The 266,422-nt window shown below is 53.9% G+C and overlaps 79 protein-coding genes across 79 annotated transcripts in view; 41 read left to right on the forward strand and 38 right to left on the reverse strand.

Moving 5' to 3' along the window:
- Positions 1-3,424: 3,424 nt before the first annotated feature.
- Positions 3,425-4,623, reverse strand: TRIREDRAFT_108655 (uncharacterized protein; the record flags this gene model as incomplete). Its single annotated transcript, XM_006966529.1, has 4 exons — positions 3,425-3,811; positions 3,873-4,050; positions 4,113-4,234; positions 4,312-4,623. 4 exons carry the CDS (start codon positions 4,621-4,623, stop codon positions 3,425-3,427), a joined length of 999 nt encoding a protein of 332 aa, XP_006966591.1.
- A 5,858-nt stretch (positions 4,624-10,481) lies between these two features.
- Positions 10,482-12,466, forward strand: TRIREDRAFT_122495 (glycoside hydrolase family 76). The gene is made up of 4 exons (XM_006966438.1): positions 10,482-10,835; positions 10,893-11,378; positions 11,439-11,683; positions 11,763-12,466. The coding sequence occupies exons 1-4, from the start codon at positions 10,757-10,759 to the stop codon at positions 12,342-12,344; spliced, it is 1,392 nt and encodes a 463-aa protein (XP_006966500.1). The 5' UTR covers positions 10,482-10,756; the 3' UTR covers positions 12,345-12,466.
- Positions 12,467-13,955: 1,489 nt separating this feature from the next.
- TRIREDRAFT_122497 (uncharacterized protein) lies at positions 13,956-16,212 on the reverse strand (the record flags this gene model as incomplete). Its single annotated transcript, XM_006966530.1, has 4 exons — positions 13,956-14,622; positions 14,782-15,196; positions 15,312-15,345; positions 15,413-16,212. The coding sequence occupies 4 exons, from the start codon at positions 16,210-16,212 to the stop codon at positions 14,456-14,458; spliced, it is 1,416 nt and encodes a 471-aa protein (XP_006966592.1). The 3' UTR covers positions 13,956-14,455.
- Positions 16,213-16,942: 730 nt separating this feature from the next.
- Positions 16,943-18,362, reverse strand: TRIREDRAFT_64322 (uncharacterized protein; the record flags this gene model as incomplete). Its single annotated transcript, XM_006966531.1, has 4 exons — positions 16,943-17,198; positions 17,263-17,458; positions 17,533-18,010; positions 18,246-18,362. Coding segments are annotated over 4 exons (1,047 nt in total), but the record flags the coding sequence as incomplete, so codon positions are not given.
- A 2,639-nt stretch (positions 18,363-21,001) lies between these two features.
- TRIREDRAFT_4484 (uncharacterized protein) lies at positions 21,002-21,550 on the reverse strand (the record flags this gene model as incomplete). Its single annotated transcript, XM_006966405.1, has 1 exon — positions 21,002-21,550. The coding sequence occupies one exon, from the start codon at positions 21,548-21,550 to the stop codon at positions 21,002-21,004; it is 549 nt and encodes a 182-aa protein (XP_006966467.1).
- An 817-nt stretch (positions 21,551-22,367) lies between these two features.
- TRIREDRAFT_63981 (uncharacterized protein) lies at positions 22,368-24,379 on the reverse strand (the record flags this gene model as incomplete). The annotated part of the gene is made up of 5 exons (XM_006966532.1): positions 22,368-23,247; positions 23,304-23,387; positions 23,449-23,574; positions 23,667-23,791; positions 23,885-24,379. 5 exons carry the CDS (start codon positions 24,377-24,379, stop codon positions 22,368-22,370), a joined length of 1,710 nt encoding a protein of 569 aa, XP_006966594.1.
- Positions 24,380-27,180: 2,801 nt separating this feature from the next.
- On the reverse strand, positions 27,181-28,755 carry TRIREDRAFT_79202 (uncharacterized protein; the record flags this gene model as incomplete). Its single annotated transcript, XM_006966533.1, has 5 exons — positions 28,518-28,755; positions 27,993-28,447; positions 27,632-27,938; positions 27,482-27,554; positions 27,181-27,420 (listed from the first exon to the last, which is right to left on the reverse strand). The coding sequence occupies exons 1-5, from the start codon at positions 28,643-28,645 to the stop codon at positions 27,181-27,183; spliced, it is 1,203 nt and encodes a 400-aa protein (XP_006966595.1). The 5' UTR covers positions 28,646-28,755.
- Positions 28,756-29,424: 669 nt separating this feature from the next.
- On the reverse strand, positions 29,425-29,802 carry TRIREDRAFT_108663 (uncharacterized protein; the record flags this gene model as incomplete). Its single annotated transcript, XM_006966534.1, has 1 exon — positions 29,425-29,802. One exon carries the CDS (start codon positions 29,800-29,802, stop codon positions 29,425-29,427), a length of 378 nt encoding a protein of 125 aa, XP_006966596.1.
- A 1,051-nt stretch (positions 29,803-30,853) lies between these two features.
- Positions 30,854-31,736, forward strand: TRIREDRAFT_122499 (uncharacterized protein; the record flags this gene model as incomplete). The annotated part of the gene is made up of 2 exons (XM_006966439.1): positions 30,854-30,946; positions 31,080-31,736. The coding sequence occupies 2 exons, from the start codon at positions 30,854-30,856 to the stop codon at positions 31,734-31,736; spliced, it is 750 nt and encodes a 249-aa protein (XP_006966501.1).
- Positions 31,737-32,181: 445 nt separating this feature from the next.
- On the reverse strand, positions 32,182-32,803 carry TRIREDRAFT_108665 (uncharacterized protein; the record flags this gene model as incomplete). Its single annotated transcript, XM_006966535.1, has 3 exons — positions 32,182-32,394; positions 32,440-32,705; positions 32,767-32,803. The coding sequence occupies 3 exons, from the start codon at positions 32,801-32,803 to the stop codon at positions 32,182-32,184; spliced, it is 516 nt and encodes a 171-aa protein (XP_006966597.1).
- A 261-nt stretch (positions 32,804-33,064) lies between these two features.
- TRIREDRAFT_64288 (uncharacterized protein) lies at positions 33,065-34,021 on the forward strand (the record flags this gene model as incomplete). Its single annotated transcript, XM_006966440.1, has 1 exon — positions 33,065-34,021. One exon carries the CDS (start codon positions 33,065-33,067, stop codon positions 34,019-34,021), a length of 957 nt encoding a protein of 318 aa, XP_006966502.1.
- A 1,796-nt stretch (positions 34,022-35,817) lies between these two features.
- On the reverse strand, positions 35,818-36,326 carry TRIREDRAFT_108667 (uncharacterized protein; the record flags this gene model as incomplete). Its single annotated transcript, XM_006966536.1, has 3 exons — positions 35,818-36,044; positions 36,106-36,177; positions 36,239-36,326. The coding sequence occupies 3 exons, from the start codon at positions 36,324-36,326 to the stop codon at positions 35,818-35,820; spliced, it is 387 nt and encodes a 128-aa protein (XP_006966598.1).
- A 1,162-nt stretch (positions 36,327-37,488) lies between these two features.
- TRIREDRAFT_63978 (uncharacterized protein) lies at positions 37,489-39,472 on the reverse strand (the record flags this gene model as incomplete). The annotated part of the gene is made up of 3 exons (XM_006966537.1): positions 37,489-38,547; positions 38,595-38,723; positions 38,813-39,472. The coding sequence occupies 3 exons, from the start codon at positions 39,470-39,472 to the stop codon at positions 37,489-37,491; spliced, it is 1,848 nt and encodes a 615-aa protein (XP_006966599.1).
- Positions 39,473-40,480: 1,008 nt separating this feature from the next.
- Positions 40,481-40,826, forward strand: TRIREDRAFT_108669 (uncharacterized protein; the record flags this gene model as incomplete). Its single annotated transcript, XM_006966441.1, has 2 exons — positions 40,481-40,607; positions 40,651-40,826. 2 exons carry the CDS (start codon positions 40,481-40,483, stop codon positions 40,824-40,826), a joined length of 303 nt encoding a protein of 100 aa, XP_006966503.1.
- Positions 40,827-42,258: 1,432 nt separating this feature from the next.
- On the forward strand, positions 42,259-42,975 carry TRIREDRAFT_64181 (uncharacterized protein; the record flags this gene model as incomplete). Its single annotated transcript, XM_006966442.1, has 2 exons — positions 42,259-42,522; positions 42,580-42,975. The coding sequence occupies 2 exons, from the start codon at positions 42,259-42,261 to the stop codon at positions 42,973-42,975; spliced, it is 660 nt and encodes a 219-aa protein (XP_006966504.1).
- A 1,623-nt stretch (positions 42,976-44,598) lies between these two features.
- TRIREDRAFT_108671 (glycoside hydrolase family 3) lies at positions 44,599-47,740 on the forward strand (the record flags this gene model as incomplete). The annotated part of the gene is made up of 5 exons (XM_006966443.2): positions 44,599-44,767; positions 44,985-45,573; positions 45,623-45,724; positions 45,770-45,893; positions 45,941-47,740. 5 exons carry the CDS (start codon positions 44,599-44,601, stop codon positions 47,738-47,740), a joined length of 2,784 nt encoding a protein of 927 aa, XP_006966505.1.
- Positions 47,741-48,056: 316 nt separating this feature from the next.
- TRIREDRAFT_108672 (glycoside hydrolase family 71) lies at positions 48,057-50,396 on the reverse strand (the record flags this gene model as incomplete). The annotated part of the gene is made up of 7 exons (XM_006966538.1): positions 48,057-48,090; positions 48,150-48,296; positions 48,348-49,087; positions 49,146-49,189; positions 49,422-49,704; positions 49,771-50,187; positions 50,247-50,396. The coding sequence occupies 7 exons, from the start codon at positions 50,394-50,396 to the stop codon at positions 48,057-48,059; spliced, it is 1,815 nt and encodes a 604-aa protein (XP_006966600.1).
- Positions 50,397-53,356: 2,960 nt separating this feature from the next.
- TRIREDRAFT_108674 (uncharacterized protein) lies at positions 53,357-55,339 on the forward strand (the record flags this gene model as incomplete). Its single annotated transcript, XM_006966444.1, has 2 exons — positions 53,357-55,267; positions 55,310-55,339. 2 exons carry the CDS (start codon positions 53,357-53,359, stop codon positions 55,337-55,339), a joined length of 1,941 nt encoding a protein of 646 aa, XP_006966506.1.
- Positions 55,340-57,361: 2,022 nt separating this feature from the next.
- On the forward strand, positions 57,362-58,579 carry TRIREDRAFT_122500 (uncharacterized protein; the record flags this gene model as incomplete). Its single annotated transcript, XM_006966445.1, has 1 exon — positions 57,362-58,579. The coding sequence occupies one exon, from the start codon at positions 57,362-57,364 to the stop codon at positions 58,577-58,579; it is 1,218 nt and encodes a 405-aa protein (XP_006966507.1).
- Positions 58,580-60,067: 1,488 nt separating this feature from the next.
- On the forward strand, positions 60,068-60,707 carry TRIREDRAFT_108676 (uncharacterized protein; the record flags this gene model as incomplete). Its single annotated transcript, XM_006966446.1, has 2 exons — positions 60,068-60,271; positions 60,339-60,707. 2 exons carry the CDS (start codon positions 60,068-60,070, stop codon positions 60,705-60,707), a joined length of 573 nt encoding a protein of 190 aa, XP_006966508.1.
- A 2,626-nt stretch (positions 60,708-63,333) lies between these two features.
- On the reverse strand, positions 63,334-64,060 carry TRIREDRAFT_122501 (uncharacterized protein; the record flags this gene model as incomplete). Its single annotated transcript, XM_006966539.1, has 1 exon — positions 63,334-64,060. Exon 1 carries the CDS (start codon positions 64,045-64,047, stop codon positions 63,334-63,336), a length of 714 nt encoding a protein of 237 aa, XP_006966601.1. The 5' UTR covers positions 64,048-64,060.
- Positions 64,061-64,584: 524 nt separating this feature from the next.
- Positions 64,585-66,292, reverse strand: TRIREDRAFT_22654 (uncharacterized protein; the record flags this gene model as incomplete). The annotated part of the gene is made up of 2 exons (XM_006966417.1): positions 64,585-65,997; positions 66,047-66,292. The coding sequence occupies 2 exons, from the start codon at positions 66,290-66,292 to the stop codon at positions 64,588-64,590; spliced, it is 1,656 nt and encodes a 551-aa protein (XP_006966479.1). The 3' UTR covers positions 64,585-64,587.
- Positions 66,293-68,375: 2,083 nt separating this feature from the next.
- TRIREDRAFT_26019 (Hypothetical protein) lies at positions 68,376-70,598 on the forward strand (the record flags this gene model as incomplete). The annotated part of the gene is made up of 2 exons (XM_006966426.1): positions 68,376-68,480; positions 68,745-70,598. Coding segments are annotated over 2 exons (1,959 nt in total), but the record flags the coding sequence as incomplete, so codon positions are not given.
- Positions 70,599-71,001: 403 nt separating this feature from the next.
- TRIREDRAFT_108681 (uncharacterized protein) lies at positions 71,002-73,940 on the reverse strand (the record flags this gene model as incomplete). Its single annotated transcript, XM_006966540.1, has 4 exons — positions 71,002-71,064; positions 71,210-72,305; positions 72,565-73,014; positions 73,069-73,940. The coding sequence occupies 4 exons, from the start codon at positions 73,938-73,940 to the stop codon at positions 71,002-71,004; spliced, it is 2,481 nt and encodes an 826-aa protein (XP_006966602.1).
- Positions 73,941-74,836: 896 nt separating this feature from the next.
- On the forward strand, positions 74,837-77,212 carry TRIREDRAFT_108682 (uncharacterized protein; the record flags this gene model as incomplete). The annotated part of the gene is made up of 1 exon (XM_006966447.1): positions 74,837-77,212. One exon carries the CDS (start codon positions 74,837-74,839, stop codon positions 77,210-77,212), a length of 2,376 nt encoding a protein of 791 aa, XP_006966509.1.
- A 745-nt stretch (positions 77,213-77,957) lies between these two features.
- Positions 77,958-79,373, forward strand: TRIREDRAFT_108683 (uncharacterized protein; the record flags this gene model as incomplete). Its single annotated transcript, XM_006966448.1, has 1 exon — positions 77,958-79,373. The coding sequence occupies one exon, from the start codon at positions 77,958-77,960 to the stop codon at positions 79,371-79,373; it is 1,416 nt and encodes a 471-aa protein (XP_006966510.1).
- A 1,286-nt stretch (positions 79,374-80,659) lies between these two features.
- TRIREDRAFT_108684 (uncharacterized protein) lies at positions 80,660-81,185 on the forward strand (the record flags this gene model as incomplete). Its single annotated transcript, XM_006966449.1, has 2 exons — positions 80,660-80,750; positions 80,824-81,185. The coding sequence occupies 2 exons, from the start codon at positions 80,660-80,662 to the stop codon at positions 81,183-81,185; spliced, it is 453 nt and encodes a 150-aa protein (XP_006966511.1).
- A 677-nt stretch (positions 81,186-81,862) lies between these two features.
- TRIREDRAFT_122505 (uncharacterized protein) lies at positions 81,863-83,112 on the forward strand (the record flags this gene model as incomplete). The annotated part of the gene is made up of 2 exons (XM_006966450.1): positions 81,863-82,410; positions 82,486-83,112. Exons 1-2 carry the CDS (start codon positions 81,871-81,873, stop codon positions 83,110-83,112), a joined length of 1,167 nt encoding a protein of 388 aa, XP_006966512.1. The 5' UTR covers positions 81,863-81,870.
- Positions 83,113-83,582: 470 nt separating this feature from the next.
- TRIREDRAFT_108686 (uncharacterized protein) lies at positions 83,583-85,570 on the reverse strand (the record flags this gene model as incomplete). The annotated part of the gene is made up of 2 exons (XM_006966541.1): positions 83,583-85,126; positions 85,174-85,570. 2 exons carry the CDS (start codon positions 85,568-85,570, stop codon positions 83,583-83,585), a joined length of 1,941 nt encoding a protein of 646 aa, XP_006966603.1.
- A 1,777-nt stretch (positions 85,571-87,347) lies between these two features.
- TRIREDRAFT_122506 (uncharacterized protein) lies at positions 87,348-90,447 on the forward strand (the record flags this gene model as incomplete). Its single annotated transcript, XM_006966451.1, has 7 exons — positions 87,348-87,408; positions 87,495-87,835; positions 87,983-88,048; positions 88,107-88,222; positions 88,288-88,598; positions 88,879-88,900; positions 88,938-90,447. The coding sequence occupies 7 exons, from the start codon at positions 87,348-87,350 to the stop codon at positions 90,445-90,447; spliced, it is 2,427 nt and encodes an 808-aa protein (XP_006966513.1).
- Positions 90,448-94,988: 4,541 nt separating this feature from the next.
- TRIREDRAFT_64314 (uncharacterized protein) lies at positions 94,989-96,657 on the forward strand (the record flags this gene model as incomplete). Its single annotated transcript, XM_006966452.1, has 7 exons — positions 94,989-95,140; positions 95,206-95,260; positions 95,317-95,416; positions 95,477-95,561; positions 95,612-96,114; positions 96,177-96,416; positions 96,476-96,657. The coding sequence occupies 7 exons, from the start codon at positions 94,989-94,991 to the stop codon at positions 96,655-96,657; spliced, it is 1,317 nt and encodes a 438-aa protein (XP_006966514.1).
- A 378-nt stretch (positions 96,658-97,035) lies between these two features.
- Positions 97,036-98,254, reverse strand: TRIREDRAFT_64274 (uncharacterized protein; the record flags this gene model as incomplete). The annotated part of the gene is made up of 3 exons (XM_006966542.1): positions 97,036-97,825; positions 97,876-97,964; positions 98,021-98,254. 3 exons carry the CDS (start codon positions 98,252-98,254, stop codon positions 97,036-97,038), a joined length of 1,113 nt encoding a protein of 370 aa, XP_006966604.1.
- A 2,269-nt stretch (positions 98,255-100,523) lies between these two features.
- TRIREDRAFT_63966 (uncharacterized protein) lies at positions 100,524-102,320 on the forward strand (the record flags this gene model as incomplete). Its single annotated transcript, XM_006966453.1, has 3 exons — positions 100,524-100,633; positions 100,711-101,036; positions 101,125-102,320. 3 exons carry the CDS (start codon positions 100,524-100,526, stop codon positions 102,318-102,320), a joined length of 1,632 nt encoding a protein of 543 aa, XP_006966515.1.
- A 795-nt stretch (positions 102,321-103,115) lies between these two features.
- Positions 103,116-106,002, reverse strand: TRIREDRAFT_64370 (uncharacterized protein; the record flags this gene model as incomplete). The annotated part of the gene is made up of 5 exons (XM_006966543.1): positions 103,116-104,587; positions 104,645-104,858; positions 104,923-105,219; positions 105,275-105,798; positions 105,885-106,002. The coding sequence occupies 5 exons, from the start codon at positions 106,000-106,002 to the stop codon at positions 103,116-103,118; spliced, it is 2,625 nt and encodes an 874-aa protein (XP_006966605.1).
- Positions 106,003-112,669: 6,667 nt separating this feature from the next.
- Positions 112,670-113,180, reverse strand: TRIREDRAFT_64044 (uncharacterized protein; the record flags this gene model as incomplete). The annotated part of the gene is made up of 2 exons (XM_006966544.1): positions 112,670-112,891; positions 112,950-113,180. The coding sequence occupies 2 exons, from the start codon at positions 113,178-113,180 to the stop codon at positions 112,670-112,672; spliced, it is 453 nt and encodes a 150-aa protein (XP_006966606.1).
- A 2,939-nt stretch (positions 113,181-116,119) lies between these two features.
- Positions 116,120-117,353, reverse strand: TRIREDRAFT_64000 (uncharacterized protein; the record flags this gene model as incomplete). Its single annotated transcript, XM_006966545.1, has 4 exons — positions 116,120-116,169; positions 116,226-116,981; positions 117,035-117,161; positions 117,213-117,353. 4 exons carry the CDS (start codon positions 117,351-117,353, stop codon positions 116,120-116,122), a joined length of 1,074 nt encoding a protein of 357 aa, XP_006966607.1.
- Positions 117,354-117,788: 435 nt separating this feature from the next.
- Positions 117,789-118,538, forward strand: TRIREDRAFT_64332 (uncharacterized protein; the record flags this gene model as incomplete). The annotated part of the gene is made up of 3 exons (XM_006966454.1): positions 117,789-117,823; positions 117,944-118,166; positions 118,227-118,538. The coding sequence occupies 3 exons, from the start codon at positions 117,789-117,791 to the stop codon at positions 118,536-118,538; spliced, it is 570 nt and encodes a 189-aa protein (XP_006966516.1).
- A 2,746-nt stretch (positions 118,539-121,284) lies between these two features.
- Positions 121,285-123,973, forward strand: TRIREDRAFT_108697 (uncharacterized protein; the record flags this gene model as incomplete). The annotated part of the gene is made up of 5 exons (XM_006966455.1): positions 121,285-121,755; positions 121,854-122,026; positions 122,095-123,379; positions 123,433-123,741; positions 123,815-123,973. 5 exons carry the CDS (start codon positions 121,285-121,287, stop codon positions 123,971-123,973), a joined length of 2,397 nt encoding a protein of 798 aa, XP_006966517.1.
- Positions 123,974-125,293: 1,320 nt separating this feature from the next.
- Positions 125,294-126,661, reverse strand: TRIREDRAFT_122511 (glycoside hydrolase family 16). Its single transcript, XM_006966546.1, has 2 exons — positions 125,479-126,661; positions 125,294-125,411 (listed from the first exon to the last, which is right to left on the reverse strand). Exons 1-2 carry the CDS (start codon positions 126,259-126,261, stop codon positions 125,331-125,333), a joined length of 864 nt encoding a protein of 287 aa, XP_006966608.1. The 5' UTR covers positions 126,262-126,661; the 3' UTR covers positions 125,294-125,330.
- Positions 126,662-128,976: 2,315 nt separating this feature from the next.
- Positions 128,977-129,953, reverse strand: TRIREDRAFT_4494 (uncharacterized protein; the record flags this gene model as incomplete). Its single annotated transcript, XM_006966406.1, has 2 exons — positions 128,977-129,512; positions 129,638-129,953. 2 exons carry the CDS (start codon positions 129,951-129,953, stop codon positions 128,977-128,979), a joined length of 852 nt encoding a protein of 283 aa, XP_006966468.1.
- Positions 129,954-130,872: 919 nt separating this feature from the next.
- TRIREDRAFT_108701 (uncharacterized protein) lies at positions 130,873-131,552 on the forward strand. The gene is made up of 3 exons (XM_006966456.1): positions 130,873-131,033; positions 131,093-131,142; positions 131,215-131,552. Exons 1-3 carry the CDS (start codon positions 130,905-130,907, stop codon positions 131,219-131,221), a joined length of 186 nt encoding a protein of 61 aa, XP_006966518.1. The 5' UTR covers positions 130,873-130,904; the 3' UTR covers positions 131,222-131,552.
- Positions 131,553-132,157: 605 nt separating this feature from the next.
- Positions 132,158-133,405, forward strand: TRIREDRAFT_79222 (uncharacterized protein; the record flags this gene model as incomplete). The annotated part of the gene is made up of 1 exon (XM_006966457.1): positions 132,158-133,405. The coding sequence occupies one exon, from the start codon at positions 132,158-132,160 to the stop codon at positions 133,403-133,405; it is 1,248 nt and encodes a 415-aa protein (XP_006966519.1).
- An 849-nt stretch (positions 133,406-134,254) lies between these two features.
- On the forward strand, positions 134,255-136,410 carry TRIREDRAFT_108702 (uncharacterized protein; the record flags this gene model as incomplete). Its single annotated transcript, XM_006966458.1, has 3 exons — positions 134,255-134,672; positions 134,769-135,946; positions 136,090-136,410. The coding sequence occupies 3 exons, from the start codon at positions 134,255-134,257 to the stop codon at positions 136,408-136,410; spliced, it is 1,917 nt and encodes a 638-aa protein (XP_006966520.1).
- A 969-nt stretch (positions 136,411-137,379) lies between these two features.
- On the reverse strand, positions 137,380-138,375 carry TRIREDRAFT_64018 (mating type pheromone G-protein coupled receptor; the record flags this gene model as incomplete). The annotated part of the gene is made up of 2 exons (XM_006966547.1): positions 137,380-137,510; positions 137,619-138,375. Coding segments are annotated over 2 exons (888 nt in total), but the record flags the coding sequence as incomplete, so codon positions are not given.
- A 2,049-nt stretch (positions 138,376-140,424) lies between these two features.
- On the reverse strand, positions 140,425-141,921 carry TRIREDRAFT_64330 (uncharacterized protein; the record flags this gene model as incomplete). Its single annotated transcript, XM_006966548.1, has 2 exons — positions 140,425-140,989; positions 141,020-141,921. 2 exons carry the CDS (start codon positions 141,919-141,921, stop codon positions 140,425-140,427), a joined length of 1,467 nt encoding a protein of 488 aa, XP_006966610.1.
- A 4,228-nt stretch (positions 141,922-146,149) lies between these two features.
- TRIREDRAFT_64167 (uncharacterized protein) lies at positions 146,150-148,736 on the forward strand (the record flags this gene model as incomplete). The annotated part of the gene is made up of 4 exons (XM_006966459.1): positions 146,150-147,299; positions 147,429-147,492; positions 147,625-147,892; positions 147,963-148,736. 4 exons carry the CDS (start codon positions 146,150-146,152, stop codon positions 148,734-148,736), a joined length of 2,256 nt encoding a protein of 751 aa, XP_006966521.1.
- Positions 148,737-149,235: 499 nt separating this feature from the next.
- TRIREDRAFT_108706 (uncharacterized protein) lies at positions 149,236-151,119 on the forward strand (the record flags this gene model as incomplete). The annotated part of the gene is made up of 4 exons (XM_006966460.1): positions 149,236-149,286; positions 149,411-149,498; positions 149,570-149,808; positions 149,866-151,119. The coding sequence occupies 4 exons, from the start codon at positions 149,236-149,238 to the stop codon at positions 151,117-151,119; spliced, it is 1,632 nt and encodes a 543-aa protein (XP_006966522.1).
- Positions 151,120-151,706: 587 nt separating this feature from the next.
- On the forward strand, positions 151,707-155,891 carry rpb2 (beta subunit of DNA-directed RNA polymerase; the record flags this gene model as incomplete). The annotated part of the gene is made up of 3 exons (XM_006966461.1): positions 151,707-154,372; positions 154,438-155,666; positions 155,729-155,891. The coding sequence occupies exons 1-3, from the start codon at positions 151,976-151,978 to the stop codon at positions 155,889-155,891; spliced, it is 3,789 nt and encodes a 1,262-aa protein (XP_006966523.1). The 5' UTR covers positions 151,707-151,975.
- Positions 155,892-156,304: 413 nt separating this feature from the next.
- TRIREDRAFT_63972 (uncharacterized protein) lies at positions 156,305-156,786 on the reverse strand (the record flags this gene model as incomplete). The annotated part of the gene is made up of 2 exons (XM_006966549.1): positions 156,305-156,475; positions 156,691-156,786. The coding sequence occupies 2 exons, from the start codon at positions 156,784-156,786 to the stop codon at positions 156,305-156,307; spliced, it is 267 nt and encodes an 88-aa protein (XP_006966611.1).
- Positions 156,787-157,405: 619 nt separating this feature from the next.
- Positions 157,406-158,317, forward strand: TRIREDRAFT_108710 (uncharacterized protein; the record flags this gene model as incomplete). Its single annotated transcript, XM_006966462.1, has 6 exons — positions 157,406-157,408; positions 157,473-157,523; positions 157,642-157,675; positions 157,759-157,767; positions 157,900-158,000; positions 158,165-158,317. The coding sequence occupies 6 exons, from the start codon at positions 157,406-157,408 to the stop codon at positions 158,315-158,317; spliced, it is 351 nt and encodes a 116-aa protein (XP_006966524.1).
- A 299-nt stretch (positions 158,318-158,616) lies between these two features.
- TRIREDRAFT_22660 (uncharacterized protein) lies at positions 158,617-160,532 on the reverse strand. Its single transcript, XM_006966418.1, has 3 exons — positions 160,493-160,532; positions 160,374-160,425; positions 158,617-160,292 (listed from the first exon to the last, which is right to left on the reverse strand). Exons 1-3 carry the CDS (start codon positions 160,517-160,519, stop codon positions 158,626-158,628), a joined length of 1,746 nt encoding a protein of 581 aa, XP_006966480.1. The 5' UTR covers positions 160,520-160,532; the 3' UTR covers positions 158,617-158,625.
- A 1,000-nt stretch (positions 160,533-161,532) lies between these two features.
- Positions 161,533-166,226, forward strand: TRIREDRAFT_108712 (uncharacterized protein; the record flags this gene model as incomplete). Its single annotated transcript, XM_006966463.1, has 5 exons — positions 161,533-161,762; positions 161,812-162,039; positions 162,147-163,359; positions 163,442-165,980; positions 166,039-166,226. 5 exons carry the CDS (start codon positions 161,533-161,535, stop codon positions 166,224-166,226), a joined length of 4,398 nt encoding a protein of 1,465 aa, XP_006966525.1.
- Positions 166,227-166,825: 599 nt separating this feature from the next.
- TRIREDRAFT_79229 (uncharacterized protein) lies at positions 166,826-169,359 on the forward strand (the record flags this gene model as incomplete). The annotated part of the gene is made up of 5 exons (XM_006966464.1): positions 166,826-167,215; positions 167,283-168,382; positions 168,474-168,656; positions 168,740-168,927; positions 169,036-169,359. The coding sequence occupies 5 exons, from the start codon at positions 166,826-166,828 to the stop codon at positions 169,245-169,247; spliced, it is 2,073 nt and encodes a 690-aa protein (XP_006966526.1). The 3' UTR covers positions 169,248-169,359.
- A 422-nt stretch (positions 169,360-169,781) lies between these two features.
- Positions 169,782-170,780, forward strand: TRIREDRAFT_108714 (uncharacterized protein; the record flags this gene model as incomplete). The annotated part of the gene is made up of 3 exons (XM_006966465.1): positions 169,782-169,840; positions 169,921-170,129; positions 170,281-170,780. 3 exons carry the CDS (start codon positions 169,782-169,784, stop codon positions 170,778-170,780), a joined length of 768 nt encoding a protein of 255 aa, XP_006966527.1.
- Positions 170,781-171,589: 809 nt separating this feature from the next.
- On the forward strand, positions 171,590-173,691 carry TRIREDRAFT_108715 (uncharacterized protein; the record flags this gene model as incomplete). The annotated part of the gene is made up of 2 exons (XM_006966466.1): positions 171,590-172,573; positions 172,669-173,691. The coding sequence occupies 2 exons, from the start codon at positions 171,590-171,592 to the stop codon at positions 173,689-173,691; spliced, it is 2,007 nt and encodes a 668-aa protein (XP_006966528.1).
- Positions 173,692-174,251: 560 nt separating this feature from the next.
- On the reverse strand, positions 174,252-174,883 carry TRIREDRAFT_63952 (uncharacterized protein; the record flags this gene model as incomplete). The annotated part of the gene is made up of 3 exons (XM_006966550.1): positions 174,252-174,351; positions 174,533-174,644; positions 174,844-174,883. Coding segments are annotated over 3 exons (252 nt in total), but the record flags the coding sequence as incomplete, so codon positions are not given.
- Positions 174,884-175,739: 856 nt separating this feature from the next.
- Positions 175,740-179,580, reverse strand: TRIREDRAFT_22661 (uncharacterized protein; the record flags this gene model as incomplete). Its single annotated transcript, XM_006966419.1, has 4 exons — positions 175,740-176,186; positions 176,245-176,745; positions 176,799-178,531; positions 179,567-179,580. 4 exons carry the CDS (start codon positions 179,578-179,580, stop codon positions 175,765-175,767), a joined length of 2,670 nt encoding a protein of 889 aa, XP_006966481.1. The 3' UTR covers positions 175,740-175,764.
- A 2,846-nt stretch (positions 179,581-182,426) lies between these two features.
- Positions 182,427-184,995, reverse strand: TRIREDRAFT_64261 (uncharacterized protein; the record flags this gene model as incomplete). Its single annotated transcript, XM_006966551.1, has 4 exons — positions 182,427-182,763; positions 182,828-183,507; positions 183,748-184,445; positions 184,548-184,995. 4 exons carry the CDS (start codon positions 184,993-184,995, stop codon positions 182,427-182,429), a joined length of 2,163 nt encoding a protein of 720 aa, XP_006966613.1.
- A 1,982-nt stretch (positions 184,996-186,977) lies between these two features.
- Positions 186,978-188,129, reverse strand: TRIREDRAFT_30018 (uncharacterized protein; the record flags this gene model as incomplete). Its single annotated transcript, XM_006966430.1, has 2 exons — positions 186,978-187,956; positions 188,011-188,129. Coding segments are annotated over 2 exons (1,098 nt in total), but the record flags the coding sequence as incomplete, so codon positions are not given.
- Positions 188,130-188,427: 298 nt separating this feature from the next.
- Positions 188,428-189,332, forward strand: TRIREDRAFT_79235 (uncharacterized protein; the record flags this gene model as incomplete). Its single annotated transcript, XM_006966467.1, has 1 exon — positions 188,428-189,332. The coding sequence occupies exon 1, from the start codon at positions 188,484-188,486 to the stop codon at positions 189,330-189,332; it is 849 nt and encodes a 282-aa protein (XP_006966529.1). The 5' UTR covers positions 188,428-188,483.
- Positions 189,333-197,734: 8,402 nt separating this feature from the next.
- On the forward strand, positions 197,735-199,916 carry TRIREDRAFT_108721 (uncharacterized protein; the record flags this gene model as incomplete). The annotated part of the gene is made up of 7 exons (XM_006966468.1): positions 197,735-197,777; positions 198,089-198,152; positions 198,599-198,916; positions 198,949-199,060; positions 199,092-199,166; positions 199,643-199,734; positions 199,889-199,916. The coding sequence occupies 7 exons, from the start codon at positions 197,735-197,737 to the stop codon at positions 199,914-199,916; spliced, it is 732 nt and encodes a 243-aa protein (XP_006966530.1).
- A 248-nt stretch (positions 199,917-200,164) lies between these two features.
- TRIREDRAFT_122523 (N-terminal fungal transcription regulatory domain-containing protein) lies at positions 200,165-202,426 on the reverse strand. The gene is made up of 3 exons (XM_006966552.1): positions 201,800-202,426; positions 201,637-201,734; positions 200,165-201,557 (listed from the first exon to the last, which is right to left on the reverse strand). The coding sequence occupies exons 1-3, from the start codon at positions 202,049-202,051 to the stop codon at positions 200,804-200,806; spliced, it is 1,104 nt and encodes a 367-aa protein (XP_006966614.1). The 5' UTR covers positions 202,052-202,426; the 3' UTR covers positions 200,165-200,803.
- Positions 202,427-203,494: 1,068 nt separating this feature from the next.
- TRIREDRAFT_108723 (uncharacterized protein) lies at positions 203,495-204,148 on the reverse strand (the record flags this gene model as incomplete). Its single annotated transcript, XM_006966553.1, has 3 exons — positions 203,495-203,519; positions 203,595-203,742; positions 203,905-204,148. The coding sequence occupies 3 exons, from the start codon at positions 204,146-204,148 to the stop codon at positions 203,495-203,497; spliced, it is 417 nt and encodes a 138-aa protein (XP_006966615.1).
- Positions 204,149-215,974: 11,826 nt separating this feature from the next.
- Positions 215,975-217,193, reverse strand: TRIREDRAFT_79237 (uncharacterized protein; the record flags this gene model as incomplete). Its single annotated transcript, XM_006966554.1, has 2 exons — positions 215,975-216,188; positions 216,244-217,193. The coding sequence occupies 2 exons, from the start codon at positions 217,191-217,193 to the stop codon at positions 215,975-215,977; spliced, it is 1,164 nt and encodes a 387-aa protein (XP_006966616.1).
- Positions 217,194-217,705: 512 nt separating this feature from the next.
- On the forward strand, positions 217,706-219,341 carry TRIREDRAFT_79238 (uncharacterized protein). The gene is made up of 7 exons (XM_006966469.1): positions 217,706-217,897; positions 217,948-218,023; positions 218,090-218,555; positions 218,611-218,642; positions 218,703-218,776; positions 218,834-218,904; positions 218,960-219,341. Exons 1-7 carry the CDS (start codon positions 217,815-217,817, stop codon positions 219,058-219,060), a joined length of 903 nt encoding a protein of 300 aa, XP_006966531.1. The 5' UTR covers positions 217,706-217,814; the 3' UTR covers positions 219,061-219,341.
- An 8,224-nt stretch (positions 219,342-227,565) lies between these two features.
- On the forward strand, positions 227,566-230,505 carry TRIREDRAFT_122526 (uncharacterized protein; the record flags this gene model as incomplete). Its single annotated transcript, XM_006966470.1, has 5 exons — positions 227,566-228,475; positions 228,533-228,728; positions 229,524-229,594; positions 229,750-229,758; positions 230,457-230,505. Coding segments are annotated over exons 1-5 (1,182 nt in total), but the record flags the coding sequence as incomplete, so codon positions are not given.
- Positions 230,506-230,526: 21 nt separating this feature from the next.
- On the forward strand, positions 230,527-231,347 carry TRIREDRAFT_122527 (uncharacterized protein; the record flags this gene model as incomplete). The annotated part of the gene is made up of 2 exons (XM_006966471.1): positions 230,527-231,040; positions 231,121-231,347. Exons 1-2 carry the CDS (start codon positions 230,806-230,808, stop codon positions 231,345-231,347), a joined length of 462 nt encoding a protein of 153 aa, XP_006966533.1. The 5' UTR covers positions 230,527-230,805.
- A 4,217-nt stretch (positions 231,348-235,564) lies between these two features.
- On the forward strand, positions 235,565-237,912 carry TRIREDRAFT_108729 (uncharacterized protein; the record flags this gene model as incomplete). Its single annotated transcript, XM_006966472.1, has 2 exons — positions 235,565-236,696; positions 236,765-237,912. The coding sequence occupies 2 exons, from the start codon at positions 235,565-235,567 to the stop codon at positions 237,910-237,912; spliced, it is 2,280 nt and encodes a 759-aa protein (XP_006966534.1).
- A 742-nt stretch (positions 237,913-238,654) lies between these two features.
- TRIREDRAFT_64345 (uncharacterized protein) lies at positions 238,655-240,630 on the reverse strand (the record flags this gene model as incomplete). Its single annotated transcript, XM_006966555.1, has 3 exons — positions 238,655-238,777; positions 238,881-239,925; positions 240,026-240,630. The coding sequence occupies 3 exons, from the start codon at positions 240,628-240,630 to the stop codon at positions 238,655-238,657; spliced, it is 1,773 nt and encodes a 590-aa protein (XP_006966617.1).
- A 576-nt stretch (positions 240,631-241,206) lies between these two features.
- TRIREDRAFT_108732 (Isovaleryl-CoA dehydrogenase) lies at positions 241,207-242,564 on the forward strand (the record flags this gene model as incomplete). The annotated part of the gene is made up of 3 exons (XM_006966473.1): positions 241,207-241,245; positions 241,312-242,414; positions 242,474-242,564. The coding sequence occupies 3 exons, from the start codon at positions 241,207-241,209 to the stop codon at positions 242,562-242,564; spliced, it is 1,233 nt and encodes a 410-aa protein (XP_006966535.1).
- A 2,449-nt stretch (positions 242,565-245,013) lies between these two features.
- TRIREDRAFT_79244 (uncharacterized protein) lies at positions 245,014-246,979 on the reverse strand (the record flags this gene model as incomplete). Its single annotated transcript, XM_006966556.1, has 4 exons — positions 246,540-246,979; positions 245,820-246,484; positions 245,517-245,535; positions 245,014-245,275 (listed from the first exon to the last, which is right to left on the reverse strand). The coding sequence occupies exons 1-4, from the start codon at positions 246,818-246,820 to the stop codon at positions 245,014-245,016; spliced, it is 1,227 nt and encodes a 408-aa protein (XP_006966618.1). The 5' UTR covers positions 246,821-246,979.
- Positions 246,980-250,318: 3,339 nt separating this feature from the next.
- TRIREDRAFT_122529 (uncharacterized protein) lies at positions 250,319-251,507 on the reverse strand (the record flags this gene model as incomplete). Its single annotated transcript, XM_006966557.1, has 3 exons — positions 251,374-251,507; positions 250,640-251,293; positions 250,319-250,584 (listed from the first exon to the last, which is right to left on the reverse strand). Exons 1-3 carry the CDS (start codon positions 251,435-251,437, stop codon positions 250,319-250,321), a joined length of 984 nt encoding a protein of 327 aa, XP_006966619.1. The 5' UTR covers positions 251,438-251,507.
- A 1,059-nt stretch (positions 251,508-252,566) lies between these two features.
- Positions 252,567-253,722, forward strand: TRIREDRAFT_4508 (7 transmembrane domain-containing protein; the record flags this gene model as incomplete). Its single annotated transcript, XM_006966407.1, has 5 exons — positions 252,567-252,680; positions 252,745-252,844; positions 252,924-253,356; positions 253,411-253,460; positions 253,514-253,722. 5 exons carry the CDS (start codon positions 252,567-252,569, stop codon positions 253,720-253,722), a joined length of 906 nt encoding a protein of 301 aa, XP_006966469.1.
- Positions 253,723-254,352: 630 nt separating this feature from the next.
- On the forward strand, positions 254,353-255,821 carry TRIREDRAFT_122531 (aspartate-semialdehyde dehydrogenase; the record flags this gene model as incomplete). The annotated part of the gene is made up of 4 exons (XM_006966474.1): positions 254,353-254,517; positions 254,594-254,848; positions 254,927-255,661; positions 255,754-255,821. The coding sequence occupies exons 1-4, from the start codon at positions 254,487-254,489 to the stop codon at positions 255,819-255,821; spliced, it is 1,089 nt and encodes a 362-aa protein (XP_006966536.1). The 5' UTR covers positions 254,353-254,486.
- Positions 255,822-256,536: 715 nt separating this feature from the next.
- TRIREDRAFT_64179 (uncharacterized protein) lies at positions 256,537-257,088 on the reverse strand (the record flags this gene model as incomplete). Its single annotated transcript, XM_006966558.1, has 2 exons — positions 256,537-256,641; positions 256,804-257,088. Coding segments are annotated over 2 exons (390 nt in total), but the record flags the coding sequence as incomplete, so codon positions are not given.
- A 511-nt stretch (positions 257,089-257,599) lies between these two features.
- Positions 257,600-258,766, forward strand: TRIREDRAFT_22667 (uncharacterized protein; the record flags this gene model as incomplete). The annotated part of the gene is made up of 3 exons (XM_006966420.1): positions 257,600-257,670; positions 257,729-257,801; positions 257,859-258,766. Exons 1-3 carry the CDS (start codon positions 257,623-257,625, stop codon positions 258,764-258,766), a joined length of 1,029 nt encoding a protein of 342 aa, XP_006966482.1. The 5' UTR covers positions 257,600-257,622.
- Positions 258,767-260,554: 1,788 nt separating this feature from the next.
- TRIREDRAFT_27422 (uncharacterized protein) lies at positions 260,555-262,284 on the forward strand (the record flags this gene model as incomplete). The annotated part of the gene is made up of 5 exons (XM_006966427.1): positions 260,555-260,694; positions 260,747-260,940; positions 260,992-261,462; positions 261,503-261,982; positions 262,040-262,284. Coding segments are annotated over 5 exons (1,530 nt in total), but the record flags the coding sequence as incomplete, so codon positions are not given.
- A 677-nt stretch (positions 262,285-262,961) lies between these two features.
- TRIREDRAFT_122533 (uncharacterized protein) lies at positions 262,962-264,986 on the reverse strand (the record flags this gene model as incomplete). Its single annotated transcript, XM_006966559.1, has 2 exons — positions 264,822-264,986; positions 262,962-264,753 (listed from the first exon to the last, which is right to left on the reverse strand). The coding sequence occupies exons 1-2, from the start codon at positions 264,896-264,898 to the stop codon at positions 262,962-262,964; spliced, it is 1,869 nt and encodes a 622-aa protein (XP_006966621.1). The 5' UTR covers positions 264,899-264,986.
- A 1,267-nt stretch (positions 264,987-266,253) lies between these two features.
- TRIREDRAFT_79258 (uncharacterized protein) overlaps positions 266,254-266,422 on the reverse strand; it is a gene marked incomplete at both ends in the record, with an annotated part of 4,754 nt that continues 4,585 nt past the window's right edge. The window contains one exon of the mRNA XM_006966560.1: positions 266,254-266,422. This exon is cut by the window's right edge and continues 729 nt beyond it. Coding sequence (XP_006966622.1) covers positions 266,254-266,422 — 169 coding nt within the window.

The following is a 266,422-nucleotide window of genomic DNA, read 5'->3' on the forward strand; positions in this document are numbered from 1 at the left end:
AGCTGCCTAGCTGCTTTATAAGTATATTATAAGATTATAAGTAAAAGGCATAAAAGACTTTAAAAAGGCAGTATAAAGTTATTTTCTTTTTATAAATAAATAAGGTATGCTTTTTATAAACTATTTAGTTTATTAGCTTTATTAAGATTTACTAAATATTTTAATATAAAATTTATTATTATTAAGTTATATATAAAATATATAGTTAGTAATTAATTTCCTTAATAATTTATAATATTTTTTTTTATAACTTTTAGTATTTTAAATAGCTTTAAAAATCCTATAATAGCATAAGGTTATTATTATCCTAGTATTATTAATTTACTTTTATATAGCTTAAAATTAACTATTTACTATTTTTTACTGCTTATTAGCTTTAAATTTTACTTTTTTTAACTATATTTTTATATACCTTTATTTATATTATTAACTTTAATACTAAATACTTTATTTTCTATTTATTTTAATTTCTTTAGCTAATTTTAATAATTATAATATATCTCTTAAAGCTAGCTATTAATATATTCTTAAAGCTAGAGGCTGCTTATAGTTAAGATAACCTTATTAATATATTAAGCAGCTTATTATAAAGCTTTTTTTTTATTTAGTATTAAAATATTAATATCTTTTTATTAACTTTTACTAAGACTCTTACTATTAAGCTTAATAAAGTTATAAAAACCTATAACTATATAAATAAGCAGGATTTAATTATTAAACTTATACTTAGTAGTGCTATTATAAATAACCTTTTACTTTTACTTATATTTACTAAATATATTCTTAATAATAATTCTTTTTTAAGCATGCTGTAAGTTAAATAATTCTTTATAATCTTATAGTTATTAATTAAAATCTCCTTAGTTTTTTAAATAGTAATAAGTCTTAGTATAAGGAATTATAATGCCTTATTATATACTAAATCTAGTATTTATAAGCTAAAAGCAGCTAGCTAAGATTATTAATAATTATATTAGTGCCTGCAGTAAGAGATTTAAGTTATTTAAAGATCCCTTACTATTAGTAAGAATATAAGTAAATAGGCTATTAAAGGTAGTATTAATAAGTATATTTTATAAAATATTATTTTTATATAATTAGAATTTTTATTACCTTACTATTAAAATATATACTAGAATATATATACTATTAATAGCCTTAATAGCTTTATTAAAGGCGCTGTATTTTTAATTTAACTTAATAAGTAGTAAGATATATATTAAATTTAGCTGCTAAATAAAACTAATATATAATTACTATATAGGATCCTTAACCTTATAAAAGATCCTTAATACTAACGCCTAGCTTATATAAAAGTAATATACTATATTATATTAAGGTTTATTATATATATAAATTTATAAAAATACTATTACCTTCTGCTTAAGGCTTTAGGTCTAACTATAGCTAAGACTTATATTTATCCTTAGCTATTTATAAAGGCTAATAAATATAGCCTTTTTTATATAAAATAGATTATTAAATATTATATTAAATTCTTTAAGGAGCTTACTGTAATATTTATAAAAAGTAGTATAAGTAAAATTTTAAATAATATTACTATTTTTATTTTATTTCTTTTCTCTTCTTAAGCTAATAAAAAAGCTAATATAAGCTAATAGGAAAATAGTATATTAAAAGTTATTATTAATATTATTATTATTATTTATAATAAATAAATATATAATATACTCCTTAGCTATAGCTAGTGCCTTAACTATTAAAGTTATATAAAAGTGCGCTAGTTATTTTAAATAATTTATATTAGTATATTATATTTATATAAATTATTAGGAAATACTAGTAGAATTTTATAAGATTTTTAACTGCTATACTTATTATAGGCATTTATATAGCCCCTGCTAGCTTAATATATTACTAATAGGGGTTTTAAGGTTTTATTTATAATAGAGTTAAAATATATAATTTTATATATAGAAACTATATTAAAAAAGGTATAGTTGCTTTATTTTCTATCCTAATTTAAAATCTTATAATCTATTAGCTCTTATAAATCTAGGCATAAGTAAAGAACAGGCTAAACAGCTGACACTACTAAAAGTGCCTAACTAGGTTAACCACTTGCTGAGTGCCATGCAACCAGGTTATCTTAATCAAGGTTCTCCTCGTGGGGAGACAACAGTACAATAGACACTACCCTACAAGTTGGGAAACGGTAACCCACTGCAGCCCACTCAGGCCGTCCGCATTGCTCCTTGAGTTCCTGGCCCCGATCATGGACGAGAATGCTAAACGAAAGAAGGAAGCTCACAATTTGCAATCATCTAGTCCGTTTCTCTCGCCTCCCTCACACACGTTGGCCTCGCAAGGAGCGTCGCCGTCTGCCTACGAGGCGAAAGATTCATGGATAGAATAGTGTCGCCGCCATGCAAGCCAATCAGAGCGTCTCAATGGGCGGATGGTTTAGTGGTATAATTTTCCCTTAGCATCGACCTCTCCACCAAACTTGGCAGTGGTTCAGCTTCCTCCCTGGGAAAGGTCCGGGGTTCGATTCCCCGTTCGTCCAAAGCGCCTGGGCGGCTGCATTTTTTGTTGCTTCTTGCCCCTCTTCCGTTTTCTTTATGCGAATCCGATTTCCGTGTCCCTGTTCTGCTTCGTACCAAGGTGAAACATGTTGGGCAAAACTGCAGGTAATCGGACTGAAGATGTGTAAAGGTATGTAAGGAGTATGTACTGTACTGTATGTATGTAGTACGAGTGTAGGACGGCAGAGGCGCGATGTAACCTCCTCCTCATTTAATAGATCCTTTGGCAACACGGTGCACAGCGGTTCACTGTGCTTCGGACTCTGTAATGAACGTAGTAATAACATAGCCATTAACACATTCCTAACTCGGTAGACCATGATCCGAAGCACTGTGATTTAGTACATATTCCGCTGCACCCGGCCCCTTTCATTAGCAGGGCTCTTTCACGGTGTGCGTTCTATTCTCCGTCATCCGGAAAAGGGGGGCGTTTGCGCAGATCTCTCATGTTATCATTTGTTGAACCAGGTTCAGTCTCCCTGCACTGTATCTAGGTAAGGGCAGGGCTTCGAAGGCTGCCATCAGCTCACAATAGCGCCATGCTATACGAGGTATGTAGGTAGATTCTCACCAATGGACCGTCAATGCGTATGTACATCATTCATTGCCTATGTAAGAAATGCAAACTACTATGTGCATGAGAAAAGTCCACCACATGAGACAGCCCGTCGCAATGCTGATATTGACAAAGAACCATTGCCATAGCTTGATGGTTTTGTCATCAGTTCATCCATCCAACTCCCTTATCCTCCTCCAGCTTTTAAACCCTGTCTTCAGCCATCCCAATGAGCGTCTGGTCACGCGACTCAAGCTCTTGCGTCTGTAGTCGGCCTTGTCAAGGGACTTTCCAGCCAGCTCACACCCGTTCGTCAAGCGATTTAGTGGATGGGGTTGTTGCCGGGAAGAGCGGGAATAGGGCCGTTGAGACCAATGTTCTCGGTGGGCGCAGGAGTCTGCAGCTTCTGCGGGCCAGAGACACCGGGGCCGTTGGGGCCGACGTTCAAGCTGCATCCCTTGTCGTTGACGCCGTTGGGGCCCGTGCAGGTGGTGATGGCGAGCTCGAGGGCGTTCTGGTCCTTCCAGCCCTGGAAGTAGTCGGCGTGGAGGCTGTAGCCGGTGGCATCGCCGTCGGCGTAGACGAAGCGGTTGAAGTCCTTGACGGAGCCGGTGTCGTAGAAAAACTCGTAGAAGACCGAGAGGATGGCCTTGGGGTGCGACTGCGGGCACACGCCAGTGTTGTAGTCACCAATGGCAGGGAAGGCAACCTGTCATGGCATTGTTAGCAGATGGTGAGGGAAAAAACGGGTCTGAAGATGTGAGACATACGTGGTCCTTGTGGTTGGCCGAGTCGAGGTTCTTGCCGTCCCAGCAGGACTGGAAGAAGGTCTCAGAGCGGATTCGCTGGCACTGGCGGGTAGGGAATCCGTTGGTGTCAGGAACGGGCTGGGTGTCGAGACACACGTGCTGGATGGCACGGTCCTCGAAGCTGGAGGCGTTGAAGGTGCTGGTTTTTTATTGTTAGATATATAATATCTGAGGAGCTGTACCGGCAGGATATCTGCTTACCGTCGGTTCAGGTCACCGACAAGCATCTTGAGGCCAGCGGGGGGAGCAATGGGGAGAGGAGCTCCGTTGCAGTTCTGTCGGCCAGGAGCATAGTCGCAGGCACGAGCAATGTAGTAGGTAGCCTTGAACAAGTTCGTGTAAGTCCAACTGCATCTCGATCCGATCATCTCGGGATGCTTCTCAACCAGTCAAGACTTACACTGCCCTGGAAGGTGACGAGCTCGAACTGGCCGTCATGTCGCTGGTGGTACAGCTGGGGCTGCCAGTAGTTGCTGTTGTCGAGGATCTTGTCACAGGTGGTGGCCGTGGCAGCTCGGGCCTGTTCGGGAGTCGTGCTGAAGGAAAAGGCAGTGCCACCGACAACGGCGTGGACGTGCGAGGACAGAACACCAGGAGACACGATAGGGTCACCTCGGAACTGAGTCAGGGGGGCGCAGTTGACGGTGAAGACCTGGGCTTGAGCGCCGATGGCAGCAGCCAGGGCGACGAGGGCGGAGTGCTTGAGAGTCATGGTGATGGCTTGGAAGAAGCTGGCCTGGCCTGTTGCTCTTTGATGGCTTGCTGGAGAGAAGTGGACTGGAAGACGACTTGATGACCGACCTGGTGAGCAACAAGACCAAGAGTCGGGGATCCTCTGTCCTTTATATACCAATTCGCTATACTATCATTCAATGTCCTCTAGCCCCTTAGTCCCCTGGCTCTCAGTCCTATCTCCAATGCAACCAAGAGTAGCATTCGCTTTTTGGTATCCTTGCTTCCACGCTGACAAGTTTCGAAACACTATTTTGAGGCCTTTCCCGGATCGTCCAACGCGCACTCGGCCGCCAAGGCCAAACCTCGCTGGCCATCTCCAAGGGCTAGAGCTATCCCCGTTCCTGGACAGCTTCATCGGGGACGACCAGAAAACGAAAGCTCTTGGCCGCTTTCTCTCTGCCGATCCGGAATCGGTCCGAGCCTAGAAGGTCTGCGATGCAACCCTTGGCTTGAGATGGAGGCGGATGCCCGGCCACATTGGGGACTCTGCTTCTCATGTTCTCTCTATGTTCGTGAGCCTCCAAGACCAAACCCCCCCAATCATCTGACGCTTGCTCGCCGAACAATGGGCCGAAGCAGCTGGTGTGGGCACGAGAGGCATTGGCTGCTGTCGAACATAGTTCCACTAGATAGAGGTGAAACGAAACAAGAAGACAAGGCCGAAGTGACTGCAAACATGGGCCTGGTGGCGGTGGCGTCCCCGGCCGTTCTTGTGGCTGCAGTCTCCAACAAGCTGGTGGGCGATATTCTATCGATCTCCTCCAGCTGCCGTGTGGACTCCTACTGACTCGTCCCGCGGCGGCTCGTTTACCCCGTTTCCCTGCCTGGCAAGGGGGATTTTGGACCGCGGACTTGACCGGGGGTGAAGACGGCCAAAGGAAGCATCCATGAAAAGTCTGGGGCATGCATCGGCAAGCGCCCAAGTCGGGGAGTAACAGATGCGGAGGTGGCTTGCCTTGAGTTGGCTATTCACAAACGAGTTTGAAGCCGGTAGGCAGCGAATACCAATATCGAGTTTGCTCGTCAGCCAACCGTTTTCCCACGAGCGAAGCTATTGTTCTGACCAGCTATGCCAGTTCCAGGGTCATTGCTTGTTGTCTCGACGCTCTTAAATGGGCTGAGATCGGCATCGACTTGCCAGTTTGGACATCTTATCCATACACATGGGCAAGGAAACGGCATATAACATGACATGCAGCGCCAGGTGAGTCGTATGAGCTACCCCATGTACAGCAGGGGGTTGCCGACCCGTCCAGCCAATCGACGTGGCCTCCTGTCAGCAAGCATTGAAGCTTCTTGAGAACCATGTCGGGAACTGGCAGTTGCTTGTCCACTAGTCAGTCTATAGAAGCATGGTTTGCTTAACCCAGGTCTATTTCGGAGCCTTGCGAACAGTCTTAATTCCGAGGAGGTTTTCTAGCCCTTCCATATGAACGTTCGATTCTCTATCATTATCACGTTGCTGCTTTGCACAGAATGGGCAGATCCTAGGGGCCTTCGAGACTGATGGTCTTCTTGCAATTGGCCTGCTGCGGCCGACTAAACATCACGTCTCTAGATCACGGCCCCTTCATTTCAAACTGCCAAGCACGTGCCGGGGAGGATCGGCATTCCTGTAGCCATGGTCCCCCCCTTGGCAGTCATGATCTCCCAACGGCTTTGGGTTGTAGTGTTCGCGGATTATCGCCGACCTCATCGCCTGCACCCCACATCCGGCATGGCCTGGTCCGGACGGGGATCATCGGGTCGCGCGTCTCTTATTGGAGCTGTGAGCTTCATTCCGAGCTGCCAATGAAGACACAAGCTTGTTCTTGGGAAAGACTGCCCAGACACCAAGAAAACTTGTTTATACGACTACTAGGTAGCTAGTCTAGTGACCTTCGTCTTGCGTGTGGATTTACATCCATCAGATCCTGTTGTGAAGGCAGGCAGCCAGGGGGGTTTGGAGTCGGACCTATTAGCTAGTGCGACATCTCGGTATATTAACTCGATGGGGTCGCAAACAGGGGGGGGAACAGTGACCAGGGGGTCATATTTTGCATTTTGCCATTAATTTTCCCCGCGAATCAGACGAACTACCAGGCTTGTTTGGTTCGCTGTGCGCGCGGTTATTGGCCGTCTTGATGCGGAGAGGAAGCATAGTACCAAGTAGTAGGCTGCGATCCGGCATTTGCAAGGTTGGATGAGTTGGGGTGAGCTCGCGGCCCGCTGACAAAACGGTATGTCTCAACAGGTATAGATATTCAGCGGCTTTTGGCTGCCGTGCGAGGGTCTTGATCGTGGCTTTTGTGGCTGATGCGGAGTTGATTAAGCTTATGGTAACATTTTCTGGAGTGCAGAGAGACAAGGGTCGAAACCCCAGGTCAGCGGACGGGGGCATTCGTACCCGACGGGAGGCAGATTTTACCCTGTTCAAAACGGTATACTAGAATACCGCCTTTCGGACTCCTATATCCTATATCTAGGTGGCTCCCTATCTCTTTCTATGAAACAGAGATACTATATTCATCCCAGCAGACCAGTTGTCTGCCCCCTACAGATACTACTCCGTTCATTATGGCAGAATTAGGGGTGAAATCGATGATGGGTTAAGACATATCCTCTTCGACGTTTCTTGATACGCCGTAATACGCTCGACACATGTTTTGCGTCGTACGGAGCATGTCTGATGAGGTCACACAAAGGTGTTAAGCGCCAGCTCTCCCCATACAAGCCGGCAAGAGGCCCATCGTATACAAATACATGGACTCCGTACTTGCTGGCGTGTGCCACCTGCGATGTAACACCACCAAAATCCTCGGCCAAATGAAGATACCTGCATACCTGAATGCCACGAAGTGCGTTCGTATGACTGGATCTTCACTTAGCCTAGGCAGATGGTCTAGCCCAAAGGGTTTACACTATCGAAAAAAAGATATGTATGTTGTGTAATCACGGAGGCAGAGTCTCCGTATTCAAGCCGTCTTTGCTTTTAGGCAGACGAAGCTGAGGATATAACTCAGTCCAAACTTGAGAGTAATTTTAATAACTCGCCCCGAACTGTCTTCTACACCACTATTTCGGGATGACCAGCCTATGCCATTGCACGGGCGTCGTCCCTGATATGAGGGTTACTTTCAGCAACTTCAATTTGGGCATTACGGGTGGAGCAGTCGGGGAGCTCGGATAATTTCAACCACTGTTGAATGAACATTATCATGCACCCCAATCAATTGGCTATGCATGGCTTTGACAATCAACGTGAAAGAGGCATATTCGTATCAGACATCCAAACCTTTCAAACATCATGAACGGGCCTTTTTCGAGCATTTGCCAAGGCGATAATGTGGAAAACATGATGCCTCGACTTATATCCCAACTTGTTACACACACCTGTTGCCGCTGTATCCGCTAATGCCTAGCTTCAAGATACGTTTGGCTCATCTTTTTAACTTGCCAACAGTCACATCATCCCACGGTAAATTATACAGAGGGACATGGAGGAGAGCCATATCTCAGAGCTTCTCCGAGATTGGTAGTGTCACCTCGGTTGACGCTGACTTGACAACAATTTTATCTGAGCTAGAGAAGTGCTCTGTGAGTCTCCCGTAATCCTTATATTCTGGTATTGATATCGTCCGGCACTTTGCTGCCAAAAACCTGCGTTGATCGGTCTTTTGCCTATTGAATGGCTCTTTCGATGGCAAACTGTGACACGACGCTCTTATCGTAGCAGTGCGTGAATACATGATCAGAGGGGTTGAACTTTCCCATGAGTTACTTAAAGGCATCCAAGGGTCCCGCGATTTGGCTATGGCGGGCTGGGCCTACGAGCACATGTATTCGTTTGCAACGGTCAAAGAACGTCGTACGAACGTTGAGTTACTGCACCGAGTTCAAAAGGTAGAAGAATGGGAGAATGGATACGGCAGGCTATGCTTCACGCCCTTGACGGGATATCTCGATGATCAAGAACATACTGTAGCCCCAAACGCTCTACTACCTTTCTCCTGGGATGGTGGCTTCATAAGAAAGGGGTACGGTTCTCGCTATCACGTCTGCGCAACCAAGTTTGTCGTTCCCAGACGTTATTGCAGGCATACAAGAGCATAACTTCAGCAGCTCCTCTTCCCATCTGAAATGTCATACCTTTGTCTCCCCTTGCCGTAGACCCTCCCGTACTGTGCAGCTATTTGATGAGCTCGTTTGATTTCGGACACATAGAAGCCACTAGCAAAGACATGAGCACCAACAGCAACTGAAGAACATAAGGTACCTACCTAGAGTACGTCAACCGCTGGAGGAGCAAAACGACACCAACACCCATCACCAGAGTCACGCCCTTCTTTTAACCAACATCGTGACTGCCTAGTGATTGCAGGGATATAAGCTGTTCTCAGCTCCTCCCGTGACATTTTTGCAGTGACTCCCATTAGGTAATCCGACAAGAAAGATAAAACAGGCGCATGTCACACAATTGAGTGGCATTGCAGCGCCAAGTCCCTCCAACCCGTCTCACATGAACAATCATGTACCTATACCCCTCATAGATGTCTTATTAATCTCTATTACCAAATGGGTTCCCTTGCCTTTAGGGCAATGCGGTTGTACTCGAAACTCCCCTACAAGTACCTTAGGCGCGCACGAGAACATTCTCTACCTGTTCTTGACCGCGTGCAAAGGAGAACGATCACCGGCCAATTTCCTGTATTAAAACCGAGGATACATAAAAAGAGTTTCGAGCGAGGCAAAGAGATATCGATAGGTCCTCGTTAGCCGTGGTCATGTCGATGATTATGCGGATTGCATTGCGCAACTACTACCTTAGGTAGCGAGCCAACTTCGAGTACACAGCGACATGCCCTGTATCTGCTTTGTATCCCGCATGCTAGCCTTTATTTAGCGAAGAAGACTCAACAAAACGACTCATCCATAGGCATTTGACAAACTGATGGCAATCTCTATCAAGAGATTGATTTCAAGGACGTCTCCCATACGAGCGATTGCCTTGGTGAAATGGAAGAAAAGAGGCCGTATCAACATACATAAATCCCGACTCACCGGATCGCCCATTTTAAGCTTCCCAAAGAACCTTAAACCTTAGCCTCCCCCACTACTACCTAGGTACCTAGTAGTTACCAAGGTAGCCAAACCCCAGCCAAGCCCGCAAGAGGGTTTCAGTCCTGTCTGCTGCGCCTCTCCCCCAAAGCGCCCCAAACCCTCACCCGTCAAACCTGTCTCATTGAATTGCACCGCTTCGATGACGCGTCCCGCTCTTCTATTTGCCGTTGGAGATCCCGCGTGTCTCTTCCGATCTCTGGGATGATTCGCTCCTATTCGCCGGTAGGTAGGATTAGTCTTTCTCTGGCCTGTGCCTGTCCGCTGCGAGATGCCGGTTTCAGCAAGGGAGGGATGCCTGTGTCCCCATGTTTGTCCTTTCAACAGGATGAGTGATGCTCTCTCCTCTAAAAGCTCTCTGCATTCCAATCTTCTTTCTTTGTTGCATCGTCGCAAGCATTTCAAATCGGATACGAGCACTCTTCCGTCTCCATGGCCACATTTTTATACCCTATCTAGCTGAATACATGAGATGTCATCTCCCGCTTAGTCTCGTGAGCAAACCAACCAGACGCCCATTCCAAGCCTTGCCAAGAGCCAAACTGAGCTGCTAGGCCACGGCCAAGCTCGAGCACAGCCTTGCTTCAAGGCCTTCCACGACAATGTAGCCCGTCAGCCAAGAGCGCCACTGCGCGCACCCACATGCTTAGAGTTGCACGGTGCTGAGCGGTTAAGGAGCTACTTGACGGCACATGAGACCGCAGATTAGGTCTGCCGTGTATTGAAGTTTTTCCCCGTTGCATTCATATCTGTTTCTGTCCTTGGGCTTCTTTCAACATTATCTCCAGCTTCTATTCGCAGCTTGAACTGGCAGTGCGGTCGTCGTCTGCTGGTAGGGCGTCGACATTACTGTTGATTCTATTCGATTCCGTCATTCGCTTATAACACGCCGTTCTCTTATTTTTTTCTTCTATCGCTCTTTGAATCATAGGTATCGCAAGACTGAGGCCTTAGTTGCCATCATCATTACCATCGTCTCTAGGAATTTGGCGTAGCCCAAATCACTTCGCATCATGTTCTCCTCACTCCTCATCATCACGATCTACTCCTTCTTTGCCCAAGTCGAAGCCGTCTATCGCATTGACAATGCAGGTAAGGAAATGACAACACTCAGCCTTGGTGGTATCCCTCGCTCATGTCAATCGGCAGATAACATCCGTGAGTCCGCCCGCGGGCTGGCCTACGACCTCATGCTCTTCTACGAAGGAAACAAGACGGGCCAGATCCCCGGCATCCTGCCCGGTCCGCCAACCGAGGGCAAGGGGGACTATTACTGGTGGGAAGGAGGCGCAATGATGGGCACATACGTCGATTACTGGCATCTGACGGGTGACTCGAGCTACAACTCGGTGGTGATGGAAGGCTTGCTGCACCAGGTCGGCGAGAACGAAAATTACATGCCCAAGAACCACACGGCTTCCCTCGGAAACGATGACCAGGGCTTCTGGGGTATGTCTGCGATGCTGGCTGCCGAGACGAAATTCCCGAATCCTCCTGCGGATAAGCCGCAGTGGCTGGCTCTGGCGCAGGCAGTTTGGAATACGCAGGCCGATCCCAGCCGCCACGACGAGACTTGCAACGGTGGACTGAGGTGGCAGATTCCCTTTTCCAATGCTGGATACAACTACAAGAACAGTGAGGCCAGACAACCGTCCAGCTGAGGGGATTGAAGTGCTAATTCCACCATGTTTCTAGCCATTGCCAACGGATGCTTCTTCAACCTTGGAGCCCGACTTGCTCGGTACACAAACAACGATACATATGCCAAGCACGCCGAAGATACCTGGAACTGGCTCTGGGGAGTCAAGTACATTGATCATGAAAGCTGGATCGTATACGACGGCGCGCATGTCGAAAAGAACTGTACCGATATCAATCCTGCCGCCTTCTCTTACAACGCAGCTGTCCTCACCCAGGGAGCCGCCTTTATGTACAACTATGTACGTATGCAGACGCTGACTGCGACTTACCATTCCCGTCAAACCTGGCTTGGAAGGTAGACTGACTGGTGTATAATAGACCGATGGCTCGGAGGTCTGGAAGCAACGCGTCGACAAGCTTCTCGATGCCTTGTTGGAGAGGTTCTTCCCAGATGGCATCGCGTTTGAGGCTGCTTGCGAGCCGCGACAAGGCGCATGCAGCACAGACATGCTCTCCTTCAAGGGATACGTGCACCGCTGGCTATCCGTCGTCACGCAAATTGCGCCTCACACACGGTCCAAGATCCTGCCGGTGCTGCGAACGTCAACAGAGGCTGCTGTCAAGCAGTGCACGGGAGGCGAGTCAGGCCGACGCTGCGGCTTCTACTGGAGCTCCGGGAAGTTTTTCGAACCGACGACGGTCGACCATACCAGCGGTGCCGGCGAAGCCATGAATGTTCTTGCAGCCGTCTCGAGTCTTCTCATTACCGAAGCCAATCCGCCGGTGACCAATTCGACGGGGGGCATTTCCAAGGGAAACCCGAACGCAGGCCATGGGGGAGATAATGGAGAGGTCAAGCCGGACCCGATTGATGCGGGAGACAAGGCTGGAGCTGTGGTCTTGACGCTGGTGATTATCTGCAGCGCAACGGGCGCCTTTATCTGGATGAGCTTGAGTTGAATGTCCGTTGGTCTTTTGAATCTGGCTTGGTATGGAGTTTGACGGCGCGAGGGCGTTGATGGAATCGTGATAACGCTGTGTGAATGCGTCTATGGGCGGGATATGATAGAAGCACATGTAGTCACAATCAATATTAATACTACCTCGGATTCATAGATGGAAAACTGCTGGCCAGAGTAACACAATACCATGATTCCACCCAGGGCCTTGCATATATGCACCCAGCCAGCTGCAAGGGCGTCGGCCAACTCAGTCGTTGGCCATCTGCTACTGCAGGAGAGACTGTTCTGACGAGGCCTCGTGCAGCTTTGCGACTTTCAGCTTGGGCTGCAACGCGTCTAATGGCCGTCAATGGCGAGTGACAAGGAAGACAAGAAGCAGCTCCTCTCCGCATAACCATCGTAGGGCACTATAAGGAGCTGGACTTTGCGAGCGAGTTGGGGTTCGAAAGTGGAAGAGTGAAGAAGAAAGAGGGTTTGTCTTCTACCTCATTATTAACAGTCAACAGTCAAGCACAACTTGGAAGGCTCCAACATCATGCTGCCTGACCGCCCAACGATCTGGAGCTGGGTTGGGTAAAAGCGGGGTCACTGCTCATGTACGAGTACATGCACCAGACCTCGTGTACCTGGGTAGATTCGCTGCAGTGGAGCTCAAATCAAGTACCCGCGACTCGACTTACGTGATACAGCGCTGAGCTTATCTTATCGGCACGTTGGCGGTCAATATAACGGCGGCAAAATGCAATCATGTCTTAGGTAGGTATCTTCTTCACGTGCATTCGTCTGTTCAACTCTTCCTCTTCATCAACCCAGACTGCCCGCTCATCAAATTGCCGCCTTTCCATCCACCCATACTGCGAACAAACACACTTACTGTGGCACAAGGGAAACCGTCCCTCTTCATTAAATCCGAGGGGCCAATTGGCCTCTTGGCCTTTGACACGTCTCAAGATGCACGATCTCACAGCGCTGTTGCTTGAAGAGGCACAGGAAACGGACCACGACAGCTACGATTCGGCCGCCGAATACGAATTTTACAATGGAAAAGATGCCGCAGATGAAAATCCCTACGAGGGGCGCACTTTCCACCCCTTCTCCAAGCTGCCCCCCGAACTTCGCATCAGAGTCTGGGAGCTTGCCCTTGTTAGGGAATTGCAGCCTCGCATCCTTCATTTCGGCCTTGACCTCTCGCCTCGCCCGTTCACCGAGCTTGACGACCACGGCGACGTCATTATAGATTGGACCGTCCAACCCAGCAGAGAGCTTGCCAAGGAGACTCGGAATGTTCGAAGAATTGTCGCAGTCAATCGGGAAGCTCGAGACGTGGTGCTCAAAACTCTCCCCCATACCCTCAAGCTTGGTCCCTCAAGAACAGGCCGCGGCCCCGCAACGGTGCATCTTCATCGAGACCGAGATGTTGCTTATCTCAGCGCTGGTGATAGGTTTCTCGATACCCTTTGTGCCAGCTTGAGGGGCGACTGGCAGCATGGAGGCCGCTGCCGTTTTGAGGGCTTTGCAGAAAATGTTACCCAACTTGCCATCGACTGCTGCTCGCTAAGTGTCCTTGAACGACTCGACATCAACCGACTATACACACACATCCTGGAACCATTCCCTAACCTCAAGCGGCTATTTTTTGATCTCCCTCCCACTCGGCAGTTGACAATGGGAGACAGGATATGGGCGGGATCCGACTATGTCTATACGCACGAAGTCTCCATCAGGGATATGGGAAATGGCTATTTTCGCAAAATGCATGTGTGGCCAAACGCCGACGATTACGATGACTTTGCCCGGCAGCTTCCCCTTCCGAATATGAATGAACTTGGATTTCCCTCTCCAGAAGAAGTTACGCAGCTCGGCCATGGTGCGATGATTCTACCCATGTTCGTCTTCGAGGATCGAGGTGGCTACAGGGCCCTTGAAAAGCTGCAGACATCGTGGCAAGAGGCTTATTTGAGGGGCATTGCCGCCGACGAACTCACTGACTGGAGCTCCACCAGCGACGGCGGCAATTATGAGGAATATATCGACGAGTACGAAAGCGAAGGTATAGATGACTCTGAACTAGTGGAACATGGCTTCCACGATAATTGGGACCTGGATAATCTATCGGGGGATCAAATCCTTGAAGACGACGCGAGCAGTGTTGGAGATTTCGACTTCTCTGAGGGCAACACTAGCAGCGACGCTGAAGACGGCCATGGTGATGGGCACGACGCCTCTAATGAGAACGCGGCGGCCTTTTCCAGCCCCGAGCCAGAACCATCCTCCGTCTTGGGGACAGTCAGTGCTCGGAAACGACGCATCGTTGCTGACTCGGATGATGAACTTCCCTCTGAAGTGCCCAGAAGAAAGCATGCTCGCAGCGGGGGCTCCTCATCTGGCACCAGATCAGACACTGACGATGAGGGCGTCAACGAGGCGAGTGCTACCAGGAAGCGCAGAAGACGTGCAGCAGTCGTGGACAGCGATGACGAGAGTGACGATGGTGGGGATGATGATGAAGAAAGGGGGAAGGGCGAGCAGAATGGCGAAACGAGGAAGAAAACCAAACATGTTGGCCCAGAAGAAGATGATGAAGAGAACAGCGACGGCGACGACGACGACGGCACTAGTGACAATGACGATGACGATGAGGAGGAGGAGGACAGCGACGAAGAGGAACAGAATGAAGTTGCAGATGTAAGGCGGTTGAGTCTGGCTGCCCGGCTTGAACTTGTACCGCCGAGGCATCGCTCGTCGCGCAACAGGCGGATTGAATCTACTGATGATGAGGAGGATGATGAAGAGGATGAAGATGATGATAATGATGATGATGACGAAGACGACGAACGGTCTGAAGACGAGCTTATCGACGGTATCGCAGAGGAATCGGATGAGTCAGATTGAACATGGCTGCGGCGTAACAGGGTATGGCAGCTTGATTTGGACAAAATCTGGGAAATTTCAGGGCGTTACACACATAAGATACCAGATACCGCGCGTTGCTTGACTGTCTAGGTACACAGAAGAATGTTGCTCTATATGTCAATACAGTTTGGCCTTGTTCCATGCACCAATTACAACGTCTTGCCCTCAGCCAAAAGGTCGACAAACTCCTTGATCCTGCGCTCCCTTGTCTCGCTCTTGACAGCCGTTTGTATACGCCACAAAAACGAATATCTCTGCGCCTTGCTCAACTCCTCAAACACCGCTCTGGCAGCCTCGTTGCTCGCCAGCGCATCCTCAAAGTCCCCGGGAACCTCCATTGTCGCCGGCCCTGCATACGCCCTCTCCCATCGCCCATCCTCCTTTGCAGCTTCCACTGCCGCTATGCCCGTTGGTCTCATGCGGCCCTCTGCCGTCAGCGCTTCGACGCGCTCGACGTTGCGGCGCGACCAGAGGCTGCGGGGGCGACGAGGCGTGAAGCGCTGCAGGAAGGAGATGTCGTCGAGGGACTTGCGCTGGCCGTCGATCCAGCCGTGGCAGAGGGCGATGTCGACGGCTTCGTGGTAGGTGACTGATGGGAAGCGGGAGATGCTTGATTTCTTGGTGATGCGGAGCCAGATGCCGGAGAGGGTGGAGGGGCCGGATCGGAGGAGGTATTGGTCGAAGGCGGAGGCGGAGGGGAAGCTGATGGGTTGGTCTGACGATGATGATGATGAGGAGGAGGATTTTGAGTGTGGTGGAGGTCTGGACTTGGTTTTGGCGTTTGACTTGACGACGGTCCTTGGGGATGGTGATGATGATGTCGTGACCCTGAATCTGGATGTGGTGAGGTTGGTAGAGGCGGTGCTGGATATGGATGGTGATGATGGTGATAATGAAGAGGCCTTTGCTGTGGCTTTGGTCGAGGCCGATCGTGTTACTCTTTGGTTCGGCATTGTGTCAGTTCTGCCTATAGCCTTGATGGTGAGTCTATGCTGTCAACAGGCACATCTGGCGGGATTGTGGTGATTGTGAAGACGATCAAAGGCGTGAATGTAGCCGTTACTCACCGGTGTATCTAACCGCCCACAGCGCCGACATCAGTTGGGCTAAATATAGGTCAATTGACTCAGCGTTGAGTTGGGAAACAGAATGAATTTGGATGTGAACTTGGCTACTGAGAAGTAGACCGGTTGGAGCTCTGTGTGAGGATCGTCTGTTGTGTGTTGTTTTTTCAACTCCACGACTCCTACGAGGCTGCGGTACATAGGTAGGTATTGAGAGCTGGAGGTGATCCAATGATCGGGCAGCCCAGCACAGATCCATGGATCGATTGGATCCAGGTCGCCCCGGCCAATGGCGCCTCGGTCTGGCAGGCAGAAGCGCCAAGGCCGCTGTAAATCCCGCCCCAGCCACTGAACTGGGCCGCTGAAGCAGCCAACCTAGCGGGTGCTGAGTTCTGTGGCCTGACCGCACGCATTCACGGGCAGACATCCATTTGATATCCAAGGCCTTCATCTTCAACAGCACAACCTCTTGGACGTGGACTCCCCAGAATCATCACCGCTTGCCAATTCCCGAGACGACACACTACTGATACAGCCACCTGTTCAATATACACGATGCTCCTGCTATATACCTACTGTACGACGGGCCAGCTCGAACCAAGCGCCAGTCAGTAAAAAATCACTCCCTAAACATCTCGAGCAGCTTCTGCACCGGCCAGGCTCGCGCATCGCGATACTTTTCCACGACGCCTCGCAGCGCCTGACGCTCGTACCGGTCCGTGAAGAAGTCGCCGTACAGCTGGATGCCAATCGCCGCGTTGAGCAGCGCCGGCGGCGAGGCTGGATGGCAGAGGGCGATGCCGCAGAGCTCCAGCAGCAGCAGACGCACGTCGTTTTCCGCCTTTCGCCAGGATGCACGCGATGCCGATGGAGCTCTGTAGGTAATCAAGCGGTCAATAAGGTACTGATCCAGTGCGGAACATGACAAACATGACCTACTTGAGAAAAGGATTCTCGGCAACCAGCACCGACTTGGCCATGATGCTCTGCTGCACGCTCGTCACCTCCAGGTTGGACCCGTACCAGATGGTGGGAAAGATTTCTCCCTTGGCCTTGTCCGCCGTCGTCTTGAAGATGGGCCGGAAGTTGACCAGAATCTCGCGCTCGAGGTACTCTTGCTGATCCATGAGCCTCACTAGACATGAATTGTCAGTTCTTAGGTACGCAGCGATACAATACGCACAAGCACCAATGGACTGTCCGACTCACGCCATTCGCGTTCCGACCCGTCCTCCCAGCGCCACTTGGCCACCTGGACGGTATGCATCACCGTCTTGTTCGCCTTGGAAGCGCTATGCCACAGGTCGGGCGAGGGGAACAACTGCGGCGGCTGTTTCCGGGTGAAGGAGTGGTAGATTTCCTGGCGTAGGGCCATCCAGTATGCCGCCTGGATGAGGCTCCTCCGGCCAAACAGGGCTTGTGACGCAGAGCTCCTCAGGACGGCATTGATGATGGGGAGGAAGTTGACCTGCTTGCCATGGCCACTGTCGCCTTGGCTGTTGCCGCTCTCGTTTGCCGGCGCATCATCTTCCTCTTCGTCAATCTCTTCCAGCTGGCGCAGGATGACAGCCGTGGCAATGATGCTGTCGCGATAATCATCGTCGTCGACTTCATGGAAATTGCGAAGCGCGGGGATGCATTTGAGCATATACTCGACCGCATCATGCTCGCTAAGCTGGGCAATGAGCTGTCCATGATACAAGATGCCGGCTGGCGTCCTGTACTGCGGAAGTCGACTTAGATGACGGGCGGCGACTGCGAAAATCGCGTTGAGGAGGTGCGGATGGTGGTGAGCACGCCGGGGCACGGCAAGCTGGAAATGACGGTCCTCATCACACAAGTCAAACTGTCCACGAGAGTCAACACATCTCAGCACATCGAGGCCGCCGTTTGTCACACATCATGTCCGGACTTCGACTTACCCAATGAGCGATTTCTTCGACGAAATATCGAAAGAGACAAGCCTCTCGGGGGTCTTCTAGGGGAAATCGCCGCCGAAGTGTCTCATTCTCTTGTGAAGATATCACGCTTGGTACATGACGCTCGTACAACGAAGCGTATGATGCGGACTTGTCGTCTGCGGGGTATGTTGTGGTGTGTGTAGCGGAAGAATAATGATGAACATCCTCCTGGCTACGAGGGCGGATATGTGGACCAAGCGAGGTGCTCCTGTACTGATGGGGTGGCCGCTCACCGAACGAATCCAGAGGCTGATATGGGGTGAGGCTTGACGTCTGCTGCTCCGGCTGGTGGCTGAGATGAGGCGAGTGGTTTGAAGACGAGTTGCCCGAGGGGGCGCTCGAAGTGGTTGGGTACGGAGACTGACTGGTTGCGGGAGGAGTAGTTGCAGTCCACGATTGCGGTACCCCGGACTGATCAGGTCCCTGCTGGCTTGCCACGGCAGCACCTCCCTGGGAATGGTAGCGAACTGCATGCCGGTCAGCAACTGAATCATCAAGCCCTCCTCGATCTCAGGGCTAGACTCGGCACGGCCACGAGGCAATTGGGCCACAGGGTCCGGCCTACGTACAATGTTTTACTTCGCTATTGACCCATTTCTGCTCCTTGGAGAAGCTGGCAGCTGACCCGTGGCGGAACACGGTCTTCTTAGATGGGCGGGTGCATGGCAATAGCTTCACCTGACACCGGCGGCATTTGGGGCGTTCCTCGTCACCTATCGTGGATCGCCGACGGCAGCATCATGTCAGCAATATGATCCTGAAGGCACCAGTCTTCAGTAGGGCAAGCATGGCATGTCATGGCATGTTATGGCCGGTCATATCAGCTATACACCAGGCCTTCTGCGCCGATACGCAAGCGGCAACCTCCGGCTATGCAGCAGAAGCAGAAGAGAGGAATGAATTCATGCATATAGCAGCACGACAGCCAGAGCCTGACAGGACCGGCGGATTGGTTCTCTCACATTTGACGTGCTTCTCTATTGGCAAGGCTCGAGTCAGCTACAGATGGCAGATAAAGGGGAAGTTGGGTGAGTTTGCGCGGGACGGAGCGGACCTTTGCACTGGACGCACGGGTGCTTCACCGCAGGCATCAAGCTCCAGAAGCCCGGCAGGACGCCACAGGGGAACCTGAACTATTTCCGCTACGGCTCGGTGGCCTGATGAACAACCTGAGCGGCCGTCTTATTGTTTTCCCCCGACGAGAAAGACGCGAGTTGGGAGAGCAAAGATGAGAGGACAAGGGACGAGATCCGGCGAGAGCATCCAGATTCGGTCAAAAATCGGTCAATTTTCTTTAGTAATCGTCGGCGATGGCTTCCCTGAAGGTGAATCTGCGGAGAGGGCCTAAGCCTAAACGGGGCTGCTTGTGACGAGAAGCTCATTGTGGTCCGTTGAGTTGTGTAAGTTGTGAAGGACTCTGAGACAGTTGTGAGATGTGCACCATTTCTTGTTCTAATCACTGTTTGGCAGCATGGCAGCATCACAGAGGGTCTCAGTGAATGATTACTTGGAGTTTGCTTTGTTCTCCTACAACCCAAAAAATTCTTTCCTTGAGATTGTCTAAAGGCTTCGGTTCGGGTGATTGACACAGGATTCGCACTATGATTCGCAAGTCAGCGGGGTGTCACCAATATGCGCCCTACCGATGAGCTCGACAGCTGGAATTCACGCTTCGACTAGACCAGCCGAGCTGGAATCGTGAATTGATCGCCGAATCCTTCACGCCCTACGAGCCAGACTCATGATATAAAAAGAGACAGTCGAGACAGCCATCATAAGCTCTTCTCGTGTTCATCTTTACAACAGACAGAGTTGTGTCATTCATTCAGAACAGCATCATCATCATCATCATCATGAGCGACCAACCGGAGCCAGCTTCTCAGCCTCAACGTCTACCCTACAAAGGCTCCTGCCATTGCGGAGCGATTCAATACGTCGTCTTCCTCAATGTGCCTCCTCCATCCTACGTCAATTCGGAACCGCCGCCGCGTCGAGGCGTCCAGCGCATCTACAGATGCAATTGCTCGATTTGCCATAAGATAGGGTTCCTTCATCTGCGACCAGTGTCGGAACTCGACGACTTCTTTTTGCTGTCGCCACTCGATCCTTTGGACAGTCTGGGCGACTATCTGTGCAACAGTAAGAGGCTGCACTACCTCTTTTGCAAGACGTGCGCAGTGCGATGCTTCACCTTTCAAGGCGAGGGGGAAATTGTCAATGTTAGTTTGCCAGAGGTGCTTGCCCTGGCTGGCGGCGGATCGGAGACTGAGCAAGACGGTGGCTCTGTCAAGGCATGGAGGCCGAAACGGATTGAGCTGCGTGATGGAATACCTGACCAGGGCTCGTATCTCAGTGTCAATGGACAGACGATTGAGCCCGGTCAGGAGGGCTTTGATCTGAGAGAGTGGGCGGAGAGGAAGGCCATTATGTATCTTGACTTTCTCCCTGATGAGAAGGACAGATTGGTTGAGCGCTGTGAGCGGCCTCATTTTGGTGGTGCCTATTGACATTGGCAATGCTGTCTTGTCAGGGTTCGCAAATGGTTTCACACTTCACCTTATGATATCAGTGGGCGAGGCTGCCTTTACAGGAGGTCTCTCATCTTTGACTTGTTGGAGGATATCATCATTTTCATATCTATTCTTAAAGCAAACCAAACGCTGTACTACAACCCCAACTCCCGCCTTTCTCAACACCGACATCAATGAGCACATGGATCATAGCGCCTTGATCAAGACCACAAAATACAAATCATCCCGCAATGCCTTGCCGCCAACAAGCTCCGCATACGGAAACGGCTTCCTCTTCTCCGTCACCGTATACCCTCTTCTCACATACCACGCAATCAGCTCAGCCCTCGTCCAGATGACGCTCATCTCGAGCTCTCTCAGCCCCCATGTGCTCCTGGCATACTCCTCCGCAGCAGCCAGCACAAACTTTCCAATGCCGCCCGCCTGCCGCAGCGGATTTACCGCAAAGAGGCCAAAGTAGCCGAGCGTGTCGCTCTGCTTGAGGAGTTCGCAGCAGGCGACGATGTCGTCGGGTTTGTTTTCACTGTTGTCGTAAGCGACGAGAACAGCGCCGTTGGGCTCGTTGATTTTGGCGAGGAGGCCCTTTTCGTCGATGCGTTGGTCGTCGACGATGGTGGCTTCGGATGTCCAGCCGCGGAGGCTGGATTCGCCGCGGTAGGCGGAGCGGACGAGGGTGAGGATGGGGGTGAGGTCGTTGGGTGTGGCTTTGCGGATGGAGAGGGAGATGGGGGCCATTGTGTGTATGTGTGTGTGTGTGTGTGTGTGTGTGTGTGCTGATGAGGATGTTGAGCGTGAGTCGGAGAGTCAATGAGACTGAGGGTTTTGGGGTTGTGACAGTTCTGCAGAGCGGAAGTCTAGTGAAGAAAGTCTGGTGTTTTGAAGGTGAGTTCTATCACTATTCTTGATCCTTTGTGCTGTTATAGAAAAGAGGAGGGAGCGTCGTGATCATTTTTATATATATATATATAGACTTTGAAGGCGAGTGAGTTGGTGTTTTGCAGCCATTCAGCGGGATTCCGAATAACCAAGACAATTCCGAACTACTATCTCCGACATGTCAAGCTAAGGCGTACGCTTGACACTTTCGACATTTTTTTCGACAAGGCCAAGACTGACTCATGGGAAGAGCTGACGCCACTAACCCGGAAGACGGTTCTCTTCCCCAGTATGGGTACGACATCGTCTAATAAAGAGACTATGTGTGATGTAGGTATTGGCCTTCTATTTTTCACTTTGGAGATCTCTCAATGTACTGGCCATCCTGAGCGACCCCTGATTACTATTACACTGCCCGATGCCACGCCCCCCCCCTTTCTCCTAAGGCATCATCACTATCTCGAGGCACACAGACAACAACCACCTGGTGCCTTGGGCTATCAAGTCTCGCGCCATGGCGTAAAGCCACATATACAAATCAAGAAATTAGTAAAAGGCACAGAGCCGAGATTCTCCGCCAAATAATCGCTCTCCGTCCGCCCAGAAAAAATTAAACATACGCCTCCCCTGATTAAGAATATTGTAATGCGGCCTCTCCGCACCAGTCACTGCTTACCTACCTACTAGTAGTATACGGAATCGGAAACCGCATGCCGCCCGCCTCGATGCTTCCAGCACTCTCAAACGCTTCCATCGAGCTCCGTCTGTCCCGGACGAATTTCGGCCACGTATTCGTCAGGACGAGGTACTTGATGGACCTCTCGGCATCGTCGAATATCGTCTGATCAAAGTCGTCCGGGATACTGCCCCAGTATTGCACGCCGTCGCCGTCGACCTTTTCCTTTTCAGCGGTCGATGAGGTTGCAGAGTCGGGCCTGGACACGTCGTCGAATGGCGTTGCGGCATTGACGCCTTGCTTTTCGCCGTATGTCGAGCGAGCGGGCTGCTCAAAGATGGCCTCGAGCCGCTTGAGCTCTACAGAAGAGATGTTGATGGGAAACGCGGCGTCGGTGGCGCTGATGTAGTCGGTGTAGATGCGAAGAGCGCGGTTGAAGCGCTCTCTCACGAGCTCTCGCCTCGTCTCCTCCGAGATATCGCTGTTGCGATTCAAGACCGACGCGGGAAACGAAGACTTCCAGTCCCCAACACTTGTGAGAAACGCAATATTCTCGCCCGAAAAGTCTCTCAAGGCGGAAAACTGCTGCAGCGGCTCGGGATTCCTCTGCAGCACATGCTCCAGCGCGCTCAGCGTCAGAATGGACTCGACGGAGGATGCCTTGCCGGAGGTGTGCGTCGATTTCCACCCGCTCTTGAATGATTCGACGACGGTCGACTTGGACTTGATGGATTGGATGGCCTTGCCGACGCCGGTCTTGTTGTTCTCCCACTGGGCAATCGTGTTGAGGGTCTCCTGGCAGAGGGCCTGGTGGCTGATGACTTCCCAGCAGGGGAGGAAGACGGTGAAGATTTCCATCAACCAGATGGAGAGGGCGATCCTGAGGCATTTGATGAGTGCTGATGCCTTGAGAAAGATGGTAGGAGGGGGACGAACCACTGAGGCGGAATAAAGTGATGGTTGATTGCCTCCATTTCTGGAACATACAAGGCAATCAGCCACATGGGAGCCGCATGGAGACTATATACACACGCCGTCAGCGATGACAAACCCATCTCAGGGAGTTGCCACTTCATCTCACCTCGAAATCGCACACAGAATGGTCTGGGTGCGCCATCCCTGAGTATCCCTGATGGCGCGCGCACTCCATAAGGTGGAGGGGGCGACAACCCACGCCCAGAAGAGCTGCCAAATAATAGACGGCCACCTGAATCGCTCAAAGCAACGGTCAGCGCAAGAAGGCTCACACTTGGAACAAACAAAAAAGCTGAGTTGAAGCTTCATCAGAGAACCACTGACCACTCCCATCCGCGGCCCATCTGGACCTTTTGCTCCATGTCGTTGCCGTGAACTTCTGTACCTGGAATCCCCCAAGCGCTGTGCCACTTTCGCGAGATGATGTACATGAAGATGGTCATGAATAGCTGGCAGAGACAAAGAATTGTTAGCTCGCGTGGGTTTGCATGCAAAAAAGTCCGGGGCGCAGGGCGAAGAAACGCATGGCCGCCACCACTCACCTGGAACAGCATTCCAGAGCCCACCAGGAGAATGACCTTGGCCGTGTGGTCAAGTCGGCGGAACCGGCTGATGAAGCCGTCGCCGTCCTTATTGCTCGTCTTGGCCGCCGCTTGAGAATCACTCTTACTCTCAAGGTACTGCTTCTGCCGCTGCGCGATATGCAGGAACCGCGAGTTCGACCCGTGAAAGAGACCAATGCCCAGGGGCAAGTACGTGCCCATGATCCAGTACTGCGTGTCTCCGGGGTACAGCGGCCCGATGACATAGCCGAGCTGCACCGCCATCCAGAAGAGATGCAGCAGGAAGATGGCCGACAGCGAGAGGCCGATGCCGCGGATCCGGAGCATCGGCGTGTTGCGCTTGAGGATGAGGAAGCCCGCGCCCGCGAGCAGGAGCAGCGTCCACACGGCGGACCAGCATATCCACCAGATGCCGACGGAGTCGAGTCGCGCCTCGGGCTTGGAGTCGGCGGTGAGGCCGAGCTCGGTGCCCATGGTGGCGTCGATTGGCGAGCTGGGCGGGCGAAAATGAGTCTGCTTTTCTCGGAAGAGGGAAATGGGAAGTTTGCTTGTTGCTTTGGAGGCTGTCAGGCCACGACAGGTCTATAAAGAGAGAGAGAGAGAGAGATGCTGGGGAGACAGTCGCTGACCAAAAGTGTATAAAGGAAACAAAGACGCAAAGATGGGCAGCAAGACCTTTATTGATCCCGGGGGCCTGGTGCTCAAAGGGTGATTCAACCGCAGCAAAAGGCGGTTGTGGTTGCTTCCCCCCCCGTCTCTCTGGTGACCTGGAGCTGACAGTGTGATGCAGGAGACTGAGACTGAGACTGCATGCAGGTCTAGGACTGAGGATGGATGGGCCGGGATCATGGGCTGGAGATGCTTTTTACCATCTCATCACGTCCATCGAGTGTAGGCGCGCGCTCTGGAAGCTTTTGCTTTGGACGTTCATTTTTCTTTTCTTTTTCCTCGAGATTGCCTCTAGCTTCATTGATTCCCACCGGAAAAGTTTTATCCACGAGAATCACAGGAGGGCCAACCAACTACACGCACAACCTCTCTCGACCAACCTTCTTCCCGTAGGGTGTCCGGCCAATCGTGGGAAAAGTCGCCTGTCCCTTATGAGAATCATTTCTGTTGTGGCGATCTCAGATACTACATAATAGTACCCAAGAAGCCATGGATGGCCGTTGTCCTCTGGATGGTCGACTGAGACATGCCTCATATTGTCGGGGTCGGTCAGCCCTTGCAGATGCTGCGAGACAAAAACCGCCTTCCCTGCGTTGGAGTCTCATTCATGCCCTCTGACCCGATGGGAGCCCATTACGGCATCTACAGTCATTGTACGCATCAATGTTTATTCCTGCAGATTGTGCAAAGTATCTGCTGCTGAACAACCGATCGTGCATATCTGTAGCGCATATTGCATATACTATTGCTGCTGTGCACGCACACTTGACGTGAGTGATGACAATTAGTACTCTTTTTTCTACATTGGTATTATCGTCCTGAATGTTGTGTGAGTGTGTATGTAAAATCTATGCTGCGAGATCAGCGAACGGAATCCTAGGTGTTGTGACCTCGACCAACTGCAGCTCTCAAGATGGATGTCTAGGTACGAGCGTTACCTAGGTATAAGTAGATGGCCTCAACCGCCGAGTATACCAACACTGAGATTTAGTAGTTGAATTGTTGGGTGATTGGTGGCCTTGGTGGACGAGTCTTGGTATCCCCCCTGCTTGTTTCCCTCTGAGCCGAATCACAGGGGTACATCCAGTGTAACGAGAGCCACTGGCCGGCATAGCCCTGCCATCTTGCCGCTTTTACCGTCATCCCGCTCATTGTCGCTCTGTCTCTCTCTCTCTCCACGCTATTACGGTAAGGCATCGTGGGTTATCCTCCAATCGGGGCTACTGGAGGTTGACTCTAGCTCTCATCTGTTCCACGACAGATTCATCGAAGGAGCAGACAGCAGATCACGACCAGCCTCAAACGCTGAAATGAGGCTGGACGAATCTAGGTACGGCTGAAGCTCTTCTGCAGGGAGCGACAGGTGTATGTACTATCATGCAGGTACGAAAGCAGTATTTGTCATGTCTCTCCGTCACACCGAGATCGAGCAGCTTCGGGCTTTCGCGTATCTGCAAACCCGCCATGTCTGTGTGCGCTTCGTACCCGAATCTGTTGAAGCACAGATCTTGATGGCTACAGCGATACCTATTGTTGAAAAATAATTCGAGCCTCTTGCTCGGGTTTTCCTGGCGGGTGATGCCATCTCAGTAGTGCAGTGTTGATCGCCAGACGGCCCAAGCATCATCTCCTCATCACCTCCTCCACCCAACACCGATGACGAGATGAGAAGCCTGGTCTCCTAACAGAGTATTTAAACAGAGTTGATCATGTATTCGAGACGATCTTTACAACGCAGGGAAATCCATAGCGTCACATTGCTACGGGGTCTGGGGAACTTGACAGATCACTGTCACTTTCATCACAACCGGGTTGTTGTTGCGACCGTCTCAGCGAGCCGCAGTTGACGCCTAGCCCTGTGTACCGTCAACCTGGACGCCTCTTTCGCATCAAAAGACATGTGGTATTTATCTCTAAGGGAGCGTTGCTCAGAGCAGTGTACGCTATCATGGCTTCGCAACGCGGTGAAAGCAAATGGTTAATCGCCCCATAAGGCTGTGAGACATGCATGACCCTTGCGTCACAAAGCTGTGATCAATTGGCTCGACACTGAGCGGCATGAACCGTTTAAATAAACCCTGCTCAAACTAGTAAGAGGCTGATCGCGCGGGACGGCAATGTTTACTTCCTGCCGTGATGCAAGGGATATCAAGGGCTCAGGGTCTCCCCTCACCCAGAGAATGGCGGTCAGTGCACAAGCTCCAATGGATCTAGGACGCTTTCTGATGTTCGAAATGCAGCTCTGAACCGGGAATCACATATGGGAAATGAAATGGCGCGCTTGAATGAGAAAGTTCGTGGAGAATCGGGACTGAAACTGCTTCTAGTGTTTGTGTGAGACGAGCGGCTACACTGCATACAATGAATGCAAGCTGTGCTTCGCCAGGAAGATACTTTACTGAACCATGCAAACACTGAAAGAAAACAACCCATCAGGTTGTATTTTCCCAGTGGATGTCGGTCCTTTAACATCGCCACCTGCAGTAAAAACATCAATTGCTTGATAGGGGCGCTTGTACGCGCTGCCCGTTCAATATGCACTCCCAACTGGCCATCGATGCCTCCGTCTGCGTGCCATAAGTAGAGGGATCGCGTATCAGTCACCACTACTCTTGATGCAGCTCGGCATTCGAAGTCTTTGGCGACGGCACAAGTAGCCAGCTAATCGCCGTAACCGTCAGGAGGGCAATCAGCATGGGCTGCAGCACTTTGACGCCGGCATCGGCAGAGACAACTCCCGTGATGATGGGAAACAGGGATCCTCCCAGCTGGGCAAAGACAAAAACCAGCGGCAGCGCGGTGGAGTGAATGTCTGACGGAAACAATTTCGAGCCCAGGGAGATGCCCTATTGATGATGAGTTAGATGATGCCTGGGTACGGAAATCATAAGACTAAGGAAGACGTACAGTCGGAAACAGCGGTCCTGTAAAGAAGCCGATAAGACTGACGGCAATTGATGCGGCGACAATGTTCGGCACCCTAGGGTAACGAGAGACTGTAAGTTAGAATCTTGGATACCTATCGTCTCGGGTGAGGGGAGGCTCTATCCAACTTACAACCAGAAGATGAGCTGCAGGCCGATCGACGCAACAACATACAGAAACACCATCCGGCGCTCGCCAAACCTATGTGTTGGCTCAGCGAGCAGCAACCGCCCCAGGAGACCGCCGCCGTTGAAGCCCGCCGGCACGTATCCCATCTGCGAAAGATTGCCGTGCCTCACGTTGACCAGGTACTCGACGACCCAGCCGCCCGCCGTGAGCACCGAGCCGAGGTAGAAGAAGAAGAAGAGGCTGAGCAGCCAGACGCTGGGCGTGGACGCCGTCTTCTTGATGAGCTGCGTCGCCTCCTTGTTTCTCGATACTGCTTCGTTGCTCGGCTCAGCAGCAGCAGTTTCACCAAGTGTTCGTCCTTGACTCTCGCTCGCAGAGCTCTTCCGCTGAAGCCCGAGCGTGTCCCGGAATGCAACACACGTCAAAACGAGATTCATCACTCCGAGCCCCAGCGGAAACGTATAGAACAAGTACCACCGCGAGACCTCTCCCGCCGAAGCCACCGCCGTCGAGACAAACGGGCCGACGAGGCAGCCCGCCATGTACATGGCATGGATAAACGCCAGCCAGCGATGCGCGCCCTTTGGGACGGCGCTGGCAACCCACGAGTTTGCGTGCGTGTCCTGGAAGGCCTGGCCGACGCTCACGAGCCAAAACGTGACGACAAAGAGTCCGAAGGGAGGTTCCCAGGACCGGAGGGCGTGAGCGGCGATCTGGAATGCGGCTCCGAGGGCGAGCATGGCGCCAAGGTCGAGATACTGGCGGAGGTGGGTATTGGTAATGGCGGCAAAGAGCCAGCCGAGGAAGTTGGCGCCGTAGCTGGTGAAGACGTGGGTGTTAGTTGATGGCCTTACGATGATGGTGTCAAGATTGTTCAGCGGCAACTCACACGCTGGACACGATTGCGGTGGTAACATTGTAGTCACGGATGAAATAGGGTATCAAAGCCCCTATGGCTCCATCGTTGACTCCGGCGACGAAGAAGGAGAAGCCAGCGCTGATGAGCTTCAAGTACATCGCTTTGTCGAGGCTACGGCTCTCGGCTTCTGGCTCTGGACCAGCAGCATCTTGACGGCCAGTTTGCGTCAGATCTGCAATCTCGATTGCGTCTTCGACCGTTGTCTGAGTCTCGGTGACTGCCATAGTATAGTTGCAGGTGTGCTCACGTCGCTGTGATGAGGACGACCGCCGTCCTTTGACCGAGATGGCTGGCAGCCTCGGATCATAAATAGGAGACGCTGCTGCTGAAGCGTTTAGCCTGCATAGGCAATTCTCCGACAGGACACGCAGCTCCCCCCGCATTCTCGGAGTAATGGAGTTGAGGCCATGCAAAGCGGGCGACACTCCCCGTATTTCTCCGCATCCTATCATGTAGGTGATCCGGCCATGAGCTGGGGTTGGAACGTCTGATCAGGCCATGCTATTGCTTGGCATCAACCACGAGACTGTTACAGTCCCAAATAGAAACGTGCTTCAAGGTCAAATAACAGGGCAATCATAGCACTAGACATACAACAACCACCCGGGCTGTGGAATTGTAAGGGCACTGTGCGTTTCAAATTGGCTGCTAAACAGTGTTCAATGACGGCAGTCTGACTTGGGCTCCTTTAATAGCCTTTAATAGTGAGCTTTGACTACATGTAGGTACCGTGTTTGAATGCGTGACCCCCCCTTTATGCTTTCGACTACAATTTTGTCCTCGTATGCAAAGAGTCATTCATCAATCCCACCCTGGGCCATGTCATGCTGTGTATGTGTCAAGGACAGCCTCCACGCGAGCTTCCCATTGCTCGATTCTAGCCACACAGATACCGCTTCACCACATTGTGAGTCGACCCCTTGCAGTCAATCTCCTTCTTCTTCACCGGCGCACAGGTTCCATACAGCGAATCATCCTTGACCCGCCTCAGCCTCTGCGGATTCTGCGCGTAGCCCGTGTTGGGATCGGTACATCCGACGAGATAGTAGTCGGTGCCGTCAAGTCGGAAGTTCTTGTTGCACTCGCGGCCGCTCTCGGGTCCGATGGCGACGTCGGCTTGGCATGGGTTGATGCCCTCGATCCACGCCACATTGTAGTGCGTTCCTCCTTCTCTTATTTGATTGCCAATGGCGATGGCGCTTTGGGCCACGGAGGCGGAGAGGGAGAGACAGATGAGGGAGCTGATCAACTGCATTGTAGAAGCTTTCGAGGTCGAAATGATGAATTCGATGTGACTGAAAGGCTTTACTGTGCAGATAGACGGAGATGGTTCTGCCTTTTTATACCCAAACTGGATATATAGGATTGGTCGACATGTTATCCCTTGCATCTTCCATGCTTGAGAATGTCTCGGCTCTCTCTCACTAATTAGTTATGATTGGCAAGCCCACGAAGAGCAAGGCTGCTGCCTGATTTCAAGTCGTGTAACGGTCATTTTCGTCTTGCGACGCAAAGTCCAACAGATCAGCGTTTGATGACTGCTTTGGTAACATCTCCGTGAGACAGAGTGATGTCAAATGTCAGCCGTAGGAATCTCCATGATGCCCAGATGGCTTACCTGCTGATATGATGCTGGCAACTCTCACCACACAAATGATTAGCGATGCCACTTTGAGACAATGGTCCTACAGCTTCAAGCCCGCTTCTCTTGACATGAGAAGGATTCGCCTCTGTTTGAGTATCGTGATACCAGCGCTTCATCTCTCCAGAAACGGCAACCTCCGAGATGCAAACATGGAGTCGATCGATCCCATAGGACTTCAATTTGCTGATTGCCAGATGTAAGACAGCCAGTCCGTGTCTTGGCGAGTTGCCTTGAACAGGATGCTGACAGGATGTTGAGGCGTTCGAGCGATATCGACTCCGCGATCTTGGTAAACAAACCGACTATTCTTCACTCTGTTGCCATCATACATTGTCGATATAAATCTGATAAGTGGCTGAAGCGGCCGGCCAGCTGGCGCAAGTCGATCGCGCTTCAACGAGACAACACTGGTCTTGCCACATCGTCAGATAGACATCGCGATATTTGGGAATCCATTCAAGTTGCTTTCAATTAATAAGAATTGACGAGATCAAACCAGGCACAACGGCAGCATCACATAGGACCTGACTTGTTAATTCACCTGGTGGAAGCAGAGTGGCGAGAACAGCTGGGTAACACAGACAGACACCAACACAAACCTGCCACGATTTGCCAGCTGCCCATCGCCTGCATCATCCAATGCCCGTTTATTCCGACCCTCATGCACGGGCCACAGTTATTCCGTCTCCTCAGCTGGAATGTGAAGCCTGAATCCTTCCCGTCTGTTTCACCTTCTGCCAACCAGAAGCTCGTAGTACTGTATTCAGGCAAGTGTTGGGCATCAAAGCCTCGTCAGGCGCTGGCAAGGGTCGGCCATGGGACTGGACATCTTCTGCTTCACCATACCTATTCTAACGAAAGGCTAACCATGTGTGTCCCTCCCACAGCCAAAGCATCAGGCCTCGCCCATGGCTTCCCGACGCCTCCCAAAGACGTGCATCCTCGAAGTCGAGAGAAAGTTTCGCTCGCTCGCAGTCCCCCAACTGACGCAATATGGCGGCCTCCCTCACTTCAAAAGCCTCAAAACGCTCCCGGTCAAAGTGATCCACGACGCCTACTACGACAAGGACAAACTCCTCTCCCAGTCTGGAGCCTGGATTCGGAAGCGAGACGACATCTGGGAGGCAAAGCTCAAAAAGGGCGGAAGCTTCCTGAACTCGAGATTCGAGGAACTCAGCAGCATCGAGGCGATATCGGCATACATTCGGCGCCATACCGGCATCAACGAGTCAGAGTCTCGAAACTTTGGCCTGGAGCCCATTGCCGTCTTCACCACCACGCGCAATACCTGGATTGCTGACGAGGAGTTCCGGATTGTGCTGGACAAGATGGACTTTGGACACGAGGTTGGCGAGGTCGAACTGCAAAAGACTCTGCTCGGCGTCGATGGGCACGACCCGACTGAGCAGCAGAAGCAAGCCGAGATGCAGCTCATGGACGAGAGGATTGTTGACTTCATGAAGACGTATGCGTGGGCGTTTACCCTGGGTGCAACGGGAAAGGTGACGGCGTACTTTGAGTGGAAGCGCAAAAACGGTGTCTGAGAGCAGATGAGGATACTGAATGGTTTGAGGGCAAAAAACTTGGGTGGCATAGCCTTGATACGCGGTTTCTTTGATCCCGGTTATGGAGGCTCTGATGATATTCTGTCTGCCACATATGCCATGATCAGTTGCATGGTTGAGATCTTTTATTGCGAGGCCTGAATGAAGCTTTTCTGTGATTACGATTTGTAACCATCATGCCTCTACAGGGGGTGGAAGAAATTTGATGCAACAGTCCGTTCATCCCAGTGCTTTGGATGGTCGTGCTTCTACGGCAATAACGCGACCATGTCTCAGGCCGCCGCATCTCATCCTGCGCCATCGTCACACATGCCCTGTTACAGTCTGCCTTGCAAGAGAGCCAACAGGGTCGCATACGAATTGTTGGTGTAACCGCTCGTATCAATCTATCGCATAGCAGGGGCATCAGTCAGCATCACAACCCTTATGCGGCGACATGCTGGTGACTGACCGTAATGAGCTTGCCTTGTTCCTCAAAACGCTCAAGAAGAGGGGGGTTCAGGTTCTGGAACTCGTCATATCGCTTCTTGAAAGTCTCGATATTGTCGCCTTCGCGACCTTGCTTCCTGTTTATGACGCGTCCTTCAGCTAAAGCCCGAGGGCAGTCAAAGAACAAAACGAGCAACGGAGCCTGGAACTATGCCAAGTTAGAATCGTAGATGATTATTTATGATAGACTGACAAGCGTTACCTCTCTTTCAAATGCTTCAGCTTGATCAAGACGCCGAGGGAAGCCGTCCAAGATGATTGTGCCGCCCGCATTGACATGAGGCCTCAGAACATCAAAGAGCAACTCGGTGGGCAGAAGATCTCCACGCCTGACATATTCAACCACCGTCTCGTCTGCTTCGGGCATTGCAACAACTCCTCGTAAGACGTCGCCAATGGAGAGGTGCGTGAAGCCGTATTTGTTTGCAAGCTTCTTGCAGAGAGATCCCTTGCCTGCTCCTGGGGCACCTTTACAGGCTCGTTAGATCTCCTGAGTTGGTTGAGCATGGTTTTGACTTACCAAGCACGAATATGAAGCGTTTCTCAGCAGCTTCCATGATTACTGGCGACTTGGCTGGCTATAGAGATGGAGTTTGGGCGGGAGGCCGACGGCTTGATGCAGTCTCCGTGGGCAATATGTATGTGCGGAAATTGTGCTGTGCAACATTAGGGCACGGGTAGATGTCTGCTGCCTTTAAAAGCCATATAAAGCCTGTTTGCTTTACACATTCTCTTTTCTTCTTCTGCTTTCCATCCACTCTGCTTCTAATTGAACAAACTTACCCTTCAACCTTGGTACCAGCTAATACAACTTGACCATGCTTGCTTTTACTTCCCTTCTTCTTATCATCGTCGTCCTTCTCTGGCTATTTGTCAAAGCTCCCTTTCTACGTAGAAGATCTCCTCCAATATCTGTCAATTACCATTTCTCACGAAAATGCAATATGACGTGCGCCTTCTGCTTCCACACAGCAACAACCTCCCATATTGAGACCCCTGAAAACGCCAAACGAGGCCTCAAGCTCCTCAAGGAAGCGGGCATGAAGAAGTGCAACTTCGCCGGCGGAGAGCCCTTTCTCTACCCCAAGTTTCTCGGAGAAATGATTGATTACTGCAAAGACACTCTCCAGATTGAATCAGTCTCCATCGTCTCAAATGGGAGCCTGATCAAGGAGCGGTTCCTCCAGAAACACGGTCACAACATTGACATCCTGGCCATCAGCTGCGACTCCTTCGACGAAGCCACAAACGTCAAAATTGGTCGAGGATCCGGCAACCAGGTCAAGAAGCTGTACGAAATTGCCTCTTGGTGCCAAAAGTACAGCATCAAGTTCAAGCTCAACACCGTCGTCAACAGGTTCAATCATCTCGAGGACATGAATCAGCATATCAGCGCGCTACAGCCATTTCGCTGGAAGTGCTTCCAAGTGCTCATCGTCGCAGGGGAGAACGACTCCGATGCCACGCTTCGCAACGCTCACAGCCTGACTATCTCTGACGAAGAGTTTGACGACTTTTGCAAGAGGCACAGCGGCCAAGCGTCTCTGGTTCCGGAACCAAACCGTTTGATGGCTAAATCCTACCTGATTCTCGACGAATACATGCGTTTCTTGGATAGAGATGGGAAAGCTCCATCCGAGTCCATCTTGAAGGCTGGTGTTCGCCGCGCGTTGGAGCAAGTTTTCTGGGATGAAGCAGCATTTCTCGAACGTGGAGGTCTCTACGATTGGAACAAGGGATCTTGTTCTTCAGACAAGATGGGGCTGGAATGGTGACTCGAACATAGATGTTGCCGGGTCATCTTTAATCGTCGCTGCCTTCAGAAAGGCCTATAGGTTGATTGATGTTTTATTGTATGATTCGTGTTATTCTATATATAGTCATCCCTGCGTTCTGTCGACCTGTCCTGTTGTATTTCGATCCGCTCTGCTACCATCGATTCTTAGGTGTGATCTAACATCTTCCAAGCCCTTCCATCAAGGTATTACTCACACATTGCATCTCCAGGTAGGCATCGGGAGGTGTCCCTACCCGCGGGATCTCCCCGTCAAACGAGCCGAGCTGCATGCTCCTCATGATCTATCAAAAACGGTTGGCTAAATGCAAGCACTCGGCAAAGAGTAGGCCTCGTATATGCACAGTACCGGAGACTTTTCAGCGTCGTCACCCTGCATCTCGTTGTTTTTAGTGGAAGGTGAATGGACGGAGCGGGTGTGACAGTCGCGACATGTGCTTCCGGGGCGGCCTACAATCCAGGATGCGGGGGTGATGCAGCACAACCGGCATGACTGTGCCACCCATCTTGACTTCTCCTAGAACATTCCTTCAAGAACTTTCTATCCCAGATGGTTGAGAAAGACTGACACCTTGATACTATGTAGTGATGGCCTCATGCAGCCGAAAAGCCGCAAACGACACACAAATGCCCATGCCTTTGAGTACCTACCTACCTTATACTTGTAGATGGTACTTGGATTTAGTAGTACCACACTCTTGAATGCAGAGGCGGCAATATACAGCTACCTAGCTTATTAGGTAGTATTACCATTGAGTAGCACTGGTGTGTTTACGGCTCTACCTAGGTACCTTATATATGGGAGGTAGGTAGGTAGGTGACCTCAGGTCATGTGTCTTCCAACATCCCCCCGGCCAAGAAATGATGGCGTCCTCGCCATCACCTGTGCATAAGGTAAAGTATTAACGTCAAGTCATAGATCTCCCCTAGGTCTCGTTCCCTTTTCGACCTAGTGTTGCCTCCCGCCGCCCCAATTTATCCCATTTCATTCATTCATGCCCGATATGTCCCGCAGGGGGGAACATTTTGTCAGGGCCTAGTGATGGAAAGTGGACAGGGACGCCGGCGTCTAGTTGTCCAGAGAAGGTTAGGAGGGATGCCTGTACCAGTTGTCGCAGTGCCAGTGACCACAAAGGGAGGGACGGTGTTTCCCTCGGCTGTAGGACTTGGGCAGGGCAAGGCAACTTCGGCGGCCGATGTGTCTGGTCTGGCTACCTAGGTCTACGAGTCCCTTATCCCCGCTGAGGCCGGAGGTACCTTGGTTTTTATTAAGCGTACTTACCTTAGCTGGACTCACGTTAGAGCCCCCGGAGGGCATCTTGAGGGCATCCATAAAGCAGTGTTAGCAGGACCGGCAGCAGCAGTAGCAGCATTAGTATCTAGTAGCGGCAGTAGAAGTAGAAGGCAGCAGCAGCTTTGCTCACCGCATGGACGCATCTAGCGGGCATCGACCTTGTAGCTTTACTTCGACATCACCCCGTCTTCGGCAAGGACGAGATACGATGGACGAAGGATACAAGCAATTGACGGAGGCACGATCATGGAGATTCATATCCGGTGGGGAGGAACGACATGCTGCCCAACATTCATTCAATAACTGACGCTTGGCAAAACATGACTTGAGCTTGGACAAGTAGAACAAAGTGGGTATATTGAATCGTAAACTTCCAAACACGACCGCCACAGCGCTTAGACATAACTTGACGTGAGTCCCAAGGCTAGCTGCTCACCAAGGAAATAAAAGCCAACCAAGGCAACAAATTCGAACCCCAGCGCTCACTCCCGCTGAAACGTCATCCGCCGGCGTCCATTGGATGCCGTCTCCTCGATTGTGCAGTCCATCAAGCACAAAACCTCGAGAAACGCGAAGACGTCGAGTTCCTCCTCCACAAGAGCCCTCAAGCGCTCTCCCCGTCTCCAGACGGCCCACTCGCCAGAGCTCCAGACCAGGGCGACCTGTCCATCTCCGTCGTGGTGAGAGAGGCCGTTGTAGATGCGGCTCTCTATATAATCCAGTCAGCTGTGCTGCACACGTGAGAGAGTGGGTAGGGTGTAAAAGCATACCTTCTTCAGTGAGACGGATTCGCACCTCACGGACGCGGCTGATCCATCTGCGCACTCTGTTGGCTTCCCGTGCTGATATGGCTGTTAGCTTATCTCGTCCTGAAAGAAAGGAAATCAGGCATAATTGACTTACCGGCCAGCTCCTCGTCCGTGCGAGGCCTTGTTGGCCTGGGTCGTCTTTGCCGTTGTGTCGGCGCAGAAGGGGCAGTGGTGACACCCATTTTTATTTTGTTTGTATAAAAATGGGGGGAAGCGAAGCGAGAAAGATGGCGGGCAGATGTGCCGAGATGGTGTAAGTGCTCTGGTATGCTGGTGTTTTGGGAGGAGACGGTCGAGTCGACAGCAGTTGGTAGTCAGTATACCGAGGACTGTTGATGAAGAAAGATGGTAGCGGAAGTTAGGGGAGGAGACAAGCTGGACGACGGTGAGGTTTATATAGGTATGATTAAGGTTCGAGAGATGAACACACGATGGACAGATGAAGAAATCGGTGGCGTTTGTTGACTTTGTCGAAGGTTTCTGAAAAGCCAGACGATGGCTTCGCCTCCGCCTCCGCCTCTTTCCCGAATTGGTATTCGCATGCCCATGATTGGGTAAATGAGGATTGAGTAGCGCGTGGAAAGAGAGTCGTGGCTCTGTATAAGTTATCAGATGTGAGTGCGATGCTTTATTCTGTCTCTACCTCCTTGAAGATACACAGTCCATGTTTCCAAAAGCTGAAATGTCTCGATCAATGAATTGAATCAGAACTACCTACCTAGGTATGAGCAATAAAGATTCTCGTGAGCGTCTTCGGGGAACAATTCGTGTTAATAGTGAAGCCACCACTAAGCTAATATCAAGCTTTGAGGCTGTTCGTTGCCTTTGTTGAGCATCACCAAGCTGGAGCCAAGTTTGGAGGCTGTTTTTATTACCCTTTTGAGACTGGAAAAAGCAGGCCTCAAGCCCCCAGGACCAGCCTGGGCACATTCGCAACCTTGGCAACGAGTACTTCAATTTTCCCTTCCAGCGTTGGGTTCACTCAGCCTTCGAGCTTGTTGAGAGAGCGTGGCTTGATATCGTTTTAGGCGGTCGGTGAGTTCCAGGCCCTAAGAATGATCTGGATCATAGGGGGGAAAAAGGTTCCGTCCTCTACTCTCCGTCGTGGGTGTTGATGATGCGTGACTCGCCGCCCGCTTCGCATTGCGTAGTTGATGGGTGGATCGGGTTTCCAGACTCTACAGATTCGTCCCAATCCGTCCTTGTCTGATGAGTTGCCCACAGATACATATTCGTAATAGAGACTATCCGCAACTTTTAAGCGTATCGACAAGATTTTAGATGCCCCAAGGACAGGTAAGCTAGAAACTGTCCGCAGTCATGTCGGCAACACCATTGGAAGGGTCACCGATACCGCTTCAGCAGTACGTCGGCTGCATCCCCGAATCTCGACTTCAGCATGGTCTCACGAATTGCTTTCGCGATATACTCGTTTCCGTTTTCATCCATGGGCCTAACGTCGTGGACGCAGTGGCTTAGTCCCATGGCCCCGAGGGTGCTTAGAACATAAGGGCGGCTCTGTGGCAGATGTTTGATCAGGGAGTTCAAGATCCGTAGTTGAGCAGCGAAGCGTCCATCTCCTGGCAGAAGGGTCATCCCTGGAACGGACGATGATGTGGAACGAACTGAATGATTGCTCAATTTGGCGAGAGCCTCACTGCTGTCGCTGCTTGATGACTTGATGGGAGCCTCAGCTATCATGGCGCTGTTGAGATTCCACGAGGCCGCCTGACTCACGCGGTCATTGGGCTCGGGAAATATTTGACAGACTCTCGATGGTCCCGGATTCTCAAAGTAGCATCGACATGTGGAAAAGTTTGGAGCATTGTAAAAGTCAATGGCGTCTGGGGCACGAGCGGCGCCGGCGAGGTTCTTTTTCAGCCTTTCTGTGCTGATGATGGCAGTTATGTAGAGCGCGGCTTCTTGCATCAGCGCAAAAGTGTTTGCATTCGCCTCGGGCTCTGTGCCCAATGTTTCCAAGGGGATGTTGCCGACGTTCAGCCCATACACGTCTGGACCGTGGACGTCATTGATGCCGGGACGATAGGACTCGTCGCTCACTCTGTACAACGCCCAGTCGAGGATGTCTTGTGCTTGTGGGTTGTCCGCAATCCAGTGATAACGCCAGGCAATCAAGTCCAAGATCATAGAATCGAGCTGCTGCTGAAGAATGGGCACTGTGGTTGGCGTCTCCTCGCGAACGATGGTGCGATTGCCAGCGACCCATTGGGAACGTTCATTGAGGACTCGGTCGGTTTCCTCGAGAAGCCTCGGGAGGGAAGAGATGATGTCGAGTAGCTTCTGTGTGTTTGACTTGTTCTCCGGACACTTCGACCAGGGCACCGTCTTCCACTGTTCTTGTTCGAGAAACGTGCCACGCCTTTGCACGAGAGCATTGGCCAGCTATCAATGATTAGTATGTAAGAGTTTGTGAGGCCAGTGGCACTCACCATTGTGAATCTGCAGGATTCAAAGAGTGGCAGAATTGATGCGTCGTTGAAGCATTCCGGCCCGCAGTGTTCCAGGATCCGAGCCAGCCCTTGGTGGTGGACGAATCGAAGGTCGGAATCTACGGCAATCTACAATGACTTGGTCAGCGTTCACCAATCACTTGTTCGTAGCATTTCTGAGTCAAGTGATTGCATGTAAAGGACTTTTTTCAACTTACAGCATACGACCCCATGATGGAGATGGGCTTGATGAGAGTGGCCAATTCTGACTTGGACGCTACTCCCAGCCTTGACTGCAGCCTCTTGAGATTCATGCCATAGAGTCGTGCACCGTTCTGCTGCAATCCCGCGACATCATGATCCCGACCAAAGATTCCGTAGGCAAGCGCCCGAAGGCTGTCGTAGCCAAGCTCGTCTGTTTGCTGGGTGAGATGCTGGCGCATGGGCGTGTCCTGTAACAGAATACTGTGCATGTTGATCCAGCTGTAGGCGTCGAAGAAGTAGGAGAATGTGACATTGTCGACAAACGGGTCGAGGCTGGGCTGGCTGATGAGAGGCTGCGTTTCTTGCGTGCGACTCGGTAGCCTTGACTTGACGTCGGGCTTCCCTCTGCAGTTCCTGCCGCTGCCTCGAGCTGAACGGCTACCGTCCTTCTCGCCATGATTCACTGACGCTTCAGAAGGAAATGAGCTCGATTGCCCGATCTTGACCAGGCTCGAACGCCCAATTCCATGGCTCTGAATCCTCAACACTCTTTCGTATCCGGCGCACTCGTATCTCGATCTGAGGCACTGTCCGCAGCTCGGCCTCTCCAGGTCACACTTGATCCGGCGGCGGCGACACGTATGACAGCTGGCACTGGTCGGCTCTCTGCCCATGTCGCATCTCGGCAGATATTTTTTGGTCTATAAAGCTGTGAGAAGAGACAAACTGTCGTGGTTCTTTACCACCTCGATCCACGACTTGCTTGTCATCATGCATCACGTGATGGCTGCTTTTCCGCTTCTTCCGCCTCTTCTTCCGCACTCGCAGCTTTGATTATGTCATACCTGGCTGGCAAGCATTGGATGCGTCTTGCATGTGATGCCCTTCTATGAGACCCAAGAATCGCCCGAATCCAATGAAGCATGGAGCCAATGTGCCGGGTGAGTCCTATGTATGCTGGTGTTGAACCCGAGCTTGGGCCTGACGCCTTGCCGTGATTTAGAGGTCTCACAGGGCCAGGAGAGAGGTGGAACGTGATGTAAGTGAGCCGACGAGGAGCATCGATATCGTCAAAAAAAGACTGGTAATGAGCAATAATGAGACTCTAGACGAGACATAGCAGGTTCTCACGGGAGACCTTTGATAGAAGCCGCAACAGAGAGGGCTCCTTATCTCCCTGCACCTAGGTAATCGTTGCGGCAACCCGCCTCTGCACGACACTCTCAGTCTGCTCACATGTAATCCAGTTCTTGAAGTCAAAGCGACAATCCGTTCAACGTCTTGAATATTCACTCACGCCGGTTCTTGGCCCCAGCATTCCCTCTGAACTAGATCCGAAAGCCTCAACGGCCGCCTCCCCTGTCAAGCACCAAACATCGCCAAAAGTTTCCTCTGTTGCCGCCTCTTGCAAATACTCCATCTAAGCCCTCTCAACTAGCCGCAGGAATTCCTTAATGCCGTCTATTAGCATACATTTACGATACGAGCGGCGCGAGAGCATTATGCGCACAGAGTTGACGATGTTTAAGGGGCTTTATAACGGGGACACAGAAGGGCTCGGCGGTAACGCGGTTGATGCATAGAGGTGGTTGACGATAGTATAAAGAGCGCCATGGTTCATCTAAGCCATCCCAGAACCGATCAACAGTCGTCTTCTCTACTCCTTATCTCAAACACTCAACATGAAGCAATACACCTCCCGGTACGCCGGCCTCACTGCCGCCCTCCGGCGCGTTGACTACAGCGGCACCTCAACTCGCAGAAAGGAACTAGTGATACCCCCAAGGCGCTGTACAAATCGAGATGGGGGTAAGAGCCGGGGTCATTGATAGTTAAGTGATTACGGAGGCAGCTCTCACGGGCGACTTCACGGCCTGGTTGGGGTCTGAGAAGGCCAGCTTCCTGGCTGGACGCTTTGTCTGGGCCAACTGGGACCGCGACGAGCTCCTTGCCCGTCAGCAGGAGACTGTGGACCACAACTTATACAAGACTGCCGTGAGCGGTGTCGAGACTCAGCCCTGGAGATGAACTCTTGCATAATAGCATGGCATCGGGAGTTGAGCGTATCACCTCGCTTGACCACGACGCGATGTATTGCGTGCGCAGTTGCTTGTCTTCACAACGAGTCGGGATAGGCCAACCTTTTACCATTCTTCAAATATCTCGATCCATAAGTGTTGCTTTTTTACTCTTTGCAATTGCGTAGAGTCCATAGACTGATAAATGTGTGGGGCGTAGGTTATAAGAGGATGCAAACCATTTGCAGACTTTGATATCATGCTCAAGCTTTAAAGGGGTAGCAAAGGCTATCAGCAGGGTGATGTCGTAGCTTTGCTGTCGTTGTGATACGGTGAGAACGCAGCCAAGGAGATACTCCCAGCGATACCACATCAGAGTGCATCTCACCATTGTGAGCGTGGCTTGTAATTGTACGAGATGCAGGCGGCGCGGATTCGAATTGGCACCATGAACGCGTCCAATCGCTGTACCTCAGCAGATAGTTTGCCAAATCTCAATGCGCAATCTGTGAATTCTTTCAAGGGGCAGCTTAGGGTACTGCAACATGCGTCACTAGAAACATCCCCATCAATCACGCTGAGGCGGTTGCACAAATGCACAAGAGAGACGACGTTGTCAGCCACTTTCCGGACTTGCAAGCACATGACTTGACTAGGAAGACGTCATCGAGTAAAATCTACAAGACACATGGACAGCTTATGACATGCTCCCGTCAAGTGAGATTCATCCAGGTACACGAAGCCGTGAGCCGTCTTAGTGGATGACGGGGCGCAACTAGCAGGGAAACATCTCACAGGGCCTCCAGCAGGTTCAGCATGTTCAACAAGTTCACCTCCAATCGGTCGCCTGTGTAAGTGAGGCCAGTCCGAGCACTATGAAGTTGCCTCGTGAACCTTTCCCAACAAACTAGACCGGCCCAAATATTGCTCCCGACCGAGCGGGCTGACAGGAGTGACTGGAAGTTGTTCGCGAGGGGCACTCCAACGAGACAGACGCAAAAAGCCAGACCAACCCCGGCCCGCGCCCCGATATGGCTAGCAGGACTCTTAATATAGCATCCGATGCATGATCCGTTTGTTCGGGAATGAAACACAATCCCACCGTCTCTTGCTCCTTTTGGACGCCCTGTCATGAAGTTTGTCTGGATGAAGCTGAGCTCCATCCACTCGCCGCGTGCTCATGTGCAGGCATCGTAGCCGTGTTAAGGGGAACGATCCGAACAGAGCGGAGAGAAAATCGTTCCCTGGCCTCGCAGAGTTGTGCCGTTTCTAGGTCAATATCGGATGGTATTATTTGGAATTTGGTTTCGGGAATTCAGGGACTAACAGACAACTGATAGATATATAGCTCTACAGTTACTCTCTAAGCGGATGTCGCAATGGACGAATATCAGCAGAAGCAACAGAGCATCCTCAAAAAAGTTCCATTCCGCTCCTCCATTATGCGTGCTACAGCCCTCGCCTCCGCCGCCATCATCGCGCTGGCTTCCCATGCCAGTGCAGAGACAATCAAGATCGATGTCGGTCCCAACGGCCAATTCGCCTTTCAGCCAAACAACATCAAGGCCAAAGTCGGCGACGTCCTCTCCTTCAACTTCCATCCCCTCAACCACTCGGTCGTGATGGGAGACTTTGCGAACCCTTGTGCCCCGGCCAAGACGGGAGGCTTCTTTTCCGGCTTCATGCCCGTGGCAAGCGGAGTGGGCGTACGTATACCCCAAATTCCTTGAAGGTGATGCCTCGATCTAACAGTGCCCCTGCAGAGCCAGACGTTTGAAGTGACTGTCAACAACACCGACCCCATCTTTTTCTATTGCTCCCAGAACAAATTTTCACACTGCATCAGCGGGATGAGCGGCGTCGTCAACGAGCCTTCCTCAGGAGACACGCTCGACGCTTACCAGGCTGCCGCCAAATCCGTCAAGAGTGCTTCCAACCCGGCTACCGTCTTTGGAGGGCGCCTTGTTGCCAATGCCGAGGCGACGTCCTCGGCCACGACAACGGCTGCTCCCGCAGCTACCACTACATCCTGCACTACAGGCAACAAGGCTCCCAACGGAAACGGCTACAAGCGAGACACTTGCTCCGGGGCGGGCTCTGTTCAGGCGTCTATTGGAATCGTTGCGGCCTCTCTGGGCATGGCGCTGCTGCTGTCCTAGGTTGATGACATGGAAATTGCTGAGCTTGGATACCCGTATTGATATTTGACTCCTATATGATAAGATATAATAATTAATCAGGCAATTGGGCCTCATGTCTAGAGATCTTTTAGATTTCGAGTCAATTGGTATGACCCGAGACACCTCGTGACACTCAGGATGCAGCCCATTAAGACCATGAGGCCACAGTCCATTTCGGAAACCAACTACTCTCCTGTATCGTCGTGGAATTGACGTACTTTGTCATTGGGCCATCTCTTGATGAAAGAGTTTAATCCAGAGCCATATGTGCCTTGATGTTGGAATGGTCACCGTGATAAAGACCTTTGCTCCAAAGCTGATATTATCCATGTGGCTAAAGCTCTATGATGGCCGCCAAATTCAGTGATGCTTGCCAAGAATCCGTCAGCATTACTTGAAACTAACAAGGAGACCTTTCAGCAACAACTGTGATGGTGTAGGTATCCTCCAAGTAACTTTTGGTGCCAACTGCGAGCTCAGGCGACCCGCATTTTCCCTACTTGAAGGTGGGACAGAGGCTGTTCACCAGGCCTCAAAGCTTGCTATCCCATGAAAACAGCCCATGTTGGGTTGCATAATTCTCCAGAACTGACTGAGCATGCTGAAATTGCAGCCGTGTCTGAACGGTCGAGCTTGATATATCGTGAGATACTGCAACAAAACAATAGTTCCTGCCCAAGGGAAGCTGAATGTTCTATTTCAGCGGCTTGATTGAGAGCCGCAAGTTGATGCCTCGGGGTAAGTGAATCTATTCGCCATCATGTTATGGGGTGAAAGCTATCTGCAAGTCGCCCGCTCCATGCCTGAGACCGAGTACTAGGTATTGACTTCTGCGGCTCTTTTCCCCAAGTACTCATGGCTTGAATATGTTGCCAGTGGTGTCCTTGAGAAAAGAAACATTCTTCTAACTTTCAGAGTTACTCAAGACTTATATGCTAGTGTTCACGGTCACGATAATGGGGTATTGTGCCTAGATGAATAACACTCTAGGTGACACCCAACCTGTCACTTCGGGGGCAACGAGCAATACGACCGCGAATCGATACCGCATTCGATCAAACACGACATGCAATGTGACGTTCTGTGAAGGTTATTTGGAAAATGCACCTTCTTATTCCCAACATTTATATCCTACGGATCATTCTCCTCATCCAGTCATTTGCCTAGCCAATAACATCCAACAACTCAAGGCATTTCCAGCTACATCTTCAGCCTAATACCAAGTTCCGACAATCAAGAATCACCCGTAGTAGCTAATGCACATTCGTACTTCGCTTCAACAGAACCTTGTCCATCACTGGGCTTATGACAGCATGTGGGGATGAAGCACGGCATTTGAACTGGCAAGAATAAATTCCGTAGGATAATAGATCCTGGATAGAGTCGCATTGTACCCATAATCGGCAACACCATTTAGCCACTTTACACGATCGGATAACTCCCCGCATTGCTAGATCGAAGTGTGTCGATCCCCCTCATTCTATGAGAGAACGTATGATTGAGGTGTACCTTTCCCGTGAAGTATAAAACATGACTTGAGTGTTGTTATTGACATTACGAGTCCACCGTAGATCTCACGGGAAGTATGAACGACGCGCCAAAATGCGGCTCAAACATTGGAAAACAGCAGCCTTTGCGGCCGCCTCCATTGTCTCCCAGGTGGAGGCCGGCTTTTGGAACTTTGGTCGTGATACATCGTCGTCGACAAGGCCGCCGACCAAGGACCAGTTTATTGAGTCCTTGATCTCCAAACTTACCCTGGAAGATCTAGGTATGCCCTATACCAGATACACGTCTCATCTTAGAGCTGACGTCTATAGTTTTGCAACTCCATCTCATGTTTGCCGACGATATTGTCGGAGCTGCTTCACACAATGAGTTATACGGTATAATACATCTTGCCTCTCCCTCACTTTAAAGCTTCTCCTGACAAGGCTCAAACTTCTCCCCATTGCCATTGCAACACGAGCGTCGTCTAACGCGTCCAGACCAAACGATGCATCTCAGTCCGAAATCCCCCATTGGAACCATCCACGACTGGTACCCCATGAACAAGTCTTATTTTAACGTTCTCCAGAAGCTCCAGCTGGACAATTCTCACGTAAAGATCCCAATGATGCTTGTAGAAGAGTGTCTGCACGGCGTGGGCTCGTTCAAGCAATCCATCTTCCCTCAGAACATTGCGATGGCGGCCTCCTTTGACACCGACATTGTGTACCGGGTCGGAAGAGCCATCGGAACGGAAGCGCGTTCGATTGGCATTCATGGCTGTTTCTCACCGGTCCTTGATCTCGCACAAGACCCTCGATGGGGAAGAGTTCAGGAAGACTTTGGAGAAGACAAGATATTGACATCCCACATTGGCTCGGCTTATTCTTCCGGTTTGTCCAAGAACAAGACGTGGTCCGACCCGGACGCTGTCTTTCCCATCATGAAGCACTTTGCCGCTCATGGCGCCGCTCAAGCCGGCCACAACACAGCACCGTTTACAGGTCTTGGGCCTCGACAGATTAAGCAAGATCTTCTTGTTCCCTTCAAGGCAAATTATGATTTGGGAGGAGCGAGGGGCGTGATGATGTACGTGAGTATAGATGCTCATGAAGTCACACCAACTGACCATGCGCAGGGCCTATAATGAAATTGATGGCGTGCCGAGTTGCGTCAACCCGATGCTGTACGAGGTGCTGGATGACTGGGGCTACGACGGCATTGTCATCGGCGATGATACGTAAGTAAACTGATCTGGCTTCAGACTTTTACTTACTCGATATAGGGCCATGCGTAACCTCCTCACACAGCATAGAGTTACCACCTCTGAAGCAGACACGCTCCAGCAGTGGTACAACGCAGGTGGACAAATTGATTTCTACGATTTCGATTTGGACAGCAAGATCAATGTAGGAAGCCACACGTAACAAACGGTGGACAGTGCTGACAAGAGCAGATCACCAAAGCCCTTGTCGCCAACGGGACTGTACCCCTCAAGACGCTTCAATCCCATGTCCGCAAGATTCTGGGCGTCAAATGGGACCTTGGCCTCTTTGAGAATCCCTATATCCCGGAGCACATTGATCCTCTCGCGGTTGTCGCCAGCCATCAAGACGTTGCCCTGGAGGCCGCGCACAAAAGTATCATTTTGCTCAAGAATGACAACCGGACACTCCCGCTGAGCTCCCCAAAGAAGATTGCTCTCATCGGGCCTTTTGCCGATACCATTAATCTCGGCGACTACTCTGGTGCGCTTGGACAGTATCCCGCAAAGTACACGCAAACACTTCGGGAGGGCGTCTTGCGCCATGCAAACAAATCCGGCCACACAGTTCGCACCAGTTGGGGCACGAATTCGTGGGAATACAACAACCAATATGTCATCCCAGGCTACCTCCTCTCTACCAATGGCAAGCCTGGCGGCCTAAAGGCCACATACTATGCACATACCAACTTTACCTCTCCCAAGGCCACGCGAGTTGAGGTTCCCGCGCAGGATTGGGGCCTCTATCCTCCGCCTGGTCTTTCTTCCAACAACTTTAGTGCCGTCTGGGAGGGTGAATTGGAATCACCTACTGACCTCGACGTCAACGGATGGATTGGTCTTGCAATTGGACCAAACAGCACTTCAAAGCTTTACGTCGACGGAAAGCTGATCTCGTCCAAAGGCTACAGCGGTTCAGGGAACCTCCTGGGGACGATTGAGGGGTATGCCTGGACACAGGCCAATTCCACTCTTCCTCCTCAGGGCGGCGTTGAGTTTACGTTCAAGAAGAATGCCAAGCACCACGTCCGCATCGAGTTCCAGTCGTGGAACAACTACAAGAAGACGGCCAACGTCAACTCTGTCAACTCGCAGCTCATCTTTTGGTGGAACCTTGTGTCTCCCAACGGCAAAGCCCTTGATCAAGCTGTGTCTATTGCCAAAGACAGCGATGTTGTCATTCTCGCAGTGGGCGCTGCTTGGAATAGTGACGGAGAGTCGGGTGATCGCGGCACCCTAGGACTTGCGCCCAGTCAAGACGAACTGGCAAGGGAAGTATTTGCACTCGGCAAACCCGTGGTGCTTGTCCTCGAGGGCGGAAGACCATCGGCCATTCCCGACCACTACGGAAACTCTTCTGCGGTTCTGAGTACATTCTTCGGTGGTCAAGCTGGTGGACAGGCGATTGCCGATGTACTCTTTGGCGACTTCAACCCGGGAGCACGCGTGCCGATTACAGTACCCTGGTCGGTTGGACAGATCCCAGCGTACTACAACTACAAGCCATCTGCCCGAGCGGCCCAGTACCTTGACATTCCGTCGGAGCCCATATACCCCTTTGGATACGGCCTCTCTTATACCACCTTTTCGACATCTTCTCCCACTGCATCTGTCAGCGGCAGCTCAAAGAGGTCCAGCGTCGATGCTCAAACAAGTCAGTCCTTTGGCTCGGGTGATTGGATTACCTTTTCAGTGACTGTGAAGAACACTGGCTCGGTTGCTGGAAGCTATGTAGCGCAGGTGTACCTTTTGGGTCGCGTATCGACGATTACCCAGCCAGTGAAGCAGCTGGTCGGCTTCCAGCGTGTCTATCTGGAAGCTGGGCAGAAGAAGACTGCGAACATCCAGCTCGAAGTTGACAGGTATCTCAAGATAATCAACAGGAAGGACGAGTGGGAGCTCGAGAAAGGAAGCTACACTTTTGCTTTGTTGGAGCATGGGGGAAGCAACGCCGACACGTCCAAGAATGTGACGCTGCAGTGCGTTGGTTGAAGCGCCCTCAAACGACGTCTAATACGTGATCAGTACGCGTCTGTTGTATACAGAGCACGAGTCAAGCCAACAAGTATCCGCGATAACCACCGAACGTTCCATGTCGTCGAAAGGGGACGTATAGAAGGTTTAATAGAACAGGCGCTACCAAGAATAGAAGCAGGTTGGCAGGCGGGCTGCGAAGCTTGTTGTCCACGTTCCGCATCACGTTTTCAAGGTACCACTCTGAGGAATATAAGGTAGGTAGTTACGGTTTATTCTAGGTAGGTATGTACAGTTTCTATGATCAGAATTGCCAACGAGATAATCAACGGGTCTAGCAGTACTGGCAAGCTCCCTCCGGGCAGTATCTATATTCGGTATGTTAGCATTGAACCAAAGCTGGGCTTGCTGTAAGAGTATGACATACCCGTGACTACAAGTGAAGCTGCAGAGGCCAGAGTACGAAGACGGCTCTCCCGCAATGGGGCATCCGTCCCGTCCATCGCCCGCCGGAGGAGCGGGAGCCTGGCCGAAGCTCGTGCAGACACAAGGGCCAACAGGGCAGTATCCGTAGCTGACTTCATGTTAGCTGAGGAGGAGACAAACTAGAAGCATCTCGACTTACCTGCAAGCGAAGCTGCAGAGACCGGTAAAGTTGCCAGACTCGCCGGGAGCAACGGTGCCGCCATTGCAGTTGGTTGGATCAGAAGGCGCCGCACTGCTCGTCTTGGACGGCTTGGCGCTCGTGGGGGTGGCAGGCTGGCTGGCGGGCACAGACGGGTTCGTTCCCAAGGACGGCTGCGGGAGGCAGGTTGTCACATGCAGACCGACGGTCAGCGAGGTCAGACCATCGGGGCCGAGGACATCACGCGGGCCCGCGGGCAGCTCGCCGACGAAGGCGTTGAAGTTGTAGATGCCGCAGTTGCACACGTCCGTGATGTCCATCAGGGAGGTTCCGGACAGGACGTTCTGGCCGTTGCGGCTGACGGCGAAGCTCTGCTTGCCAAGGCCGGCGGGCACAGTGTTGAGGGTTGCTCCCGCCGGGACATTGAAGGAGCGCGAGTTTCCGCCGCTGGTCGCGGATAGACTTGCGGAGCTCTTGAGCAGCGTCACAACGTACACGTCGTCGTCCATTGTCTGCCAGCCGTTAGGAATTCCCTCAAAGTAGTTGCCGCTGGCGTTGTTGGCAGGTGCGTTGAAGGTGGTGTCGGTGGCATCGCAGTTCAATGACTTCAAGTTGCGGCGATACCAGTAGATGACGTGCTCATCCTCGATATACTTGGAAACATCTGTGTCTCCGTTCTTGAAGGCAGCAATAAAGGGCTTTGCAAGAGTGAGCCAGCCACTGTGGTCCATATCGTTTGCCTATATCCGGGTTAGAGAGCTGTAAGATGCAAGATCCATGTAAGGGGAAGATGCTCACCCATTTGCTGCCTCCATCGTCGCCGTGCTTGCTGGAAAGAGGGCCTACGGAACGGTTAGCTTGATGTTGTCTCAGATGGCAAAACTGAGCAAAAGGAGCATGTGAATGAAATGTCTAGAATGTTTGAATCAAGAGCAATCGTTTGGATTTGCCACAATGATCGATTAGTGATGGGTGGTGGCGGGGTGGTGTTGTGGTGTTTGCGTTGAGGTGGAGTTGTGATCTGGTGATGGTGCTGATGCGAATAAGGGGAAAGCCGTCGGATTTTATACACACCAACATAATGCGATTCGCCAATATCATTCCAGGTAATGATTTCGACGAAATTAAAGCCTCCGGTCAAGATTTCCTGCCACCTATTGTACCACAATGGCCCTGAAGGGAAAACGAAGTTCTTGCTGTAAAGAACTTCAGGTCCATAATGCGTCGAAAACCAGGGCGAGACGGGCGCCATGTACGTTTTTCCACCTAGCCAGCTCTTGTAAGAAGCATCACCTTGAGCAACAGTCACGTTGGCTCCAGGCGTCGGGGCTTTGTTGTTGCCGTTGGTATCCCAGGCCTATCCAGCACGTCAGCATCACGCCTTACACCACAACCCTACCCCACACAGAAGCTCGCAACTTACCTGCCAGCTGAAGGCACCGTCAATTCCATCGGTGCTCGACTGACCAGGATGGAAGTTGGGCACAAAGTAAGGGTTAACACCGGACGCAGCCTTCATAGCATTGGCATCGAGGCCGTCACCAGCAAAAGACGAAACAAACGGACGGCCGTCAACCTGGAGCTGAGCAGGATGACCGGCAAACTGCTTGACCTTGGCACCAACTCCAGCGGCGTCACCGGTGCTCCACCAGTTAAAGTCAAAGGAGATGAAGACCTTCATCCCATTGTTCGCAGCCGACGTATAAGCGTACTCCAGCTGTTGGTCGGTGTACGAGTCGGTGCCGATGTTGAGGGCGAAGGCGTCAATGCCCACGGATTTGGCAAGCTGGAAGTCGGAATCATAGTCTGATGCGGAAGTACGATCGCCAACGATTCCAATCTACGGGAATATACAATTAGCTGGGAGGCCATCGCAGAGACCCGAACGTGTATACCTACCATAAAGTGAGCAAACACTAGCTTGTCCGCGGCAGTCTGTCTCGACTCGAGAGATCGGACGGAGACGTCAGCACTGGCAAGCGAAGACAGAGATGCTGCAGCAGCAAGGGCACTGAGCCCGAGGCGGCGGAGGCTCGCCATCGACAACATTGTGAGTAAATGGCCGTTGGCGTGAGGATCACGAAACACTCAGATCGGGCACCTGCCCAACCCTTTATATCTCCGCGACATCCTCTCCTTGACAACAGCGATAGTCCCAGGCATAGCATGAAACATGCCATAAAGGTATACCAGATCGGTCCGAAGCGAAAGCCTGGTCCGGCCCCCCCCCCCCTATCCATCTCGATGTCCCTCCCCCTTAAGGCTCTAGTGCACCCACCACGGCTAAAGCGAGCTAAGCCAGAAACCATATACTCGACAACTCGACGCCCTACGTGGCCGCTGGCAACGTGCCTGTTTGGTTCATTCCGGGGACCTTGAAGGCTTGCCGCAAGGCTGTCTACCGGTCAGGGCGAGCCCACCTGAGTAAACAAGAATTGCGGAATTCCGGATGGCTCGCGATCGGTGCCATGGTTTTGGACGCGGCTTACACTGGAGATGCGCACTAGTTGAGTCCTAGCAGTTTTCAGTATACAACTCCTACATAGTGCAAACTGGGATGCTCCATGTTGTGGCTTTCTATAATTCCAACACAACAGCCGAGGCCGATCAACCTAAAATCCCATTCCATATGGGGACTCGATCCCTATTCAGATCAAAACTTTGGTCTTTGGCTTCATTGTTTGCGGAAAACATACAATTGGCATACAAATCAGACGCCGAGACCCGCAGAGTAAGCCTGGAGTTACTGCCGTGAGCCATCACCTTATACGAGGAATCTCAGAGAAACGGCACACTTAATTCCTTCCTCATCTGTCCATTACAGCTGAACCATCTCACGAATCCGACCTGCCGAACTCAGCCTTGGTCAGTTGTGAACCGTCAGGGCCGAGGGATGTCAACGTCAGGGACCTTTAAATTAGCCAGGGGGGGGGAGGCTCCGTCCCCATAATTGCCTAGGCCTGACCGGGTTTTGCCACCAACGGGACGCCGATGACCGCTGAGACGGAGTAAAAGGCAACTCAAGGAATACTGAGAGAAGAGGGATTGAAGAGACGCAGCGGGTTCCGGCAGTCAACCACATTCCGTAGCACCCACGGCACGCCGGTCAGATCGTGATTGATGTGTCCAACCCCGGCCGAATTGACAAACTCGTGCTGTTCAGACTCTAGAAACGAGTGTGTCGAGCCCCCTAGCTTTGCTATTTCTCCGCCAGTGTTATGGAAGCCCAGATCCACCAAAGTACATGTTCATCAATAAGTTCTGCCGCAGCCATCGCATTCTGCGGCCCGCAAGTTGAGTTGTCTATCGGCGCTTGGTGCCCGATAGGTAGTACTACAATCATGTCGCTGTTGACACAGCCTTGTCGACGGATGAACTACCGCCCTGTGTTTAGCCCCTTCTCCGCACTCTGGGGTAGTTGTCCTGTCTTTGCAACCGCTACCACGAATCGCCGCTATTTGCCAAGTACAACAGCTGCCATGTATAACTCTGTCTAGCAATTCGCGAGGATCAGAGTTGAAGCAATCATTACCCATTCTTCCACTCTCCTCAACAAACGATCTAAAGGACTCAATTAACCACTTCACACACAGCTATCCTACCACAGCCCCGTCAGCCTCCAACGGAAACAAAAACACGGAAAATAACCCATGTAACGCCAAAGGCTGACCACGAACGATGTTACCGTCAGGCGTCCTCTTGCAGTTGCTCCATCTCGTCTAGCCATGCACTGAATGATTCCTTGATGCCACCCAGAAGCATCCCCTCCGGCCATAAGCCTCATGCCCGGCAGGATGGACGCTGATACGTGGGATTGGGAGCATGCACTCCTGCGTCAGATCCCACGCTGCGAGGTACATTCGCTGGCCTAGGGGGGTAGGGCACTCAAGCTGACGGCTCTGCCAACGATACACCCAGAGCTAAGACATTCACCAGAGCAGGTCATATCGAAGTCGAAAGAATGAGAAGGTACTCGTATATATCCAGCATCCCATGTATACATGATATTCTAGAGTCCATCCCCGAGTATAAATTCTTCATCTGCTCTATCTTGTAGATATGATGCCAGGATCAGAAGGAAGTAGCAATAGTAGCGGAGAATAGCATGTCTAAGAGCGCCATCGGGTAGATCCACGACCCTTGAAGCAGTTTGCAGGGCCAACGCGGCAGTGGCGCTGCCATCATCTTGGTGATATCGACCGCGTCTTGATTCACTATTAGCACTTATTATTACTCCTTACTGTATTACAAGAGTTCATGTTCCGTCTTCACTTGCAAACCACGAGCGGACAAACAACGGCTGACAAGCTGACATGACTCGCCCGCACCTCCATGCAAAGCCCCCCAGCATCCACACATAATCAGATCTCGCCGCAGTCATACGTCCAAGATGCCAAACACAGAAGGACGTTAAGCCCGCACCCTTGCACCGCATCAGCAATAAGCCGCGTAGCCGTTCGGCAGAGACCTAGTCTAGTGCCGGCAGGTCATCTGGTCGTCCTCGTACCATAAGCCGAGCCATCCAATCGTTTGACAGACGGTTATTCAGAAGCTTGGGGAAGTTTCCTTGCCTTCGCTCCTTGACACATTGCCGCGATGGTCCTATCGTGATGCTTCTCCGCTGCCCAATATTCATTCTCAGCCCCCTACATGTACCTAACCTGCGTTTAGTATCGCCGGAATACTGTACTCGCAGTCTCGCACCCTTGTAACTCGGCCACAAGCGCGCCTAAACAACTCAAGTCAGCAGATCCTTTGCACTAGCCAGGCAGATGCGCATTTGCCAGGGCATTCGTCGGCGATGGAACCTCCTCACCAGAGACCTCACCAGAAACACCACACCGACCCTGCCGGCATCTCGCGCAGCAAGTGATTGAAGCCCCGGCAATCACCACCGCCTATAGACAGAATAGTAGCAGTGTCCAAGGCTCCGTCGGCCCCTTGGAGGAAACGGTGATCGGAACGCTTCTTGCGGTTACTCACCTGTCGCCTTACGACAACCCGTCACCATGCTGCATCGTCTCAAGGCACTGGTGCACAAGCAAGAAAAGCAGTGGTGCGGCGCCTGTCTCTTCGAGCTCCCCCCGATCGCAAAATCTCTCCCCTCTGATGTCAGCGGGCGCTACGAATATGCCTTTGCAGAGAGCGACTCTCGCGAGTTTACCTCTGCTGATCTAGTCAAGTCCTCGGAGCGTGGCTGTGACCGATGCGCGGCTCTCGCCTCGGCCTTTGAGAAGCTCGGAGTTGCTGACTTCAAAGAGGCAAGCTGGCAACCCAACCTGAACTCGCCAGGCAGTCCCACGCTGGAACTTACAGATGCCAATGATGCACTGCACGTCTTTGAGCTCTGCAGCAGCGAGGCTCCAGTGGGCGAGCCAGCGTTCTTCACCGACGACGCGCCGCCGCATGCTGTTCTGTGCAGAGGCTTCCAAATTTCGCGCACAACTGAAGATGATGATGCGCTGGATCAGGCAGCCAAGTGGCTGAAGGACTGTCAGGCCCATGAGAAATGTCAAGCCGAGGACGCAGGATTTGTGCCTACACGACTACTCTACCTGGGATCCAAAAGGGAAGATACTGACGTTCTCGATCTCGTCGAGAATCCGGAGGCTGTGAAATATGCAGCTTTGAGCCATAGATGGACGAGCGAGACACCAACGGTCTCCCTGTTGACGTCCAATTTGCCGGATCGGAAGCAGCATGGGATGCCTATAGCAAGTCTCCCTCGGATGATGCAGGATGTCGTGCAGGTGTTGCGTCGACTGGGCATCGAATACGTATGGATCGACAGCTTGTGCATAGTCCAAGACGACAAGGACGACTGGAAGCGAGAGGCAGCAAAAATGGCCTTGATCTACACGAATGCCGAACTCACCGTAGCGGCTTCGTGGTGTGACAGGCCCCATCAAAGCCTCTTTCGAGATCACAGCGAGCCCCGTGAACTGCCTGTAGATCTCGGCGAAGCAAATGGACAATCCATCTTTATACGTCGTAGGAAACCACACTTCACTTGGTCGGAGGAGGCTACGGTCGATGATCCCGACGCAGAATGGCCTCTCTTGAGCAGAGGCTGGGTATATCAGGAACAGCTGCTGTCGCGCCGAATGCTTCACTTTACGCGCAACGAGCTCATCTGGGAATGCCTCGAGACGACCCAATGCGAGTGCGGGTGGTACGACAGCAACATGCGTAACCAGAGCACTCGCCACTCGTACAAGCGATCAGCTGCGGATAAGGCATGGGTTGAGATAATCAAAGGCTATGCAAAGCGGCCCCTGACGGTGGTCGCCGACAGGCTTCCAGCTCTCGCAGGCATCGGAAAGGCGACGGCGACGGTCAGAGGGTACGACTCGGCCGAGTACCTATGTGGGATGTGGGAAAAGGAACTCGAAGAGTCGTTCTTCTGGTACCTGGCTGAACCTCCTCGGGCAAAGCCTGACATTGGCTTGCCATCGTGGTCGTGGGCCTCCGTGGTGGGCGATGTTGAATGCTGGCAGCTATCGTTGGAAGACGTGGAGTTCTCGGGAAGCGAGGTTGTTTATGCCGGAGATGCTCTCATGGGTGATATGGTGAGCGGGCAGCTGTCTCTGTCGGGATATGCCGCTTCCGGAGTGTTGTACCACGGTCAGGAGTGGAATGATATCGTGGAAGCCAGGAAAAGCGAAGGCCATGATGTTCTGATGGGTGCAGGAGCCACGGACGAGTATGGACTGAAGCTTGGAGAGCAGTTTGCCACTTTCAACCCGGACTACAGGTTGGACATGCATGTCGCCTCGGGCTCGCAGGTTGTTTGCCTGCTCTTTGGGCGAAATAGCTTCGTCGAAGTTGACGATGCGGGCGAGATTGCCGAGACCATCACCTCGTATATTCTCATTCTACGCCCTCTCGACGGGACGCCTCTGCGGTATGAGAGAATCGGAGTATGTAGGGAGTGCATTGAGCTAGACGTGTTCATGCGCCAGTCTGAACGGCAGCAACTAACGGTCGTTTGACATCAAATAAACAGCTCAATCGCCCCCGGAAGGTCAGGGATTGGCGTGGACGAAGAATTGACTGGCTCCATTGTTCACGGATAATGCATTGTATGCGATAGTATGTGATATATGTGCGATAGAAGTATGTAGCGATAGTAGCCGGTATTCTAAGAAACGTGTCGATGGCGGAAATCTTCAGCGACAAAGACATGACCGGCATCGTTGATCGAACACGATAGGAATGCAAGGGAGAGTCGCCACTCCGCCCGTCGACATATCCGCTCACCTCTCGGTGAGTCGGGGAGAGCCTCGAGGTCCGGCTCGGCGAGCGGGAATAACGCCGGCGGGGTGCCGGGAGCAGGAGCAGGAGCAGGAGCAGGAGCCGGAGCCGGGGTCGGCGGCGGTGGCGACTCTGGTGCTGCCGGAGGCTCGAGATCGAGATTGCTGAGGGTCGTTCAAGTGAAGTTGAGCTTACCGTCGCCGGACCTTCTTGCCATTCTCCTCACCGGAGCATTTCCACCTGCGAGTGCTGATGAGGCTGCAAATGGCGACTTTCGAACCGCTGTGGCTGACAGTATCATGACGTGTTGCCACAGTGCTCAGCGACGGGTCAAAGGGTTTGATGATGTAACACTGAGCAATCCATTCCCGTTGAGCATGGAGCCACCAGACCGAAGCCAATTGGACCCCATGAGACCCCCAGAGTAATTTGGCGATGGCGCAAAAGTTGATTACAGGCGCGGATTGTTGTGTGTTGACTGATCGGCTAGGTATAAGGTTATGACGATGCTATTCAGATCTGCGTGTTTAACGAAGCAAGGCGCCGATCTGCCTTTGCCCCTTCCCCTCAGGCCAACATGGCAACGGCGGTACAATGTCCGGTATATTTTAACAACTGGCCATAAGCCAGGTACTTGTAGCATTGGAAGAAGAGGCAAACTCTTTTTCCTCACATTTTCTGCGACCTCTGATGCGTTTAGTGATACAAACCCATCGACTGGTTGCTGCAATCACACAAAGCACCTGTTGCACCGCGTACCCTAGATTCTTCTCTTTTTCTCATATCCAACTTCAATCAAAACCCCAAGCCATCATGGATTCCGATTTTCAACCAGAGCCACGCATTGGAGAGACGGCCTTCCACACTGCTACGGATCTTGTCGAAAAGCTTCGAGATGCCGGCCAAACAGTTGGCGTGGCGGAATCATTAACGGCCGGCGCTGTCTGTAGCGCGATAGCCTCAGCAATGGGAGCGTCACAAGTCTTCAGAGGGGGTGTCGTATCATATGATACCGCTATGAAGATAGAGCTGCTAGGCGTCGACAAGGAGCTCGTCGCCAAGGAGGGCGTCATACACGCGGAGGTCGCCAAGCAGATGGCCGAGGGAGCCCGCAGAGTCACCAGCCTCGAAGGAAGCGAGACGGTGTGGGGAGTAGGAACAACGGGGGTTGCAGGTCCGGAAAAGCAGGACGACAAGCCTGTTGGGACGGTATATATCGGCATCGCTGGGCCAAAGGGGACGGTTTCTTATGGGTACAAACTGCCAGGTATGACCCTCTTCGAACCCGCCATTCTCGAGCCCATGGAGAGACTTTGATCTAATCCCCTTGAAACTTTTAGGTACCCGTGAGCAAATAATCGAAGCTTGTGCAGTCGAAGCGCTGCATAGGCTGAGGAAATTGTTATAGAGTTGGGTTCACTCATCACGATGTCAGCTCTGTATCAATAAAGGGCGAGGGATGGATTCACTCATCACGCGGCCATGTCAGCTTTATATGAATAGAGGAGGCGATATCGGGTTCCTTCATCGCAATATCTCAATCCGATATGGACTGCATGAAAAGCTCCATCGCGGTGTCTGGGTCGGACTTGTATTGTATGCCTAGAGATGGAGGATTGTTTGCCATCACGGCCTCACCCTGAGGGCGCATGGACAAACGAAGCACGTGATAGGCGGTGAACTTGGAGATGCCACGATAAGACTTATCGGCACATCCCCACCGGCAGTAAGGTGAATTGACCGTGAATAGGTGCCTCCAGATGAACATCAACTTCCAACTTCCTACTTTCATCACCAACTTCTCTTCTTCACCGAAACCTCAATTGATCAGCTCCCGACTTCTCCTTCTTCTAAAAACTCAGCCTCATCAACATTGGCTCTCTTCAGCTGATCTTCCCTCCCTCTCAGAGGCAATGCCGCTCGTCAGCACCTGCGAGCTGAGCGGCATCAAGCTCAACGGCCTCGCTCCTCGATCCTGCGAGCTGTGCCGCAAGCGCAAAGATGGCATCCAACGCTGTGCTTCATGCCAGTCGATCTGGTACTGCTCAAAGGATTGTCAAGCAGAAGACTGGCCGGACCACAAGATCCCGTGCAAACTGATCAAGAAGGCGCGGACTCTATACGAGAAGGAGGAGAAGACGCTACGTGAGGATCCCGACAACTTCTTTGAGGAACACGTCGGCCGCTTCTGGCGCATCGTGGAAACCCGCGACTACATGCGCGCCCGCTATAATTATGTTGACACAATGCTCATGAGCTACGGTACCGCCAACAGCCCTGTCGACTTGGCCGAAACCTGCCTTCGTCATCTCCTGGACATGCTGCGCTTGAGTCGTAGCGACAGCCTGGGCGTGCGAGACCTTGTTCCCGCGCTGTACATTCGACTCGGCCGGGACCAGGACGCCTACGACTTCGTCAAGTGGTACGCAACCGCCGGCCAGGATCCTCACTACGACTGGGCCAACATGAGCCTACCATTCCTCAACGTCAAGGACGCGGATGTCTTTGAGGAGCCCCCCAGCGGATTGGTGCGCTCCAGTTTCATGGCATTGAGCCACGCCGCGGCGCTGGTGCTCATCAAGGTGCGAATCCTGCTCGACCTCCAGGCCATCCAGAATGCCCGGATTGCCCTCAAGGGCTCCATTCCAGCCGAGGTCATTGAGATGATTCGCGGGCAGCTTGTCGGCAACGTTGTCGGGGCACGGCAGGACATTCTCCTCGCACAGCCGGAAGAGACATCGCAGCTCGTCGACAAGATCAAGAGGCAGGTCCAGGCGCTGTATAGAGCCGTCAAGGCATACAATCCGCACTTTTGGAAGCTGCTCGTCAACCATCCGGATGCTGGCGTTTTGCGCAGACCCTCCCACGCGTACTCTCTCCAGACGGAGGACGAAGCCTTGCTGGTGCTCGGATACAACTACGCTGCGTGGTACGAGACGCCGGGAGCGGTCGACATGCTCAAGGGTTTGGGCAAGTGATGCTGTTGTGGTTTTTTTTTGGAGTTTGGTGCAAGGAAAGCGGTACGACTGATGAGTTATGAAGTTCTGGTGCTTTGGGGGATGCCGGACCACAGACATGCTGTCAAGAAAGTCTTCTTCTGTTTGTGGACCTACCGTTAGGGTAGACTAGCTGGTTGCACAGCGACTGTCAAGATATTAGCCGGAATACACTCGGACTTTTCACATTTCTTTCCATATTGCGGTCAAGGATGACTTGTGTTACCTTGCCAAAACGGCGCCTCCCCCGCCATTGACAGTCTGCAACAGCAGAGCCCAACGCGGTGATGTCGTTATTCTGGATCAGCTTCATCGCAAGTCAGCTGGGAAACTTACTACAACGAGACTAGCACATGGCATGATGACTAGTAGAAACGAAACAAAACAATGCCGTCAGCACTTAGTTGTGCCTCCACGTGGTCAGCTGGCAGAGCTGTTGTTCTACTACGAGCTGCGCCGAGGATCCTCCAAGAAATAAGAAAGATGGATTTTTACTGTGGCCTTACACTATTGTAGAGGTTTCTACGGAGGCGGACGACATCATTGTCGAAGCGGTGGAAGACGACTGCAGATGCTGTTGGCTGCAGAAGTTGAAGGATTGGGTCTGCGTGTTGGTTGTGCAACTCCTACCTAGTAGTGACAGACTTCAAGTCCAACACGCGAGCTATTCCTAGACTGCTTTGTAAAGCGGTGTTGAACAGCTCCAGCAAAGCTTCCCAGCAAGCTTATCATCAACATCTGTCTACTAGACGCAAATGGAGACTGGCATCTCATCTCCATCTCATCTTCCCACGCCCAACTATTCATAGCCAGAGCTCCAGGTCTCTTAGTAACGAGGTCTTACATACCTTGCCTACTACTACTACATATCTACCTACACAAGTGCAAGGTCTAATTATAGGTCGCCCTGTGGCTGACATAGCTTAAACAGAACTAGAACGGCACTAGACCAACCCGGTGGCGCAGACCCAGACCATTTCTGTTCCTGGTGCTGACGAAATAACCACAAACGGCGTTGGCCTCACGATGGTTTGTCCCAACAGCCCAATCACGTCCCGTGCAGGAAAACGACTAGAGCGTTCGGAACATGGCGAGCTTAGTGCTGAGGTGGGCGGATTTGGTAAATGCCCAACCCAACATGCTGGGAGCTGCTCGGGTAGGTTCTCAACCGGGAGGCTGTACTGTGCTAGCTTTGCTGTGCGACGGTCAAATTTAGATATTCATGTTGATTGTGGATGAATGATGGATTCGCAATGGCATCTTTGTATAAATAAGATGATCGGGTCCCGTTCAAGTTGTTCTTTCCTCATCATCATCATCATCATCACAGCAATCATCACGACAACAACCTCCAGTCCTCTTCAACTTCCTCATCAACCACCACCACCACAACTACAACCGCAAACCAGCCTTGCAAGCTTTGATACAATCTCTTTATAAGCACTACAACAATCTACTACTACATTCAAGATGGTTTCTTTCAACGTCTTCACCATCCTGGCCGCTGCCGTCGCCAGCGTCGCCGCGATCCCTGCCGGAACCGCTACCATCGGCAACAGATTGCCTTCAAGAACGTTCCTTACCGGAGTGACACACTCTGTCGTCGCAGGACGGGGAGGAGCGCTTGTCTATGACCCCGATAACGTGGTTGCTCAGCCCGGCGATACTGTCGAGGTAAGAAGTGTTCTGAAAACTTGAAAGCAACTGTCTGCGTACGACAAAGACTAAAGCATATCCACAGATTCACTTCCTCGCCGCCAACCACTCCATCGCGCAATCCGACTTTGCCCACCCGTGCACTCCCCTCGCAGACGGCACCGGCCTCTTTGCCGGCTTCAACTTTGCCACCTCCGAGGGCCAGAACCCCAACGTCTACCAGTTCACCGTCATCGACAACAGCCCGCTCTGGTTCTACTGCCCTCAGCCAAAGGGCGCCCACTGCACCAAGGGCATGCTCCTCGCCGTCAACCAAAACTTTGACAGCCAAAACACTCTTTCGAAGCAGAGGGAGCTCGCCGCCAAAGTCGAGCCTGTTGTGCCCCCCGTCGTGCAAGGCGGCAGACTGGGCGGTTTCCAGCGCGCGAACCCCAACCCTCTCAGCGGGTTTTAAGCTCCCCTATTTACTCAGTCATATATGAGATGAGCATTTTGTCTTTCCTTTATTATCTAGAGCGCAATTTGGGGTTCGAGGTCAGCGCAGCGGGTTTAGAGATATCAGCATGGAACTAGTACGCGATATGGAGTACATAGACTAGACTTTCTTTGAATATAATCACATACCGGTAGCAACCAGTCAAAGAGCTTTCCTATGATAAAGGTAACTTGATGGCCAACCAGCGCGTCTCGCACTCAACTCTCTCCCTTGTAGTCTCTCAACGAGAGCTTTCTGGTGTGCGCGCATGTTACAATCGACAGTCCGGCCCCACATTGCCGTGAATGGGGCCGAATCGTCCTCACCGGAAAATATCCCGCTCCGTTTGAGCCTCGGCTCGATGAGGTGAATCCGGTCGCCGCATCCACATGATTCCGATGATGATCCCGACGCGTCTCGGCTCGAATTACTTGCAACTTCACTCTTGGTAAACGCTCCGTGATCGAGGTCGACGGCCTCTATTCCAGTTTCTAAGTGGCCACTTTGTTTTCCTGCATGCCGGGTCCAGTCTCAAGGAGCTCAGCGCAGCATTGACGCTATTCATGGAGGGTTTTGGCAGGAAGAAGTAGGAGATATTGATAGTAGCGGAAAGTAGATATATTACAAGTCGCAGGGTGGTCTCCGGTCATGATTCGATCGTTTTACAAGTGGAACCATCAAGGTGGCCGGCGCCCTGTCGAGACGCCAGCTAGAGGACCTGCTCCGCAACCCCCAGCTTGAGGAAATGGCCCTCCAGGACCAGCATCGACGTCGGGTATATGAGGAGAGGCAGCAACATCACCAGCACCCATCGACCAGAAATTCCGCCAAAGTGGACATTTGGACGAACTTTTCGATATCAACTTTAATCGAGACTTCTCCCACCATACTCTGTGTACATTGCCAGAATGAGTCGGCGTTACCTTCTTCTTCTTCTTCTTCTTTTTTCTCCTCCTCATCCCCCGCCTCCTACATCCTGTATTCACGCAATATCCCACTCCTCTGCCTGCTGATATCTCCTCCCTTCCCGTTCTTTGATTTGCTCTGGTGTTTTTCCGCAATATTGCTTTTGAATGCCTTCTTTGCTGACAATGTGTTCCAGATTTTCCTTCTTTTGCCATGTGTAATAGACGATGTTGTGAGTATTTCTTCTCTGCACTCTCATCACACTCTCGGCCGACATGGCAACAGTAATTTCGAATCTCTCTCTGGCCTGGTGCCAGGTCCTCTCAAAGTATGTACTCATGCTCTCCTGCCTTGCTTGCTGCGCGCTTTGTGCTCTGTCTTTGCGACATACTGATGTTTCGATATCCAGATATCTACATTGCGGTCCATCCTCGACGTCATGCACGCCGACGGACGTGTTGACAAGCTTGTGGGCGCAGCCGCTGTGGCCGACAGGATGCGTGTCCCTTTCACTACCGTCCAGTGTCTTCCCGTCGGTACTCTTGATATTCGCCGCTCTTATTGACACTCCATGCTGACATCGAATCGAGTCGACGCGGCGCTGCTGCCCAAGCAACGTTTCTCCGCCGGCGTAGAGCTCGCGAACAGCTCGGTAATACATTCATTTCCATACCAGCAACGTCGATCTCACAGGCTGAAATGATAACAGTCGCTGCTGCTGCCCCCAAGACACGAGGATGTGAACATGTTGATGAAATAGCGGTTTTTCAAGGCAATAATGAGAGTCGTGGCATACTTTTCTTGTCCTAATATGTTGTATATTCAACTATAATCATGGAAGCAACCTTTCTTGACTCGCTAAATGCTCTCTATAATTGATACCATATCTATGCCTACTCGTACTATCTCATCACTTGACTGGAGACATCTATATCTACTAATTGTGAGTAGTTCACAAGTTCATAGCAGATATTACACATCAATTCTACTCCTTGCAACTTGATAGAGATCAAAGAGGACTAAATAAAAGCTACCCATTGGTAGCAGCTCTTTTATTACGGCTTCTTGATGATGTGTTCGTCCACGTATCTATAAATGTTGTACCGAACTACGTTCTGCGCTTTGCCCATACGTGCCTGACATCGCGATGGGCTTTACGTTTCCCATTTGCCCCTGGCCAAGCGCGTGATCAAGCATGCACGAGTGAGTCTACGGGTGGCACCGTAGCGACTCGACCCCAAAATGTGGAGGCTTGTCAACTCTCTCGGGCGACTTCGCTGGTGGTCGTTTTACGTCAACATCGTTGGCAGGCCGTTTGGCTTTGGTTGGAGCTGCTGTGCTTGGCCACACCGATACATGTAGTCTTGATGCACATGTCCGGACTATGACTGTAGCTTGCTGGAGGAGAAGGTAACAATATCATTGCCATATCCCCTTGATCCCTCATTATGACTCTCCGAAAGGGCCTTGGAAAGGGCGGTATGCACCATTGGTTTGCAATGCACTGGCGGCGGGGGATACTGCCCTGCAGCGCGTGCAAAGGTACAAGTAACCAAAGATTGGGCATAGCGGGAGAGAATCAAGTCATTTGAATACGTATCATTGGGGACGACTAACCCTACATCGTTGACTTTGTGCAATCCTTCCATGACTGGCATGTAAACCCTCATCTCATGACATCCATCAGGTCGCCAAGTCTTCATCCCTCCACCACGCGTATGCCATCCGAGTCCAACTTGAGCTCTGCATCATTGTACTCATCGTCCTCCGGCAGCTGTAAGTGAATGGTACTCATGACGGCCCCCGAAAACTGCACCTCGCCGTCTGACACGCAATCCAGCACATGCCCGCCACGGTCCCGCTCGTCAGAGATGAAGTGCAGATGATCGCCCGCGACGCTGACGCCCTGCAGAAACTCGGGGGACCTGAAGCCGATGAGGCTTCCGCGGATGTTGGTGAACTCGTACGTCGTCTGCCGCTTGTGCAGTTCTCTGAGCTTCTCGTGCTTGTACCTCTGGCCGTCGGCCGTTCGCACTGCAATCTTGGAAAACAAGCCATCTACGCGAAAAGCAAGGTAGCGGTTCTTCGTCCTGGGGAAGAGCTTCGTCATGGCGTCTGAGAGGTCCTGTTTGTTGCTGAAGAGGACAGGTGTGGTCAGGGTTGGGCGAAAGCGCGTGACCATGGCGAACGGGGCGACATCAGTGCCGGCGGAGGAGTCGATGGCGACGATGGAGCCGTCGGACTTCATCTGGTAGACGTTGCCGTCGAGGCAAATCATTTCGCCGGCCATGCGGCGGAACGTGCCGAGGCCGTGGTCGCCGTGTTGGATGAGGAGCTTGTACGGGATGCCGGATTCGCCGATGCCTTCCATGAGGGAGGAGACGACGGAGTAGTGGTAGAGTTCGTTGGCCATGGTGGTGCGTGAGTTTGATGGATGGCTTGATACGACAGCGATAGAGAGTTGTTTTAGGTGAGGCGAGAGATGAGGTCGAAAGATGCGGCTGTGATGACGGATCGGCTATCAGATGAGCCCCGCTGGCTTAAGGTTCAGTGGTGACCGAGCCCAATCAGGGCGGCGCGTGTATGACATGAGTATAAGACGCATCGGATCTGGTGAGACGGCTAACCAGGAAACGTTTGAGAACGTTTGCATTGCTCTCGCTTTGATGTGGATTGTGGTTTTTTCTGGTGGAAATGGTGAAGCAAGTTGATTGTTCATTGCCGGTCCGACTGTCCGGTTGCGGCACGAGAACCTTGATGGCCTGTGTCTCGTGACCTGAGATGCTTCACAATGCCAGCTTGACGGTTAAGCAGTACTAGCAAATTTTCCTCGTCAACTACCGACACGACACATTATAGAGACGAAAACAAGGTAGCGTCACAGTCATTAACAGTCAGGTCAAGAAACGGGCAATGTACAATATTTTTCTGACGATACTAATCGAACTCGGGATCATGCGTGAGCCGCTACGTCAATGCTAAACACGTCCGCCCCCCTCTGGAGCTGGCTCTTGGACGGCATCAACCCAAGCTTCATCAGCTCGGCAATCTGGACCATGTAGGGATCTCTGCCCTGCGTAACAGCCGCAACACAGGTTTCTCCCTTGAAGTAGTATCCCACAAACTTGGCCTCAGCCACGTTGCCATCCAGAATCAGATCGTCCCACCCGGAGGCCATGGTGTTGCCGCAGTATCGCAGCTGGGCGCCCAGGGCGGACCAGAAGACGGGGATAAACTGCTTGCTGCTGTGAGACGGGTCCACAATGTGGGTGGCCACGGCCCGGCCGGCGTTTTGTGCCACGTTCCAGTGCTCGATGCGGACCAGCTTGCCGTCGCCGCCGGGGCCGTATTGGTAGGGGTACGTGGCTATATCGCCGACAGCATAGACATTGGTGAGCCCCTGGACGGCAAAGGAAGAATCGGTGCGCAGCGACTGATCAGACTCGAGTTGAACGGCGCTGTTGTCCTTGAGGTAGGTCGTCTCGGGGGCGACGCCGACGCCGAGGATGACGAGATCGGCATCCAGCTTGGTGCCGTCCTTGAGGTGGACAGACCCCACCTTGGAGGGATCCGAGCTGGACGGCTCGGCCCGGTCGACGCCGGCGCTCATGTAGAACTTGATGCCCTTGCCCTCCAGGAACGTCTGAATGCCGGCGCCGACCTTTTCGCCAAGGACGCGCTCGAGGGGCACCTTTTCCTGGCCGACAACAGTGACCGAGTTGTCGCCGGCGGTGGCGTTGGCGATTTCCATGCCAATGAATGACGAGCCGACAACGACAATCTTCTTGCCCTTGTCGCCGATGGCGTCCACAATGTTCTTTGCGTCGTGAACCGTGCGCAGCGTAAAGATGTTTCCGAGCTCCTTGAAGCCCGGCAGGGGAAGGGTCCTAGGCGTGCCTCCCGTCGCGAGGACCAGCTTGGTGTAGGGAATTTTGCTGCCGCTCGTGGTATTGACGTGCTTGTTCGCAAAGTCGACGCCGTTGACCTCGCCGTCCACCCACTCGACGGCGCCGCTGTCGTACCAGCTCTTGTCGCGCCACGCCAGCTTGGCGGCGTCTGTGATGAGCGCCTTGCTCAGCTTGGTCCTGTCGATGGGGAGGTAGCCCTCCTTGGAGATGACGGTGAGACGGCCCCGGTAGCCCTTTTCACGCAGGCCCTCGACGACGCCGAGCATGCCCGAGCCACCGCCAACGACGACGACGTGTTCCTTGGAGTCACTCGACACACTGCACGGGAAGTTGGGCCTCCTTCGTGAGCCCTTGATGGCGGACTCCTCGCCGCTGATGTAGTATCCTCCGTCACGCTCAGTCAGCGGAAACACGGGCAGCGCATCCAGGGCGGGAGCGTCCTCGACGTCACCGTTCTGGGCAGCGTTGAAGCAGGCTAATCTGTTAGCACATCGTCTCACGCACAAGATTGGGCCACTCACCTCCGTGCCATGGGCAGGTGAGCCGTCCGGTGCTGGTGAGGACGCCCTTGACCAGCGGCGCGCCGTAGTGCGTGCACTTGGCACCGAGAGCCTTGACCTCTGCCTTGCCGGCCGTCTGGAGGCCGACGAGGAGAACCTTTGCGTCCTGGATGCCCTCGACCTCGGCCTCCTGCTTCTGGCCGGGCTTGGGGAGCGCGGAGACGCCCTTGAGCTTGTACTCTTGGGCCATGGCTGCTGCAAACGAAAACTGGCGATGGAAGAAGGACAGACGGTGGCTTGATGGGAGCAGATGACGGAGGGCGGGGTTGCGGGGTAGCAGGAGCATGCCTGGGAGGAGGTTGAGAAGCTCGAGATGACGCGAGTGAGATCGGAGATAGTGCGGGAGATCACGTAAGGGGAGAAACGTGACGAAGGAGTGAATGCAGAGGAGTGAGTGAGTGCCACCCAGCTGCCAAAGTGGTGTGAGGTCTGCAGTCTACTGAGGGAGCTTCAACTGTTTACTGTTTACAAACAGGCAGCTCATTGATAGTCAGCTCATTTCTCAGAGCTCGGAGCTGAACTTTTGTCAGCCCGGCTATAATAATCAAGCATGAAGCTGGTGAGCGAAGCTGCGATGTCGAGCTTGATTTGCAACCGTCGGACGCTGATTGGCGGATGACGCAATGTATGCGAAAGTGATGCCGTCATTGCGGTCCTACGTTTGGCCGGCTGGTGTATTACGACTGCCAGCTTGGTACTACTACCGAGCTACGTACCCTAGAGACCTGGCAGAATCCGCATTGAGAGCGGCTTCAATCTCAGTTGAACAAGGTTGTGAATGGCTGACTGATGAATTGCCCTTCGGATGTGCATTGCTCTTTCTTCAGGTGTAGGAGTATTACATGCAACGTTTGCACAGCTTGCTCGAGTCATGCTGTTTACGGTGTAAGTCATGATTTCGCTAGACACTACTAGTAGACATGTCAACACTAACACGGAACGCTCCAACTGCTTTTTGAGCTGAATGCGCAGCACCTACACGTCAAAACTGTGAATGCCAGCCTTTCATACCTCATCATCGCATGTCTTCCGTTCACGCACTTGTCACTCGCAGCGCTCACAGGCACGGGATCCGGATTGCCACCCATCAGCAAATGTTCAAAGGTTTGTTGCGGCACGATTCGACCCGCTCAAAGCCAGCAAACGGGTGGGACTGCTGTGCTGGCACTGGACCCGGTACTGTACAACGAGCCCCATGCAATCCGCACCCGAGGCAAAGTCACCGCGGCTGGTCACGACCATCGCATTGACGGCCCCGGACTAGGAGCCACGTGAGGATGGAGATGGACAGGCACTTGTACTAGATGAACAGAGATTAAGTCTGAGTCGTGAAACTGCCCAACGTGACGCAGTCAGCTGAAGATTGAGAGCATCGGTTATTACTGTATACATAGGTGATACTCGCAAGGCTCAGACAGTGAGACAACCTGACGGGAATCTCAGTCAAAAAGGGATGCAGCAGCGCTGGATGCAGCGGATGCAGAGTGAGAATTTTCAGCTCCAGGGCTCTCGTCCGCCCCAATAGGCGGCGGCCAGGCTAGACAGCCACCCGCCAGCTACAGCGAGCTACTGCAGGTGCAGCCACTAATTTCAGGAACAGGGAGACGACCCCGTACCCGATACCCCCCCAACCACCACTGCCGCGCCCATCGCCGAGTAGCGGTACCTGGTCAGCTGCCTCGCGTCCAGGCGGTGTCTGCTGCTGGGTCCGGCTTCACACCACCAGCCATCTGCCATCTGCAGGCACAGCTTCGTCTCGAGGCATCAGATTCGTCCATCCATCCTCCCTCCTGCATCTCCTCGATCCGACCTCAAGTCGCAGTACCACCGACACGCACTCCATCATCGCCTTGCTCCTACGAATACGCTCCTATCGAGTACCGCTACTCCCACGCTCCAGCTCCCGCCTCCGCCTCCTATCGACGAGGCTGTTGTGCCTAATCACCGTCTTCGGCGGGGAGTTCATTTCGTTTCACGACGTCTATTCTTACAGCTTCTCCTCCTCGATGCCGACCCTATTTCCCATCGCTCACCTCGCCCGTTGACCTCGCCGCTGTTGCCGTTGACTCACCTCGAACCCGCGACTCCGGCGAAGACCATGTTGGTCGCTGCGGCATCGCTACCATATCGAGGCCTCGACCGAGCAGCGCTTGCGATCGACATCTACCGACTATATTAAGCCATCATCTCATCCAGTATCCCTATTCTTCGCCGACATGGAAAAGCTCGACGCTCCACCAGAGACCGGCTCTCGACCCTCGTCCCGCTCGTCCCTGCAGTGCTGCTGCGGCAGTCCGGACTGCGTCAACCTCAAAAACAACTGCTCTGTTCTGGAGGCTGTAGAGAAGGATGTCCGAGTGGCAGCTCAATTGGGAAAGGTGTGTAGGCTTGGCTGCAGGTTGCTGCTACTACATTTTGTTCGCTTCATCCTCCCTCCCTTTCATTCCTGTTCCCATCCATTGTCTACACGCGTCGCTGCAATTCTAAGCTTCCCGCGGCCTCCCTTCTCGCGTCCTGCATTCCATACGTGAACAAGCAGTCAAGAGACTTTGGGGCAACCGGCCTGTACGCATCCGACATGTCCTCACACCAGCATGCTGTGCTACCGGCAGACGGAATCGCCGCTGACATTTGCCCTCCAGGCGCTGCTTGCCAGGCACGAAGCCTACATGGCCGACGCGGAACGGGACCGGCTGCGACTCAACGCCCGCATCGAGCGCCTCCAGCAGGACAAGGAGCAGCTCGAGGCCGACAATGCCGCCAAGGTCGAGGAGAACAACGAGCTGCTCGACCAGCTCGAGATCCTCAACAGCACCGTCTTCGATTCCGACGCCAAGATCAAAAGCCTAGAGGCAAGCCTCCTTTCCTCGCAACAGGCCATCCGCCGCCTCGAGAGCGCCGCGGCGCGAGCCGCCGAGGCCGACCACCACCTCAAGATCCTTGAAGAGGAGCAGGACAAGCTGACTGGAGAGCTGCAGGCTTCTAAGGAGGAAGCTCGCTCCCATGCGCAGCGGTTCAAGGAGGCTCAGCGGGGGATCCTCGACATGCAGGACCAGCTCGAACGCATGGAGAAGGAGGCCCTCCTCGAGAGACAGCGCCACGACGAGATGATGGAGAAGCTCGAGCGCCAGCGCGAGGTGGAGAAGCATCTGGACGCCGCAGCCGTGCGGCTCAAGGGCGCGGCGGCATCCAAATCTATCACCGAGCACCGGCAGGGAAACAAGATTGTCGGCCATTTCGTGCGCGACCTGCTCCAGGACAACGCGAACCTGCAGCTCGGTATTGCCGAGCTGAGGGAGATGCTCATCACCTCCAACGACGAGATACAGGTGCTGCGGGAGCAGCTCATGTTTCACCAGCCGCTGGCCGACGGGCCCAATCCCGTCTCGAATCTAAAGGCAGAATTGGAACCGTCCTTGTTCGAGACGCGGCCGTCGCAGGAATTCCACATCCACCACCACTACCACGTCACACCCAAGCAGGAGGCCCGGAAGCCCAAGAAGAAGCGCGGCCTGCTGCCCGGCATCTTTACGCCGCCACCCTCCATCTCTCGGGCCTCCTCGCCGGGCCCGTGGCCTCAGCGGCGCTTGGTGTCGTCCCCCACCGGCCCGGTTCTCTCTCGGACGGGCGAAACCACGCCCATCACTGCCACCTCTGCGGCCTGGGAGTTTTCCACTCCGTCCGAACTTTCCTCCTCCCTGCCGACTTCGCCACGCCTGTTTGATCACAGCGGGACGGAGACGGACTCTCTCATGTCGCCCACCACCAGCTACGACCCCACGTCTCCGACATGGCGGGCCTCCCACAGAAAGCGTCCCTCGGCAGCCTCGTCCAGCAGCTTCCAATCCCTCTCCATCATTGACTTTGAGCCCGGCACCACCCTGCAGACGCAGAATCCCTACCGATTGACCAGCGGCATCATTCACGAAGAGGACGAAGACGGCCACTCCACTACGCCGACTGCGACCAAAGACGCTCCAGACTCGGTGGACGCAAACCCCACAGATACCCCAACACCCGCCCACCGGCTGCGCCGCATACCTTCTCACGAATCCATCATGTCGCTGTCGGGCGGCCTTGACATCCACACGCTGCAGATCCGACCCAGCCAGATGACGCTCCGCCCGCTCGGGGGCGCCGACGCCGTCCTCAGCGACGCCACTGCCCAGCCGACATTGTCAACCAACTACTCGAAGCGTAGCGATGCCGTCCTCCGCGATAACTTTGCCGGCCTCTTGCCAAAGAGAAGTTCGACCCCTACATCAGACATGTCGGCTTCGTCACAAGCCTCTCGGACCGCCGGCGGCCTGGGCAGGTGGGTTGGCTGGCGGCCGTGGGGAGGAGAGAGCCAGAGCCTGCCCAAGGCCGCGGAGAAGGAGCGCAAGATACCCCAGCGGGCGCCCGGCATCAATCAGCCCGGTGCGATTCCGGGATTTCAGCAGTATTGGGCATCGCAGCAGCGGAGGGCCGGCAGGGCGACGGCCGAGGCGGTCGACAGCTCCTTGTCTGAAAGTTTGCAACAGACAGAGACTCCCGCTTGACGGCTTGAGAGTCTTAGGGGGGTTTTCCATCTGTTGGGCCATCATGGGTTTGCATCATACCGGCTGGATTGCCATTTCTTCCTTGTTTTAATTTGCATACGGGCCTTGGCGTTTTATTTAATCCTTTGAGCGAGCAGAATGGACACTTGGGTACAATTACTTTGGGACTGGAAATACCCAGGCCGCGCGAGGCCATTTCTTTTGTTGATATAGATTGGAGAATACATACGTTACTAGACAGTTTATGACAGACAGGTACAATCGAAGTGTTGGACAGCCTATGGTCTTTTGCTCGCCTCGTTGGCACCTGGTAAAGGTGCATGCTTTGGTATCATTCCTGACGGGGGATGGCTCGGTCTCAAGCTTTACTCTGCATCATTGTCGAGACGACCTGCTCTTTATCGGTTCGCATGATGGCGAACTACATACTGTGTAGGTATGCTTCCTTGTCGTCATCCAACGACAACCTCCTGAACCTCGAATCTCGGCAAGGGGGAAGAGCCCCAGTCTACGACCCCAAGCCACTTCCAGGGCATATCCGGTCGACTACGGTGCTTCCCACACACGGCAAGTAGAGGGCCCCGCGAATGGCCTTTGTAAACGCTGGGGAGCACAACCGCTGGCTCTTGACTGCCCGCGTCTTCCTGGGCGTCGACCTCCTGCAGCGGCTGCAGCAGAATGCCTTCATCATAGCTTGTTATGAGGTCCTTGACAACGGCGTTGCCGGCCCGTTGGAGGTACAAGGGGACCCTCTTGCCACCAAAGTTGATGGGCGAAACGCCCCATACGGCACGGAGATTATGAGGATACTTCATGATCGTGCCGACACGTGAAAGCATCCCATCATACGGGGGGTAGTCGTATGAGGTGCCGCTGCCGTCGGCGGCAAACTGGACGCCTGGCTGGCTGGGTGCCCAGGAGATGCCGTCATGGGACAGCCGGGGCACGCTCGAGATGAGATATCCGGTATAGACGGTCCTGTCCATGGGGATCGGGTCCGTGCCGCCGTGGCCTCTCGTCCAGAGCTCGGCGGCGTCTTCGAAGCGCTGTTCGCCGACGAGCAATGCCCAGATGACCACGTCATCGCCGGGCCGCGATGCGAAGCGCTGGCAGAGCAGAGTGGCGGCTTCCGAGACGGCAAGGAAGCCGTCGGCGATGCGATCGGCAATGATTTGGCCGTCGCGCGTCCCCTGCACCATCTCTCGCCTCCATTGCTGACCGGACCTGGCTTTGCTAGCCAGAGAAGTGGTGAGCGAGTGCATATACAACCAGTTCCGTCTCAGGGGCGCCGGGAACAGGTGGTAGCTGGCGAGGAGCAAGATGCCAACGCTGATGGCCCCGTTCATGCACACGGTCTGCAACGTGTCCCGCAGGGAGATGAGCTTGTTGTTGTTGTCGGTTCCCGACCTGCAGAGGATGCGGATGTCCTTCCTGCCGCGCAGGGCTTCCAGCAGCGTCCACGCCCGAACGTTCCAGTCGCTTGCCAGGAGGCAGCAGAGAATAGACTCCATGAGGGACGTGGCCTCGTGAGATGCGTCATCCGGGCCTTGGATGGCCGAGATGTCGATGCTCATCAGGTCTCGGTCGCATAGGACCATGGCACGACTACCCATGAAGACTTGGTTGATGGTCATGATTGCTTCGCGGCGGAGGGCGTGGTCACTGGGTATGCTTATGTAGCCAGAGGGTGTGTATTAGCCGCCGTTGCTCATACTCGTCAGGGGGGGCTCTGTCATGTCCAGATCAGTGATTCTACTACTAACACGCAGCGTCAATCCAGTAGCTCGAACAGCACAAGTCCCGTGCGATCCTGCAATAACGTCTATGCAGACACTCGTTCAGTCCCGTTTCCGGCCGGCCCCCCTGACCGTGGCTCCAGACGTGCGATATGACAATCGTCGACTCATCGGCGTTGACGTACTCGAGCAAGGCCTGCTGGGAACCCTCTAGGTCGGATAGGGAGACCGCACGGGCACCGGTCAGTCGACAATATGACGCCTCATCCCACAGGATGCGGCGACATTTGCCGTCGCCTTCGCACAAGACATCGTGCTGGCTCTGGTCGATAACGACGGCCCCCCTGATTCTGCGGCATCCGGCGGGAGACGTCCCATCGCAGGACTTCTCGTCATTGCATCTCCCGGCATGTTGCCCAAACAGGCCGCTGAACCGATGGTGGAACTGCCGCAAGTCCAGGAGGGCAGTCGACCTGCTCCTGACGAGGATCTGGTAGGCCAGGCTGCACATGTATTCCGATTTCAATGCTTCGTACTGCTTCAGAATGGCAGGCGAGTCCATGTTCGGGCGGAGGCTCAGCTCACCGAGATCCGTATAGTCGAAGCCCGTCATCAAGTTGTCTTGCAGGATGCGCCTGTCATTGATCTCAGCAAACTGTGCACCTCGACTCACAGTCTCGCGCACTTACCAGTAATGCAAGGCCACGCATCTCTGCCAGACGCTCCAGAGATAAGTCTTGACAAGAAACCATCTCCACGCATGGGGCTTATTCCCAGACGAGGAAACTCTCTCGCACTCGTACGACGCCGCGTCAATCAGTTCTGAAACTGAATCCAGGTACTCTCTGAACTGATGCCATTCCTTGCCACGCGTGTTTGCCTCGACGCGTCTGTCCCATGTGACGGCGATGGCCAAGGCCATGCGGATCGGCGCTGAGACGCTCCAGATCGGCTCGAGATCCTCCCAGCGGCACGGGCCTGCTTCCAGTTGGAGCCAACACCTCGGTTCTGCGGCCGGAGGCACCTCCGGGAGGGCAGACAGAGGGACCGGCGTCTCCGGCAAGCGTGACAAGAGGCCGTACGCACGATCGATAATGGCTTTCTCTCCCTCCTCAGTGCTGGGGGCCGCGAACTTCGTCGGCGACAGCTCAGCGAATGCATCTTCCAGATGCCGGAGACTGAACCTCGCCACTGTGCGCTTGAAGAGCGCTCTTCGAAAGAACCATTGCGGTCGGCGCGACACGTCGACGACGGAGTTTGGCCCGGGGAAAAGGACCCGGGGTGGTTCCTGTGAGGGCCCCGGCTGCCCACGAGCTTCCATCTCCCGAGACCAGCGCCCGTCCACGTCGGGCTTGCCGACTACGAACACGCTGATGAAGGCTGACTCTCCCTCTGCGCGGCAGGTCTTCCACTCGCTGAGTATACTCTCTCTCGTAAACGGCATGGGTCGTGGTGGCCGAGAGCCTGCTGCTTGGGTGCTTCCGGATGTTGAGGGAGCATCGAAGTTGATGTTGATGGAACGCTGCGACTGTCCATGTATCGGAGCCACTTGGTTACACATTTCACTGGGCTTCTAACAGTGAATAAGTGACATGAGAAGCCATCATACGAGGCGAAGATGCTCAGCAAAACATATGTGGATGTAACATGAGGCTATTCTTGTACTCTGGAGCATGGCAGCAATTGACATGGTTTGCTGGCAAGCTAGACATCTGGAATTTGCTGTCTGCCGGCTGCTCAAGGGGTCTACAAGAATGGGAAGCGTGAGAATGATTACCTCGATATAATATGGCAGCAAGTGCGGTATTCCAAGGGATTCATTGGGATCAAACAGTATGTATTCCATGCCTCTGTACTTCTCCTCTACTGTAAACCCATTGGCGCTCTTTTGGTGAAACGCTTGGAGTCGACAATGGATGAGTTACGATGACTGGTCCGTTCTTCTGTTAGTGATGGCGATGACTGGCACCTCGTCAAGCATGCTGATACTATAAGCTTTGATAGGATGCGTGACGACGCTGCAAAACCAAGTTCAATCGCGCAGGAAAGTAGGCTTCTCTAAAGTACGAAATGGATGGCCTTGCCGGTCATCATTGCCTGGATATAATGATAGCAGAATGCGACGGTATATGTTTACATCCAGGATATATATATATATCATACTATCCGACGTGAAGCCTTAGATACGCCTCCGCAGTTGTTAGATAGGTAGAGAACATGAAGTCCCGCGGCTAAATCCTCATACTTGGTGCATGTACTATCCTTGACAGTATGTCTGGCTGTGTACAAGGATGTATGGCAGCCTTACGCGAGGCGTCAGCAGACTACTCGCCTTAGGCAGCATTATCTGTATTCACGCTCGGCATTCCAGCGGCACAACACTCATTTCCTGCTCAAGAACTGCCCTTACTTATCGGAGCTTGATGATAATTCACGAGCAGTAACGCATGCAAAAGCATGGCAGCTTTTGGATCGACTCGGGACGCCACGCGAAACATTCTTCATACCGAAAGCTATCTCGCCCAAGAAGGCGATAGGGGATCACCGAGAGAGTTGGACGTCTTTACTTTTGAAAGAGAGGTCGTCAACGGGACTATCAAAGTCTACAATGCCACAAGAAGGAAGCAGAGGGTCAGGGAGTGGTGCATGGCCTTGAAGGCGGAGCTCAAGGAGCCAGCATCGCATGTTGAGATCCTTGATGAGTGGTACTCCAAGTTTCTTGAATGTCATTTCCAGCCTAACAAGAAGGTGGAAGAGCTTGTCAATGAAGTTTGCGGCGTCATAGAGCGGATTCCGCGCGTGGTTGACGAATTCCACGATCCGCTCGTTGACCAGCCGTACAGCCTTTACGACGCAGAGTACTTTCTCCCCGATTCGAAACCGTGTTGGGAGACTCTGCGTGTGACCAACTTTGTCAGCCGCAACGTATTGCGCATTGCGATACAGATTCAGATTGTCTTAGGAGGAGACTCAAACTATGCCGAGCACTATCGGCTCTTGCTCGACGCCACAGCAGAGGCTCTCAGAGAGATGATTAGTCTATCGCGGGAGGACCCTTGGCCGGGATGGTTCATCGTCAGGGCTTTCTTCTGGACCTCGTGGCAGCGCGGGACGAGTCTCTACCACTACTACGTGCTCAAGGAGCAGCTGACATGGGGCTACGACGAGCATAGGGATGTGATCAAGACGCCGCTGCAGGGATCTGACATGATGCGGATCGCGGAGAATCTGAATCGAGCCAGGGCGGACGCGTGCCATCCGCCTTATATCTGCAAGTGGGCGCTGAGACTGCTGAGAGAGGACAAGGCGGTCGTCGGCCAAGACTACAGGAGATTCTTCGAGCGCTTGTCGCAAGCCTTTTCCGACAGGGAGGCGCGGTGCGTCATCTCGAGCGACGGAGAGCCCGCGGCGTGCGACGGCAGGCAGCCTGGAAAGTGTTTGAGGCTGTCGGGGATGCGCATCACAAACCAGTCCGCTCACGCGCCAGACTGCGACGGAAGAAGCTGTTCGTCACTGTACTGGAACGAGGAATCCTGGAGAGGCGTCGGCGGCGCGGCGGCTGTGTCGCTGGTCTTGGGCACCGATGGCAGGCTCAACTACGTTCAAGCGTCCAGCAAGACGGTGGCCGTATCTCACGTCTGGAGCCATGGCCAGGGCGGCCGTCCGGAAGACGAGGGAGGAACCGGCCTCAACAGCTGCTTGTTCAGGCGCTATTCGAGGGTTGCCGAGATGTACGGATGCGATTCTTTCTGGATGGACACGCCGTGTATTCCGAGTGATCACGTTCTACGAGGGGAGGCGATTGCCAATATCAATCTCATCTTTGCTACGAGCAAGCTGACGCTCGTCTGTGACAAGGACCTGATGGCCATTGACTTTCAAGACGAGGATATTGCCACCAAGGAGGCTATAGTCTCCATGGTTTTGGTCTGCGACTGGAACGTGCGTGCGTGGACGTTGCTGGAGGCGCTGAGGGGGCGACAGAACATCCACATCCTCTGCAAGAACGATGTGGTCGTCTCGTTGAAAGATGTGCTGATGGACGTGTGCAATCAGGGGAGCATCGACATTGCGGCCCTCTTCCTCTCTGCGCAGCACCTTCTTCCCTCACAGGCATATATCCACGGGCTAGGCAACGATCACCCTTATCAATCATCCCAATGGATCGTCAATAGGAGGAAGGGATTTGTCGAAATCAAGGAAGCAGCCGGCCTGCTGTCGCATCGACAAGCCAGCAGGCCAGGCGACGCGGTCATCATATGGAGCCTGCTCTGCGGCGACACGGTGTTTGACAAGGCCGAGGATATCTGGCGCAACCAGCAAGGGCGAGGCGTCCCGTCGGGCTGGCTGGTCTCCAGCTACGAGCGGCTGAGCGTCAAGGGGCTCAGCTGGGCGCCCTCGCGGCCCAACTTTAGCTTGCACGGCGAGGACTCACCCACTGACTACGACAAGCTGCTTCTTCCGTATCACGGGATAGAGACGCGGGTGAGCGCAATCACGGAGAGGGGCTTGCACGGGGACTGGTGGGCGTACAGGTTCAAGGTGAAGCGGACGGCGTGGGAGCGCGTGCTGGAGAGGTTCACGGGGGGCTGTCTGCCGTTGGAGAGGGCGGCTGGCGGGTATCTTGACGGGGAGACGTGGTGTGCGACTTTGAGACCGCTGCATACGTATCGGCGGGACGTGTGGGTGCCGCATCCGAGGAGGCTCTCAAAGGCCGTCTTTGCCGTGGTTGCGTCCGATGATGGGGAGGCTTGGAGGTGGAAGGGGGTGCTTGAGCTGGATGAGGGGGTTGTCCTGCCGCAGTTCCGAACGATGGGGTTTTTGATTGAGTGATGCACGGGATAGGCCGGTGACCTCTGTCCTTGGAAAGTGGATGGAGTTGCCGAATGAGTGGACAACTGTGTGATGGCATTGCTTAACTCAATGGCAGCAATAGCTCCCAAGAGCCCCTGAAACCTGTATCCAGGTTTATCAATGCAGAGTCAAAGGCTCGTCCTGATATAGGTCGTTCGTAGAGAGAGGAAGAAGAATATTCCACGGTAAGAGCCAAATATTGAAATAGTTGTGGGCATTTCTACTATCTAGGTTCATGGCAATAGTAGCAGAGGAAGGATAGAAATGGGTATACTATAACGCACGATAACAACATGAAACTTGGCGAATTGGCTAGCAACTCCCTGTGCGATATGTAGACACCTGCTGCTTATCGACTGGGAGCTGCCTATTGATACTACATCGTTGTGCTACACCGTAGCAAAGCTCAGGATGCCCTGGCGGGTGGGTGTCGCTTCACAATTACAAGGGTTGTGTGGCTCGATCCATAGACTGCTGCAAGGCTTTCTCGCTATCGTCCACCCGAGGCTCTCTGTAATAACTGGCATTCTTACACTTTGTCACCGCTTGACAACAGGCTGCAGCATCCACCATGAAAACACTGGTAGAGAATTGAGCTCTGTGAAGGATCGCCCGTTCCACGACAGGTCATCATCCCTCTCATATGGCTTAGCTGCCAATCAACACTGTCGAGATTGCTCGACTTTATCTTTCCTCTTTGCCTTCAGTCTTAAACACCTAAGAAATGAATGCATCGGACGACATCACCCCAGCAAGTTATGGCACAGACGGCGTGGCTCCCCCTATCCTCCCCGTCGCCACGCATCACTCCTCTCAACTCTCCGTCTTCTTCGAATGGGCTGGCATCCTCCCCCTGGCCATCTATCTCGCGGGCACCGGCTTCTCCCACCGCCTGGTAGGCCGGACGGCGCTCGCGGGCTTCATCACCGTCAGCCTGTTCCCCCGCCTGGGCGTGCTCGAGAGCATCGCCGCGTTCCTCCGCGAGGGCGCCGACTTTGTGGATCGCGCGTCGTCCATCAGCGAGCTCAGGCGGACGGTCTGGGATGCCAATTTCGGCAGCGTGTTTCCCTGCGCCAACGGGGCGGCGAGCGATATCCTCGCGAGGCATGTCATTCGGAGCGCGCGCGAGGTTGCAATTCCGCAGGACTTGGCTGAGCTGACGCGCGCGTATGAGCTCGGAATTGCGGATGGCGGCGTCACAGAGGAGGAGGACGGGTCGACAAAGAATGAAGAGAAGAAGAAGAGCGTTGCGGTTGCTCCGTTCCGTCGCTACCAGACCCTGTACATCATCGACTGCACCATCAACGCTGAGCGGAGGAAAGGCGTCAGGGCCGCCCTTTCGGCTTCGTGGCTGCCAAATCTTGTCGAAGTCGTTGTCTTGCTTCTTCTGCTCGGCGCGTGTGCCGTGGCCGCTTTGTTCGGCTTATACGGAACCGCGGCGGCGATCCTCCTCAGCGCTGTATTTCGCGCGACACGGAGCTACATACAAGTCATTACGCCTCCGGGCTACATGGAGAACAATGAGCCCAACCAGGTCGACGGCTGCATGCTGGCGGCGATACACGAAAACGCTTCAACATGGTACTTATACCGAGGCTCGAGGGCCGTTGTCGATGGTCTGCTGAACAAGCCGATGATTCTGGACATCACCGCTCGTCCAAACACGATGCTGGCCTTTACACTGCGGGCTCTCGCCGTGTTCCAGATTGTCACGATGACCTATGTTGCTGCGCAGAAAGGCTGGGACGGGGTGGGCTTGTTGGTGCTCATCGTCGTGGCCTGGACGCTCGACTATGTTTTGTACAACGACGACAAGCTTGCCGACGGTTGGCTTAGGAGGGAGAATGTGAGCATGAAGGCGTGGAAGTGCCGGTTTAGTGGACGCACAGCCATGCTTGGGAGCATCCAGGTGCTCAAGACGAGCAACGTTGCCAGTTGGATGGATCAGATTCTGGCGCCTTCGGACCGGAGGGAGGCTTGGCTACGAAGCCTGCTGTTGGATCGGCTTGACTTTGAGGCACCAGAGAAGGCGTTGACGGAGAAGGAGGTGGAAGAACGCAAATGGGTCAAGAACAATTGGTTGTTGACGAGGGCTGCAGTCACTGCTATTCGCGACGCCCTGGGAGAGGGCTCGGCATGATTCTGCTCAGCAGTTGATGAGAGTGTAACGTCAGTAACGTCAATAGCAACATGTCAGGGTCACGGTTGAACAGTCTATATGAATATACACGATAATGGCTAGAAGAAGACGAGCCGTGTCATGCCCAAAAGCGTTCTCATTGGAGGAAGCTTCTCTAACGACCTCGGCCGTTCTGATGCAACACTCGTTTGACTGGAATCTTCTTCATGCCGTTTCGAATTCTAGCATTGATGGAAGAGTTGTGCTGTATACCTGATAAATGATCGAAAAGGTGTGATGCCCTCAGCTTGCCTCCAAGGTGGCTGTTACAACCAAGGTCCTGTAATTCCAGCAGTTTGACCCCTGCATCTGATCTCGCTGTTGGCTCTCCCACAGTCACAGTTACCGCTCCGCCTTACTCATGGGTTCTATATTTAGCCTCAGAAGTCACCACTCGGACAAGCCTCATCAAAAATAACGTCCCTGGCGGCGGCATCGATTCGAGCCGGCGCCAAGCAAAGTGTTGGTCCAAGAACAGGGTCCGATTAGCCGCCAGCTCTGGGTCCTCGCATTTTCGAGGTATTGAAAGCTTCTGACCGTGCCGGCCTGTTCGAAGCATGGACACAAACCGGGCACAAGAGAGTCGGGTCGAAGAATTCCCTATGAGCTATCGTAGATGGATTTGATCAAGATCATCGTAAAGTCCAACATGAACAAATACAAATGATTCAAGACTCGGACACACCTGTCCATCCATACAAGCGTTTCAACAAGGCAACGTTCATTTGGAGTCGGATGGGTCAAGCAATGAGGCACAGTCCGGAATTGTTGGAGCCGAACTCGAGGATCGTGAGCTACTGCTAGGCGGGATGATTGTTTTTAGCACCCAACAAACCCGCATGACAAACGGGATCCAATGACAGACAAGTCTTTCTCTTCATTCGACTGCATTCAACCAAATAATAAATAGGGATCAAGATCACGTCCGGCTAAGGCGGCCAGCTAGAGACCTGCGACGCTCTGCTTAGCGCTTATATCAGCGGACGGGATTCGAGCATATTGAAGATTGGGTGCCAACAAGACGGACGACAACCCGAGGCCTGCATTGATCGTTGTCTGCGTGTCTTTGGACTCCACTGGATATATAACCAATCGAATCTTTCCTTACCTCAGCGTCCAGCCTCTTCGTTCGTTGACGCCCAACTCGATCTCAGCTGTAATAGGATATCCCTTGTATACATGTACGGCCTCTGCATTCTATTTGGCGGCGTGAGTCAATACTGATTAGACGTTCCAGTGCCTCTACAATGCGTCTCGCCAGCTTCGTCGCCGTCGCCATTGCGGCAGCTCAGAGCGCTGTCGGGCTAGGGATCAACTGTCACGGCGACACACGCTGCGGTATGTCCACATATCACGACAACCTTGCAACGCCTCAACTTCCCATTCCCCCTCTCAACTAACACCATCCCAGGCATCGCGTACCTCAGCGGGGGCCGCCTTTCACACCTTGGGACCGTCATCAAGAAGATTGACGACACGCGGAAATACGAAAACGGCGAGGACATTGCCTGCATCGAAATCGACTCGCTCAACTTCAAGGGCCCGTTCAAGAGCACGCTGTGCGCATGGATCGAAAACTACGACGACACCGTCTCGGGCGCCGCGATCAAGGCCGCCTTCCAGGAGCTTCTGGACCACGGATGCGGCATCTGCGGAGCGGTGCCTCTGCTCTATGCAAAGGGCGTGGACGACGTCAACAAGGGGGAGCTGAATGTCGATTTGGTGGACAGCCTGCCAGACGGTTGCAAGGCGAACGAGCCGTGCTCAGCATGATGGGCCGGTGATAGAGAGGAGGGAGTCGGTGGCTGAAGTGGGAGGTCGACGTCGGCGATTGTAGCAGAGTCGGGGATGCATTTTGTCGGTGTTAAAGAGGGGGGGGGGACGATATCCTTGCTTTAGAGTTAGCGGAATGGCGTTTTTGGCGCGGCAACTGAATTTCAATGCTCTTGTCTGCTTCAGTCTGGTCTTTGTCTTTAATCTGTGCCATTGAGTGCTTACACGACGAGCGAGTTGACAGAGATGATCGGGCGTATCGGACCATATACGACAACAGCCGACGCATCCTGACCCGCCCCTCATCTCGACGTTTAACCCCTCAATAAAGTAGTGAGTGAAATGGATCATGTCTTCATTGCAATCATCGTTGAGCAGATACGCAACTTGATGCGTGATCGAGGCACTATGTCCGCCCTAATTCCGATTCCTATTGGTGGTTGAGCGACGTTTCGGAGATAAAGCGAAGCCACGGGGATGCTCTCAATCGACGTCATGAGATAATTGATAATGGAACATATAAGGAGGGGCAGCAGAAGCATCGAGAAACAGCCAACGTCGAGACACTACAAGTCCTACGGAACTCAACAAACAAAACAGGTCCTGAGAAACCGCAACCAAACCCGGTCCCTTCAGAGCACAACCAAAGGTCGTTTCAAAAGCACACAGTTCACCACCAGCAAAAATGGGCAGCAAGGCGGCTACAGCACCCTTCATGCAGCTCTCCCCAGAGGCCACCACGGAGCTCCAGCGCTACCGTGTCCTGGCCCCCAAGGCCGGCGTGCGAGTGTCGCCTCTCGCCCTGGGCGCAATGTCCATTGGCGAGAGCTGGTCCGAGTTCATGGGCTCCATGGACAAGGAGAGCGCCTTCAAGCTGCTCGACGCCTTCTTCGACGCCGGCGGCAACTTCATCGACACGGCCAACAACTACCAGGACGAGCAGTCGGAGGCGTGGATCGGCGAGTGGGCGGCAAAGAGGGGAGTCAGAGACCAGCTGGTGATTGCCACCAAATTCACGTCGGACTACAAGAGCCACGAGCTGGGCAAGGGGAGAGCTCCCAACTTCCAGGGCAACCATAAGAAGTCCATGTTTTTGAGCGTCCGGGACTCGCTCAAGAAGCTGCAAACGGACTATATCGATATCCTCTATGTCCACTGGTGGGATCACACCGTCGACATCAAGGAGCTGATGGACTCGCTGCACATCCTCGTGGAGCAGGGCAAGGTGCGTTGATAACAACGGAAACAGTCAGACTAACTCGCCGGGACCCTCTTGGCTAATTTCTCTCCTCTCCAACAGGTGTTATATCTGGGCGCGTCGGACATGCCTGCTTGGGTCGTCAGCGCGGCAAACACATACGCGACAGACCACGGCAAGACGCCCTTTGTCATCTACCAGGGCCGGTGGAACGTCATGGTCCGGGACTTTGAGCGCGAAATCATCCCCATGGCGTCCAAGTTCGGCATGGCCCTGGCGCCCTGGGACGTGCTCGGGGGCGGAAAGTTCCAGACCAAGAAGGCCATTGAGGAGCGCAAGAAGAACGGCGAGACGCTCCGCGGCTTCACGCCAGCCCGCGATCAGACGCCGGACGAGGAGAGAGTCAGCGAGGCCCTGGCCAAGGTGGCCGCCGAGCACGGCACCGAGTCTGTCACGGCGATTGCCCTGGCCTACGTCTTGCACAAGGCTGCCAACGTCTTTCCCATTGTCGGTGGCCGCAAGATCGAACACCTGCAGGACAATATTCGCGCGCTGAGCATCAAGCTCACCGATGAGCAGATCAAGTACCTCGAGAGCGTGAAGCCGTTTGACCTGGGGTTCCCGCTCAACTTCCTCGGCCAGGATCCGAATGTTACCGGGTACTCGGTGCGGTTGGACAGGACGGCTAAATTCACATTTCCCAATGCCAGGCAGCAAAAGAGCGTATGAGGACATTTTTTAAAGTACTAGTCTTGTGTATCCTTCTCTTTCAATATAGTATCCTGGGTAGATTATGGCAAGCATTTCTCTTCTATATCGAGAAACCTGTGAAGCTGAAGAGCCGTTAAAGGGTGCTGGCTAGCCGCTCCTTGTAAATAGACACTTATGCCAGATACTATGGACCGCTTCGTGTTCAGCCTCCCCCCTGCTCCCTTGTCCTCCACATGGCTCTCTTGGCAACTGCATCTCGGCAGCCCCAGATTGGTACATGCATAACACGAGCTGCTTGTTCCTTGAAATGCTCTGCAGATATCCACAGCGGGAGCCTTGACATGGTTGGCTGGTCTTGTATTTTGTATATAGTGATACATTTTTCTGATATAGGTCTATGGGCCATCACGCCAATGTCTGGTTACATCTCGGCGTATAAAGAGGTATCATTATCAAATAGAGGGTTCTATGTGCTATATAGCCCGGTATTAGGTATTACGTGTATGTGGCTCGCCTTGAATATGTCGATCGTCACCAGCTACCCAAGACTGCAGCGTGCTTTCTGCTGCGTCTCCTCTCCGCTCCCCTGTATTTGGTCTGCTTTCCCTCGCCTGGCTCCCCTGAGACTCCGCCGTATTGAGCCGCCGGTCCTCCTCCGTCTGCTGAATCACCCCAATCACGCCCGGCTCGACCTCGAAGCTGAAGTCGCTCGACTCGGAGTCCGTGAGCACCAAAGGAGGCGCCACACGGCTGCCCTGCAGCTCCGGGACTTCACTGCCAGGCATCTCATAGATTTCATTCGACAACAGCTCCGCCAGCGGCGCCGGAGCAGCCAGTTCTGCTACGGGAGTGTTGGACGACTCGAGCTCGCTCATGGGACTTCTCGTTGCCAGGCTTCGCCCTTCGACCTCTGGCGTAGGCTTCGCCGATCCGTCGCCTTCCAGCTCTCGGACGCCTGCATCGGTCTCTGCGGCTTCAGGCTTGGGCGTTGTCGTCGAAACGGCGTCTGGCGCCGACATGGCCGTGATCTCAACCTCATCCGAGGCAGTCGTCTTCTTCTTCCGGCGAGTCACCACCAGGTAACGCAGCGCAGCCAGTGCTACGGCGGCAATGACAACGCAGACGCCAATCACGATGCCCGCAATGGCGCCGCCGCTGAGGCTGTGGCTGCTGCCGACGTTGGGCACGCTCTCCTTGACTCCGGGAGGCAGGATGGTGACAATGTTGGACTCGGCACTGGCATTCCAAACGCGGGGATGGACGGAGAAATTGCCTCGCTCATAGTCCACGATCAAATATGCCTCCTGTAGAAAGGTTCGTCCCAGGATGTACTGGGTCTCGTTGGCTGCTCTCCTGAGAGGAAAGTATCGGGATGTTTTCTTGACGAGCGGTGGGTTCAACGTCAGGTCAAAAGAAGCGTAGGGAAAGGTAATGTTAAAGGTTGAGCCGCCGGTAATGGCGGTCGCAATGGTAAAGGTAACGGACGGGTTGGAATCCACGAGTGACTTGTGCAATGAATCACTCACCAAGTACATCTCAAGCGTAGAGTTGTACTTCAAACCGAATGCCTTTTCAAAGGCCTGGCATGCATCCACGGGCAACCATATGTCTGCCACAGACGAGTCGATGAACATGGAAATCAGGCTGGACTGGAGTATCGTGTCTTCCGCGCTGGCGTTTGTCGAGATGGACTGGACTCCAATCGTCAGGTCTCTCGACTGGTCGCTGAAGAACTTGTATGAAGAGTTGGTGTCTTGATACGCTGATGTATCGTAGCCGCCCAAGATCAGGCTCCCGAGAGCCTTGTTCAACCTATACGGAGCCCCTGCATTGTAGCTGTACGACAGACTCGGGATGGCAGACTCATTCTTGAGAAGCTGCATGAAGCTCTGCTGCGGATCATTTTGTGAGGTAAAGTTGGTCGGACGAGGGTTCAACCCAAGCATCCCGAGATAGAACTCTGTGCCTGCAACTCCTGCAATGACCGAGTGATTGACAACAGGGCCTCCACTGCCGAGATATCCAAGCCCAACTGTCGACGTCAATGCCATGTCTTGCTCCAGATACGAGTTGACATACCTGTATCGTGTCCAAACTCGCCATTATCACTGTAACCCAGCGAGTTCTCAATGCCTAGGCCGTATAGACCAATATCATCCCACGTCTTAGATGCAGTGGTGTTGAATAGACCGCCCCTGCTGTTGGCGCAGTCGGTCACTTTGATAATCTGGCATCCTTCGGGAAGCACCACGACGGTCTGCGTTGACGAGGTCCCAGGAAGAACCCTGAGGTTCTGAGCGGGAGTGCCTACACGCAGCTCAAACGTGGACCAGGGGCCGTCAATGCCCTCAAAGAACTGACTTGGCGATACAGACACGGGAGAGGGCAACGAATCCGTGTCTCGCCTGCCAAGTCCCAAGGCTGAGGCAAACGGTATCAACGTCACCACCCACAAACGATGCAGCCGCGCAGGCATCTTCCGGAGATGAAGAATGCTTCAACGAGTATGCCGCATCCTAACGCTACTGGCAGTCAAAGAACCTCCCTCTGCCGGGTGGAGAAGTCGTGTGTTGTACTGTGCTTTGATCAAGGTAGGCAGTATGTCTTTGCCGAATCACACCTGTATGACGATGCGCTGCTTCCACCCCTTGATGCTTCTTTTTTTGGTGACTTTTTTCCTCAGCCTCGGGTTCGACGAGACAGAGTGTGACTGCAAGTGAGTGAAAGGCAGTGCCTGCGGAAGCGGTCGAGCATGACGGAAAAACAAAGAGGAATTCAAACACGACAGGGGTGGTTTTCCATGCGGGCTCACATTTCCGGCTTGGAGGATGAGAGCCCACTGGGGGGGTGAGATTTTAGGTGGGAAAAAGAGACAAGGAGGAGCATCCACCGTCGATACTGATCGAGGCCCTGCGACGCACCTCGGCTAGCTGTCGAACGAGCCATTGGCTTGTCTTGACGATCAGAGCTATGCCCTCTTGACGAGGCCTTTTGTCGGAGTTGTGCCCACTGCAGAAGATTGAGCCGGCGGCTTTCGGCGTCCCGACGGGGTGGGAGCCCAAGAAGCTCCACAGGAGCTTTGTCTCCCGGACGAAGATGACTACTATTACAGAGTAGTAACGCAATCCTCGGAAAGCTACTGTTACTATGTCAACTCTTTGTTACTGTAATGTCCTATCGTGCTGAGCTGTGTAGGCAACGGCTGGCACATGCAAGGTTGTCACATCAGGTCACCCTTAACAAACGCCACGTTGACGGGACTCAAGTCAACGGCCCGTCCCCGCGTGTGGCGTTGCTGCTATCTGCACACGTCCTGTCATTGTCTAGCCGGCATCACTGAGCAGCGCCTCGTTATCGTGTCCAATAGCTTCCCGGGAGCTGTCCATTCCGCGAATGACAGCTGTCTCGGCCCACACAGCCAAAGGAAAAGCCGGGATCGATACAGCCTGGAGAGACGACAACCACCACCGCGGAGCACAGGATGTGACGAGTGATAGTAGTAGCGGTACAGTAGCTCTACTGAGTCGCCACGCCGCCTTTAGCGAGGTGCGTCTGACTTGTGCAGCTCGATACGCGTTTTCCGTGAGGATAGTAGTGGACGGTTTTGTAGGGCTGAGAGCCTGTGGACTGGGACACTTTGGCTCTTGATTGGGCTGCCACCCCTGGCTTTTAGAACCGTGGAGCTGTGCTACTAGAGCGTAAGCACTTGGCCGTGATGGAACCACTTCAGTCGTGCTTGTTCTTGCTTGCTTGCTTGCTTGCCATGCCGGCTCAGCTGGTTGCTGGGGTCGAGAACATTAAGGAACGATTACTACTGTCGTCACAGAATAGAGGGCGGAGGAGTGATACTCTGCATGCTCGCGTGGCTGCCTTGGCTGGACGCCTCAGCGCTTTCCAAGCCTCACCGCAGCAGGCTATTCCAGGAACCCCCAGAACCCAGCCTCTTCTTCACATGGACTCGGCTGGCCGGTTGCCGGTTGACAGGGGTCTAGCTGCTCTAGTAATGTACTATGTAGTCGAGCCCACTTCACGCAAGAAAGGCGTGATGATCTCTGGTTGGGCTTTTCGGGCGAGCAACTCGGCAGGTTGCTGTGAGTCGATGTGCATGGCTAGTGGTGTGCTACGCAGAATTACAAAGATTTACTTAGCCCGCTTTATTTTTCTCTTCAGGAACGCTCGTGGACGTCTAAACCTCTTCTTTTCGTTATCCTCAGCTGAGCTCATAGTCACTGACTGGGCTTACGGGTGGCATAATGGCTGGTCTAGGAGCTGTTGCTTTGCTCGCCTTTGCTGGCGCGGCGCGGGCAGCACGATGTAAGTCAATGATCTTCTGGCCTAATATGGGCTCTCGTTCAACCTTTGAGCCGTGACCTATATACTTACCGTCGATACTTACAAAGTCGCCGTCGCCAACACGACCTTTATCACTCAGGCACCAACAGACACGACGACTGAGCCGCCAGTAACTCGAGCTCCTTCGACCATCGGACCACCACCGTCGGTCTCGTGCGGCTCCGTCAGCAGTTTCCCTAACATCGTGCTTGCAGAATATACCGGCTTGTCCACGGATCCTGCGCTGCAATGCCAATGCTTGCTCTCGGTCAATAGCTGGCTATCTACAACGAATCCTCCTACACGCACGCTCACCCGCACCATTGGCACAGGAGTGACGACCTTTACTACAACAATCGGTACTACCACATCGACAGTCACGACGGTTGTCAACACTGTCGATGTACAGGTCAGATCTCCATACCCTTACAAGCCACCTCTTCATACAATTTCCTACAGACCACATCTGCACTTACAAGACAACATCTCTCCCTCCTCGCCGTCCCTCAACCTCGAGGCCAGCTGCGTAAAGAACGGTATGCTAATAAGCACCTAGACCGCCACCGGTAACTTTATTCTGCCGGACCTGAACAATTGGTATGGCACAGCCGAACCGCCATGTGTAAGAGCACCGCATACCTTTTGAACCTCGTCACGAGAGCATGCTCACAACCAATCAGTGTTATAGCTGCACAATCGGGGCATCCACCGTGGAAGTCTTCTTCTTTGGAACTCCCACCGCTACGACTGGCTCTGAAGTCCCTGTTACTTCCTTCACCTCCAATGGAGTCGTCTTGTAAGTCAACACACACTCAAAGCTTTGACAACTCCCCCCTTAGGCACTTCTTAACTAGTCTACAGTGAGTCGCCCTCTGTGTACATCGGCTTCAGCGCCCTCTCGGCAGTGGACTACTGCGGAACGGTTGGCCAGCCCTTCTTCAACACCACGATTGGCTTTGCGCCGGACGAGCTGTCAACTGTCAGTTTCGTGCAAGTGACGGGCACGCCAGTTACCGGGACAATCTCTGGCGTTGTGTCGGTGACCACGCCTACCGTCTGGTCTCCCGCTGGCGCTGCTCCCTTGCAGACCACCGACCTGGAGAGGAACTGCTCCACGATTGTTGGATACTCATACATTCCTGGCAATCCCTCCAACTCCGGAAGACTCTCACGTATGTCTTTTTTTCCTTCCTTGCACACAAAAGCCACTTGCTAATTCTTGTCTGCAGCTGATCCATGCCATCCTACAATCGTCATTCCTGATCGAGTCCGCTCACTTGATCCAGCCTGGAAGAGTTGCATTACAGATGGTTTAGCAGGGTGAGTCTCTCCAGCCAATTTACACACGAGGGGCGGTATGCGGAACAGTCATTGGACATTCACATTCATCCCCGGTCAATCAGACGCCGTGTGATCCTGCTTCATGTTCCAAACTATGACGGAACATGTCAGCTTTTGCTGGCATCCGTGCCTCGTACGTTGCCGTGAAAGCATTGCTGACCTTGCGCCAGATTCTACGATCCTCCTTCGGCACTCACCTCCGTGACTGCCCTTATTCCGGCGTCAAGCCAGCCGGCCACGACCACAGCTCGCAGCCGCCCTACCACAAGTGTAGCTCGGCCGACCTCGACGCCGCCTCCGCCTCCCCCTCACACGACCACTGCGGCTCCTCCCCCGCCGCCTCCTCCGGCGTCCTCTTCTAGCCCTAGCGGAGGTAACAGCAGCCCTCCCCCTCCCCCTCCTCCAGCGTCTTCATCTCAGCCTGGTGGAGGTAGCAGCAGTCTTCCTCCTCCTCCTCCACCACCCCCTCCTCCTCCAGCGTCTTCATCTCAACCTGCTGGAGGCAATAGTAGCCCTCCTCCTCCTCCTCCTCCCCCTCCTCCTCCAGCGACTTCATCTCAGCCTGGTGGCGGTAGCAGCAGTCTTCCTCCCCCCCCTCCCCCTCCACCTCCTCCAGCATCTTCATCCCCAGCTAGTGGAGGAAACAGTAGCCCTCCTCCACCCCCTCCTCCTCCTCCTGCGTCTACATCTCAATCAGGCGGCGGTAATAACAGTTCTCCCCCTTCAGATCCTTCCAGCTCGCCTGTGGGCGGCAGCCCTCCCGCAAGCTCTGCTCCTCCTTCTAACCCCTCTGGCGCTCCCGGGGGCGGCAATGGAGGTGGAAATGGAGGTGGAAACGGCGGCAATGGAGGCAACGGTGGTGGTGGTAACGGGGGTGGAAACGGAGGTGGCAGTGGTACACCACCTGATGGAACCAACGACTCTGGTAATGAGGGTGGTAATGGTTCAGGTGGTAACGGCTCCGGCGGTAACGGCTCCGGAGGAAACGGCTCCGGTAACAACGGCTCCGGTAACAACGGCTCCGGTAACAACGGCTCCGGAGGAAACGGCTCTGGGGGCAACGGCTCGGGCAGTGATGGCGGCAACTCAGGAGGCAATGGAGGCAATGGAGGCAATGGAGGCAATGGAGGCAATGGAGGCAATGGAGGCAGCGGAGGCAGCGGAGGCAGCGGAGGCAATGGCGGTAGCCCTGGCAGCGGCTCAGGCTCCGGAGCTGGAGACTCATCCTCAACTCCAGGCGGGGCTGCTCCCACGTCGATCCTCACCTTTGGCTCCGCGACTTTTACCGAAAACCCCCAGTCCGAGTTCGTCCATGGCTCTACGACCTTGATTCCCGGCGGCCCTGCTCTTACGCTGAGCGGCACCACAATCTCGCTGCCCGCTGCACCATCTTCGCCCGGCAACAGTGCCACTACGCCAAACTCTGAAGTCGCCTCCTCTACTCCTGGCTTTGAGACCAGTCCTACGGGAGAGACTGGCTCATCTGGTCCCGAAGAGACTTCAACTGCTGGATCTGGAGACGCTGGAAGCTCTGACAGCACCAGCACGGCTTCCTCGGGCCTCCCGTCAAACTCGATCCCCACGGTGCCTGGAAATGCGGCGGCTCCGGGACTGTTTTCTGGTGCGATGACAAGCGTCAAGGCCACTGCGGTGGTGATGCTTGCTGCATTCTACATCTAATACCGAAGCTGCTCTTCACGCTGAGATCCGATAGCTTAGGCAACTATGTAATGTTAATGAAGTTCTAATGAAGAGAAGAACGTGAAACCTACCGTATCTGGCAGTTCGGCGTTAAGGCCGATGGTGGGGCCGTATCCCGGAGCCCCGCCTCGTCTCTCTCGCCTTCAGACGCCAACTTCAACTTCGTTCGTATTTGCTCTCATCATTGCGTAGACCTTTCTTCACCTATCGTATCGCAACCTCTCAACGGAACAATCGAGTCCATGAAATGACCGTTTCCCATCAGTCGTATCCAGACTCCGTCTCCAGCTGAGTCAGGTTTCAACGCAGTATAACCAGCCGACTTGGCATTCACCCTCCATGAAAGCCTTACGATTCCATTCATCAACTCTCAAGACCTCCGCGATCTCATCTTCGACTCGACTTAGATGTAAAAAAAGAGATAGATTCAGCCTGGAGCTCCATTACGGCTGGCGGCATACTGTAAGCTCTCTCCACGCAACAGCGACGACGATACTTCTTACACAGACACACAGCGGGTGGCAACAATCTCACACAGCTCACCAACGCGCCAGTTTTCATCAACCATGCACGAAACTGTGTTCAAAACGGCGGCAGGCTCCACGCTGCAATACTTCAAGTGCGGCATCGGACCCATCATGATCGTGACGCCTCCCGCCTGGGGTCTGGGGGTGAGCTATCTGCAGGAGGCACTCACGCCGTTGGAGCAATCATTCACGCTGGTTTTTCTCGAGCCACGGGCAAACGGAAAGTCTTCACGCCCTGCCGCGTCTGAAATGACATGCTGGCATATCGCGGACGACGTTGAATCTCTTCGCCAGGAACTAGGGTTGGACAACATTCCTTGCTTGTTGGGTCACTCTGGGGGAGGGACCATTGCTTTATATTACGCCATCAGATATGCGACTAAAGTAAATCGGTTGATCCTTTTGAACCACCGCCTAGATGGCTTCGATGACAGCAAGTCAATGAAGGAAGCCATTGTCGAAAAGGCAAAGAATCCCAAAATGCGCGCTCCCCTCAAGGCTTGGACGACGTCACATGAGAATCTCACCGACGAGGGATTCGCTCAGGTTATTCGATCGTTTCTTCCCATCTACTTTTACAATCCCGACGCTTTTTGCCGATCCAAAGAATTGAGCGGTCTGCAATCTGTCCCTCTGTGGAATTATCAGACGGTCAATGGCGCTGATCGAGAGGTCCATCAGCAAGAGGCGGAACTTGGAAAAGTCACAGCAAAGACGCTCATTATTTCTTGTCGGGCGGATCCAGTGTGCACACCAGCGCAGGCGATGGCGACGCAAAGGGGGATTCGCGGGTCGAAATTGGTGATATATGATGAGTGCGGCCATTTCCCATGGTTGGAAAAGGAAGAGACGTTCAGAGATATAATCGATTTCTGCACTAGCTAGCCTTATCCGAACCGCGACTCTTGTTCTACCTAGTCATTCGGAATGGTATGTAAGGTCTAGTTTTGCAATTCTCAGATGACCATGCTAAAGTATTGGATGGCCACTTCCGAGGTGATGATGTGTGGTGGTGCTTCATTATCATCTGGTCATCTCAAGCAGGACACTAACATGGAGAGCTCTGTTCAATGCTCGGTGACACTCATCGATGCATGTTGATTAACCAAACTGCAATCATATCAGAGCCGCATGATAATCATTGGGATAGGGTAGGTTGATACAAGGTAGCGGTATACATCTTCATTACGCTAAGATCAGTAATTCATCGTATTCTCATCGCTCATGACAGCATAAACTCCGGAATGTCAAAATCAAGCCAGTTCCAATCGTACAGCGCCTGCGACAAGTCGCCCCCTAGCCACTGTGAATCGAGAGATGCACCATCCATAACCGGAGGAGCCTCATCGGACTCAGCAACAACGCCGTCGCCTTGAGAATACTGCTGCGGCTCAGCACGGCTGACTTCATTCAATGGCTCTCCTCGGCTCTTGGCGGCTTCGAATTTCTGCCGGTAGTCCCACAAGGCTTGGATGCCTCCCTGTGCGGATATGTCGTACGAGACATAGTATTCAAAGATGGCAACAGCCTGCTCCCATGCGGTCTTGTTTGGCTCGTGATTCAAGTCCACATTCAGCTCCGGGATCAATGTAGCTGCTAAAAGAGTTGTTGCCGAGCCCATTGTCACTTTTGAGTGTCAGCGAGATTCCATCAGGTACTAGGGGCTGCATGCTGGGTTACCTCGTAACGTGTGCCATGTAGACACACGCCACACGGTGGAGACATGTCTGTAGACCTGGTCAATGACGGTTCGTGCCGTTGCGACACAAAGCTCGTTGACATCGTTCAAAAGGCCCATGGTCAAGCTTGAACTTTGACCAGCCTTTGCTCGCCGTAGCTCCGAGCGTATGGCTTGATTCGCAACTGTCGCGAGCAAGCAAGGGCGAAGAATCGTGAGCCTGACATATAGAGTTCTGAAAAGACATTAGGTAGGTTCAAAGACCGGTATCAGAACAGCATGTCAGCCTACCGTGTCCTCATGATTTGCCCCTGAATCTGGAAGCATTCATCCACAGCATGTGCATGCGCCTCCTGCAGATGACTGGGCAGGCTAACAAGGAGCTCATTCAGCTTTTCACAGTACTTTGGGATCTCGCTGATATATGTCGTCAAGAGCGAAGTCGTGTTCTGCTCTGCCAGGCTTTGGAAAATAAGGTGTAGGTTGTCGGCAATCTCTTTTGGCACGTCAGATAATCGGCGATAGTATTGGAAGAAGTCAAGCTTTGATGGTGTGTCTGGTGGCTGAGATCCTTCACCAACAGCTGCCAGATATTCATCGTCAATCGGTTGCGGTATTGGAACCGTATTGGGCTCGCCCACAACGTTCCACCCAAATGTGAACGATGATATCCTGTCCTCTGGTTAGGAAAGTCCTTTCGAGATATACCATCAAGTGAGGCTAACTTATCCATGATGACCAAAACATGCCATACTCTGCGTCTCATCTCCCGCTCCAACTGGCCCATGGACTCAGGAGCATCTTTGTGAAGCCCAAGCCCATGGGCAACTCTTTGGGCGATTCCAAGTGTGCTCCAGCACCGTGAGGCAAAGGATGTGTACTGCAAGTAGATGATTCTGAGAATAAAAAGCTGCATGATTTCGAACGAGTATGAGTCCAGTGTTTCTGCTGATATCAAGCGGACCGATCTCCTGTACAATGACTCGGCGTCTCGCTTCCTACTGTTGGCAGGGCAGTGTTCCGACCGCTGACAGGCAATAGCCAGGACGATGTTGATTGTGGCAAGTAATAGGATGTCGTTTCCTGTATATTTAGATAGCGAGAACGATTCCGTAGATAGCCATAGTTTGTTGTACTTGTTTATAAACGTTGGCCGATGAAGCACTGGGAAATTGATGTGAGAATATCGCCAGTACGTTTCCAGTAAAGAGTCGGCAAGCTTCTTCTCAGGCAAAAGCAGCGCATCAATGTCCAAACGCACATCATCCGAATTTGCAACTGTAAACCCGATGGGGTCATTGAGAAATGGTTTGCTGGAAGCCGGTTTGCTGGCGGGCGTCGAGGCTTTGCTGCACGGTTCAATCGAGGCAATGACTCGATTGATGAAAGAATGCGTTGAAGGCGGGCCAAACACGGCTTCATCCTGACAAACGCTGACTTTCTCTGCATCAACCTTGTCGTGATGAGGAGCTGCGCTGTTCCTCTTGGCTGTGCTTCCTGCAGAGGTATTCGCCAGAAGAGAATCGCCATCTATGCTATGGACGGGGGTGCTGCTCGAAGCCGAGTTACTTGGAGGCAAGTACGGCTCCTGTCTTCATGTGGCGGCACGTTAGGATTCACTTGATTATGCCAGCCTTGAATTTCAGATCAGAGTGGGCTCACTGGATCGATATGCGTTTCTGCGGTCCAGGACGCTCATTCTCGTAAGCGCACTGTTCAGGACGGCCTCTGCTCAAGCAAGCCAAGCAGGACGGCCGGTTTCCATCGCACTTTGACTTCCGGGCTCGACACGGCTTGCATGAGGTGGGGAGTCTCCTGCGTCTCCGAGGAGGGATTCCCAGCGAGGACCTGAGCGGCTTCTCTTCCATTGTCCGAGGAAGCCGGCTGAGAGTCTTCCGATCCAGGTGCGGCGATACAGTGTGCTTTGCGAGCTTTGAAGCGCGGAGGTATCGCGTAGGAGGAGAAGGGAAGAGTGCAATGTATGAGAGATGATGAGCTTCGAGGAGAATGGCGAGAGACGAACAACAAGGAAGCAAAGCCCGGGCTGGGCTGTGGAGGTGTAGGAGATAAGCCCAGAATCCGATTGGCCGGAAGCCACTTCGCAGGAGATAAGACGCGCTTGTAATTGGTTCGTGATCCTTTGAACGTGTCCATGAAAGCTGATTGGACGGCCTCAGAGTCAGTGAATATCAGTCAGGCGGATATAGCCCTGAGGTATACCGTATCATATTGATATAAAGGGCATGATAAGACCTGGCTTCTTCAGGGACTACCATTTTGCTGTATGCCGAGATCAATCACATGTGCATTCAAGAATGGCCTCTGAAAAGAACATTGAATCGCCATCAGGCGGAATCCAAACGTCCGACGACTGCGACTCGACAGATCTCGGCTCTCAAAACGGACACGCAAACATAGAGAAGACTTCTGGGGAAGACCAGGAGGTCAAGGATGGCGGTTACGGCTGGTGAGATTCCTTGCCTCCTCAAAGACTACCGGCAAGTCGCTTACATACCTATGTATGGCATTCAGGGTGATTGTAGCAGCAGTGTGCCTTATATTGGCACATTCATTTGGAATCAATTCGGTGCGTAACACCATTCAAGTTCAATACATGCTTTGCTAACGATGCCTTGTGTTTAGATGTTTGGCGTTTTCTTGGCCTTCTATCTCAAGTCGAATACTTACCCCGGAGCTACTCCCTTGCAGTTTGCTTTCATCGGAGGTCTTTGCTTCTCCGTCGGTGTGTACCTTACTTGGCTGACACTTTTCTAAGCGCAACGATAACTAATGCATTCCCCAGCTTTCCTCGTCCCCCCGTTCGCGGCCATCTTATCCCGCCGGTTAGGCGTTCGAGCAGCCGTCATCATTGGAGGCGCCTTCATAGCGTATGTCGTCGTCTCTAACTCCTGATAAGCTTTCTGCTGACTTCATTCAGAGGCGCCTACATCGCAGCGTCCTTCTCCAAGACCATTTGGCAACTCATCCTCAGCCAAGGCGTCTGCTACGGCATCGGAATGGGCATCTGTTTTATCGGCACGGCCTCCATAGTGCCCCAGTACTTTACAAAGAACCGATCCTTGGCTGTCGGGATAGCCACAGGAGGGACTGGCTTGGGCGGTCTTGTTTACTCTCTCGCCGCAAATGAGATGATTCATTCACGCCTCGGTATCCAGTGGACGTTCCGAATCATGGCCATCATCTGCTTTGTCGTGATTACGGCAAGTGCTCTGTTCCTCGAAGACCGCAACGAGAAACAAAAGGCTACGGCCAAGGCGATTGAGTGGAAGCTTTTCAAGATGCTCGACTTTTGGCTGTTCCTCGGATGGCTGTGGCTGTCCAGCTTCGGTTATGTCGTCGTCGTCTTTTCTCTTTCCGCCTATGCTCAGGAGGTCGGGTTCACAGCTGAGCAGGGCTCCCTGGTCTCTGCAATGTTCAACCGTATGTATAACGATTCCCGTCTCTCTGGCTACTTGGCGAATGAAACTGAGCAATCCTTCTAGTGTCGACTGGTATTGGCCGCCCAATTATCGGCCTGCTATGTGACAGATTTGGCGAGATTCGCGTGACGACGATAGGCACCTTGATCTCAAGTCTAATCACCTTCTTTCTCTGGATATTTGGAGGCAAGACATATGGAGGTCTAATGGTGTATGGCCTTTTGGGCCTGTTTCCGAGCCTCCTGTGGGCCACGTTCGTGGTCGTGGCCGCCAAAGTCTTTGGTTTGAAAATGATGCCGGCCGGTGAGTGAAAAGAAAGCGCATAAGAGCTGGGTAAAGAGGTGCTGATAATCTGTGTTCAGCTATATCGCTCTCCATCTTGACTCTGTCACTCCCCTATACCTTTGCGGAGGCGATCGGGCTCAGCTTGCGAAAGTCCGGCCCGAATGGGTTTCTGGACGTTCAAATCTTTGCAGGTGTCATGTTTGCCGCATCGACTGTTTGCTGTAAGTTCACGCATTACTGCAGGCTGTACGCTAGCTAACTGATGATGTTCACAGGCCTATTCCTCGCGATGAGAAAGGGGGAGTTGTTCCATAAATGAGTTTTAGCGTTCATGTTTCGAACGACCAAATTGTGGTCAATATCAAATTGCGTATAGACGGACTATCCAGCGTAGCTGAAGCTATTACATGCTTTCGTTCATCTGCTTTATATTCCCGAGGTCGACAACTTGAGGGAAGATTGATGGGTATCATAGACTAGAGGATCATACCAGTATATAAAAATCAACGTTATCAGTACGTTTTATGGCACAATAATGTGGACTGTCTTCAGAAGCCAGCTAAACTCATATGGCGTTTCCTTCAAATAATGTCGATCAAATCAGTCATTCAACTAATGTGTATTGCTTCTTGATACTCTAGATTTCTGGAAACATAGGCATGTCTTTCATATTCTCTGAGAGTCCCTCATATAGGAAGCAGCTCTTCGAAGACGGATCACACGAGAGAAAGTCATCGAGCAACGCAGCCATGCTATGATTTGCACCATCAGTCAGCCGCAACCAATGCTGATTAGTTACCCCCGTATCATTGACCCAAGCATTCGACCCATCAGATCCCGTAATGGTGTTATAGCCACAGTCATTAGCATATTCAAGCATTGGACGGATGCCAATCTTTGAAACCCAATCGAGGCCCAGAATCCCATATAAAGTGGTGATGGGATCCCATGACGGACGAGCAGTAGATCCCCGGCCAACATACCACTGATAAGCGCTCAGAACTGGAGAATCCGGAGGCAACCGGTGGACGAGGTTCTGCCCCGAAAAGATGTTCCCGCCGAGCTCTGAGCCCGAGTACGTGACGCGGACACTCTGCGGCCAATGATGAACAACATATGCCGTGCTTTCAGGATCGGTGCCACCGAAGTTGTACTCCCATCCTGAAGGATATTCTCCGCCCATGATGATCAGTTCGCCGACTTTCGTCGTGGCAAGCTCCGAGCCGGACAAGGGACTGATGTGATCTGCCTCGGATTTCAGAAGATCGGCAAGATTGGTGAGAAGCCCAATGGAGATGATGTGCATGCTTTCATCTTCGGCAGAGCTTAAGATAGTTCGATATAGCTCTACGGGAGTTGGGGTTGAAGTCGATGAGTTGAGCGTTCGAGGCCAGTGATATGCCAACTTACTGGCGTATTCGCCGTACCTGACACGGTCAGAACTCATTCAAGAGCAGAATATCCGACAAGTACTGACAAATAGAAGAAGCTGTCAAAGAATGTGTCATTGGTGATTGGCCGAAAGGCTGCTATCGGAACGTCATTCCCATAGTAAGTGCAGAGTGCCTTGGCTGTCAGCGTCCTCCTCTGTCTTGTTACGGGTTGATACGGCATGTACATACACTTGCAGCCAAGGCTCCGTAATGAGATGGCGTATTGAGAACAATGCCTCTTAGATCGGCCAAGCCATAGTTATGCAGGACATTCGCAATTGCCAAAGCCCCGACATCATCAACGTCGCTGAAGAGATCCGTGTCGATGATGATGGGCTGGCGTTGGTTGGCCGAATCACCGGCAGCCTCTACCGCTCTCACAAGGCTCTCAGCCGTGAGTATCAAGAAAGAAATGAGGCGCATCCTATCCGGTAGCCCCGTTTAGAGGTCAAGTTTGGGGATGGAGGAGAGACGCCCGTTCAAGCCGTGGGCGACGCTACCCCGCATCAGCTGCCAGGTGTTTGTGGAACATGAAGGTTGCATCCCTCATGAAGAGGTGAGGAGATAGGTAACTAATTCCAGTTATCAGCGCATGACTGTGGAAGAAGAAAAGAGGGCCGATACACAGCACTCCAAACTCGTCATTGAGCATTGCATCTGTACGAATATGAAGCGTAAAGCTATCTACCTATACAAGACATATACCTATGAACTGCAGATGAACGCCTCTGACAAGAATAGATGAATATAGCCATTGTGTCACAAAGGGAGTTGGATTTCTCTCCTACTTTGAATTGTACTTTGCTCAAAGATCTTGATCTGCTGCGATGCTGGATAGCATCCTAAAAGAAACCCTCATATCACTGGTGAGGGGTGGTGGCAGGCCGGGATATCCGCATCGCAACTCTCCCCCTTTCGAGTCTCTGATGACGGTGGACGACCGTAGAGTTATACTAAAAGCAGTTCCAAGCTCACAACACCATCTTCCAAACTCACAGCCCCCCGGGCTCAATATCTCCTGTATACATTCGGCATATCTGCTCATATCAGGCTATGGTAGGGTAGTTGCTTTCGCCAAGTCAATGTCGAACTCAGTATATCCAATACCTCTTAACATTCCTCTGCCACTTTTCATTTTAGTTGTTTTCTATGTGCGATATAATCCTCTTTCAGAACATCAGAGTGCAAACAATCTTCAAACAAACGCGCGTATTGACCTCGTCGGTGGCTGGTGGAAAGCTTCTACGGCAAGCCACTTCGGAGTGACAGCGGGCAGACTTGGGATACCGGCTGCGAGGAAGGACCATCTTCTTCAAACTCATCTAGATTTCGCCCTCGTCAAGTATTCAAGATAGTATTTACCTTCACTTAGCCATGGACTTACTGGGAACCTCGACACTTCTCAGCACACAGCTACCAACTTTCGCCATCACGAAATGGCAGCCCAACGACGGGATTCAATGACTTGACTCCATAATCTAGCTAGCGGAGCCACCACGATAGGCTCGGCAAGATGCAGATGGTGCAGATAGATTCGACATGGCTTGAAGCCACAACAAGACCGGATGGCGTCGAAAGAGCCTTGTTAGCGTCCCAAGATCTCGGAGTAACTCTCAACTCTATCTAAAAGAGAACAACGTCTTTGCTGCTAAATTCGCAGATCTAATTCCTTCCCAGAGCTCGGCTGGTTCTCAGAGGCCAAGGGCTTGACACGATTTCTGCAGAGAGAGCTTCGCCAACGTCCTATCAACTACCTGAGAAAAGAAATGTATCTCTTCAATGGCAAGTTAACAAATTCTTCAAATTTCCCAGGCGTATCCGAACGAAGTGGAATTGGTTTCCCGAGCTCGAGATTGGCTTACACACACCACTCACACAGACGCTGAGCTCGCTTGCTTTCATTGTTCTAGAAGGCCAATGAGACGGGACATTGACTTCTCCGTATCGTGAGGATGGTGTCTCCATCGTAGCTGAATCCATGTGCATCCTGTACTCTAGTAAATCTGTGTGTCTGAGCTTGACCAACCGAAAGTCCCAAAAGCAACAAGCATCACCAAACAAAGCTGAATATTCCATCCCTAGCAACACAACGTCCTTCCAGGCGCCACTCCAGCCCCGTTCACCATCAAATCGCCATCTCAAGAAAGCTTAATCCATCCAGACTCGACAACCTCGCAGCCTCAATCACACAGATGGACCCTCTCCGCATTGCTTATTTCCCCAGCTCTTCCATGCTCTTGACCCATTCCGGGGGCTAAGACAATGCACCCCACCGTGGTGTAGAGACATAGCTTCAGCTTGCCAGTTCAAAGACGTGTGAGTTCGTTGTCTTTCAGAAAGGATTGAGAGTTGGGCGTCAACTAGTGACGTTCGCTTTGAATTCAACGGCTGTCTACCTGGATTATCGCCCAAAACCTTCCTACAGCCATAGACTTTCCCGCTTTTGCACTCTCCCCCCTCTTCCTCCAAGGGGGGAAATCGCCCATCTATATAAGCCGTGATTCGACCCATCTCTATTTAGTTTTTGGTTCTGGAACTCAAGAGTATCACACACCATTCAAGAGGAATCTTCTTGCTTCATCTTGTACCGTAACTTCTTTTTCGATACACCATCAGCTTCGTATCACTCAGGCTCTATTAGACTTTAGCCCCCTTTCTCTCTCGTGATAAATCTCCAGTCACCGCAAGCACAATGCGTTTCTCCGAGAAGCTCGGCTTCAAGCGCCCCGACGATGAGGCCGGCGCTTCATGGGTCGCCATCCTCATGGGCTTCTTTGTCGCCTTCGGCGGTGTCCTCTACGGGTACACACATATATATCTCTCTCTCCCTCTGCATCGCACTTTTCACTCCCTCATCTCGCTAACACAGGCCGTCACAGATATGACACTGGCACCATTTCCGGAATCATGGCCATGCCATACTTCAAGGATCTCTTCAGCACGGGATACCGCAACCCCAACGGCGAGCTCGACATCACCGCCACTCAGGAGAGCGCCATCGTCTCCATCCTGTCGGCTGGTACTTTCTTCGGCGCTCTTGCGTCCCCTCTTCTGGCCGACTTCCTGGGCCGCCGCCCTGCCTTGATGATCTCGACTTGGGTCTTCAACCTGGGCGTCGTCCTCCAAACAATCGCAACGGCAATCCCCATGTTCCTGGCTGGTCGCTTCTTTGCCGGCTTCGGCGTCGGTCTCATCTCCGCCTTGAGTAAGTTCGCTTTCCCCCCCCCCCCCCCCCCCCTTTCTCCATCTCTTTTTGTCATCCCCTTCTCAGCTAAACAAAAACATCAATCCAGTCCCCCTGTACCAGTCCGAAACAGCACCCAAATGGATCCGCGGCGCCATCGTCGGCGCCTACCAACTGGCCATCACAATCGGCCTCCTCCTCGCCGCCGTCGTCAACAACGCCACGGCCAAGCGCCACGACTCGGGCAGCTACCGCATCCCCATCGCCGTCCAGTTCGCCTGGTCCCTCGTCCTCTTCGTCGGCATGATCTTCCTGCCCGAGACGCCGCGCTTCCTCGTCCGCTCCGGCAAGCTCGAGAAAGCCAGGGCCGCCCTCTCGCGCATCCGCCGCCTGTCCCCGGAGCACGAGGCTCTCGCCGCCGAGCTCGGCCAGATCCAGGCCAATCTCGAGGCCGAGAGCAGCGTCCGCAAGGCCACGTACGCAGACTGCTTCCGCCGCCCCATGCTCAAGCGCCAGTTCACCGGCATGGCCCTGCAGGCGCTGCAGCAGCTGACGGGCATCAACTTCATCTTCTACTACGGGACGCGGTATTTCCAGAACTCGGGCGTCTCCAGCGGCTTCACCATTGGCATGATCACGGCGGGCATCAACGTCGCCTCCACCATCCCCGGTCTCTTGGCCATTGACCGCTGGGGCCGCCGCCCTCTGCTCCTCCTCGGCGCCGTCGGCATGTGCGTCTCCCAGCTCATCGTCGCCGTGGTCGGCACAGTTTCCACCGGCCAGCGCCCCAACGGAGAAATCTTTGTAAAGTCCCTGGCCGGCCAGCAGGCGGCCGTCGCCTTCGTCTGCATCTTCATCGCCTTCTTCGCCAGCACCTGGGGCCCCCTCGCGTGGGTCGTCACCGGCGAAATCTACCCGCTGGCCACGCGGGCAAAGGCCCTGAGCATGACCACGGCCACAAACTGGCTCTTCAACTGGGCCATTGCCTACTCCACCCCTTACCTCGTCAACTACGGCCCGGGCTACGCCAACCTGCAGTCCAAGATCTTCTTCGTCTGGTTCGGCGCCTGCTTCCTCTGCATCGCCCTTGTCTGGTTCTTCATCTACGAGACCAAGGGCCTTAGCCTGGAGGAGGTCGACGAGCTCTATGCCGAGGTCAAGGTCGCCCGCAAGTCTACCACCTGGAAGCCCACCCCGCGCCTGGAGGCTGCTGGAAGTACCACCAGCGAGGAGTCAAAGGATGAGTCTGGTCCCAAGGAGGCGAGTCCTCATGTTATGGACCAAGGAGTTGAACTTCAAGTGTAAGAGCTTAGGGGACACTGAGAGGAACTCAAACGATGGAGTTGAAGTTGAAGTTGAAGTTGAAGTTGAAGCTGAAGCTGAGATTGAAGCTGAGATTGAAGGTGAAGTTAAAGGTGAAGGAAGATAAAGGCAAAGGCGAAGCCAAAGCCAAAGAGGCATGCGCTCAAGCACGCAGTCCCCTCCAAATGACACAAGTGGTGAGACCAAAGGATGTGTGCCCCTTGTCGGGATTCTCCTGGTTTTCTTTTTCTTTTTTCTTTTTTTTTTTTCCTTGTTCTTATCTTGTTCCGTTATTGTTTGCTTTCACAGACTTGGTGTAATGATACCCCGAAATCTGTTCTAAGGTCGGCTGATTCGATACTCGTTTCTGATTTGCGTTTGTATTTCGTGGCGCCGGGGGTTATCAGCGTCCGGGGCTGGCTTGTGGGCGGCCTTGGGCATTGAAAGTGCGAGAGTTCCTACAGTATTCTTATTGGTCTTTGTATGATTAGTATTCCAAGATAGTAAAGACAAGGAGTGCGAGTTTGTCAGAAGACATCTCTCCAAAGACCCCGTCGATGTTTTCCTGTGAATGACCACGTGTAGGCATGTCACCATCCTTCTGTATCTAAGCATGCCAAAGTCCTCTGTTGTAAAATTATATAGGTAGGTCTATTCAAGGAAGAAACCGTAGGAATGACACCAGCCGCTCCAGAAAAGGCATTTCCAAGCCAGAAGCAAACTTTTCACACAAAAGGCAGAGGATAGGATCACGAGCAGTTGTAGGGACCAGTTTACAGCAGAGTAGATCTTCCAAGGCTAATCCCCTCCTCCACCCACGATGCTCTTCTTCCTGTCCTTGACGCCACCCTCCAGCGTTGCATCCTTGGCACTGTCGTCGACATCCAGGCCCTTGCTCTTCGAATCTTGCTCTTCTCTGGCGGCCTGCTGCGTGGCGTCCGAGTTTTCGTCCTCCGAGTCTGCATACGGATTTGGGCGCACCACCTTGAGCTCGATGACTTCCTTGCTCCTGTCTTCTTCATCGGCCTGATGGTACACTCGTAATCCAATGACGACAACGGCATTCCAGGGGTCTCTTTCAAACTCATCCAGCTCATCTTCAAACTTGAGAGACGGTGGCGTCACAACGGTTGGTTTGTTCAGCTGATTCTTCATATAAGCCTTGACTTGCAGGTCGAGCTCGTGGGAGGAAAGTTCAGAGAGCGAAGACAAACTCGCAAGGTCGCCATCACTCTCGGATTCATAGTATGACGAAGCTGGCTCCCTCCGATCCGTGTCTCCAAACAGCGAAGATGGCTGGAGGACTCTATCTGCCGGAGCAATAGACTTGGGAGCTCTCCTTTTCGCCCTTGAGGCTCCATCATGCGACGGTGGTGATTCCTGATTCTCGTCGACTTCACGGGGCAGGCCGTCGCCGTTGCTATTCGCCTCCGGGAGTGGCCCAGTCTTGTCTGTAGATTCATCGGCCATGTCAGTTTCTTCAGCATCGCCTTTCTTACTCTTGCTTCTCCTCTCGGCGTTCTTTGCCTTTTGTTTCTCCCGTCGCTTCCGTTCCCGTTTCTGTAGCCTAGAGTACTGTTTCTTGTTGAGATGATGATCATCTCTTCGACGGTCAAGGATCCTCTCCTTGATCTGACTTAGTTCCTTGTCTTTGAGGCGCTTCTCGTGGGCTTCCCTGGCAGCCCTCTCCTCCGGTGATTCCATTAGTTTGCCTTTGCTATGTGCGAGGTCGTATGCGAGGCCAATGCGAGTCAGCTTCTCTCGTCGATTCTTGGCATTGTTTCGGACCACCGTTTCCAGAGGCAGCAGCCTGTTGAGACGTGTTGCGTCGATTTTGATGCGAATATCATAGTCACCTGCTTCCAGGTCGAGTTCGACATTGACAGACCGCCTCATGCGGTACGGTGCTTGGCTGCGTACAAGGTAATCCTCGTGGCCGTGTCTGTGAACGCGAAACGCCAGCTCAAACTCATATTGACCTTCAAGCCCTCGATAGTATCTCTGATCGTTCTGGCACAGAACAATCACAACCGGGCCAGGCTTCTCGATACGCAGCGAAAAGTGAGTGTCGTGGTAGTCCAGCATCCAGGGAACATTTACCGTGGTCCAAATCTGAGAGACCTGCCAAGAGTCGTCAAACAGCCGAGTCCTCTCAAAGGCTTGATATTTCTGCAGCAGGTCTTCGTATGCGATCCAAAAGTCGCCATCATCGCCGAAGCGGTGGTCAAGCTTCTCGAGCCATTCGGGAGTCCACTCCTTGGAACCGTCGCCTAGCATACGTTAGCACCCCCCTTTTTTTTTATTTTGCGTACAACAGCTCTGCGTACTCCAGGGTCCTTTCCACTCTCCCTTGCCCCAAGGGTTCTTGAGTCGGAGTAACCGCTTGCCATCAATGTCCACCGCTCGCTGGATGGAGTAGGCATGAAGCTCAAGTATCCCCTTGCGTTCCCCCCAATTCGCATTAGGCCCCCATACTCCAGTACTGCAGCCGAAGAGAAAGTCCTCGTTGACTTTGAGCAGCTCTTCTTTCCAAAAGTATTCCTACATGGACTTGTTAAGAACCAAATATTCCACATGCCCAACGCATCGTCATCAAGCAACGCACCTTGTCGAGAATATCGGCCGTGAAAATCTCAGAGGTGACGCCGCCGGTGAGATCCTCAATGCCCTCGCCTCCGTATCCGCCCTCGATGGCAGCGTAGTCCCCGTGCGCTTTTGCATAGCACTTCTCCAGCAGCGGGAGCCAAGTCTCCTGAGGATGCTGGCACTGAGCAAAGTATAGCGCGCTGCTGTTGGACTGGTACACCTTGCGGTAGGCTTCTTCGGGGTTGATGCGCTCCAATTCGTCAAAGAGAACTCTCTCCCAGTGCTTCTCGTTATAGTCGGACTTGGTGAGATAGAGCTGGATATCGCAGGTGTTAGCAACTCCCTCGCGCAAGCAAGAGCAGGATACGTACAAAGTCGTCCACAATCTCAGAAATCCACTCGCCGTCCCTGTAAAAGACAAACCCATAGACACCAACCTGCTGATCATGAGCCACGCACAATCTCTCAATCAGCCCCTTCTTGTTGCTCAGCGTGCACAGCGCCGACATGAGCCAGCAGTCGCCGTCTCGACCCTGCCTCACGTCATTAGCCGTCGGGCCGTCAATGTAGAACTGCGGCTTGTCAAAGATATCCACGACACGTTTCGCACTGCCCGGCTTAAAGTCCTTGCCGGGGTTCTCGAGGGCGTCAAAGTTGGAGAGGGACTCCAAACAGTCGCGACGGCCCAGCTTCAGGTCGGCCTCGAGGTCAAAGTGCGGATCGCGGTACTTTTTGTTGACTCGGCGGCATTCCCGGACAATCTTTTCCACCTTGGCCCGGCACATAGCCGCCGCGGTTTCGTAGGATGCCTGCGTGGTGGAGGAGGATGAGGCGGCTTTGGCATTCTTCCTGGCGACGCGGGCAGTGTATGGATTCTGCGGCAGCACAGTAGTTGCTGCAGCAATCATCAGCAACGATGAACCCTACCCGACTGACTGGCCCATGGCTCGTCAGCTCAGTCGATAGATGGAGGCGACTCACCCTTGCCCGGCGCCTTGGTCGTAAACTTTGCCCAAAACTCGTCAATCGCCTCCTGCTGCGTCTGCTGCGGCTTCACCACTTTCCGCGAGTGCAGCGTAATGGCATCCTGAGAGCCCATGATGTAACGGTCATCGTGGCCTCTCCTGCGATAGATGCGGTGACGGGAGGGGATGCTGATCCTGGATACGGCGCTGCTGTTGTCGGTGTCGGTGTTGATGAAGGACATGTCGGCAGAGGGGGGTTGAAGCCAGTGTAGCGAGGTGCAGCTGAGGGAAGGAACGAGCAATGTGATTTTATCGAGGACAAGAATGAGCCAGAGGCGGTGATATAGGTATCCTTTTAGGGGTGTAATGCGGTTTCCTATATGAGCTGATGGACTGTGCAACGTGAAGTGTCTCGTCTCAGCTGGTGAGGGGATCCCAATGGCATCAGTAAGGCGAACCGATAGCTGCAAACAGCGATAACCAGCTGTGGTTCACAGAGTAAAGAGAGGAATTAATGTTTTGTCAATGCAAGGTCTTGTCGATTATCTTTCAGGTGAAGATAGGCTTCAGATTCACTCAGCGATGGTCAGAAGCAGAGGGCATCACGGTGCAAAACACCAAGCGCCAATGATCTAGGCAGCCACCACAGCCCTATCTATGTCTACATGTACGAGGTGGAGGGCTGGGCTTCCGTCTTACCGTCTCAGATCTACATGCAGTCTGACGAGACTGAATCCCAATGAGCTGCTACTACCGCATCGAATCTCACGAGTCCCCGCGTTTAACACCTCACCTTACCTTACCTTACCGTACCTGTACTCTCTAGTATGTCTAGTACCAGTACCATCAACATAGGTAGACACGAGTCCTTCCTTTGGTTCTAGACCTGTGCTGCCTACCCGCCTATAGCATCAGACCTACCTTAGTACGATGTCTGATTGGAGTCATCGTGCCCGGTGCATTAGAGGCCATCAACGCGATTGGACACATGACTGGATGGATGTGTGGATTCCAGTGCTTAGTATGCATCGTCTTATGCACCGAGTGGCAGTTCAGACATTAAGCCACCATCAGGCGGACTCAGGGCGCCGCCAGCCTCAAGGCACCACGGGCACAGACATTGCAATGTTTGATGCTTCGTACGACTCAAGATGAATGTACGCGCCAGGGGTGCAGTTTCTTGTGCATGTTAGTCAGGGAGACCAGGCATCTCCATTCAGGGAGGGCGAATATTGATTCATCAAACCGAGCCTGCAAACCAGTCAGTAGCATCAAATTGACTCAGGAACAAACGGTTGGTTGACCAGCACAACTGGTTTCGATCCTCGTCCCTTACCTGCAACTCGTTGGTGGCTAGTGATGCCAGCGCAGATTCGTCTGGCCTCAGACATCAATCATCTTCCCCTTGTGTCTGTCTGACTGACGGCCATCTCGCATCATCTCTTCCTCACTCGTCTCGTACACACGCGCACACATGCACACATCTACACACTCATCACACCACACACACACACGGACAGCGTCCACACTTGCTGCGTCGCCGTCGCCTCAGGAAGGTTTCATGACAGGATTTCTTCTTCATCTTCCTCATCTGCGCCTCTCCGCTTGTCATACTTTACTGTTGCATTGCATCTTCCGCGTCTCCCAGCTGTCCTCTGCACCCGGCAGCCACGCCAACCACTCCGAAACCACGGGCAACGCGTCTGCTTGCTCGTGATCCCATATGTCCTTGTCAAGTCTGGGGACGTGTTCGTGTTCTCCATGCCGCCACAGTCATTTGGATCGCACAGCTCCAATCTCCTCTCAGCATCCTCAAACTGCCCATTCTTCGAGACATCCAGCATCCACCGCCTTGGCACGCGCGCGCGCTCCGTACACTCCCAGGAGGTAACAGCCGTCACTGACATCGTCGCCAGAGCTCTCAAAGTTCACCAGTAGAAGGCAAACCCCGAGGTTCGGTCTGAGCCCGGCGACGACACGCGATGCTGTATGCAGCCCCCCCAGGGCAGCGCCGCCGATTCAAGCTCCTCACAACATCACACACACAGCCTCGTGGGTATATCCATCGCATGTGCCTCAGTCTTTAGTCGTCAAGAGCTACGTTGACAGCGTCTGTCGTTTCAGTCCGTAATATGTAGGTAGTTCCGAGTGATGTGATCCAAAGTCAAATCCGTTCGAAAGATGGGGGGGTTAGGCCCAGGAACCGGTTCGAAGAGACCCATGCGTAGCCAAGGGCCCCGACAAAATCGGACGCTCTTCAATTTGGGAAAATGTGAATAAAAGGAAATTTTGACGCTCCCGATCATCACTGCCGCCGTCATTTCGCTCATCCACTGGTCACACAGCAGGCGGAGAGAGTGTGTAGACTACTTCCCGCTGCCATTTCCTGGTGCAATATGCAGTGCGACGAGTGAGTTGAGGTGGGAAATAGACAGACGCAGCATGAATGGAAGCCAAAGAAAGACTCCGTGTTAGCCGATGATGAGAAGAAATGTTGCCGACCGACCCGATTCAGAAAAACAAAAAAAGAGGGAAATAAAGATAAAAGGACTGAAGTCAAGGCCGCACGCCTCGAGGCGTACAGCGAAATAGTATGTTGCGGGCAAAAAGGGAGAAAAAAAAGTTCGTCAAGAAAGGTTGGCCGAGGAACCCTAGGCCAGTGTTCGTCCGTCACCCAGCCAGCCGCAGACGGAGGAGGGTTTCAGACGGATTTCCCAGACGTCTAAGCGACGGGGGCAATGGGGGCAACGGAAGGAGCGGGAACGTTGCCAAGGTCAACAACCTCGTTGTTGATCTCGGTGTTCTGCTGCTTCTGGGGGCAATCGCGGGAGATGTGGCCAGCCTCGCCGCACTGGTAGCAGGTCTTGCCGGCGGTGTTCAGGGGGCCGCCGTTGGGGGCGGTGCAATCCCTGGAGATGTGACCGAGCTTGCCACAGGCATAGCACTTCATGGCCTGGGCCTGGCAATCACGGGCGAAGTGGTTAGGGCCTCCGCACTTGTAACAGGTAGCAGGGCGAGGGCCGTTGGCAAAACCACCGCGGCCGTAGCCGCCAACGAAGCCGCCACGGCCCATGGGAGCACCGCGGCCCATGCCGGGGTTGCCGGGGTTAGGGCAGGCACGCTGGAGTCATGTGTGAGCTCACGTCACCAAACGGAATCTGCATCGTGGGAGATGGGAACATACAGCCAAGTGGCCGGGCTGGCCGCAGTTGTAGCAGCGGCCGCTGGTAGCAGTGCCGCTCAGGCGGAGAGTAGGGCAGTCGGCCTGGACATGGCCCAGTCCCTGGCAGTGGTAGCACTGCTTAGCCTCGGTAGAGCGAGGAAGGGGGCAGCCGTTGGATTCGTGTCCTATGGGGAGATACTGTTAGTACCGGCGATATCGAATTGTCGGATTCGCTCGTGGGTATACATACCAGGCTGCTTGCCTATTGAGCATGTTAGCCAAGTCCTATAGTTTCATCCTTTCTTAAGCAAATCAAGAATGCACTCACAGTTGTAGCAGAGACGCTCAGCAGAGGAGCAGACCTCGGCGTAGTGGCCAACGTTGCCACACTTGTAGCAAGCACGACGAGAGAGAGAAGACATGTTGAGTTCTGTGACGCTGAATATTAGTGAATGCAGAGAATTGCAACAACTTTTTTTTTAGATGTGGTAAGAGCGTATGCCATTGCCCAGTTAAAGTTCAGTCGTTGAGCAGATTGATCCGGTGAGCGGCGATGCATTGAGAGCGACACGGCGTGTATGGCGGGCCGATGAGTTGGGGGCTATGTCGACGCCAGGCTAGATTGGATGCAAGTAATTCCCTCGCTTAAACAGGCAGGGTATCCAAGGCAGAAGATCCCGGCAGTGCAAAGAGGGTGCGTGTGGCGACATGGCTCAAGCGCAGTCGAGGCGATCGCTCGTTGGATGAAGTCGAAGCCGAGGGTAACGAAGGTTTTCCCAGAAGAAGGCTCTCCGGCAGCTCGGCGCAAAGGCGAGTCCAACACCACGAGAATGTTGGCGCCAATGGGGTGAATGACACCATGGCAGCAAGATGCGGTTGAGGTGAATTCGTTCTTTGCAGAAACGGGCCACCGCCAAGCTATAGCAGCGGAAAGCCAACATTTCGTCGCCCTCCTGTTTTGAATTGAGACGTGGGCGCCATCAATCACCAGATTCGATGCAGCGAGTTCCCTCAACCGAAACCTGAAATACCCGTGGAATGACGAGGACGCAACTCCGTATCATTGCAAAAGTGCGCTCAAGCACCCAAACAGGCGCAAAGATATATCAGGGTATCGAATCGAACCGCAAATTGAGATCGGGGTCGCACCGCGGGGGGTCGTGTCGCACAAAGCGTTGATTCGTCGCTCTCTGATACGGTGCACCGAGCAGCGCAGCCGCCACGGGAGAGTCACCGGTCGGTCGGCCCCCATGATGCGTCATTGTAATTCGATGGCAAAGGTGAAAAGAGTTGAGGAACTGACGATGTCCATTTTGAATCCACGGGCTGAACTTTGACTTGGACGATGGCACAACTCGGAATCCGCCGGAGCAAAGCAAACACTTTTCGCACAGAGGGCTTTTGCCGTTTGTGGCCGCATAGAAAGGAAGCAGATAGGGCAGATACACACCTTGTGGTAGAAGAAGTTAAAAGTATAAGATGAGTAGATGATTCTCGATTCTGCGTTCAGCGACCTGAGATAGTTTCCGACAACAGCGACAACGACAGCGACGTCCACCAACAAGACTTGAGGTTGATCCGGGAAAATGGGAAGGGGAAAATTTTTCGTAACCGTTCGTGAGGAGAAAGTATTAAAAGGTTTCTCGAGGGGAAAATGAGTAAGAGCGAGCCAAGTGGGAAAAATAGGCAAGTGGAGCAGCCAACGCGAGGGCGAACGGCGAGCAGGCGAACAAGGCAGGCAGGAAGGCGGCAAGGGGGAAGAGAAAGAAATAAAAAAAAAATCACTACTAGTACTGTAGGTAGTTCAAATAAAACTGGCCTCATCAATAGCGGCACTGTGATTTGATCGTGTCTGATTTCTGCAGCAATTTCGCAGGTCCGCATGCATAGAAGGCCAACGGTGGTGGTGTGGGCAGCAGCACAGTAGTGCCTCTCCGGGACTAGTGCGTGCGCGACTTGCAGGCTGTGGGTGCTGCGGTTCGTCCACTCAGCGGCTGTCCGGGGGCATCGCCTCCCTGTAAGCTCGACCGCTGGGCACTGGGCTGTCTGGGCTGGTCTCACTGCAGCGCTGCAGGGCCCTTCCATCCCGCTCTAGCAGCGCCCCACCGCTGTGAGGGGTTGCCCGGAGGTACTTGGGTGGTTTTTTGCCACTGCTGGCTGCGATGCCTCGATACCTGCAAGGTACGAGCAGCAGCATTACGAGGGATTGGCATCAACCTGAATTTCAATCCCTTGCTGGGCCACAGGGGAGTATTGAGGGCATTGATATTGTCATCGTTGTCTCAATCATCTCTATATACCAAGCAGAGAATCTAGACTCAAGATACCGTTTGTCGACAGGCCTTCATCCCATCTCGCAGCCGCACCAACGCATTGACATCGACATCAACATCCCATTATTCCAACCCAACATTCAGTCCCCTCAAAACACCGCAAATTCAAGCACAAGTCCCTCCACGTTTCTCTCCCGAAACCCAAAGTATCCTCCCCGTACCCCGTCCTTCTCCATCCGGCCTAGCGAACAAAGACTCCTACCAAATCACCTCCTCCTCCTCCACCCTCGCCAAAATCGTATTCCATGTAGTAATTCAATGCGATCCCGTGGTTCATTTCCAAGCGCGCACACACACACACGCACAGAGACGCACAATGGCCAGTAAACGTGCCCCAAGCATCTGTATGGCCATGGAAGATTTCAAATGCTGCAGAGAACATGATCAAAGAGCCCTGACGCGATGCAACAGTGCGCCGTTCGTTACTGACTTGGGTATCATCCCGTCATGCTGCCCTTACAGATGTCATTTATTCAGCATCCGTATAGATTGGTGTCAGTGGCAACCATGAGCCCATCCATCCTCTACCCTACCTACCTTGGGCAGTCCTTGTGTGACGAACCAATTCACATGACAACTCACCTCAAGAACTCAAATGACGCCGAGGAACTTCGCACAGAGTAATAACGGAGCTTACCCTTTGAGGCATCAACACCCTCTTGTAATTACACCCAACAACAAAGGTACCATCTCCAGCGTGTTCGTACCGACAGCAGACCCCCTTGCCGGCATCAATACTACTACTACTACTAGTACTATCAAGGCGCACCAACAAGCAAGACACTCGTCCTGCATCGCCAGGTTACATGCAATTTTCAAAACATCTGCATGCACCTCAACAGCCAATCACGGCGCCGTCCCCCGCCGGGAAAGGGAACAAGGCCCAAATCTCGACCAAACGCCTCGACAAGGAAGCTGGCAAGGTTCCAAAGAAGCCAAGACACGCACGTCCCTGGAAAAAGTGGCCCGAGTGTGACGGTCAAATGCACCTCGAGATGTACGAGATCCATGAAAGCTCCCAGGATTTACGGACCATTAGGCTTTCACATGAAGATTGCTGGCAAAGAAGCGAGAGGCTATTGCGAGAAATTGCCATTGCATTCAAAAGCCATAGACCTGCTGCCAGCATCCTATATCACCAAGAACGCCCTGCACGACCGGCAATGTGCAATTCGCCGCCCTATCCTGGCCCTGCACATACCCCCATGCACAGATATTCCCCAGTTTTCGAACCCTTTGCCTCCCGAGAAACACTAGGGTTGTGAAACAAAACCCAAGACATTGAATCACTACTTGTCTAATCGTCTAGTTGGGGGGTGGCTGGCCAGCCCGACCCCGTTCCGAGGGATGTACCGGCTGCTGCTCGCCATCTGACGATGGAGCAACAGACCGAGGCACCGCATCAACCACATAGGATACGCCGTCATCAGAGGCGTAAGACGGCGGCCTCGGTCCGGTTGCCGTCTGCGGAGGGGCGGGCTCGGCGGCATCGTTACGTTGCCAGAAGAAGCGGTTGGGGTCCACGCGCTGGATGTCATTGTCAGCTCGGCTGCGATGCCTCTTGTGATACCCAACTTGTACATACCACACTCTCCCGCCAAAGTCCGTAGGCAGGCGGCTTCATCGTCATTGTCTCGTTCTCAGCGCCCGCAGCCTCCTCGTCTTGGGCCATCACCACCCGTATGGGGGTCCGGGGAACGGCATATCCGCGCGGGTCGACGGCTCGGGGGATATCTGGCGGGTCGCCGCGGTGAATGATCAGCCACAGCCGGATGAGGGTGTAGCAGAAGAAGACGGCTGCGAGAAGGATGATCATGAGCAACATGATGTTCAGCTCGCCAATGACGACATGTTTTGTCAGGGTCAAGCCCAAGTCTAAGGCCAATGTCAGCAAACATATACCAAGACAAGTCGTAATGTCCATATCCGATATCCACTTACACACTGCCAGCAGCGAGAACAGGAACACGGCAGCCACGAAGCAAACCGCCAGCTGCGCCCGGACATGCCTCGACTTGATGAACGGGAAGCAGAACAAGAAGCGCTTCGGCTTCTGCTTCTTGTCTGCCCGACGTCGCGAGTTGGTGGACGCGGCGGGCGTCGAATCTGTAGTCGCATCACTGCCGTTCGAACCCGCCAAGACAGCCGGCTGAGGGGCCGGCAGAGCATCTCCAGCTGTAGAGCGAGGATGCACGCTCAATCGGAACGGAGCCAGCTGGTTTGTTCGTCTCGTCGGCACAACGGGCGTCTTTGGGCTCTCGAGAGCAGCCTCTTCGTCGGATGCCCTCCTCCGTCCCCGAGCCAGGCTGGGCAGCAGGAGCCGTCTGGGAAATGTTCGAGTCGTGTTCATCTCTCGCATAATGGTCTGTCGGCGTGAGGCCAGAACCTGGTCGTCCACGGCGTTCGGTTGCCCTTCCCCTCGTGCTCGTCTCAGAAGCTCGCTCCGGAGCTGCTCCATGCTGCGGTCTGACGACATGTTGATTTTTATTTCTTAAGTTGTTGTTTGTGTAATCATGTGAGTTGGAAACCGGTAGGTGATGGTGTGTTTCCTTGGGGTTCTGTCGCGGCACAGCCGCAATTCTGCTGGAAGATTCGTGTGACGTCGGATAAAAGCAGAGGATCGGCAATGAATGTGTGATTGATGATTTGGTTGGACATCAAAGAGAAAGAGAGAAAGTGATGGTCGATAATTCCGAGGGATCGAGAGCCTGCTCAACGCACGAAAGGATGAAGGAAAGGCACAGAGAGAGATGTAGTGACAGCGAGTATGTGTGAGCGCGGGATAGTAAAGAAAAGAAGAGATCCAGTCGGCGCCAAGATTACAAGCAGGACAGGGCAAATAGGTTTAGAGGAGGCAAGGGAAACGAAGAAGGAAAGGAAGACAATTGAAAGGGAAAAAAGAGACAAGTGTAAAGGAAAGGCTGAGGTGTCGCAATCAATACATTGATAGAGACAGAACGGATAAGAGAAGCAGGAAACAGAGAAAGTCGAGAAAGGAAGAAGGCAAGAAGAGAGAGAGCCAACAGAAGCAAGCAGCAGCAGCGCAAAGACGCACACTCCGATCCAGAAACCAGCTGGAAAGGGCAGTCAGTCAGTTTCTCTCGTTTGCCTCGCCCGACGAACGAAGCACAGGCGTTGCGAGAATCCGTGCAGACTCTCTCACACACACTCTCTCTCTCTCTCAGACTGGACGTGTAAGACGGAAAAGCCGCCCTGCGCGCATCAACCTCTTTGAAAAGAATAATCAATCAATCAATCAATCAATCACGAGGAGGGAGAGAGACCAGGGCAGACCAGGGCAGGGCAGGGCAGATCGCATCATCCAAAGAGAGAACCCCAATATTAGGTATTTCTTCTGGCCGGCTCGTATCGCCCGTCCCGTCCTGTTCCTTGTCCAGCCCCCCGCCACCGTGTATCAAGCCAGCCCGCATCGCCAGTATCAAATGTTACCTCCCACCCTCCCCCCAAGCTCCGGGTTGCGGACTACTAACACCAGTGGTCGTCATCTCCCCAAAGACCGCAGGGCCACGTCGTTGATTGATCCGGAGCCCGAGCGGCCGTGCAGGGGGGGGCTGCCCCAAAACCAGGGGCTGCTGCACGTTCCAGGACTCGCAAACATTGTGAAGAGGGCGAGTTAAAAACAGAGGCCGTGTTTCAGCCTACGCAGCTCCGCCACCAATGGATGCGCTGGAGCCTTTGCCCTGACACGACCCGGCGTCGCTCCCTGGACAGATTGGACGTTTCGCGAGTGCGCGCCGACTGTTTGATGCCCGATTGAGAGGGGGGATTGGACGCGGAGAGGCTTCAGTGCACTCACGAATGGTGATGCATTCAGGTTACTAGCAGTTGGGCGGTCTCAGCTGCAAGGCCAGAGGTCAAGGCCAAGGCCACACCATCCGCTTCTCCAGGTCTCTTGCTGTGGAGCGCCGCTCTCCAGTGGATGCCACTGCTGATGGCCTCGAGCTGACCGTTGACAGCAGCCTCTCTGTCTTGCATGAAGCAGACAACAAGTCATTCACGCAGGAAGGAAACGTGGGCTGCCAGGGTTCGCCGTCAGTCGCGCCCGTACCTTATGCTGGTCAGTTCAAGGTTGTTCCAGGCTAGTAATAGTCGCTCGTGACAGACGTTTCGCGCACTGCAGCGGCGCTTATCATGTACCTTATGTAGGTATCCCCAGAACAAAATCCAAGACAAGGGTTGTTTAAAAAAAAAATATCACGGCTTCAAACGGACAAGAGTTGCCATGCCTTTCAATGGAACAATTGCTTCAGAGAAAGGGTTTCTGCAACAGTGTTAATTGGCGAGCGACGCAGTAATGCTCGCCTTGTCTGCACCCCCGCTTCTATATTTTGCCCCGACTTCCGGTATATGTAGTCTGTTCTCACAATTGAACAATAACAACAACATGCCAATGTCGCTATAGCTTTCCTTTCCATTAAAATTCTCTGTTTTTCTCCTCCTTTCCCATATGTTTGGCTTTTCAACGGGAAGGGTCAGGGGTCTGAGTATGTTGATAATTGTCTGAGATGGCCATGGCAGATGTGAGGCCTCAGCCATGTGACTGGTTAGTAGATCGTGAGACGACGGAAGCATGGCTTCTGAGAGGTTAATAATCTGACTTTGTCGGCAGCAAAGATTCACGAAGCAGCGGTCAGTGCCGATCAACTGGCCCTCGCTATGTGCGCCTCGCATAACCACAGCTCCTCTGCCAGTGCTGGAGAAGGCAAGTAAGTGCGGATGATGATCACGCTCCTCTCACTTCAGCTCACCGAGAAGCATAGTCCGGTCCGATGAGGCGGAGAGCACTGCCAATCCGTGTCAGGCAACATCTTGCAGGGAAAAGAGACAAGAGCCAACTTACAAATAGGATCCTTGCCCGGCGAAAACTCGGCGCAGTTGACCGTTCCTCTGTGGCCCGGCAGCTTGTACATCAGCTTGCCGGTCTGGGCAGACCAAATCACCACTGTGCCGTCGCCTGAAGCTGCTGCAACCTTTTTGCCTTCTGAATCCCAGCTGGCGCGCAGCAGATTCTGCTCCACTCCCGTCGTCGCTCCGTCAAAGGTACGGATATGCCTCTCTGTTGGCGCAAACGGACGGATATCCCACGTCCTCGCCGTCGTGTCCATTGAATAGGACAGCAGAGACTGCGAATCGGGTGATACTCGCAGCGACGTGATGGTGTCTGTGTGGCCCAGCAGGGAATACACCACCGCCTTCTTTCTCAAATCCCACACCCGGATGTCGTTGTCTATGCCTCCGGTGTAAATCTCGTTGCCGGCTTGCGATATGGCAACAGCTGTAATGGGAAACTCGGTCTCAATGTAGTCAACAGCGTTCTTTGTCCGTGGGTCCCAAATGCCAATCGTCGAATCGTCGCTCCCGCTGACCAGCATCTCCTCGCCTCGTCTGCTAATGTCCAGGGAGTTGATAATCTCTTCGTGTCCGATGTATCTTCGTATTCGTGTGCCCGAAGTGAGGTCCCAGCTAGCCAGATGCATATCGGCCGAGGCAGAGTAGAGAATCTCCGAGTCTCGCGACCATTGCAGGTCCAGAACAGCTCCCTTGTGGCCATTGAGCACGCCGTAGTTTTCGCAGTCGCCGTACGTCCTCCAGAGCACTATCCACTGTTAGAAAAGGTCAACATTCTGCATAAGTGTATCGATTTCGTACTTATACTTCGGTCCATCGATCCAGAAGCAATCAGGTTGCCTGTCGGGTCGAACTTGGCCGCGAAAATCTCCCCAGAGTGTCCCGTCAGCTCCATCACCGGAGCCTGGAGCGCGCTGGTCCTCGGCGCCTACATACACCGTCAGTCTCGTCCCCGAGCAAGCCAGTCTCTATAGCTTACCGTCTGTACCAATGCATTGCTGGATGCATTGAGTCGAGCCAGCGCTCCCTCTGAAGCGTTGACATTCTGTCTCTTGACCAGCGACTGGGAGACGCTAGGATCGTTGGGATCGTCGTCCGCAGGGCGTTTTTCGGCTGACATGGTGATGAGTCTAATGGATTTTAATCGTGGAGGATTCTCATATGCGACAAATAAACGGATCAAATGCTCAGCACAGTCGAAGCATGAGCTGCTGGGAATTTGCCGTGTCGCGATCGCGAAGCTTGAAAGTTGCGAACTTGGGCGTTGCCAGTCCCGCCCTCCTATTGGCTCTCGGCCCGTTGATGTTCCTCGCTGAGTGGCCACGGCTTGTCAATCGCCAGCCAGGTCACTCCGTACCCCACGCCTAAGCTGAGCTGCGACATGACACCAAATCGCAGCCTCCCACTCCCTCCTCCATATCAGATCGGCCGATAGCGAAGCTGCAGTCCTCGCCTGCAATATTGTCTGCTTATTGTTCGGTCAGAACAACTATACAACCAGATTCTACTGCTTGAGGGCGTCTCTCCGCCCCTTGAAGCCTGAACCACCGCCGCAATGGCGGCTAGCAAGGCGTCCCGCATTGGGGAAGAGTATGTTTCAACACAAGAGGATGCGCCTGAGGCTGTTCTAACAGACGTGCAGGATTTGGAAGTAAGATCGCCGTTACTTGACGAAGCTGCACATCCGATCTAATTACATCGCATCGCTAGAACGCGGATCGACAAGGTGAACGCCGAGCTAGTCACCTTGACGTACGGAACCATCGTCGCGCAGCTATGTAAGGATTTCGAAGATGACTATCCCGAGGTCAACCGACAGCTCGACAAGATGGGCTACAACATTGGGTTGCGGCTCATTGAGGATTACTTGGCCAAGTCGAACACAATGAAGCGCTGCTCCAACTTTCGCGAAACGGCAGACATGATCTCGAGGGTAGGGGTATATCGTTCTGTTCGATATTATGTCTGTGCTAATCCGTGGCTCGAATACTAGGTGGGCTTCAAAATCTTCCTCAACATTACACCGCAAGTGACGAACTGGACGGCCGACAACAACTCCTTTTCTCTGGTATTTGATGAAAACCCCTTTGCCGACTTTGTCGAGCTGCCAGACGATGGAAGGGCGCAAAACGAGCTGTGGTACTCCAACATCCTCTGTGGGGTCTTGAGAGGCGCCCTGGAGATGGTTCAGATGCAGGTGGAGGCGCACTTTATCAGCGACGTCCTCAGAGGCAACGACACTACGGAGATGCGGGTGACCCTGATACGATACATTGACGACGAGTTGCCGCCGGAAGACGACTGAAAAAAGAGACTCTCTTGTGTTGGAAAAAAAGAATTTGCTAGCCAAAATGTGCAGCGTATGACTGAAACCGCTGAAGAAAGTTTGGCAAAAGACAAAGATCAACAGCAGCGACTATCAATCCGGGACCGGTCGTCGAGGAAACAAAAGGCGGGATATACCCATGGATCAAGCCGAGCTATCTCGATTCGATGCTTGACCAGATCAATGCAGACGCATGCAGCAATTACTCCGTAATCCTGTGGATATACATCTAGATGGACAGGCAGGGATGAATAGACGGGTGCCTCTGTCAAAGTCGGCCAGCTGAACTAGACCAGGGATGCCATGAGCACACGCGGGGACAAGACAAGCTGCTCCATGTGTATCACATACTACCTAGGAGTACCATCGTACCATCTACCAGGTTCCTAGGAGCTTTCAGCATGGAAATACACACAATTGATGCCAACCTTCTTGAATACATGAAGACGAATGACCCAAATACTAGGCGCAATTCCCACTAGACAGTAGTAGCAAGCTGGAGTCTGCCCCAGACGGGAACTAAACCAAGCAGGCCTGCCTGATCTCCATGAATCAGCCCACCCAGCCTGTGGAGTGATTCAACGCGAAGGTCAACGACTGGCCCAGTGCCGGACCTCGCGTTGTACGTGGTATGAGCAATCACGTCACAAGCCGACGGAATACATTAAAGTGGCCGTGACAGCTGGAGATTCACTGACGGCACACGGCAAGACACATGGAAAAGGATGGAGTCGCCGGGCTGCGAGGACGAGGAGACGCGGAGCCACGCCACAGTTTGACGTCGGAAGTGTGTTTGCTGCTGTCGGCGCAGCTGACCAGCGGCAGCAGAACTGGGGGTTTTACCGTCCTTGCACAGCTTGCTGGCGAGACACGGTGGCCGTGACAGCGCAGCCCCGTGCAATTTGCAGCTTGGAGGAGTTGTTTTTATTTTTTCACCCAATTCCAAATCAGCGCCGGACATGGCATCGAACGACGGCGCTCAATGCAGAGCTCTGGCTGGTGCCGCAGTTTCCTCCTTGAAAAGCACTTGAGACTGCACAGATGAGCAGAAGTATCAGGCCTCCTAATGGTAACAGTAGCTTGATTGTAGGTAGTGATATGATTCAAGAGCAACGGTTCAATAACATGCAACTGGAAACTGACCTGGGCAGTCCTCATAACAGCTCAAGATGCTTGCAGCAAGTATTACCTCAGCGGACTCGATTAGCGTGGCTGTCACACAGGGCCTGTCCAGACCCCAGCTTCGTGCCTCAGGCGCCAACATCTGCCGCAGACCCAAAAGTACGCACCTGGTCTGACGCATACGCAGGCACCAAGATGCCGGTCCCTCATACTGGGATCGCCAAAGCCCCCGAAGCAGCCCGCCAGTTTATGCGCACCCGAATAACTTTTTTCGCCGCCGTCCCCGCGCACTGTGCCATCTCGCGCCCGCGCCTTAACCGTACCGTGCGGCGGCACCAGCCCCAGCGCAAGGCAAGGCGGGACAGACAGCGGCGACGGGCGAGACACGGCGAGGCTGCGCGCACCAAAAGGACGCGGCTGTACCGTGCAGACTCCACCTACGCACGGCCGCAACCGCCACACTCCTTTTCCCGCCCGCGACGCCGCCGTACTGTATGAGCTCGCGTCTGCGCACCACCATCGACTCGATTTGACTGACCTGCACCTTGCCTGACCTTTCACTACCTCCACAGCCTAATCTGATGTCCATCGCGACATTTGTCTCCACGGCCCAGCGCGAGAGCTGACCCTCACAGCCTGGACGACCTCGAGACCCTCTGCCGCTGGCGCTGTCGCTGTCGCTGTTGCTGCGCTGCCTCTCGCTGCCGCTGCCTCTGCCGCTGCCTCTGCCTCTGCCTCTGCCGCCGCCTCTCTTGTCGAGCTGCACCGCACTGCTCTGCTCAGCTCTGCTCTTGCTGAGCCCGTCGCCGAGCCTCGTCGCAGCGGGCGAGCATCTTTGCCCACGCCACACGGCCGCGCCTCGAACTCTTCCTCTGCCTTTGCGACCCGACGCCATCGATACGTAGGGAAGCGCTGCTGCTCTGCCGGCGCGGTGCTGTGCTGTGCTGTGCTGTGTTCCCGCGCTGCCGGTGTAGGTCCGCAGCACCGCTACAAGGCCTCAAACTTACTGTGGTGCGCCGCACTGCAATCGGACTGATCCCAGCCCCCAAGCCAGAGGCCCTGCTCAGCCCGACCTGTCAAGCTCTTCTCTCCTCTCTCCATCCTCCATCTCCGCAGACTGCCTGCTGCCTTTACCAGCAGCTGACCGCACCGCACCTCTGCAGCAAAGTGCGGCAAGCATCGCTGCTCCGCGACTCCAGCCGCTGGTATTTTTTCTGACATCCTCCGCCGTCACCGACCACCACCGCTTACCATCGCCACTTTTCGCCAACCGCCAGACCTCGACAAGCGCGTTTCTCGCCTCCCGCAGGACAGCAACCCGGTCCGACGCGGTTCGCGAAGAATTCACTGCGCTCTCGCCTTTGTCTTCTCTTGAGCAGTGCCTTTCGCCTACACTGGCTAGCCTGTGGGATTTCACGCGGAGAGACATCAGTGGCTTACAAGCACAAAACTTTGATCAAGACATACTTTTACCCAACCCACGCCTTTTTTTTCTTCTCTCTCTCTCTGTTCTTCGATTATTGCCAAAGCTATTTCCTCGCAAGCACTTCGGCAAGAAGCTTCCCTAACCGACATCATGAATCCCAACGTTGGAATGGCAAACATGAATCCAATGGGCGGCCCGGTTGGAAGCGCACCGATGCCCATGATGAATAATGGCGCCATGAACCCCCAGATCGCCGCGGCGGCTGCGGCACGACAACAGCAGCATGCTAATGAGAACCAGCGTGGCGTTCTCAACACATATATATACGAGTACTTCCTGAGACACCAGATGTACGACTGTGCCCGCTCCCTCCTCAACAGCGATCAACAGGTCAACGTCAACAAGGAAGCCGCTGGTCGTCGCGAAAACGGTAGTGGCATGAACGGCGTTGATGACCCTATGGACACTGATTCCAAGGACGACGGCGATTCTAAGCTGCCCGACGATTTACCTCCGCCAAAGCTGCCCATGCCAGCTTCTGACACATCGTTTCTCTACGAGTGGTTCTGCGTCTTCTGGGACATTTACACTGCCCGCGGCGGCAAGGGCGGAAGCCAGACGGTGCAGCAATACGTCCAGCACACCCAGGTACGAGCAATAGATGGCTTTTGCCATGAATTATCTGCCCCATGTGTTACTGTACTGGCATTGGGAAAAGACATATCCTTGCTAATCAAAAGCCGCAGCAGCAACAGAGAATGAAGCAGACTCAGCAGCAAGAGCTGTTACGTCAAATGCGCCCTGACCTGGCGGCGCAGCAGCAGTACCAGGCGCAGTACTTGAGGAACATGCAAAACCCCATGGCCATGTCCATAAACAAGAACAACCTGGCCCGGGCAGCCATGGCCAACAATCAAAAGTAAGCAGCGGCGAATGCGGGCGTGGCATTTACCCCAGAGCCTCGAAACTAATCCTCTTTCTTTGCAGCCCTCAAATGCAGATGCTGCAAGCAAAGCAGAATCAGATGCAGCGAGATCCTTCCGGTATGGACGGCAACCGGGATCGGCCAACCTCCCCCGCATCAGGAGAGAATGCGCCGTCTCCCTCGAAGCGCCCACGCATTGAGGGCGGTCCCTTCAACGGCAACCAGCCCGGCGCCATGATGGCAAACGGCCGCCCTGGCCAAGGCATGCCCGGTCCGCAGATGGGCAATGTCGCCAACGCTCAGCAGGTTCTCGCCGCCAACGGCATCAACCCTGCCCAGCTCAACCCCCAGCAGATGCAGAACTTTGCCAACACGCCGCCAGCCGCACAGCAAAAGTCGATTGCTACTTACTCTCACAATCTTCAGCAGCACCATGGCAACCAGATTGGCAACAAGCAGATCCCTGGCGTGGGCGGCCCCCAGAACCAGAGCTCGCCGATGATGCCCCAGGGCCCCGACGGCAACTCCCTTAACGCTTTTTACAACCCCGAGATGAATGGTCCCGGCGGTATGCGACCGGGTCCCGGCGGCCCTCAGGCGGCTGCTCCGGGCAGCAACCATGCTCTGCAGGACTACCAGATGCAACTCATGCTGCTTGAGCAGCAGAACAAGAAGCGCCTGATGATGGCCCGCCAGGAGCAGAGCGACATGATGCCCCGAGACGGCCAGCAAAACCCGTCTGGCCCCAACGGACCGGGCTTCCCCGACACGTCGCCCCAGGCAATGCGATCCGGCGCTTCCCCCAACCCCGCGGAGCAGATGAAGCGCGGCACCCCCCAGATGAACAACTCGGGCATCCCCTCGCCGGTCCCTGACGGCGGCCAGTCTCGCGAGTCGCCCAATGCCATGAACTTCTTGGGCAACCACGTGGACGTCAACATGGCGCCTCACTTCTACAAGGGAGTGGACGGCAGCAACATGGCGCAGGCCCAGATGAACGGCATGCGTCCTCCCAGCTCGCACCCGGGCCAGCAATTCAACGGTCCCATGAATGCGCAGATGATGGCCGCCCGACAGCAGCAGCAGGGCGCCCAGGGCAACCCGCAGCAGTGGCAGCCGGGCATGAACGGCCAGATGGTGCCGCAGGGCATGCAGCAGGGCCAGCAGGTTCAGGGCACTCCGCAGCAGCGGTCCATGCCTCCTCCGTCGGCGCCAGCAGCCGCGGCCGCCAACGCAAACAACCGGACAACCGCGTCGCCCCAGCAGGCTGCGGCAGCACCGCCCACCCCTAGCCAGGCAAACAAGGCGGCGCCCAAGAAGAAGGACACCAAGAATGCCAAGGACAAGGTAAGAGCCGCATCCCAGACAGCCCCCATTTTGCAATCTGACGGATCTTATAGCGAACCGCTGCGCAGAAGAAGTCCAACCAGAACATCAACAACGCCGCCGCCGCCTCGGCGGAGAACGGCGCCGAGCCCGACGCGGCAGCGCCCGCGACTCCCATCACGCCCGTTGTCAACCCGGCCTTTAAGAACGCCCAGGGCGGAGGCCCCGTGCCCAACGCAACAGCTGCAGCGGCCACAACAGGAATCCCCGCCCCGACAGCCGCAGCCAGCGCGCCGGTGCCCCCTCAAGCCGCTCCTGTGCCTCAGCCTTCGCATGAGCTTGCCCAGAATAACACCCTGGGCATGGACAACTTTGCGATGACGGTAGGTCATGTCCTGTTTAACCCCCCCTTTCATTATCCATATAGGTTTCAGTTTCACTAACGCTTGCCCTCAGGACTTTGCCATGGAGCTGGCCAACCCGCTGCACTCGGACAATGTACTGAATGACTTTGACTTTGACTCGTTCTTGAACGACGGCGACGGTAACAACGAGCCGTTTGACTTTAACGGCTCATACCCAGGGATGGAGGGCGGCGAGATCAGTGCGGAGTAGGGTAGGGAAATCCTGCGCTCAAGCCAGTGCAGTTCTGGAGATGGGTCGGCAGCTCATTGAGCTCTTTTGCTTGCGCTTTCACGTTTTGTGCCTTTGTGTGGTTTTCCAGGGTTTATCTCTCTAATCTGGCATCATTCGACTTTGGCGTTGAGGGTGGATTAATTATATCAAATGGTCATGCGGCGATCCGGTTTCTTTCCCCAGGGGCTTTTTTTCTTCACTTTTGATGGTTTGAAACGGGCACACAAAAAGAGAAAAAAAAAAAGAAGAAACAGAGAGATGTTTTGTTGTCCCTGAGGGTTGATTTGACTTTGGACTCTCTTCCTTCCTTCTTTTTCTTTTTTTAAAACGCACACCTCTTGGTCCTTTCTTTCTTTTCCCCCCTTTTTTTCTCCTTTTTTTGTATTTTGGTCTTTTCTTTCTCCTGTCATTTCTTCAAGTAGTCCGTCCACGTCAAATGTTTCCCATGCTGTTCTGTTGGAGAGGGCCTTGGGCCGTTTTGGAGGGCGGATGGGGAATAAGAGGGAAGTGGATGGACAAAGGTGGCTACCTATGTATCATCTTTCTCTACATCTTCCACATCAGGCCCTCCAAATGGTATGACAGGCCTTCTCCTTCATTGTGTAAAACGTCCCTTTTTTTTTTCCATCATTTCCTTTGATCTTTTTTGGTCTTGACGACGATTTCGATAATGGTCTCTCTCTCTCTCTTTTCAATTTTTTTTTTTTTTTATCTTTTCTTTCCACATACCATATTAGTCGACAAGTGAACCACCACCCCGCCGTTGTAAAAGACCAACCTGGAGTTTTCTTTTGATCTCATCACCAATTTCACTGGTATTTGACTTGTGCCTCTGTGTCTTGCGCCGTGCTAAATTGTCATATTGTGAATGGAGGAGCTTGATGCGTGGCAGGGCGTAGTGTGATACAAAAAGATTGAATGCCGACGTGCCAAGTGTAACCAGCCACTTCTCCTCCCCACGACGGCGACACACACTTGTAAGGTACCTATTTGGTGCTACAACAACATGTCAAGTCACACAACCCAGCTGTCAAAAAAAGAGAAAGAGAAAAGTCAAACGACAAAAGGTACGTCTTTCATAACGGTCATGGGTATAGCGAATCTACCATATATGTACAGCGAAGTGAATATGGTCCCGCCCCCGCGCTGAGAGAGGGGGGCCGTGATATATATGTGCTTTTTCAAACATGGAATCCGACAAGTCTATCCAAAAAATGTCCAACATCTTTTTTTCTTTTTGCATTTTCAAGGGTATTTTTCCTTCGTCTTCTTCTTTCTTCCTTGTCTTGCTTTTTCTTTCAGTAATGGGTTTTCATAACTTCGTCGAGATTGCCTTCTAAGCAGACTCGTAGACGGCAACGTATTGCACTTCAAACATGTTGCCCCAGCCGGACAAGGTCGCCTCGGTAGGGTCGCCCTGTTGCACCACAGTCAGTCCGATGCTCATGACGAATATATAGACAAGAGGGAGGGAAGAAACGTACGGGCCATGTGCCACCAACGGCCAGGTTGAGGATAATGTACATGGGCGAGTGCGCGAGCGTGGCCCAGAGGCCCTCGTCGCCAATCTGGGCACCGGTCAGGGTATGAAAGAGCGTGCCGTCCATGAACCACTGGATCGTCTCCGTCTGCCAGTAGTTGGACGAGCGATCGATCTTGAGGGTCCAGGTGTGGAACTTGTCGTCCTGGGGGATGGCGATGCTCTCGCCCAGGCCGCTGGGCTCGTTGCAGGCGCCGCCGCCCGTGTGGTCGCAGTGGACGGTGCCGTAGCCCGTCAGCTGGCCGTTGATCTGCTCAAAGATGTCGAGCTCGCCGCACAGCGGCCAGGGCGTGCCGTGGCGCATGGAGTCGCCCAGCATCCAAAAGGCCGGCCACATGCCCGCCTTCTGGTCGATGGCGCTGTCGCCGCCGCGCAGGGCGGCCTGGACCTGCATCGTCTTGCCGGGGCTCGGGGTCCAGGCCTGGATGGATTCGATGCGCGACGAGGTCCATTCGCCCAGCAGCGACTTCTGCGGCACCAGCTGCAGCGTCTGGCCGCCCGAGAGCTGCATGTTGGACGGCAGGTTGGTGTACGTCTCGAGCTCCTGGTTGTTGTGCAGGTCCGTGACGACGGTCCACTGGGTGAGGTCCACCATGTCGCCCTGGTTGCCGACAAACGTCTCCTGCCAGACGAGGTTCATGCCCGAGATGTTGGGCGAGAGCGTGGCCCTGGCGGAGGGGACGGCCACCAGGGCGAGGACCAGCGAGGCGAGGGATTGGAAGTGCATTTTTGTCGAGGAACTGGCTCTTGTGTTCCTTGTCTTGTCTGAGTTGCGTCTCTCTCTTGATGGGGGATATCCGGGTCAGGGAGTGACGGCCAGGATGTCGTGATCAGATGAGCTCTGGGGTTAAAGGACTGGTTTTGCTTGTTTTGCTCTGATGTCCAGAATGAATGAATCGATCTGAACCGAGGGAATGTATGGCAGCTAGACGTAGCCAAATGGACGAGTGTCTGTTCTTGTCCTGCGTGTCTGCTTTTTGTCTTGTCTGTTCAACAGCACCAAGAACAGGATCAGGAAACAAAGCACAACAGAAAAGGAGTGTGTGCGCAATATCGAACCAGCGAAGATGTCAAATAAGGAAAGTAACCGGCCACAGGCCTGGAAGAAGGGAATGGAGTTGCGAGAGAAGAAAAGGAGAGAGAAGAAGAAGATGAAAAAGACGAAGAAGCTGAAGAAGCTGAGCAGAGCAGAAGCGAAGCAGGAGCAGGATTCTAGATGCATGGTGGCAACAAGGCCGCTTAAGTAGATGCTCGCTGCTTGAATCATGTGCTTCGGCGAGGCTCACTGTCAGTCACTACCTAGTAAGGTACCTGCCTACATGTAAGGTATGGTCGGTAAGGTACAGTACCTGACTGTTGCTGATGGACAGGGGACATGGCGAGATATCACGAGCATGGGTTACGGGGGTGTACTGGCAGAGGTACTGGCATGTGCTTGGGCGCGGCTACGGGGTACCTCTTTCTCTGGATTGTGATACCCGCCGCTCGTTTACTCTGTTGGGTTGCAATGGAGGTGCTGGCGATGTACAGCACAGGTAGATGCTATCTCAGAGGGGACAAAGAGAATCCAGTCATTCCTCTCTGCCTTGACATGCCATGCCATGCATGCAGGCGACAAGATCCACAGAGGCCCAAGCGCTTGCCCGGCAAAAAAGAAAAAAAAAAAGCGACGAGACCCTGAGGAAGAGGAGGAGGATGAGGAGGGCCAAAAAGAGAGGGGTGGCAACAGATGATACTACTCGTATAGTCCAAAAGTAAACGAAAGTTCAGGGGGGAAGATGCCGAGAAAGGGCAGCCAGTCAGAGCATGGAGCGGGACGCATCGTTGGGCAGAATCAGACGCAGTGCCGATAGTCGAGAATAAGTCTTGATGAGAAGTGATAGGCGAGCAAAAAGAGAGTGAAAAAAAAACAGCATGATTTGCAGGGATTCAGGGGGGAGGGGAGGGGATTTTTTTCTCAAGCGCGCAGCCAGGGGGGGTGGGCGATAATACCTACTCAATACTACCAGAAGCCTAAAAAGAAACGTGGGATATGGGGGCCAGGCACAAGGCACAAGGCACGATCACGGCAAGTCAGAAAAGTTTTGAAACAAAGGTCAAAAGAGAGCGCCAGGGGTTCGTGCAGTAGCGCGGCTGGTAGTTACAGCAGTAGCTTGGTGATGGTTGGGGGGGCCGAGGATTGGCTGGTGGTGTTTCTTGGTGTCGAGTCAGATGCGCGGGTGATTGATTTGATGCTACAGTGCCTACAGTACAGTACAAGTACAAGTAAAGGACTCGTATGTGTTTGTGAGGATGCGTGCATTGATGCTGCTGGATTGGATGGTTGGTTGGTTGGTTGGGTGAGATTGGGTGCTTTGGTGAAGACCAGGGATGCCGGATGCGGGCGTTTGCAGTTGAGAGAGTGCTGCAGTAGGAAACCTTGTCATGTCTGGTTGAAGCCGAGGGAATTCCTAGGATACATAGTTGGGACAGTACTGTTTAGACTATCTATCAAGCTATCGAGACCGTTTTGTCTGGCGTCCGAGTCGAGGTGAGGCGATCGCCGCACATCATCGCCTTGAAGAGCAGGCCAAAACGCGATAGATAGACCGACAGACCAGGGGGGTCGGTCCTCCATCAACTGACTACGGCAAACGGCATCTGCAGGACATGCTCTATAAGATTCCCAATAGCCAAGTCACAGCTGCTGTTCACCGTAATTCCACTTACCAATAGCTCATGATTTACATCGTAAAAGTCTCGCAAAAGCAACGTGGACAAACAGGTCCCCTCCATCTTTCCCCATCATCCCCGCCGCGTCCCCAATCGGATCCCTTTCCACATGCCAGAAGCACAAACCACCAAAAGAGGCGAAAAACCGCCCGAGCCAAGGGGGGGGGAGAGAGAAAAACGGTAGTGGCCCGCCACCTGGATCCATCTAGAACACGCAAGCAAACAGGACAGGCAAACGAGAAGAAGAGACGAGAAGAAAAGATGCTCGAATAGAAAAGGCAAGGCAAGGGAAATCCCCCAGCATGCATTGATCGTGCGACTAGTCCTCGTAACGCAGAGAATAAAATACGAGATCGCCGCCGTAGGACTGACTGCCGATGAGCGGCGCTTGGTGCCTCCCTTATCGTATGTTATCACCGTACCTAAATAATAATGAGTAGATTCACGTCAATATAAAGGATCTCTTCACTGCAAAATCTGTCTTGCTAAAGCATCGATATCCATATATCACCCATCCGGCCGAGGCCTTTTCAGCTCACGGTAAGCCCTGCAGTCCCTTACAGCAAACAAGTCGAACCAAAGCCCCCAAATATTATTGTATCCCGTTTGCCCTGCATATAACCCCCCCATTCCCCTCCTCCAACATTCCATGCAGGCAGGGGTCCGTACATAGTAGTAGTAGTACTAGTAGTATCAACTCCCAATGCCCATCAACAAACGCTCTCCGGATTCACGCTGTCCATCCCCCAATGCTTCCCCCCAGCGAATCCCCAAGCCTCTTCTCCAGCTGCACAATCGTATGCTGGTAGACCCGCGCAGCGTCCAGACACGTCTCGTCATCATCATCGTCGTCATCATGAATTCCCCAACCTCCGCCACCACCACCACCATCACCACCACCATCACCACCACCACCACCAATTTCATCACCATCATCGCCGTCCCCTTCATCTTCCTCATCCGTATCTTCATCCTCCTCATCCTCCGGCTCGCCACTGCTCATAATCTCCACCATGAGCAACCGCGTCTGCTCCACCAGACTCCGGCACCGCACCATGTCCGTCGTCGTCATGCCCATCCGCAGCCCGTTTTCGAACCCCGGGAGCGTCTCCTTGGTCTCAATGTCCTGCCCGCAGAGCAGGCTGGCGAAGCAGTGGTCCAGCTTGTGCAGCAGGTCAAACGACGCCTTGGGGGATGGCGGGAAGGACCGGACGTATTGCGTAAAATCGCTGGCCAGCCTGAGCAGAAACTGCACCTGCAGGATAGCTGGTTGTTCGTAGCATATTAGTTAGCATGGCCCTATTCTATCTACCCTCTCTCCATCCACCCCGTGATATCAAGTTGAAACCGTAGAATCAAGCAACGTTGGTAGAGGGGCAAATAATACGTACGAGTTCCCGATTGCCACAGGATATTAACCACCTCATCCAGCTCCTTGCACACCTCCCCAAAGGTGCGAAAGCCAACCACGTCGTCTCCCTCCTGCGTGCCCCCAAACTTCTTGACGTAGCGCCGCGAAATGGTCATGAGCTTCTCCTCGGCGTACCGCCGCACCATTTCCTCCTTGCTTCCGCCGGGCCGCAGCGGCGTCCTTCTCGGGTGCGGCAGGCTGGAGGCCGCGCGGGACGAGGCTGAGGAGGGGGCGGGCGAGGGGAGGCCGCCTTGGGGAGGGATGAAGCCGCCTGGCTCTCGGGATGATTCCATCATCGTGGTGGTGATGTCTCTGATTTATCAATGGATGTTGCGCCGGTCAATTGAATTGTATGGTGATTTGACGTCTGTTTGTATAGGTGCTGATATGGGTAATACTCAGATTGATGGGTGATGATGATGATAAGTGAGTGGGCTGGGGGGGCGGGGTGTTGAATACCCTGGAGGGTTGACGGAAATGTCTGGAAAAAAGAATGGATGCAATGCAGGTTACAACCCGCTCTGAACTGGTGAGATCAAGGGTGGTTGGTGACTTGATTGCCAGGCAAGTAAGTAACTTTGAGGCTCAACGTTCTTGTGGTGTAGGTTTGAATTGTGATTCATCACTGGGCAGCCAAGTTGCCTGACGCAATATTGTGACGTCTGATGGCTGACTGACAGACAGACAGACAGACTGGGACAATTAGCTATGAGTAACTACTACTACTAATAGGGAGCGACTCCAGGGCGAAACGGTCTTTTGCGCCACAAATAAGATGCGAGTGAGTTCAAAAAAAAGTTCAACAACTCAATTGAGAGTTGCCAAGATGATTCGATTCGCCTTAAGTGAAGAAGTCATCTTGACGTGATTGATGGATTGATTGATCATGAGAAAGTGCGAAATAAAAAGCAAAAAGATGTGATTCCGCCCGGGCTCGAACCGGGGACCTTTTCGGTGGTGTCAACTGAACTGTTAACGAAATGTCATAACCAACTAGACCACGGAACCAGAAGCTGTTTCGCTTGACAGAACCGTGTCCAATCTGCACTCATGTTACGTCATTCAAACTCAATCATGTGACCCGCCCTACCGCATGCAATGCAATCGATGGCGGGGCCGTTATTCCGATTTTTCGGCCTCGGTGACGATCTCGCCTCGAACTTTCTCTGTCGCAACTTTCCCTACGCTTTTTCTGATTTGCGCTTCCACGTCAAGCCCCCCCAAGACCAGATCAAAACATCATCGCAATGCCTCCCAAGCGAATCTACGGCGAAAAGGGCGGACGCCGCGCGCCCAAGGGCTTCGTTGCGTCAACGTACGACACACTGACGAATGCCGAGAACGCCGCCTTTGTTCGCAGCATTGCCATCTTTGGCGTGAGCTTCCACTATTGATGACCTGATTGTTGTGTACGGAAGCTGACGAGTCTGAACAGGCCGCCGTTACCTTTCTCTCCAGCTCATGGGGCGAGATCCTGCTGCCTCCGTACGTTATTCACACCCAAGAGACCCCAACGTGCGACGCGCGCATCTGTTGCTAACAGTGGATGATATGCAGTCAATAAGCGATAGGCGCTCTTCCTACGAATTCTCACGATCCAACTTCAATGAAAAAATAAATCGACAAAATTACTCAACATCAAGGCTTCATACGAATGAGTCAGTGTACAATAGAAGGGCGATGTCAGGGACCTCGCAGCTATCCCGCAGCTATAACGCCCTCCATACCTTACCTCTATCAAGAATGCAGCCGCTTTGCTCCTGGGATGCAACTCCCTCGCTGCTAGTACGCAAGGGATGCTATTCTAAAGAAACGGGCATAAGGAAAAACTATAAGAAGGCATAATAGCTACTAGAAAGAAGATAGGTCAGAGATTAATAAAGTCCCTTGCCAGCACCTTGCTGATACTTGGGTTCACGATGTTATAAAAGCATGATGTGTCCGTCATGTTAAATGTCTATTGACCTTATTCTTCCTAATCAACTCGATCTTAGGCGATAAGTTAATATAATGCAACCTGGTATAGACATCCAGTATGATATCCTCGTCACAGGCTCATCAAGCCACCTCGGCCACGCCCTCACAATCTTGTAGCCCTCGTTATATCAGGTTAGTGAAAACTCAATAGCAAAACTTTAAAAATTCAGGGTGAGAGTGATTCACACATCAGAGCTCAACAACTTAGGTACCTGACCGCCTCACATGACTTTCAGCAGTACAAGAAGCAAGCCCTTCCTCTCCAACTTCTTTCTTCTTCCCTCTTTCTTCAAGCCCTCCCTCTCCAACTTCTTTCTTCTTCCCTCTCTCTCCAACTTCTTTCTTCTTCCCTCTCTCTCCAACTTCTTTCTTCTTCCCTCTCTCTTCAAGCCCACCGAAACCACGTCTCCAAAGGTAAGTCTCCATCCTACTCACCTAGGTTATCACATTATATGCACATCTTGAATGTTGGAGGTTGTGAAGCTAATTCCGAGTATTCAGCTCTACAAACATCCGCTTCAAAATGTCAGCCAACCAACGCCGCCTCGAATCCAGCTCCGATCCATACCCAGTTTCACCAACGCTGGAGAAAGACATAGCCGCCAATCTTCATCTCTACTCTCTCTTGTCAACCGTAGAGCAAGACAATATCCAGGCTTCTGGCGAACTAGGCGATTTAGAGCAGCAGCTCAGTAGGATGTTATCTTTACACAGTCGGGTCTCGACAACTTCTTCCAATGCCCAGCAGCACACTGCCGCTCAGTCCCAGATTATCTCAGCCTTCAAGAAGATCGGCGCTGGCGCCTGCGGTGCCATCTTTGCTCAGGATGGGAAATCGTTCGTGTTCAAGTTGTCTAAAACAAATGACGAGTCATTGTGGAATGATTACAAGATGCATACTCGCACCTCATCTGCGTTCGGAAAATGGGAATTTACAGAGATCAAAATCCCGGAGATATACTTCTTTGTTCCACACGATGACCCTCGATATCTCGAACAGAATCCTGAGCTGGCGGAAGGGGCTTCACAAGTTTGCAATCTACCTGCCAACGTCCTTGTCTCTGAACGCATCCCACCTTTGGCCAAACCTACCCGCAAGCTTTTGATCGAGAAATACTGTGCACCAAGAATCAAGCAAGCTGCTCTTAGCGACACGGCAAACAGAGACTGCTTGGTGAGGCCTTATCTTGGCTCAACGCAAGGCAAGGTTGGAGGTCTCTTTTTCTCTCTGAGAAACTTCAAGATGCATCTTAACCAGATGGTGGATCTCCAGCTCGACGTCAAATCCATTGCCAGCCGCATGGGCACGGCTATGGCAATCATGCACTGGGAGGCGAGGACAGATGCCCGAGATGTCGAGTTTGTTTTCGGCAGCTCCTCAAAGAAAATCTCGGCTCGGCTTAGTCTGGAGGAACTCGAGAAGATCCAACGTCCTACTTATACTGGCCCACCCTCCTACATCACCGAGGACTTTTTCCATAGATCCACGGATCTTTGGCTCCTGGATTTCAACCAAGTCAGAACGATTACTATGGATGAAGCTGGAGTTTCGCAGGCCGTTGAAGCTGCTCGAATCAATGACCCATACCTTCCAAAGCCACTAGGGGATTCTAGTACTGAGAAGATCATTTGGAATGCATTTGCAAAACATTACATCTGGGCCGCAGACCTGATCCTTGCAGACAGCCAAGAGTTGTTATGGCTTCCACGCTTGTTCATCCGCGGGCTTATCGAGGCTCAAGAACAGAAGAAGGAGAGGGATTCACATTGAGCAAGCAGTAACAACCCTAAGGGTCTGTTTCCCGTCGACAATCAGGCCACCCATATCTTCTAAGGCCGCTGGGAGAGAGCGCAGTTAAGAAGCAGGTTTGGTATGCGTTTGAGAAGAGTTATACCACAGCGGTCGATGCCATGTTAGAAGGCGATGCATCCAGGGGGCATTTGCCGGGATTGTTCATTCGCGGACTTGTGGAGGCCGAGGAGCAGAGGAAGATGAGAGCTCAGGCAACAGGGATGGAGATGATGATATCTTAGGGAAAACATCCTTTATAGGACATGAATCGTAGGACTGCCTAAGGAACCAATGCAAACAGTTGCATATAATAGAAGACACTCTTCAGTATCACTTGTGCTGGCCGGCCGAGACAAAATCGACGTGTCTGGACAGGACAAGCTTGCTACTTCCAAAGCACAAGTTTACTCACTTTTGCTGGCCATTAATTGCCAAACCAAGCCAGAAGAGAGGGAAGTCGCAGTTGCCAGAGCCTCGCGAGAGAAGCAGGAGACGAGGTCGACGGTAAACATTGGCTCTATCTTAGGCGCGACCTCATGCCGAGGCAACGACCGATCTTCTGCTTCTGACTACATCTGTCTACAGATCAATCAATGCTTGTTTCTTTATACGGCTTCTTCCGTCCCTCACGCACCCAGAACACTTGTTATTCGCTCTGCCCTCCTCATCTCCCCTCGCTCTTTGTCTTCTGTCTCTTCCCACCCTCGCTCCGTTTTGCGCGCAGTTCACCTGGCCAGCCTGAATCCCTAGAGACGGGGAAGAAAATCACCCCTTGTTGACCTCTGGCTGTTGTTCTCGGGTGAAGCTGTTTTGACTGATACGGGAACAATGTCTTCTGCAAGTGTTCGACCTGCGCCCCCGTCGTCTCAGGGAGGACTGGCACGGCTGGTGTCGCGATTCGAGAGCCTCGATGCTTCGCCGAAGTCGCGACCCGGAGTTGGAGGAGCACAAAAGACTCGAGGCCGTCCGCCTGTCGCTTCCAAGATTCCTGCTCCCTCCTCGTCCGCGGAACCAAGGCTGAAGCGTATTACAACTACTGGCCCGATCCCTCGATCCGTGACATCGTCATCTCTGGCTCCCGCGAAAGCTCTCCCCGTCAAGAATGGCTTACTGAAGTCTCCTGTCAAGCATCGCCGTGTTGGGAATGCCGTCGCTTCGCCTTCTGCAGGAGTTGCGCAAGGGGGCTCGGTGGTTGCGCAGAGGAGGAGATTGTTTGAGCGAGGGCTTGATGAGAATATTGCTCCCAGTGCGTAGCATTCTTGTCTATTACGACTCCTTCAAAGATGGCCGCATGCATTTTTTACTGCAAGAGTACTGATGTTTGCAGATGTTTTGCAAATAGATACCTACGAACCTAAACGCGTTGCTTCACCTGCTCCCCTCGATGACAAAGCGCCCTCCTTGGCGGACAGCCCCGCGAAAGCATCTTCAATTATATCCGTAGGCGTCGACGAGGCGCTATCAGGCCTCCATGACGAGAAGGATGTCGTTCCGGACTCAATGACTCCTACCAGCCAGGTCGCGCACCCGGAATACCTGCCACCGCCCCTCGCCTCGAGCCGTCCCTCTTCTCGGAATCAGGAGGAGAGCGAAGCTGGCGCCCAGGGCAAGAAGGACACATCGCAGCGAGGATCCGAGCCCCGAATCAAGTTGCAGGGAGGCATATTTCTACCCAAGCCGCCCTCTCCGCTCAAGAGCATGGTGGTGACCGACGTGGGCGGCTGGCCCTCGAAGCCATCTGACACCATTCCCGAGGTGGTCTTGTCTGGAAGCAGCAGTGTGAAAACCAACCCCCAAGAGGCCTCCGGTTCTTCTCCCGACAAGCAGGAAAAGGATCTGAATACGCCGTCCGAGGTGACTCTTTGCTACCCATGTCACGAGGCCGTACTTCTCTCGTCTGCCAGCGATGCCCTGCAAGCGCTCAAAGAGCGAAGCGGTTCGTCTCTGGCCACCTCCAAGATCCCGTCTCCGCAGTCAAAGGTGTCGAATCTCCGGACAAAGTTTGACGGCACGTTGCCCTCGTCAGTCTCGATGCCGGCAGTCTCAAAGAGGCGCTCGCAGGCCGACACGAAGCAACTCAACACAAAGACGCCTGTGCGGCCTTCATCTGCCATGCAGGTTTCTTTACGCCCGGGTCCCAGGCGAGATGGCCGTCAGATTCCACAGCGTTTGAAAGACGGGACCCTCAAAGAGAAGATTGGACTGTGGGAGTCGAGGAGCCAGCAAGAGAAGCGAGAAAGCAAATCCAGGATCCCCAGGACGGCCCTGCCTCCGAAGTTTTCGAAAGCTGCCACTACAAAGAGGATATCTGCCAGCCAGGGGCAGGGGCAGGGAAAGGCAACAATCAGGACGTTTGACGGAGCACCTTCTCCAATGACGTCTTCGGCAGATGATGGATCTCGACACTCGTCAAGCCGTTCACCGGTTGTGGACAGTGTCAGCAGCCAGACGATCGACGTCAAGCCCTTGCCCTACAGCAAGCCATCGCTGCTCAAGCCGACTCGCCAGACGAAGAGCTTTGTAAGTGGAAACACCCGGCTGCTCCCGTTCGTAATGTCTCAAGTGATTAACTTGTCAAGGGGGCAATGATGAGGTCAGACTGGCTCAGAAGGACCAAGGGGAGCTCTGAAGATGGACAGCGCAATGTTGCAGCACCGCTCCAGGTCTACAATGTCGACGGCGAGGGAGGGGTCACCCTTGAGCAGCAGCCATATCAGGAGATGCAGTTCCCGGGCGCTTGGCCGGACGAAGACTGCAATGATTCTTCGCCTACCCAGGAGGGTCCTACCGTTGTCAGCCGCCACCCTTCGCTTCGCTTTCTCAGTCGGCGCCTGATGTCTCGCAGCCAGGGCTTGTTCTTTGTTTCGCAGGCTCGCTGCACGCTTGAGCAGCCTCAGCCTGTGCGGGGGAGGGAGATGCGGCGTCTTGCGAGTCTCTGCCGCGAGAGGATGGCTGCGTTGAGGGGGCGGGCGCAGACGGAGTAGGGGGTTACAGCCTACCTATGTATGTGATGGAGCACTGGAGTATCCTGGGTTTAGCAAGATAGTGGAATACACATGTTATGCTCCTCATTGTTTGCATGTATGTGTGAATGTTTCCAAGTCTACGTGAGGTTCATGATGCGGAGACAATCTTGATGGGGAGAAGAGGCAAGAGATTGAGTAAGCTTGAATTGTCATCATATATATTCTGCCTAAAGAACAATCCAGACCGGAACAGAGAAGTATGGTGTCTCTTCTGAAACCGGATTCCCTGTTGACGCCATGCTTCTTGCTTGTCGATGCTATCTAGTATCGCATATGAAGCGCAAATGGACGGGTATGTAAATGCAGCGAAATGCTTTCAGGGGGGGGGTATATCGTGATGCGTGCTATGCAACGGTACGCAACAAAGGCAGAAGAGTGACCAAATGGTGTCGGGAAAAAAATAGAGAAAAAGAAAAAGGGGGGGGAAAAAAAGTGGTGAGAATGGAAAAAGAGGTATAAAAGGGGGGAAGAGATAGAGAGAGAGAGAGAGAGTTGTTGAATAGAGGCTGGCCCAGATTCTCCTCAGCACTACTCGTGGAACTGCTCGCCTTGGCCTTGCTGCGTGAGAATCTCCCTCGGCTGTGCGTATCCGTCGATTTGTCGCAGCTCAAGCTCGATTGGGTCGAGAACGTCGCTTCCTCGTGCTGCTCCTCCTCTAGCAGGGTGCTGTGCGGCACTTGGGATTGTTGAGGCATGATCCACGGAATGGGTGCGTTGGGCAGCGGCGGCGGCGGCGGCGGAGGAAGAAGAGGTGGTGGTGGTGGTGCTGTTGCAGGTTGTGGTTGAGAAGAGGGATCCGGTTTTGGGGTTGAGGGGGTGGCGGGAGGAGGAGTGGCGGGAGGAGGCCTTGTAGCGGGCAGCCGCGGAGGAGGAGGAGGAGGAAGATGGGTGGTGATGGTGATTGTGATTGTTCTGCTGGTAGGAGTAGGAGGAGGATGTGTTGGCGATGCGCTGGGCGGCGAGGGAGGAGAGGGGGAGGATGATTGCGATGGATGTTGGTGTTAGGGAGCCGGCTTCGAAGTTGATGAAGTGGTGCCATTCGAGGATGGCGAAGACGACTGTGTTGGATGTTAAGCTGGGATTCATTTTGTGTAGACTGGGGGGGAAAAGTGGGGGAGGGTAAAGGGGGTAAGGGGGGTTGATGAGATATGTAAAGAGATGCTTACCGGGAACAATCATGAGGATGCCGTTGGCCATGATGAGCACCTCCATGGGGCTCATAGCCCGGCGAGACGGCAGCACGCCGCGGTTGGTGACGAGGTGCGCGACGAGCTTGGAGTTGAAGAGGGCGCAGAACCAGGCGATGGAGCAGATGTTGAAGATGAGCGTCGCGCGGATGAGCCAGGCGTACTGCCTCGGGGCGGCCAGCTCGGCGATGCCCTCGCACTGGATGACGGTGTAGGCGACGCGGAAGGAGATGGCCAGGAGGGTGATGAGCAGCGAGAGGACGCAGACGGCGCGCTTGGTCCTGGGCGCGAAGAGCGAGACCATTGTCCAGGCTTGGTTGACGAGGGCGGCGTCGGTGACGACGGTGAGCAGCGTGGAGAGGACGGTGCCGGCGATGCTGGCGCGGTAGTTCCACGCGGGGACCTGGGAGAAGTCGCCGGTCCAGACCTGGTAGAAGTGCGAGAAGGGGGTGAGGAAGAAGTAGATGAGCAGGACGGTGCGGACGACGCAGACGAGCAGGGCGAGGGCGTGGAGGAGCGACGGGCCGTCGGCGCGGAGGAGCCTGGCGGTGGGCGTGGCGGCGAGCAGCACGAGCAGCATGGCGAGGGCGGCGCCGAGCTGGGCGGCGTAGTTTGTGATGATGCTGGCCGTTTCGTCGTTGAAGGCGTCGATGACGGGGATGGGGATGGATATTGGCGGGGAGGAGGGCGAGACGAGGATGGTGATGTTTTGGGTGTACGGGTCGAAGGAGGACATGGTGGTGGTGGTTGGTGGTGAGGATTTTAATAAGGGTGTGGTGTGGTGAAGCTGGATTTCTGGGTGTGTATAAGTGGTGATGCTGACAATCTTGGTGTTGAAGATGTTGGGAGATGGTATATCCGGAGAAGGAGACGAGAACAACAGAATTACTCTAAAGAGAAGCTCAACAGCAATAGCAAAGCAAAGCAAAGCAAAGCAGAAAGACAAAATTGAAAAATCTCAGCCTTCTTTCTTTTTTCGTCTGAAGCATCGCACTCTCAAGCCATTGTTCCCAAGGCGATTCACCCAGATTCTTCGTCATACCTCTCACTTTTATATGGAAAACGAAAACTACCACCACCACCACCACCACCACCACCACCACCCAGAGCGAATCGCCTGCATTCCAGCACCCCTTGCCCGCCAGCATTGTCCTCGCGCGGCATAATGAATGGCCAAATCCCAGCGAGCTTTGTTTCCAATCACAGCTGTCTTCATTGGGAATGGTAGGCTGAATCTGGAGCTTGCTTTGCCTTTTGCAGCTCCACGTTCCGGGGAGGAGTTTCTGCAAAGAGGTGAAGGTGAAGTGAAAGAGTAGAACCAGAGAGGGTGGATAGGTGGAAGAGTGGAGGGGTGGGAAGGGAAGGGATTAAATGCAGGTCGCGGGAGGGCTTAGTATTGTTGTGCGGCCGGCTTAGTATTGTTCTCTGGTTTGTGGCTTGCGGCAGGGGCGTGGAATCGGGCATGTTTGCGGGATGCAGGGGGGTTTTTATGTGGAAGGTGGTGTGCAGCTCCAAGTCATGTTTCCTGGTATTCGGGTTGCTTGACGTGGGAGAACCCTTGTATGTATGGTTGTATGTGCTGTTTTCCGGTTGCTTTGGGGGGGGGGGGGGGGGGGGGTGGCGTGGTGATGGCTTCAATTACCTACTAGGTAGTACTAGGTATCCCTACTGGGTATATCTTCTGTGAGTGATGGATGACATTACAATGCCTACCTTAGATGGATGTCGATGCTACTACTGCCGCGATATCACTAGAAAGTCAACGACTTCAAGCGGCATCCAAGAGCTGCCAAAGAAAACACTAGGAATAAGTACTTGTAGCTGTCAAGAGCTGGAACTGCCCGCATGGTGGCCGGTGTCACGGAAGCAGCCGAGCGCTTACGACCAACAGCCTCCAACTGCCGGAATCCCCCCAGATTACATACTACCTACATACATACCACATACTACAAAGCTCCAGCACCACACATCGTCTTCAGTACTGCTAAATTGGGTTGATGTCTATAAAATCCCGCGTCGCCAACGGGGGGATATCCATCCGGAGGATTCGATAGTCTTGCAAACAATGTGCAAACCCTCCCTCTCTCATTTCATCGTCCACTATCAAGCCGCGAGCGATGGATGGATGGATGGAGGGATGGAGGATTCCTGCATCTGACGCCCGCTCAGAGAGGCTGTGTCACCCCGCGGATGGTCTCCCCGGAACTCTCCATCTGTTGTCCCCTGTCGAGGTGCATTAGGCCGCTGTCGAATCAAGAAAAAAAGAAGGAACAAAAGCAGGATAGGGGGAGGCGAATCACGAGGTGGGAAAGCAACATGAGAAAAAGGCGAAAATAGCAGTGGAATGTTTGCTGCTTGTTTCAATGGTTTCGTGCTGGGGGGTAAAGACCCTTGTTCAAGGGGGGATAGGGAATGGCACATTTTGCGGCTGAGAGAATCACTTGGCGAGGAGCACTTTTGTCTTGCGAGATGGAATCGAGAGGGGAAACAAGAGTCATCAAGTAGATAGCATTATGAAGCAGGCTATGTGTTGAATTGATGCTCCCAGCTTGAATCGTTGAGATTGTCCAAAAAAAAAACCCGTCTATGAGTTGATCCAGTCTCTGTAATGTCGTCCATCATTGCCTCATATCACCCTCGGTGTGTATGCGTCCCTGTCCAAGGTAGATCCAGCCAAACTGCAATGTCGAATCAAGATGAAATGAGACAAGAAAAATAAGAAGTAAGCCGCCCGCCAAACTGCCATTGAAAAATCACACAAACCCAACGTCGTTCCTTTCGGAAATCAATACGAGCAGAGCCCGCCAACCTCGTCCTCCATCGTCCACGTCCACGCAAGCCCCTTGACCTCGACATCCTCCGTCTCCGACGGCGCCCCGTCGTCCTCCTTGCCCAGGAAGAAGTCGCCGCTGCCCTCCTGCCGCACCTGTCGCCTCATGAAGCGCTTCGTCCACTCCTCCACCGCCGGGTCGCCCGTCTCGTCTCTCGCCTGCTTGAGAAAGGGAATCAGCGCCGTGCCGCCGGTGCCCTTCTGGTGCTTGCCCTCGCTCTTGCGCGAGGCAATGGCCAGGTTGAGCGGCCGCCGGGCCACCTCGGGGCTGCGCGACCTGCTGCGGGCGCGCATCTGGCGCGACGGCGTGATGACGTAGCGCGTCACAATGGCAATGTGCTTGTCCCTGAAGGCGCTCAGCATCGCCAGGCAGGCGTCGTAGGCCAGGCACAGCTGCGCGTCGCCCGTGTGCCCCTCGACGAACTCGCGGATGTTGGCCACGCGCGACACGTCCTCGAGGAACCGCGCGTGCGGGCCCGGCATGTAGTTGCGCATGTCCTGGATGAAGTTGTGCCGCGCGCTGCGGCCGCGGTGGTCCGCCGACTCGCACGGCGAGGAGGAGGAGGAGGAGGCGGCGGCGTCGCCCTTCTTCTCGCCCGTCGGCCGGTGCTGGATGCCCAGCGCAATGTCAAAGAACTGGATCAGGCTGCTCTGGGCGTTGCTGCCTCCGCTGTACTGGCGATACTCGTCGTTGCCCGTGCCGTCGTCGTAGATGACGCCAAACGGCAGCCCGGCCTCGGCCATGTTCTTGCTGCCGGCAAGGAACGGCCTGACGCGGTTGTAGAAGATGACGGGGTCGCAGCTCTCGTGCATCCTCTGCAGGATGCTCGTCAGGTCCGTCAGGCGCTCGGCAAACGTCCGCAGGCAGCGCGTGACCGTGGCCGAGTCGTCTTGCCGCGCGGCCGCCATGGCCGTGAGCATCAGCGACATGATCGGGGCGCCCCGGGCCTCGATGGCCACGGACACGAGGTAGAACCACGACTCGTCAATGGCCCCGGTAAAGGTGAAGAGCGTGGCCAGGTTCTCCAGGCTGTCAATGTCCTCGTCCATGAAGAGCGGCTTGAAGTTCCACAGGCACACGGCCGCGTACGTCGCCACCGGCGGCACCTCGAGCCGCCGCGAGACGGCGAGCAGCGGCATCGAGATTTGCGGCGGCAGCCGGTCTGCCGGAGAGTCGCCGCCCCAGATGTAGCCGTGGGCCATGAAGCAGAGCAGCGAGTACGCCCGGCGCCACTCGGCGTCGTGCTCCAGGCCGATCGTCGACAGCACCGGCAGCCGGTCGATGACGCCGCGGAGGCGCCGGCTGAGGATCAGGGCCTGCAGGTTGGCCACGATGGCCTCCCACTTGTTGTAGTAAGGGTCCGGGAGGCGGGTCAGGGGGAGAGTGCCGGGGAGGAAGCCGTGGGTTGGTGAGATGCCGTAGTCGGCGAGGACGGGGATTGGGGGCAGCATGTCGACGCCCTTGTGCTCTCTTTCTCACTCTCACTCTCTCTCTCTCTCTCTCTCTTTTCCCTTCTCGGACTACCGGACTAGAGTCCTGTCTCCTTTAAAGAAAAAAAAGGCCACTCTGGGTATAACAGAAAATGAAGCCGAGGTGGAGAGATCAAGATGGAGCTGCAGAGGAGATGGAGAAGCTGAGAGCTATTAAAAACCTGGGGTCCGATTTGTAGGTAGTTCTTGGGTGAGTCTGAAACAAGTCGCGGGTTGACAAATATTTTCTGCTGTGTAGCGGGGAACGCGTATGTATATGGTATGCTGCCGAGATATCTCTCGTCTTGCGGGATATAATAGCTCACAAATCTGCAGACCAGCTGCCGATGACTGCAAAAAGGATCTCTTGAGAGTGTAGATGACTTGTATTAAGAGATGCAGGTGTCACAAGAACAAAGAACCAGGATGGAGAATGAATGCCTCCGAAAGGGCCAGTGGATCGAAATGTCCGTTGGTGCGGGAAAAGATGATACGTCCGCAGCGACCAGGTGGTCCGATTTTTTTCTTCGAAGCGTTGTTCTTTTCGTGGCGAAAACGGGCCTTCGGGGGATGGCCTGTCCAATTATTAATGTAGGTAATTCCGTCGTCCCTCGTTACTTAGCTCGACGCCGTTTTGTGTTCGCGTTGGGCGGTTTGAGCGAATCCGACGATCCGGTCGGGAGGCCGTTCGACGCCACCGGATGGAATAACTTGGGCGGGCACTAGAGGCTTTGGAAGAGGTCGGGCGAAGGCGGGAGACGTTTGATGGAAGGGGGACCAAGATGATGCTGCTTTTTAGTGCAGAGGATGGTGCTTTCTCTCTCTCTCTTCTTCTTCTTCTTCTTCTTCTCCTTCTTTTTCTCGGCGTGAGGCTTCCACAGGCACTGACTGGCACGTGATGTATCGACAGGTGATGCATTTGGCTCTCGGTGCACTTCCGTCTTCAGCCTCCTCAATCAGACAGTTGTTGGAGAGTCTTTACTGCTGAGGAGCCCTCTTTACCCCCAGATTGAGGGCTGGATGATATAAGAAGGTCACAGCTGACGGCAGGATTAAGTGGTTGCTTAAGGTGACCAAATCCCAGAAATGGACCCCTGCTCGAGTTGTCAACTGGCTCGGCTAAGTTGCGCAGCCAATCAGAGACTAAGCGTACCTTGCATGTCCGAGCAGCCACAGGTTTCGGGCCTTGATACCTACACCTACTACTACCTACCTAGTATCTCTTTTGACTTAGATGGCCATGATGTCTGTATATATACAGCACTGGAACATTCGCTGTATCTCGTCGTACAGGCTCAAGTACCTCTGCTCTTAAGCACAATCTTACACCTTCCTGTCTATTTGATGCATAAAGAAAGTGTCGCAGGGTATATCTCTGCCAAAGCCAAGAGCCATCTCCATCCCCAGCCTAGGTAGCATTTTTTCAACTCATTCTCCAGTCGTTCCAACTGCAATCCCAACCCTTGCGTATCGCCAGTTGTCAGAGACTCTAATCATGAGGGCATGAGTATGGTCTATATATCCAAATAGCCGCCGTCAGCTCAACAAGCGAGTGAATCTCGACAGTGGATCTTCTCCACTACTTTCTGATTCGGAATGGCTTCCGTAGCTCAGTTGGTTAGAGCTTCGTACTAATACTTGCACCACAAGTCTTTGGTAATGCGAAGGTCGCAGGTTCAAGCCCTGCCGGGAGCAAAGCTCTAGTGCCATCCAATCGCTTCTTTCTTTTTTTTGCTTTTTTCGACTGGTTTCCTTTATCACCTTCTCTGGGAAATCCTCTGGCGTATTGACAATGCAGGGTAGAGCGACCAACTTCTTTCCTTTTCTATTTTTTTTTCTCTAGAAATAGCGATGCTTTCTTGTTGGGATATGACATGTTTGCTGGTCCATTTCTGCTTCCATGTGCCAGTGCTAACTCTTTGTCGTAAAGCACTAGATGCTGCCCCTCATACCCTCCCTCCTACCCTACAAGTGAACAATCAGTGTGAAATTCCGTTAACTCATATCAGACACCAGGCAAAGTCATTAATGTAAGGCTAAGTTAATAGACTGACCAGAGAAATCGTCTGCAACGACACTCGGTAAGGAAGCCGGCCCCCTTGTTGCTTCTCGCTCAAGCGCGCCCAAAATACCGGGTCGTGCATACCTATGTACTTATCTTTAGGCAAATCTACCGAGAGTACTGTGGTACTGACAATGGATCCGATCTCGATAGCTGCAGATAGTACTTGCATGCTCTGCTAGACGTATCTCCATGTTGAGGACTTGCCTTTGCTTCTCAAGAGGGTAGGTATACTGCATAAGAGGCACTAGGTACTCTTGGGCACTCGGCTATGGGCGTTTCCTAGATATGTCCATATATCACTTTGGCCTTGGAATGAGACGATAGCCACGGACATACACAATTAGTGGTACTCGAAGATTTCCTGGCAACGACATGCGCTTTGGAGCCTTAGTATCAGGCTGGAGCATGAGGGAATGGAGCGGCGTCACATTCATGCTCCAACTTCGTATTTGTAATCTAGAACGGGTCAATCTCGAGAAGCATGCGACGACTCGGTAGCTATATCCGATGTTAGGCGAAACCGTCTGACATTCCGAAGAACCGCATCCGCATCAGCAGGTTTTGGATGAGAGCAAGACACAAGGAGAAAGAAAAAAGTTCCTCGTGGTAAAATAGTCCCGGTTGGTGCGTTGACGAGGGCCCCTCATTCGAGCCGCTCTCCACAAGGCCCGAAGGTGAGAAGCTCCATATTATCACTCCGGCTTCGTCTGGAGAACGGATTCTTCATTACCCTTTCCCCCAGTAAGTTGCCGGGATACCAAACCTTTCTTTTTTTCTTCTTTTCCTCAAAAAAAGACCTTTGTGCTAGGGCCGACTGGCACTATAATTATCCGATTCTCTCCATGCACAACCGGCCTCTGGAAACAACACCCTCAGCCATTCTTCGTCGTCAAAGAACATAAGAGATCAAGGATTTAAGCATCTCAATAACGATGGCTCCATTCCCACGTGGGTATGCCCTGTTGTAGACTAGCCCCCGATGACACCATCACCCTTGTCCGTGTCGTTTTTTTTTTTTTCCTTTGCTTCTCTCTTTTTGCTGCCGACGCTTGATTGCTTGTCTATATACCATTGCAGACAATTTCTCCGAGCGATTGGACCGACTTGATGGAGCGGGAACCATGAAACTACAGTCATATAGTCACCTTGATTAGGAGCAAGTGGCTGCATCGAATTACGTCTGGATTGGACTGATTGGGCGCCTTGAAAGCAAAAGATCCCGGGTCTGTGTTGGAGGGACGGATTGCGGCACGATGCCGACAGAAGAAGAGCCATGTAAGCCGCGGGCAACTCCAGCTAGAGAGGCCATGATGAGCAACTTAGGTATATGCTTGGTGAATGTGAGTTGGATGGAATAAGACAACTCTGTTTGTAGGCAGACGTTTCATGGTCTGGTTGTCGCATGTCAGTGCCAATGACCTCGGCGAATAGCTTCACTGCCGACTATTACAGAGCATTTCTCTCTCTGGATTGTGAATCTTTTGCCCAGCCGGCAGTCCTTCACCTTTTCACGATGTGGCGCTCGATGGCAATCCCGCTTTTAGCCCGGTCACCAACACCGGTTCCCCCCCCCCCCCCCACCGTTCTCTGCTCGTCTTATACGAAGAAACCCTAGTCTTGACAACCTTGAACGAAGCCCATCTCTACCCGTAAAGGGCGTCCCTGGTACGACAAGCTTGGTCCGTTTGCAGCGAGGGATTCGCCTCACGCCCTCTTGTATCGAGCACATGTCTGTTTATTAAGCTTCGTCTTGAGCCCCTGCCATTGCGTGCTGCCCCGGCCCTCCACTTTCTCGGATCTCTCGTGCCGATGAGCTTGGCCGCAGGTTGCCACTGTCAGCATTCGTTGTGATGCCGCAGTTGCTGCTCTCTTTGGTGACTGGTGGTGACAGTCGGATGGAGAGACAAGAACAACGACGGCGTTACTCGTGCTGGTTTGGGGCCCCGCGAGATGTCCGAGATGGCGAGTTTCTTTAACGTAACGCTGCTCCGTCTTTTGCGAGCCTGAATAAATAAGCCCTTGCCTGCCCTCCTCTCATGATGCAGTAATCGAAGCCATTCTCTCTCTCCCCGTCCCGTCGCAAAGTCTCTGTCGCGCGCTTTGTAGAGCTCCGGCTGCGTTGTCCGGGCCCCGTCTCTACCAAACATGGCGTCCGCTCAGCTGGAAAAGACAGACGAAGTCGTCTCGGCCGGCCCCATCATCACCGAGGAGCCTCGCAGCCGAAAACAAGACGCCGACATCCTCGGCGTTGACGAAAAGGCCGGCGCGAACCTCGACGTCGAATCCAAGGAGGACCTCACTGCCGGCAAGACGCTGTACACCCTGACCAACGAGAACGGCGAGGAAGAGGTCGTCGACGAGGATGACCCCCGGATCAAGGACATCCCGCCGTACGTCAGGCGCATCGTCAGCTTCAAGGACGACCCCACGGAGCCGACGCTGACGTTTCGGTACTTCCTCCTGACCATCCTCTTCGTCGCTCCCGGCGCCTTCTTGTCGCAGATGGCCCACTACCGGACGACGTATGCGCCGTACTCGGTCTTCTTCGTCCAGATCGCGTCCAACTACGTCGGCGTGTGGCTGGCCAAGGTGCTTCCGGCCTGGTGGGTGGGCATCCCCGGGACCAGATGGGGCTTCAGCCTCAACCCGGGCCCCTTCAGCACCAAGGAGCACGTCCTGGTGACCATCTCGGCCGCGTCGGGCGCGACGTACAACCTGGGCTACACCCCAATCTCCATGTCCGAGCTCTACTTCAACCAGCCCGTCAACGGCGCGGTGGCCACCTTCTTCATGCTGGCCATCACCTGGACGGGCTACTCGTACGCGGCGCTGGCCCGCCAGTTCCTCATCTACGACCCGCAGTACCCCTGGTTCCAGTCGCTGTGCCAGACGGCGCTCTTCGAGACGCAGAAGAAGCAGCGCGAGAGCCCGAGCCGCGCCTCGCGCAAGCAGATGGTCGTCTTCTTCGCCGTCATGGGCGCCGTCATCCTGTGGCAGTTCCTGCCCGAGTTCGTCTTCCCCTTTCTCGGCTCCCTGGCGTTCCTGTGCTGGGTCGCGCCGCACAACAAGACGGCCAACTTTGTTGGCGCGGGCTTCGGCGGCATGGGCTTCCTCAACCTGTCGCTGGACTGGTCGAGCATCTCGACTAACGGCAGCCTGTTCTTGACGCCCTGGTGGACGCAGGTCGTCCTGTTTGCCGCCTTTGTCGTCAACTGCTGGATCCTCATTCCGGCGGCCAAGTTTGGCGGCCTCGGAAGCTGGCATCACGCTCTCATGTCCAACCGTGTCTTTTTGGGTATGTTCCTAGTCCCCCCCCCCCCCCCCCCCCCCCCCCCCCCCTTTTCTTTTTCTTCTTCTTTTTTTCTTCCCCTTCTTATTGGTGCGCGGCGATGTAAAGTTTGAAAGCTGACTGGCAATTATATAGAAAACGGAACAGCGTACCCCTTGACCGACCTCCTGACTGCAGATGCCAAGCTCAACGAGACGGCGTATGAACAGTATGGCGAGCTCTACGTCGGCACCCAGAGCCTCTGGAGCATGTTCTTCGACTACGCCTCCTACTCATCCGCCCTCGTCTGGATGGTGCTCTTTGGCTGGCCGCAGATCAAGGAGAGCTTCAGGAAGCTCAAGGAGCGGTCGACCAAGAAGGACTCGGGCAAGATCACGGAGCAGTACAAGGACCAAATCAACATCCTGCAGCGGCCGTACGACGAGATCCCCTTCTGGTGGTTCGCTGCCTTGTTCTTGGTGTCGTTTGTCATGCTCATTGTCATGGTCGCCAAGAACTTGCTCTTCATCCCCGTGTGGACGTACTTTGTGGCCATTGCGACGGGTGCTCTTGTTGTCGTGCCGCTGGGCTGGCTGTATGCCCTGTCCAACTTTCAGCTGGTAAGAATGGCCAACCCCCAACCCCGATGCCGCCTCGGTGTCTTGTCATACTGACCCATGGCTCTCTTAGCCCATCGGAACCACAAACGAGCTCCTGTACGGCGTCATGGTCAACGCCGTGTCCGGCTTCAAGAACCCCTGCGGCGCCTCGACGTACGGCGCCATCGCCGGAGACGCCTGGTACCGCGCGCAGCTCAACCTCCAGGACATGAAGATTGGCCACTACATGCACGTGCCGCCCAAGGCCGTCTTCTTCTCGCAGGTCTTTGGCTCGGCCATTGGCATCCCCATCGACTACGCCGTCATCCGCTGGGTCATCGACACCAAGCGCGACTACCTGTCCGGGGCCAAGGAGGATCCCACGCACCAGTGGACGGGCCAGGCGCTCGCCTCGTCGCTGACGTCGGGCGTCCAGTACGTGCTCGTCGGCCCCAGCCGCCTCTTCAAGCAGGACATTTACAAGCCCGTGCCCTACGGCTTCCTCGTGGGCGCCGTGTGCCCCGTCGTCATCTTTTTGCTGCACAAGGCGTTCCCGCGGGCCAAGTTCCACCTGTGGAACACCACCATCTTCTTCTCCGCCATGTCCATCTTCTACGGCAACATCAGCACGGGCTACACGTCGAGCTTCATCGGGGGCTTCGTCGTCATGTTCCTGGCGTACCGCTACCGCTATGACCTGTGGGCACGGTGGAACTATATCCTGGCGGCGGCCTTTGATGCCGGCTTCAACTTTAACATGCTGCTCATCTTCCTGTGCTTTGGCGCGGGCAAGATTATCGAGATGCCCAACTGGTGGGGGAACAATGCGGAGAGTAGCGAGCGGTGCTTTGCGTTGGATGACTGATGACTGTTTTTATATATGATACCTTTTCGTTTAGAGTGTAGAGTGAGAATTCAGGATTCAACCTGGGGAGCACGTGGCCGGCGCAGGATTTGGTGATGCTCGAACAGCTTCCAATGTAGACGATTGATAGATAATAGGAGCCTCGTGTGTTCGATAACAAGCTGGATGCATTTCATGTAGCTTCTTGAAATGATGGAGCACAGTCCTTACGTGGCCAACGTGAAGATGTCGTCAGGTGCAACAGCAGAGCAGTTACAGGGCTTACAGGGCTTACAGGGCTTACAGGGCTTACAGGGCTTACAGGGCTGCGGCACCCCACTACCTACCTACATATCCATGTAACCGCCTGCCAGTGGAGCCCCAAGCTGCCCGGAGCTCTCCAGCTGCTTGAGCCATTCATTCGTCATGCGCGGAGCCGTCATTCACCTGCAGCTCCTCCAACTCCAGCATCTCGTGTCTGCTCTTCTGCTGTTGCGCATCTGCAAGCATCGCCTCCACGATGCCCGTCCAACAGCACGTGCTTAACTGGCTGTACAGCGTCCTGACGAGCGTAAGTGCCCCTGCCATCGCCATCTGAACAGCACCTCCTTGCCTCCCGCAAGTCCTGCCTCTTGTTGCGCAGTCTCAACACCAGCAACACCCCGCATCTGACCATCGTTTGCAACCATGGCCAGGAATATCACGACGTCAACCGCACCTACAACGACGTCGCCACTGTCCTCGCTCGATACCCAACGCTTGCGCCACGGACCGATGTTCACAGTACGATTGCGCCTCTCCCTCTACTTTCGTAACTGTTCTCGTCCTCCCAGAACTGACGATTCGGCTTACAGCCTTCCCCAATGGCGCCAGCGCCCTGCTGTTGCACCTAAAGGGCACAATCCCCGTCCTCTTCCGAGGCGCCACATACCGGTTTCCAGTCTCAATATGGGTGCCGCATGCGTACCCGCGCGAGGCGCCGCTGGTGTATGTGACGCCGACGGACACGATGATGGTCCGCCCGGGCCAGCATGTCGACCCCCAGGGCCAGGTCTATCACCCGTATCTGGCTGGCTGGGTGGACTTTTGGGATGTAGGTCATGCCGTCATGCCAGTTTCTCCTTTACACGCAGCTGACGGCTTCGCACAGAAATCGACCCTGAATGACCTTCTCTCCGTCTTGACCGACATCTTTGCAAAAGAGCCTCCGGTTATCGCGCGCCAGCAGGCTCGTGCGGCTGCCCAGAGCCCGCCTCCCCCCCAACAGCCGCCTCCGATTGCCCCCCATCCCCCAGAAAGGCCGCTTCCCCCGAAATCATCTCCTGCGCCGCCTCATACACGTCAAGAAGAACCCCGTCCACCACCGCCGCCCCCGAAACCCCATCAAGAAGTTCCTCGGCAAGAGACGCCTCGACAAGAGGCTCGCCCACCGCCGGTTCCTCCACACCCTCATCTCTCCTCTCCTAGCCCACCCAGCGCTGGAATACCCTCTAGATATGATTCTGCTCCCCCCCTCCCGCCGCAGGCTCAAGTATCCAGGCCACCCTACCAACCTCAGCCTCATACTCAATCACTCCCTCCGTACGCAAACGCTCAGGGGCCTTATCCCCCCCAATCACCTCCTCAGACGCATCCGCAGCCTCTGCCGCAATTTCAGCCACCTCTGGGGCCAACTTCTCCATTCGCAGGTCAATATCCACATGGACAGTTACCACCACAGGGGCAGTGGCAGCCAACCCAGCAGCAGCAGGCATGGGATAGAATTCCACTTCCGCCGCACCAGCAACAGCAACCACTTCAACCCGTACAGCAGAAACCACCGCCTCCACCAAATCTCCTCGACGATTCGCTGAATTTGGAGATCTCGTCTCATGGTATCGAACCCCCTCCCATTCCTCCAAATCCCGAGAAGGATGCTCTTCTTCGACAGCTCGCCCAGACCCTGGCGTCCATCCGGCAACGCAGTCGACAGCAGAATGAGTCCAGTATGGCCGGACTAGAGGCACAGCAGTCTGCCATGCTGTCTGCCATGTCCGCCCTACAAGCAGAGATGGGGCAGCTCACTCAGTTATCCAACGTCATTACCTCCAACACGAACATTCTTCATGATGCTCTGCGTAAGGCAGATGCCGTGATCGAAGGCTCGAGGAGCTACGTTGTTCCTGATATCGACGAGCTGTTAGTGGCCCCGACGGTAGTCGCCAATCAGCTGTACAGGGTCGTGGCGGAAGAGAGAGCACTGGGCGACGCCATCTTCATGCTGGGGCGCGCGGTTGAGAGAGGTCGCATATCGCCCGCCGCGTTTGCCAAGATGACACGGTCCCTGGCAAGAGAGTGGTATTTGAAGAAGGCTCTGGCACGCAAGATTGCGCAGGGCATGGGACTTTTGATGCCTCCAACGTGAGAGCTGTGTAGGATCCTCCTCCGTTACAATGGGCTTGAGGATGGTGGGCGTCTTTTCAATTGGATATAGAGAACATCTTGCATAGCGTTAGAGACACTTGTATGGGCAAATCTAAGACCGTGAAGCATTGCCGCGAATTTCATGTACCCGACTTGTTAGGGAACAATGGCTGTATCGCATAATGCATGGCGGGGATTTACAGCAGATGTCAGATGCAGCCATGGATCCATACTAAGGTTTACTGTATATCCAACGCTCTCACTAAAGCTTACAAGAGGCAGCTAACCCATCCAATTGAAGGATGCTCTGGAGAGGTCTAGCTGGGTCTAGATACACATCCTGCTTCTAATTGTGAGCATCAAGAGGTCGGCCAGTTCTTCTTGCTTATGTAATTGCAAAGTGATTCCAGAGTGGCAATTGTTGTATCGAGGCGCTAAGCCCAACCGGTGCTAGCCCAAGGCTTCGAGGCTTCTGTAAGCACGTCGCGCGCCGCAGCATCTGGCGGGATCCTTTTCGCCTCAGAAATTCCATCATCACCACGAAAAAGTTGCTGCTCTCCGCCATCAACCTTCATCGTGCGCAACCCGCCAATTTCGCAGGAGCTCTTTGTGTCGAGGAGGCTCTTTCTGCCGGGATCGCTCGCGGATGCTCGCTTGGTGACAGGCATCGGATCGCTGCTGACTCGTCGAGAGCTTCCCGGATTCGAGCGGTCCCTCCCCAGGCGCGAGGACGAGGCTGCACCCACGAGCGCGAGAGTTGCTTCGAGTGAGGAGCTGCAGGAGTTTTCTCGAAGGAGACTTGGGTAGACCGACGTTCTATTGATCAAAGACCCTGACAAGCATCGCCTACTGTCATCATGGCTGATTACGAGGACGACTACGACTACGAAAACTATGGAGACGAGGACGAGGGCATCACCCCCGAGGACTGCTGGACCGTCATCTCCTCCTTCTTCGAGACCAAGGGCCTCGTCTCGCAGCAGACAGACTCCTTTGACGAGTTCACGCAGACGACAATCCAGGACCTCGTAAACGAATACTCCACCATCACCCTCGACCAGCCCAACCCGCCTTCGCCGCCCGGCCGGACAATAGCCCTTCGTCGATATGAGATCAAGTTTGGAAGCGTCATGGTGTCACGCCCCACTATCAGTGAGACGGACGGAACCGTCACCTCCCTGCTTCCGTACGAGTGCCGAGATCGCAACTTGACATACGCCAGTCCGCTGTACATTAAGATTACCAAGAAACTGTCCGCCGCCGTCGAGAAGGAGATTCCGTTGCACGAGATGGACGACGCCCAGCAGGAAGAGTACGCAAGGACCGGCGAGGCCCCTACAAAGCTCGAGTGGGAGGAGGAAGAGGCTGGCGAAGATGACCACAACATTGGCAAGTCCGAAGACTGGAAGGATATGGTCTTCGTGGGCAAGCTGCCCATCATGGTCAAGTCCAAGATCTGTCATTTGAGTCGCGAGACCGACGACAGCCTGTTTCTCGTCAACGAGTGTCCCTACGACCAGGGCGGCTACTTTGTTATCAATGGCAGTGAAAAGGTCCTCATCGCCCAGGAGAGATCTGCTGCCAACATCGTCCAAGTGTTCAAAAAGGCCCAGCCTAGTGCCTACACCTATACGGCGGAGATTCGAAGTGCGCTCGAAAAGGGCTCGAGGCTCATCTCAAGCATGATGCTCAAGCTGTACGGCAAGGGAGATTCTGCCCGCGGAGGCTTTGGTCAGACCATTCACACGACCCTGCCCTTTGTCAAGTCGGATCTTCCTGTCGCCATTGTCTTCCGCGCCCTGGGTGTCGTTTCCGATGAGGACATCCTGAACCATATTTGCTACGACCGAAACGACAGTCAGATGCTGGAAATGCTTCGGCCATGCATTGAGGAGGCGTTCTGTGTCCAGGACCGAGAGGTCGCTCTGGACTTCATCGGAAAGCGTGGTAACCGAGACCAAGCGGGTCTCGGCCGTGAGAAGCGTGTCCGTGTGGCCAAGGATATCCTCCAAAAGGAGACGCTGCCTCACATTTCCCAGACAGAAGGTAGCGAGACCAGAAAGGCCTTCTTCTTGGGCTACATGGTGCACAAACTGCTGCAGTGCGCACTCGGCAGAAGAGAACCCGACGATCGTGACCACTTTGGAAAGAAGCGGCTGGACCTGGCGGGTCCTCTGCTGGCCAAGCTGTTCCGTGGCATCATGCGAAGAATGAACACCGAGCTGGCCAATTATCTGAGACGGTGCGTGGAGGGCAACCGACACTTCAATCTCGCCGTCGGCATCAAGCCCGGCACGCTTTCAAACGGCCTAAAGTACTCGCTCGCCACTGGAAACTGGGGTGATCAGAAGAAGGCCATGAGCTCGACCGCAGGTGTGTCTCAGGTGCTCAACCGCTACACGTTTGCCTCGACCCTCTCGCATTTGCGGCGTACCAACACGCCCATCGGAAGAGATGGCAAGCTGGCGAAGCCTCGACAGCTTCACAACACCCATTGGGGTCTCGTCTGCCCGGCCGAGACACCCGAAGGACAGGCCTGTGGCCTTGTCAAGAACCTGTCTCTGATGTGTTATGTCAGTGTCGGCTCTCCGTCAGAGCCCTTGATTGAGTTTATGATCAATAGGGGCATGGAAGTGGTCGAGGAATACGAGCCACTGCGTTATCCTCACGCGACCAAGATCTTCGTCAACGGTGTCTGGGTGGGCATTCACCAGGACCCTAAGCATCTCGTCCAGCAGGTCGTGGACACTCGTCGTAAATCCTACCTGCAGTACGAGGTCTCCCTCGTCAGAGAAATTCGAGACCAAGAGTTCAAGATCTTCTCGGATGCTGGCCGTGTCATGCGACCCGTTTTTACCGTCCAGCAAGATGAAGAGTCGGACACTGGCATTCCAAAGGGCCACTTGGTACTGACCAAAGACCTCGTTAATAAGTTGGCCCAAGAGCAGGCCGAGCCGCCAGAAGACCCAAGCATGAAGATTGGATGGGAGGGGCTCATCAGGGCTGGTGCGGTTGAGTATCTCGACGCCGAGGAAGAGGAGACGGCCATGATTTGCATGACTCCCGAGGATCTCGAGCTGTATCGTGCCCAGAAGGCAGGCATTGCCACCGAAGAGGACGTGGGCGACGATCCGAACAAGCGACTCAAGACGAGGACAAACCCAACAACGCACATGTACACGCACTGCGAGATTCATCCAAGCATGATCTTGGGTATCTGCGCGAGCATCATTCCTTTCCCCGATCACAACCAGGTATGTCACCCACATCTTTTGTCCATTCTTTTGAACCCTATTGAACAGGTGCTGACTGCGTGTAGTCCCCCCGTAACACCTACCAATCTGCCATGGGTAAACAAGCCATGGGTTTCTTCCTCACCAACTATTCCCGGCGCATGGACACCATGGCCAACATTCTCTACTACCCCCAGAAGCCGCTGGGTACGACCCGCTCTATGGAGTTTTTAAAGTTCCGCGAGCTGCCGGCTGGACAAAACGCCATTGTAGCCATTGCTTGTTACTCTGGCTACAACCAGGAAGATTCGGTCATCATGAATCAGAGTAGCATCGACAGAGGCCTCTTCCGAAGTCTCTTCTTCCGATCCTACTCGGATCAGGAGAAGAAGGTGGGCTTGAACTACACCGAAGTGTTTGAGAAGCCGTTCCACCAGAACACCCTCCGCATGAAGCACGGCACATACGACAAGCTGGACGAGGACGGCATCGTCGCTCCTGGCGTCCGTGTTTCAGGAGAGGACATCATCATCGGCAAGACTGCGCCGATTGACGCCGACACGCAAGATCTCGGCACCAGAACTACAATGCACCAGAGGCGTGATATCTCGACACCCCTGCGCAGCACCGAGAACGGCATCGTGGACTCTGTCATCGTGACGGTCAACGCGGACAATGTCAAGTATGTCAAGGTCCGGGTCCGCACGACCAAGATTCCGCAGATTGGTGACAAGTTTGCGTCTCGTCACGGACAAAAGGGCACTATTGGTGTCACTTACCGGCAGGAGGACATGCCGTTCACCAGAGAGGGAATCACGCCCGACATCATCATCAACCCCCACGCCATTCCGTCTCGTATGACAATCGCTCACTTGATTGAGTGTCTCCTAAGCAAGGTCTCTACGTTGGAGGGCATGGAGGGTGATGCGACACCCTTTACTGATGTTACGGTCGACTCGGTCTCGGAGCTGCTGCGAAAGCACGGCTACCAGTCCCGAGGCTTCGAGATCATGTACAATGGTCACACGGGCCGCAAGCTGAGGGCCCAGGTCTTCTTTGGACCAACATACTACCAGCGACTTCGCCACATGGTGGACGACAAGATCCACGCTCGTGCCCGAGGTCCGGTGCAGATCATGACGCGACAGCCGGTGGAGGGTCGTGCCCGAGACGGTGGTCTCCGATTCGGAGAAATGGAGCGTGATTGCATGATTGCACACGGAGCCGCGTCCTTCCTCAAGGAGCGATTGTTTGAGGTGTCTGACGCCTTCCGAGTTCACATTTGCGAGATTTGTGGACTCATGACGCCCATTGCGTACGTTAACCTTGTCTCTTGTTTCTGTATCCATTGACTTTGACGCTAACATGTCTCTTTAGCAACCTCTCCAAGCAATCGTTCGAGTGCCGGCCGTGCAAGAACAAGACCAAGATTGCGCAGATTCACATCCCTTATGCGGCCAAGCTCTTGTTCCAGGAGCTCCAGTCGATGAACATTGCCGCCCGAATGTTTACTGACCGGTCCGGCGCGTCTGTCAGGTAAAACATGAAGTAAGGGGAGGGAAAAAGGATAAGAATAGAAGAATATGGCTAGGGAGCGGCCTTTTCATCGCATCATCATCCCAATACGTTATCTTGCGGACGTCTTTTCTGCTTTCTTGCTTTTTGTTTTTTTCGTTTTGGAGAAACAGGAAAGATGGGTTGAGATTGCTCTATGAGAAAATGGATACGGGGGCCCTTTGATGCCCCTATTGCTGCGCCCAGCGAGATGAATGCTGAGCGGAGAAGTATGATTTGTACAAGTAGAGAAAAGACATAATACAAAGAAGAAGTTTAAAAAAAAAATAAGAAAAGTGATATCTAGCATCTATATCCTTGAGCCTGCTCGTCCTTTTGTCGTAGTGTTTTACAAGGGATTAAGTAGAGAAATTATCATGTTTAGTGATGCTGTTGCTGTTACCTCGTGGGCGTAGTTGAAGAGGCCTTGTCCAGCGGTTCTAGTGAGCTGTGGACGTTTTGCTCGCGCTTGTACTCCTCCTCGAGGGCGCGCTGCATGTCAAAGTCAAGTTGGCGCTCTCGCTTGACACGCTGCTGCTCCATGTCGCGGACGACGCCGGCGTGCATGGCCTGCTCTTTGTTAGAGAAAAGGGGGGGCTGGAAGAAGCTTGAGGGGGACTTGAGAAGTAGGTGGTTGAGTCGGGAGGTTGAGACCGCTCGAAGGGGGGGGTGAGGTAGGTAGCTGATGGAGGAGGAGGACAGTTGGATGAGAAGATGGGATTTGAGTGAGACAAGATGGGATGAAGAAGTGATGGGACGAGATTATGATGTGATGAGAGACGTACGGCTTGGTCGGCTTTTTGCTGGAAGTGGACGAAGACGATGACGCCGGCTGTGAAGAGGGATGTTGCGGCGAGGGAGATTTTGGATGCGGAGGACATGGTTGATGTGGTGGTTTTACGATCGAGGAATTATTGGGTGGGTGATTTTATTGAGAAATTTGGAGAATTGGTGGATTGACTGAGAATTAGAGAGTCTCTTGGATGATGAGAATGTTCGTGAGTTGATGGCGTGGTGATTGATGAATCGAAGGCGTTGAATTACACCTGTATCGCGGGCTTATGAAGATCGAGAATTTCAGAGTCGTTGAAAAGAGCTGTCTGTCTGTCTGTCTGTGAGTGGTCAGACTTCCAGTTGTTGGCTTGGTACCTGCTACAAAGTACATCTGGCGCCCTGCATTAACAGTTCTGTACCATACTTTTGCCTGTGTACAGTTAGTGGAGCTGGAAAAGGGTACGTCAGGAGCGCACTTCTAACGCCGAAGCCAGGCCGAGCTTGTGACGACAGACCTGGAAAGACAAGAGCGGCCAGTCTTAGGTAATGAATGACCTGCCGCCTTGTCTCGTCTGTCGCTCTACTCTCGACTCTCCATCTATCCTGAGCTATCAACAGCTGCGACTTGCCCATTTCCTGCGCTTCCAAACAAGATTATCTACTGAATTTCAGGCTTCCATCGTCCTCTTTTTCAAGCTGATTTGAGCGAGTTGTTATACTGTGAAGATGGTGAGCTGCGACATTGGGGGGAGAGGATAGCTATCGGGGGTGGTCAGAACCTATTAGCTGACAGAATGAATTGCAGTCTGCGCAGAACTCGGCCGGTATCCAGACCCTCCTCGACGTACGTATTTCAAACGAATTCCCAACAACAATTCTCCCCTGCGGCGATGCTATCGACCGATAAGACCGGTGCGAGATTATGGTGGATATGCAACGTGCTGATTCCGTGTCTTGCGTAGGCCGAGAGGGAGGCGTCCAAGATTGTCCAGAGGGGTACGTTATTGATAAACAACCTTGCCAGGCCTCCTTTCGATGGATGATGGGAGGGCACTAACGTTGACTCTGTGTGCTCATAGCTCGAGAATGTGAGTACTTCCCACGAAGTAGCTTCTAGCATCCCAATCGACCGCCGCCCGTTCCGAAGCCAGAACGAAGCCTATATACAAACACATCGAAAAGCAGATGAGGACAGACAATTGACCCATCTGTTCCTATAGTCCGCACCAAGCGCGTCAAGGAGGCCCGCGACGAGGCCAAGCGGGAAATCGCCGAGTACAAGGCTCGCAAGGAAGAAGAGTTTAAGAAATTCGAAGCCGAGGTATATACGACACCATATTACCCCTACTCTCTCCCTCACTCTCTCCATTTTCCAGCGACACAACCACACAAGGCATACGAGAAGAGTCGCCGAACAAAAAGGGAGGGTGTAGGAGAAGGAAGGCCGTGACATCAGAGTTGCTAACGCTTCTCCGTGATCAACAGCACAGCAAGGGCAACGAGGCCGCCGAGCAAGAGGCCAACAAGGAGGCCGAGAAGCAGATTGAGGTGATTAAGCAGGCGGGCCAGAAGAACCAGGCTACGGTGGTGAAGCACCTGCTGGATGCCGTGTTTGAGGTGAAGCCTCTGCCTGCGTGATTTTCTGGGTTCGAAAGATGATGATGCTGCTGCTGCTGGGTGGACACACGGGGACGAAGCTGTTTGATACTTTTTGGAGGGAGCGTATAATTTCTTTGGAATGCGATGGATGGGGGACATTGACTGATACTTGATACTACCACTGGTTGAGAGGAGGTGATGGGGACGAAGATGATGGCTTGTCCGGGATACTCTGTCTGGTCAGGTGTTACATAAATTTTAGACTCCGAGTTTGAAAGAAACAAAAAAAGATTATTACGCATTGCTCATTATTAGTTCTACATTATCCAAGTCTTGCCTAGATCCCCTCAGTCGAGGAAATCTATCAGCGTGCCCAGCATCTCGCCCAACTCCTTGCTATCCTCCTCACTCGTATCCAACTCGTCCAGCTGCTCCTTGAGCGTCCTCCGAATCGCCCTTAAATCATCGTCCGTCTCCGCCAACAGCTTCTGGATCTTTTGCTTCGCGCCCCCGTCCTCCGCAACGAGCCACGCCAGAATGACGTCCACGAGCTGCAGATTGAACAAGCCGGCGTCCATCTTCCGGGACAGCAGCTGTATCTCGCGGTCCTCTTCCGCGTCGCCGCCGGAGCGTGCGGCCTCCTGCCGGTGCTCCTCTTCGGCGGCTTTGATCCGCGCGGTGTAGTCTCTGTGCAGCTTGACCAGCTTCGCCGTCTTCTCGTACTCCTTTTCGACAAACTTTGCCAGCAGGCGGATGCGTTCTGCGGAATCGGCCGGCAGAAAGCGTAGCATGGAGGAGAAGATCGAGAGCAATGGCCCCACGAGCCGCTGGTCGTGCGTCTTGATAAACAGGGTAAATGTCGTCTTTAGTCCTCCGGACTCGACGATGCGCTGGCATATCTCGACGCTGGCGGTGCCGGCGGTTGCGTGGTCCAGCAGGCGCAGCGAAGGGTGTTTCGCTATCTTGCTTTCTTTAATCATGATGAGGCAGAGCTCGGTTCCCTCGGCTTCCAGGAACTTGGCCCTCCCCGCAGGCGTGTCTACAAGGCAGGTAAGGCACTCGAACAGGTTCTCCACAAACTCCTCCTCCGGGCCTCCCTTTTCCGGGTCTCGTCGGCGATACGGAGCCACCAGCTGGAGCATGGTGTCGATAATGTCCAGACTGACGAGCTTTTCCCGGTTCTCGGGCGCTGCCTGTGTGAGAATGGCCAGGATCTCGGCGGCGTACTGCTTGTTCTGGGATACCTGCGATTCGGTCCGCTGGATGCGCTGCAGCAGCCACTTTAGCAAATCATCCTCCTCGCACATCCGGGTGGCGACGGCCTTTTGAGAGCTGAGGTTTTCCAGCACGCTGAGGGAGTGGTAGACGCCGTTGCGATCCGACTCGTCGTCCTCGTTGAAGCGCGACAGGTTGGAGACGAGCAGACTCAGCAGGTCGCTGTCAATGAGGGCCCCGACCAGGGTATCCCACTGCTCCGTCTCCGTGACGACATCGTCGTCCGTGAGCTCCCCGATAATCTCAATCGCGTCAATGGCAATGTCCGTGTTCTCGTGCGTCAGCAGGCCGACCAGGCTCGCCGCGCTGCCCAGCTTGACAAACTCCCCGTACAGGTGCGAGGCCTCGGCCAGGAGCGACAGGTTCTTGATTTCGGCGTCGAGGTCGGCCTCGCTGTCGATGAACTTTTGCGGCTGGTCCTCGTATCGCGAGCGCAGCTCCGCGTTCTTGTTGATGAGCTTCTCGAGGTTGAGCACCGTCTTCCGCAGCCAGGCGCTGTCCAGCTTGTCCACGTCGCCGCCCGCGTCCGCCTTGTCGACGAAGTCGAGGATCTCCGACTCTTGCTTGGAGATGCCGCCGCCAAAGAAGCGGCCTTCTTCGTCGTCTGGCGGCAGTTCGGGACCGAAGTCGCCGTCGTCATCATCGGCGGGAGGGGGGTTGTTGTTGTTGTCTACATCGTCTTCGACCTGCGCATGGGGGTGGGAGCTGTCGCTCAGCTTGCTGGCTTTGTAGATTTCATCTGCGACAGCAATCACCAACAAATCAGCATCTTGTTCAAGGCGGATTCACACTTTCTCTCTGTAGGCAGTGATGGACTGACTGGGATCACGGATGGGCTGGTCCAGTTTACGCTTGCTGATGGAGCCGTGTGCCTGTGCAGGCGGTCAGATTCATCTGCAATTGGCACTTTGAAACGAATCAGAAATCCTTGTTTCGTACCTTGAAGAGATCGTCAACGTTCGCCATTCTGCTTCGGCAAAGTGTCTCGTGTGATTAGTATGCCTGAGCCGAACCTCGTGTCGCTGCTCAGTATGCGAGTGAGCTTCCGACAAGGCATAGCTCGGCATCGGCATCAGCTCGTCTTTATCGCGGCCCCTGTCCTTCACTTGCGGCATTGGGCAAAGAGCGATAGGACTGTATGGGGGATTGTGTCCACTAAGAGAGCACTTATTCGTTAACGGGGCGCTAGGGCCAATCAGGGCTGGTTCACTCTCCCTGCCAAACGGGTGGAAACATGAGGTGCAAACAGGTGAGGGCCCGCATTGATCCAATTGGGGAGTGCGATAGGCTGGGCTGGCATTTCCCTCTCGGTACTCATACGAACATGTACCAGGACCCGTCCAGGGGTCGAGGGTCGAGGGTCGAGGGTCGAGAATTAGAAAAAGGGGACGAGACGCGATGGGTTAGGGGTCGGTTTTAAGGGCTCCAGGAAGCGGCAGTGGGTGCAATTGATTGCCCGCAGGTGGAGGTGATTGCCCGCCTAGCCTGTGGCACCACTAGAGCGCAGCACTATCTGGCGCAGCGTCAAGCGAACTGGGCGCCATCCAGGGGGGCTTCCGGGGCCTGGCAGCGGGCCTGACAGCGGTAATGGCACTAGCCGGGGCGGACCAGTGGCCTGTACGAGTGCCTCAATGTGCCTGCACCTGTACCTGTACCTGTGCGATCCATGACCTTGATGGGTATCTCCATTGATTGCGAGCGGCACAAGATGCATCGCACGACCTAGGTAGGTACTGCTCTGCCGCTGCTACAGGCACGGTGCCCCGTAGCACTGCATTCATGGGTGCGAGTACAAGAGGTATTATGTACAGTATTACCGTACGACCCAAGCAAGGACGCGTACCTCTACGATCGCATCGAAATTACAGTCAGGTCCGTTGATGCACTAAACACTGGCGGCTCCAGGGCGGTGGCCGGCACGGGCGGTGAGCCACCAGACAGGCACCCGCCTCACTGCAGCTCACCAGCACTGCAGCGAGATGGATCAGCGCTGTGGGCGGTTCGTTCAGGGCCATCGCCAGGCACAGGCACAGGCACAGGCACAGAGGCTCAGGCACGAGGTACCGGTACCTGGGCCGGGCCAATTGGATGCACCACCACGGCCTGACCTGCGTTTCCGCAACTCCCACGCTTGCCTCCCCACGATCCACAGCGCCAGGGACGTCCAAATCCCCGATAGTATTCCCAGTCGAGGACCAGCAGCGATTGAGTGAGTGAGTGACTGACTGAGGGACGACTGAGGTACTGACGGATCCCAGAGGACAGCACGACACCGCACCGCACCGCTCAGCACAGGCCCGTTGCTGGGAGTGCTGTCGATCCGCTGAGTGGCCTCTCTCTCTCTCTCTGTCTCTCCTCCTTCGCATCAGCCTCGTGAGCACCGCAAAGACAGAAGAACCCGCCATTGTCTCGAGGTCATGGCCGGCTGCCACACGCGCGCAATACATCCAATCCCACGACTGCGACCCCCGACCCACGCTGTACGAGTAAGATTGGCCGGAAGAGGCGACCATTGGCTGAGACGGCAGCCCGCACCAGTCCAGCAACCGCAACTGCAAGTGCTGCACGTCGTACGAACCTGATTTGGCCATAGCCAGCGCCAGAGCATGCAGCAACCGCCCTCCTTAGTTGGCGACCGCAGCATCACCGGCCTGGGAGACGCAGCCAGCCGACCAAATCTCTCTTCATCCTCGCCTACCGTCACCAGCGCGCCCTCGGCACCGACATCGCCACCGCCGCGGCCGCCAATATCGCTGAATCCCCCGTCGCGAGAGCCTCCTGGCGTCGAGCCCGTGCTCCGCATCACGCCAGTCCCGCGCTCCGTCTTTGCCTCTGTCCACCAGCCGCGCAAGTCGTCGCTGGTCCAGACGTCGCACGTCCTGCCCTCGCCCAGGACCGCCGCCGCAGCTCACCATCACCATCCCGTCTCGCATTCCGCCTCTGGCAGCAGCGGCAGCAACGGCAGTGGAAGCGGCAGTGGCAGCGGCAGCGGCAATCTGCTGCGTCAAACGCATCGCGACACCGTGCACCCCCCCGTCAAGCGGCCATCCACCCCGTCGTCGCATCCCACCAGGGGCGCCAGCACCGGAGCATCGCCGCAGCAGGGCGCCAGCTCCCGAAACCGCTCGTCGACGTCGCCCGTTTCGTCCCCGGCGAGTCGCACGCCTCCTTATGCATCTCGTCAGGCCTCAGTTTCCCATTCCCGCCAGCAGCACAACCACCATCATCAGCACCAACACCAGCATTACCACTCCCACACCAGCTCGACTACCAGTCGCGCCAGCATCGAGGCCGTAGTCGGTGCCGTCCCCGATCCCTCAGGTCACCGAGCGCCGCCGAAACCCCGTCGACCGGATCGCAACCACTTTGGCGCGTCAGATCGCAGCGCAACTCCCACCCTGTCGCACTTCATGAGGGCAGAGTCGAGCATGTCCATGAGACATTACGAGAGCGGCCCCTTACGCTCCATGTCGCCGAACCCCTACGGAACCCCTGCCGCCACCACGACGTCGTCCACTGCCAGAATGCCGCACGAGCAGAGCCACGATCCCTACGCCCCTCGCGGCCACTCTCGCGATCACTCGGGGAAGAGCAGCAGAGACATGGGCAAGCCCCGAGCTCAGAAGAATCCCTCACAGAAGGCGATGCTCTCCCGTGCCCTGCAAAAGGCCAACACCGCAGTTCAGCTCGACAATGCTCAGAACTTCGAAGGCGCTCGAGAAGCGTACGCCGAGGCTTGCGACTTGTTGCAGCAGGTGCTTGACCGAACACCGGGAGATGAGGACAAGCGGAAGCTCGAAGCCATTGTAAGTCACGGCGGCAACCGGAATGTCGAGCCCGTTGTCTGTCATTAGTAGATCACTTGGAACTGACAATTTCAATCTGTAGCACCAAACTTACACCAGCCGCATCGATGAGCTGGATCAGTTGGGCCCTTGGCAGGTTGAGACCGTCAAGGCTCTGCCGGCGCGGCCAGAGAGCGAGGAGTACAGCGCGTCCATATTCATACCCCAGGATTACGACATGGGCGATGAAGCTCCCAGGATTGAGACGGCACGGGTGGTGAGCTACATCGCTGGAGACAACGCGTCTCCCTTTGCAGCAGCGCCCAACCAGTGGCAGCAGTCGGGAGGTCACACGGCATCTGAACGGCTGCAGCCCAACCGCGGTCTGGAACCGGGTCTGCTACAGTCGTCCTTCTCTCGGGCCCCGAGGTCGCCCAGGCGGCTGCAGTCCACCGATGATCTTCGCGCACAGCATCAGGAGGGCCAGTATGCGCCTCCCCCACTCTCGCCTCGCTCGCAGTCGCCGGTAAAGACGCATGACCATGACGACGACATGTTTGCCGAACTGCCACCACACGAGCCCTATCAGTACCAGCAAGAGCACGACCATCAAGACCACCATCAAGACTACCATCAACATCACCGCCATCACAACCACCACCATCACGAACGACAGCCCAGCGAGACTGTCCTATCCTCATACGAGCTCCAGGGTCATGTGGATGGAGGAATCCAAAACTCATGGCTAGATCCAATTGACGAGTCGGGAGGCTCAACAGCGTCGTCTGTACACTCACGCACCTCTTCGCTTGGCTACCGTCGACGCCATATCCGGGCCGTGAGCGGGAACACCGAGGCCGAGTTTGACACGGCGCTGGACGCTGCTATCGAGGCTGCCTACGACGACGGCTACGAGCCCATGGACTCTGTAGACTATGGGACCATTGATGCTGGGGGGGACAATAGCATGGCAGGCGTATTGCACAAGGTGGAGATGGCGCGCGAACGAGCGAGACAGACGGAGCAGGAAGCCTATGACGAGCTGGCCAACCTCCGACAGGCGCACTCACAGAATCCGCAGCACCAGCAGGAGGAGGACAGGTATACTGCCGAGGGATTCTACGAGGACGACTCGTCTGAAGAGGAGGAGAGACTATTGGACGAGATTACACGCGACTTTGCCATTGAGGACTTTACCATGGAAAACCCGAATGGCACACAGGTGTCAGCTAGGCAGCAGGATGCATGGAACGAGGACGAGACGAGGCCGGATTTCATCTCGGGCGTCCGATCCTTTTCTGCCCTGTCGCAGAGGCCACCCATTCCTCAGGCCTACGCCGCCAACGCCTCGCAGCCAGCAGCCCCCCCTCCGACATCCGCATTGCCAGACCTGCCACCAGGACGCCCTGGTCAAAATCCAAAGCAACTCAAGATCGAGACGGCAAACATTGTACAAACCCAGAAGTCGGTCTATGACGACGACGAAATCTCCCCAAGCACGCAAGAGCCGCCGCCCGAGACGCTCGTCCGGACGGCGAGCGCGCAGCCTGTAAGGCCACCGATACCGACAGAAAGCTTCCCATCCGAACTCAGTGCTCCCGCATCGCCAACCGCCAAGAAGAGGCTTCTGGAAGGAGAGAATGTGCTGAATGCCTCGCCTTCTATCCACAGGCTACGGAAGAACTTTTCGTCTTCTAGCTTGAGGAGCATGAAGAACAGGAACATGTCCGTCTCACATTTGGACGACAGCTCGGATGCTTCCCCCGGCACCCCCCTGAATGACCCCTTCAACAAGGCACCTGCCGTGCCCGTGCCCGCGCTGCCGACCCCCTTGCTCGCGTCGTTCAAAGATCATATGGAGGCAGCGGCCGGTGTTGGCTTCCACCTGTTTGACGACGAGTTTCATGCAGCGGCGGCTGCCGGCCCCCAAAGCCCGCAGAGTCCCAGAAGTCCCGTTGTTGTCTCCATGGACGTCCCTGTGCCTCTGGAACCCTGTCCAAACGACTTCATGCTGCGACCGTTTTGGCTGATGCGATGCCTATACCAGACACTTGTGCATCCCAAGGGTGGCTACATCAGTACGAAGCTATTCGTGCCGCGAGACGTCTGGCGGGTCAAAGGTGTCAAGATCAAGAACGTGGAGGACAAAATTGCCAACTGCGACTTTTTGACTGCAGCCCTGCTGAAGCTGTCCAAAGTGGACACTCTGGATGCGGATGCCGTGCTGGAGGAGATGCAAGCCCTCGAGGGCATTCTGGAGCAGATACAGCCGGTCCTGGCCCGAAAGCTTGGAAACGAAGTGGGCGTTCAAGGTTCCGGTCTGCTGTTCAAAGACGCCTCGATGATGGAAGGAGACCCCGGTTCAGCCGTGCCGCGATCAGGAAGTGTGTCTGGCAAGGCGTCTGCGTTTTCCTGGCGACGGCTTCGGCCAAAGACGTCGGGCGTCGGGCTGGGAGGGTCGTACAGCAGCCGCAACGCCAGTGCTGAGACGAAGGAGGCCTCAACGCTGGCAACGGTGCCCATGACGCCGAAACCGACAAGCCGTTCGGCCAAGCGAGACGTGAGCCAGGTTCAGTTCATCGGGCCCAATGCGAGCTACATGGGCTCTCTCGCGCGCTTGTTTGACGCTGCGCAGGCAGTTGGTAAGCATATTGCGATACGCATACCGGTTACAGTGACGGCAAGCTAACGATGATGCAGATCAAATTGCAAGGCAGGTCGACGACCCCGGTTTGCGGCTTGCGGACAAGACTCAGGTCGGCTTGGAGCTCTGCACCCGGCACGCCGCTGAGTTCTTTGGCTTTTACATTTGCCGATTCGTCTTGGCCGACCTCGGCCTGTTGCTGGACAAGTTCCTCAAACGAGGAAGCGAATGGGTCATGACATGAAGAAAGAGAAGGAGACCGTTTTTTTGTCATTGAAAGCAAGCTTGTGTGTTTTATCCTATGCGATACCTAATGAGCAAGAGGCGGGATAATTGATCTGAGATTTTGGTATAACGTTCATGACGACGGAACGATGAGAAGCAGCAAAAGGCGCGTTTGTTCGGAATTCAGTTGCGGACATGCGGCAGCCTGCTATATATCAAGAGGAGGTTGGCTGCTTTGGTGATCCAGACATCGAAAGGCATACATGTGTGTATTTTATAGTATATATATCTCTCTCTTTCCTGAAGCGTCTTTTCTCTGGAAGAGACGGGATACATGATCGAACAGCAAGCGAGAAGACATCTGAAAGATTTAATCTGAAGAAATGGTCATGAAATAGGTATCAATGATGGTGATTGACCTGGAGAATGATATTGTAGGTTAAGAGTGCGGTAGCCAAGAGGGGCAGCGCGGAACTAATCCGCCCACTTTGACCTCAATTTTTGTGTCTTGCTAACAACGACTCCGAAGCCGAACTGCCTGCCTAGTTATTTTCAACTCCAGCCAACGCACCTGGTGACACCGCAAAGTCGCCCAATGCAAGCTTCGTGGATGCCCAGATGAGCCTGGCTGGAAGAGCCGGACGAGCCTGGACTCGAGAATGGCTGCGCTGTGCGAAATCCATCGGCAGCCGTGGCGGGCACAGCAGCAGCAGCAGCAGCAGCAGCAGCAGCAACAGCAGCTTCGGCCTCTACTCAAACAAGACCAGGACCACTTATAACAGCACGACGACTCGACGGCTGCCGACTCTGCGACATTGGCGAACGTACGCCTCGCAGGCAAAGCCGACGCCTGCGCAGCTCGAGGCGCGCATCGCCGCGATCCCGATTGAGCGGTACCGCAACTTTTGCATCGTGGCGCACATTGACCACGGCAAGAGCACGCTGAGCGACCGGCTGCTGGAGCTGACGGGGACGATTTCGGCCAGCGATGCGAACAAGCAGATTCTGGTGGGTTCAAGGCAAATCCAAAGAGTCAGAGTTGTAAAGCAAGGAAGCTAATTATCTGCTTATATAGGACAAACTCGACGTCGAGCGCGAGCGAGGCATCACCGTCAAGGCGCAGACGTGCACCATGATCTACAACCACAAGGGCGCCGACTACCTGCTGCACCTCGTCGACACGCCGGGCCACGTCGACTTCCGGGCCGAGGTGACGCGGTCGTACGCCAGCTGCGGCGGCGCGCTGCTGCTCATCGACGCCAGCCAGGGCATCCAGGCGCAGACCGTGTCCAACTTCCACCTGGCCTTTGCGCAGGACCTGGCGCTGGTGCCCGTCATCAACAAGATCGACATGCCGTCGGCCGACATCCCGCGCGTGCTGGACCAGATGGAGACGAGCTTCGAGCTGGACCCCAAGAAGGCCGTGCTGGTGAGCGCCAAGACGGGCAAGGGGGTTGCGGCGCTGCTGCCGGCGGTGGTGGAGGGCATCCCGCATCCTGTCGGGGACGAGAGGAAGCCGCTCAAGATGCTGCTGGTGGACTCGTGGTACGACACGTTCAAGGGCGTGGTGCTGCTGGTGAGGCTGTTTGACGGGACCATCCGGGCGGGCGACAATGTCGTGTCGCTGGGCACGGGGATGAAGTACACGGTCGGCCAGGTCGGCATCCAGTATCCCCACGCCACGCCGCAGACGGTCCTCCGCGCAGGCCAGGTCGGCTACGTGTACTTCAACCCGGGCATGAAGCGGATCCAGGACGCCAAGCTGGGCGACACCTTCACCACCGTTGGCAACGAGGACACGGTCGAGCCGTGCCCGGGCTTCGAGGAGCCCAAGCCCATGGTGTTCGTGGCGGCGTTCCCCACCGACCAGAGCGACTACACCCGCCTCGCCGACAGCATCAACCAGCTCGTGCTCAACGACCGCAGCGTGACGCTGCAAAAGGACTTTTCGGAGGCTCTCGGGTCCGGATGGCGGCTGGGGTTCCTGGGCAGCCTTCACTGCTCCGTGTTCCAGGACCGGCTGAGGCAGGAGCACGGCCGGAGCATCATCATCACGGAGCCTACCGTGCCGACCAAGATTGTGTATGCGGACGAGACGGAGGAGATTGTGCAGAATCCGGCGCTGTTTCCGGATGCGAGCGATCATCGCATCAGAGCCGCGACGCTATACGAGCCGTAAGTTGACGAGGCCCACCAGTTACTACTACCTGCCACAGCTGTTGGCCTCCTATAACTGACTTGATTTTTTCTTGCTTCTCGATTTTAGCTATGTCAAGGCGACAATTACCGTTCCGGAAGAGTACCTTGGCCGCGTGATTGAGCTCTGCGAGGGCAACCGCGGAGAGCAAAAGAGCCTCGAGTTTTTCCACACGGACCAGGTGATTCTTGTCTACGACATTCCGGCCTCGCAGCTGGTTGACGACTTGTTTGGAAAGTTGAAAGGCGTCTCGTAAGCTTCTCATTCTCCGCTCTTCCAAGCCCTTTTCTTTGGGATTCATCGTGCCGGGTGATACTGACTTGATGGCTGGATAGAAAGGGATACGCGACGCTCGATTACGAAGACGCAGGCTGGCGGCAGAGCAAGCTCGTCAAGCTGCAGCTGCTCGTCAACAGACAGCCCGTCGACGCAATCTGCCGAGTTGTCCATGCCACGCAGGTCGATCGTCTGGGCCGGCAGTGGGTGACCAAGTTTAAAGAGCACGTCGACCGGCAAATGTTTGGTTCGTCCCCCCCCCCTTCGCCCCATCTCTTGCATGACCTCTTCGCCTCCTCTTCCAGCGGAATTACGCAGTTCTGTTTTGTTATTGACGTCTGTTGGCGTATTTTAGAGGTCGTCATCCAAGCCGTGGTAGGAAACAAGGTCATTGCCCGCGAAACCATCAAGCCGTTCCGCAAGGACGTCCTGGCGAAGCTGCACGCGAGCGATATCACGCGGCGGAGGAAGCTGCTCGAGAAGCAGAAGGAGGGGAGGAAGAGGTTGCGGGCGGTGGGCAATGTGGTGATTGATCAGTCTGCTTTCCAGAGCTTTTTGTCCAAGTAGAGTTGGAGGCGTGTGGTTTTCTGTATAGATATGTCTTGTATCAGGGGTTATGGATTGGCGGATGTAGAATCACAATGTGTACCATAGACTCGTCCAAGAAAGAGCATTATTCAAAAAGTTGAGCTCCATTTAACATTGATCTCCTGCCTCTCTTGACCATCATTCGTCTCACAGAAGCAGTTCATGAAGTTGTCTATCAGTGAGTGATGTTTGGTAGAAAGCTTCAATTGGTCTACACACACACATCTGATAAGGTACATGCAGGTAAAACGAGACCAAAAGTGACGTCGCATCACACCTCTACTGGTATTAATTAATCAATCAATCAATTCATATGGAAAGCCGCTAGAAGGTGCCAACAGCGCTGAAGGTGGCCGCCGTCATTGGCCGTGTGCCTGAGCGGATGAGGTCACCGTGCAGTGACTCAACCTCACACACCTCATTTCCTTTCCAATCAATCAACCTTCACCATATCAAAACACCATCAAGACACCAATCGAATCTCACATCACCAGCCACCACCACCAATCGCAAATGCCGCCCACAGTCGTCCTCATCCGGCACGCCCAGGCCCTGCACAACCAAACCAATACGTAACCCTCCAACATGACCCGAAAATCATGGATGACAAACAATAAAGCTGACACGCGCAAGTCTTTTTTGCACAGGACAGCTCCATCCCCGATCCCGTCCTCTCAGACGTCGGCATCGAGCAATGCGCGCAGCTCCGGCAGAGCCTCGTCCAGCGCTTCTCCTCCTTCAAGGGCAGCGTCGCCATCATCTCGAGCCCCATGATTCGCACGCTTCAGACGGCGAGCTTGGCGGCTGGCTGGCTTGTCGAGGAGCGAGGGATCAAGATTGAGGCTGATGCCGACTGGCAAGGTTTGTGTTTGTGTTTGAAATACTTGGTCTCGTAGATTACTTCTCATATCCAGGCAGCCATCAAGTTTCTCTTCTATGAAACTGTCAATATCAAAGGATAAGATGATCAAAAGAGCACACAGAACTGACCAACATACAAACGCGTATACAGAAATCTCAGACAAGCCCTGCGACGTCGGCACCCCCATCCCCAGCCTCGTCCTCATCCCGGACAACCACACCGCCCACCAATTCGCCTCCCCGAGCTACGACTTCTCCGCCATCCACCCCCTCTGGCCCGACAAGACGGCGTCCCCCCTCGCCAGGCACCTCTTTGGGTACACGCGCTCTGCCGTCCTGCGCCGCGGCCGGCGGTGCCTCGAGAAGCTGCGCGAGCGGCCCGAGGACCTGGTGCTTGTCTTTACGCACTCTGCGTTTCTGCGCAACGGCGTGAATGGGTGGTGGTACTTTAACGCGGATTACCGGGTCTTTACGTTTGGAGAAAAGGGGGAGCTGGTGATGGATGAGGAGACGTTGCAAGGGGGCATGGGATGGTCGTGGGCGGAGAGGATTGAGCTCGGGAGCGAGTTGCCTCCGGATGATGATGATGATGATGATGATGATGATAAGAAGGAGGAGGAGAGTGAGGCGAGGATGGGGGAGAGGAATTGAGTGCTATTCTGGTTTGGGGGAATGGCGCTTCATGCATGCTTTGAGGCGGTAAAAGCTTGGTCGAAGCCATCATGCAAGCCAAGCTGACGGCTGAAGGGCCGATTGCCACCGTTGACAGTCTACAGGAGGAGATGTTCTACGCGATCGACAAAGACACGAATTTATGCATTACGACATGAGAAGACAGTTGAATAGAGACGCGTTCCACTCGACGTTTTGCCTGGTTCTGCTTTCGATTAGAGATGGTTATCACAAAGGCTTGAGTCCTCCGACGTACCGCTCCCGAAGAAAGGAGGAGATTGGCCAGCTAGAGAAACACGAGTCTGCCCAAGCGAAGCGACTTTGATTAACGGAAGTCAATTTATACCAGAGAAGAAGGGAAACCAAAGTACACTGAGCTGTACAGATTGAGTTTGTTTAAATGTCTGTTTAACCCTACTTTGGCTGATACCATCCGCCTCTTTTCTCTTCATATGCCCCTTATCATTCACTACCCATCCGCCACCAGCCTCAAAGTATAAAAAGTCTGTATAGCCTCAATGCCGCCTTACCTTGATGCGTCGCGGCATGGTTAGACACATGAATGATTGTACCCCAAGCCATGCCGGAGACATTGATATAAAAAGGGGGAGCCCTCGCCCATCTTCTCCCTCTTTGACATCTGTCTCCGCAAACTCACCCTCACAAGCAACTGATCGGAAACTTGTCGCCTCTCTTCAAACACACAATACCAAAACTCACACATTCCATCACTTCCATCTTGCCTTTCTCTTTGTTTTCTTTCCCATCTTCACAGTCAAACGAACGCCATGGCTATCCTGCGTCACCTCCTCTTCCCTCTGGTGCTCAACGCAGCCAGCCTCTCCGCATCCCCCCTCGCCCCCCTATTTTCAAACAGCAGCAGCAGCAGCAACAACAGCGGCATCTCTTCCTTGCCTGCCCCATCCTCCTCCGTTCAAACCCCCTTGTCGTCTATCCAGGAGCCCGACTGGTCTTCCATCCTCCCCAGCCAGCAGCTCGACTACCACGACTGCTACGATGGAAAGTTCCAGTGCGCCCGCCTGCTGGTCCCCCTGGACTGGAAGACGGCGGGGGACAACCGCACCATCGCCATCGCCATGGTGAAGCTGCCTGCCGCCGTGCCAGACGACGACCCGACCTTTGGAGGCAGCGTCTTTGTCAACCCCGGCGGCCCCGGCGCGTCCGGAATCAACCACCTCGTCAAGAACGGCGCCACCCTGCAGAGGGTCCTCGTCGACAAGCCCGGCGTCCGCCACTACGAGCTCGTCTCGTTCGATCCCCGGGGCATCGGCAGGACGAACCCGGTCGACTGCTTCGGCCACAACGACTTTGCCCGTGCCGCCTGGATCCTGCAGGACCACGCCAAGGGCTCCCTCACCTCGGGCGAAGGCGCCATCATCAACGGCCTGAGCCTCGCCAAGGCCCTCTCCATGCGCTGCGAGCGGGAAGCCGGCGAGGCCCTGGCGTACGTCAACACGCCCAGCGTCGCCCGCGACATGGTCGAAATGGTCGACAAGATTGCCGAGCTGCGGAAGCGCAAGGCTGCTGCTGCTCCTCCTGCTCCCAAGGCCGAGGATGCCAACAACAACAACAAGAACAAGAAGCCGCGACATGGCGCGGAGGAGGACGACGATCCCACGCCGAGGCTGCAGTACATTGGCTTCTCGTACGGCACCGTCCTGGGCAACACGTTTGCGTCCATGTTCCCCGGCCGCGTCGGCAGGATGGTCCTCGACGGCGTTGCAGACGCGACGGACTACTTTGAAGGCGACGTAAGTCAAAATATCCCTGACCTTTTGAAAAAGCCCATGAATGAGAAAAATGATGGCAAAGTAACAAAAGACTGATGATGATGATGATGATATAGGGCTGGATGACCAACCTCCAAGACACAGACGCCATCTTTGAAGAGTTCTGGGACGGCTGCTTCCGGTCCGAAAACGCCCTCTGCCCGTTCCGCGAAACAGACAAGGACGCGAAAAGAGCCCGCAAGCGCTTCTGGTCCTGGGTCGAGGCGCTCGACGAGTCGCCCGCGCCCATCTACCGCCCCAACGGCGCCCTCATGCGCCTCACCGGCGAGCAGGTCCTCCGCGTCGTCGGCAGCGCCCTGTACAGGCCGCGGCAGCAGTTCCAGCCGCTCGCCCTCGCCCTCTTCCACGGCATGCAGGGCAACCTCACCCGCGTCGCCAGCTGGGCCGACTCGGGCATCCCCAAGGTGGCAGACGCCTGCCATGCGGCGGCCGCGGCCAAGAATCATCATAACGGCGCGTCTGGCCTGTCGCTGCTGCCGGATCCCAAGGACGAGGGCGGATTCGCCGTGCTCTGCAGCGACGGCGAGGACGTGACGGACCGCAACACCAAGTTCTGGAGAAAGTACGCCAAGAAGCAAGGCAAGAAGTCGGACGTCTTTGGCGTCTTCTGGGCCTCCATCCGCATGACGTGCTCTTCCTGGCCCGTCCGCCCCAGCTGGTCCTTCCGGGGCCCCTTTTCCACGCCCAGGCACAGCGCCCGGCCGCTCTTCAGCGGGAAGCCCGCCGCGCCGCTGCTCTTCCTCAGCAGCCGCTTCGATCCCGTCACGCCGCTCAAGGCCGCGCGCTCCATGGCCAAGGAGCATCCCGGCTCGGCTGTCGTCGTTCAGGAGTCGCTTGGGCACAGCGCCTGGGGCAGTGCCCCCAGCCGGTGCACGTGGAAGATTGTGTCGGATTACTTGCATAGTGGCGTCGTCCCTAAGAAAGACACTGTCTGCCGAGCAGACTGCGGGCCGTGGGACCACGTCTGTGATGCTGCTCTGGGGAAGAGGGAGGAGGAGGAAGATGGCGTGAAGGAGTGGGAGGCCATGAACCTGGGTGAAGAGCCGCAGGTGAGGCGCTTTCCATTGGGGTTGGAGTAGGGTAGAAACTGTGGGAGGAGAGAGGTTTGAAAAAGGGGTCAAATGTCTTGATACGGTTGACTTGTGTGTTTGACTCGGAATTGATTTGCTGGCGTTATACGTTGATACCCCTATAATGAAGTAGGTAGAACATTGGAAAAAGTCTGATTTGCTTACTATATGTACATTGATGGCGCATCATCAAGCATCAAAAGCTTCGTCGCTCGTCGCCCCCCCTTATTCCCCTCGAAAACGCCTCCCATCAGGCCGTTTGAACTTTTGTCCAGAGCCAGTTACCCTATTAACATTATCCCCACCAGATGGCAGTCTGCATCTCTCCTCTCTTCCTTCTTCTTCATCAATCTCCCCTCAACCAACATGTGTATGTCAATCATGGCAGCGGCGCCGGAGCCGGAGGAGCCGTCTTCGCGCCGGGAGGAGGAATGAACATGGGCAGATACGTCACCGCCAGAGCAAGGACTATACCAAACCACCACAGTCAGCACAACCGTTTTTATTGTCATCGTCAAAGTCAGAGAGAGAGAGAGAGAGAGAGAAAAGAGTTCAAAGGGCCAAAACGTACGAGACATGCCGACGGAAAAGTACCCAGGCGTCCCGCTGCTCTTCTTGCTATCCTCGCTCTCGCCCAACCACGTCTGAATGGAAAACACCACGGCGATCCTGCAAAAGAAATTACCGTCAGCCTCTTGGCGCCCTAAATCAGATCAAAGACCATCCTCCCCCTATTAATCGTGTCCCCTGTGTATTGTTCCATCGTTTTTGTCTTTATTTCGAAGTCTTATTATAGCTTCGTCTTGTTTCCGTGGGTGCGGCAAGTGAAGGAAGGGGGGGGGGCGCATACCATCCGACAAACTTGTTGCGCATGAACATGGCCGCCATGGGCAGCGTCGAGGACATTGTCGACGAGAAATCCGTCACCTCGCCCTTGACGACGGGTTCCTGATACGGGACGACTGCAATGCGAGTTCATCGTCAGCACATGTCTCTCTCTGTCTGTCTGTCTGTCTCTGTCTCTCCATCTTATCCTTCCATCTCCATCAAGTCAATTGGAGGCGACTGCTCTGGTAGGGATCTCGGCGTCGCAGCATCGCAACCGTATGTATTGCCTTTCGCGCAGAGACGGGAGATGGGAATCAATTGGCAGATACTCACTCAGGTCCGCCCGTCGCATGTCTTTGGTTCCAGGCGCCATGGTGTCCGACTTGGCTTGTGATGGCTCGCGATAGACAGATGAGACTGACAAATAGGTAGGTAGGCAGAGTCTTGGGGGTCTGGAGATGTAGCTGCGCCAATGGGCCACGAGGCACAAGCTCAAGAACCACCAGCGAGTACTATCTTATCTTAGTAGTATTAGTAGCTCAACAAGTTCCGGGTCCCCCTCCAACAGGCTGTTGTTGACTAAGCCTGCCCGTCCAGACAGGGCTTAGCGCACTGCGGGTTAGATCCAGGTCTCGGATGCTCCACAAACCTCCTCCAGATTCACACGGCCGGTTCCGAGATTTCACGAGACACGGAACAATCAACTCGGAGGTCCATCCCAGTTGAATCTGATACTCTGCATTCAGCGTCCTATTGACAAAGACCTTCTTCCTTCTCTCTTGCACAGTCGACATGCGAAATGCGCGTCTTCAAACGATAAAACCAGGTTCATTGTTACACACAAGTCGTTCCCGCGACCCCATCATTCGGCCAACGGCTCAAACGCAAGAGGCTGCTACCTATCGTACATCAAATTGCCCGCGCGCTCGCTCGCTCAGCACATGAAAGAGGGAAAAAAAATAAAAAAAAATAAAAATAAAACAGACCCCAGACAGAAAAACAGACAAGACCAGGGCTGACTTGCACAGACGCTCCGAAAACTCCCGTCGTTGCCCAGATAAAAACTCCGTGAGAGAAGGGTATTTCTTGCTCGTTCCGTTCTTCCTTTTCTTCTTCTTCTTTTTTTTTTGTCCTCCTCTTGCGGCAGGTATTCTGCCTGTTTCTTCTTCTTCTCCATTTTGTCTTTTTTTTTTTTTTTTTTTCCTTGAGGAAGAATGACCTGTGGGGATTTCTCTCTCTGTGAAATGCAGACGCTCATGGCACTCGGATAATGACTTTCCAGCCCAGAGCGCCAGCCTCGCGGATTGCGCAGGCCAGGCACCCTCGCTTCCTCCTGCTGATGATGGCGTTCCAACCCTTCTCCGAACACAGGGCCCGGATGAGAATCTCCATGTCGGATCCAAACTGGCGCTTCCGCGACTCAAAGTGCATCTTGGCCGCGGCGGAGAAGCTGCCCTTTCGCTCAATAGGCGAACTGCCAGGCGACTCCAGGCGATCCAGCACGGGCGACTGCGGCGCCGAGGAAAAACTGGTGATGCAGTCAATCACCAGCACTTGGTTCGGAGCAGCTTGCACGTTGGGCGGCGTGAGGAGATCCGACAGCTCAGCGTTTCGTCTCTGCAGGAGCTCCGAGATGTGAATAACCGTGTAGTTGTAATACTTGTGCAAGGGATGGCCTGCGTCTCTCGTTAGCATGGGCAGCACATGCCGTGGTTCCTCAGGGCATAAACTAACCTGCTCGGTACATGGACCGAGACCCGACACCCAGCGTCTGGGAGCCGTCAAAGTCAATCTGTCGCAGTGTCGGGCTCGACGGGCTCTTCAGAACCCTGACCCGCGAAGAAGGGGAGCACGGGTGTGCCGTGACAAAGTTGATGTCGTACAGCAGCGAAAAGGAGGCCGTTTCCGTCTTCTCTCCGTCGATGGAGACGAAAAAGTTGATCTTGGCTGGATACGAAGGCAGATCCGGAGCCCGATGGTTCTCATGGATGGGAGTCACGACGATTTCTGCCAGAGGCGTCGGGTGGACGCACTCTGCTATCGGCGTGCCCAGCTCCAGCGACTGCAACTCGATAATTACCCCCGGGGGAGACGACAAGTAGTTGTTCTCGTGAGGCATGATGAAATCTGCGGGCAGGATAGACTCCTCTTGGCCATTTCCAAGGATGGACGACTCGCGCTCAATTCGCTTCTTGCCCCAGAGCCTGGCCTTCTTTCCAAGCTGCGCGATGTCGGCTGGTTCACAGTTTAGTATAGGGGACATCTTGCTGACGGTGGTCAACACTCACAGGCGACATCGTGAACATCGATATTGATCCATCCCTCGTTTACTCCCTCGGGAACTATATCCGTCGAAATCCATCCCATGCACTCGGCGGACCCTTTCCCGGCGGCCAGGACTCTGCCAACAATGCACGACGTGCTCCAGAAACTCTTTTCGTGGTACACAAAGCCGCTGCTGAGGTTGGCAAATGACCCGATCCTGGAGAGGGCCTCACTATCGTTCTCCAGCAGCGTCGCCATGAGAAAGTGGCTCACGGCATCACCCGGCATCATCAACCCAAAGACGTACGACTTGGAGAGCCAGCCGGACTCGTGCAGCGCCGCGGCCATCCGGCGGCGCCTGGCGTGGGCTCGCTCCTTATGGTGTCCGCGCTGGCATGTCACGTCCCAAGCGCCAAAGTACGAGTCCTGCTCCGGCACCTTCTTCAAGGGTGTGGGCGTCGGCGGCATAAGAGACGACGGGGCTGTCATCTTACGTACGCTCTCCGAAATGCGTCTCTCGTAGGCGTCGATGCCCGGCCACTGGAGCTTCCTGGCAAAGTGAGTCAGGCCCTCGACCTGGCGCTGACCGAATCTGCCTCGAATGGTGTAAAAGTGAGGCGGCGACGGCGGCCGGTTTCCGTGCTTGTGCTGGTCGTGGAGAGAAATCTTGCTGGCCAGAGACGCCAGCCACCCGGGCGCAATGCCGCTGCTTCCACGCCGGACCTCTGGCTGCACGGGCGATGCATGTTCCTCGCGCACAATCTCGATATTCTTCAACCAGCTGCGGGCCAAGAGCAGCGACCACTTGACGGAAGCATTCGCGGCTCTCTCGAACTGGACTACGTCAATGGCCCTGAAGCTTGCTTGCCCGTACTCTTCGCCGTCCGTGATTGCGTCGAGGCGGACGAGCAACTCGGACGACACCAGAATCTGCAGCAGCAGCCAGTACTTTTCCTCGGCCCTCTCGGCAGCGCTCTCTGCGTCGACGATTGCGGTATCGTCGTCCAGCTCGTCGCCGTGCGGCGTGCCCCAGAGGATCTGGCCGAGGCGAACGCGCCACTCGACATGCGACAGGTCGATCCAGACATTGGGAGCTCCCAGGCACTTGAGGAGGGCACTGATCTGGTTGGCGAGGCTGTGAGGGTCCTTCTTGTCGACAATGACCATCTTGTTGGGCCTCATGAGGACGTGAAAAAGGTCGTTGTAGGTTTCCAGCGACGGCTTCTTGCGGAGATTGTTGTTGCGGTAGACGTCGGCGTTGCGCTTGAGCCGGTCCAGCAGCTCGGTCTGGGGCAGGCGGTGCAGCCAGCCATCGCGGGAGAGCATGCGCTCGCGGGCCTCGACGACGGCGCGGGCCTTTGTGCCGAGGCTCTCGAAGCCAAACTGCTCCTCCTCGAGCGAGTCGCTGACGGCGAGCTCGAGGGCGGCCTGGTAGCCCATGGTGCCCTTTTCGAGGCCCTGCATGCTGAGCATGTTGGGCCGCTCGGCGCAGCGCACGTGGAAATGGGCCCTGCGCGTCTCCTCGGCCTCCTTCTTGGCCTCGGGGTCGTGGTCGACGTCCCGGGTGAGGTGCGGCCAGACGGTGACGCCGCTCCAGGCCTTGGACTCGATCTGGACATGGTCCGTCAGGTCGCGGATCTCGAGCTCCTCGTCAAACGGAAAGGCTACGCTGGGGTGAGGCGCGCCGGGGAAGTAGCTCTCGCTGCGGGCAAAATACTGGGGAGCTCCGGAGAAGAGTTTCTCAATGTCATCGTCACTGAGGAACTGGGACGTCGCGACGGCCTGCATCTTTGGGTGTGTTTTTTGTTTTTTCTTTCCTTCGCTTGCGGATCTGGGAGTGAGCTACCTAGGTGCTAGTAGTAGTAGTAGTAGGAGGAGGAAGAGGAGGAGGAGGTCGGCCGAGGACGCATGAGCCGGGCATGGACGAGAGAGGAGCAAGGAAGGAGATGCAGCGGTTGGTGAGTGGAAATACTGGCAGTCTGTTCCCGGTGAAGGCTCACTGGGCCCTCGGCGAAAGACGCAATATGTACAGGCAGGTGTATGTAGGCAAGGCAAGGCAAGGCAAGGCAAGGCAATGGTAGGGAGAGAGAGGAGAGGGAAGATGGAGAAGAGAAACAGCTGGAGCTGAGGGAAGAGACAAGCGTCGGCAGTAGAGCGAAAATGGCCACTGAAGATGGTTCGATCTCGTCGGATCTCCGGGTCCAGTTAGGCGGGCTGCTCACGGGCGGAGCAGCGCCAGGCGCGGACAGGGGGTCTGGGGGGGGATCAATTAGTGGACAGTGGGCGGCGACAGTGGGTAGAGGGATAACTGACAGTGGGTAGAGGGATAACTGACAGTGGGTAGAGGGATAACTGACAGTGGGTAGAGGGATAACTGACAGTGGGTAGAGGGAACAACTGACAGTGGGTAGAGGGGACAACTGATAGTGGGCAGAGTGACGGCACTGGGGGGGCGCTATTCTCGGAAGCGGTCAGGTGGCCCCCCTCTGCCACTTGCTGTGCCTGCACTTGCACTGATTGGATCCATTGCTTGGACAGCCCAGCTCCACTGAAAGGTATCTCTTTGATTGTGTTTTTGTGCAATTGAATGCTGGGCAAGGGCGCAACTGAGACATTTGGAGCTTATTCGCACGGCAATGGTCCCCTGGGCTGCTTTTCTTCTCAAAGGGGGAGGCTTTGCGCTGCGTTGCTTTTTCTCTTGTCTTGGTATTATTGCTGTGCAATTTTGCCTGGTCTTGCTTTGCAATTCGTTGGATCCCAACGTCGCGTGTGGGGGGGTTTCTGATCATACAGTATCCAGGACATGGGCAATACTGGCTGACAAGGTAGATCCTGCCACTTGATCAAGCATTTGCTCATGCTTGATCGAGGAACGGCAAGACGGCATCAATCGACATGGAGGAGCAACAACTTTTTAGAACTGGCTTCATCTACATCTGCTTCACTGTTGGGAGTCAAACATGCAACTGGTCAAGGTCGCATGTCAGGACCTGCCTCGGTCCAGCCGTACCCGTCTATCCCCCCTCAAAGCCACAGTCAACAATCGACCGTTTACAGTCGCAGCCACTGTCCAGACATACAGTCCATATCTTAGCCGGCAGGTCCCTTAGATTCCCCCGCATTTTGGCAAACGGTCACAGCAGCCCATCTAATTTACTAGTTCCAAGTAAAAAAGAGGGAAAGGGAATCAAGGCCAAACCCGTCCCGTTCCATTCGACTTGTCCCACGTAGTTGTATGTACACGTATTGACACGCGACGGTTTCAAACGACGCCAAACAAACACTTGGGCACCTTTTGTGTAATACCATTAGCTCACCGAACCATGAAATATTATCCAAGCGAATGCCACCCACCACAAAACAACGACCCGTGTCAAATCATCAGCATTGAACGGAGCTGTATGTACGTACTACATGCAGCGTGATGCAATATGGAATGGATCGCAAATGCGATGGGAGGGTCTGTTCGTCTCCTCGACGTGTGTGTGCAAGGGTCCCGTCCGTTGAACTGGACCCTCCGCTTCCCCCCCCCCCCCTCCCCTGAAAAGCCCTACCGCTTGATTCGCCTTGTTCTACCTATCCCCTGCTTCGTATATACATATTACAGCACCTACCGCATTCTTACATGAACACAGCTGCATTGCAGGCAGGATTCATCAGCACGAGCACGGCCTTTGGACCTCCGAATCCCAGTTCTCCTACCACCGTAAGTAGAAGGTACTGTATGTATGTACCTTCTTGTACATGCAAAGTAGCGGACTGGAATCTGGACATTGTCGTCATCTGGGGGTCGGCAATCACAGCAATTGAACCCTCTCTGCCTATCCCCGTCGATCTGGGCTGGGCCCCCCGTTTTCCCTTCTGCTACGTAGCAATGGATGCGATTTTCTCTCTCTCCCCCCTTTTGTTATTATTATCAGAACAATTGCGCGAGGCCAATGGGGGGGGGGGGGCGCTGCGAGGCTGATTGGCTGAAATCTGGATACTTGCAAAAGTGGAGGGGTTTCAAACGAAGCTGCCCCTTGCGCCGAGGTATGTACAAAGTAATTGTATCACCTTATACAAGCTGCTACTATGTATGGGGCCAGGCATGGGTACCTGTAGGTATTATGTACTCTATAAGACAAAAAACGAGGGAAACTCGTACGATATGGATCATCAATCATCCGTTCTGACTTTGCGAATCCAACACACCAGGAACAGCTGTGCCGCTGATGAATATGGCATGGTCAAGGAACGGAGTTTGCTTGGCAACCCCAGGAGAGAGAAACGAGTCGGCGCATTTTCTGGACTGGCATGATGCATGTTGCTCAACCGAATCCCAGCATACGGATATTAATACTTTGAGCTAGAAAATCACAAAGTTGCTTTACACAGAGAGAATTTAGTCAGACGGGGAGAGACAACATTCATCTTGTGTCTTCCGCGCGGAGCTACGGGATCCCTCCCCTCCCCCCCGAGCATGTCCCATTTTCGGCGTTCATTACCTTATATCACAGGCAGCAGCCCCCCCCCCCTTTTGCTTCCAATTCTCAGAGGTACCTTACTGGCGGTTGCGAATATGCTCGAGAAATCGTAAAGGCCAAGCCTCCTGTCAAACAAAATCCAACCACACCAAAACAAAAAGGGCGAGGGGCCGCTGTCTTGCTATTACCGCCACAATCGAGATGAGAGAGCCAAGGTCAAAACTCTAGATAACTCTAATCTCTCCCAACGGCAGATTTGCCCTTCCCCGTCAAACCAAGACACCGGGTTTTCCGCCCCGGGTGCGTGCCGCGTGGCCCGCGAAATTACCTGCCTTCCCATTCACTTTCGTAGCCGAAGAAGAAGAGGCTGTGCATAATCATTTGTTCCTACCTACCTAAGTAGAGACGGAATGATTATAGGACGATTTCCCAAGCTAGAGGAGTTGTCCACGGCCGAGCAAGCTGTTCCGAAGCGGCGACGTGGCTGTGCTGCCAGTTCCATGGAAAGACGATGGATGTACTTTAAGAGTTCAATGTTGGGAAAGCTCCTCCTGATTGGCCCCTGACGGCTCAGCAAGCAGCAGTGATGAGGCCACAACTTCACATTACACCACAAGACGTCAGCCAGCCCACGCACAGTTATGCCCGTCCATTACCACAACAGGGTATTCGCAAGTTCAACTACAGATTCCGTCTGCCATCATCAAAAACAAGGGGTATAATCTGAGCTTTCCATTCGATCCCCCAACAGGCGCTCATCGACAAGCCGCCTCGCCACCCCTGTATCTGACTCTTTTCCTACAAGGAGGACGTAGCCATATCCATCTTGCCACCACGGCAAGGACACGAGAGAGAGAGAAACCTATAACGATACTGCCGTCCCAATAGAAAAAAAAGAAAAAAAAAAAGCCATCAATGGCCACGAATTCCACCGATGCTTGCTTGGTCCCAAATGAACAAATGGAAATACAAAGAAAAACTCCGGTCCCCCCTGTGCCCACACGCCGTAGCGTGTGATTGCTTCTGTTCCTGACAACAAGGCATATTCGCTTAGTTGAGATTGGAGGAGAGATGCGCTCGCATGAGCTTTCTGCCAGCTTTTGGGAGTAGCGTGCAGTGGTTCACTAGGTAGACAAAGAAAAACTCCATCTAAGCCTTGCTCTGAACAGTGAAAAGACGACGAAATCAAACTCGAAGATCATCTGACGGCGGGGATGGAGACCGCGCCCGGCGTCTGCCCCCTATGCCGCTGGGAAACATGCCAAAGAGGTTGTCCTGCCAGTTGGTTCGACGCGCCCCCGTGGGCTCCGCCTCCGCGAGGCCCTGCTCAACGTCCTCGTCGCCGCTGGAGGATCGATATCCCGAGCCTTCGGCTACCTGGTCGTCGTCATCGTCTTCGTCGTCGCCATCGTCACGGTATGGCTCATATCGAGGACCAGCCCACGAGCCACGAGCCAAAGAGCGGACTACATCCCCTTTGCAGATGGGACATGTTCGTCGACGAGTGGTCAACCAAGGGGTGCTTCCCGTCTTGTCAGTATCATGTGCACAGCGAACCAAGAAAAAAAAAGTATTGGGAAACTCACATGCAGTCGGCGTGAAATTCGTGGCCACAAGGAAGCCTCATTACCCTACTCACGCCGTCGATGTACTCCTCCAAGCAGACGACGCATTCCACCTGCCTTCCCATGTACTTTTTCCACTCTGCCGAGACGGCTCCTCGTTCGTGCCCTGAGCGGCTAGGGCGAGGGTTCTGCGGCGCCAGTGACAGGTCACTGGGAGTCGGGGCCAGGAAGTTTGCACTTTCCAAGACCCCAGTGGTCGTCCTGGAGCGAGGTCTCGACCTGGGCGGGCTGGAACTGTTGTTGTGCTGCAACAACGGCGTCGTCGGCGTTGCGCTGCCCGGAGAAGGCACTCTGGGAGACATGCTGGGCGAGCGGGCAACGGTGTGGTAGGTCCTGACTGGAAGACGCTCGACCACGGACTTGGGGGCCCGCCATCTCCTCCTTCGAATCCTCGCGCGCAAGACCAAGAGGGCGTACACAATCGAGAGCGTCACCAAGGGGCTGATGACAAGCACAAGCAGAGTGTCGAAGAATGGGCTAGCGCTGCTGGTCGGCGTGATGGTAACCCAGAGGCCTTCATGACGCACAGGGTCTTCGTCCTTCTCTGGTGCGTCGTCCTCATAATCGTCATCCGCCACGTCAATGTCATCTGAGCCGCCCTCTTCGTCGTCGCCGAATATTCTCGAGATGAGGCCATGGCTCTTGGCTGAGGGAGACCTCTTCAGCTCGGTGGCTGTATCAGCATCGCTTTCATCGGCAGATACTTTGCGCAGCTTATATTCGCCGCTGCTCGGCGTAATGCTTCCTCCCTTTGGCTCATCGGCGCCAAAATCCTGGTCGGAGACGCCGCTCTTGGCATTGTACTTGCCTGACGCGTCCTTGCCTCCTCCAGCCGCCACCTTGGCTTTGGCCAGAAGATCAGGGTCACGCCAGTCCTGAACCCCAATCACAAAGTCGTCGCCCTCCACCTTGGGTCGCTTTGGCTGTTTCTTTGGTTTAGCCGTGCTGGGCTTGATGGTGCTATCCTGCTCGTCATTCCAGTCTTCCACCATGACCCAGTCCAGCTGTCCACTGCTGGGCGGTCTGCTTTCGCTGTGGACGCCGCGAGAAGACGTGCCCCAGCTGAAGAGACGCGAGAACCAATTGATTGGCGGATCCTCGGCCTCTATTTTCTTTGCGCTTGTGCTTCGCTTTTCCTTGCTTGAGCTCTTGGGCTTCTTGGATGGTGTCTTCTTTTTGGAAGCCGGGCTCTTGCTCTTCCTGGCTTTCGAGCCCTGTTGTACTTTGAAGACGGGGTTGCCGTTGTCGTCCAGCGTGTCCTCGATGAAGCTGCCGGGTTGCGTCAGTGAAGAGAGCAGCTGCGCAGTCGTCCGGGCTGTGAAGACGGAGGGGATCGTCACATCGTCGACCTCGTCGCCGTGAGCAAACATCTGGATGAGCGGGCCTCCCTTGATGTTGTCGCCAACAATAACGCCAATCGCACCCCTTCGCTGTGCCCACATGACCTTGTCCAAGAACCCGCAGCCTCCGCGCATCAGCAGTACAATCTTTCCCTTGATCTCGGCTCCCTCCTGGATCGACTGGATATCGGCGTGAGAAGACGTAGAGGAATCTCGCCGAGTGAGGGAACCGCGCGGCCCTTTGTGGAGGTGATTGTCGGTGCCGTCGTCCGCGGGAGCTTCTTCGAGGCTTGCTCCGGCGTCCTTCTTGGGTATGTCCAAGCCGAGGAGCTCTCCGGCACGCCCTGGGCGACGGCTCGACTTGGAGACGTCTCCGTGCTGCGCAGCTCCGTGAAAAGACGGCTTCAGCACATGCTTCGCACCCGCAGCATCCCATCCGGGCAGGTCGCTGCAGCCCAGCTCGCCGTTGCCGTCCAGGCTGTCCTCGGTGAAGCCGCTTCCAACCCACAGCTGGCCGCTCAGGCCGCTGGGCAGCAGCCGGGGCCCAAAGGCAGCAGGCCGGGCCGCGAAGGAGGTGCTGTTGTCATCGGTCAAGCTGATGGCGGCGTTGGGGGGGAAGAGAGAGAAGGGCGTGTTGTAGAAGATGAGGCCCCATACGGACGTGGTCGGTCGGACTCTGGTGGGGTATCGGGAGGCTGCGGGCGTCCTGGAAGCTGTCGCCGCGCGGAAAAGGAGGAAGAGGGACGTGGATATGCAAAGAACGAGGATCACGATCCGTGGAGTGCGCATCGTGAGGAGCGCGGCTGGTCGGCCGGCAGCAGAGGGGGCGGGTTTTCTGGCTTGTTTGGGTCTGTTATGCTTTCTCCGGGTGGTGTTTTTGTTCGCCCGCAAAGGAATGCCGCCTCAGGGACGAGAGGCTGACGTCGGCGAGCTGAGACACGTCATGGGACGAGAGGTGAACAGGAGAAGATCCGTATCGGATGAGGAGGAGGAGGAGAAGAAGAAGAAGAAGAGCACGAACGCGGCAGAAGAACAGGGAATCAATCACGTTGAAAGGAACAGAAGACAACACAAACGTAGGACGGATGCAAGAAGGAGGAGCGCGCGAGCGGGAGAAGAGTCGATATCGAACGATGAACGCAGGTGTGTAGGTAGTAGGTAGTAGTAATATGGACTGAGGAATAAACAGCCCGGCCGAGGCGGGGCGGGTAAAGTCGTGCAGGTGAGCACCCAGTGCTAGTAGGTACATGTACCCAGTAGTAGGACGCTGGGCTGCCCTGTATTCTAGGGAGCGGCCGGCAGTGGGGGGGCTCGGCTGGCGGGGGCTGAGGCCGCCAAGCGTCGCCAAGTCACGCCTGTAAATTCGAGCTCAGGTGGTCGAAGCAGCTGGAATGTCGGGCAGTCTGTCGCTAAGGTTTCCTAGTTGTACCAGACCTCTTGTGTAAGTACCTACCTACATGCACATCCATCTTATCTACATGGAGTACATCTGACCAGCGTGAAACCTAGAAACACGAGATCCTGCAGATGGCATCCAGATCGGACCATTGCTTGCAATACGTAGTAGTAGTCATGCCTACGGCACTCGTTGGTTCAGCACTCACCCAACCCAACAAGGCAGAGAAGCATCGCGGGCTGAGGATCGATAAGACGAACTAGTGCTGGCGGCTGCTTGTCTGTGGGACGACGGGCTGGGAGCTAGTATAATAAGGTAGCATTTTGATCTGGTGGAGCTCGACCCAGCCTTTTGACGCGAAGCTTTTTTGATGCTGGCGATGATGATGGCAGTGAAGGATGCAGAATCGATCGTCTCAGGTACAGACAGAGATCATCCTTCTCTGCTTATTCATCTCCCTACCTACTACTACATACCTACCTTATGCAGCGCCCTCGCGTCCGCTACCTATGAATCTCCCACCAACTTCGCCCAACACCAGCATCTCCTTATATCATTTCAATCACCGAAAACAGCTCGAGGGCCAGCCGGGATTAGGCTCTGATAGGGACCACTCCCGATCCACTGGAGGTGCAAAAATAGCCCCTGTCCAGAGACGCTGCATGACGCAACAGCCCGTGACGACATTATGTGGAGATGGCATGACTTTTTTTATATCTTCTGCCCTTCTTTTCCCTCACTCTTTTTGCAGTAGAACATGGCTTGTGATCACACTCCGACAAGACATCCCGTCTTGCAGGATACAGATGAGACATGCCATCTGTCTTGTACAGGTTATTGTAGGTAGGTACCTAAGGTATCAAGAGTGAAGCGCAGTCATCTACGTAGGTATGTACCATGATCAGAGCAGCACGTGCTCATGACAGGGCCGAAAGGAGGCTCATGCGAATACGAAAGCGCTGTGCGGTCCCGGCACATTTCTTTTCATATCGCCTGTTTGGGACCCCTTGCAGATGCGCGAGTCTAGGAATACAGGTATGAGGAGGCCTCTGTCTTTGACATTTCGGTTCGTCGCATCTGCGCAGTGATGCGGTTCGTTCAGCTTTTTCAACAACAAGCGATCAATAATCAGCAGCTACTACCGATTACCTTGAAGGTATAAAGTGCTCTATCATGCTTCATAATGCGTGTCGGCTTCATGTAATCAGACACCGAGGATATAATACGTACACGGCCCCGTATCACCCATCCAGCAACAGGTATTACACTGGCTATTCACTGTGCTCCCAACATAACGCTCCTGGTCAAGCAGTTGCTTGCTTCATGAATCCTCCGACAGTATGCCACGCAAGATGATGTCGCCGTCGCCATCTTCGTCGTCCCTCTTGCCTCGATCCCATGCCCTCTCCTCCCCAGCCTTGGACCAAACCACGTCTTCCTCTGTCTTCTCTCGTTGGCTATTATTGGCCCTCTGAATCTGGTGATCTGCGAACCCTGCGGCCTTCATTCGCTCCTCCTGCATCTGACGCAGCTTTTGGCGATCCCTATAAGCCTCCACAGCATCGTCCCAGTCTCCTCCCTCGTCATCCGGCAGCACCTCCGTGCTTGGATCGTACGACTCGGAAAATCGTCGATCCAGGCTGGCGGCTCCTGCGACAGTCCCCCGGCCGCGGTACTTGGGAGGTGGCGCAGGCCCAATGATTTCTTCTAGAGGATCTGAATCGTCGCCGTCGGTTCTGGCATGCGAATCTCGCGGGGAGCGCTTCTCCGCAGTCAAGGGAGATCGACTCCGGTGCCTGCTCTTCTTGGCCCGAGGCGATCGAGAACGGCGTCGATGGCGGGGTGACCTGGACCGGTCTCTGTGGCGATGGCGACCATGTCTGTGCCTATCCTCGGAATCATCGCGGTGTCGTTTTCGTGAGGTCCGTGGTCGGTCTTCGCGGTGATCCCTCCGCTCGTCTCTCTCGGGGCTGCGCGACAATCGGCCATAATCCCTTCTTGCCTTGCGATGATCGCTGTCTGGGTTCTTTTCTCGATGCGAAGTTCGGCGGGAATGGCGGTCGCTGTCGCCCCTATTCCTAGACTTTTCGTTCTCGTCTGCTGATCTTGTAACATCGTCCCGTTTGTGTCTCGATCCACCAAGAATAGACTGGATGTTGCCCAATTGCCGCCTCCGCACATCTCCATCTGATGGATTCGCCTTGCGTCGCTTCACATCGTCGGCGCGCTCCAGATCCCTGAGCCTCGCCTTCGATTCAGCCGCTTCCTTGGCCAGCAGCGCCTTGTTATGCGAATCCGTATCCTTGATGATGTTTCTGAGGAACCTCGTGTTTGGTTTTGGTACGTTGGACGGCCTTTTGACTCCGTCAGAATAATGTCCCTTGCAAACGAACGGCGGGCTCCATTACTTGTTCTTGGTGTTGAAGGCCTCTAACCCCATTGCTGAATATTTGATCGAGCAGTCGTTGGCCTCTTGGGCCAGCAAACCAGCCACATAGTCGTCTGTGAGGAGCTCGTCGTTGGGCATAGCAAAGGCAATGTCAAGGCGATGTCTAGGGAGCAATGATATCGGCGAGGTTTGCGCAAACAAGCATAGAGGGTTTGTGTTGACAGAGGAAGATGTTTTGGCAGGCTCGGTGAATGGCCGAGATTCGGGGAAGCCTCAAATGATGACTCAGCGCACATGATGCCCCCCTGCCGATAAGATAAGCTCGCATGAACCTGCTGCTGGGCTAACTGCATCGGGCTCAATGTAAACACTCTGATTCAACTTCTCACATGCACGTTGCGATATCAGGAGAAGGAGTCCAGGCTCATATTGAGCATCGCCAAACCCTCCCGTCATAGCGCCAGTTCGTCAAAAAGCACGCAAAGCTACATCATGAGCACCAAAGATCCAGCTCAGGTCCTCGAGACCCTGCGTCGGCTGCAGTCGAGCAATGAACTGTCCATCATCAAACTCAGTGAATCCATCTCAAATCCAACACCAAACGATGCCCCTCAGCGCATCTCTGACGCGTCCAACACGTCTCTCGACAGCCCTTCTCCCACCAGCCTGGACGCAGATCTGATACACTACAAAGAGCTCTTTGCCAAGCTTCGATTCTCCTACGTCGAGCAGGTGACCAAGGAGAAGTTCATCCGCGCCATCGTCGGGGATCCGCCTCTCATTGTCACGCTGCAAGAAAATTTGGACCTGGAGCGAGAAAATGCCGAGGCGAAAGCGCAGTTGAAGAATCTCAAACTGGAGGTGGCCGACCTGGTGTCTGACCTGGAGAGAAGGGGGCGGGAATTGAGCAAGCGGTACGAAAACATCCAGCTCGAGACGGCGCGCCTGGAAGAGCTGCCCGCAAAGATTGCGGAGCTGGAGAAGCGCATCAAGGAGCTCAAGAGCCAGCAGGAGTCCCCGGAGTCGGATCCAAACCTTCGATTGCCCTTGACAAAGACGCTCGGCCTCGTGTCGAAGCGCAAAGCAGAGCAGCAAGAGCTGGCGCGCGAGCTCGAGGCTCTACAGGCCAAGGTCCCGAGGAAGAGAAAGGAGGCGGAAAGGCTGCGAGCCGAGCTGCTGCCGTTGGAGGCCAAACGGCAAAGCAGCACCACTGCGGCGCGGGAGGCTCGCAGGAGGAAGGAGGCTGCTCTTGGGGGCGTTGCGGATGACCTTGAGCAGAGGGCTCGGTGGTGGAGGGCAAGCGAGAGTATGTTGAAGCAGGTGCTCGATATCAAGCAATAACGATGGCGAGAATTGACGACATCGTGAGGGTATGATGTATGGATCTCAAGTGTTTTATCAGGCGTTTCACGGGAGGGTATTGGACGGGATATTGGGAGCTGGGAAATGGCGTTGAATGGGGCATCCCCATGGGGTTTGCAAGGGCTACATGGAATCGGAAAGCATTGAAGGTAAATATATAGAGAGACCCGTGGTCAACTGTTGCTGTTACATTCAGTTATACTTGTCTACAAGAGATATTATTTGTTCTCGAGGTTGATGAATTACGTGGAACCGAAAATGCCGAATATGTGACATCCAAACCCATATTGGGTCAGTAATCGTAATTTTGAATGGCCACTTTGGATTCTCTCTATCCCTGTGAAGAGAGTTTGTCCTCTTGGGGTCTGAATTCATACGGACAGAAAGCAAAGGCAGAAAGCAGCTTGTACACCACGGATTCGCTCAATACCAGGACAACCAACGCTCTACAAGCTCACAAGCTACCATTCATTAGTGTTCAAACGCGGACAAGATGAGCAACATAAGTGTAGTCATAATCATGTCCAAGCCAAACGCTGCCTCATGGCTTCATCAAAGCCTGAAAGCCCGTCGTCATTGCTAGCCATGTCTTCACTGACCAAGATGTTGGAACAATGCATATCTCAAAGTCCGACCCTTGTACTCAAAACGCTAGACTGACACAATCCCTTGACAGAAATTCTTTGACTTGTATCAAGAGTGACTATTCTCTCGAGTTACACTACAGGCCCAGAGGTCGTTCATCGTCTCGCGGGGACATGCAGCAACTTCGCCATCCAAGACTCGGACAGATGATGAAATATGAAGCATTGAGAGCACCAACGCGGCTTAGTAACCGGGCGCCATATCACAAGCAGAGGCAATTTGCGATTCAAATTGGCATGTGGGCGGAATGCGGCTGGTTGAATGAAGATACTTTTGCCTTCTGCTATACTTTCAAGGGCGTGGGTGAGAGTTTCGGTCTTCCTGAGGGGGGACATCTCGGCCATATTTCGCATTCTACTCGGGCATCTCTTCCCTTTGACCACGAGAGTTCATCTCAAAGTCAAAGAGTTTGGAGCTGCATCTCATGTTCCAGTCGATAGAAGAATCGCCATTGCCCACGGCATTCGTTTTGCTTGTGTGTGCCAGCTCAACAAACGGATACTCCCTCAACGCCATGTCTGGTCCAAGTCGAGATTGTAGATTGGATTGTGCTAGCTAATCGTACCATTATCCAACTTCTCTAGCAATACTTTGACAATTGCTCTCCTCCACCGTAACAAAATAGCATTGCGAGACTTTCACAATGTAATAGCAGCTCGTCAATTGCCGAATACCTGTACTCCCAAAGACAGCAACTTCTCGCCTGCTTGACCTCAAGCTGAACACACCACCTCCTCACTCCCTTCGAAGCCATCCACAACCGTTCCAAACCTCCTTCGGCCCCTCTTCATCATACTAATCATTCGCAAACTCAGACCAAACGGGCAACATCATCGTAAGCTCATCCAATCACCACAAGAAGCGTCCCCCTCCCCCCCTTAAATGAAACCAGCAAACAAACAAAAAGCCAAATCTACTAAAAAGCCAAGTTATCGAAGCCACAAGAGAGGGGAAAACCTCAGCTGAGAAATCAGCTTTTTCTCCTGGCTATCACAATTCGGCAAGCAAAGCCTCAACTAAACAAAACCACACACCACCAACTTTTACCTGTCGGGCACACACTCTTCTTTTGTTTTTGCCTTTTTGCCATCTCACACATCATTGGAGTCTTGGGGCATTCTTTGCTTTGCTTTTTTGGCTTCGAAACTACCCCGCAAAGTATGATGTCCTGACAAACCCCAAGTCACGCCAGAACTCGCCTCGCCAAAGGGGGGGGAAGGGCAGCCTATCGACGATCTGGATCGCGCTCTATCGCTGGGCGTGGCTGGCAGTCTAGCAGAGTGCCACACAAACCTCGCGAGATAGGTAGTATGTAGGTGTGGCAGATTTAGGGGCAGAGATGGGGGGAGGGCTTTGGGCTTGGGGCTTGGGGCTTGTTGGTCACACGTGCCGCAATGCTGGGAGGCACGTTTTTTGGGCTTGTGCAAGGAGACGGGGGAGGGCCAATCTCTTTAGCTACTACCATGTGCCAGGTAATGGAGGGATGGAGGATGAAGGGTATTGAGGGGGGGAAAGAGAGCAGCCACATTCCCCCCTCTGTCTTCACCTTTGCTTGCGTAAATGTTTGGGTCTTGGGTTTTGTATGATATGGAGGATCAAGATCTGCCGGTTACACGCCAATGGGCTGCAGTCTAGAGGCCGCTTTGCCTATATGCTTACTTGCAGACGGGACGCTGGTGTGCTCGTCATATCATTTCTTTGTAGGTACATCAAGTGTGATGGAACTCTATTGCGCAAGAAACCCGAGGTTATCAGGACCAATAGCAGAAGATACGGGACGGTGCCTGGCCGAGAAGCAGTGATGTCAGGGCCAACCAAGCCCGTGCCCATCCATGTTCCTTGGTATGTTTAAGTTCAAGACATGGTTGGAAAGCAACGCCGGATTTGCACTGGAAGAAGCGCCTCATCAGCCGATACTGAACTTCGAGAAAGCGGGCGTCGAGGGGGAGAGAAGAAGAAGCAGAAGGTATGACGGGAGATGGATGGAGGGGGAGTGAACTTGAGAATGGAGATAACGAAGTACCTAGGTAATCAACATAAAAAGATCAAATGGAATATTATTTTCAGCAAATATTCTGATTCGCAAGACAAGGGCGGCAAATGGCAATGGCAAAGGAGTTTGCGCCTAGTGCTATGCTGGACCCAGATGCTAACAGACGGCAAAGACCTCAGGTGTGTTGATTCCTCAGATTTCAAGACTCATGGGTTTTTGCCTCGTTTTGAAGCAAAATGGAATAGGGCTGAGTGAGGGTGGGAAGACTGTGGGTTGCCCGTCTGCCTTGTCTCTCTGTAAGTTGATTGCTTTTTACTCCCCCCTTTTGGCGCTGAGTGAGCAGCCAGGCCTAAGGGCGAAAGCCACAAAAGCCAGCTGATTGGGATGGATGGAATGGAGGCGTCTCCTTGGGTGAGCGCGGCACGGCGATTGGGCAGAAAGCAGCGGCACAAGAAGGTATTTACTCTGGTATCTTGCTCTCCCATCAGCCATCAAGGTTCGGTTAGCGCCTCATCCAACCATCCCGCTGGATTGCGCCTCTTGGGAGCGCCTTTTTGGTGATCCTCAGCCCGCGCTTCCTGACTCAAAGGCGCCACTCGTGTGGAGGCGCTCTCGACTTGTCTTGAGCTTGCTTGTCAAGTTGTGTGATAAGCGCGGAGAGCTCCAATAATAGACCTGCTAGAACGGTGATCTGCGGGCAGACACGTCGGAATGAAGCGAGTTGATGCCACACTGGGAGCAGCTGTCAGCAACTCCTCGAACGGTATCATGAAGATTGCCGATCCGACACGGCAAACTGACCAGAACAAGGATACTCATCTCGACTATCTATATTCTGGCAGCCAGGTGGAGGAGCCAGTTCCGTCTGATGAAGCCCCCAGCACTATTTCCCTTCCAGCCTTGACGAGAGGTCGGCGCCGGCGACTCTGCTCGTCCTTGAGCTCGTCTCCACCGGAATACCCTAGGACTCAACGACTCTGCGCACCTCCATCACTGGGCACCTGAGCCATGCTAGCCCGATTGACAAGGCTGAAAGAGCTGGCACCGCCCGGTCGGTAGACAAGCTCGTCAGTGTGGTGGGAGTCGCCGAGAGGATGCTTTGTCCTTCGCTCTTCTCGCGATTGCCCGAACATCACAACCACACAGAACGAACTACGAGATAGCAAACAGCCTAGCTGACGAGGGGGGACCGGCCTTGAGTTGATTGGAAACCCGACGCGCGACGGATTCATCAGCCAGGCGGCGCCCCCCTCCCTCCCTTGTCTGCGGCGAGTCGAATCGATCGTTTTCGCCCGTCTGCGGTAGCCTGTCAACGGGCCCATGAGCCGCGGCAAATGGATTCCGATGACAGCCTATCAACCAGCAGCCGCGACAAGCCATTGCAGTGAAGGAGGGAGCGAGAGCGAGCGAGCATACCTTGTAAACTATAGCCCCTGCAGCAGCAGCAGCAGCAGCAGTGGTGGTGCTTCAAGGCCTTGTATGTAGAGCTGGGCAAGTAGTCGAGAGCTTCTTTAGCCCGCCTCCCGCAAAGCCATTCGCTCGCTTGGGGAGCTTGTAAGACGCCACAGGCGGTTTGGATTGGTGCCCGGCTGCTGGGTGCCGTGGCGATAAATGGCCTGATGGAGGGGGCAGGAGAAAGAAAGAAGAAGAAATAAAATGATAAAATGGAATTAGGGTTAATGAGTTGAAGAGCGAGGGAGGGGCGTGCCTTTGCAGCCCCTGTGTGAGCAAGTTGATTTGATTTAAATTCGAATGGACCTCGAAATACGAGAGAAGGGCGATTCTTGGCGATGCAGCGAGTATCAGATGGAACAAGGTGAAGATGGAATTGAGGTGCTATTGAAGGTACTTACGAGAATTACTAAGGTAGGTAGTATTGCACGACATGCTCCTGCTGCAATAACAAACAAGTACCTACCACTACTAGCCCATCGACCCATTCCCCGTGCTTCTGCGGGGCTGTCAAGCGGATGCACCAATGGCCCGCCTCGGAATACGCGTATCCACTGCGTACAGATACGGAGTACGCGTACACGGTACAGGCACATGTCACGAAAAAAGGAGATGGACTGCTGGGGAGGTGACCGAATATAGGCATATCAAGCATTCGTAGGGAGGTCTGAGCGAATTTCTCTGTAATGTCGACTCATAAAACTTGCAAATACTCTTCTAGGACAAATCATCAGCTGCGGAATTCTAATCCAAACCACTCATCTTAGACAAATAAAAATGCCACGGAGTTTAAAAGTCCCCCCAGCTGTTCCACCAAAAAAAGTGAACCACGGCCCCAAACTCCGCTGAGTCAACGACGCAATCCACGTGCCAGCCATGACCCGAAAAGCAGGGGTCCCGTCCAGTAAGCTTTTTTGGAGCTTATGGAATCTCAAATCCAGTGGGCAAGGATGAGGAGGGGGGGATGGAGAGGGGCTGCGTTAATCGCCGACCAAGACGCCACAGTATCCAGGTCGAAGGGGGGACTAGTAATACTGCTGCTGCTGCTGCTGCTGCTGCTACTTACATGTCATGATGAAGTACAAGACCCAAGGGTCCATTTTGCTGCTGGAGAGCTCCAGAGAGATAAGAGGTGGAATGAGTTGGAAGAATACTGCTACTATGTACTGCTACTAGTACTAGTAATCATCTTGATACGATCGTTGATTAACAACACATGACAAAGGCACAACCCATGAACTTATAAGTCTCCTCATGCTCCAATAGCGCAGCTCACTAACGCAGGTCGCGGCGGCGCCAACTTCAACTTTTGACAGCCAGGGCGCACCTCGATACACATCACTGTGCGGATAGTAGTTCCAATGCGGATAGTATTTTGATTTGATTTACCGCGCGCCCGCGGGCGGCAACTTCGTGATGACAAACCTTGGAAGAAATGTTTCTTTCTTGAACATTTTGATAATGTTCTCGGATTTGCCAAGCAGGCGCTAAAAGAACACGGGCGGGAGCTGATGCGGGAAAAGAGGGCAAATTGCGGGTTGTTTTTTGGCGGTGATTATGCCAAGCAGGAGGCCATACTTGTATATGATGGGTGTATCATCACAGCTGGTAGGTTAGTTTTAGTATATCCCATCTAGGTATGTAGTAGCTAGTATAATGAGGCGGTGATGGCAGCAACTCTTGGCTTACACCGAGTTCCCAGCTATCCCCCCCCCTTCTCGGGTTTACAACGACACAGGAACACGGCTCGTCCGAGAACGCGAGCTGGGCAGACGACGGACATTGCCCCCCCCCCCAAAAAAAAAAAAAAAAAAAAAAAAAAAAGGAAAAAAAAAAAAGAAGAAAAAAAAAAAAGAGCGACAATGTATCCGAGATCCCTCTGCTTGTAGGCCCCGGATCACCGAAATAGACGAATAAACACGCGTATGGTCCTGAAGGACTTCCTCAACATTTGCTGCCAAAGCAAGCAGGGCAGCGAGAGAAAGGAAAGGAAGCTGGGCGAGCGGACGGGGCGTATTCGGCACACTCCGTGTCCGTTTGGGTATCATCATACTACAAGGGCACGGCGCAACGCAATCTTGTTCCTCTTCGGCGCATCCCACGGGGCGTATTCCGATGCGTATGTGTAAAGGTAAGGAAACCAAACCGACTTGTTTGGCACGCACATTAGAAAACGCCATGTACGAGGTGTACGAGTATTACTGTACGCTCCTACTATCCATGTGTTACTAGTAAGTAGGTATGTAGTATCGTTAGTTGGCAGGTCTCCCGAGGAGTCGGGTTGGTGCAAAGCAAGGCACGTTCAGCTACAGGCTACTAACAGATCCCAATCCTTTTGGGATCGCCGAGTCCCCTACCTAGTAGTAGTAAGTAGTATTACTCTGTGTTGTCCCCCGTTGTCTGATGTTGGTGCGTGCGCATTGGAGCTCCGTGGCATGTGCAAGGCTGTCAACTTCAACAGTGTTGGCTGGACGTCTTTCCGTGTCTGAGGCGTGGCATCTATCCGCTTGAGACGGAGTCAGAGCGGGTTAATAACGATTGCGGCTTTCTCTTGCTGATATATCAGAGGACGCTACAGGTAACAACACACACACGCTCTGGGTGTGTGTATGATGGGCTGCGCCGTGCTCATGCAAGTCCAATTGGCTGCCTTTACTCTTCTGTCCGCTACAGTCATTGAGTCTCGTCTCATCAAGCTCTACAAACGCCTCATTCCAGATATCATTCACCACGAAGAAGTCTTGTCAGTTATACTACATACTGTCAAATCCCCATGTATTTGCTCCCAAACGCACTTGATTCCCATGCGCATTTACACGTATAACTGCAGCAATTCCATACATGAAAGAAATGTACGACTTTCTCTCAAACATGGGCTGATGATCCTCCCCCCTCCCACCGCATCTCATCGCACACACCCCGCAGATTTGGAAAGAAAGAATAAAATGCCCACTTAAATTGTTTTTTTTTCTTTTCTGATTATTTTGCTAATAACCCCCCGACTTCCCTTCTGCTCACACCCCCCGGCGTTCGGAGTCTTGCGAAGCTCCGTGGCCCGGGCTCAAGGAACCGACTTTGAAGCCGCCCGTATTTTTTGTTCTTTCTTTTCAATTCCTTTTGTTCCTTTTTTGCTGCTGTGCGTTGAGAGGAGCGGAGTACTTTTGCTCGTAGTTTGTAGCAGGGAGGTAGATGGGGATTGAAGAAATGGGGAAAAGGGGGGGAAGGGGAAGAATTGCTGGTGCTACCTACTTTGAGATCCATCGCCCTTGTGACATAGCCCATGCGATGATACGCCTGTGTCGTTTGGTGTATTCAAGAGAAGCTACTGTATTACACGGCAATCTGACCTCGGAGTTGAAGTGACCTCGGAGTTGAATTGCCCGCGTCCTGCATCAGGCACAAAGAAAAAGAAAAAAAAGCTTGTATAACATCAGAATGGCCATCTACAATACGACCTTGAAAACAAAAATCCATGCTTGGGGGGTTTTGCTTCATGGTATTCCCAAAGGTTCCCAAAGATTGGAAAGAAGAAAAAGTCCGTCGCCTTGTACTTCTAGTATAGCTGCGGGTGTCACGCAAGAGAAAGAAAAAAGACCGCGGATATTGCGGGCCTTGCGGGTCGAAGGGGGGGTTCTTTGCTTTCTTCGGACATATCAAAGGGCCTGATCCGCTCATGAGGGTTTGTTTATACATACGCGGATCGAGGTGCTGGTGATGCATCTATCAGGTACCTAGTATGAGTCAGTTAATACATTCTTTGTTGGTCTGTTCATGCTCTCATCCGATATTTCTCAGGGGAAGGGGTAGCGATGTATGTACTTCGTGTAGACCGCAGCTTTAATGTCAAGCTTGGTTGCCCGATGGGTGAGATATCTACCTTTGGTGCTTGTTCACAGATGGCCCAGCTGTCATCGTGAAATCGAATCAAGCATTTGCCCTTTTCGATTAAACCCCGTTGGCCTGCCCAAGCTCTATGCTAAATGGAACCTCGCAACTTGTCCAATTCGCCAATAGCATCCCGCCATGTTCATAGCACTACCTATAGAAGACAAACGCCATGGTATCCATTCACGCATCGATGCTGGCGCCGTGGAAAATATTTCCGAATGATGAGGGCAATCGTATCATAATTCCATACTCCGTGACTGAGAAAGGCAGATATATGTAGTTTGTCAGCTCTAATACTAATCCTGTATGCCAGCGCCCTGTCCGCCTCACACACAACTACTTTCTATTTTTCTGTGCCTCGACGGGGACCCCCTTCTATTTCGTTCGATTCTTCTTTTTCTACATGTCGGTCATGTCCATGTCTGCTCTCGTGCAACCTTGGGGAGGTATGTACGTACTTGTAGTCCGTGGTGTTCTTTATCTCCGAAAGAGTCACATCGATAGCCTTCCGGACTTGAGGTGGGCATAACGGACCGGGGATAGCAGCCCGCCTTGTCTTTTTTTTCCCCCTTCATTCTCTTTTACCTTTTCGCCTTGCCGTGCAGAACTCCGTGGACCTTTGTTTCTTTTCTTTTTTCGTTTCCCATTCGTTTACACGCAGTAATAATTGTGGTCCCCTACATTGAATTATTCATGTAGTACCTCGCACTCCCCCAGAATCCATTTGATTCTTCTTCTTTTTTTTGTGAATTCGAAGGGCGTGCGCATGCACATGAGATGCAGCTCCCAAGGCAGCAGCTGGAGAGGGGCGTGTGTGAGAGGTGAGAGAGATAAAAAAAAATGCCCGCTCATGCTCAATTCATGCCTTTTTGCCTCTTTGATACATCATTTTCCTTTCGAATTCTTGGCTTATAGAGTACGAGAGGCAGTTATTGTTTTGAAAGTTCGTCCCCCCCGGTAGATGACAAACCATGCCCGTGTTTTGTTGACACAAACTCCGATGGACTTGACCATTTCCCCAAAGCGGACGACGATGCGATGTGTTCCCACCCCCTTTGTACCTTGAGCACTTGACTACTACTACCTACCTAGGCAAATTACTACCTGCAGTAGCACCTCGTAGGGCATAAAACAGCGCCCGTTATTTCTGTAATGAGTAGTCCTATTTGAACAGTCAAGAATCTCTATTTGAACAGTAGTGGTCTGTGCCACCAGCTAGAGCAACCCCCCTTAGTACTTTCTACCACACCTGTACACCAGAATACAGTGTAGCATACTCCGTACTGGCAGTCGTTTTAGAGGGCGCTGAACATCACGACTACGGAATCAGCCCTGCTGCTGCCACCTCTGCTGCTGCTGTCTCTGCTGCTGCTGCCACCTCTGCTGCTGCTGTCTCTGCTGCTGCTGCCACCTCTGCTGCTGCTGTCTCTGCTGCTGCTGCTGTCTCTGCTGCTGCTGCTGTCTCTGCTGCTGCTGTCTCTGCTGCTGCTGTCTCTGCTGCTGCTGCCTCTGCTGCTGCTGTCTCTGCTGCTGCTGCCTCTGCTGCTGCCGCGCCTGTCGCCGCCGGCACGCTCCTTAATTCTGGGTTGATGATAACAATAATAATGAGTCTATTAGAGATCGCGACATTGACGTTCGTGGTTTTGTGTGGGCTACGGGCATTTCCATCAGGGCACACTATAAAGGGGTGTGTGGTCATGGAAGTGCTGGTGTAGGCGCAGCAAATTCAGTAGGTGCACAGACCACTACTGTTCAAATAGAGATTCTTGACTGTTCAAATAGGACTACTCTCTGTAATTGTGTGTTGGATGTCAAATCTTCTGTGGTGTGGCCAGGTACGAAAGAGCACTACCATGTAAAGGCAAGGTAAGGTCAACAGAAAGTGTATGATGTCAAAGGTCATCCACTGTGAAATCACGGCATTGTCAACTAACCTCTACACAGAGAGATAAAGTGACATCCATTATCTCTCCCTGATTACCTACCTACTAGTAGTACTAGGTAGGTAGGCAGTGCCTGTTTAGAACCATCCTTGCGATTCTAGCCAAGCGAACCCCCCCAAAAACCATCCCTAACGAGTCGTTTCAAATCATGTGTACACACAATTTGAATTGACGACGACGACGACGACGATATGTGGCTGAGGGAGGGGAGGGGGGCTTAGGCTTCACAACATACATACATACATACTCGCACTTACACGCAACCCACGAAACGACGAAACCGAGATGCTAATCTGGCGATGCGCATCGAACAAGGGCTTTGACTCGTAACATGCAATGCTCAGGGTGAGCTACCTACAAAGGTGCAGTGGTCACGCCTTGCGATGGGCTGGGCTGGGTACATGCTCCGTATTTTCGTATCCGTACGCTCACGGAAGTACCTGACTGAGGTAGAACCTTCGTAGGTTATTAGGTGCCAGGTAGAAGAATTGGGGTTGACGGATTCAATGACGTGTCGACACAGCTTACGAGGTCGCCAAGTATCGGTAGGATTCTACACTACATACTACTACATGGTTTAGCAGAATGACTAGGTAAGTACCTAGGTAAGGTAGCTATCCCGACAACCCAAATCTCACCTGAAGAATGTGCGGCTGGCCGTGCTGCTTGGAGCTAAAAAGGAACAAAAAAGGCTGCGCTGCGTTTCAAGGATCATCCATCGGCTAACACAAGCTTCAGGCATGGAGCTTGTAAGCCCTACGTGCCGCCTCGAGGCATAAGTGAGTGGTCGATCAAGAGATGCACTCGTTCAATCACAACGGCAAAGCAAGAAACAAAGCCACAGATGGTGACTTTGACCCCATGTCGACAACACAGCCGATTGAAGAAGTAAAAAAAAGTACTCAAGTTGAATGTTTCCAGACGTGGCACCCTGGTGCCGAGACATCTATAGAAAATCTCTGCCTGCCTGCTTGCTTCGGTTCGTTGAACATTGTCACCAACGCGCCCAATTACTTCAAGTGATCCCGACCCAAGCCAGCCGTTTCCACCTCCCATGAAACCATTCATCCAACCCGTCCTTCCCTCCCTCCTGGATATGTACCAATAAACTTCATACAGTAAAAACTCATGCAAGAGAAAGAAAAGAAAAAAACCGGTCTATATGAGAATCCGAACCACTCCAACAAGATAAAACACCACGCTTGACGATTCCCCCAAACACCGTATGTACCCAGAAAAAGACTCCTGAATGAGATGCACAAGAAAGGGATATGAACGAAGGTGTGCAGAAATATGTGACGTGAAAGGAAGGTGAGTATGTAAACTGGTGAAAGTGAATGTATGCACATTATGGGAATGTGTCGCAATGCCACTCTTGCCTTATAAAGGACGGCTCATGGCGTATGTGAGAAGGAACCCTCCTCCTGCGAGGGAGAAATATGGGGGCAATATACCCAAACGCGACTTCTGCTTTCGTTTCCCTTGCGTTCATATGAGATGATGGTTTATGAAATGACGTGGTCGACATCTCATATCGGCACCATGTCGACGTCGAAGGGTGTGTACATCATGGGGTCGCTCATGCCCATCATCACGCCGCCGGCGGTGGACAGCGCCTGGGGCTTGATCGTCTCGTAGCCATCCATGATGGGCTGGCCCATGTGCATGGCCTGCTGCTGAAAGAAATGCATTGCGACGTCGCTCGACGGCGCCGTCTTGATCGCCCACTCTGGGAAGATGGGCAGCTGGGGCGAGTTCGCGGAGAAGAGCGCGGCCGAGGCGTCGAGGTCTGAAGGCGCCGACTGGTTGAACTCAAACTCGGTGCTGCTGCCGGCGTAGCTCTGCGGTGACATGGTAACCGGATGGCTGTTGTTGTTGAGGCCGCCGAATGCAGTTCGTCGGTAATCAGCGGGCTCGATGTCGGAATGGTCGAGATCCGAGGACGAAGCGCGGTCGGTGCGCCGGTAGGCCGAGGGCGACTCGCTTTCAATTTCCGCTTCGCGATCCTTGTTCTGCGCGTCGGCGTGGTGATCGTTGAGCTGCCGCGCAAGCTCCTCGAGGTCTTGCGTGTTCTCGGGGAAGATGGAGTGCACGGGCAGGTCGATGTCGCTGTTGGGGCGGATGCAGCCGAGCTTCTGCGCAATGTTGTGGATGACGGGCTGGCCGCGATCGTTGAGCTCAGGCTCCCCTAGATCCCACTGCTGGTTCGTCCTGACCATCTGGTAGAGCTTATGGACGGTGGCGATGAGCGCGAACTGGGTATTCTCGAGAACCTCGGCGTATCTGTAATTGGAGAAGCACCCAAGTCAGCCAACCAAGTTTGACTTATATACAAGAGTCTCGTGATCAGGGAACTGCTTACCCTCGAGGCAGCTGCTTGTATTCCATCTTCTTGCGGACTCCAGCTGTGCAAACAAGGCCGTCGTCCTTGCACCGCTTACACGGGAACTCACCGTCGCACTAGACGCACTCGAGGTCAGCTACTACCGGACTGTGAAGCCCAACGTGAGACAGGGCATACATACCTTTGTCTTCTTCATTCGACACCTCTCGCAGGCCTTCCAGACCCGCTTATGCCTCCCATCCATGCCGTGTGTGACTTGCTCGTGATGGTGGACGGCGGCAGCACCCGACCCGGCACGCTTGGACGCTCGGTTGGTGCCCTTGACGGGCTTTGTATTTGAGCCAGAGCTTTTCCGGGGGATTGTGCTGACGGGGGGTGAATTTGAAGATTTGCTGTCCTCTGAAGGAGGAGAGGGTAGACTATGTGCTACCATTGTTGAAAGACGTCTGGGGAGCTGGTGGGCTTGGTGGGCTTGGTGTTACTTGTTCGTAGGTGAAGCTTCACATGTAGAAGGGGCGAGGTGCCCGTGCTTGTGCTTGGGGTTGTCGATATGTATTTCTGGGTGAGTAAGAAGTTGACGGTATAACCCAATGTCAAGTTGACGTGATGAGCAGATGGGACCTTGATGGGATGTTGGTAGTATCCTCAAGCAAGGAGCAAGTCGAGTTCGAGATGAGTGGGTGGGTGATGGATGCCCTTGTTATCTGAAGCGTTCTGGAAGATGTGGAAACCAGGAGAAGAAGTGACGAAGATGGAGAGAAGAAGAAGACGACGACGACGACGACGCAAGAGTCGAGTACGTGTAATGGAATGTAATGTAATATCAGGTAATGGACTGGAGAGAGGCAGAGCAAAGCAGAGTAGGGCAGAGTCCCCCACGACCCAGCGCAACGGGACGGTCAGAATATATACCAGACAAGGCGATTGCGAGCTGCGTCTGAGATGGCCGTGGACGTCGTGCTGAATAATGGCCGAGGAAGCGTGGAGAGCGCCGCGGTGGGGCCTCGTAGTCTTTCCTTCCCTGTCTTGGTCCACGGCAGGTGGATTCCAGGCATCGCTGTGAGCTGACTTCATGTTGAGAAGGACGCATCAACGATCCAAAGTATCCCAAGCCGCCGTTCTGGCCCAGGTGGCTTTCAGGTGCTGGCTGGTGCTTCGCCCGTGCCGCAACAACTCCTGTGGGATGGCCATGGCGGCGCCCCAAAGCCTGCCGGTTCCTTGTACCTTGTCACTTGTACCTATTTCCGGCTGCGGATCGAGAGCGAGGGAAAACAGGGTCCGGGGCGTGTGAATAGCACGCTCGGCAACGGCATTATGTCCGAGGACGCGAGAGCCCGCTAGGCCACAGGGGGTCGGGGGTGTCTAAGCCTCTTGGGGCCGTTTGCTGCTCACAAGGGGATTAGTGGTCGCCCGTGGCAGGTCGGCGGGGCCCACCGAGAGGCGTGGGCTTAGCGGCAGCTGGCTCAAAGCTTGTGCAAGAGGTACAAGTACGGGCAGCTGCAGTGCTTAGCCGGGCGAGATGCAGGTATCGCGACCGAAGCGCAGCCAAATCACTGGGCTATTTCCTCCATGAGGCGGCAGATGAGAGAATGATGGCATCAAAACGGCTTCTTGTGGTATCCAAGCAACCACCTATCACCGCAGACGGGCCCCAGTTGTTTTTTCTTCCTTCTTCTCATTGCCGCGGTCTCTGTCGGCAATCGTATTCCTTTGGTCCAGTCAAGGAGCCTTGCAGCCAATGCAGAGATACTAGTACAGTAGTACTGGCTTTCTGGATGCCCAGAGCATAACGACCCAAGGGCTTACTTGTAACAGAGCGTGAGAAGCACTATACCTAGGTACCATAACGGCATGGGCGATTACGAAGGAGTATACATTACATTTGTGCTTCGTGAGTAATCCTGGGATTACTAGGTACCTAGGTATGTATGAGTATTAGGGCACAGCGACTGGAAGGAAAAAGCACTGCTGCTCACCTTGCTAGCCCAGCTGGAGCTGCTCGAAATAGCCAGGGTTGCCCAGCGTCCTGGGCGCTCGAGCTAGGCATTGTGCCCATTCCAAAGTCCGCGCCGAAATAGCGAGCGGACTTGAGCTTGGCCCAGTCCCGTCCTCTGGTCTGTCTGTCTGTCATATGGCCAAAAGTGACGAGGTCGATGGAAAGAAGAGTGAGGAGCAGCAATAGGCGGGGTGACGTTTGACGCTCTGGCGGGCAGCATCATGCACCGCTCATCATCCATTCCAGCACCACGAACATGGGATGTTCCGAGCCCATACTTACCTACCTACTTTGCGACTTGTGACTCCATCTTCGAGTAATGGGCATCATAAGCCATCTAGCGCCGTGGTCGGTTTCGGACGTGCTTCTCATTCCCTCTTTGTGAAGGCTGCAAAGCAAGAAGCCATTAGTAATGTTGCCTTGCGTGATGGATGACTTCTGCGCCGCAATATCAAGTATCACAAAATACATCACAAGAGCAGTGCGGAACTGCGCAACCCTCCTCGGCTCATTGCCGAACTGGGCGCTCGCCATGCAGATTCGCAGCAACGACTTCGCACTCGCTGCTGGTTTCCCGATCAGGCTGTGCCGGAAGGATTACCGCTGGATTACGCGATGAGGCCCGAGGCCGATCAGATAAGCAGTAGGAAGGATGAGGAGACGAGGCTGTCCGTCTGTCACTGTAAGGCGGAGATGGCCGCATTACGAGAAGAGATTCACGTACATGGGTTATCGGCGAACGAGCCTTGAAGCTTCATTCTCACGCTCACTGTCCTCTTGAATGTGCAACTCGAAATATTCCCAAGCATACATATGGCTCTATTTCCTAATCATATTACCGTATGAAGGGCCCCCGTTGGTGAAATTGCTGCAGATGGAGACGGGTCTTGCGCTGTGGGCGGGCAAAGTTGCCCTGGACCAAGACGAAAGAGGACCAACGATCGCACGGATTGCAATGTTAGACTAGATGCTGAGTAACTGCGGCAAGACAGAGAGACGGTGGGCCTGCCATGTTAGCAAAACCGAAGCTGGTCGTGATTTTCTCATGAAGGAGTCAAGCCATGCAGTTGGCATTCTACAGTACCTTAAGTACCTAGGTACAGCAAGAGCTTGGCCCCTCATCTTCAACGGCCAGCTGCGGGCTCTGATTGGCCAGAGGCAGCAGACAAGCTGTTCTAAGCCCTATCAGAAGCGGCACCTTTTTGCGCATCTACATGTACCTAAGTCACCCAGTCTTGGCCCAAGGACAGCAGAAGGTGTCCGAAACGACGGCAATTATCTGCTCTCTACTGTGCAAACAGGAGCTGTCAAGCGACCAGTTGGACTTGCTGATCAAAGGGAGTGTTTGAATATCATGCAGCGTTCTCATGATAGAGAGAGGGAGGGGCAATGCAGCAAACTCCAAGACGGTCGGTGCCTGGAGATGGGTAAGGGTTCCAGCTGCTCTCACTGGAGAATGGCTTTTCCACCAGCTGGAGGCGAGACGAAGCCGACCTGAGTCTCTGGCGGCGCAGCCCCTGGAATTGGCGAGCTTGCGCTACCAAAGCTTGCATGTGCCTTGGTACAGCTGGGGAGGGACGGCGATTCGCTGCTGAGCGCGCGCTTGTGAAGCCATCATGACGATGACGGCAGACACACGAGAGGCCAATAGCAGCTTGACGAATTGACAAGAGCAACACCAGTTCGACTGCTCGCATGCATCGCTTTGGTCCAGAACTGTTCTCTGCCTATTACCTACCTAGGTACCTAACATTGGGTATACCTTAGGTCGTAGTAGTATGTACTGCTGCACTCCCGAGTCAAAGCGCCCAATCGCCCGTCTTCTTACAGCTGCTAGCTCAAGCTGCGAGGACAGTCCAGTACCCTCTGGTCTCGCCTGGTTGCTTCTGCTGCATGCCCGCTCCTTCGTTCGCGCCGCTATTTCATAAGGTACCAGTTGCAGACCAAGGGCCTTGCTTCGTTAGCAGAGGAATCAGCTGATGTCGATTCGAATCGACATGCATCGCTTTTAAGTTTTACCAGCTACTAGGTACTACCTTACTACCTGGGATACCTACAGAGATACATACACAAACAACCTCGGTAAGTAAGGTAGGTAGGTAGCCACCCCCGCCTCTGCAGGTCCTTCTCTCTTATCAACATCAGATCACTCCAAAGTACTATTTGCCCGGCATCTTCATGGCTTGCGGTCTGGCGGTGCTTCGGCCTTCGGTGGCGGCATCGGGGGGAGGGCAGATGCAGACCTGGAACCTGCAGGCGAGGGTGGATCGCAGGTCGCCCGACCGGTGGGCGCAGGTCCACTGGCCGGCGACGCTACTTGGCCTGCCGCAGGCGACTGCATTCCAGCCCGGGGTATCGCAGAGGTAGCCGTGACGGCGTCGGGCCTGGAGAGTGACTCTGTCACACACACTCTCTCTTTCTCTCACATGCACTTCAAGGTACCTAAGTAGAGGTAGGTTGCTTTTTCTTTCTTTCTTTCCACTCACTCACTCACTCACTCACCATCTCTTCTTACCTTAGGTACTTTTTTTTCCTGTCTCACCGTCACACTCACCTTCAAGCTTTAACTCAAATCGTCCAATCTTGTCGTTATCCACGCAATCAAGCTCCTTCGCTTTGCTATCTCACTCTCACTCACCCACTTCCATCTTTTCGGTTCCTTTACGTGATTGCCAAAATTCACCGAGCATCGAATAGATGCCAAAAGCCTCCCCCATCCCGCCCTCTGTTGTCTCGTGTAGTCTTTGCCCGAAGCTATCGAGGCTGACGTGAAAGATCGCATCTATCTACGGTTCTGCTCATGACGTATGGCTTTCGACAATAGTACATAGACAGAACAAGCGTTCGCTTACGCCGAAGGAACAACTTACATGTATTTTAGTCTTTACTCTCACCAATCTCCAACTTGGAATTCAGTCGAACCCAAGAGGCTGAAATGGCAAGACTATCTGCGGAGCCCTTGCATACCTACCTTACAGTAGCTCGAGTCGCATCATGAATTCTTCTAGTTGGTCACCGTCCTAGCGGTGCGAATCCGTCCGCAAACGTCTGCCGCTATTCTCACACATGTCGGCAGATGCATAGTAGTAGTGGGCAAGGCGTGGTAGTTGCATTCCCTCAGCTTCTCTACTCTACTCTTGTATCGGCTCTCCCTATTACGAACTAAATCGCCTTTAGTGTTACAACCACCACATCAGAGGGTGGGAAGAAAAGGCCACCACCGCTAGTAGTTGTTTTGCTTGTGGTGATTTAATTCCGGTTGCCGTAGCGTCGTCGAGCGTGAAAGGGCACACCTTTGCTCCCCCCCTTGTTTGTGTCAAACTTTTGGTGCCATGCAAGGCACTTTGCTGGCCACACCAACTATTACACCTAGGTACCTACATAGTAGCTAGCAGTTGTTCACTTCGTATTACTAAATCCACAGTCAACATGAACATGAAGCTCGCTACAGATTCCGACTCTTCACCGGACTCGAGCCAGCAATGTCTAATGCTTACTATATGATTCCGTCGCAATAGCTGGGCGGCGGCTCACTGTTGGTGCTAATTTGTGTTCCAGCGGCTCGTCAGATAACCTTCGTGATGGGTGTAACTCTATGCCGATGTACGATATGCCTTGGCAAAGCGTACAAGTGCACTCCACAGAAACTACATACATCTGGAGATCCAGATCATTCCCAGAAAACAGGGCATCGAACACTTCTGTGTCGATGTGATCTTACCCATCCATCTATTGCTTTCTCCCATGTTTGCAAAGCAAGTCTTACAGCCGTCGGACCTGGGCAGTGTCCCCGCAACACGAGCACACACGCTACAACTCCGGATATGTAAATGTACGCACATGTTTGTTTCCGGCGGCCACCCACGGCCGAGTCCGATCGGATATCTTGCAGTCGGCATATTATCATTACGCCCCTCCTCCCCTTTCATCAACAAGGCGTGATGGACTGTGAGTGTGTGTGTGTGTGTGTGTGTGTGTGTGTGTGTGTGTGTGTGTGTGTGCGAGAAGCGCTTCAAATCAGATTCCTTTCCGCGCTAGGTAGCTCGCAAGGGCGTGAGCGGACCGCAAGAGCCGCTAATCGGCTGTCGGGTTCGGGCTGCCCTGCACCCTTCTTGTTTTGTTCTGCGTTTGTTGTTTGGTGCAAAGGATTGTTAGTATGTGGCTCTCGGAAAGATCACGGCTTTGGGGACAGGCGTTGCCCGTTGTATGTACATTGTGATTTCACCGGACTGACTGAGCGGTGTTGTCCGGGTGACTCACTCGGCTCGATATTGCCTCCCGCTTACCAGTCTACATCTTACGAGTCTAATTCCAGATATACAAAGATTAAATCGAGAAAAATGTCGAAGTGATTGTTTTCGTATGAATCGTCGAGTAATAGAGCTACGCCATGCTCTGACTTCATTCTTCAACTGCCCAGAATCGACACCTTATTCTGATGTCATTGATGTCTCAGCTCTTCTCATAACGAACCATCATAAAGGTAAAGCTGTATCCATGTATTACCGCCCACCGCCTACTATACCTACCTGGTATATAGTAACAAACCCATAAACGCCATGCCTACCTACCTACTTATACTCTGCACACGACTTTTCCGGTCCCGTACATACAAAGTTGTCTTTTCGTAGGTAGGTACATGTATGCAACATGGAGGGGGGGTTTATCCCCCCCCCCCCCCCCCCCCCCCCCCCCCGCAATACGAAGAGCCTCATCGCAGTGAAGCAATTGACAGTTTTTCAACCCGTCATGATTAGTCTCTCTGCTCGTACCTACAGTAGGGTTGAACTGAGACATGCAGCCCACGGCTACGGAGCCGAGCAAAGAGGACCTGGGGCGTATTTCGAGAACCTTGTTTTTGAGTTGCTTACAGGCACGGAAACGCAGGTGGCGAGGAACTAAAGATGATTAAACCTCTGCTGCTGCTTACCTTTGTGGTCGTTTTGAACAGACGATAGAGCCTCAATAATATCTCTTAACGTTTTGGAGGCGTCTCATCTCAGCCGATAGTGTCCATGTTAGCATGCTTCTGCCGCAAGTTAAATATCCCGGGGGTGTTGAGGCAAAAGTCTTTTTTTCCTGGAGAATGGAAGATACATGTATGTAAACATGATGGCGCTTGCCAAGCTTCTGATTCGTGCTGAGGCTCTGTTGCGGATGAGATTGCCAATGAGAGTGTGATCTGAGACTCGGAAGGCTGCAAGGTTGGGTCATTTCCCTGGTCATGCTGCGGCGGCAATCTGGCGAGTGCTGCAGAAGGACATCTATGGTTTTTGCCTTCATTCACTTTGGTTCCGTGTGACGAGCGGAATAGGGCTGATTAGAATGATACTGCGTGTGATACTTTACTGCTCTGAGGGACTATCGATGCCGTCTCAAGGGGAGCGGGTAGTCAAGGCAAAAGGCGCGGGACCGTTCAGATCATTTCTCAGCGGCTGTATTACGGGAAACGGCTGAATGGCTTCTGAGGACGGGGTAGAACAACAACAACAAGCCAAATGACGGATGACTTGTTGGTCCCTCCAATGCCAGGCACTGGAGCAAATGTGCCGCCCAGCAGGTGACACCTCCCTCGCATCTATCGCTCGTTCAAAGTCTCCGTTAGCCTACACGGACGGACTAGGTGGGTAGCCTATGCCGTCATGCAGCCGCCGCCCTGCCATCGTACGAGACCCCTGGATCGTTTGCTCTCCCTTGGTATTACAGTACCTAGTAGTAGTTGAGGGAGAACGGGTTACGGAGTGAGTGCAGAGCGGTGGCTTATCGGAATTGGTAGCCGGCCGGGGGCCGAGCGAGGGCCATACAAGTGAGCATGCCTGGGTCGGTACTCGTACGAGTAGGTGAGGTACCTATGAGACAGCAGCAAACACCTTGGTAGGTAAGACACATGTAGGTAGTAGTTACATACCCAGCCCCCTAAGGGATCAAGCCCCGACGCCCGGGTTGTTGTTCGCTGCCCGCCGTTCTTCCTGACCGGCACCGCGACTCGGAGGGCGAGGAGTGCTGAAAGGCCGCTGACTCATTCCTGCGCAGCATGGAGCAGGTTTGCTGCTGTTGTTCAATAATAATTACTAGTAGTTAGGTACTCGTAGATTTCAGCTTTGAAGCAGTCGGTGCTCCCAAAGCAATAATTCGCACACCCCTCCAGCATCGATTCCGGCCGCCTGAAGGTACTTACTGTAGGTAAGGCACATGTACCTGTAGATATCGCGATCAAAATCAGGCCCCACTCGCCGTTTACATGTATCTCAAGGCCCTGTGAATGGAGTCGCCGAGTCAAAGAAGCATATCACTCGTATCGCCCAAGGGTTTTCTTCTTCTTTTTCCAGAAAGAATAATGACTCGCGTTTGGCGATGGAGTCCCATCTGCAAAACTTGCCCCAGCTATTAGTATCATGCTTCTTTTTCATGTTAAATTGCTCTTTTCCGGTTCTGTTTCCGGTTCTTGAGCTCCTCTTTCGCATCCACCGAGATGGAGTCCAAAGTGGTTCGTCTAGAATTATTCAAAAGAAATCATTTTCTTTTGTTTTTTTCCTGCGAGGTAGTATTGCCTCTTAGTGTTTTCTTTTCCTTTATTTCCAGGCCCCATCCAACAACTTGGGCACACCCGCGGAACATGCCGCAGCCGGGCCAATGTAAATCCTCAGAGGGAAAAAAAATTAGAAAAAAAAAAAAAAAAGAAAAAAAGATGCCATAGCTCTTCCTTTCTACCAATCCTGAGCCGTCCCGAGACCGATGACATGTTTAATAACCCGTCCAAGTCCCCACCAACAATGTTTATGTGAACAACTCACGGTGATTACCAATCCCCGCGATCCGTCTGGTTAAGCCCTTATGGAATCCAGACAAATCGAACATTCGAAGCAAAGCTCCGGCACTAGAAGCCTGCATCCAGACGGACTGGACTGGAGCCAGACATCAAAGAAGGAGCAGGATTTTTTTGGCATCAATGGGGACCCCCTCTGTTATCCTCGGTTACGAAGTGGACATTGTCTTCTTTCTTTCTTGCATCTTTTCCACCCTTCTTTTTTTTTTTTTCTTCTTCTTCTCTTATTTTGGGGGGGTACATGCAGGGAGGCGAAAAGAACGCATCGGACCAGGCCAGGTTTGACGTTCTAAGCGGCTTTCTAGAAGCCGTCTTGGTGTGCTTCTTCCCCACAACGGCCGCTTGTCGGTTCCTGCTCGGCTTCTTCACAGGCTAAGGGGGGTTCCATCACATACGAGTAGGTACAACAAAAGACGAGTTTGAACGAATGAGATGCTGAAGGAGACGTGTGGATAATAACGGAGTGCCGAAGGGGGGGGAAGAGGTACTATCATGAATTGCCCTGTGTGGAATGACTGACTGGGCAATTGTTTTTGGGTCCAGACTTACAAGCACGTCCCTGTTCCGTGAAGAGCAACTCGTGTCGGGAACTTTCTAATAGAAGTACATGATATCATGGCGAGTTTGGGCTCGTTTCTACGGGCGTTCCGCGAATCATGGTCATTTGCATCCATTGCTGCAAGAGAGCTTGAAGCGCACCAGTTGAAGCTGGCTAGAACTTTGCGTGAAGAGCTCGGCGCTGTCCGAAGCAGCATTTCCTTTGCCAAATCACCGAGCTGTAGGTATGAACGGTACAAGAGCATTGCCGAATGTCAAAATACATTCAAAAGCATGCTAGAAGACGAAGCTTTTCATGTATCTTCTGTATATGTCTGTCGTTATATAACGCAACGGAACCGGAGTCGCCTCATCGATTCTGGTGGTTCCGGCGCCGAGGAGTTTGCCAACTTCCGCGGGGCGTCCAAGGAGAAGAAGAAGAAGAAAAGAGACGAGAACCGCGAGGCTACCCTTGTTCCAGGTAGCGTGCGATATTTAATTGGTGCCAGCCTTAAGGGGGGGGCGTGTATGTTTTCTTCTCCGTAGCAAGAGACGTACACTGCGAATTAATCAAGATAATTTTTTTATATTTCTTTTTTCTTTCTTTTTTCTAATGTTCTGAGGAAGGTCGATCGTTTGATCCATGATTTCAGGTCCCCAGTATCAAGGCTAAAAGGAGGTTTCTTTTTCAAGGGTCTGGGTTGTCGTCCTTTGGCTCAGTCTCTCTTACAGCTTCTTATCTAGCCTCGCAGCGGGGGGGGCGTGTGAAGACGGGAGATCAGTTGCCGACCCTGCGCTGTCGACGAGGGTCATTGCCGAGGATAAGAAGAAAAGGTTTCCATATAATCTAGTGCTTCCACCTGTTTCACTATGAGAAAAGAACTACTACTATGCAGACATCTTCAATACAAGCACTTCACATTTACATGCTCCTGTTTGTACGGTCAAGGCGTGTAAGACACAAGGTGACAAGAGTATGAAATCAGGGAATAACATGGGAAAAGAAGACGGGACTCTGCTGTGTCCGGAGCTAGGCCGAAAGAGAGCAACGGAGGAAACGCCTCTTCGGCTACGTCACCGAGCCGGACTTCGCTTTTATTAATCCTCCCCCAGTATTATGTAGTATTACTGCTACTCGTCAAGGAAGAATCCGTCATTGTGGGAAAATCCATCGATATCAGCAGCCTGGAGCAGCAAATGAAAATGAGGCTCATGACCAGAGATGGTCCAGGCTAGGGAATCTTCCGGGTGGCCATTTTTTCAATCCTGAGATGGTGGGCTGCATCACGATGGATTGGGGGGGGGGAGGGAGGGAGAGAGAGAGAGAACCTGGATGGAAGAGCTGGAGAAGAATGAGCGTTGTATCATGGGAACTCGATGTAAATCCGATGGGTTCATGATGCGATCGCCTTTTACCCCGAACGGACATTGCGCTTGTGTGTGTGTGTGTGTTTTTGCAGGGTTCAGTTCGCTGCGGAATTGGCCAGGCCGAGCCGTGTCTAAGTCAGACACAAAGAAAGGCCAATGCAGTTCTCGATGGTCTTGTCTCTCTCACGTCTGAGCCCCGTATGAGCGGCTTCTTGATGCCAATTTATCAATGCTTTATATCTGCGCTCTTTTCTTGCGTATCGAATAATAACGTCTCCTTTATTTCGGCATGGCAAATAGACCAATTGCGACCTTCTTTTCAGCTTTCAGCTTGTTGCAATGTCTCAGCGAATCGAATGCACACCCCCCCCCCAATCTGCCCCCTTCCCACCCCTTTTGGGTCCCAGGCACACACCCCTTCGCATCATGATTGATCGTCGATCGTGGCTTCTCATTGACACCCCCTGCATTTCCTCTTGTGCCCGTTCTCCGGCACGGCTTCAAGAAGCGCTCCGTCGGGCGGTGTTTGCCGCAACTTCGACAGCGCGAAGGAGGGGGGGGAAGGGGGACGGGCGCCTCTCCTCAACAAGGCAAACATACTTGCTAGCAGTACTGCTAGTAGTGGCTCACTTACATGGACATTCGACCATACCTAGACTGCATACTACTACCACCAATAATACGGTGCAAGACCATGGACCATGTCACGCAGCCCCCTTGGAAAGAAGCCGAAGCCAGTGGAGCGGCCTTTCTTGCATCTCCACCATCACCGACCCTCGATCTGGTTTCCGTGCGTGTTGGTGTTCTTCCTGCTTCTCCTAGGGCTGGGAGGAAGCAGAGAAGCTGACTGGTCAATTGGGATCCCAACGAGCCCCTCGGAGTCTCCGCGGAAATCCTCTTGGGGTGTTCTCGCGTGACCTTTTTCATATCAGCCATTCATGGGCCCATCATGCAAATCCGTTATATTCTCATATTATACTACCTCCCACATTGCTGTCGTATCGCCCTATGACTGTACGAGTTAGGCACCGTTGCGCTTAGAGACATAACCCGCGGGGATTTTTGGTGATGGGCTCGCTCAGGAGGTTAGACGATGGGATTCCTGTCGCCTTGGTTTCTTTTTTTTTTTTCCTGCGAAACCAAATCCCCTTTTCGGTCTTGTCGCTCAGTCTATGACTCTGACTTCCAAACTCCTCCTGCATGGCAGGACATAGTCCCAACTCATCTCCTATCTCCGCCATCGTTTAAAAGCTTCTGTAGCTTTTGCCGTTCCGGCACCGACATCCGTTTGAAGGCATTCAGGATGCAGTCTTTGCTCTCTCTCATGGTTCGATTATGTCTAGATAGCGTATACTAAAACTGCAGCCTCGAAGCCCGGGGTGGATCTGATGCAGAATTGACCTTCTTTTGTCTGTTCCCACGGTTTCAATTGCCGATGCCACCCTTGGGTCCGCGTAGGGCTTTCGTCTAAGACAAAAGAGCATGGAACCCTGTTCACGATGCTAACAAACCGGCTTACACCAAATCCAGCTCCTACGCAAAACGCCGAGTCATGCACGAGGGCTTCCAGAAAACAAATCAAGAAAAGACGAAATATCTCCGTAGGCGGCAAATGCCTCTCTCTCTCTCTCTCTCTCTCTCTCTCTCTCTCTCTGCCCAGTTAGAAAAAGAGCGATGCGGATCTCCGAGACCGGGGGCAGTTGAAAGCCGTGCCGCTCCCGAACCGAATCGTTGGACGGTCTTTTGGCGCCGGATCCGCCGACCTACCTCTTACGCCCGGGTTATGAAATGCGGGATGCAGCTTGACGTAACATGCCTCGTTTCTACTTTAATCGAGATCACAGGATCAAAGCAATGCGTTTTTTTTCTTTCTTTCTCTTCTTGTTCTTACTGCTTGCTTGTTGAGGACGTTACATGTTGTTGAATGTGAGTTCAAAGTCGGCTTCAAGTCGGTTGTAAACGCGGCCTCTCTCTCTCTCTATATGCCAATGCGAGTCATGGTGTAAGCCAAGGCTTGTTGTTCGAGACCAGAGACGAGGTTCGATGTTGGATGAAGGTTTTGTCTGTGTTGTCATGTTTGGGTGTGCGTGCATCAGGGGTACGTTTGACTCTGGGTGAGTGATGGCTTGCAGCTACGAACCTTGAAATCATTTATTTAATAATTTATCGCCTTTATTTGGGTCAAAGTTGCGCTGTGTTCGAGAAAGTTGCATGTTGCTTCCACGAGGCTCTCGCCCGAAATCTCAGCCTTCCACCCCCTACGCCACGAAGCAGCCAGGCGAAGATGTTCCGGGATGCCATTCTATTACTCGAGACGACATGATTGTGCCCCTCGATCGAACCCCCCCCCCAATGATGCTGGCAGCCTTATAAGGCACCAAAACACAACCTCTCAAGGTTCTCACGTTCGGTGCGATTTCGGTGCTGTGCCTTGTCTTTAAGAACAAGCGTTCAGCCTTGCGCGGCTGTATCCTGTCCCATTGGTGGAATGGGGCATGTTAAGGTAGCCTTTCCTGCAAGCCATCCGAGGTGGCGGCGGCAGCCATCTTGGGGAAGAAAAGAGGGCATTGTACATACAGCTCTCAGGACGAACAATTGCTCAAAGTGATCACAAGGTTTCGAGGGGGCGCGCGGGGGGGCAGCTTTGACAAAGGGGGGGGATGGAAATGTCTGGATCAGGAATTGGCTAGAAGCACAGAAGACAACTTTGGGCGATGCGGCGTCAGCCCGTGGCATGTGAAGAAACTGTCTGACGACTGGTGATTGGAACGCATCAGACGTGTCATCGACTTTGACCAACTTGGACTTCTTCATCCTACACGTTCTGGGCATAGCCACCACTGGCGTTTGCGCCAGATGCTCGTCTCGAGATGGCTTGCTCAACAATATCGATAACCTTTCCTCCGTTGCAGTTTGACAGCTCTCGAGCCAGTCCCTGTTTTGGTAAGAGACACTTCTCAGTACAACCACCGACAGCAGAATGATGATTGAGATGGGGGAAAAAGAGCTGCAATGGATCTTGAGTGGCGCTCTCATAAGGCTCTCGTTACACTTCTTCTTCCTCACTCCTCGGTGTTTCTTTGTTTCGTCCTCCTCATCCTTTCCTCTTTTTGTTATCGTAACTGGATATCCCTCAATTCCTTCCTCTTCCTTCCTCTTCCTCTTCTTTCGTACCAGTCTTCTCCTCGTCCTTTATCCGGACCTTTCTCGTTTCTGTTTTCCTCATCTCATAAATGCCCGAGTCTGACCTTTCCACTTACTGACTCCCCAACAGATCTTCTTCTATTCTGTGGACTCAACAAAAGCTTCTCGCATATTGCTTTGCACAGCATCGGGTGGTCGAGCGGAGTATGTCTCTTGTCAGTGGCAGCTGAGAGCGCAATTTCGTTTCCGGTGACTTTCACTGTGATTATCGATGCACTACCAAACTCATGAGGCATGTCAACTGCAGTTGAACTATCGACATACCAGCTCAGCTCGAAGACAGAGGTTATGCTTAAGACTAAACAATGTTCAGCAGGGCGGCAGCAGCAGTCCGAACACCTCAGTTGGTCACCCTGAAAAAGACAGATACGTTCAAAGTGAAGAGCTCTCCGGCAACTCACCGACAGCGGCCTCGTCTCAAACCATCACACATCCGTATAGGCAATCATTGGTGGATTCTCCAACTCACAGACGGCCCATGCCCACGCCGCGCTTGAGTAATAGTTGAACAGAAGCGCCATGCCATGTCCATAGTCCGCCGGCAAGAACACGTCAGGGTCGACGCTCTTGGCCTTTTCCACTGCTTCTACTGTCGCAAGAGAAAGGAAATGTTCTCTGCGCGATCCACGTGGTAGATTTCTGCTGACGTGTCAACATAGCTCCAACCTCCCCCGTATGACAACGGTCGACGTACAGAGCGTTTCCAAAGATACCGTGACACAGACTCGGTTCCTTCCTGAGCTGCCCCTGCCTCCAGATGGCTTCTTGCCCTCGAGCTATCGCAGCATCGATTTCGTCGTGAAGCTCGGGAAAGCAAGGGCGCATGGCATGAAGGGAATATAGAAACCCAGGGGCACCGTGGCACCACTGTACCAGACTTGGATGGCGGGACTCGTCGATTTCCCTGGCTATGGGCCAGTTGCCGTCTCTTTGGAGGCTGAGCAGCGCCCGAAGTTTGGGCACCAGCTTCGGGGCCAAGGCAGGGGTCGTGAGGGCGAGCTGCGTCACGATGCCAATGTCACCATGGCCAGCACCGAGGTACTTCTTCTTGTGGAACGTCCACCCGCCCTCGTCTCCGTCGATACTGTCGGCCAGGATCTTCTCGGCTACCTGCGCAATTGGGCCCTCGAGAATGGCGGCACAGTCTGGGAGTTGATGACGCATCAGGCGCATGAAGTAGAGCGTGCCAGCTCTCCCCTGCCATATCTCTGATTCGAAAGGATCCTTTTCTCCATCCGCATAGGGACCGACGACTGTTGGAATGTTGGACAAGAAGACTTGTACATCGTTTGCGTCCTGGCTGATGCAGGCCTTGAGTGCCTCGTACGCCAGCTTTTCGCAACTTAGCCCGACCCTCGTGCTGAGGGCCAGTTCCCCGCGATCTGCCTCCAGGTATCTCTTGGCCCAGTGCAGCAGATGGTGATCCGCCACCTGGACGTCCGGATACAGGTTAGCGAGGCGGAAGAACAGGTAGGCGATGCTGGTCGGCCCTCGAATGAAGCCGCCATGTTGCGCCGGATCGAGGTAGGCGGGCTGAGGAGGCGTCGTCTTGAGAATGTGCGCCAGGGACGACTTCATTAGCTGGAGGGGCTCGCGGCCCAGCGCCTGCAGCGGCAGGTCGTTTGGTATGTACTTGGGCGCCATGGCGGATGGGATCTGAGCGGCGAATCTTGCTTCGATCTGAATATATCGTTGGTGGGTATTGTTGCGGTGCCTTGTGGAATGCGATGTGGAAGCATCTACCTAGAATTGAGGCTATCTGCTACCCTGGACAGAGGCGGAGGAGGACGGGTTTAGCATGATGCAGCTAGATCCTCGAGGCTTCATGGCGGCCCCTCGGTTTCTCCGTTTGGGGTGCTTGTTCAATCTGGTGTCTTTTGGACGTGCCGTCTGTGAATCACTGAAGATGCAGTAGGTAAGGTATGTAGAAGTTCTGGCGGAAGACACGTATCATCAACTACCTTATGTCAATCTGCGGTCAGAATAAGATCGCAGCTATGAGCAGATCGCGGTTTCCTTGTAAGAGGTCGCCCCACCCGCACATGCCAATGACGACATCATTTCGCGCATCGTCGCTTCCAGCTAAAAAGCTCCCCGCGTCACCACCTCGAAGCTTCAACCAGCATCTCGTCACCTTTGCAGCTTGAGCTTCCTGGAAGTCTTTATCCTTTCGTACCTACAACCAGCACAGCATTCCATTGCATCTCCAGCTTTCGACTCAGCCCGGATTCAGCATTTTCTACTCTACAGCATCTCTGGCCTCCAATGGCTGAATCATCAGAGAAGGACTCGTCCCTGCTGCGGAATCGCGTCGTCGATTCCATCAGCAGGAGGGCCGAGAATGTCATGTGAGAGGTGTCCAGGTCTCAATATGCGCCAGGTGGCTGACAAGGACCAGCAAGCACGACTATGACAAAGCCAAGGTCATGGCCTCTGATGCCGTCCAGAGCCAGGCATATCTCTATCCCATCAAGGTGTGCCTACGTGATATTAAACCGCCATGAGCTTCACAGCATTTCGGCCTAACACCAGCATGGCAGGGAATCTTCTACTTCCTCAACCATCGGAGCTTGTGGAAGCCGCTGCTTGACCGTGTCCTTCCCTATGGCATCCTCAGTGTCTCCGTAATTGGCACCATGTTTGCCGTTGCGTATCTGCCGCAGCTGGCTGTTCTCGTGCTCTTCAATGGCCCGTTGGCAGTCCTCTCCACAGTACTCCTCACGCTCAACGAAAGTGCCATGATCATCCACCTGATCTCCCGCAACTGGCTGCTCCAAGATGCACTCCTAGATACCTTTGATGGCACGCTGGTTGCGCGAAACGCAACCGCCGTCGTTCAGCAAGGCCGCGAGGTGCGCCCAGGAAGCGATCCGATCAAGAAGCTGGGCAAGGTATTCAAGAAGCGATTCGAGAGTATTAGTCTCACTTCAATGATCCGGAGTCTGATGTACCTGCCTTTGAACTTTATCCCTGTCGTGGGCACCCTTACTTTTATCTTCCTCAACGGTGGGTGTAGCCATATTTCGGGCTTGCGGAGGCGCTCTGCTAATGCCTCACACAGGTAAACAGAGAGGCAAGGTTGTGCATAATCGAGTATGTTGTTACCTCTCACGAATATCGCCAAAACGCGCTCGCTGTGCTAACTGCGTCAAGTACTTTCAACTCAAGAGCTGGTCCGAGCCACAGAAGACACAGTGGCTCAAGAGTCACAGTGGAGCTTATGCATCGTACGTTTTCCCCTGAACTGTGCTGAAGATCTCCCACTGACTGCATTGTCCCCTCAGCTTCGGCCTCGTCGCAACCCTTCTTGAGATGATTCCCGTGGTGTCCGTCTTCTTCTCTTACACAAATACCGGTATGTCCATGACATGGTGCTTAGATTTGCGCCGATACTAACCTGACTTTCTTAGTTGGTGCTGCCCTTTGGGCTGCTGATATCGAACATCAAAACAATGCCATGGTCAAAGAGACTGCCCCTAACCTGAGGCAGGCTGCTGAGAGCGCCGAGTGAACTTTCGGGCTCACCGTCAACCGGAGAGCGTTTTCTTTGTCAAACAGAATGCAAGAGCAGTCTTGTATCGTGATACAAGCAGCAGTCATTGCAATGTTTGCTGCCGGGATATCCACCGCTGCATCCATTGGGGCGACCGCCTACCGGACACGGCAGGATCGTCTACTTATGGATTTCCAACAAGCACTCGTACTCCGTGCAGGCGACTCGAGATGCTTGGAATCACAAACAGCCTGACGCAGCCCAACTGTTTACACTGGTGGAGGCGCCTCGCAAACTAGGGTCGTAGTATTAGCATAGGAATAGGAGCGGCCAGATTCTGGTGTCCCATGAGACACTTTCAGACGAGCAATATCGTTCAGGAACATACCTCAGCCAGGGCTGAGTGCTTCATTCGTGGCAAATTAGGCTCTCGGTCTCATACTGTCTTATCCTGTTGCGTGCTAACATCATGTCTTACTGGACGGACGCTCTTTTCGTCTCTGCTCTTAGGCTGCTCTCAAGCTTCCTTCGTATTCATAAAGCCGGGGTGTTTGCACAGCCAAGCCGTAGCGGTCCAAATTAAGTTGAAACAACGGAAAGGAATAGCTGGACAGGGGCAGAGCCATGGGAAAACGCATGGAAGAAGACGTGGAGCTCCCGGAACTCCCTGACTCCCTCCCGCCGCTCAACCTGCTTCTGGCGGATGTTACACTCGTCTACACCTGCAGCTAGGCTCTTGGAGTAACACGGGCTCATTGTTGTGAGGGGGGCACAAGACGCCCTGTCATTATGCGGCGAGGCGTGTGCGAGGATTCCTGGCGGGAAGGCAAACGATCGAGTCTAACGTGGTCCTCATCTGGCGAGATGGCGGTTGCATCGTTCGGCCTAGATGAGAGCTGATGACAGAAGGGAGAGCTACTTATTAGGGTGGCGACGGGGTTGTCTGTGTTGGAACCATTGTTATCAACGTGGGTTTCCGTTGTGTGACGATGGGGACCATTGCGGCGTCGATGATCCCGCGATATCCTCTTTTGTCTGTATCGAGGACGTGCTGGGTGGTAAGATGGGGTCTGTTTTTGATAACAGGGTTGCTCAGAATCTGTGTATGACCTCGATGAACGCGACGAGCTGGTCAGACCTGGATGGTTACCGATGAAGACGGTGGGGGACCTTCACAACATTCACTGCTTCGTCGCATCTGATACTAACATGTCCTCATATCTAGACTTGATCAGTCGGGGGGACGACGATCACGATGGCTTCCTGGAGAGGCATCCACATGCCTATCTCAACACCTCATCGTTTCATATCGAATCACTGGGACGTTATCGGATGCTCTCTCGCCAACTCCCTCCCCGGTCGCTCACACCAAGTCATCGGCACGGGTCCGCTGCCCTCGAGGACCGTCGCACAAGACCGGGTTTACCATGGTGCTTCTCTGCAGAAACAGGGACAGGCACGGAGCCATATCGCCAGATGCCCCGGATCTCAGTACCACTTACTTCCCATCTCGCACTTCTGCAGGATCTCACTGCGCGTTGCCGAAAGAGCTACACGAGCATACGAGGTCTGTTTCTTTTCTCGTGGCGAATCGGAAGGCGAGGGAGCGGCGGTAGTATCCGCGTGAAGCAGGGATTTGCCGTCGACAGAGCTCGCGAGCTCATCAACCTGATACTGCTGCTGTCTGCAATGCCGGATGTCCTGCACATGGGCTCAGTATGACTGAGACATGGGAAGCTGACGAGCCCCGTCGGAGAGAGACTCGGGATATCGTGCTTTCGTCTCCACCGCTTGTGGCCCCTGGGGCTACGTTGGTCGTATTTGCACAGCGCAGGCACGGTACATGGCTCTGGGGGGGCGGGAGTCTTGACGGGAGGGAGTATCCGGGAAGAAGAGGCTCAGCGCAGTTTGGTGTTGATGCCTATGGTTTTCTTAGCCAGGAGGCAAGAGGTGTGACCAGCTGGCGAGCCTTGCTTGACTTATGCCACCAGTGGAAGCATGTCTTGAGCGAGATAGATACCTCCTTACTTAGTTGGGGGGCGCCCACAGGTGTGAGCAGACGGACGGCACATCTTTACTTTTGCCAGCTGGCAGAGCGAGTGTCTCCTCCATTTATTGGCCGGCTCTGTGCTTGACACCCCTTCTCCTTTCCCTCCCCTTCTAACGTGCTCTCTTCACTTGTCACCTGCTGGAGGCCAAGTTGCCAGCTGTCAGGCACTTTGCTCGCGTTGTTTCTTTTCTCCCCTTCTCATAGCGCGTCAGCTACGCGTTCTTCTTCTTTCTTCTTCTCTTCTTTCTTCACTTTGTCACTTCGAAGAAGTCTCAACTTTCTTCACTTTTCACATCCCTTCGTTCATTACTTTCTATTGTCCCCCTCCTTCACTGCGGCACTTCACTCTGCATCTGCATTTCCTACATTGTCTTGTTCATCTACAATAGCATCGAGCCTCTCCATTCTGCCTATTGTCCATTGATTCGCAGGGGAAAAGGGTGAGTTCTCAATGAATGCCTTGCGGATGGCCGGCCTATTGTCTCTGACTGTGTGAATAGCTCCTGTGTCCCCCAACCCCACGATGAGAGCATCTATCGTGTCTGCTGGCCTCGTGCCGGTGATGGCGATGCTTCTCGGCAGCATCTCCGCAACAGTGGCCCAGCTTGGCGACGTGAAACATCGCGAAGATCATGACGCTGGCCACTTCAAGGTCTTGGGCCCCCGGGCGGCGAACTATGGCGAGCCTAGCGACTATGGTTACTATCCTCCTCCTCCTTATGGAGAAGAGACCTCAACACTTTCGACTACTTCTACTACCTCCAAGACTAAACCTTGTGAGTGTCCTCTTCCTTGGTCCCTCATTCTGAAGGCTTGAGCTAATGGTTACATAGACCCTCTCCCTGGTGAATCCTCCTCGAGCGCTGCTTCTCATCAGACGACCAAGACCAAGACGCAGACTGTTTCGACCACCTTGTCGGGACACCATGGTCATTCCTCCCCAGTCGGCTCCAAGACAACTTCCACAGAGGTGTCATCTACCCCTGCGGGAACAGTGATTTCAACCTCCTCTTCTGAAGACCATCGCTCGTCGACGGAGACTGAAGCGTCATCCAGCAAGGAGTCTTCTGCCAGTCAGACTGTTCAGACCATCACGGTGTCGCTGTCCTCTACCACGTTTGTCACTGCACAGACTGTGCCTGTGGAGTCTAGTCATGGCGGCTATTCCTTCACCTCGACTGAGGAGACATTGGCTTCGAGTATATCGTCGGGTACCTCGAGCGCGTCATCAGGAACCTCAAGCACGTCGGAAAGCTCAGGCACGTCGACCAAGTCTTTGACGGAAGAAGAGTCTGGTACTGTTCGGCCTGTAACCACCTCTTCTATCTCTACGCCTTCTACTTCTGCTTTTTCACGTTCTGAGTCGGTTCAGCCCACAGTTGCGTTGTCGACGACGGGGTTCCCCAACTCGACGCTTTCTTCTTCGGAGCCTTCAAGCACTTCTAGTCAGTTCAGTCAGAATGGAACTGTTTTCGCCACGGTAACGCTTACGACAATTGGATCAACGGCGGCAACTCCATCCTCGCTCTCATCAACTGAAAGCTCATCGTCCTCCCAGAGTGAGAATGGGACTATCATCTCGACTGTGACATTGACATCAATTGGAACAACGGTGACGACTTCACCATCGATCCAATCAACAGCGAGCTCAACGTCCATCCAGCAGAGTGAGAACGGGACAGTCACGTCGACAGTGACACTGATCTCGATTGGGACAACGGTGACGAGACCAGCATCCGGAGCTTCCACTCAATCATCGTCCCTGGGCTGGAACGCGACTTCTTCTACAGCACCATCCTCTTCTGTCTCAGAGACTACAGTGTCCAGTTTCCCATCAGGCACTCCGACAAACGTGACGCTGACCCTGACATCTGCGGTTACTTCGCCTGCCGGTACCACAGCATCGGCCCAGAGTGTCACAAGCGTCGTGAATGGAACTGTCATTGTGACCACCATCTCTGAGGCACAGACAGGTACCACCTCGTCAACGGCCTTGTCCAACAGCTCGTCCTCTCTCATTAGCGGCTGGTCCTCCTCGAGCGGCCCATCAGTTGCTACTTCGACATACCGGTTCACCAACTCGTCTGTGGCCACCGTCACCGTTGGGCCGTCGAGTGCAGGTGGTACAGGATCTCCCTCGACTGGGGTTACCAACGGGACACTGTCGTTCACAATGACTCTGTCAGGTACCGTGTCACCGTCGGCATCTACTGCTGAATCTAGCACCTCTGCTCTACCGGCTACTGGTAATCAGACCTCCGTTACGGCGAGTACCAATGCTGGTACCACGATTGTTCCGTCAAACGTGACAGCCATCTCGACTGCCACCTCGATCTCGTCCAGCTCGTCTGTGGAAGTATCGGTTACATCTGTGCCCAAGATCTCCTCAACATCGCGAGCCAGTAACGGCACTGGTGTCTCTGTCTCTACCGTCACCATCTCGACGATACAGACGAATGGCTCTGTGGTGTTCACCACGTCCCCGATTCCAAGTGGTACTGGCCACTCCTCTCAGACGCTGTCTGGCGAGATCCGCTCGTCAACATTGACGTTGAGCAGACCCCTATCGTGGGCGAACACAACCTCTACTGCGGCTGCGACAACATCAGAGGCGGGTCCATTGTTCACAGTCTCTACTGTCTCCTTGACGCTGAATCACACCACCATTGTTCAGACGCTTACCGGCACAGCGCCCTCTAGCCCATCTACCAGCCTTTCCAGCTCCAATGCGACTGTGACATCTTTAAATGCCACGTCCACCACGGGATCTCAGTTGCCCTGGACTACTACTGCTACCGGCCAAACAATCGTGAGCACCATTACTGTGTCGGGCTCAGGCTCGAGCAACTCTACCGCGTCCTCCCAGCCAGCGGGAACTGTTGTCGTCATCACTTCTACTACCGGAGCGGCGTCAACTGGTAGCAGCTCTAGCTTTTCTACTGGAGTCTCGCAGGCCACTCACAACGGAACGACGCTGACGGTGACGAGGAGCCAGCTGCCGCCGTTCAGCAATACTACCTCCGGGTCATGGTCATCATTGTCGGCACCATCCGGCCAAGTCGTGACTTCGACGATCTGGAACACCGCTCCAACCGGTTCGCAGTCGTACACCTCGAGCCATTCGGCGTCTTACTGGAACACGAGCCGAACAGGGACCCAGGGACCATCCCGTCCGCCGGTCACTGAATTCAACACGACCTGGCTCTCCTGGACCGGCGTGCCCACGCAGACACCAGGTGCCAGCAGCCCTCCTTTCCCCACGACTCGCAATGCCACCAAGACTCTGTCGGGCACAGTCATCAGTCCCAGTGGCTCGGGCACAGCAGCTCCAACTGTGGTCACCGTCACTCTCAGCCCTCTGCCAGCGACCAACACCACTTCTGGCCCAGTTTCGGGACCGAGCACCAGCGTCGGTGCTGGAAGCCTGACTTGGTCCTTTACCAACTCCTTCAATTTGTCCACGATATGGTTCACGACTGGCGCTCCATCGGGCACTTCGCCGTCCATTTCTGTCATTACTGTCACTCAGCCGGGCACTGGCTCACCATCGGGCACCGGCTCGGTTTCTCTTAGCACTGGGGGCGTCAGCAGTCTTCAGTCCAACTCGTCAACTCGGTGGACGAGTCCAACACTGTCGGCGCCTTCGTCTTGGTCAAACACGACGTTCGCTTCTGCCTCTTCGACTTTGGCATCTGCAACGGCGTCGAGCTCCAGCAACGGCACACTTGGCCCAGTCATCATTTCCACCACCATTACCGGCAAAACGACTGTCTTCACCTCGGTGCTCACGACAGGATCAGGGAGTTCTTCGAGCAACTCCAGCTTGCCCGTCACTCAGGCAGGCAACGTCACAGTCACAACCGTCATCCATAACGGAACATCCCTGGTTCTGACCACCGGTTCGGCTCTGCCCTGGTCGACAACTTCAGTCTCTTCTGGAGCAGGCACGATCTCGTCACAGGCATCAGGTAGCGGACCCATCTGGACTAACAGCACACGCGCGACTCCGTCTCCAACCGCCGCGACTGCTTCAACCACCACAACGACTCAGCTGGTTACCGTCATTGTCTCCACGCTGACCGCCGGCCCTTCTGCCTCTGCTTCGGGCAATGTGACGGTGGTGGAGAGCACCATTACCAGGACACAGACCAGGTCGTCCGCACTTTCTGGTACCGCCATCTCATTGTCGTCTACATCAGAGGCACAGGCAACAGGCAATGAGACTCGGAGCGTTACAACCATTGTTCAGACGGTGCCTGTGCCGCCAACTACTGCCACACGCTGGATCAATACTACTGTCACGCCGACTGAGCAGCCTTCCGGTGCGACGGGCAGTGTGCTTGTGACGACGCTCTGGTTGAACAGTACTGCTGCTGCTTCTTCTGAAAAGTCTGGCAGTGTAGTTGTGACAACCCTGTTCTCAAACATGACCTCGACTGGTACTACGCCCAGTGCGTCGACAACTTACTCCAATAGTACTACTGGTGCTTCCGGCGAGACTGGTAGCATCGTCGTCACAAGTCTGTATCCGAACAGTACCGTGACTGCTCCTGCCAGCGAGACGGGAAGCGTCCTCGTCACAACCATCTTTCCCAATAGCACTACTGGTACGGGCAGTGTGTTTGCGACAACTCTGTATCCAAACAGCACCACTGCTACTCCTAGCGAGACGGGCAGTGTTGTTGTGACGACTCTGTACCCCAACAGCACCACTGGTGCTGCTAGTGAGTCTGGCAGTGCCGTTGTGACGACTCTGTATCTCAACAGCACGACAGCCACTCCTCCCTGCACTCACTCATGGTCATATCCATACCCCAACGTTACCGATACCACGACTACCTGCACTCGGTTCCCCAGTGGCAACACCACAATGACTCGCTGCTGGGCGCTGCCGTTGACGACGGCCCTCCCAGAGACGTCAGAATACCAGACTCGGTCGTTTTCGTCCACTTGCAACACGACGAGCACAACCAACGGCACATTGACCAGTGCCCAGAGCAGTAAGTCCAAGCCATCTAGCATCAGGTACCCCTTGAGTGAACAGAAGCTAACATGACGCTCCAGGTTCGAACCCCTATCCTCTTCCGACGACATTCGAGACCTCGACCACGTCCAAAGACAAGGAATCTGGCTCGCGCGGCTTTGCCTATCCCGTGCCCACGGTAGAAGTCCAGGAGGAAGAGTTGCCCAGCAATCCAAACTACCCCTGGGGCGCGGCCTCGCCGCTGCATCGTCACCACAACGTGACGGGGCTGGGCGACGGGCTGCTCGACTGGGGAAAGACGGCGGTGCACCGTCTCCGGACCCTGTTCGAGAAGCATGAGCCTATTGAAGGTGAGCACAGTGAAGAAGTTGGCGAAGACGAAAAGGAGTGACGGTGAAGCTGGGATAAGGGCGTGGTGTTGTCGAGCCCTCCTGTGCGAAGAGCATGTGCTCTTGTAATCCTGTTGGATTGAGAATGGGGAGTGAGGCTTGATATATGGGATGGATCGTTGAAACGATAATTTTTATTTGCTGCTACGGATAATTGTTGGACGGGTATGTTTTCAAAGGGGGATTTGGGACTTTACGGGGGATTCTCTTGTTATCACGGCCGTGCTGGTCCAAGATAATGTATCGGTAGTGGTAGTGATTGTGAGGACTTGGTCAATATCATGATGGTTTCGTGTTTAAAGGGCCTCGATCATGATATGATTCATTACAAGCAAGAAATTTCATAGGTACCTAATGCCTATACCATGACGTTGGAGCTTCATGATGGTCTTGAGAAACGGTTATCTTGATATGTTGCGTACCTGGACTTGGCAGGGCTTGTGTGTGACGTACACCAGCATATGTACATGTACATATACTTACACATGTGCCCGATCTAGGATCCAGCCGTTCCACCACAGCAGCTGCGAGATGACCTCGATTGCCTCTTCAGCAAATTAGACACGCATTATGCCTTTACATTGACTGCCTGATGTTTCATGCAACACAATCATATACCGTATCTACTAGGTAGGTATGTTTGTTAGTTGAATCAGGGGCTTTTGGCGGATAATACGGCGTCCTGAAGCTCTTGGCTGCTCCTCAAGCTGACGTAGGTCTCGTGTGCGCCTATACCCAATCGGGCAGCTTTGGTGGGCCGATGCCTCGGAGAGTCGGCCCCAGACTTGTCCGAGACGGCGACGTGCTCTGGCTTCTGGCCAATCACGAGCCTGGATCGTGCTCGATTGCCCAGATCCCGATGGCGCAACCTGGACGTTTGTCCACAGTGAGCATCCCTGTACACTGTACACTGTACATGCACAGCCATGGCGCCTGTTTGCCACTTCTGGGGACCTCTTGCACTTCTTTGTCTCCCAATAATACGCCAGAGGTTCTCCCTTCTCATCTTAGCCTTCTTTTTGCTTCTCCCACACCAACGAACGCCATATCGCAAGCCCATCTCGACTTTGAAAACAAACAAGTGTCGTATCATATTCTGGTTCTTCTTGCCATCCATTGATCTCTCGCATCGCACATCTCCCGAGTCGCCGCCATGATGCTCAAGCAGCTCGTCCTGGCGGCCGCCGCGGCTGCCTTTGTCATCGTCCCCGAGATATCCGAACAAGATGAGAGCATCTTCAAGGCGCTGCCCGTCGAGCCCGAGACGCTGCAGCTGCCGCCCGAAGCGCTGGGCCAGAGCCTCGACGTGCCCTGCAGGCAGTGCCGCGGCCGCGATGCGCACCTCAGGCTGGATTTCGCCGTCGAGGACGGCTCGCGGCTCATGGTCAACGGCTTCGAGCTGTATCCCCACGCCGACCCGTGGCGCGACGACCTGGTGGCCGAGGTGGTGCGGGCTGGCGGCGGCGGCGGCGGCGGCGTTGCCAACGAGCGCACGCTGGGCTACAGCCTGTCGGTGCTGCCGCGGGCCAAGGACGACGAGCAGCAGCTGGAGCTGGTGGACGTCAAGCTGCGGGTCATTGAGGTCGGCCACCGGTTCGTCGACGACATCCCCGTGGTCAAGGTTGGCCTGATCAAGGCGCCCGGCGGCGAGATTGTCATTGCCGACATGCAGCTCGTGCCCGTGCCCGAGATGCCCTGCAAGTCCATGTGGTGCCGCGCCAAGTCGGCGCTCAAGGGCTTCGGCGGCTGCCACAAGAAGATGGACCACCATCACAAGGGGCCTCACCCTCACCATGGCCCTGGCGCCATGGAGAAGGTAGAGGAGGAAGAGGGCGGCCACCACCCGCATCACCACCACGAGCACAAGCCGCACCGCCACCAGCGCCCTCACCACGCACCCGAGGAGGAGTGGAACTCTGAGCGCGACTGGCGCCAGCTTGTCCTGAGCGTTGCGTCGCACATTGTGCTCCCCGTCCTGATGGGCATCACTGCCGGTGTCGGTGTTGCATTGTACGTTTGTCCCCGTCTCCTCCCATAGTCCGTTTCTGTGCTAACCTCTTGCGATAGCTTTGCCATGTTCTTGTGCAGCGTCGTGTACCGTCTGAGCGTGCTCATCCGTGGTGGAGCGCCGCGCCGATCGTGGTGCCCTCACCACCGACGCAATGCCACTCGATTCCCTTCTGCCGAGGAGGAGAAGGTGGGCTTGATGGAGGCGGAGGAGGCTCATGATACGACTCCTGCGCCGGCAGCTTTCGAGGATGAGGTAGTGAAGAACTAAGGGGGGCGGCGACAAATGTCCTTTGCAAACTATTTACATTTCCTTGCGTTATCATTCATGAGTTGCTGGACGACAAATTGGCAGTGTATTATCAACGTCACTTTGAGCTATCTGACAAAAGAGCAAAAGATATATAAAAAAGATTGGCATAACATGCATGCATCTTGTTCATGGCATGTCCCTTGTTAAGGCAGGGGACGCAGAGTGATGACACGACGATGAGAGGAGGATCTCTGTACCGAGCCACTCTGTAGATCAGGGGACCTACCTACCTACCTTCTGAGGTAGACAATGATGCATCAGATTCGACCGAAACCTGCCCTATGCCATGATGTACAGCACATTTCAGATCCTCAACGCACTCAAGTCTCTGCCCGTCACTCCCTTCCTTTTTTTCTTATCCATCCGATCTCACGGCGCTCTTGGAGCCGCGTGGGTCCCCCCGGGGTCCGGGATGAGGATCCCCGTTGTGGGGAGTTGCAAGTTGAGCTTTTCGACGAGTCCACTGTGGGGGGGAGGAAGTTCATGTTGTTTAGAGCTACTACTACTAGGTACCTGTACTAATACTCTTACCGTACGACATGAGGGCACCTATTCTTTAATCATGTGGCAGGATATAGCTTGAAGCTGCCTGGTAGATGTAAAGGGAGTTTATTTGATGTTAATTCCGTCTATGTGATTTTGGTGATTTTAGGGATGTGAGATGGGCTTGGTGAGGGCTTGATTATGTTTTTGGGTCGAGCTGGGTCTGTGTCGGAGTTGTCTTTATTGGGTAAATAGTGTTGGGTCCCTGCTGCTGTGAGGTACTACACGTATGCCTACCTACTTACCTACCTACCTACCAAGGTAAGGTAGGTAGGTATGTAAGGCGGAGTAAACACGGAATTACACGGCGTTGAATTAGCAGGTCTGTTTTTTCCTTTTTCTTTTCTCTTTATGAACAGTAGTAATTTATCTGGGTAAAGAGCATATAGTTTTGCAAGGCGTTATACTTCTTGGTGTCTAGGCATTACAGGTGAGGTGAATACTATGAGGGTTGGTAAGCTGATGTTTCTTTTCCCGACGCTTCATCTTGCTGAATGAACCCTCCTCTCTACCTAAGAAAGGAGCATCATCAGTTGGGAAAAAACAAAAAAGAGCCGTCTTTATTATGTGATGTTATACATGCCATCACCTGCCGTCCCCAAAGAACCATGCAGCTTTTCCAGTAGTTTTTATCTAAAGCTAACTCGCCCGCAGCCCTCGTGACCGACGCCGTGTGTCCCCGTGGGCTATTTCCCCCCCAAAAAAAGGTGGAAAAGTCCATGACGTGGAATTGCTGGATTGGGGCAATGGACCTCACCGATAAATATGCGGGGAAATCGAGGAAACAGCAGCTCTAAGAACCTGTTGCCAGATTGTCATTTAGCAAAGCTACCTATTACCTAGTAGGTACTCATTGATTCGCTATCAAAATGGACCCTGTTGAGCCTCACGTCTCCCACCCTCCAAGATGTGAAGACAATCTCTCTGATGTATCGAGCTCTACTCCTTTAGTTAGGAATCCAGAACATCGAGCGCATCACCATGACGGCTTCCCGCCCCCCATGATTTTCCGGCTCTTTGTCCATCTGCGGGGGAGGAACGCGGCCCAGAACGACGTCGTGCTTCCCCAAGCTCACAGAGGCGCGGTTCCGCAACCGCATATTACCTACCAACTAATAAGGTATGTAGATTCTGGCTCCTCTGCCTGCTGCCCCTCACCCCTCAACCAGCTGCGGAGGTAAGCTTGCTTGCTTGCTTGCGCGTGGGGGGAAGGATGCAAGAATGCAAGCTTGGCCGACATGCCCCGGATTATCAGCGACAGATATATACAGCTAAATTGCCCTGTCTATTTCTCCATTTGCAGACTTTGTCACTCTCACTCTCTCTCTCTCTCTCTCTCTCTCGCCGTATACCTACCTGTGTAGCTTAACACTTTTTGGATTGTCTCCATCTCTTGTTCTTCTTCTCCTTCTCCTTGTTCTTCTGCTGTCTTTATTAGCATCCAGCGCAACGCATCACACACACGCACACATATACAATGTGGCAGCCGACATCTCCCAAAGGCGACGATCCGTCACAACCCGCCTCCAGCCACGGCCACGGCCACGGCCACGGCCACGGCCGCACGCTCTCCATGAAGCAAAAGAACCCGGGCCGCTGGTTCGCGCAGACAATCAAGCTCAAGAAGGAGTGCGCCGAAGAGTACAAGGCCTGCCACGCAAAAGTCTGGCCCGAGGTGCTCAAGCAGATTAAGGACTGCAACATTGAGGACTGTACGCCTTGCCTTTTTGCTCTTTCACTTGCTCACCATGATGGCGATGATGATAATGATGACTGATGAGCGGGGGAACAGACAGCATCTTTTACGACCCAGACATGGACCTGCTGGTCGGCACCTTCAGGTACATTGGCTACGACTACGCCGGCGACATGCAGAAGATGGCCGAGAACCCAAAGGTGCGCGAGTGGTGGAAGATGACGGACAGGATGCAGGAGAGCCTGGTCAAGGGCGCCGTGAGCTCCGAGGCGGGCGAGCCGTCGTGGTGGAAGCCCATGGAGCAGGTGTTTTTCCAGCCCTGAGGGTGTGTGTGAAAGGGACCGAGGCTCTCTCTCTCGTCTGATATCTTGAAGAATCGAACGACAGAATGGGATGCATCCGTTTCACATTGGCGGCACGAAGAATCGCCCAAAAGACTGAGCATGACAAAGCTCTCGTGCCATGTGGTGCAGTAGAGAGGCGGGAGGCAATCGTGAACAAAGGATTCGTCTTCTGCGTCGTCTAGCCCAATGAACCTGGCTGTTTGTCTTTTGCATCCACAAAGTGGATGTCGTGGCTTTATCATCATCATCATCAACAACGTCTTTCGGGTAAATGGGCTATCATTGCCCCGTAGCCAGGAAACCGGACTTTTCGCGCTGATCGGCTCGTAAATCACCGACCTCGATTGCTTCTTTGCAGTACATAGTGCCAAAGTGCGTAATACATGTCCACGATGCACTGCGTATTCGTAGGCAGTGGCAGCCGCTGTCTCTTTCGGTATGGCTAGGGTCAAGGGTTGAAGTGGCTTTCTTGGTCTGGTGTGATGAGAGGTAGGGTTGCGCTGTGACAGGGGCACAGCGTTTGAAGCAGATTGCGCCCCGTAAGGAGTGTCGTAGGCATCATGCCATGGAATCAAGTAAAAGGCTGGATTGGAGCGTGTACGATATGAGCGGAACTGGCTGTGCTTTTGCGGCAGGTCGGACAGCTCGAGGGCTGTTCTCAATGCTTTGAAAGCTGTAGAGGATGCGGGCTTCTTCTCATCAGTCGTGGGCTTGTTGTCAGTTGCCCCGAGTCGAACCCTGAAAACCAGATCAGCCACTTGCGTGTTGTCTGAGACATGCATAGAGGTACGGATCCATCTCTCGTGGAAGCCGGCACACTCACCCGCAAGTGCTCGCAGTGTCTTGCTTGCTCTGGCACAGATCGTGCGCTTTGACTTCGGAGGGGACCTTGCGTCGACATCCGATGGAACACTTTTCCAGCATCGACAATCGACTTTTGCCTGATTACCAGTCAACATGCCCACTGTGTATCGATACGGATGTAGGCCAGCTGTTACATGCCAGTAAGGTAGGTATGTGTGCGTCGTCCAACACGCACAGGAAGCAACAACGAACGCATGAGCAGATTACTAGACTAGTAACAACTTGAAGTGGGAATAACATTTGATCCTAAGGTAGCCAACTGATAGCTTTGCTGGTGCACGAGTAAGTTTGCGTAATTTGTCACCGAGATCTTGGGAAAATGAAAGCCTTGTGGATCGAAACGAGCCTCGCGACGAGTCGGATCGGAGCTGGATGGATGTGGCCAAGCCAAGGCTGGGCAGAGTGATTGCCAGCAGCGCGGCTACGGAAAAAATATAGCAAATTATATCATACTACTAGAATAGTAGCGCCATCGGCTGGTTCGAAACAAGCAACATCTCCATGCTGTCCAGGGAGTCGCAAATTGGGTGCATCCTTGCGGGCTGTAGCCGACCATGGCTTGATGCTCCGTGGGCTAATACCTGTAATGGCACCATCATTCTAGGTACCTTTATCTGTCCATTCTACAGCAAGGCCACCGCTCTCGGCAACCTGACCACGTGAGAGCGTCTGTATGCACATGCATGCTCTCATGCATTGCCCAACCAATTTGACCGGCCGTGTCTCTCAGGCCAGCAACCAAGGTCAATGGACATGTCAGAACATGTGTTGATGGCCGACGCTCAGTGGCTCCAAAGTGCATGAGAGTGACGGAGAGTGAAAGCAAGACGACGAACAGCCAAGCGAATGAAAAGGCCTCGTGCAGGTGCGGGGCCTGCAGGAACAGCGGCGCTAGCGTTTTGCGTTGAGGGCGACGTTCTTTTTTCGGGTTCAGGGGTTTCTGCCAAGGGGGGGGGGGGGGGGCTGGTTACGTACCGGTACAAGCAGGATGGTGATATCTGAGCTTCCGAGCCTGTGCTTGCTCTTGGAGCTTCAGTTGGCACTTGACGGCGCTGCTGTTGGTCGGTGCCATGTTGGGAAAGAGATTTTCTTTTCTTCTTCTTCTATTTCTTTTTCTCCCGATCGTTATGCTTTAGCACCCAAGCACCTCATCTCGATGATCCCATTGGTGGTGGATGCTGTCCATCGGGCTTGACTCCGTCCATCCCTGGTCTCTGGCACCTTCGAGTCCGATCACGATCCACAACTTGGCGAGCAACGTCGAACAGAAAGCCGTGCTTGCGGAAATGATTGGCTGATGCCTCCAGTAATGCGGCCGACCTGCACATCATACTCGTACTAGTATACCGGCATCACTTTGCCCAAGCCTGATGAGTGAGCATCATGCCCTGGCTGGTTTGCCGTTGATACCCCTGCCACATTGCATCAAATGCATGCATGTCCCGACAGAGGGCAATGGAACCTCAACTGGCTGGTCCAGGTCCAGGTCGAGGTCGGGTCTGGTACAGGTACCAGTACCACCAGCTGCAAGCCCCGTCTGCGCCATCACAGCGGTCCAGGCACCGCCGTTCAGGGCAAGCACGGCGCCATCCAGCGCCACAGCAGCGCCAAGGCCATGCGAAGCTCCCCCCCAAACCCCCCACAAACAACAACGTGCAACTCCCGCCTGTCTCATCCTGCCGCGTACCAGTACCTGCACCTCGCCTGGCCCTTGGGTCTTGGTAGCCCTGTCTGTGCCTGGAAACTTGGACATGCCTGCAAGGTGCCAGAGTCCCTGTACATCTGATGTTACCTGACCTGACGAAGCACCCAAACTGCGCATCTCGGCCCTCGTCCCTTCCAAGGTTCTCCTTCTCGCCTCAACTCCTCTTTTCCTCTCCCCCAAACCTCTGGTGAGTCCTCGCTGGTTCGTCACTCTACCCAGAATCTCTGGCTGGGCCACCAAATCGACAGGCAGCAGGCAGAGACAAAGCACAGAGCACGCACGCTGGCCAGCCTTGTCCTCTGTTCCACGTTGCAAGTTGTTGCGTTTCCCTCGCATCCTGGTCCGTTCGCCGTCGCCTGTTTGCAACCCCCCCAGGTTCTGTTTTCTCGCTTGCGATAACCTTCACTCTTTCTTTCTTTCTTCTTTCTTTTCTCAATCGCCAGCTGCCAGTCGCCGCTGCTGCTGTCAACTTTTCGATTCCCCGCCTTTCGTTAACTTCTATTGTCATTCTTTATATTTCCCTTGCACTTTCTTTTCTCCATTTCCGTTCTCTCATTGCCTTGCGCCTGTTGTTCTGGTTCTGGTCCGGATGAATAGTTGCCGTTTCCGTTCGCGTAGGTACGTTCTCTTCTGATCACCTTTGGCCGCCGTCTTGCCCAGGCATCGTCTCGCATTCTCCAGGCTTTTGAATCTTTCTCCGATACCTGATCTGTGGCTCCATGAGATCCTCGACCTGGCCGAGCCCCTTCTCGACATATGCCCCGACTCTCGACTATCCAAGCCATCGGCTCACATAGCACAGATTCTCCCGCACCACCCTTCAAGCTCTTCGTCTTGTCTTCGAGAAACCGTGACACAGGACAGCTGCAGTGACGCCCTTGCATTCTCGAACAAACGCCTGGCCCAATCACGACAGCAACCCGGTCGTTAGCCTGCTACCGTGCCTGTGTTGCGGCAGCACAGCAGGACAGTGCGTCGGTCCAGCTGCCCAGCAAGGCTTTTCTCATCTCAGCAGTGTCTGGTCGCCGTTTCTGAGGTTGAGCTCGTCGTCGGCGTACTGGGTCGCGGTCATTGTAAGCCTCAACTTATCTCCTTTGCCTCAACCTGTGTCGTCATTCCCTTCCGTTTGCTGTATTGGCTTTCGATTCGCCATAGTTGTTGCTCGGCCTTTCGGTAGTAGAGGATCTTGCTCATGCATGGTCCTCGTCTGCAGATTTCCATTCGTTTCGTCTCCCTGTGCGCCAAAGGCCCGCACAACTACAGCGCAACTGTTGGCTCAGGTTCTCAGGCTTTGCGTCTCTTGATTCGTCTCAATCGTTTCAATCTCATTCGAGCCAGCTTGCGACTGGTCCCACCTCTGCCCAGTGCAACCAAGTTGGTTTCAGTTGGACCGGTTGCCAGCAGGCCCCGTCTATGCACCTCGAGCCATACACATCACCAACCAACCATTACATATCGACTAACTCCCAGCAGCATTCCTCCGGATGCTTTGTAACCGGACAACTCGACAATCCCAATGAGTCAAGCCTATAATGGAAGCAGAGATTGGCCGGCACAATCTCAACCATCCTCTCGAAAACCAAGGGGCAAGGCCCAGGTTGGCTTTCCCTTCAGCAGCGAGTCCAACATGCGTGAGCAGCGGCTAAGACACGAGGCGAGTCCGAGTGACGATACACTGCCTCAGGATGTGGTACCGCCCAACTCGACGAGATTGAGAGCGCCAAATGGCCAGAATGCCAACCCTGCAATGACAATTTCTCGACCTGCGCCAGCCCCCCAGTGGCCGCTGCAGACGCTTCCCACAGCGGTGCCCCCCGAACCTGATTCATACCGTCCACCACCAGACCGACCTCGAATAGCTCCTCAGAGACCGCCACGACCAAGTCGGGTTCCCTCCTTAGTCGACCAAAACCGCCCACAGCAAGCGACTCCTTTGTTTCGTGTCCCTGGAGGTCCCGAGAGCCCGTCGGACATAGTCGAGAGCCCTTCTTCGGACACCCCAGGGCCTCCTAGAAGAAGCGCAAACCTGGGGCCACCGCCTTCCAGCAGGAGAGGCCAGTCATCTTTCTACTCGACAGCTTCTTATGTGACCCCGATCCCCGAAGAAGGCTCAGGCTACAAAACACACCTATCCTACGCTTCAAGCGCCGTCATGCCTGATGGGAGATTCGAATCGGGTGTCAGCCCGAGTCTTAACGGCACTTTCTACGAGGAATCCTTGACGGATAAACCTAGGCACTCTGAAGGGGACGATTACAACGACGAAAGCCGATTGGTACACGGACGGGAGGAATATGCTCTTCAGACGCTCAACAATCGGCCTTCTGCCGGAAAGGAGTCAGCTTCTGCCAACCCGTTCAGCGAAGGGACAGGACTTGTCGACGAATCCACCGACTCTTCATCAAACACTTCCTTCACCAACAGGCAGACCCCAGCAAACACCTCTGGCATGACGAGCCATATCGCTGCCGTCCCTCCCAACGACGGCCTGAAAATCCCTGCAGACCACGATATAGCCACTGGATCAACACAACCGACTAGCCGCTTGTCTGCGATCCGACGCCCGCCAAGGCTGGACATGGACGCCGTGAAGGAGGCCGAGTCGAGGGGGAGCCTTACCAGCTTGCCAGATCTCATCCGACGAGCCACCCAGCTAGCCTCCATGATAGACAAGGGTAAACGCCCTGGGAGCCGCCTTGATGATCTCGACTTTTTCAACGAAAAGGGGGGCGGCAACGAGGCAATGAGGCGTGCGTATAGTAAGTCTCAACGTTACCTTTGGTTGCCATATCTAACATTGAACTTTGACTGACTCTGTGAAAATCAGTGGAACGTCATCAATCGGGTCTCTCGGACATGCTGGCCGCCTTTCCTCCTCCCGTACAAACTCCCACGCACAACGCTCGCGGCCCTCGGGGGTCATGGCCCATCGCACCAGCAAACTACGTGACCGGCCGTGAGAAGTACTCGGTAGAGCCCGAAGACGACGCTACGGCCAAACGAAAAGGCCGACGGTGTTGCGGTCTACCTTTGTGGGGGTTCATCTTGGTCATCGTGCTCATGCTTTGCATCATCGCGGCCGCCGTTGTCGTCCCTCTGGAATTCTTCGTCTTCAAGAATCTTGGCCATCATGACGATCCCTCGGCCGTGAACCTTGATACTTGTGCAAAGACGCTGCCATGCCTGAACGGCGGCAGCGCCGTTGTCCTCAACAACGCATGCTCATGCATCTGCACCAACGGCTTCACTGGTGCCAATTGTGGTACCGGTGGCTCGGCGGGCTGCACAACGACAAACCTGGTTCCCACGGACGGCTCGTCTCGCATCAACAATGTCACCCTCGGCATGGCTATTCCACGCATCATTGCCGACTCCAACAAGAACTTTTCGATACCACTGGTTGGAACAAGCATCCTAGCCAAATTCAACTCGGGAAACCTCTCATGCATTGCCCAAAATGCTCTTGTAACTTTTGACGGCCAGTCGACAAGAATAGGTCTGGCTAATGCCAGAGTGCAGTCGCCCACCGATGATCCGGCCAAGGATAAGACTGGAACCAGCAAAATCTCCGGGCCAATGCCCGATCTCACCTCTCGGCAGCTGGAGGCAGCCCACGGCGAGGCATTTCTGTTGTCTCGAAGGGCCGGCTCCTCAACCTCGGCCCCCTCCCCGAAGCAGACCAGCCTGTTCACAGTCACGGAGGAAGTTCTCGATTTTGCTCGCACGGCAGTACTGTATGTGCTGCAGGAAGACACCCTCGATGCGGCCAACACGGCGCAGACCCAGCTCCAGCAATTCTTCACTCAAGCCACGCAATCCATCACCAAGCTCGGCTCCCAAGTAACTGTCAAGGAGGCGTCAAGCATTTCCATCGGAGGCAACAGAACGGTTGATCTGGTTGATGCGACAGTCAACATTGGAGAGGGTCCCGTAGGAAGCAAGCAGGCGACCAAGCGTAGCCTTTTCGGCTTTTGAGGGGGCTTGTCAGCTTGACTAACCCCCTGAGAAAGCTGACGCAGCTACGAAGCAATTTTGGCCAAACAATCTACAAGAACCAAAACAAGAACGAGGCTCATACGGCGGGAGGTGGCGATACCCTTTGTACAAAGCTGGGATACGGTATTTAATACGGGTCGGAGTTGAGAGGAGAGTTTTATCTGTGACAATGAGACGTAAGAAGCAATAAAGGACCTCGCGCATGGGAAATCTTGTATAAGCATGTCACGGACTCTCTCTTTTTCTTCATTTTGGAAGCTGTTTTCTTACTCTTTCCTTGTACTTTTTTTCTTCCATGCTTCTATTTCACTACCTACCTACATGGTACATCTTTCATGTGCATTTAAAGGGAGGGGAGGTGGTAGAGGGAAAAGCGCAGGCGTTTTTGCAAGACTACCTAGATTAGCTCGATATCATACATCACGGCGGCTTTTTTCCGGTTTCCTGCTGCATTGTCTCGGACAAAACAGACAATTTCAGCGTATGTGCGTTCGTGTAAAGTCAACTAAGGGGGATAATCGTGAGTTGTACACAGAGATTCCTCATTCTCAGGGGCTACAATATCCAACTTCCCACCCAGTTGCTTGCACGTTCACACAGAGGCTCTGTTATCTGTATGGCTTTTACATCTTTTTTTTCTGCTTCTTCTTTTTTTGTGGCTCTTTACATTGCTTGTGCTTTACCTATGCGTATACAAAAAGTCTGTACGTGTCAATTTCTTTTACATCCTAAAGACACCAAACTTTGTGTCTCCGGCCTTGACTTCATTCCGGCCTCCCATGGCGGCTCGCAGGCCGAGACCGAGGTACTGGCGGGTGTGCTGGGGAGGGATGATGCCGTCGTCCTATAGGGGGGGTAAATGAGTCAGTGTATATGATCTTGTTGTCATGGCATTTGTAGTTATCGACTTGGAAATATTTCAAGAGCATTCACAAGAGAGAACTTACCCAGAGACGAGCAGAAGAGTAGGTGGCCTCGCTCTCGCGTTCGATGCGCGCCTTGAGCTCCGGGTCGACCGACTTGCCGACCGTCTCCATGACGGAGGCGAGCTGCTCGCCACCCATGACGCCGACGCGGGCGTTGGGCCACATCCAGAGGAAGCGCGGGCTGTAGGCGCGGCCGCACATGCCGTAGTTGCCGGCGCCGTAGCTGCCGCCGACGACGACGGTGAACTTGGGCACGTCGGCGCAGGCGACGGCGGTGACGAGCTTGGCGCCGTGCTTTGCGATGCCGTCGCGCTCCGAGGCGGAGCCGACCATGAAGCCCGAGATGTTCTGCAGGAAGACGAGGGGGATGCCGCGCTGGGCGCAGAGCTCGATGAAGTGGGCGCCCTTGACGGAGGAGGAGGCGAAGAGGATGCCGTCGTTGGCGACGATGCCGACCTTTTGGCCGTAGATGGAGGCGAAGCCCGTGACGAGCGTGGTGCCAAAGTCGCGCTTGAACTCGGCGAACTCGGAGCCGTCGACGATGCGGGCAATGATCTCGCGGATGGGCATGGGCTTGCGCAGGTTCGTCGTGGCGATGCCCAGCAGCTCCTCCGGGTCGTAGAGCGGCTCGGCAAACGTCTCGGCGGGCGGCTGCGTGGCGGCGGAGCGCTTCGGCCAGTTGAGGTTGGAGATGCTGCGGCGGGCGAGGGTGATTGCGTGGGCGTCGTCGACGGCGAGGTAGTCGGTCACGCCCGACACGGACGAGTGCATCTTGCCGCCGCCGAGGTCCTCGTGGCTGACCACCTCGCCGGTGGCGGCCTTGACCAGGGGCGGGCCGGCCAGGAAGATGTGGCCCTGCTCCTGGACAATGATGCTCTCGTCGCTCATGGCCGGCACGTAGGCGCCGCCGGCCGTGCAGGGGCCCATGACGACGGAGATCTGGGGGATCCCCTGCGAGGACATGCGCGCCTGGTTGTAGAAGATGCGGCCGAAGTGGTTCTGGTCGGGGAAGACGTCGGCCTGGTGGGGGAGGTTGGCGCCGCCGCTGTCGACGAGGTAGATGCAGCTGAGGAGGGTTGGCAAGCAGCCGTATGTTAGTCAAGGGGTTATTCATTTCACATAATGCTCTGTGCTTCTTTGGGTGTTAATTAACAAGAGCAACTCACGGCAGCTTGTTCTCCTGGGCCACGGCCTGTGCTCGCAGGTGCTTCTTGACGGTAATGGGGTAGTAGGTGCCGCCCTTGACGGTGCTGTCGTTGGCCACGATGACGCAGGTGACGCCCTCGACAACACCCACGCCCGTGATGATGCCGCCGGCCGGCACCTCAGCCTCGGGGTACAGCTCGTAGCCGGCCATTGGCGACAGCTCGAGGAACGTGGTGCCCGGGTCGATGAGCGCCGCGACGCGATCCCGCGGCAGCATCTTCTTGCGCGCAATGTGCTTGTCGCGCGCCTTCTGCGGGCCGCCCTTTTGGATGTTCGAGGCCAGCTCCTGCAGGCGCGCCGTCACCTCGGCCATCTGCCGCTGGTTCTCCTTGAACTCGTCAGACGAGGGGTCGACATTTGTCGGCAGGCGCGAGATGGCGGCGGCCTGGTGAGGCGGCGTGAGAGTCGCGGCGCTGCGGCGGAGCAGCAGCCGTGAGGAGGAGGAGGAGGAGAGTGAGGCTGGTGATGATGACGATGGCGAGGCTGATGGTGATGATGCTACTATTGAGGGACGCAGCTGGTGGGACAGGCGCAGGGCCTGGCGGCAGGGCCGGGACAGAGACATTGCTGGCAGTTGGGGCGGCGGCGGACGATGCAATTGACGAGAGATGCAGGACGCAGACAAGAACAGGGACCGGAGATGCAGTCGAGATGCCCTCTTCTTGTCTCTCGCTGTCTGGCCTTTCTCTTCCAGCCGAAGCCTGGCCTCGTTGACGCTGTTCGGCTGTTGCAGCGACCCGAGCCGCGAAAAGCCGCCAGAAGCCGCGCAAGCCGAAGGACCGACAGGCCGTTGGCAGGAGCGACGCAGGCGATCGCTGGGGAAGGCACCTCGGCTTAGTCGCGCCTGCTGCTTCGGCGGCTTTTGGCAAGCAGCTCTTAGCTCATCATCGTCATCGTCATCTCAATTCTTCTCCTTCTTCATCTTCACTTTTCAGCTTCTGCTTCGCATCTGGGCTCTGTCGTGATTCATCCTGAGTTCGGCGGTCATTCGTCTCTTTCTCTCCTCGCGGCTCAATCGGTGCACTCCTCTCTCTTTGTGGCCTCAACTCTGCGCAGCGCCGCATATCTCATACTCGTCCATTACGCCGCTGCTAGCCAGCTCTCCTTTCCCCCCCCTTCCATCAATCCTCATCCTTCCATCATGGCCAGCCTCAGAACCTTTTCCAGACTCGCGCGCCCTGTGCGGCCGTCTCTCTCCCTCCGCCCAGCCGCCGGCTTGTCACCAGCCTCTTCAATTTCATGCCAGAAGCGGCTGCACTCCCAGAAGCACCCCAAGGGCTTCACTGCCCCCTCACAGGAGGAGCTGGACGAGCTGCGCGAGCGCGTCCACGACTTCACCCGCCGTGAAATTCCCGAGGAGTTGGCCGCAAAGACGGACAAGACGAATGCCTTTCCCATGGAGATGTGGGAGAAATTGGGCGAGGCGGGTTTCCTGGGCGTGACGGCTGACGAGGACTATGGCGGTCTGGGCATGGGCTACCAGGCACATTGCATCGTGCTGGAGGAGATGTCGCGCGCCTCTGGATCGATTGCGCTGAGCTATGCCGCGCACTCGCAGCTGTGCGTCAACCAGATCTCGCTCAACGGCACACCGGAGCAGAAGGAAAAGTATCTGCCCGGTCTCATTGCCGGCACCAGCGTCGGCGCCCTGGCCATGTCTGAGTCCGGGTCCGGGTCCGACGTCGTCAGCATGCGCACCTCGGCCAAGGCCGTCGATGGCGGCTTTCTGCTCAACGGCACCAAGATGTGGATTACAAACGGCCCCGACGCTCACGTCATTGTCGTCTACGCAAAGACGGAGCCTGACAAGGGCTCCAAGGGCATCACCGCCTTCCTCGTCGACACCAAGGCCGAGGGCTTCTCGTGCGCGCGCAAGCTGGACAAGATGGGCATGCGCGGCTCCAACACGGGCGAGCTCATCTTCGAGAACGTCTTTGTGCCCAACGAAAACGTGCTCGGCAAGGTCAATGGCGGTGTTCGCGTCCTCATGGAGGGTCTCGACCTGGAGCGCCTGGTCCTCAGCGCGGGCCCCTTGGGCCTCATGCAGGCGGCTCTCGATGTTGCGCTGCCCTTTACCCACCAGCGAAAGCAGTTTGGCCAGCCCATTGCCCACAACCAGCTGGTCCAGGGCCGTCTTGCCGACATGTACACCAAGCTGCAGGCTTCGCGCGCCTACACGTACAACACTGCCCGCATGGTGGACGAGCAGGGCATCATCCGCACCCAGGACTGCGCCGGCGCCATCCTCTACGCTGCCGAGAGGGCGACGGAGTGCACGCTGGACTGCATCCAGCTGCTGGGAGGCATGGGCTACACGGAGGAGATGCCGGCATCTCGATTGCTGAGAGAGTAAGTTTCCATTCCTGACTGGATGCATTGAGTGAACCATGACTGACTGTCTGTTCTAGTGCGAAGCTGTACGAGATTGGAGCGGGCACATCCGAGATTCGCAGAATGGTGATTGGACGCGCCTTTAACAAGGAGTATGCCAATGCTTGAGACAAGTTGATAGGACAGGGTTAGGCAAGAACAAAAGAGAAGGAAACAATGACATCTGTCTAGACGTTGTTAGGCCACGTCGGAATTACTCTTGTATACTGATGTACAGATATATACGCTGTCTAATAGAACAAGGTCATTTGGATCAGATCGAGCTGATCACCATCTCATTCTGAAGAGCCCCATTGCCTAGTGTGTGAGGTGTTGCATATTCAACTCTATGCTACATGCTGGGTTATGAGATGTACACACTCCTTGCCTACCTATCTCGTCTACACCAGCCAGAGTGTAAGGCTGTGGATCTGGACGGCTACTAGAGACTAAGTGCAGAATGGCTCAGGCTCGTGATGGTCATATCGCATCCCCTCTGAATGGCCAATTGACAATGGGTAGTCCAAGAATTGACGTCACAAAGAGATGCTACAATTGGACTTTATTCCGTAGAATGTTTCGACATGATCAAAGCAAACAATAGTTCGCGGCGCCTAATCCGTATGTAGCATTTATTGAGCACAGTAATAGCTCCTTAGCGCACGATTGGTCGCGACATCGCTGGGGCATCAGGAGTCGTTCCTGAAACTCGCACTTGATACAAGACCCGTCTGGTCTGGTCCGGGGGGGCTGTCGCTGCTGAAGCAACCTCCTGATTGATTGATTGCTTGCTTGCGCTTCATTTTCCGCTTCTTCTCTTTCTTTCTCTTCTTTTTTTTCCCTTCTTTTTTTTCCCCTTCTCTCTTTTTCGATTTGTTTGGAAATTTTATTGCTTCTCTCCGCATTGATTGCGATTTTTTTTTTTTGCCCCTTTTACTTCCGGATTCTGTTTCTGCTTCTTTTTGCTTTGGCTTTGCTGTTAACTACCTACCGACTGCTGTGCAGCTCGTCCATCTATTTCAGTAGTAATCTCACCACGATAATCACCACCCCGATTCTATTCCTGCAACAGGAGAAGCGAAAAGAAGATACATACCCATAAATCTATCAAGATGAAGACGACCTTGTTCTTCACCCTCCTCTCGACAGCGCTCTCCCTCGTCGCGGCAGACATTGTCATCACGCCCATCTTTGAGGATCAGATTGTGCAGAAGCAGCCCGGGGATTGCTTCTTCGGGGTTGTCACGCCCCAGGGATGCGGGTATGCTCTCTTTTTTTTCCCTTGCTACTTATGCTTGCTATACGACAGATCGTGAACCTAACTTCAAATCATCAGACCGAGACGAGGATGAATGAACTTTTGCACACACAGACATGCACGTACATCTCGCGGGACGTATGACTTAAAAACGTCAAATCATCCTGCCCGCATCCATACATACCACACATGTTCCCGACGACGGTGTTGGCATCATGAAGCTTCGGCATCACTGAACGAAGGGACACTTGGGTAAATCGCTGCGCGAGAATCAAACATGAGCCCGAGCATGAACGGCACAACCTCAGTCAAATACGGCGTTCTCGGTCTTAGGAGGGGGGGGAGGGGGAGGGAAATCGCAACAATGAGATGACTGGCCTCAGCACTACACCCGACCCGGAGGAGAGGGAAAACAAAATAATCTTTCTCAACTTATTTTTTTTCTTGTGCTTTAGTAGAAGTCATGCTTGCAAGCGTAGAGCAAGTCTTGCGAAAAGGAGCAGTTTCAGATACCCCTAATTTAACTTGTGTTTTATCCCCTTACGTTGCCGCTGCTGCGTGGATGTTTGCAGATAATAGGGCTGTAAGGGTGTAGTCGAGGTCCAGTGTCGTTCTCAACGAGGCTTCGTATCATGGTAATTCGCGTTGATCATTGAATTCATGGACATCCCACATATCCCACCCAAATCGCCCAAAACAAAACTTCTCCTCCATAATAACGCCAAGCACAACCATCAACCATCATACTGCAGCAGTAAGATGACCTCCATTCATGCAAAAAAAGCCCCATGTTCCCTGTCAAAGAGTAATAAAACTTGTCCATCGTCCGACACTTGGCGCCAAAAACATTTCTGAAACCGCCTCGTCAGAGACCCCGAGTTTCGCGATTGAAATAGCATACAAATAGTATTTGCAACTCCCCCTGTCCGCTTTGATCCTTGTCTCGGCTTCTGCAGCAGACTTCATCTGCAACTTCAAGAGTTTCTGTTCGTTCAGCCCTGTCTAGTCTGTGTCATTTCATGTCTCACGGACTCTGTCACGGAGTTGCAATGTCAATCTACTCAACTCACAAATAGAGCTCTTCAGAGTTTGCATCTTCACGGGCAACGAACATGAAAACGGTTCTCAAAAAATGATCCACTGTATACAAGTATACACTGTTCCTAACATCCAATAAGCTACAAATCGTTCAGACAAAAAAAATAAATGTAGAAATCTCCTTCTCCCTGATCCTCCCATGATAGGGCCTGTAAGTGGGCTCCGTAGTGTATCGAATTACAGCCCTAGTACTTTTTCTTCATGTACACATCTCGCAAATGCTCATGATGAGGCCGCAAGGTCTGCAACGCAGGCGGCGATCTGGCTCTGGCAGTCGCTCACCGAGACACCGCTCACTGCCTTGCTGTTGGCGGCGTCAGCGCACTGGTTGTTCTGGATGTCACAGGCGCGCTGGTTGGCAGCATCCTTGGTGGTGAAGGTGTTGCCCTGGACCTCAAAGGGTCGGTCCTGGTTGCCAGACTGGGTGACCGGGGGGGCAGCGATGCCACCGAGGGCATTGGCAGCAGAGGCACCACCCTTTCCACTGGCGGCAGAGACGGTAACGGAGTCGGAGGAGTCGGCAGCGGCAGTAGATTGAGCAGCGGCAGCGTCAGTGGTCTGGGCAGCGGCAGCATCAGTGGTCTGAGCAGGAGCAGTAGCAGCAGCAGTGGTGGCAGCCTGCTGGTTGAAGCCGCCATTACCCTTGCCCTTGCGGCCACGACCACGGCCACCACGGCCCTGGCCGGTTTGAGCATTGCCGGTTTGACCGTTCTGTCCGGTCTGACCATCCTGAGCGTTGCCGGTCTGACCGTTCTGTCCGTTCTGGCCATCCTGAGCGCTGCCGTCCTGGGCATTGCCAGTCTGGCCATCCTGGGCGCTGCCATCCTGACCGTTCTGTCCGTCCTGACCGGTCTGACCATCCTGAGCGTTGCCATCCTGACCGTTCTGGGCATCTTGACCGTTCTGACCATCCTGAGCGTTGCCGTCCTGGCCGTTCTGGCCGTTCTGACCGTTCTGGCCGTTGTTGGGATCGGCAGCGTTGTTAGTGTCGCCACCCTGGCCGTCCTGGCCGTCCTGGCCGTTTTGACCGTTCTGTCCATTCTGGCCGTTGTTGTTCTGGCCGTTGTTGTTCTGGCCGTTGTTGCCGTTGTTGTTCTGGCCGTTGTTGGCATTGTTGCCGTTGTTGCCATTGTTGCCGTTGCCGTTGCCACCAACGGTGAAGCGGACGCAGTCATCCTGAGCACCACGCTGAGCCACGGGCATCAGCACAGGCTGGTGGTTGGCAGCAGAGGACATGGAGCACAGGCGGTAGTTTCCGGCGGGCAGGCCGTCGGTAACGGTGGCAGAGAGCAGACCCTGGCCGTTGCCAGCATCGTTAATACCCTTGAAGAAGACAAAGAGCTTCGGGTCCAAGGGCTGGGTGGGGTTCAGAGAGTCACCGGTGCTCTGGACAGTGACGTGAGTGTGGCCAATGATGTTGCCGTTGCCGTCAACGTCCTGGGGAGCCGCATAGTAGGTGGAGGTGGCGTTGGTGAAGGTGCCCGGGGCAAAGTTGAGCATCTGGACCTGAATGTCGAAGGTGGTGTTCTCGTCAACGTTGTCGCCGTTCTTGGGGTTCACGAAGACGGAAGAAACCATGTTTTCGGTGGAGGGGATGTTGCCCATGGGGATACCATTGCAAGAGCCCGTCCGGACCTGCTCACCGTTGGTGAGAGTCTTGCCCTGGCAGAAGTTGATGAAGTTGGCGTTGTCACTGTCTTCTTGTTAGGCCCCTCTTGAAGCATCCCAATGGAGCTGGTTGTACTTACGTAGCCGAAGCAGACTGGCCATCGGCACCAGGGTTGTTGCCGTCCTGCTGGGAACCGGTCTGGATGAGGTTGGCATCCAGAGTGGTGCCGCCGTTGCCACCATTGTTACCACCATTGCCTCCGTTGTTGCCATTGTTGCCATTGTTGCCGTTGTTGCCGTTGTTGCCACCGCGCTGTCGTCGTTCCAAGGCGCGACCAAAGAGGGATCGTCGTTCGACGTTGCCAGCCTCAGCCAGGACAGCCAGGCCGACGACACCGGCGAGAACGTTCTTGATTTGCATGGTGAAAGATGTGAAGGGGGATTACAAAGGAAGAAAAAGTAAAGGATGTCGTTGAAGCGTTGGTGGGGAATTGGTACCAGACCAGAGTCGAAAGAGAGAAGAAGAAAAGTGTCACAGACACGTGAAAGAAGAAAATGAACGAAAGAGACCGAACAACGACGAGGTCGCTTAGAGGAGTTAGGAAAAGAATGGTTGGAGGATGGAGAGAAGAGAAGAAAGAAGACGGGACAACAGAGGGGGGCGAGGCCATTATAGCTTCGAGACGCCAAGACGGCTGGCGTCAATGCAAACCGCTGACAGAGATACGAAACATGATGTCGGGAGGTCGGCACAGCTAGGGATCAGGGACAGCAGCGGTCCAGTGCCAGAAACAAGAACGGGGATACTATCCACACCCACGAACTGGTGCGGTTCCATGAGCTTCAAACGGTTCGCAACCGATCCGAGGAGCAGAACCAGGGCCAGTGACGGGGGGCCTTTTGTCGTACGGGCAGCCCTGAAGCCGGGGTGGCCCTTTTGGAACGACCAAGCCCGGCGATCAGAAAGGGCATCCAGGGTCGGAATCCCATATCGAGGACGCCGTGTAACCAAGGGCGAGGGCGTTAGCGCTGCCTGCAGAGTCGGGGGCTCGAAACAGACTCTGCGAAGAGACTTGACGCCGCTCTATGCAGGTACCAAGAGATCTCTGGGGCACGCCGGCCAGGGGGCCTTTGTTGCCCGTCGACTAGCCCGCTCAATCCATTGTTTCGGCTCCGTCGTGCCGGCTTTTGGACTGAGAAAGGGGATTCTCTGCTGCTAGCCAGGCCCAGTTATTAACCTACTGCATGAACTACATGGATTAGCGGAGAAGACAAGCCGTTATTACAGAAAAGAACAGAGGCAAGCCAACGTATCAGTCGCAGAGCGGTCATTACCTCGACAGGCAATAGGACGTACAGTGTCACCCGTGCAGTAAGAAACTCCGTCTCCGAAGCCCGGGAATAGAGTTAAGGTATTGTCCAAGCATCTTTCAGGCGCTGCAGCGGCTCAGCAGCCGCGGATGGCACAAGTCGACGGCGCAGCTGCGGTAAAGCACAACCCTGGCGCTGTCGCAGATTAAAAGTACGGATGCCACTGATGCGGCTTCAGGCGTCTCGCATTGGTGCCAGGTGCGGCTGGCCAATGGGGAGCCCTGACCGGCAGCCTCCATGTGGCGCCTCGCGTTTCGGTTGCAGGCCATGGACGGAGACCCGAGACGACAAAGCTGGGGCTCAAGGCACTGGCTGTTTGAGGGGCGGGTTGACGGCTTGGTTCTGTTTTGGTGGCGCAACGGATGGAACGGCGAGGTTTGTTGGCGATGATGGAAGAAGTTGAGCATGAAGAGCCAATTTGGAGGTGCAGTTATTAGGTACCTAGTACTCTTCTCTAGAATGCAGAGGGAAGGAAGGGGAAGCAGGGATAATCCGAAGCGGCTGCACGTGGTTATCGCTGCTTTTGGGAGGTTGCATGTACCTTTCAAGGTTCTTCGGAGCACGGAGCAACTTCATGGCTGGGTTGGAGATGTACGAGGTAGCAGCTCCTTGAATGTTTCCGTCAGTGCACCATCCGTCATCGAATCTGCCACATCGGTAAGGTGGCAGCTGAAGCCTTGATTCACATTGACCATGTCAAACTGGCGATGGCTTTGACATTTCTCTTAGAAAGACCTCATGACAGCTTCAATTGCCCGCGCTTGCTGGCCCGATTCTCCAACCCGGAATAATCTCCGCATCCTCTGTTCCTCCAACTCGAAACCAGTGGCGCAGGGTCATCTGTCAAATAATAATACGGCGAGGAAGGACAAGGAATGAAAAGGAGACGGTAACAGAGACAGGCCTGATTTCAAACACGAAACATTTCACAGGTCGAATTTGACAGCGGGAATAAGTCCACATTGAAAATACAAGGTCTCCTTGCTCCTCGGTTCTTGTCCTGGTCTGCCTATTATCTGTCAAATAGTACAACATGTAAAGGGCTGCAGATGCTTCCTATCCCGTGCCTATACGTCGTACCTCGTACCGCTGCATATGCCCGATGGCATTCTCCGGCGCCTATGCGTATGAAGCTCGGCCATCTCGCAGCCAATCCAGGGCATCTGGGCTACTCTACAGGCCATCGCTGTATCTGCAGGAAAGGCGGCCCATTCTCGCGGCCGTCCATACGCGCACGTATCTCGATATGTACCTACCTACCTCGTACTACTGATAGGTAGTTAGCAATGGAAATAGTATCGTGATTTCGAAGCGCGGTCCTCAGCTCTTGACATGCCCCAGACGGGTATGTACAGAGGCACACGGGTTACGAGACTTGGCATCAATCAATGTCAAACACCCGTCCGTCCAACGTTTCGCCGAGGCTGAACAAAACGGACTCGATGGCCTCGCGAAAGAGAAATGGGGCAATAAAGGAGCACGTTTCATCCAAATCTGTCGTCATGACCCTGGCGAAGGAGCTCAATCGGGTAACTGGGGATTATTCATCTAAACTTCCAGATCTCGCCGCCTTGCCTTCTACCCAAGAGACATCGTACCACCTACCTATTCCCAGCGCCTTTGCACCTCTCTTCAGCCCCGTGGTCTCTATCCTAAGCTATATCCGGGCATTGGCAGAACGACCTTCTGCTTTTATCATCTCCAAGTACCGCTCGCTGCTCCGTATGCAAACACACGTGCACTCCATGAACAAAAAGGGGGAAGTGCTGATGGGGCATCACTTGGCGCTTCAGATTGAACTTGCGGAGGGTTTTGTGAATGGAAACAAAAAGGAAATACCAAATGATTCGGACAAGGAAAGTCTGCAGAAGAAGGACAAAATCCACACAGCTGCCACCCCGTCCTCTCTTGTCCCCCAACGTGAAACAACTCCTCAGCAGCACCGCATCTGAAACTGACATTCACCAAACCCCCGAAACAGCACCTCCCAGCCTCTGCGGTGTCTACCTAGCTGACTGGAGTGAAATACGGCGGCATTAGATTGGAGGGCATTGTATCTACCCGGTCTCACCTTCTTGGCAAAACCAACCCCATATTTGCCCTCGCAAAGTTCTCCTGAATGAGGCCTTCAGGGTGCCGACGCCGAAAGCCTGGCCCTTCCTTTCATTACAAGATACCTAGGTATGAAGACGAGAAGGGAGGGAAACGGTGAAGGTGGAAGTAGTACTACCATCATTCTCACAATTGGTTTAGGAGTTCCTGGCCGTTTCGGAATACCCTGCAGCGGAACGAACAGGACAGCAGACGCCACCAGAAACAATTGTCTTGGCGGTGGTATTCTCCCCGTATATGTTTCCGTGTGCATGACTCTTGATTGAGATTCTACCAGGGTTCTAAGATTGCTATCGATGAAATCCAGTTCGGTGTCCGTATCTGCATCCGAAAACATGTCCGCTCGCTTTCATGTCGTGTATATGACCAACCAGATAGTATGCTTATGGTACTTTCCAACCAAGTTACTCCACACTTGTTCTAAACACTTCCATTCTTACAACTCTCCAACAAAGGGCTTCTCCGTCTCGTCTAGAAGCTCGAGGTCAAACTCATCAAGAGGCTCCTCGGCATAGTCGTCCGTGGGCAATTCGCCGGTATAGCTGGCCTCTCTCTTCTTGTACTCATCCACAATGCGATCGAGCCATGCAGCCATTCGATAACCTGCGCGGGCGACCTGCTTCTCGAGGATAGGAGCCGCCTTTTCATAATACTCGCCGCTTAGTTCCTGGCCGACGATGGCTTTGGGGCCCTCGGGGAAGACTAAAAGCTGGTAAGATAACTTTGCAGTTTGAAGCATACTCAAGGTAGAGCTTACCATATTCGCATACGAGGCTGTTGCATTCCCGCGACCAGGCCATTGCCGTAGCCTCAAAGTCGCCAAAATCCAAGTCTGCCAGCCAAGTCTCCTTCTCGTCGGCATACGCGCCGCCAGTAATTTTCTCGGTGAGGGCAGCAGACCACTTCTGCGCCACGAGATACGGCTTCCCGCGCCCAATCAGCTTCTCCGCAATGGAGCTGTCCCAGACGTGGTGCAGGTTGTAGTCTCGTCCATCCCACTTGACGTGGATGCCGTTTCCGCCCCTCGAAACGTCCTCGTTGTGCAGCGGCTGGTGCAGGTCGCCGACGAAGTGGATGACGAACTTGGCCGCCTGGGCGCGCCGCCACGCCGGCAGCGCGGGATCGAGCGACTGCTCGGTGTAGTTGGCCAGCGCGGTGATGACGCAGCCCGTCTCCTTGCAGTCGCGCTCAAAGTCGACGTTGCACGACTCGGGCGGGTTGTCGTGCGCGTCGATGAAGTGGAACGTGCTCGTGAACCTGCCCCATTTCGTGTATCGGATCGAATCGGCCCAGCTGGCTACCTTGGCCATGTAGTCGGACTCATTGCTGCGCAGGAGCTGCTTCAGGTAGGCCTCGGTCGAGTTGGAGACGAAGTTGCTGGCAATGTAGGCGGTCGTGATGTGGCCGAGACCTGATGCGAGGAAGACGAGTGTTAGACTAGCGTTGATGGTGTTGACAATGTGTGTCACGGGGGGGAAAGACGATACACACCTCCCCAGGCCATAGCCCCCGGCAGGGAGACGAGGCTGAAGGCGACGGCATTTGAGAGCTTCATGGCGCAGATGAAGCCAGATCTGTGATGTAGTACAACTGATGGGAAGATAACTCTATTCGCTGGTTCTAGAACAATCGACGGGATGAAATGGAAGACTGGAGGATGAATGCTGATGTTGATGTAAAGAAAGAAGGCGACGCAGGCAGTGACCAGCCAGGGAGGCCGATCTGAAGCTACCCCAGAAGCTCCCGCACGCGCCCTGAGCCACACGCCAGCTGCCAATCAAAGGGGGTTCAGCCACTGCGTGCTGTCCCTGAACAAGCACTTTGTACCCATGTAGAACACAAAGGGATCACACGCCCTGTATGACCGGTGAGGCTCTGAGAGTGCGTCACCTGGGCGCATGTTGATAAGCCATGTGCCGGCTCCAGGTGGGAAAAGGTCGGTGGTCGGGTAACGCTGGGGCGAAGTACATGTAAGTACTACGGGGCGGGAGAGGAGAGTGTCGTCACTGGGGCTGCGACCTCGGCAGCGCAGTCACTCCTATACTGGAGTACCAAGAACCATGGAGCGATTGACTTTATTACCTAGGTAGAAGGCTTTGGCAGGTGCCTGGCGAGGCTGGCGACCGCATGCAAGAATGATACAAGACGAGAAGTAGGGAGGCCCAGAAGATGATATGCAAGATTTCCATGTCCTGTAGCACAGCGACGTTATCAGACGCTGCAGCCAAGATGCCTCAACTTCATCCCGGTGATGCAATGCAGCGATATCGAGGTGCCCTGTAAGAGTCACGCAGCGCTCGACTCCAGTGGACGGAGCACCTAATGCAGCACCCCATGCACCCCACCCGACAGAATGGACCCTTGATCTGTCTCGTCTCGTGCAAGATGTGGTTTGCGACTCCATGGTTGACCAATGACAGCCCGGTGATTCTTATCGCTGACCCGCGCTAACGACTCTTGCTCCGGTCTCTGGTCGCCCTCAGCAGAATGACTCTAGCAGGGCGGCTGATCTCGTGAAGGCTCCGACCAGCCGAAGCTCTTTGTGCTCTCTCCTCTCTTTGCTCTACAATTCTGTTTGCTCTACAAGCTTTGGCTCTTCTCTTCCTCAAGACACAGAAGGAATCTGTCTCGTCTCATCCGCTACGCTCACTCGCTGCGCTGCCGAATCAACCCGAGTCCTTATCATGGCGTCCCTTGCGATGGCCGCAGTGGGAGAGGCCGCAAAGCAGCTGCCTCTCCACGAGGCCATCTCGGGCATCTTTGGCAGCATCAGCATGGCAGCTTGGATCTGTGTCATTGTATGTGCTGCGCTTGCCGAGTTCTGGCGTCAAAGAGCCTCTCTAACCCCGACAACCACGACAGCTCCCTCAGATGATTGTCAACTACCGAGCGAAGAGCGCCGACGGGCTGAGCATATCCTTTCTCGTCGTCTGGATGATTGGCGATGCTACGAACTTGGTCGGTGCGTATTCTTCATGATCTTGCGATGAGCAAGCCCTTCCGTCGAGATGCCGTGGGCGAGCTAACTCTTCCAATAACAGGCGGGCTCTTCACCCACCTCGCCCCGACAGCTATCGCGCTGGCCTGGTACTTTTGCGTCGCCGACTTCCTCCTCATCTCGCAGTGCCTCTACTACAACTCGGTCAACGCCCGCCGCGCTGCTGAGGCGGCAGAGGCCCACGAAGAAGCGCCCCTGCTTGGAGAGCGTCACCGGTCGCATCGCCGTTCCATCTCCAGCGAGGACGGCGCCAAGATTGCGCCGGCCGGCGACGAGCTGATTGAGCGCTCTTCTTGGTCTTCCAATGCGGCCTGCCTGCTGGGCGTATACGTAGTCGGGTTTGCGGGGTGGTATCTCTCGTACAAGGCTGGAGCGTACAACGAGACGGATCCGGTCGTGTCTGCGCAGCGGCCGTCGGAGCTGTTGGAAAAGATTGGCATGGTGCTGGGGTACTTTAGTGCAGTCTGCTATCTCTGGTATGCTTCCCACCTTGTGTCGGGTATGGAATTGCCAAATGCTAACCTTTGTAGTGCTCGCATTCCTCAGATCATCAAGAACTATCGCGAAAAATCATGCGAAGGTAGGCCGTTTGAGTTTAATCTTGATCGGATCCGTGTACTGATTGCTATTCAGGCCTTTCAATCCTCTTCTTCATGCTTTCCTTGACCGGTAACCTGACGTACGCCATCAGCATCGTGGCGTATTCCCAGGACAAGAAATATATCATCAACACCATTCCCTGGCTGATCGGATCGCTTGGCACCGTCGTCGAGGATGCGACCATCTTTGTGCAGTTTCGACTATACGCCAACAACAAGCGACCCGACACTACCCATGCATAAAGCAGCATGATGATAGGATCCCTCTCGACGGCGGGCGCGTTGCAGAGAAGAGAACTGCATCCCTCGACTTGGCATATCTGGTAGTTACTCGTTTGGATTTAGGTATTTTGGATAAGGCGTCACGGTGTCTTCACATGGCGTTCTGGAAATGGGAATTGTCTGTTGCGTTGACCACTTGGATATAGGATAAAGGCATGATGCGGAGCGAAGAGTGCCGGTTTCGGTAACTTGAATCCTCAGAGATAGATCCTTCAGGGCGCATTAGCATGGGTTGTTCTTGTACTGATTCTATCTGTTTATCCTCTCGTCGAATCGTATCAGAACTCGATTGAGTCATTTTCAATATAAAGTTGCCCTCTTTCGACTTACCTTATGCCGTCTGCTAATCCAAATCTTGGCCAGCGCCATTATCTGCCATTAAAGCTCCGGCACCGCGCAAAAGAAGCCTAGTCTGACGTATAGCGAGGCTCCGATGGCGGGGCAGCGACTCGAGCTCAGCTGCGAGTCAAAAGAAGGCGTTGGTCCCAACTTTTGGAATCGGAACATATTAAGAAAAGTTTTGGCTGCAAGACACTTGATTCAAAATCGTGGTTATTCTACGCGGGATCTGGGCCCGGCTTCTCCTTTATAAAGATCTTTGCAGACCTCGTTGCGTATTCGATACCCCTCCTTTTTCAAATCGACTGCTGCCATTGCGACATCCCGCGTCATCGGCTTCCCTGACCCAAAGTAACCTCGCATCTCGCATCACACAACCGCTGACGATGGCGACACAATCTCCTCGCAAGAAGTGCGGTACGACTCCATTGCCATTGGCCTTCTATTCCCCCAAGCGACAACATTGAAACTGTTTCTAATTGCATCACATCAGGCGTTCTTGGCTGCACTGGCTCCGTCGGCCAGCGCTTCATCCTCCTCCTGCAAGGCCACCCAACACTCCACCTCCACGCCATCGGCGCCTCGTCTCGCTCCGCCGGGAAGAAGTACAAGGATGCCGTCCGGTGGAAGCAGGCCTCACCAATGGGCGAGGTTGCCGACTTGGTCGTGAGGGAGTGTCGGCCGGAGGAGTTCGCGGACTGCGACGTGGTGTTTAGCGGCCTCGATTCCGATGTCGCCGGCGACATTGGTGCGTATAGATATCCATTCGCCTGAAGGTCATCTCATCTACGGGGACAAACTTGCTCACAGAGTGTCACAATGGCAGAAATGGCCTTCCTCAAGGCCGAAATCCCCGTCTTCTCCAACGCCAAAAATTACCGCCGCGACCCCCTCGTCCCGCTCGTCGTCCCGACCGTCAACTTGCCTCACCTCGACCTGATCCCGCACCAGCGCTCCGTCCACGGCCTGTCCAAGGGCTTCCTCGTCTGCAACTCCAACTGCGCCGTCATCGGCCTCGTCATCCCCTTCGCCGCCCTGCAGGCCGCCTTTGGTCCCATCTCCGAAGTCAGCATCGTCACCATGCAGGCCGTTTCCGGCGCCGGATACCCGGGCGTCTCCAGCATGGACATCATGGACAACGTCGTGCCCTTCATTTCGGGCGAGGAGGACAAGCTCGAGACGGAGGCGAGGAAGATTCTCGGCGGCATCGACGACGCCCGCACGGCCTTCATCGAGCAGGAGTCCCTTCGCGTCTCGGCCTCGTGCAACCGCGTCCCCGTCATGGACGGCCACACGGCCTGCGTCAGCCTCAAGTTTGCGCGCCAGCCGCCGCCGTCGCCCGAGGAGTGCAAAGCCGCGCTGAGGGCGTACGTCTCCGAGGCGCAGAAGCTTGGGTGCCCGTCTGCGCCGAACCCGCCCATCAAGGTGTTTGACGAGGATGACCGGCCGCAGCCCCGTCTGGATCGCGACTTGGGCAGGGGATACACCGTCAGCGTGGGCAGGGTGCGGGCCGACGACAGCGGGCTCTTTGACTTGAAGTTTGTTGCGCTGAGCCACAACAGTGAGTTTGCCCTTGATTCCTAATTTCTTCATCCTGTGTTATTGGGACTTGTTCCGGGTAGGTGATGTGGGCTAATCGAGTTTTACTTTCAGCGGTTATTGGAGCGGCTGGCTCATCGATATTGAACGCGGAGGCTGCCATCCTCAAGGGCTACATCTAGGAGTGTTCCGTTTCGGAGATGTTCGTTTTGTACATGTATCGGGTGTAGATAGAATCAAAAGTTAACGGATTATGACTGTAAAAAGAGAAGAGTCAACTTATGGATATCTCCTGCCCACGATGGAGCATTCAAATGGTTATGAAACGTTAGTACGTCAACAAACAGGTCTACCCTACAACCTGTGTTGGAACAAGCAGCCCCTTTCGGTACGAGAAGAAGCAGGCCGAAGGACGCACATGTCACAGATGCGTATTGATTCTGAACATTTATGCCATCGCACTCATGACTCCAACGTTGCCCGAAAGAAGGGGGTTGAACCCGGATGAAGCATGAACTGACACCCTCGAGGTCCAGCGTCAGGTATCATTGACCACAAGTCTTTCCCGGTGGCATGCATTAACGTCCTGGGTATCATTTCGTCATCCTGTGCGCCGTGTAGCTATGCTTCATAAAATGGACCATGACAAGTGCCCCTTCTTTGATCTTCCTCCCCCAGTAGTGTATCCCAGTGTAATGACGTTTCTCCCCTTTCCCCGATGGTTCCTTCGTACAAATATAAAGCATTCATTATAAGGCGTTCGTAACGCTTCAAACAGACCCTGTCCTCCCTTTCTATAATCGCTGCCAATACCATATTACTATTATGTCATATCATGTAGCCTCTTAATGATGCGCTGCCGTGTATCGAGAGTCCAGCCGTCCTGTTGCATTGCCATCAGGCCGGGTGGCACTCGTGGATGACCGTCAGTATGTACTTCGGATCGGGCACTATGACAATCTCTTGCTTCTTCGTTCGCAGTCGCAGTAGCTTCAATTCATCCTGCAGCCCAGGTCAGCGTCTGCACGTCACCCATCACACACACGCCATGCATGCAAGCAATTAAGAAACTCAGGAAAAGGGGGGGAGAAGGCTCGCGAAGCGCCCCCCCCGCCGCGCCCGGCTCGCAAGGGAAAAACAAAAGTCGCGCGCGTTGCATATTACCTCCGTGTCCACGTCCTGCACCAGCTGCCCGGAGCTATTGACAAAGGTCCAGATCATGAGCGCAAACTCCTCGACGCCATGCGCCTCGCCCTCCTCGGCGGCGGGGGCGTCGTTGGAGAAGGAGGCCGCCGTTGACGCGTTGCGCGACTTGGCCGTCTGCAGCGCGTCCACCTGGCCGCTCGTCTTGAGGATCGCGCCGGTGGTCCGGTCCAGGACGATGCTGGCCTTGACGCCCGGTTTTCGAGAGAGGCGGCCGAGTTTCTCCTCGAGAGCGTCGTAACCGTTTGTCTAAAGGGGGGTCGAGGGGGACGGCTCGATTGATTAGCTGGGATGCGCAAAGCAGAGGGGAATAACGAATCAACAGGTAAATAGATGTAGGCTAGGGTGCGCGTACCGTAGGTATTTCTGACATATTGTTGCTTGTGCTGTGTGTATATCTTCGCCTAGAGGTCCGGCATGCGATTCCTGGGTGAGAGCTCCAGAGTTCCGGTAGATGCGACCAAAAAGGCGTCCGTCGGTCCGTCTCTCAGGGTGCGACACAGCGGCGGCGCATTGACGTAGTATTACCTACATGTACCTTAGGTAGTAGCCCACAAGCGCATCGCGGCACCCCGGGATTCTGCCGCGCGCCACCGCCAAAATTTGCAGGCCCACGGACAACGTTCTTGCGCCTACAGCTGCTGTGGAAGGTGGAAAAGCCATTCATCAACGAGCAACGCTTCGAATCATTGTGAAACAGCGCGGTGTCAGCTATATTAAATTCTTCATATTCATTGATTTATACTCTCTAGAGACTGATTCATTCAGAAGTCGCCAAAGATGGGTTCCAGCGCCAGGAAGAAGCAGGAGAAGAAGAAGGATTTTCAGGTGCAGACAACTCACCTGTCCTGCTTGTATGAGCGTCTTGTTGCTAACAATATGCCAGAAACCCAAGTACAAGGTCGGAAAGGCCAAACCAAAGGCCTCAAACTTCACAGACACGAGCTTCAAGTCAAAAGGTACATGAATTTCGACGACCGTTGCGCACACTACATACTCTTGCTGACGGCTACCAGCAATTGTTATGAACCAGCAGTCACTATCAACCGCCGCTCCCGATGTCGTTCAGCAGTTCAAGCACAATCTCTCTCTAGCTTCGTCATCACGGTCTGACAAACAGCGGCGTGACGCCCTGGCATATCTCACCAGCCAGCTCTCCTCCCATCCACCAATAAATCCCGTCGGGACAAACATCCTCCTCTCAAAACTCCTTCCTCTCATCTCAGACAGCTCAACGCCCGTCCGAAGTCAGCTGTTGAAGCTCCTGCGTGTACTCCCCGAAGAGGAAGCCAAGCACAGCACCGAACAGGCCATCATGTTTATTCGGGCTGGCATGACGCACTTGTCTGCAGATATCAGCGGAGACTCCCTTGGGGTTATGGAGTGGCTTCTTGACGTGGCTGAGGATGAGCTCGTCACCATCCCTGGCGGGTGGGTCAAGACTCTGAGCACATTCTGTGTCACCATGGGCTGGTCTCTTGCATCGACTGTTCCTGGCTGGACCTCAGCGGCTCGAAGTAGTCTTCGTGCCAAGGACGCTCAGACACTCGCACGTCAGATATCTATACTATCCAGGTTCCTCCAGGCTGGACTCAGATCAGAGACGGCAGCTGTTCCTAGTTCGGAAGAATACTGGGACAGCTTCTATGGGCTGCCCCGTTCCTCAAACGCCTTTGAGTATCTCAACTTATTCGGTTCAAGGCGCGACGAGGAAGGGGAGATGTATCCAAATCGGGAAGCAAGGCAGCAGGTCTTCTATCGGAGATTCTTCGAGCCCGTCACGAAAGGCATCGAAAAGGTCAAGAAAGAAGGCGGAGCGGCGGGGAGAGCAGCTGTTGGGCTTGATCAAGTGCTGAAGGATGGGATGGGTGATTATGCTGCCTCCGCTGGGATGGATGCTCAGGACCTGTTGAACCTGTGGTAATTGTGTTAGCTGATACCCTCTTCTGTATGCATGTGTTCTTGGAAATACAGACCACCACGTCACCATGCTCCCTCGGCTCCCTGCAGCATATCTATTGGGAAACCCATCTATGGTCATCCTTTTGATGAAGATATTTTCTGTAGTTTGCCATATATGGTCACGCTGACAAGTCTTTCTACCTCTCTCTCACTCAACTATGCTGTCATGCATGTACTAACCCGCCCATAGCGGGCAGTGACAGCAATGATATCGATGTCCTCGCTTAGAGTCTGTCATCTGAAGGAGTATGAAGCAGATATTGCTAGAGTACCTATATCAACTCAAAGTCTGATAATGAGTAGTCAGAGCCTCCTTAGAGAAATCTTTATAATAACGTAGCTGTCGACGAGAGTGTAATTTCCGTCTAGTCTTCAGGCCGGCGTCTCCCTTTCTCAAGACGAACCGTCTTTTATTGCATGATAGAGGGCTGCCCGAGAGTGTCCTGACACAGACAACAAGGCAACATACCTACTGGTGAGAGTGAAGTAAGGCATCAATGAATTCCTCAACTACGCATGCAGCCTGGCTTTCTGCAGAACACCACACCGACCAGCAGTGCGTCATCAAGATCAAGACCCCTGATACATTAACAAGTGGCAAATCTCAGAAGTCACTTGGTCCATAGACTGAAAGCTTGGTGAACAGTGCCTTTGAATACACTTGTCAAGCTCTTTTGTCCTGTGCTGCCGCCCCGAGCAAGAGGTTCGTTATCAAGATTATCGCTTGAGTGGATTCCCTCCTTCCTATAGGCCTCTCACTCCCCTATTCCTCTCGCTTCGTCTATCTCTAGGCATCCTCCTCGCGCTGAAGCCTCCTCCTCAGTGCTCTTCGTCCACTAAAGGCTGCACATCTCTAGCAGTTTCCTCCTTCTTCGAGAGAACCTTGAGCGCACGTGCCGTTGCTTCTGCCACCTGCCTCCTCCAGCAGAGCCTTCACCGCCCGCTGGCTTTATCAGTACCAGCTGCTTCTTACCACCTCTCTGACTTTCCTCTCTTCCTGCTCTTCTTCTTCCCTTCAGCCCCCCTCATCTCTTGAGCGAAGAGATCGAGATCAAGATCCCATCCGCGAAGCACTGGTATCCGGGCTGACTTTCATCAAAGCCGGCTACTTCTCTCCTTTTCTGTCACTCTGTTTCCTTGTCTTCTTTTTCTTTTCTGCAACTCGTTGATCTCTCAGCCAGAGAGCCATTCTGTCGATAAAGTTGTAGCACCTGAGTCGCATTCCATCAAGGTAAGTGGCTCCATCTCGTCCTCTATCCTCTATTTCAGTCGCCGTTGGTCGTTTGGACTGTTGTGCGATCTGGTTCCCTCTCCTCAGCATGATACTACCTCATTATTCCGCTGTCCCATGCTGCGCTGTCTGTGCTGCCGTTTCTCTGTGCTCATCGGCGCAGCTTGCTACTCATGTTTTGTTTACTGCATACAATTCCTCAAGTTGTCAAAAATCATCGCCCAAGTCATAGGCTCCTTTCTGTTGTCTATCGTCTTTCCACCTCAACCTCACTCAGCGTTTAGAAACTTCTCACTTGCTGTACCTCATGTTTTTCGTTCTTGTTAACGTCGCTTCCCAAACTAACGCTTCTCTAGTGTTTCAGCGCCTGTGTCCCGTCCAAGATACTCCAAGTCAATCATGGCAATTCCTGAGAACGGCTCGGTCGTTGACGATGGCGGCCAACCCGCCCCTCCCGGCTGGGTTGAGCGCACTGCGTTCGACTACACGGCCATGGCCGGCCCCCAGGCAGGCTCTACCTGGGACGGAAACGCTCGTGTATACGCCTGGAGTGACGAATACGGCGATGTCGGTCCTGAGATTGCTGAACTCGAAGCTGAGTTGTTTGGATCGCCTGAGGACCGCGATCAGCGTATCGGTGGTGGTCTTGATTTCTCCGCGTCAGTCCCCCCTCCATTCAAACACATAATCATGCTAACCCTTTACGCACAGTATCGACAGCATTGAGGTCATTCAGGAAGGCCCCCAGCGGATTGAATACATCAAGACCTTTGAGGATGCCGGACTCCATCCTGTTATGGCCAAGAATGTTGAACTTTCGGGATATCAGGTCCCAACCCCAATCCAAAAGTTCACCATCCCAGCCATTCTTCAGAGCTATGATGTGATTGGCATTGCTCAAACCGGTGAGTCTATATCCCTGTCACTCTTATATCAGTGTCTAACATCTTCGTCAGGTTCGGGAAAGACCGCCGCCTACCTTATTCCGATCTTGAGCAAGTTGATGGGAAAAGCGAAGAAACTCGGGGCACCTCGTCCCAACCCTCTCACGTTTCAGGAGGGTATTGACAACGTGACCGCAGAGCCGCTTGTCGTTGTTGTTGTGCCAACTCGAGAGCTGGCCGTGCAGATCTTTAATGAGGCCAGAAAGCTCTGTTACCGGTCGATGCTCCGTCCCTGTGTTGTTTACGGCGGCGTTCCAATTCGCGAACAACTGGGACTTCTTTCCCGCGGGTGTGATGTTCTGATTGGTACCCCTGGTCGCCTCAAAGACTTTATCGGACGCCCTGACAAGGTGACTCTTCGTCGCCTCAAGTACATGGTGATTGATGAAGCCGACGAGATGCTGAACCAAGATTGGGAGGACGAACTTCGCCCCATTCTCTCTGGAGGAGGCAAGTTCTCACTTATGAAAGCCTTTCATGGATGTTGTTTACTGACGAGTTCTAAATACAGAGCAAGATGAAGGCAATGTCAAATATGGACTTTTCTCCGCCACGTTCCCTCGTGCTGCTCGAACCCTCGCCAAGGAGTACTTGTCTGCGTCCCATGTGCGCTTTCGAGTTGGCCGAGCTGGAAGCACGACGGTCAATATCAGGCAAATGGTTATCGAGACCAGCCGGGAGAAGAAAAATGAACTTCTGCTCACGCTCCTCGAGGAGATGAACGGGGTCCGCACCATCATCTTCGTCAACAGCCGCCAGGCTGCCGACACACTCGACGACTTCCTCTATAACATGAAGCTCCCCGTCACTTCCATTCACAGTGACCGGACTCAAGTTGAGAGAGAGGCGGCCATGCGAGCCTTTCGAAGCGGCCAAGCTCCAATTCTCGTGGCCACCGGCGTCACGGCCCGCGGCATTGACGTCCGCAATGTGATGCACGTCATCAACTATGATCTGCCCTCCATGGAGTATGGCGGTATTGAAGAATATACTCATCGCATCGGTATGCTTCCACTGTTTTGACTACCTCTTAGTTGACAATGGCTGACCTTTTGACTAGGTCGTACTGGTCGCATCGGTCACCGAGGAGTGGCCACCTCCTTCTTTACCGATCGAGATGAGCCTATTGCAAGCGTTCTCACCAGGACCTTGTTGGAAACCAAGCAGGAGATTCCCGCGTTCCTGCAGCAATATATCCCAGAGAACTACGCTGAGGGCAACAAGGTGAAGTTTGAGACGGAGTCAGACTTTGATCCCAATGACGTTGCGGGTGCTGGAGATGCTGCGGGAGGTGGCTGGGGCGGAGACGACGCCGGCAACGCTGGCAACGCTGAGTCTGGCGCTGGCGGCTGGGGTGGAAACGACAATGCCAACGCTGATTCTGGCGGCGGTGGTTGGGGTAGCGGCTCTGCAGCCAACAATGATGCTGCGAACTCTGGAAGCGGCTGGGGAGCTGCGGCTTCCGGTCCTGCTGCATGGTAAGGACTGAAGACTATTTGCTACGCTGCTTTGAGCAGCTGTTTCGGGACGGATTTTACTAGGGCAAATGGGCAAACGGGCAAACACAGGGCATAGGGATTACGGTCATGAAATTTCAAGTCTCTGGTATTTCAAGTCTGACGAGATAGTGAATGGTCTCGAGACCGTCTTGAATGTACCTCGAGGAATATATGGATTCTTTGATAGTTGGCCAACATTGACTCGTGATTCGACGTACTGTGACTATTTTCCTTGTTGCAGACGTATTGCAAAAGGAGTAAAAGAGGCAACTGTAAGTTGATCGGTTCATTATGTGTTTCCTCCTCGACCCATTCTTGTCTATGAGAAGTATAGGTAGGTATCTTTGGAAACTATATAACATATAGACTTGTGGTGGGTTTTCATTGTACCCCATCCAGTTAAATATACTTGGCCCAGTCATCTATTCCCTATGAGTGAGTACCTAGGTATATATCTATATATATTTCGGCATGCCTGTACGTCTACATGTTCTTCAAGATCTTGGTCAGACCAGCAACCTTGGTGGCCAGCGCCCCGTAGCCCAGCTCGACGACGCCCTGCGTGAAGCGCCACGAGCGGTCCTGGTTGGGAACCGGATACTGCACGGGGGGCGGGATGGCCGTCTTGATGCCGAGCCAGCCGAAGCGGTCCTCGCAGACGGCCTTGATGTTGCAGAGGCCGCGCAGGCCCTCATCGCCGGCGAAGCGTCCGTAGCCTGAGCCGGCGACGCCGCCAAAGGGCAGCTGGACGGCGTAGTAGGCGGCGAAGTCGTTGACGGCGACCATGCCTGCCTTGAGGCCGCGGACGATGGGCTTGAGGGCCGGGTCGCGCTCGGAGGCGTGGACGGAGGCGCCGAGGCCAAAGTCGGGGGCGTTTGCGACGGCGAGGACGTCCTCCGGGAGAGAGGAGCGGGCGCGGAGCATGGTGAGGACGGGGGCGAAGCACTCGGTGCGGGCGATGCGCATGTCCGGGGTGACGTCGACGAGGAGCGTGGGCTGGAAGTAGTGGCCGCGGGGGTAGTCCGGGTGAGCGAAGCGCTTGCCGCCGGCGAGGAGGCGGGCGCCCTGGGAGACGGCCTCGGCGATGAGGCCCTCGAGGCGGGCGAAGGAGGCGTCGGAGATCATGGCGCCCATGTCGGCGTCGGGGCCGAGGCGGATGGCCTTGACGCGGGGCTCGAGCAGCTGGACGAGGCGGTCGTAGACGGGGCCCGAGGAGATGACGCGCTCGATGCCGATGCAGTTCTGGCCGGCGGCCTGGAAGGTGCCCCTGAGGATGACGTCGACGATGCGGCGCAGGTCGCCGGCGGCGGACTCGAGGACGATGAAGGGGTCCTTGCCGCCGAGCTCGGCGACGACGGGGGTCAGGCTCTTTGCGGCGCTGGCGGCGACGTGGTGGGCGACGGCCTGCGAGCCGATGAAGGTGATGTGGCTGATGCCCGGGTGCGACGTCAGGTGGCCGGCCGTCTCGGGCCAGCAGACGACGGTCTGGACGAGCCGCGGGTCGTGGCCGTGGGCGACGAGGGCGCCGCGGGCAATGTCGAGGAAGTGGCGGCTGGACCAGGCCGTCTGCTCCGAGACCTTGACGAGGATGGCGTCGCCGGCGAAGAGGGCGCTGACGATGGGGCCCATGAGGTTGTGGAAGGGGTAGTTCCAGCTGACGAGGGCGGCGACGACGCCCAGCGGCTCGTAGTGCACCGTGTTGCGCTTGTACGCCATGAGCAGGTTCGTCGGCCGGCGCGACGGCCGCAGCGCGCGCTCGCCGTGCGCCAGCGTCCACTGGATCTTCTCGACCGTCACCAGGATCTCGCCCAGCTGCGCGTCCACCATGGTCTTGCCGCTGTCCAAGCCCGCGACGCGGCAGATCTGCTCGGCGTTGTCCATGACGTGCTTCATCAGCGACCGCAGCACCGCCTTGCGCTGGTCAAACGTCGTCGCGGCCCAGGCCTTTTGCGCTTCCGCTGCCGCGGCCACGGCGGCGTCGATGCCCTCTTCCGTCGTGGGCTCGACGGCGCCGAGGAACTGGCCTGTCGCGGGCGCGTAACACTGGATGGCGGAGCTGCCGGGGATCCTGATGCTCGTGTGCTCGCCGACGACAACGGAGGAGGAGGAGGAGGAGGAGGAGTCCTTCTTCTGCTCGGGGATGAGGGGCGGAGGGACGACGTAGTGGCGCGGGCGCGAGGCTGTGGCGGCTATGGCGGCGGCGCTGGCGGTGCGGACGATGAGGCCGCAGATGACGGTCGCGACGAGGGCGATGGATGCGTGGATCGCAGCTGGTCTTTAGAAACGTGGTTAGCTGGCATGCGTGGTGCTGTGGATGGTATCAATAGTAGGTAGACAACGCACGAGATGTCGAGCTGGGAGCCCAAGCGGGCGCTCACGGCGCCGACGAGCGACACGAGCTGCTCCACGAGACGCTCCATTGTCTGGTTCTCCTGTCTCGCATCCGCCTACAAGGACCAAGCTGGGGACTTGCAGGCAGAAGGGAGAAGATGAGAAGAAAGAGAACAGGATATAAGAGGGAATAGAGGGACAAGGAGGAAGAAATCAGGCGATGCGCCACCAGAGCGTCGTTCACGGTTCAGGTACCGGCTGTGGGGCTGATCCAGGGGTTCCCTGTCGGCAAATGAATTGGCCAATCGTTGGTGAGGGACGTCACTCACTCAGCCTTGTCGAATCATAGGTATCTAATAATACAACTACCTACTGTAGGTGCATCTGGTTCACAGCCTACGAGTTGATAGGTAAGGCAAGGCATGCTCTCTCCATGATACTTCACCCAAGCACACATATCTGCAATTGACTACCGGGGATGGTGGCCACATAGGGATCCGTACCACTGCAGGCACGCGCAAAAGTAACTGTAAATGGAGCGTGTTCGCTACCTTAACTCTCAAATCTAGTTTGCAACAACAAAGACCTAAAGCCAGCCAGGAATCGAGATCATAACGAGCCATCTGAAAGCAGGAGTCACGAAGTGAACAAGAAAAAAACACAGATATATATCTCAAACAGTAGAAACAGTAGAACCACGAGAAAAAGAACAGGAGGAAGTGACAAGAAGCAACAAAACACAGGACCCCGTTGTTCTCCCTATACCCCTTCTAACGCCATGCATTCAGAAAAGACACAAGACACGAAAGGGCAGGCCGTCCTTTCCCCGCCCTCAGGTGCTTTTTTTTCCATGTCAAAGAAAATGGTCAACTCCTTCTCCCCCCCCGTTCTCCCCTTTCCTTCCTACCCAGAAGGCCTCGTATCTTCCTTCGTCTCGTTTCCTCCTTCACCTCCTACCGATGAGACGGCAGGTCGTATCTATGTGTGCATGTGTTACACAATCACACAGATCAGACTCCTTTTGAAGCGTTTTGGTAGAAAGATTTCTTTTTTTTTCTTTGTTCGTCTTCCATTTGTGTGTTGTTGCAACAAGTGTAGTGTGTTGCGTCAATGCACGTCCATATGCGGACGGCATCAACAAGGAAAAAGCGATTGGTGACGGCATTTCATAGATCGCTCATGCAGATCGTCGAGGCATGACATGAATGGGTCCGATGCAGATGGTGAAATGCAAGAGCATCTCGACAGGCAGGGGGTTGTGTTGGTTGTGTCTTGACAGTAGTGAAAAGAAAAGAGAGGGAAAAAAAAAAAAGAAACAGGTATGAACTAAAAGTGGGAATATAGAGACTGTATCGTGATGTAAATATACAACGAAAGGCAAAACAGGGCGCATTATTTTCATGTCTCTCTCTTCTCTCTTTCAAAGCACACAGCCCATCACATTCTATACATTGGCGCTCTTGGTCAATGATAGCCCGCGCAACCGTGACGTGAGGCCCGTGGTGGCGTGGGAGCGACTTGACTCGATGCGAGACAGCCGTGCAGCAGACGTGAAGTCGCTGCTGGCCTCATAACTGTATCGTATGCGGTCCATCGACTGTCGCATGCGATCA

The sequence above is a fragment of the Trichoderma reesei genome (genome assembly GCF_000167675.1).
Source record: "Trichoderma reesei QM6a unplaced genomic scaffold TRIREscaffold_13, whole genome shotgun sequence".
Taxonomy (NCBI): domain Eukaryota; kingdom Fungi; phylum Ascomycota; class Sordariomycetes; order Hypocreales; family Hypocreaceae; genus Trichoderma; species Trichoderma reesei.

What these genes read in the sequence shown, in the direction of transcription:
- TRIREDRAFT_122511 (XM_006966546.1), bottom strand. Translation starts at nt 126,261, where the DNA reads ATGCACTTCCAATCCCTCGCCTCGCTGGTCCTCGCCCTGGTGGCCGTC. An exon ending in CCGTTGGTGGCACATGGCCC is followed by an intron (nt 125,412 to 125,478) that starts GTACGTTTCTTC and finishes GTGGTGCAACAG; the next exon opens with GGCGACCCTACCGAGGCGAC.
- TRIREDRAFT_22660 (XM_006966418.1), bottom strand. Translation starts at nt 160,519, where the DNA reads ATGGCGAACGTTGACGATCTCTTCAAG. An exon ending in ACGTTGACGATCTCTTCAAG is followed by an intron (nt 160,426 to 160,492) that starts GTACGAAACAAG and finishes CCGCCTGCACAG; the next exon opens with GCACACGGCTCCATCAGCAA. An exon ending in CCAGCCCATCCGTGATCCCA is followed by an intron (nt 160,293 to 160,373) that starts GTCAGTCCATCA and finishes TTGCTGTCGCAG; the next exon opens with ATGAAATCTACAAAGCCAGC.
- TRIREDRAFT_122495 (XM_006966438.1), top strand. Translation starts at nt 10,757, where the DNA reads ATGTTCTCCTCACTCCTCATCATCACGATCTACTCCTTCTTTGCCCAA. An exon ending in CTATCGCATTGACAATGCAG is followed by an intron (nt 10,836 to 10,892) that starts GTAAGGAAATGA and finishes GTCAATCGGCAG; the next exon opens with ATAACATCCGTGAGTCCGCC. An exon ending in TGGATACAACTACAAGAACA is followed by an intron (nt 11,379 to 11,438) that starts GTGAGGCCAGAC and finishes CCATGTTTCTAG; the next exon opens with CCATTGCCAACGGATGCTTC.
- TRIREDRAFT_79238 (XM_006966469.1), top strand. Translation starts at nt 217,815, where the DNA reads ATGGCTGAATCATCAGAGAAGGACTCGTCCCTGCTGCGGAATCGCGTC. An exon ending in CACAGTGGAGCTTATGCATC is followed by an intron (nt 218,777 to 218,833) that starts GTACGTTTTCCC and finishes TTGTCCCCTCAG; the next exon opens with CTTCGGCCTCGTCGCAACCC. An exon ending in CTTCTCTTACACAAATACCG is followed by an intron (nt 218,905 to 218,959) that starts GTATGTCCATGA and finishes TGACTTTCTTAG; the next exon opens with TTGGTGCTGCCCTTTGGGCT.
- TRIREDRAFT_108701 (XM_006966456.1), top strand. Translation starts at nt 130,905, where the DNA reads ATGCCTCCCAAGCGAATCTACGGCGAAAAGGGCGGACGCCGCGCGCCC. An exon ending in GCAGCATTGCCATCTTTGGC is followed by an intron (nt 131,034 to 131,092) that starts GTGAGCTTCCAC and finishes GAGTCTGAACAG; the next exon opens with GCCGCCGTTACCTTTCTCTC.
- TRIREDRAFT_122523 (XM_006966552.1), bottom strand. Translation starts at nt 202,051, where the DNA reads ATGGTAGCACATAGTCTACCCTCTCCTCCTTCAGAGGACAGCAAATCT. An exon ending in GTCGAATGAAGAAGACAAAG is followed by an intron (nt 201,735 to 201,799) that starts GTATGTATGCCC and finishes GAGTGCGTCTAG; the next exon opens with TGCGACGGTGAGTTCCCGTG. An exon ending in TACAAGCAGCTGCCTCGAGG is followed by an intron (nt 201,558 to 201,636) that starts GTAAGCAGTTCC and finishes CTCCAATTACAG; the next exon opens with ATACGCCGAGGTTCTCGAGA.